Source organism: Balaenoptera borealis, assembly GCF_965194805.1.
Source record: "Balaenoptera borealis genome assembly, chromosome: 12".
NCBI classification, from domain to species: Eukaryota; Metazoa; Chordata; class Mammalia; order Artiodactyla; family Balaenopteridae; genus Balaenoptera; species Balaenoptera borealis.
The window spans coordinates 76760806-76966005 of record NC_138869.1 but is presented as its reverse complement, the minus strand read 5'-3'; the positions used below and the strand labels follow the sequence as shown (position 1 = coordinate 76966005).

Below are 205200 nucleotides of genomic sequence, written 5' to 3'. Positions count from 1 at the left end.
ACCCTAGTACACTCTTGCAAGCTGTATTAAAGATGTAGAACTGGGCAATTTCACGTTTAGGACTAGGAAGTATAATCAAACATTTAAAAAATATTTTCTTGTCTCTCTAGGGAATAGAAATACCTTATAGGGACTTCCTTGGTGGTCCAGTGGTTAAGATTTCACTTTCCAGTGCAGGGGGTATGGGTTCGATCCCTGGTCAGGGAGCTAGGATCCCACATGCCTCACGGCCGAAAAACCGAAGCATAAAACAGGAGCAATATTGTAACAAATTCAATAAAGACTTTAAAAATGGTCCACATCAGACTTCCCTAGTGGCTCAGTGGTTAAGAATCCGCCTGCCAATGCAGGGGACATGGGTTCGAGCCCTGGTCCAGGAAGATCCCACATGCTGCAGAGCAACTAAGCCCGTGCGCCACAACTACTGAGCCCGCGCTCTAGAACCTGTGAGCCACAACTACTGAAGCCCGCATGCCTAGAGCCCATGCTCCGCAACAAGAGAAGCCACCACAATGAGAAGCCCGCACACCGCAACGAAGAGTAGCCCCCGCTGGCTACAGCTAGAGAAAGCCTGCACACAGCAATGAAGACCCAACGCAGCCAAACATAAATAAATTAATTAATTAATTTAAAAACAATGGTCCACATCAAAAAAAAATACCTTATAACATGTAAATCTAATATTCACCGCTCAGATTTTCAGGAATGTAGAATGTACAAAGTAGAAGACTGCCTCAAGATGAAGGAAAGGAGAAAGTTAGGCAGGGAATGCAAGGAAGAGAATGTAAGGTCCAGAAAGAGGAGATTGCCACCAACCAATTCACTGATTCTTTTTTTTTTCTTTTTTCTTTTTTTCTTTCTGGCCACACCGCATGGCATGTGGGATCTTAGTTCCCCAACAAGGGATCAAACCTGTGCCCCCTGCAGTGGAAGCACGGAGTCCTAACCACTGAACCACCAGGGAATTCCCCAATCCATTGATTCTAAATGCAAGAATATTGTTAATAACTGGAAGTGTGGCAAGCCAGTGTCCAAGTGTTTTATGCACAGCAGTGGAGGTGGAGACAAGGATGAACTCTAAGTAACAGCACATGGGAAGCAAGCTGTTGGTTTGGTACTCATGACTGAAGCCTTGAACCTCTCTCTTCTGTCTGCTCTGCTGCCCACTCCTCTGTAGGGTGAAAGTAGGAATGGATCTCCAGTCTGCAAGGATTGGTGGGGGGAGAGCATCTGGTTTTGGAGAGATGAAAAAGTGAGGCTACTTTGTCGTTGCCTCAAGCTTGGTGGGACTAGAACGAACAGGACAATAAACAGGACAAAAAACAATGGAACGTGGGTTTTGTGTAGGATGTGTTGGAACAGGTGTGGCAGCACCAAGCACTCCAGGGCTACATGAATCACATGTAGTAATTCAGCCAGCAGCCACTACATATCCCCATAAGCCCGTCTGAGACAGTTTTATAATCCTACCACTCCCTCCTGCAACCTTCCCCACAACCCTCAAACCTCAGTGCCTACAGTTTCACAGAGTGGACTCCTTCCTAAACACTCCACCCACAGCTCCCAGTAGTGGGCCGAGTTTGGTGCAGAACACAATGACCGTTCATTGATCATTCAATAAACTGTTAAGTACATGCTATGGGAAGGGTAATTGACAGGATGTTACTCCCCAAGCAGGCGCGGAAGGTAAATCCCTGTAAACACTTCTCAAGTGGTGCTTGCGTAGACTATCCGACCACAGTGACTGTGTTACTACCACCGAGGCACCACCCGGATCGATCCAAGGCGCAGCTCGCCCTCCTGGAGCAAGCTCCTGCACCCGACGCCCCGCCCACTTCCCTCGCACCTCCCCTGACGGAAGCGGAAGCGGCGTGTGAGCCGTCTGGACGTCTGGCTCTCCGGCTCCGGAAGGCGCCTTCCTTCGCTGTGCTCTGTGCTTGTTGGTTTCCTGTCACCATGGCCCTGGCAGTCTTGCGGGTCCTGGAGCCCTTCCCGACGGAGACACCCCCGTTGGCGGTGCTGCTGCCGCCCGGGGGCCCGTGGCCTGCGGCGGGGCTGGGCCTGGTGCTGGCGCTGCGGCCTGCTGGGGAGAGCCCGGCAGGGCCGGCGCTGCTAGTGGCCGCCCTGGAGGGACCGGGCGCGGGCACCGAAGAGCAGGGGCCGGGGCCTCCGCAGCTGCTGGTTAGCCGCGCGCTGCTGCGGCTCCTGGCCCTGGGCTCCGGGGCATGGGTGCGGGCGCGGCCGGTGCGGCGGCCCCCGGCGCTGGGCTGGGCGCTGCTCGGCACCTCGTCTGGGCCCGGGCTCGGACCGAGAGTCGGACCGTTGCTGGTGAGGCGCGGAGAGACCCTGCCAGTACCCGGACCGCGGGTGCTGGAGACGCGGCCGGCGTTACAAGGGCTACTGGGCCCAGGGACGCGACTAGCTGTGACTGAGCTCCGTGGGCGGGCCAAACTGGGTCCGGAGACTGAGGACAGCAGCCGGCCCCCACCCCCGCCGGTGGTGTCCTCCTTCGCCGCCTCTGGCACAGTCCGGCGACTCCGGGGAGTTCTGGGAGGGACTGGAGATGCACTGGGGGTGAGCCGGAGCTGTCTCCGTAACCTCAGCCTCTTCCAGGGCGAATGGGTGTGGGTGACCCGGGCTGAAGAGTCATCGAACACTTCCCAGCCACACTTGGCCACGGTGCAGGTCCTAGAGCCTCGCTGGGACCTCTGTGAAAGGCTGGGACCCAGCTCTGGGCAGCTGGGAGAGCCCCTCGCTGACGGACTGGCCCTCGTGCCTGCTACTCTGGTTTTTAATCTCGGCTGTGATCCCCTGGAGGTGGGAGAGCTTAAAATTCAGGTAGGATACCAGACTGAGGTCAGGAATTCTTCCTCATCTTTATCCCCTCTTCTTTGTCTTAACTTAATTGGAAGATCAGAGCTGTAGAATTTAGGTCCCTTACTCCTTAGATCTTGGACTTTTCACTTAATGCCTCTTAGCCTTGTTTAACCATTCTCTACAATTAAAACATGTTGGTGGTGCATGGGAAGGGCTTTCACGATTTGGGTGAAAGGTGAAAATTATGGTCAAATTACCACATGTATATATTAATCTACTAAATCTACTCAGTTGTTTGTTGAATTGCTGCAGTGTATCCAGTATTGTACTGGGTAGTATGGAGGATGATACCTCCAGCTTTTGCTCATGCTATCCTTGACTTCAAGTTCCTTCCTATTCTTTTAGCCTCCTCGGTTAAAATCCTACCATCCTTTCCTTGAAGGCCCATCTAAAGGTGGCACTATCTTCTCAAAGCCTTATATAATCTCACCACCACAAATTTAACATTACTTCTTCTTACTATAGCATTTCGTATTGTACTTTTCAGAGAGCATTTATTTTATTGTTTTGTTATGATCATGTAATCTGTCTAATCCTCAGTTGTACATTGTAAATTCCTTGAAGGGAAGGGCTCTTTATTATCTTTAGTGCTTGGTGTTTAAGTTTAATATTTTATTAAATATATCCAGGAGGAGTTTTTGGTTTCTGCCTTTAAGAAGCTTACTTCAAGAAGGTAATTATTTTGGGGGTACAAATATAGTCTACTGTTTAATTAAGCACCTGGATGTATGGTTTAGGCCTGCGCTGTCCAGTATGGAACCCACTAGCCCCTTGGTGGCGCTTTAAATCAACTGAAAGTAAATGAAGTAAAAAATTCAGTTCGTTGATTGCTTTAGTCATATGTTGAGTGTTCAACAGCCACATGTTAATATAGAACATTTCTATCACTGTAGAAAGTTATATTAGGTAATGCTGGCATAGCCAGTTAGTGCTATGGGATGTCAAGAAGAGATATATGCACGAATGGGAGTCAGATGTGGATTTCCTTCTGAATGGAGGAAAAATACTGGAGTACTCAGACTGGAGCTCATTCAGCTAATGCAGCCCTTTCAGCTTCATTGTGATCATATCCTTTAACTACAGCCTGAATTCAGAGTGTCCCCACTAATGTCCAATTCATATTCCCAGTGGCTGCCTGGTGTCACTCAAATGACTTGTGGGCATTAAATGTCTTTACTATTTCACTGGCTCTGGGCCAGTATAAAGGTATTACAGAATGGTTATCTTTCCTGGTGAACTTTTTGGAGGGAGACTCAGAAAAGTCAGAGTCAGAAATCTCTTCCTGGTGCCCATTAGAAGGAGAGGTTTCTCTTTTCTCAGGAAGATATAGGTATTCAGCTCTGCTACCTTAGGTCTCCTCTCCCACAAGCCTTATGGTTATGGGAAGGATAAAGGATGGAAGCAGAAATATTAATTGCTAAGGGATTGGGTAGAGCCTGATTCCTTGGGAGAAGGTTATAAGGTGGTGGTTATTTCTCTAATAGAGATACTTGGAGGGCTCCAGCACCCCTGAAGACAAAGGAAGCTGCTCAGTGCTGTCTGGGCCTCCGTTTGCCAAAGAGTTACACATCGAAATTGTGTCCTCTCCTCACTACAGCACTAATGGAACTTATGACCATGTTCTTTACCGGCACTTTCAGACACCCAGGTTAGCTGCGTCCCCCTTTCAGGAGGATAGAACCTTATCCTCATTGCTCTCCTCCTATCCCATGCCTTAGATTCAGGTACCACAGAGCATCTGATTTTAAAAAGCCACAGTTTAAGGCAATATTGTGGCTAGAAGCCTGTTGCTGTGTCAGGCGGACAATAGAAGAGTAATCTGGACCAGGAGGTGAATCCAGACCTCCTAAACTGAGAAACCACTTTGATTTGGGAGGACCCCAAAGCAGCCGGGATCCTGCTTTGCCCTTCTCTGGTCTCTGATCCCCTCTCTAGCCTCTCTGCCATTTCCTGCAGCTCTTTCTAGGTCAGACTTGTTCTCTGTACAACTGCTTGGGATCTCTGGCTGGGCAGTAGGCCCCTAAGAAATAGTCTGCATGTTGGGGTTGGCTGTGCGGGCATGTGCCAGGCCCATGCTGTTGACTCCCATCGTGAGCTGACCAGGGCCACTGCTGTGTTACAGGGCAGTCCAGGAAGGGGATGTTCTGTGTGTGCCAACAGTCGGGCAAGTAGAGATCCTGGAAGGAAGCCCAGAGAAACTGCCCAGGTACGCAGCTGCCTCCTTTCCTACAGATGGGATTCTTAACCTGGGTGCAGGAGTCCTCAAGTTGAATGGAATAATTTTGTGCATAAGAACATTTTGTTGTTGTCACACATATTTCTGGACAGAAGGCACATACCTTCTTCAGGTTCTCAAATAGGCGTGTGACTGAAAAAAGAATTAAGAACCACAGCCTACTAGCTTTTGGGGGTGTTTATCCTCAAATCGATTGGTGGTCCTAGATAAAGTAAAGCATTTAGAACAGTTTCATGGCCTAGACCAAGGTGTGATTCCTTGCTTTCCATTCTTAACCAATGTTTTTTAGGCCACACCTCCCATACACTCAGCAGGAGGAGACCCAGGCCCTGATTTCTACCCTAATGGATGGAATGTGCACATGCTGCTTTCACTGTCTCCCAAGGCAGGGGAGGGAGGGATTTCTGCTCTCCTTGGGAGGCCTTCCCTCTTTCCTTATCCTCAACAGAATGAGAAATAGAGCATAACTGAGCTAGGGACGCAAAACAAGGAGTCCAACCTTTCTCCACCTCCTGTTGACTCTGACTACAGAGGTTGCATGTAAAATGGTGAGGCGAAGAATTCAGAGACCACTTGGCCTTATGTGAAGGGGGAAGAATGTGTAGCTCCACACCCCAGGACTGATTTCCTGTAGAGATTTACTAGAAGGAGAAAACAGCTGGTAGGCACACTAACCCAACCTTCCAGGAAATGTCATTGAGGTGGTGGGACCCGCCTGCAGGAACTTGGGCATAAGAGCCATAGTGCCCAAGGTCCCGGGCCGAGTCAGCCTGGGCCCTCTGCCAAGAGAGGGACGCCTTGTCTGGAGCGCCTGATTCGTCCTTGGTCAGTATTCAGAGCTGGGTTCTGGCCAGCACTCTGTCTCCCCAGTCTCAGGGCTATGGTACCCAGAGGAAGGGGCTGGTAGTGCCCCATGTAATCCCACTTGGCGCTGCAGGACACCTCTTTGAGCTTTCCCAGTTCAAATCTGCAACTGGGGCCTGGTGGAGAATGCCAGGCTGCTATCCGTCACTTCCTCCTCTGTATCCCATCTTAAATATAGCAAATGTGTGTGAGCTAGCTTTCTGTAGGAAAACTGCAGAATGCCCACCCTTTGTACTTTGAAAGGAAAACAGGCACTAGGCCTTCCTGAGACAGACTGGCAAGCCCGTCCTGTTCCTGGACCTCTGCTGTTCCAGCCCCCTGGAGACCTGTCTCCCTCCTCTGGGTGCTGAGCACACGGTTCTTCCCCCCTGAGCAGGTCCTGGAAAGCAGGGTTGGGGTGGACAGGTGGGTCCAAGGACAGAGGTGAGTGCTTTAGCCCCACTTCTTGGACTTGGTAAGGGAAGCCCTGCAGGGAGGCTTCTGTGATCCCTGGCAAGGAAGTCCACTATCGCCCCTTCAGACCCCCCAGCGTTCCGCTTTCCCGCACCAGGCCTATGGGTTCCAGCTCCACTGTTTCCCGTCTGGCTCTCGGGAACGCAACCCGGTGTTCCCCAGCAGTGTCCAGATATGTTCCAGAGGTCTGGCCTGTGTACTCACTGAGATGGTCCCTCCACTCTCCGTGGAAGGGGGGTGAGCATGTCTCCCTCCCCCGTCCCCTCCCCAGTGCTGTTCCTCCTTGGATTCCGCTGCCTGCCATATGCACTCTGACTCAGGATGTTCAGCTTGATTGAGAGTCTAGGTTATGGACCCACCCATCATTTATTTATTTATTTATTTCCATCATTTATTTATAATAACAGTAGGACAGTTTTCCTTATGTTCTAGTTTTTACCGCAATCACTGCCTATGGTTATAGTTACAAGAGTTTCATAATACTAACCTGGTATGCTTCCCCCTCCACCTGAAAGCATTCCCACCCCCACCCTCCTCTGCTGCCAGAGGGAGCAGTTTTGTGACTGTGCGACACTGAGCAAAGGAATCTGCACCCTGATTGGACCTTAAAGAGGCCCAGGTTCTGTCATTGCTCTGCTGCCTGAGGATTAAAGATGGGAGTAGTTCATTTCTTTATCTGGAAAACTGGACTAGTGACTGCTATCTGCTACCCACCCCCTTAGTAGGCTGAGTAACCCTAACTCACTCTGACACTAGCCAGTGACTGCACAGCCCTGGTTATAGCTGGGAGCTTTCGAAAAATACAAATGCGTGAGTCCCACCCCAGACCTACTGGAGCAGCAGGGTGAGGCTGAGACCTGTGCAGTCTTTATTTTTTTCCAAAGGAAGGAAAATGTTAATTTTTAAATTGAGATATAATTCACATACCATAAAATTCATGCTTTTAAAGTGTACAATTCGGTGGCTTTTAGTATATTCTCAAGGTTGTGCCATCAACATCACTAATTCCAGAACATGTTCATCACCCCAGAAAGAAACCCCTCCCCATTAGCAGTCACTCCCTGTTCCCTCCTTCCCTCAGCTCCTGGCAGCCACTAATCTCCTAAATGGAATCATACAATATTTGAGAGATGTTGATTCTTTTTTTTTTAAGTTTCACAGATAATTCTAATGTGCAGCCAAAATAGAGAATCATTAATCATTAAATGTCATTATGAAGGAATCTGCCTGCAATTAGATTTTGTGGATGCTTGAATAAGAGCCAAGGGACTCTTTCCTCTGAGGTTTTGGGTGGCCTTGGTGGGTACGTATTTGAGGGAGAGACTGTGTTCTGAAGCCAGTGAAAACAGATGGTCACTGCTTGGTGCAGCAGTGGCTTCTCCCATTGGAGTGGGTGGGCAGGCCATTTACCTGAAGAAACACACCCTCAGGTGATGTTGTCATGAGGGATGCGGAGCACAAGCACGGTTCCTGCTCTCAAAATGCATATGATCCAGTCAGGGAGATAAGAAAGACCATCTGCTTTCCTTTTCCTCCACGTCCCCTCCTTCCTCCCCACCTCCGCCATGTCTAGGGACATTTATTTGTGCTGCTCTTGAGTTTGTCCCTGCAGTGGACCTCTGACTGAGACAGCCACCTTGCCCTTGGGGAGGGGTATGTGTGGGCTCTGGGTCTGGGGTTCATTGGGCCTCTTTCCTGCAGGTGGCGGGAGATGTTTTTTAAAGTGAAGAAAACAGTTGGGGAAGCTCCGGATGGGCCAGCCAGGGCCTACGTAGCTGACACCACCCACACCTCCTTGTACTTGGTGAGGCCCTAGCGGTGGGGGTAGACTTGGGGAAAGGAGCAGAAAGAACTTCTAGAGAACAGACTTGTGGTTGCCAAGGGGGAAGGAGGGTGGGGGAGGAACGGACTGGGAGTTTGGGATTAGCAGATGCAAACTATTATGTATAGAATGGATAAACAACAAAGTCCTACTATATAGCATAGGGAACTATATTCAGTATCCTGGGATAAACCATAATGGAAAAGAATATGAAAAATAATGTATATGTTTATATAACTGAATCACTTTGCTGTACAGTAGAAATTAACACAACATTGTAAATTAACCATAAAATAAATTAAAAAAAAAAAAAAACTTCTAGAAACTAAAGCTTCCTCCCACCTTTCACAGGTGGGTTCTACCCTGAGCCTTGTTCCGAGGCTCCCTTCAGGTGAATCCACTCCCTGGAGCAACTTGTCTCCTCCAGGCCTGGAGGGCTTGGTGACCGAGCTCTGTGCTGCCCTGAAGCCCCGCCTTCAGCCAGGGTGAGTGAGGCCTCAGTGTGAGAAAAGCCTGCTCAGAACAACCCTGGAGGAGCGGCAGGCCAGACAAGTAGTTCCTAATGCCCTGTTCAGAGTGGAATTAGATGGACCTCCCTCCAACTGTTAGGCCCAGGCCACTAGCCCATGTCCTTTCTGTAAGCAAATTCCCAGCCTCCTTTCCTGGGATAACCACTATCCTCCAAGGTCAGCTATGGAGGAATAATCTCCACCGGGGACAACTGTCTCTGAGACTGCCATTCCCCTTGGGGAGCCCACTAGCCATCCTGACCTTCACCATCCTGTACCTGAAAGACACAGGTCCTCATACCACTGGCCTAAGTGTAGCCACACACGCCTCCCTAATTACACGCCTCCCTAATTCCGCCTAGTACAATCCAAACCAGACAGAATAGCCAAGGCTTTCTTGATGACAAAAAGAGAATTAGTCTCAGCTGCTGGATATGCTCCATGCCCCTGCCAGGGTACCAAGGTGGTGTGGGAAATATGGCCTCACCATGTGGCGACAGCCCCGGGGGTTGGGGAGGGGGTTTGCTTCAAGGACGGTGTCTGCTTTCTGGATCCAGGGGGCCCTGTGTCACTGGGGACTCTCACATTTGGGCAGAGTGGAGGAAACAAACGTCTCTTCTCTGGTTGCAGGGGTGCCCTGCTGACAGGAACAGGCAGTGTCCTTCTACGGGGCCCCCCGGGCAGTGGGAAGACCACTGCAGTCGCTGCCGCCTGCAACTGCCTCGGGCTCCACTTCCTGAAGGTGAGGGTCCCTGGAGAGTAGATCCCAACCACGTCTCCTTCCCAGCCCGGATTCTCCCTCTCCCCCTGGCTACAAGCCTGACCCCGCCACCTCAGCCTAGTGGGCCAGTGGGTCAGGCAGAGTCCCATGATGCTGAGCTACTGAGAGATGCTTTCAAGAAGGAGGATGCGCCAAGGTTTTGGTGGACAGTCCGGGAAATGAGGTTAGGGTAAAGAAGCGTTAGGGCTCGGCCAGTGTTACCTTCCTCCCCCATCCCTGCCCTCCAAAAAGAGATGGCCTGTACCTTCTTGTGGCTCCTCCCCCCATTCTTCTGCCCCAGTCACCCCTGCCCCCTTGCTCACAGGCCCATCGGGACCCCCTCCCCAGGTGCCCTGCTCCAGCCTCTGTGCAGACAGTAGCGGGGCTGTGGAGACAAAACTGCAGGCCACTTTCTCGCGGGCCGGGCGCTGCCGGCCTGTGGTTCTGTTGCTGACAGCTGTGGACCTGCTGGGCTGGGACCGTGATGGGCTAGGCGAGGACGCCCGTGTGGTGGCCACACTGCGTCGCCTCCTCCTGGATGAAGACCCCCTCACCAGGTATCATCCAGCGCTGGGCCTGGAAGGGGGGTCCAGCCCTCTCTTCCCCACCCCCTCAGTGGCTTCTTAGACGTCTACCGCCCATCTGGCTGCTCTCCAGGCAGCCCTGAGCTGAGGGGCACGGGGTTACCCAGAGGGAGGAGGATGCAGTCCCTGGTATTTCTTGGGGGACACTAAAGCACAGCCTCTGCCCTCACTGAGCGCCCTGTGTGGGGGGGATGCCCCATCCAGGAGACTTTGGGGCGCCCATCTCCCTGTCCCATCCCAGCCCTACCCTCCTCCCTGCCCTCCTGCACCAGCCTCAGGACGAGGCAGTGCTCAGGGGCTGCCGGCCACCTTCTTGCCCTGAGTGCTGCCCACTCCCTGTCTGCAGCTGCCCTCCCCTGATGGTCGTGGCCACCACAAGCCGGGCCCAGGACCTGCCTGTGGATGTGCAGACAGCGTTTACTCACGAGCTGGAGGTACCCGTGCTGTCAGAGGGGCAGCGGTTCAGCATCCTGCGGGCCCTCACTGCCCACCTCCCGCTGGGCCAAGAGGTGAACCTGGCGCAGCTGGCACGGCGGTGTGCAGTGAGTACCCAGGCAGGATACGGGCCGCCCTGCACTCTTTGCCGGGGGGACTTAGTCCTGCTGCCATGCAAGTGTGCAAGTGAGGGTAGAAAACCCGAGGCATCAGTGATGGGCCTCTGCTCCAGCCAGGGGTCCAGCCCCGCAAGGGTTCCTGCCTACTGTGCCCTGCTCACGTGTCCTCTCCTGTGGTTCCCCAGGGCTTTGTGGTAGGGGATCTCTATGCCCTTTTGACCCACAGCAGCCGGGCAGCCTGCACCAGGATCAAGAACTTGGGGTAAAGAAATTGGGCACAGGAGGGGCAAGGTGGCAAGAGGCGGTATGGGTGGGTAGGGGCTGGTGAGGAAGGGAGGAGGGTGAGGGCCCTGATGGGGAGGAGGCCTCAGGTTAGGTCCTCCAGAGGCCTCCCTGGATTTTCCTTTGCAGCTGGGCAGGTGGCTTGAGTGAGGAGGATGAGGGGGAGCTGTGTGCTGCTGGCTTTCCTCTCCTGGCTGAGGACTTCGGGCAGGCGCTGGAGCAGCTGCAGTCAGCTCACTCCCAGGCCGTCGGAGCCCCCAAGGTAGACACTCCAGGTCCTTGGAGGTGGGACCGGAGCTCCCTCCACCAGCACGTGCCCAACTGTGCCCTTTCCATCTCCTAGATCCCTCTGGTGTCCTGGCACGATGTGGGTGGGCTGCAGGAGGTGAAGAAGGAGATTCTGGAGACTATTCAGCTCCCTCTAGAGCACCCTGAGCTGCTGAGCCTGGGCCTGAGGCGCTCCGGCCTTCTGCTCCACGGGCCCCCTGGCACGGGCAAGACCCTCCTGGCCAAGGCAGTAGCCACTGAGTGCAGCCTTACCTTCCTCAGGTGGCGAGGGGGCCTGGCAGGGAGGGCGGGTGGATTGGGGGCAGCGGCAGGAGGTGTGTTGTGTGTTTCTGCGTCTGAGGAGTCTCACCCTCTCCCATCCCCTCCCTCAGCGTGAAGGGGCCTGAGCTGATCAACATGTACGTGGGCCAAAGCGAGGAGAATGTACGGGAAGGTGAGTGGGGGGTAGGGGCAGGGCTTCTCGCCCCTGAGCCACCCCTACCCTCAGGCTGCTCGCGGTCACTGCTAGTCTTCCTCTCCCCAGGTCAGGTTCCTGCTGGGTGGGGCCTCTTACCTGAAGTGCTAGTGATGAATTGTCAACATGGTTTTCCCTCCCCGTCTCCTGACTTCAAATCCCCCTGGGCTTCCCCGTCCTGTGGGCCCTTCTCTCTCCTAAGTGTTTGCCAGGGCCAGGGCCGCAGCTCCATGCATCATCTTCTTTGATGAACTGGACTCCTTGGCCCCAAGCCGGGGGCGAAGTGGAGACTCTGGAGGTGTGATGGACAGGTGGGGTTCTGAGCCAGAATGGAGTCTGGGGTCCAGGACAGAGGGGTGTGAGACAGGTTGCACTAGTCTTTGGAGCCCAAAGAGTTCCTGCCCTTCTGGTTCTGCGATAGTATAACGGAAGCTAAAAGGGGCCGTGGAATTGGGTGTGGGGCATTGAGGAGATGGGGGCCTGTGTGGAGGAGTACACAGGGCACAACCGGGCAGGGGGCCCTATGGAGACAGCCTGCAAGGAGCACCACAAGCAGGGCAGAGGCTGAGGATGCCCCCAGCACTCTCTCACCTTCACTTCCTCCTTTACAGGGTGGTGTCTCAGCTCCTGGCCGAGCTGGATGGGCTTCACAGCACTCAGGATGTGTTTGTGATTGGAGCCACCAACAGACCAGACCTCCTGGACCCTGCCCTTCTGAGGCCCGGCAGGTGTGCACCCCGTACCTTTCACCTCCGCCAGGCCCATTTGGGCCTGTCCCTTGACCCCCATCCGGTGCCTCTCCACCCTCATGCCAGGCACCCTGGCACTCACGCCCACCTGTCTCCCTAAAGGTTTGACAAGCTGGTGTTTGTGGGAGTGAGCGAGGACCGCGCCTCCCAGCTGCGTGTTCTGAGCGCCATCACGCGCAAGTATGCCCTGTTAGAGGGAGACCCCCACAGGGCTTGGGCCTTGGGATGGTTAGGGGATAAGTGCAGAGTGCACAATAAGCTGGTCAGGGATGCCTTCTGACAGAGTAGGGGATGCCAGGTAAGTCTCTTTCTTTCCTGTATCCCCACAACAGATTCAGGCTCGAGCCCTCTGTGAGCCTGGTGGACGTGCTGGACCACTGCCCACCCCAGCTGACGGGCGCAGACCTCTACTCCCTATGCTCCGATGCCATGACAGCTGCCCTCAAACGCAGGGTTCGGGACCTGGAGGAAGGTGAGCCACTCACCAGCCCCAGAGGTCAGCCAAGGACCTAGTGGGCACCAGGCCTGGTTCTGGATTTCAGAGGAGGGACTGTTGACCACTGGGGGACTCTGGGCAAGAAGGTGCCTACCAGGGTGCTCCCCTGCTTGGGCAGAGACCACAGCCTCTGTGCCCCAGCTGGCCTCACCTCCCCTTGTCACCCCCAGGCCTGGAGCCCGGGAGCTCGGCACTGCTGCTCACCATGGAGGACCTGCTGCAGGCTGCGGCCCGGCTACAGCCCTCGGTCAGCGAGCACGAGCTGCTCCGGTACAAGAGCATCCAGCGCAAGTTTGCTGCCTGCTAGGAGCCTCCTGCAGCCTGGGACCCTGCCCGCAGGGGCTAAAGGTATCTCCACAGAGACCTGAGAGAGCAAAGGCTCTTTCTCAGGCCAGTGCCACCGACCCACCTGAACGCTGCCTACCTCCAGGCACTCCCTTGAGTGCCGAGTGGCATCAGGAGCCCCGAGAGAGCTCAGGAGGCACCCTCTTCCCACCTGTCCGCCCTCCAGGCCAGCTCCAAGACTAAGGCCCCTCTGCTCAGGAGGAAGGATCAGGTCCTGAGGGAGCCCCATCTGTGGCTGAAAATAAAGCGTATGCCGCCCCCTGCTGGTGTTGTGGTCTAAAAGGTTGGCGTGGAGAAGAGCAAGCCGGTGGCGGAGTAAACTCAGGGGAGGGCAGGGTGGGCACCGCAGGAGCCTGATCCTTCTGATACAAACACAAGGTATACAGGACCTGAGAAAGGCATAAACTATATTGTTCAGCCTTCCATCTGCCTGAACCCAAATCCCTGCCCCCCAGCTGCAGTCTGCCCCTCCCCATACCCCCAAGATCTGCACTGGAGAGGGCTGGGCTTGGTGTGGGGCTACTGGTCCCCTCCTCCCCAGACACAGCCTGGCAGTGCCTGGGCAGAGGGCTGTGGGAGCTGAGGGCTTGTTCAGTCCGTCTTCTTGAGCACGTGGATGAAATAGCAGGGAATGTAGGCCTGGCCCATCTTGTAAGGCTTGAAGTCACCCAGGACGCTGTGCTGGCACTTGCCCCCGAAGGCTGTTTGAAGCAACTCCGTAAAGGATGCCAGACAGTGAGGGTAGTAGGAGAGCCGGAACTTACTGCAACAGAGCCCCCGACCAACCGTGAGGACTGGTGGTCTCAGCACCCTCACCCCGCCCCCCCCCGCCCCCCCCCCGCCCCCCCTGCCTTGCCAAGTGGGTACCTCAAGTCAGGAGAACCTCTCTGGCCAGTCCCTGGCACCTGCACCGTGTAATCCAGGGTCACCATGTGGGCCTTGTTGTTCACCGTCAGCACTGACGTTGTGATGTCCTTGGTCAGGTCACTCTGCAGGTGGTGGTGCCAGCTGCGTTAGCCTCTGCAACTACCCATGGGACCTGGACCCCAGTACCACACCTCCCTCTCTGGGCGCCCCCTCCCCCAGGGGCCCCACCTTATAGTAGATGTTCTTTCCTGGGGGTGCGCAGCCTGTGCTGAGGATGTGGTCGTAGTTGCGATGATCGATGATCAGCACGCCCCCTGACCTCACCATGCTCGCGATGTTCTTCAGGGCCAGCCGGTGCTCGCTCTGGTCCCCTGAACTCCACCGGCCAGGGACAGAGAGGCTGTGTCTGCTCAGGGACCCCAGCACCAGTCTCCCTCCCATCTTTCTCCTCCCCAGGGGCCTGGAAAGGATATAGTTCAAAGCAGTGTCCATGCCCAAGGCCACATCCTCTCTCACCTTTGCAGTCTGGCAAGTGGGCAAAACTGTTCCCAAGGCAGATGACGGCATCGAAGCCACCCCCTGGTGGCTGAGGCACATCTTTGTCCAGAGTCATCCAGTTGGCTTCTTCAATGACTGAGGGCCGGAAAGGGGAAGAGGGATCAGGGTGGCACCGTGGTACCAGCAGTACCCACCTCCACCAAGTGGAGTCCTGCCTCAGTTTCCCCTTCAAGACACACACAGGGACTCCCCATCCAGTCAGGGGGAGGGGATCATTATGGACATGGAGGGTGAAGGGGAAGAGGGGCCCAGGGAGGAGGAAGCCATGGTTGGGAAGGAAGGCTCTGTGCTTATGGGTTTTTATCTGGGGGAAAGACAAGACACTATAAACATAATTAAAACTAGCCCCTCATACTCAATACCTCATTCTGGTGCCTAAGCCTCCCTTTTCAGGGAAATGACAGTGGTTTTACTGTCTCCCTTGAGGAAAACAAAACACCCCACCACAGGAGCTAAAGGAGCCCAGGGCAGAGAGAACCGTGTCCTTGGTGGCTGGGCTGAGGGCACCTGGCTGGACCCACGTACCCCACTTGTCAAAGGCAGGCTCGTGCCGCCGGTTCCAGCGCTCTTTAAGCGCATACTTCAGCATCTTGTCACTGGCATCCACGCTTGTCACATTGAAGCCCTCTTCCACCAGCATGATGGAGTCCACCCTGGGCAGGACCAGGGATGACAGGCAGAGAGGGGCAGTCAGGGGGGCCTGGGAAGGCAAGGAGGAGACCCTGTGCTGGACACTTCTGTCTCCTCTATATCCTGTCCCCAGCCTCTCTCCACTGAGCTCAATTGACCTGGCAAATCTGTTTCTGAGAAACTGGTAGCAACTTTTCCTTTTTGTTTTAGCACCGAGTCAGGTATTCTGCAAATGTGCATTAATCCTCATGGCAATCCAGTAAGGTAGATGGTGTTATCCCCATTTGAGAGATGGGGCAAACTGAGGCTCCTGGAAGTTAAGTAACTTGAACACAGGAGGTAGTATAGCATGATTTTTTTGTTTTTGTTTTTGGCCGCACCACGAGGCTTGTGAGATCTTAGTTCCCCCAGCAGGGGTTGAACCCCGGGCCCTCGCCAGTGAAAGTGCAAAATCCTAACCACTAGGCCACCAGGGAACTCCCAGCATGGTGGTTCAGAGCACAGGCCAAACCCTAAACAACCTGGGTCCGCATCTTCTCTCCACCTTTACCTCTCTGAGGCCAAATTTCTACAGCTGTAAATGGATATCACTTCTTACCTCATGGGGTTTTGTGAGGATTTTAAAAACTGATGTATCAAAAGCACCTGGCACAGTACTTTGGCCGAGGCACATGTCGAACAAGTGTTAACGCTGCCGCGCTGGAGCCCGAGCAGAGCTTACGTCGGTGTGGCCCCAAAGCCTGGCCCTTGCGCCGCCCTCCGGAACCCGCCTTCCCCACCCGATGTGCCCACACCCTCGCTCTCACCCTGGGTCTCCTGGGCCCCGTCCTGCCATCGTCGGCCTCGCCCTGCCTGTTCTGCCTGGGCAAACACTCATTCCTGGCCCTGGCGTCGCGCCCCCGCCCGGCTCAGGGTCGGCGGAGGAGGCTGCCCTGACGTGCCCGGCCGTGGTCCTGCGATCAAGCTGCCCGGGCCGAGCCGACTCCGTCGCCCCAATGCCCCGGGTCCCCACTCACCCCGATCCCCCGGCGCCCGCTCAGCCGGGTCCCCACCCGCCACCCGCTCCCCGCTCCCGCTCACTCCGGTCCCCTGGCCCCTGCCCGGGCTCACCCAGTGCCGCAGGCCACGTCGAGCACCCGCTGGCAGCCGTGCTGGCGCAGCAGCCCGAGCAGCCAGGCCTTGTACTCGTCGGTGCGGCTGCGGGTGTCCCCGATGTAGAGCTGCCACACGCGCGCCGCCTCTCCGTCCGCGTACTGGTCCGGGAGCCCTTCAGCCGCCACCCCCAGGGAGCGGGTCCGGTACACGCTGTCCACCATCCTGCGACGTGCCTGGCTCCGCTGCCACCGGCTCCGCGTTTATAATACGGCCCCTGCCAAAGCGCCGGCTGCCCCACCTGCCCAATGGCAGGTGAGCGCGGGGACACGCCCCTGCTGGGCTCCTGGCCCGGGGCCGAGGCTGCCCGGGCCGCGGGGAGGGCGCTGCCTGGCAGTCCTGGACAAGCCCTTCTCGCCCGCCTGAAGAACCGGCCCTCTGGCCGATCCCTCGGCGGGAAGGACCCTCCCAGACCCCCGCCCACTTAACCCAGGTCGCAGGAGGGCCCAGGAAGGTCCAGGAGAAAGGGGAGACGTGAGAGTGCCCGCTCCACCCCCGCCCCAAGCTGGAAAGAAACTTTCAGTCCACAGAGATGGGCGCCCAGGGCTGGACCCTCCCTAGCAGGGGAAAAAAGGTATTCCAGTATCTAAAGAAGGACTGTCCAGGGACTTCCCTGGTGGCCCAGTGGTGAAGAATCCCCCTTACAATTCAGGGGACGCGGGTTCGATCCCTGGTCAGGGAAATAAGATCCCACATGCTTCGGGGCAACTAAGCCCACAACTACTGAGCTCGCGGGCCTCAACTAGAGACCGCTTGCCGCAAACTACAGAGCCCACACGTTCTGGAACCCGCGCGCCACAGCTAGAGAAGAGAAAACCCGCACACCACAACCAGAGAGAAGCCCGCACGCCACAATGAAAGACCCTGCATGCCTCAACAAAGATCCCGCGTGCTGCAACTAAGACCGGAAGCAGACAAAAAAATTTTAAAAATGAATAAATAATAAATAAATCTTAAAAAAAAAACCCTGTCCAGCTGAAGGAGGGTCTGGTCAGCCAGGGAAGGAAGGAATGGGGAGTATCTGGGTAAATGCTGTGGCCATTCAAGTCCAGGAGCAGTTCTGGCCCAAGGAATCATTCCACCCACCTGGGGGCAAGTGTTGCTCTGTCCTGTAGGTGAGGCATCAAGCTTTTTTTTGAGCTGCCTAAGGTGAAGTCTGGTTCCAATTCCTCTCCAACCAAGCGCCCTTCTAAAGATCAACTGCTTTCCATGGAGGTGCCCACAGAGTGCGAAGTCCAGGGTCAGGACTGGGAGTGCTTGGTGCTCTTGCTGTCATATTGCTCACTGTCACTTCATAAATTCGTCGTTTGGTTTGGTTAGTGTACATCCATCCTTCCTCCCCAAAGCAGAAGGTCTCTTCCTGGGACAAGACCCTGGACTGAGGTGGATTCAGGAAAATGATGCCACCCAGGGAAGCCCAAGACAGCAAGAACAGCCTTCCCCCACCTGTCTTTGTTCTTCTGGCTTCAGAAAAAGCGGAGGTATGGAATTTAGAACAAAGGAGCCTCCCCATCCCCTCCTCCTTTTACCATCTATAGAATCCGGGAGCTGGAGGAACCCCAAAGATATGTAATCATTCTTACCTTTCTATTTTTAGCACACAGACGACCTCAAATGGGCCTGCCCATGCCCAAGCAGTGGAGTCTGTGCTCACACTGACCCTACAGACAGGTCTTTGGCTACAGGCTTAGAAAGACACTGTACTGGGGAGTTTATAATATGATTTTTTAAAATAATATGAATGCTGATGGTAAACTTGGCTTTTTAAAAAAATATATAGGTTGTGAATAGCTTCTAAACGTACTTTTCATTTCAAAGACAAGATTTTTGTCCCGAAGTTAGTAATTATTTGATTTCTTTCTCATTCAGAGGCATTTAAAAAAAAAGTCGAGATCACAGTACACATGGAATTGCATGGACCTTTTTTTTTTTTTTTTTTGCTTTTAACTATCAAAAGCATATTTTCTTCTCTTGACCATAAATTACTTGCCTTAAGCATTTTTTGGCTACACTGAGAGGATGTGCTGCAACTTGTTTACTCACTCCCCAAGCTCTGAACATTTAAAATGCTCTCAGAATTTTTCAAAAGAGTGAACATGTGGATGGTTATGATGAAATTATTTTCCAAATGAAATTTTTCTATTAATTGATGCTGTCACCCAAAACAAATGTTTGTTTCAACCTTCTCTACATGAAGATATTATTCATTGATACTTCATTGGGTAGAAAATTGTATTTAATTGTTTTAATCTTCTTTAATTACCACCAAAATGTACCAAATAATTGCAGTCCTTCATTGCTAAATTGTTTGTCCATGTCTTCTACCCACTGAAATATATCAAAACCACCTTTTGTTTCACTTGGTTACTCTATGTGAATTTTAGATAACCCAAACCCAAATTTAGATAACCCTGGGCCATGGAAGAGAAGGTCACAGAATATAAATCAATTTACAGTTTGACTTAGCTGAAAATAAGAACAGGTGATATTTTTAATATGCAATGCTTATTATTTGCAACTGGCTGAAAAGACTAAATTCTTCATCCCCAAATGTATAATATGTTTGCAAAGAGATTTTAGGTTGGGAACATGGCTGCAACTGGACAAACTCCAAGGCTATACCTATTTGAGGACACATTAAAATCTTAGAATTGTGAATTATGTATATACAGTAACTACAAATGGAAGACATTCTGGCTGGTTTTGTTTTGATTCAGAACAGGTGTTCTGAATACATTGCTCAGAGGAGGGATGCCAATTTCCAAACTCTAGTCCAAGCCGCTGGAAAAAACTCTTCTCTGCTGACTATCTGTCCAGATTGACCATTGGGATGCCACCCACCCACATGAACTCTGCTAGCAGATTTATTACAATGGATCCTTTTTTAGCCTTTTCAATATACGATATGACTCACTCTGCTTTAATAAAGCCCCATCAACTGAGTATAAAATTGGTCCCTATATTGGTGGGTTATAACACTAATTAATGGTGGCTACATTACTTTCTTTCTTTCTTTTTTTTTTTTTACATTTTTGGCCACGTGGCATGTGGGATCTTAGTTCCTGGACCAGGGATGGAACCCGCGCCCCCTGTGGTGGAAGCACGGAGTCTTAACCACTGGACCGCCAGGGAATTCCCACACCTGGCTTTTTGAGTGTCTTGTTTTGTTTTGTTTTTTGGACAGAGAACCTTTTCTATTTTAGAAAAGTAATGATGGTAGGAGATGTTGCCACCCCTGGAGCTGGTGATGGGGTTGGCCCACTTCTCCCATATCAATGTGCAGCTACACCTCCTGTAGAGAATCGCACCCATTTTAGCGGAAGTTTAAGCTCTGTTGGCCTGTATAAACTTGATAGATGAAGAGTACGCTTTTAAAGAAAGAATGAGTAAAATCGGATTCCTCTTAAAGAAATTGTAAAGAGAAGCCAGCTCTGGAGGGCAGCGTTAAAGGTCAAGCTGCCTTTAAGCTATACACAACTGTAAACTTTGAAAAGGGAGAAAAACTTGAAGGTTAATTCACTCCTAACTGCATGTCCAACCTTAAACTCTGAAGACATAAATAGACTAGTGGACAGAAGCTGGTCTGCTTTCTAGAAGAGAGAGCCATGTCTAAGGGGAGGATGGTGGACGAGCCAACCAGCTATGGCTGCAAGATTCTATGGCATGGAGGCTATGCCCCGCGACACTGAAGCCATTCCATCTGGGTTCAAAACCTGACTGGGCCACTTCCTAAATGTGTGACCTGGGCAAGTTATGTAACCTTTCTGTGCTCCGTTCATTCAACAGATATTTATTAAGCAGCTACTCTTGGAATTTCCTGGCGGTCCAGGGGTTAGGACTCTGAGCTTTCACTGCCGAGGGCCCGGGTTCAATCCCTGGTCTGGGAACTAAGATCCCACAAGCCCTGTGGTGCGGCTGGCGGGGGTGGGGGGAAAGCAGCTACTCTGTGCCAGGCACCGCTGTAGTAAGCACTGGGAATATAGCAGTGAACAAAGTAGACAAAAATCCCTGTTCTTTTTGTAGGGTGTGTGTGGGACGTTTCTGGAGTGATGGTAATAATGTTTCACAATCTGCATGCTGGTGACTTTGGTGTTCAGTTTGTAAAAATTAATTGAGCTTACACTTATATGTGTACTTTTCTGTATGTGTATTTACTTTGATAACGTGTTTAAAAATCCATGGCCTTGGGCTTCCCTGGTGGCGCAGTGGTTGAGAATCTGCCTGCCAATGCAGGGGACACGGGATCGAGCCCTGGTCTGGGAAGATCCCACACGCCACGGAGCAACTAGGCCTGTGAGCCACAATTACTGAGCCTGCGCGTCTGGAGCCTGTGCTCCGCAACAGGAGAGGCCGCGATAATGGGAGGCCTGCGCACCGCGATGAAGAGTGGCCCCCACTTGCCACAACTAGAGAAAGCCCTCGCACAGAAACGAGGACCCAACACAGCCATAAATAAATAAATAAATAAAAATTAAACTTAAAAAAAAAAAAAAATCCATGGCCTCGTGTGGATCACAGCTGTATTAAATGAGTTAATTAAAGCATGTAGAGCTGTGCTTGCCACATAGTAATATGCACTCAAAAAACAGTGGCTACTATTATTATTCCAGTGAAATTTCTTAATAGTGCAAACCAGGCCATCAGGGGATGTTCACGAGGGATTCAGCTGGCTCTGCTGCTAGGATTAGTACACAGAGTCCTTCCACAAACCAGTTAGGCATGGACCGTGCATCTGTCACGAAAAAATGTGTTTTTCTTTCAAGATCAAAGATATGAAGAAGAATTTTGTTCATACTTGTGAACTAAAGTGATTTAGGGCTGCTGTGAACATGTGGACAAGTTGTGAACTGTACAAGGTGTCCTTATTTAAAGGGCTTCCATTCAAACTGCAAACCTCATGGGCTTATATATTTATTATCATTTTCTGGCAGGAATTCTGGCAGTCAAGTGTCTTATTCTAACAAAACTTTTATTAAAACAACTTTCTGACAGATGGGAGTCAAAGGTGTGAAAAGCACCACTTTCTAACTTGCGAAAAGATGTTGCATGAAAATACCACCCAGGAACTTGGAAATAAAGAGAGGAGCCTGCCTCCTAGGAGCTGTTCCTTAAAACGAATACACAGAGGTCCCGATGCAGCCACTTCTGAGACTACAGAACCCCAAACCCTGAGACTTGACTGTCATTGAACCGGAACTGGCCTTGTGGTTTGTCCATCAGCCTTTGTGGTTCTGGATGATGAAAGTCTCCAACAGAGAGACAGATCCTCTCTGGGGTTCTGATAATTCATGTTTCTGAGGACAAGACTTCCTTCCAATGTGGCTTCATTGAGGTCTTGGCCCCTCTTAGCACAACACCCAAATTTCTCCTGGTGGAGTGGGTTCCAGCTGGCCTCATCTTAGGACCTACACAGACTCCTAGATCCCCAACCCAGCAAGTCTGAGGGGGGCCCATCTGTACGTTTAACAAGCATCCAAGTGACTCTCATGTCCAGGTGAGGGTAAGAGACCCCGTTCTAATTGGGTTTCTAACAAGGGGACTGAAATCAGGTTCACTTGAGCTCAGCCAGACCCCTCACCTTATGGAGGCAATGGGTGTGGGAAAGTGGGAGGCAGTACTCCAGTTCAGAAAGGCTTGTGTGTGTGGTGGGGAGAGGAAAAGAAAAACCTGGGAAGCCAGATCCTGCCTTCTTTCTTTTCTAGGCTGGGCCAGGGAGAAAACTGCCTGCTGGGGTGAGTGCGTGGAGAGCTAGTGAGTGTGCAACACGCCTGGCCTTGTGGGGAATGGGGGGCAGGTGAGGGCACTCATCCTGCAGCAGCCACAGGTCAAAGAGCAAAGCAGTCACAGCGCTGCCCTCCCTCTGGTCTGGGCCTGGGATTGGGCCCCTGGGCCAACACCCCAGTAAGGGGATAGGTCTTTGTCTCATCCTATTCTAAGGACAATGAAGCTCTGGGGACAGACCTAAGCCAAGTACTGAAGTGCTGTGGGTTAGTGACAGGATGGGGGTGGTCAGAGACTGGCCACCAAATCCTAGACAGTCCAGGGGCCTGCAAATGGTTCCCCAGCCCTGGGTTCCAATCCCGGACCCCCGCAGTCACCTCCTATGCTCAGACCAGAGTCCAGGATGGGATCACAGTCTAGGCTGGAATCTCTGCCCATAGCCCCCTTCAACAGGCACCAGTATCAGCGCTGGAGATGGGGAGGGGGACGCTAGACCAAAAAGTATCATCCTCCAAGGGCCTGTTCTAAGCCTCATGGGCCAGAGGAGAAGCAGCTTCCAATTTGCTCCACTCTCTATGGCCTTGGTGTTCCCAGGCCTGGGAAGGGGGGAGGGGCTGAGCCCGAGTTGGGGGGACCCCAGAGCCTTTTTGCCAGAAGCTGGGAAAATCCTTCTGGGGCACCTCGGCAGTGGCCCCTCCTACCTGCTGGGCCCAGCCTGGAGTGTGAGGGAGCCTGGGTGCGGGTGCTCAGGGGATCCGGTGTGGGCGCAGTGCTGGCAGGACCTTCCACCCTTCTCTCCTTTCTAGAAGCAGGGGCTGCGTCCTATTTTCCTTCTAAAAGAGACTTGTTGGTGGGCGTGGGTTACGGGCAAGAAACCAAACCAGTTCAATGCAAATCACATGGCCAGTGCCAGGTGTTGGGAGAGGGGCCCTGGGGCTGCGGGAATACAGTGGGCTGGGGTCTCAAAGCCAGAGTCCGCGTGCAGCTGTGCCACTGCCAACAGGACTTCGGGCGCGTCCTGTGACTTGAGCCTCAGTTCCTTCTTCTACAAAATAGGGCTAACAGCAGCCACCCGAGTGCACTGTAGGGTTAAAGCACTGACTACTCGCAGCTGTCACCACTATTGCTTCTGAGCCGCCACAGATCTCTGCCTTCAGGACAGACAGGGAGGTGCCGGAGCCGCCCACCCCTTCTCCCCAGAGGCCAGCCTTCCTGTTTCTCCCCTACTCCCAGAGAACATGGTGCAACCAGCTGTTTTGGGGGGACTGGGGTGTCCTCCCCTGCGGGCTCCGGGCACCACAGCTAGGAAGCATGGAGTGGTCAGGTGTGGTCATCAGGGAACAAGGTTCAAGACCAACAGGCAGGGCCAGGCGGAGGTGGAGACGAGGGGCGGGAGCTGGTGGGGTCACTGGCATACACTTTACACAACCAACAGGAAGGCCTTGGTGGCGGGGAGAGGAGAGGCGGGAGGGAGGGAAGGAATGAGGGCAGCCAGGTGCCAGGGCACAAGTGAGGCCCCTCCCGGCCTGGGGCGGGTTCGGGGAGACCAAGAGCAGCTGAGGGGCAGCACCGGAGCACTGTGCCTGGCCCCACCGCATACCCAAGGCCCACCCCTCGCCCCAGCACCCCCGGGGCCCTCCCTGCACTTGCTTTCCCCACAGTCAGCAGGTTCGGCCTCAGTGATGGAAGGATGGTAACAGCCTCCCATCCTCAGCCCCCAAGGCTGGCAGGTGAAGGGCAGGGAAGAGCCACAGGGGGCTCCAGGCCCCTCTGAGGGGCTGAAAAGGACTCAGAAATCCAAACGAAAAAGGCCAAAAGGTTTTTACTCTGTGAGCCCTGGGGAGGGCCAGGCAGAGTACAAGGTGTCCACAGGAGGGGTGGGTACAGAGAGGAGGAGCTGCGGCCTCAGTCTTGCTTCCCGGTGTCAGTGCCGGAGGAGCGAGGGGGTACGGGGCTCTGGAGCCCCAGTCCCGGGGCCCAGCTCGACACCTGCCTGCCCGAGTTCACACCGGAGTCCTTGGGCAGTCCTGAGAGCGCAGAGCCCGCCTGAAGTCTGGGTCAGGAGAGGAACGCTGGGCAGAGGGAAAAGGCCGGCCTGGGCTGCCCGCAGCTGATCTGAGTTCTTCCAGGGCTGGAGTCTGTCTGCAGCAGGAAGAGGCACAGCCCAAGCAGGCACAGCTGAAGCCCGGTGCCGCTCTGTCTGCCAGAGCCGGGGCCCAGATCCTTCAGCTCCCAGGTCAGGGCTGTGGGTCAGCAGGAGTGCTGGGTTAGGCTCAGAGCTCCTCAGGGGGGCCGCGGGTGAGGGGGGAAGCCTTCTGGATGCCCTCGTCCTCCTCGGGGCTGGGGTCTCCCTCGAGGCCACCCAGCTCCTTCCTCTGTTTGCTGCCACTGCTGCTGCCACCCGAGGCCTTGGCCCTGCCGCTCTTCTTCTTGGATTTCTTCCCCCCCAGGGCGGCTGTGTCCCCCTTCTTGCCAGACCACCGCTCTGCCAGGCAGCCTGGGGCAAGGAGGAGAGACACGGTCAACAGACTGCTTTGCTGGGTGAGGAGCACTGGCTGCGGAGCCACGGGGGGCGGCGACTGGAACGGGTCCCAGCTCTGCCTCGCTGCGGCCCCAGGCCCGTCCTGGGGCATCTGAGGCATCTGAACGGTTACTCTGCACCGGGCGCGTCAGGCCTTGACCCCACCCTGTCCCATCCAGCTCCCTGAGGAAAGATGCTACGATGCCCCCATTTCTTATTTCTTTTCCGTCCTCCCCCTACCCACCTCCCCTGAGGGGGAGGCAAACAACACAATCGAGGGCTGACGTGCCCTCAGACTCACTGGTATCCTTGCCCTTCAGCACGTGATTGGCGCAGAGGAACTGAGTCAGGTCCTCTTCCTGGTGGTTCCTGTACCAGTCCTCGATCACCTCCTCAAACTCCTCCACCAGCACGTCGCACTGTTAACCACAACGCCTCGTGTTGGCAAAGCCCAGCGCTGACTTCTCCCAGAGGAGCCCCGCCGAGCCCCGCCGCCCACCAGGCTGGTGGCTGATTCCCGAGGAGGCTGAAGCCAGAGGGGTGAAACGACTTGACCACGGTCCCCCCGGCTCCTCGTGGCCTTCCTCGGCCGAGGCCCCGCCCCCACCCAGCTCTGTGGGGCACAGCCGCCTCTGAGGGCCGAGGGGCCCGTACCTGCTTCTTGAGGTCAGCCACCTCTGCAGAGGTCTCGTTCCACAGCTCGTAGGGGATGTCCATCACCACCTTGACCCCTTTGTGCACCAGGTTGTGTAGCGTCTCAAAGGTCTCCGACATGCCCTGGAAGAGGCGACCGGACATGAGAGGCAGAGACCCTTCCTCTCCCTGCCCCCTCCTCTCCCGGTGGAGCTGGAGGCCCAAGGACCCAGCTGGAAGTCAAGACCCCCTATAGCTTCTCACATTTGTCCTCACTTTCCCCTCCCCTCTTTGAGGCCTGCATCCCACAACCCCTCCACACACACGCCCTGTCCTGCCTCCCCACACTCCTTTCCAAAAGGTCTGCTGGGGCTTCCCTGGTGGCGCAGTGGTTGGGAATCTGCCTGCCAATGCAGGGGACATGGGTTCGAGTCCTGGTCTGGGAAGATCCCACATGCCGCGGAGCAACTAAGCCCATGTGCCACAACTACTGAGCCTGCGCTCTAGAGCCTGTGCTCTGCAACAAGAGAAGCCACCGCAATGAGAAGCCGCAACGAAGAGTAGCCCCCGCTCACTGCAACTAAAGAAAGCCCGTGCGCATCAACGAAGACCCAACACAGACAAAAATAAATAAATTTATAAAAAAACCCAAAAAACAAAAAAGTCTGCTGTTGCCCTCAGGCCCTTTGGACAAATACTCCTTTTCCAGGAAGTAAGTTGGTCTTGGCTCTTTCCCCTCACTGTGGCCTCCCCCATATCCAGGCCCACTCCCTGCTTCGGGTTCTTCCTATGGCTTGTGTCTTTCCTTGAGGGGAAGAGGCACAGGCGAAGCAGGGAGGACTCTTGGTTGCGTAAAAAATATTCTTCTCCATGGAGACAACACATTGTCTATTTCTCCTCTATCTTTCCAGAGATCATGCACGCGACTAGAAGCAAATATACACACAAATATATCCTCTCTTCCACCCCCACTTTTTACACAAGCAGCAGTATGTATCATACACACCATTCGGCACCTTGCCTTTTTTACTTAATAATATACTTTGGAGATGATTTTAGTTCAGTTCATAAAAAGCTATCTCATTCTTCGTTTTACACTTTGCAAAATGGTCTACTGAATGGCCACACTGATTTTTTGCTATGGAAAATAATGTTAAACATTTTTACATTAAACATGGATTTATTACCAAGCACAACATTAACACAAATTATAAAGATAAAACCTAAGACTTCTGTGGTTTGATACTATTCCTCTAGGTTTCCCAGGGGTTTCTGATGGATCTCCTTTGTTATAAGGGTACTTAGGTGGAGAAATGTGGGAGACAACTCTCCTACCAAACATGGAAGATGCAGAGACAAAGAAATATGGGCCTTGTTGCAAGAAAGCTCATTCTCCAGGGAGAGAAGCATTCGTGTACGCAGCAAGTACAATAAATGTCACAAAGGCACCATGATGGAGGTCCAGGTAGGGGCCCTGTGGGCCCAGAGGAGGGACGTGGCAGTCACCGCCCCCCAAGAGTCTTCTGACATCTCCTCTAAACCCTCACAATTCGGCACAGCCTGAGTTCTCCCTGCGCAAGTGCTTAGGCCTCCGAGGGGGCTGCCACCCGGGAGCGTTTCTGTCTGGGGCTGAGGCAGGACCCCAGTGGGCAGGCCCAGACCATCAGGGATGTGCCCACTGCCACTGAAAAGTCAGGCCACTCAGGAGGGGAGGGGTGCCAACAGCAACGGATGAAGAACGGGGAAAGACCGAGGAGGGATGCTCCCAGGGCACGATCTTCCAGTGGCACCCAGACCAGCAGACACACTTAAACATGCAGCCCGGCCCCGGTGGGGATGAAGGGCCAGCACAAACCCAACCTTGGCAAATCGGTTGCTGCCGGTCCTCTCCTTGTGTAGGCTGTAGTCCAGGAGCCGCTTGCAAATGGTCTCAGTGACTTCGATTAACCGTAAGTCCCTGCCGAGACAGCAGCACGAGAGGGCCTGAGTTCCCCTCCTCACCCCCGTGGATTAGTGGTCCGTCCCTCCAGCCCTGCTACCCCAACACCTGCACATCTCACCAACGGGAAGGCAGAGCTGGAAGGAAGATAGGTCATCTGGGGGGCTCTGAAATGCTGGAACACAGACCAGAGAGACACAATTTTAACAGCTCTACGGGAAGGAAGTTTTGTTTTGTTTTGTTTTTTTAATAAAGCTAAGTGATTCAGTAGATTTTTAAAAAATAAAGCAAAATGTATTAAAGTTTGATGTTAAGGTATCACTTCATTTTGAAAGGATGATCATAGTTGATGGAAGTGTTTTTTGGTTTGTTTTTAATATTTATACCTGGCAAAATTAAAAGTTGGTAATCTTTTTTTTTTTTTCTTAGGCCACGCTGCGAGGCTTGCGGGATCTTGGTTCCCTGACCAGGGACTGAACCTGGGCCATGGCAGTAAAAGCGCCCAGTCCTAACCACTGGACCGCCAGGGAATTCCCCAGTAACCCTATATTTAAAAAAATTAATCCATAAAATCCAAGAGCCTGGGAATCACTGATAAGGTCCAACAGTCTTGCTTTTACAGATGAGGAATGTGAAGCCCAGAGGCATTCAGGGATTTATGAAGGCCACACAATTAGTTGGGGATAGAACCAGTGGGCAAACTTAGGTCTCAGTTAGAGCTGCCTCCCTTTGGTGGGTCTGCCTAGCCAGAAGGGAGAAGGGAACTTCAAGCTGCTGATGCCTCGAGGAACAAAGCAGACCAGGCCAGTGCCCCACTCCCTACCACTTCACTTACGACTTGGTGTATTTGACTCCTGAGGTCTTCCGGTCCAGGATGCCATAGCCCATGTCAATCACCTCCTTGGTCTTGCCAGTTTCCTCAAAGGCTGACTTCAGCTCCACTGCGACGTATTTACACACTGGGGGAAGGAGACACAGCACAAACTACTGAGTGCATCTGAGCCTTTGACAGGAGCTGGCTTCCAGCAAAACAGACCCAAGTGGACGCCTCTCCCGGACTGGGTTGAGTCAATGCTTGGGGCAGAGAAAGGAGTTAGCACCAGACCACCAAATGGAGCTCAGCAGGTGAAAGTGGGCTCCAAGATCCACTGCCCCCTGTCCACTCTTGGCCCTTATTCCTACTGGCTTCACTTCTCCCAGCTCCCTCCTGCTCCCCACCCCCACAATCATTTATTTTACTTTAAAAATTTTCAAACATACAGAAAAGAGTACAATGAATAACTACATATGTTCCATTCACGGTCAACAGTTGTTAGTAAAAACAAACAAACAAAAAAACAGTCGTTAGTGATTTATCACACTCGCTCCCCAATATATAATATAAAGCAATGTGATAATAATAGATATCAACAATATACACATTGTTTTTGCTAAGCCATTTTGAAAGTAAGTAGACTTACTTCACTCCTAAACAAGTCATCATGCATCTCTTGAGAACAAGGACCTTCTCCTACTTAACCATAAAAATCACCATACTCGGAAGATTAACAACAATTCCAATATCATCTAATACTCAGTCCATATTCAAATTTCCCCAGTTGTTCCCCAAATGCCTTTTTTAAATTTTTTATTTATTAAAAATTTTTTCAATTTTATTTATTTATTTTTGGCTGTGTTGGGTCTTCTTTGCTGCGCGTGGGCTTTCTCTAGTTGCGGTGAGCAGGGGCTACTCTTTGTTGCGGTGCGCGGGCTTCTCATTGCGGCGGCTTCTCTTGTTGCAGAGCACGGGCTCTAGGCTCACGGGCTTCAGTAGTTGTGGCATGCGGGCTCAGTAGTTGTGGCTCGCAGGCTCTAGAGCGCAGGCTCAGTAGTTGTGGTGCACAGGCTTAGCTGCTCCACGGCATGCGGGACCTTCCTGGACCAGGGCTCGAACCCGTGTCCCCTGCATTGGCAGGCGGATTCTTAACCACTGCACCACCAGGGAAGCCCCCCAAAATGTCTTTCATGGCTGTTTTATTTCTTGATTTCATATGTTGTTCCAACACCAGCTCTCTATTCCTACCAAGTTAATTTGCTCCATTCCCCCCACAGGCCTGTTTCTACTGTTTTTGTTCATTTATTTTCTCATTTCCTCTTACGCTTCCTCGAACAGTTATTAAGCAACTCCTGTGTGTCAGGCACTGCCTGGGGATACACAGACGGAAACAAGGTCCCTCCCTTCCAGATACTCAGTCTAATGGAGCAGAGAGAAGTGTAAACAAATAATTACCATTGCATAAGGAGTGATACCACTGAAAGTGAGCAGTGCCTGGGGCTTCAGGAAAGTGCATGATGCCCCCCTTCAGGGGTTGTCTGTCCATTCTCTTAACCTCACCTTAAAAACCTCCTCCCCCAGGAAGCCCTTCTGGATGAATCCCACCTGCTCTTGATTTCATTCTGAGAGTCTGCAGGATCCATGCTCTCACTAAGGGCCTCCGTCATCTCATGTGTCTCTCTGATTCGACTACAAGGGCATTCAAAAGGAGGATCATGTACTGGATATTTTTCTTTATTCCTCTAGTCTTGGACTTTGTATGTGTTGGATACTTGATAAATATTGCTCAGAGAGACTGTGCTGGTGCTCGAGCAGCTTCTGATGTCTCCGAGTGGAACATGGTCTGCAGGTTAAATGCCATCAGCGTTGTTATAACACCAACAGCAGAGTTGGGTAGAAAACCAACTTACTACTGAAACAAATAAATCCCCTGCAGGCTTGTTTGGTGAAATTTTATAATATATGCATTAATAGATGGCTTGGAGAACTTGGAACACATGAAAATTCCAAAATGTAAGCCAGTGACCTCAGAGTCTGCAATGAATTGAGGGTGTCTCTCCTCCCTGGCTCTCCATCCAGGACCATCTGGGCTCCCTCCCCTCTTCTGTCCTGTACTCTGTGCAAGTTCATCATTTTTCTGGCTCCTGTGCCCCCCTCTTCCACACCCTCAACATGCAGTATGCCAGGCCCCGGAGGTTGGAACCCATCAACTCATCTCTCTTGTACCCATCAACCACAACCTTGGTTCCCAACTCTTCCAAACCTTGCCTCTTCAAGACCCCCTCTGGGGGTTCCACCCAGAGCCAGACTTGGAGGAGACTGATGGCACAGACCCCAGATCCTCATGGACACCCACCCACTTTTTTCTGGGCAGGTTCTCCTTCCTCTGTGCCAAGGCCTCTTCCACTCAGGCTACTGAGCCAGGAGGCAGGATTTGTTGGCCAGATAGTCAGCATTTAATACCAAAGATGTCACAGTGATAAGTAAAAGTAAATATACATGATTAAGAGGAGCCTAAGGGTTGGAGTTTACCAAGCCATCCTATGACTGAAAATCCCTTTAAAATTATTTTTATTAATTACCTACAAAATCAGGTTGGACTAGAATGATCTAAAGATCTTTGCCAGCTCTGTGCTATTGAGTCTAAGGAAAAGAAATGTGAGCTTCTTAGGCTATGAGAATAATAAGAGAAACAGTAAGGGCTCTTTGGTATTAGAATAAGATAGGAAATGAGAAGGGGAACTGAAACCCCCAAAAGATGTTGGCTATGACTAAAAGAAGAGTGAAAGGAAGGCATCAAAACCCTCTGACTGTCTATTCAAGGCAGTGAGGGAGAAAGTAGAGGCTAGAATCCATATTGGGAGGCAGACCAATGAGGTCAGCTCATCTCTGAAGCATCTCACCTTTAATCTCTCAAACAAAAAGATTATGCCTTCCAAACTACCCCCACTTCCCAGTGCTTGGGGAACCTCTGGCCGACTGTACGCTTTGTATTAGGATGCAACAGATTTATAGCCACCTTTCGTGGGGGGCTGGGGTTAGGGAGGGAAGAAGGAAGGAGTGGGTGTAAAGGCCTGAGGAGGAAACTGAGAAATGGAGGGGAGGAAAAAAAAGGTAGGCCCTTCCCAGTCCTGAATCGCTGGTTTGTGTGCTGGTGCTCTTTTCTCTCTTTCCCACTCCCTCTCCTTCTCTCTCTCTCAAGTGCCACACCTCCACCTTGGGAGGCCTTTGGGATTCACTCTTTTCTCATATTCCTAAAATCTTCCTCCCTCACGAAGTTCCCCCAGGCTTTCTTCTCCTAAAGTGACCCCTTCGGCCTCAGACCCTCCTCCCCCCTCCACACACACCCACAGCGCCCCCTCCCCCCTTCACTCATACTTATTCCAAATATAACTACTGGGTGCCTACTAGGCACTGTGTGAATAGCTATCTGAGTCAAGGTCGCTGCCCTCAAGGAGCTCACAGCTAGTGGGGGAGACAGCCAATGACACAAAGTAGGTTGCGGTGAGGGCACAAGGGGAGCGTCTCAAGCTCTTCTTCCCCCAAGACCAGTCATATGGATCTTTTCAGTTCCTCAAACTTGTCCTTTGCTTGTAGACCTCTGCATCTGTGGCTTCACTTCTCTTCACCCAGCTAACTCCTAATCAATCAGGGCTTCCTGGACGAAGCCCTTCCCCCCATCTCTGGGCTAGATTTAGATGCTCCTCAACCAGCCCCCAAAGTTCTGTGCCTCCCCTATCACGGCATCTACTACCCCGATTATAAGCGCTTGTTTTCACCGATTTCTGAGCTCCAAGTGCACCGAGACCTGAACTCTCGCCCGCCTCTGTGTCCCCAAAGTCCAGCACAGGGCCAGGCACATAGCAGGTTCAGGGAGTGGAGACCCGCTGGAGAGCCCAGGACCTTCGATCCCCCGACGCTTCTCCGCAAGCCCCGCCCCCTCACCTTCGCATTTGCTGGGCAGTCGAACCCAGTCGGTGTCCTCTGCTCGGGCCTGCCTCGGGCCCAGCTCCGGTGCCGCCAGGAGAAGCAGCAGCAGCAATAGCAAGGGGAGAAGCAAAAGACAGCGGGGCCTGGGCCCGGGCCGGGGCCGGGACGCGGGCTCAGGTAACAGCTCCATGGCCCAGCCGGACCCGACCCGAGCGGACCCGGCTGCGCTTCCTCCGGCTGCGCGAGCTAGGCAGCTTCCCGGAGCCGCTTCCGGGACTGCACACGTGCCTCGGCGTAACCAGGGCAACGGGGAGCCCCCCCCCCCCCCCGCCTGCTCCCGCTTCAGGCCGCCTCGTCCGGCCCCCAGAGCCGACGGAGGCCCGCGGACTAGGCAGCCAATGGGCTTTTCGGGGTTTGCTTCTAGCTAAAGGGAGGACGATCTTTTTTCGGCCTCGGCCAATGAGAGAGCGGATGGTGCCCTCAGTGACCTATGGCAACATCTTTTCCCATCCCATAACGGAGGCTCTGGGAGGGGCTGGAGGACCAGGGCTAGGGGAGAGGAAGCAGCGCCCTGGTCCTGAAAGGTATGGGAAAGACAGTCTTCACTGCCTTCTCCGTCTCCTTGCACGTCGCTTCTCCCCTGGGGTCATTATGAAGTTAGTACTTACTGAGCACCAGTGTTAAAATTTTATTATTATTATTGCTGCTGTTGTTATTGTTCTAATCGCCAGTCACTCTAGTAGGCGCTGTGGATGAGACCTGGACGATTCAAAGAGTCCCCAGCCCTCAAGCAGCTTTCTTAGGGCCCAGGAACCCTAGATTTGTCCCAGTGAGAACTAGAACAAATCATTTCCTCTCTGAGCCTCAATTTTTATCTGTATGATGACAAAGTGATCCTCCTAGCTGCTGTTCAAGACTTGCCTGTTCCTGCGACGCTCAAACGGGTTAATAGAATTAAACTTATTGAGCAGATTGTAAAAAGTTCATGCAATAATTTTCTTTTTAGTGTGTAATCTGGCTCCCTTTTCTGGCCTATTGTTTATTTCTTTGGATTCTGAGCTCCCACAAGGCAGGGACTTGGCTAATGAATGATTGATTTCCCTTCTACCTCCCCAGCAACAGGGCGCCTAGCACAAGGAGTTGCTCAGTGAAACCCCCTTGTGCTGTGTCATCAAGAGGAGGACTCTCTGGGTCTTTGGGGCTGCTTCAGGCTGCTCCTGAGCTCAGTGTCCTATGGACACGCACAGACCACGGCTGCTTCTCTGGGAGGTTGTCTGAAAATTCCATTTTTGTCCATAAATCCGTGTTTCCCAGTGCCTCATGTTTCCTTCCTAGAGGTTGGATATTTATGCTATTTTATAAAGACTTTAAAGGACTGATGCTCAGTCCATTGACTTGTCATTTCCTGATCTTAGTTTCTTTTCTTTTTTTTAAATTTATTTATTTTATTTATTTATTTTTGGCTGCGTGTGGGCTTTCTCTAGTTGTGGCGAGCGGGGGCTACTCTTTGTTGTGGTGCACGGGCTTCTCATTGCGCTGGCTTCTCTTGTTGCGGAGCACAGGCTCTCGGCACGCGGGCTTCAGTAGTTGTGGCTCGCGGGCTCTAGAGCACAGGCTCAGTAGTTGTGGCGCACGGGCTTAGTTGCTTCCAGGCATGTGGGATCTTCCCGGACCAGGGCTCAAACCCGTGTCCCCTGCATTGGCAGGCGGATTCTTAACCACTGTGCCACCAGGGAAGCCCCTGATCTTAGTTTCTTGCTCAAAACAGTTGTGTGGGTGACAAGGCACTTTGGATAGGCAGGAGCTGTGTATGTAGAATTCCACAGTGTAGAGGGTCAGGACATTGTCCTGAGGTCCTCCATGCTCTCTAGGCTTCAAAAGACTTGAGGAGGCTCAAGAGTCTGGCCAGGAACCCTCTTGGGAAATAACATTAAGCCAGCCACAGTGGGGATTCAGAGTCTGGGGCAGGGCAGGATTGGGGGAAGGGGGGCAAGATGGGTAGGAGCACTGAAGCTAAGGGAAGCCTGCTTCCAGAATAAACAAAAGGGCCTCTGAGAGGACATTTACTGAGACACAGATTAGTTTAGCAGGAGCCCTGGGCTCAACATCTGGGCTGAGAGCTGGGAAGGGACAGTAGCTGGAGAAATTCTGAGATTATGGCTGGATACACCCCCACCCCCACCCAGCCTACCCCTCCCTCATTCTGTGTGTTAGGGAAGGAGCCGGCTCTGTAGGGATGGTGGACAGGTTGATTCCCCAGAAGTTGTGCCCTCTCCCTCCTTGAAGGATCCAAAAAAGAGCTGGGAGAATCTCCTTACAGGCTGGTGAGAGATGAACAGTGGAGGAGAGGTCAGGGTTTTCGTGGAAGAGTAGCTAAAAGGGCAGAGGGGCTCTGGCAAGCTGGGAGTCACTGACGCCATGTGTGTGGGGAGTGTTAGAGTACAGTTCCTCACCGCCACCTTGGGGGAAGGAAGACTGAAGTAGGGCCATTGATCCAGGGAACTGTCCTGCACTGCCCCAGGGGACATCTGGATTCACATGAATGCACCCAGAGATTCTTGGGGTGATTACTGGAGAGGAAACTCTGGAAAAGGCTGGGTTTCCTGCAAGAGCTGGACTAACGGAGGACACACAGGTTACACTTCATTGTGGGAGCCTCATATTCTATCAGTGCAAGAACTCTCTTTAGGAAAGAAAACAAAACGAAACAAAAACCTCTTTAGTGCCTGGCTCAGAGTTGAAGCTCAGTGAATATTTGTCACACGAATAATGACCCTTAATTGATTAATAATATGTAAGTTTGGAATTACTATCTGTGTTCTTGGCATTGGTTATGATCCTGTTACTCTGGAATCCTGGCCCTATTCTTTTCTGTCAAGTCTGTGCAAGACTTCAGGCCCAGTGCCCCATCGTCCTGGGTTCCTGGGCTCCTCACCCTGACCTCTCAGAGAGGTTGGGCGAGGGTGAGGAGACAGAGAGGCGGCCTTGCCCCATGCCTGGTGATGAGGAAAGGAGACAGAGTTGGGACCACATCCACCCCCACCCCCAGCTCCACTCTGCAGTTTCCAGGCTCTCACCCTCAGGAAGCCTTCCCAGCTTTCTGCCTCCTGTAAATCTGCCAAATTCCCTCCTCCCAGAGCAGACAAGTGTTAAAATATTTTTCATTTGCTTGTGTCATATAAGTTCTCCTTTAATTGTTCTCAGTTATCAGCACCTCAAATGTCCCAGTGTCTGGGTCGATCACCACCCTCAAGGGGCTTCCAGTCTGATGGGAGAGACAAAGCCTTTTCCCTCAGAAAGCCGTCAGTCTGAGGGGGCGAGACGGAACCTAGCCCCCGGGGAAGCTCGGGTCAGCTGGAGGAGGCAGACCGCAGAGAAATGCTCCAAGGCTGGAGGCAGGAATACTGAGGGCGGGTCCCGAGCGCCACGCCCTGAGCACCAGCGGCCCCTCCTCCCAGACAGGGCTCCTGGGATCCCGACCCGGATGGCGGGTGTGAACCCAGCGGCCGTCCCGGGGTTGCAGCGCCGGCGGGGTGGACAGGCTGAGCCCTCGGCCTGTGGTCCACCCATCACTGCGGCGAATCCAGTCGGTGGGGGTTGCGGGCGATCCTCCCGGTGGCGGAGGCTGCGGGAGGAGAAGGTGGTCCGCCAGCGGGGTCGCGGGGAGCCCGGGGTCCCCAGGGCGAGGCGCCCGGGCCGGGTCCCCCCGCGCGGCGGGCGGGGCGCGGAAGCGGCTGCAGGTCAGAAGCACATCCAACAGCAGCAGCTTGAAGAGCAGCAGCCGCAGCGCCCCGAGCCGCAGCGCCTGGCCCCGGGTCCCTGCGGGAGAGAAGGAGCCGGTGAGCTGCCTAGAGGCTGGCGCTCAGCCCCACGCACGCGAGAAGGTTCACCAGAGGAGAGGGAACCCAGGGGACGTCCTTCCTGGTGTCTAACCTCAGCTCTGACTGGTGATAATAACAAACACCTTCCTAGCCTTCATTTAATTTTATTCCCCAGCAACCAAGGGGATGCAAGCCAGGCAGGAATTAGCATTTGGTGCGGAGGAGAGACACCAGCTCAGGTTTCTCTGTTTGGTAGGGAAGTAGAACCTGGCTCATGACTGCATCCAGCGGCGGGTGGGACTTTCCTCCACTCAGTCTCCCGAGGCTCCCTAGACTCCCAAGAGTCTCCCAAGGCTCTGATGCTGAGACCATCCCTCTGGGCTGCCCAAGGAGAGCTTCAAGGACCCTTCTGCTAGCTCTCACCTGTGCTTCTCAGCTGGCGTCCAGGAATTATGCTGGGGTCAGAGGATCTATCCCCACCTGACCCAGGGGTAGACAGAGGCCCAGGCTAGCCAGTGCCCCAACCCAGCAAGGCAGCCTCTTGAGGGGACCCATCAGGCCCAGAGCCCAACAGGGCCTGAGGTCCTGGTTCCTGGTACTCACCCCTGAGAGGCTCCCAGAGGCAGGTCCTGGTTGAGGAAGCCTCTCCTGCCAGTCAAGGAGAAAGGAGTAAGTCATTGGGATGGGCTGTGCCCTCCACCCCAGTGCTATGCCCTGGCCCTGCTCAGGGCAGCTCTTCTTGGAGCACTGGATAAATGGACAAATGAACCAGTAGTGGGAACCCTGAGCCCATCTGCAGCAAGTCCTCTGAGGGGCCCAGATCTCCCTCTCTCCTGGCTGTCCTCCTGCCCCTAGAGATGCCTCAGCACTTTTAGACAAGGAATCAATTTTCTTAGCAGCCTTCTTTGGAAGGCAGTACATTTATTCAACAAACATTCCTATTTGGAGGATGAGAAAACAAACATAATTCAAAAAGAGGAAGTAAGTCATCTGGTCAATAATAATAATAGCTGGCTTTGGACATGTTACTTAACCTTTCTGTGCCTATAAAATGAGGAGAATAATATGACCTACTTCAGAAGTGTAAAGTGTTTACAACAGTGCCTGGCACAGAATAAACAATAAGTAAGTGATAGCAACTTAATATTTAATTATTGTTTGATTCTAATAGGTAGGGTGTCATATTTAGGGTGATAATAGATATAGATATTAACCCTGGGTATACATAGAAAGATATTAACCTAGAAGGGAGGAGACATTATTACCTCTTGGAAGTCATGCATCAGAGCCTGGATTTGAATGAGATATCACTGTTTCAAATCCCAGAACTCAGGGCCCTGAGGCCACCCTCCTTTGACCTCAGACATCTCATCACCTAGATGGTTGGCACTTAGATTCCCTTCATGCCCCCTTGGCCTGGATTCTGCCCTCCCTGCCACCATATCCTGGTTTCAGGGGTGTGAAAGGGGCAGGGAGCAACCACAGGGGCCCAGGCTCTGTCCCCACCTGACAGCTGTAGAGGCTGTGTGCTCTGGCTGTGGTCCCCAGTCCCAGGCCCAGTGTGGCAGACCAAGGTCTCCCAGGCTGCCAGTTCCTCAGAGGGCAGGGAAAGCTGAGCCAAGCTAGTCCAGGTGCCATCAGCTGCTGGGGAAGGGCCATAGGTGAAGGCATCCAGTGAGCTGCCATTCCCAGCTGAGAACCAGATGGGACTCTCAAGGTCAGGGGGTGCAACGTCGAGGACCAGGCAAACCACCAGAGTCTGCTGCTTCCCATCCACCAGCAGTGTGATTGGTGGGGCCAGAGAGGGGAAGGGTGTGCTGCCCACACCTGCAAGAGAGCACGCACTTGTAGGGGGCTAGATCTGTCCATGCCCTCCCAGGTCAGCATCTCATATCCTTCCTTCTGGATTTCTCTCCTTCCATCTATCCTTCCACCAACCATCAATCTATCCTTCTACGCACTCATCCATCCCTCTCTCCTTGCATTTACCTATCTAACCACCTTCCTTCCCTCCATCCTTTCATTTTCCCATCTATTCATCCATCCTTTCTTTTTTTTTTAAATTAATTAATTATTTATTTTTGGCTGCATTGGGTCTTCCTTGCTGTGCGCAGGCTTTCTCTAGTTGCGGCGAGCAGGGGCTACTCTTTGTGGCGGTGTGCGGGCTTCTCATTGCAGTGGCTTCTCTTTGTTGCGGAGCACAGGCTCTAGGCATGCGGGCTGCAGTAGTTGTGGCACGTGGGCTCAGTAGTTGTGGCACACGGACTTAGTTGCTCCGCGGCATGTGGGATCTTCCCGGACCAGGGCTCGAACCTGTGTCCCCTGCACTGGTAAGCAGATTCTTCACCACTGCGCCACCAGGGAAGTCCCTCATCCATCCTTTCTTCCATCATCCATCTTCCCTACATCTCTTCTTTCTACTTTCCATCTATATTTCTATCCATCCATCCATCCATCCATCCATCCATCCATCCATTTATCCATCTTTCCTTCCTTCCATTCATCCATCCATTCTTCCATCCTTCTGTCACCTACCTATCATACGTGAATCTCTCTGTGCCAGGCACTGGGGATACAACATTAATTAAAATATTGTCCCTGCTCTCAATGATCTCAGTCCCATGAGAAAGACAGCAGATGCAAACAAATATTTATAGTACCTTGTTGTGCCAGCCTCAGGAGAGTGGTTACCTCTGAGGAGGAAGGGAAGGAAATAGAATCTGGAATGAGATCAAAAGGGGCCTCAAATGTATCTGTGTGTTTTTGTTTCTTTTAAAAAATATTTGATTCAAATATGGCAACATTTTAACTATTTGCTAATCTGAGTGGAGTATGCGTGGGTGTTTGTTGTATTATTCTTCCTTCTTTTCTGTAGGTCTGTAGTATTTTTCAACAGCTTTGTTTAGATATAATTCACATACCATACAATTCACCCATTTAAAGTGTATGTCTGGGGACTTCCCTGGTGGTCCAGTGACTAAGAGTCTGCGCTCCCAATTCAGGGGGCCCGGGTTTGATCCCTGGTCAGGAAACTAGAGCCCACATGCCGCAACTAAGAGTTGACATGCGGCAACTAAAGATCCCGCATGCCACAACGGAGATCCGAGTGCCGCAACTAAGACCCGACACAGCCAAATAAATAAATAAAATAAAGTGTATATCTGTATTATTTTATAATTAAAAAAACAAAAATAAGTCATGTGGGTACTGCAAACATTTGTCCTATATTTTTCAGAATAGTCTTGATTTTCCAAAAACTTATTCTTTTTGGTAAAGATGACTCATTTAATATGTAACAAAATCTTATTTTTGAATAGTTGGATATCGGGAATTCCCTGGCAGGCTAGTGGTTAGGACTCGGTGTTTTCACTGACATGGCCTGGGCTCACTTCCTGGTAGGGAAACTGAGATACCACAAGCCACTTGGTGCGGCCAAAAAAAAAAAGAACAGTTGGATATCTTTCCATATAAATAAAATCTCAAAGGTTAAAACCTACAAATTCACACCATGAGTTAGGTGCAGCCAAGGTAAAGAAATGCCCCAGGGTGCCGGGAAGGGAAGCCAGAGAATCTCATGGGGACTTAGAGGTGGGGGGGGGTGCTCACAAAAGATTTCTTTTTTTTGGCTGCATCACGTGGCATGTGGGATCTTAGTTCCCCGACCAGGGATCGAACCTGTGCCCCCTGCAGAGGAATCCTAACCACTGGACTGCCAGGGAATTCCCTCACAAAAGATTTCTTGAAGGTCAAATAACTGACCTAGAAGCAGGAGGATGGTAAGTAGCCCGCTCAGGATTTGAATTCAGACCTCTGTGACTCCAAATCCCACAGACCACCCCACTTGGAAGGATGACTAAGATTTGCTACATGACGCAGTGGATCAAGCCTGGGACATGGCCTCAGACAGAGTTGGTTTGACTCCTGAGTTGTCCACTTAATTTAGAGTCTTAATTGTCCCATTGATAGAATGGGGTTAATAACACCAGCCCAGTAAAATTGCTGTGAAGAATAAAAATCATGAATATAAAACACCTTGGCAGATAAGTATCATCAATACTAATATTGATAAGGCATCACAAACAAAGGGAGGAGAGAAGGCTGGCAGTGAGCTCCAGGACCCTCAACCTCCTGAGCCTTTTCAGCTGTACAGAGAGACACCCTCCCCTAGCTGAGTTCAGCATCTACCTCCTCCGTGAAGCCTCCCAGGATTGCTCCTCCTCACCCTAGCTGCTTCTTTCCCAGAGCTCAGGCCTCCCGACATGGGCTCTCCCCGATCCACATGGGTGTGGTTTATCTCCCTAGCGAGGGTGAGCTGGTGACATACTGGGGGCCAGCTTTAGAACAAGGAGATGCCCCAACTCAAAGTCAAGGACCTGTCCCCACCACACACATGCGAACATGCACAAGCTTCTAAATGAAGCTGGAATTCTCAGAATTTGACTCCTTTGTCTCCAGCCTTGATCTTTGGAGGACTGGGATCGGGGTCGGGGGTCAATACACTGGGAAGTCGCTGAGGCCTTGAGACTTCTGAGAGCCCATTTGTAGGGGAAGCTGGGAGTGAACGTGAGACACCCTGAGCCCTGAGGGTAGGAGACTGGACAGTAAGGAGGGTGGGACCTCACCATGTTGCTCGTGCCCCATCACCCCATATAACACAACACAGCCAGGGTACCCCCCCCCCCATCATACACACCTGTCCAGCTTGCTCTGAGAGGTGAGTACCCTTCCTCCCAACACTGTGGACTCCAGGGGAGCAGGACTTGGGGGCCCCAGAGCAAGGTAGCTGGGAGGTAGAATATAATGGGGAAGGGGATGATGGGCTTCTGGTGAGACCCTCCCCAGGGGACCCAGGTACCTCTGTCCTGCCTCCCTGAATCCCTCCCACACCTAGGGACGCCCAGAGTGAGGGAGTAGGCTTGGGCAGACTAATGGGGCACAGAGAGGGATGCAGGCAGGGCGCTCACCTGTGGGCAGGGCTGGACACCCGAGGGCCAGGAGAAGCAGCAGCCAAGTCCCAGGCATGGCCCACCTGAGAGGAGGCAGGACCCAACTGCAGACCTGGGCTGTGGGCTGGCGGAGGAGGCGGCCACAGGACTGCCTCACAGGCCACAGGCCCAGCTGCATCTCAGCTGCTCCACCACGGAGCCGTTTCCCCAGGTGAGGGGCCCCTCCCACCCTCACCCTGGCCCCCAAACCCAGCCTTCTCTCACTCTCTCACGGGTCCAGGGAACTCAGAGTGCCACTACCACACCAGGAGTCAGATGCCACACCCCCTCCCATCTGAAGAGCACTTCACAGTGTGCAAAGCCTTTTCCCAGTCACTGCCCCTGCCATCTACAGGATCCAGAGCACTTGACGGGTAGGTCAGGGGCTTAACATACAGCACTTCATTCCATCCAGCCAACAACTGTGAGTTCCATTTCACAGGTGAGGCAACTGAGGCTCAGAGAGATTGAGTGACCTTCCCAAGGCCACACAGCTGGCAGGTGGCAGAGCCAGGGCTTGAACTGTTTTCTGATGGCTGGCCTTACTATAGCCAAAAAGCCCAATAAACTTATTTCCATGTAGTTACAACCCTTTTAAATAGAATTTATTTTTTAGCGCCATATCAGGTTTATAGCAAAGGTGACCAGAAATTTCAGAGATTTCCCACATACTCCCTGCCCCGTCATATCAAACCTCTTCTTAAAAATAAACTTTTTAGGGAATTCCCTGGTGGTCCAGTGGTTAGGACTTGGCGCTTTCACTGCCGTGGGTCTGGGTTTAGTCCCTGGTCGGGGAACTAAGTTCCCGCCCCCTCCCCGCAAAAAACTTTATAAATTTTATTTTCAGTGACTCCACTAAATTTTATCTGTAGCTGTTATTTTGACCCTGAAACTTTACATCTAAGTATATACCCTAAGGGAATAATAAGAGATTCAGTCATTATAAGACAAAGATTTATGCACAAAAATATTCTTTGAAGTATTATATTAAAAAACAAGAGATGGGCTTCCCTGGTGGCGCAGTGGTTGAGAATCTGCCTGCCAATGCAGGGGACACGGGTTCGAGCCCTGGTCTGGGAAGATCCCACATGCCGCGGAGCGGCTGGGCCCGTGAGCCACAACTACTGAGCCTGCGCGTCTGGAGCCTGTGCTCCGCAAGAAGAGAGGCCGCGATAGTGAGAGGTCCGCGCACTGCGATGAAGAGGAGGTCCGCGCACCGCGATGAAGAGTGGCCCCCGCTTGCCGCAACTGGAGAACGCCCTCGCACAGAAACGAAGACCCAATACAGCCATAAATAAATAAATAAATAAATAAAAATTAAAAAAAAAAAAAAGAGAGCACAGGAACCCTGACCTCTTGTTTAAAAAAAAAAAAAAAAACAAGAGAAATTGGAAACAACCTAATTGTTCAATGCTAGGAGAGGGTTCAATGACGTTTGGTGTATTTATATTAGTGAATATTACGCAGCAGCTTTTTAAAATAATTAATTAATTAATTAATTAATTTTTGGCTGTGTTGGTCTATGTTGCGGTACTCTGGCTTTCTCTTGCTGCGGTGAGTGGGGCCTACTCTTTGTTGCAGTGCGAATGCTTCTCATTGCAGTGGCTTCTCTTGTTGCAGAGCACTGGCTCTAGGCGTGCGGGCTTCAGTAGTTGTGGCACACAGGCTTAGTTGCTCCGCGGCATGTGGGATCTTCCTGGATCAGGGCTCGAACCCGTGTCACCTGCATTGGCAGGCGGATTCTTAACCCCTGTGCCACCAGGAAAGTCCCCATGCAGCAGCTTTTAAAAAAAATATTTATTTGGCTGCGTGGGCTCTTAGTTGCGGCATGCGGGATCTAGCTCCTTGACCAGGGATCAAACCTGGGCCCCCTGCAGTCTTAACCACTGGATCACCAGGGAAGTCCCTATGCAGCAGCTTTTAAAAACGTGTTTTCAAAAGAATGTTTAATGACATGGGATGTAGAAGAGAGTTTGGTTCAGAGTGTGGGCTGTGAAGCCAGAATACCTGGCTTTCAATCCTGACTATATCATTCAGGAGTTGTGTGACTTTCACCAAATTACTTACTTCCCTAATCCTCCATTTCCTCATCTGTAAAACGGGAATGATAATACCTCAAAGGGGTTCTGTGATATTTAACAAGATCATCCATGAAGCAGCTCTAGCATTATTCTCTATACATAGTAAGAAGTCAATAAATGTTCTCCCTTTCTTTATATATGTGTATACATAATTACATACACAGAAAGTCTAAACAAACAGGATGCAAATTTAAATGCACAATATATACCCAATTTTGTATAAGAAATATATAACTATTCCTAGAAGGATGAAGACCAAACGTTAACAATGGTTATCTCTGCATGTTAGGCTTTTGGATAGTTTTTATTTTCATCTTTATAATTGTTCATTTATTAAATTTTCTATGATGAATCTGTATTATTTTTAAAATCAGGAAAATAAACATTATTAAAACATAAAACTACAGATGTACCATAGTTTATTTAGCCATTCCTTTGCTTTCAGACATTTGGGTTTTCCAGTTTGGGGCAATAAATATCTTTGGTCATAAAGTATTTTCCAAATTCATACTTATTTCCTTAAAATTGGCTTAAAGGCCTCTGTGATTTTGGGAGGGGATTTGTTTAACTTAAAAAATTTTAAATTGTAGTAAAGCACATATAACAAAATTTACCATCTTAACCATTTCAAGTTCAGTGGCATTAAGTACATTCCGATTCTTGTGCAACCACCACCATCATCCATCTCCAGAATTCTTGCAAAACTAAACACTCCATTCCTCCTCCCTTCAGCCCCAGGCAACCACAATTCTATTTTCTGTTTCTGTAATTTTGACTACATCATTAAAGTGGAATCATACAGTATTTGTCTTTTTGTGCTTGGCTTATTTCATTTAGCACTATATCCTCAAAGTTCATCATCCATGTTGTAACTTGTGAGAACCTCCTTCCTTTTTAAAGGCTGTATAGGGACCTCCCTGATGGCGCAGTGGTTAAGAATCCCCCTGCCAATGCACGGCACACAGGTTTGAGCCCTGGTCCAGGAAGATCTCACATGCTGCGGAGTAATTAAGCCCATGCACCACAACTACTGAGCCCTGTCACCTAGAGCCGGTGCTCCACGACAAGAGAAGCCACCACAGTGAGAAGCCTGCGCACCACAGCGAAGACCCAACGCAGCCAAAAATAAAATAAAATAAAAATACATTAAAAAAAAAAGGCTGGGGCTTCTCTGGTGGTGCAGTGGTTAAGAATCTACCTGCCAATGCAGGGGACATGGGTTCGAGCCCTGGTCCGAGAAGATCGCACATGCCGCGGAGCAACTAAGGCCGTGCACCACAACTACTGAGCCTGCGCTCTAGAGCTCGTGCTCCACAACAAGAGAAACCATCGCAATGAGAAGCCCGCGCACCGCAACGAAGAGTAGCCCCAGCTCACGGCAACTAAAGTCCGCACGCATCAACGAAGACCCAACGCAGCCCAAAATAAATAAATTAAAAAAATTTTTAAAGTCTGAATAATATTCCACTGTATGTACATTCTACATTTTGCTTCTTATCCATTCATCTCTCAGTGGACATCCCTCAACGTTTGTTTCCCTGTTTTAACTGTTGTGAACATGGGCATACAAATCTCTCTTCAAGATCCTACTTTCAGGGAATTCCCTGGCAGTGCAGTGGTTAGGACTCCATGCTTTCACTCACTGGACCCAGGTTCAATCCCTGGTGAGGGAACTAAGATCCCAGCAAGCCACATGGCATGGCCAAAAACAAACAAATAAACAAAAAGATCCTACTTTCAGTTCTTTTGTGTATATACCCAAAAGTGACATTGCTGGATCATATGGTAATTTATTTTAATTTTAATTTTGATAGTGGCCATCATAATTGATAGTGTGAAGTGTTATCTCATGGTGGATTCAATTTGCATTTCCCTAATGATTAGTGATGTTGAGCATCAGAGGCCTCTGTGTTTTAAGTCTCCCTGATACACCTGTTGTACTAATTTATGTTAGTATAAAACCACCACAATGTATGAAAGGTCCACTTCATCCCCATCAGCATTTAACATTTCTTTAAAAAATAAAATAAAATAAAAAATTAAAAATCTTAATTTCTTCAGTTAAAATGGTATTCATTTCTCTGATAACATTATTTTCCCATCTTAATTGTTTCCTTCACTGTATTGTCTGTTTGTTGTCTGCTTGTAGTCTTAGTGTCTTACTAGTTTTTTTTTTTTTTAATTTATTTATTTACTTATTTTTGGCTGTGTTGGGTCTTCGTTGCTGTGCGCCGGCTTTCTCTAGTTGCAGCAAGGCAGGGAGGAGGGGGCTACTCTTCGTTGCGGTGCGCGGGCTTCTCATTGTGGTGGCTTCTCTTGTTGTGGAGCACGGCCTCTAGGTGCACGGGCTTCAGTAGTTGTGACACGTGGGCTCAGTAGTTGTGGCTCGTGGGCTCTAGAGCACAGGCTCAGTAGTTGTGGCGCACGGGCTTAGTTGCTCTGCAGCATGTGGGATCTTCCTGGACCAGGGCTTGAACCCGTGTCCCCTGCATTGGCAGGCGGATTCTTAACCACTGCGCCACCAGGGAAACCCCATTCTTTTTTTTTTTAATGTATTTTTTAAAATTTAATTTGATTTTTGGCTGCATTGGGTATTCGCTGTGGTGCCAGGCTTCTCATTGCGGTGGCTTCTCTTGTTGTGGAGCACCGGCTCTAGGCGACAGGGCTCAGTAGTTTTGGTGCACGGACTTAGTTGCTCTGCAGCATGTAAGATCTTCCTGGACCAGGGTTCGAACCCATCCCATGCTTTGGCAGGCGGATTCTTAACCACTGCGCCACCAGGGAAGCTCCTCACTGACTACTTCTAATTTCACTTTTTTTTTAAGTCTACGGTTTTTTTGTTTTTGTTTTGTTTTGTATGAACCAACATATCCATCTTGCCTACTGGGATTTATCTCATTCCTTCAAGCCTAGAAAGTCCTCTCTCCTCCAAAGGATGGATACATTCCTACTTCTATTGTCTTTTTGTGCACTTGTAGTTTAATCTCCCGCTCCCAATTTAACTCCATCAGGAATTGAATTAATTTTGGTATATTATGGAAGATGTGCATCTAAATTTCTTTTTTTTTCCCCAAAGAGCTAATCAGTTATCCCAGGATTATTCATAAGTAATCCTTTCTGTCCCCACTATTTGCAAAACATTCTCTATTACGTGTTAATGTCTTTTACATTGGCGGGTTTACTTCCTGGCTCCCGGATTCCTTTATTTCGGTGCCAGCCTCACTCCGTTTCCTTCTGGATGGTTATTTTAATAATCATGTCAATAGCACTCTCCGGTGTCCTAAGGGACTCCCTGCAGCCAGGGCTGCGCTCCCGCCCCTTTTCCCGCGGGGTAGCCTGGCGGCCTTCGGCGCCAAGTGTTCCCAGGCGCAGCGGGTGCCCAGGTGCGCGCAGTCTCGGTGGGTTCCCGCCGGGCGGGGGAGGGAGAGAGGCAGGTGTCCCTAACGACTCTCCCGCCTTCCATCCTGGGGAGGTGCTAGCTCGGGCTCAGTTACCACAATACAGATGGGGAAGAGCCCTCGGGCTTGCTTCGTTTTTTTGAGTTTCAAGATCTTCCCAGGACGAGAAAGCCGAAGACCCCCACCCCGCGCAGCCAGCCGCCTGCCTCGCTGGCTGCCCGCTTGGGCCCCCTTGCGCTACCCTTCCCCTGGCCCACTCCCAGCTCCCTGGACACAGGTCGGCCTGGAAGTTTTCTTTGCCCTCTCTTACATCGGTTCCCTCCTTCCAGGAGCCCCAGGAATCTCCCCCTGACCCCACAGTCTTGCTGGTCCTAAAGATGCCCTCCCCCAGGGCGGTGAGGATGCCCACCCCCCAGGGCGGTGAGGATGCCCCGACATGCTGGCTTTAGATCCGCGAGCTGAAACCCTGCTCTGAGCTCCTCACTTGGGACTGAACCTGCCATTTGCAGACCCGCTACCTAGAGCCAGGCCATGTTCACAGACATCTCATTTAATCCTCACAACCACGCATCAGGTATTTTCATCCCAGTTTTGCAGTCGAGGAAACTGAGGCTCTGAAAAACGAAGTTACTTCGAGGAAGATTCTCTAGCAGGCAAGTGGTGGAACTGTGCTTTCATTACAAGGTTGTATTTACAGGTCTGTCTCTCCAAAACTCTTTTCACAAGGTTTTGGAGAGAATTCAATTAAATATGAGGACACACCTGAGTACCTGGTACACAGCAGATTATCCCTCTCCTCTCTTTTTTCACATGCACAGGTAGAAAACCAGGGCTGTGGTTAAACTGAGATGAGCCACATAGAATGTGAAAAAGAAAATTAAGGACAAGTAGCAGGGCTTCTTAGAGAAGATTGCTGATATTACCAGATAATTACTGAGTGTAAATCTGACCTATCTGATTAGACTGTAGCCAGAGGGGCAAACAGGGGGTCAGCATGTGTGTGTCTGATGAAATAGCAAGTATAAGTCTCTTCCAGGAACACATATTCCATTGATCAAATGAAAATCCTACAATAATATTTAAAATGAAAAATTAAAATCACGTAAATGTTCAATGTTAAAGTAATAAAGGAATAATCTAGGGTGAGTCTACATGATGAAATATTATGTAGGCCTTAAAATGTCCTTTCATTCAGACCCATTTATTGGTCTCTGTTTTATGCCAGAGATTGGGGTTGGAGATAATAAGACAAAAAGAGAAGCTCCCTGCAGTCAAGGAAGGAGACAGACTCATAAACAGAGGGACTCTAGTGTGACAGATGCCGTGACTGAAGCGTGTGTGTGTGTGTGTGTGTGCATGTGTGTGTGTGTTTAGGGGTAGAGACTGGGGTTCTGAGACAGGGAGATTATTCTTCTAGAGCTGGAATAAGCATCAGGACAAGTGCTTTAGACGATGGTACTTGAGCCAAGTCTTGATTCTTTCTAAAGAGTTTGTAATGCTATGGAAAACTTTTGTTATGATGTTAATTTTAAAAGGATACAAAAAATAGTATGATCTGATGTTCATGGAGCCACCATACCAGCTTTGGGTTGCTTAACACCAAGTTTAATTTATATAAGAAAGACGTAAACTTTTATCTTGCATACACTATTGTTACTTTAGGTTTTCTGTTGCTCATTGCCAAAACTAATCCTAATTAAAATACATGCTGTATGTGCCAGGGTCCTAGCAGGAACACTGATGGGTAATTTTGAAGAGAGTTTAATAAAGTGATTGTTTATAAAGGTGTGGGCGGGGTATGGAGAAATCCCTGGGGCTGCTACAGTACCTCATGGTTAGTAACAGTGGGGTGTCAGCACCTGAGGTCTGAAGAGGGGAGGGAGCAATTGACAGGAACCCAGAGCCAGAGAGAGCTGTGTGGAGAGGGTGCCTGACAATAGCTGTGACCTTCAATCATTGTAGGTAGTGTTGATTCTTCAGGGAAGGAAGCAGGAGAATAAATTCCCTGACTTCGCTATCCTCCCATCTTCAGACGCCTGACTGGTCCCTCACTGGCTGAATCCAAGTGGGGGTGTGTGGGAGTCCTCTGATGCCGCTCAGCTTTCCAGGGCACAGGGCTGGTGGGGTGAGGAGGGGGAGGGGGAATCTGGAGCATCCGCAGGAAGCTCCTCTTAGCCTTTTCCAGAAGAAAAACCCATGTCCTCAGCACAGAGGACACACTGGGTCACATTGGCTACTATATCATTGGGAGGTGATGTCATATGTCCACTGAAACCTAAAATACTAGCTCCCATAAGTTAGCAGGGGACAATGGGGGTTATGAGGCCTAAGTTCATATTCAGAGCTGCCTACTTTTTCCTCCAATGATGTATTCTTCTTATCCTTTACCAGCACCTTGGCTGGGCAGTTTTTATTTTTTAATCAATCAATTAATTAATTTTTTGGCTGCATTGGGTCTTTGTTGCTGCATGCGAGCTTTCTCTAGTTGCAGTGAGTGGGTGCGAGGGCTTCTCATTGTGGTGGCTTCTCTTGTTGCAGAGCACGGGCTCTAGGCGTGCGGTCTTCAGTAGTTGTGGCTCACGCGCTCTGGAGCGCAGGCTCAGTAGTTGTGGCGCACGGGCTTAGTTGCTCCGTGGCATGTGGGATCTTCCCAGACCAGGGCTCGAACCTGTGTCCCCTGCATTGGTGGGCGGATTCTCAACCATTGCGCCACCAGGGACTGGGTTCTTTACCTGCTGGTGACTCAAAGCTTTATTCCTGTGGGGTCTGAGTCCTTGGTAGTCTTGACACTGTGGGTTGCTGAAGTTTTCTGCTAACCAGGACAACCGAGCAGAGAATTATTAAGAGGCACTTTGTGAATCCCCTGGATTCCAGTTCTAGTGCCTACCTCTGTTACATGGTAGCAAGCTAATTTTCTCTGATAATTGGGATTAGTCAACCCAGGCATTACAGTAACCCCTTTCTCTGCCTGTTGGTTCAGTAGCATGAGAAACCAAAATGGCCAGGGGCCATCTCAGCTTCCAAGTCATCAATACTGTGATCATTCCACAGTGCAAATGTTTCTCCCTTGAATGCTAAGGATCGCCAAATTCCCTGAGGGCAAGGTTCTGGGGATGGGTAGCAAAAGTTCTTCCAGTAGGTTATAGACTTTAGCTATAATAGTGAAAAGGCTACTGCTACCCCCACCTCTCAGTTACATATAATACGATTCCGGTTTTGGTTTAAAGAATACACCGCATCCTGCAGGAAAGCACTTCCTCCTTGTAGGGTGTAGTTTCTTAGCTCTGTTCTAACTGTGCCTTCAGCTGGCCAATCCTCCATTCTGTCAAGCCAGCTGCTCCTGGGTCATGGGGCACATGGTAAGACCAGTGGACGCCTTGGGTGTGAGCTCATTTGTACATTTCCTTGGCTATAAAATGTGTGCCCACGTTGGAGGCCATGTTATGTGGCATGCCATGGTGATGGATAAGGTATTCTGTACGTCCGTAAATGGTGGCACTGACAGAAGTACTGTAGGCAGTGGTGAATTCATACCTAGAATATGTGTCTGTTCTCTCTTTTTTTTATATACGTTACTTGATTTATTTATTTATTTATTTATTGGCTGCACCTAGCGGCATGTGGGATCTTAGTTCCCTGACCGGGAACCAATCCCGTGCCCTGTGCATTGGAAGCGTGGAGTCTTAACCACTGGACCGCCAGGGAAGTCCCCTGTGTCTGTTCTCTTGAGGATAAAGCACAGTCCATCCACACTGGGGGGGGGGGCGGCTCCCAATCAAATCAGTCTACACCAGGTGAGAACGGTACCCAATCAGGCTGTAAGGAGGATGGTCACTCAGCACTGGCTACAGCCAGATTAGCCTCAGAGAGGGGAAGACCATGTTATTAAGCCAAAGCATAGCTTCCATCCCTGCCATCATGGGTCCACTGAACAAGCCCTGGAGTGCCTGGGGGAACGGCTGACCGCGGTACAGCGCCTGTCACTTTGTCCACCTGATGACCATTCTTTCCCATGCTTTATTCTGGGTCATTGTAGTTACCTTGCCTTTGGCTGTTAAGCACTGCCATCTGCTCTTTACCGCACCAGGATACCATTATTCTCATCAAGATCAAGGAATTAAGTTTCACAATCCAGCATCCCCCATTAGCATCTCCAGCCTACAGAGGACAGCCATCAGAGCTAGCCAAGGATGCTGGTGGCCCTTACCAATGCATTTCTTTTCTTTTTTTTTTTTTTAAATCTGTATTTTAATCGCTACTCTTTTTTTTTTTTAATTTATTTATTTAATTATTTTTGGCTGTGTTGGGTCTTTGTTTCTGTGCGAGGGCTTTCTCTAGTTGCGGCGAGTGGGGGCCACTCTTCATCGCGGTGCGCAGGCCTCTCACCATCGCGGCCTCTCCCGTTGCGGAGCACAGGCTCCAGATGCGCAGGCTCAGTAGTTGTGGCTCACGGGCCCAGTTGCTCCGCGGCATGTGGGATCTTCCCAGACCAGGGCTCGAACCCGTGTCCCCTGCATTGGCAGGCAGATTCTCAACCACTGCGCCACCAGGGAAGCCCACCAATGCATTTCTTAATGCGTTGGTGAAGGGAGTGTTTTCCAGACTCCCTTAAAATACATGGCTAGGGGTGGCTAAGCAGATTGCACATAATAAATCCAATCCAGCATTCCCATCTCTCTGAGATTTTGGATTCCTTCCTCTATAGTATGCCAGGGAAATTCTGGCATTTCAAGTTGATTAACTCTAGGTTACCATTAAGTCCAGGCTTTCGTTAAGCAAGCTAGCAGACTATGAATTCCTCTCCCAGGTGCTCGAGCCAATACATGAAGTCCCAAATCCTGGATGAGCATCCATGGCCATGAGTTTGGCCAAACTGGATCTTACATTCCACGCTCCTGGGTCTGTTTCCTTTCGAACCCTCTTCCACACACGCTCCTGTGGCTCCTGCCAAGGCAGTTTGCCAGGGCCTGTGACTCTTTCTGTCTGGGGGCATTCTCCTCTTAGCGTGGGCCTTGTGCTTCTCCACCCAGGCTGTGCTGGGATCTAACTCATGAAGGGCCTGGGGCCAGGAGGGATGGAGGCAGGAAGGGTTCTGAGGCTGATATCCCAGGAGACAGGATCACAACAAGAGGAGATTGTCTCTACAGATAAGACACTTCAAAAGAATTTAGGAGTTCAGAATTAGCCTTATCCATGTCTGTCCAAATGTCCCCATCTCAGGGTCCCACCCCTTCCCCATCAATGCCTTTCCCTTAGCATAAGAGACCTAGAGGGCTGAGGTTTTTTGTTTTGTTTTGTTTGGTTTGGTTTGGCGGGGCCATGTGGCTTGTGGGGTCTTAGTTCCCTGATCGGCAGAGAAAGCTCGGAGTCCCAACCACTGGACCGTCAGGAATTCCCTAGAGGGCTGAGTATTGAGTCAGCCATATGAACCCTCTCTGTAGGAGGTGAGGGACTCCTTCAAGGTCCCATCAAGGAGTCCTAATTGCTCACTCACATTCCTCATCAGGCACTGGTAACTCCCAGTTCTCCTTTCCCCTGCACATGTTCCCGGAGGCCATCAGAAGCCAAATAACTCCCCACCATAGTGAAGAAGGGCCACAGCCATTCCATCTCCCATCTCCCCACCTCAGCAATGCAGTACCCTACACTTCATCCCATGCCACCCCCAATGATAATTTTTGTTTTTCTTTTTTTTTCCCAATGATAATTCAAGTAATAGTGATACCTCTGCATGCAGTGCATTACCTGGGTGCATTTCCCCCACTGCAAGGAGGTTTCCTTTACTCCCTGAATTTTTTTTTTAATTTACTTTTTATTATTTTTGGCTGCATTGGGTCTTTGTTGCTGTATATGGGCTTTCTTTAGTTGTGGCGAGCGGGGGCTACTCTTCATTGCAGTGCGCAGGCTTCTCATTGCGGTGGCTTCTCTTGTTGCAGAGCACAGGCTCTAGGCGTGCGGGCTTCAGTAGTTCTGGCTCGTGGACTCCAGAGCGCAGGCTCAGTAGTTGTGGCTCACGGGCTTAGTTGCTCCGCAGCATGTGGGATCTTCCCAGACCAGGGCTCGAACCCGTGTCCCCTGCAATGGCAGGCGGATTCTTAACCACTGCACCACCAGGGAAGTCCTGGGCTGCTTATTTCAGTTGGCACATTACATTGTTACCACATCAGGCACCATACTGCATTACTTATATAATAAATTCTGTGATACATGTATATCATAATTATCATAATAATTTACTTCTGTGACTTTTCGGTAGACTGTGAGCCCCTTGAGGACAGGGGTCTGTATACTAAGCACTTGGCGCTGTGCACAGCACATGGCAGGCTCTCAGCCAATGCTTGCATTGAGTTGAATTCAGTCTTTTCTCCTTGAGTTTATAATAATAGATTCAGTCAGGCAGGCATTTAGTTAACATTTTATTTCTTTTTTTTTTCCAGCCCCATCCCAGTAATACTAATATAAAACTTTAACATACTATTGTACGTTAACTTATAATTGTAACAGTGTACATTCCTTGAGGGTAGTCAAAAATTTTTTTAAATAAATTTATTTATTTGTTTATTTATTTTTGGAGGTGTTGGGTCTTCATTGCTGCACTTGGGCTTTCTCTAGTTGCAGCAAGAGGAGGTTACTCTTTGTTGCGGTGCGCAGGCTTCTCTTGTTGCAGAGCACGGGCTCTAGGCACGTGGGCTTCGGTAGTTGTGGCTCGTGGGCTCTAGAGTGCAGGCTCAGTAGTTGTGGCGCACGGGCCTAGTTGCTCCATGACACGTAGGATCTTCCCGGACCTGTGTCCCCTGAGTTGGCAGGCAGATTCTTAACCACTGCGCCACCAGGGAAGTCCCTAGTTAACATTTTCTGAGCACTAGGTCTCTGCAGGTGCTGGTCTGGGCACATAGGGATACTAGGTGAGTAGGACTCATGGCCTAAGAGTATGTGGATGAGCAAGGGACTGTGGGAGCGTAGAATAAGGATCGGTTCATTCTGATGGCAACGATGGGAGGGGTGGGCCCACTGAGAAGCCTTTGAAGGATGAATTGGGCTCCAATAAATGGGGGGGAGGGTGTTTCCTGTTGAGATGCAATGTTGAAAATCATGGGTGAAAGATGTCTAATGGGTTATAAATGAGTTCAGGGGTGTTTGGAGCCTGTCTCTACACCTAGAGGTTGACATCTGGCCTTGCCACACCCTGCCGACGTGACCTCTTGGCTTCTGGGGTCCTCGCAGATGGAGGGAAAGGCTGTAGATGGGCCTGGATGGGAAGTGTCTTTCCCTGCCTGTGGGCTTACTTGGTTTTCCTTCTTTTGCCTCCCTGCGTTCTGCATGCACATGTGTGGCAGGGCACAGACTCAGAATGGCTGTCCACAGGGGCAGGGGCCTCTGTGCCCCATCAAGGGGAGGCAGGCTGGGTTACGAGTCAGTGGGCTCAGGTTCCCATCCCAGCCCTGTTACTCCTTTTCACAGGCTCGGTTTACCTCTCTGTATATAAGAGGGTTATTCTCAGTGATGTGTGAGGTCCCTCCTGACAACCCCTGATTCCTAGACTTGTCCTGTCCATACTACAGACTTGTGCTCAGGAGATGAAAGAATGTGAGGGAAGAAAAAAGATGACACTGAGACAACTCCCCACTTCCCAAACACATACATATTACTGTCCCTAATTCTGAGGAAATTTGGTCCTTACTGAGCCTGGGAGGACACCCAAGGTTGGTCTTAATCTCATAAAGATGTCTTCATCTTGCCCTTCGCTGGTCGGAATGGTGGAGCAGAAAACCAGAGCCCCCCAGATAGGATGTTGGGAGTGGAACTGGGGCCAAGGACATCTGAGAAAGAAAGGGAACCTGGTGACTTAGGAGGGAGTCCAGAAACTGATGCAGGCCACAGAGAGAAAGGTGAGTTCTTCCTTCATTCAGTGTTGGGTTAAAAACCCCAAATGGAGTACTGCCATTCAGCTCTAGTGCTAAGCACCCGTAGTTAGCGCAGATCCCACAAGTTCAAGAGCACAATCCCCAACAAGACTGCTCTTAGTTCAGGTGCCAGCTGCAAGTTCAGAGGGGTCCCAGGCCACAGGCACTTCTGATTCACTGGGTACAGTTTGGGGGATCCCACAATCCCCTTCAGTTTCAATAATTCATTAGAACAACTCACAGAACACACAGCTCAGGAAAGTGCTATTCTTAGGATTACAGTTTTATTAGAGAAGATACAAATCAGCAGGACCAGCCAAATGAAGAGGCGCACAGGGGAAGGTCTGAGAAGGTCCGGCATGCAGGGCTTCTGTGTTATCTGCTCGTGGAACCATGGCACATCACCCTCCTGACACACTGATGAGTTCACCAGCCAGGAAGCTCCATTGAGCTTTGTGTCCAGAGTTGTTATAGGGGTTTCATTATGCCGGCATGGGTGATTAAATCATTGGCTGGAGGCTGAACTCAATCTCCAGGCCCCCTTCCTGGACCCCCCATGGCTCAAAGCCCCAACCCTCTTCCCATAACTGGCCAGCCCCAGTCCTGAAACCATTTAGGGACCACCATGAGTCACCTCCTTGGCATAAACTATCAAGGCCCACCATGAATATCTCTTCTAATACTTGGGAAATTCCAAGGATTTAGTCTCCCCATAAGGAACCAGGGACAAAGGCCAGTCAAATTCTTTGTTATACAACACTTAGTTTGATCAGTTTCCTCCCGACTGGCTTCTCAAGCTCACCCCTTCCAACTTTTCGTCTTGACAAATTTTTTAAAGTTATTTTTTATTTTTCTTTTATATTGGAGTATAGTTGATTTACAATGTTGTGTTAGTTTCAGGTGTACAGCTAAGTGATTCAGTTATACATATACATATATCCATTCTTTTTCAGATTCTTTTCCCATATAGGTTATTACAGAATATTGACTATAGTTCCCTGTGCTATACAGTAGGTCCTTGTTGATTATTTTATATATAGTACTGTGTATATGTTAATCCCAAACTCCTAATTTATCCCTCCCCCCCACCCTTTGGTAACCATACGTTTGTTTTTGAAGTATCTTGAGAAATTTCAAACCATTTAGATTCACCAGTTCTTAGCAATTTTGCCACATTTGCTTGCTTGCTTTCTCTTTCTCTCTCTCTCATGACATTTCACCCATAAATACTTCAGCATGTATCTCCTATGAACAAGGTCATTCTCCCATGTAACCAAAGCACAGTTACTGCACCTAATTTAACACTGATGTAACACTGTCATCTAATATACAGAGCATATTCAAATTTTCCCAAGGGTAAAATGTCCTTTGTAACTGATTTTCCCCTCATTTTGCTCCAACACAGGATCACATTTTGCATTTTTCACATTTCCTTTAGTCTGACATAGTTCCTCAATCTTGTCTTTTTCTTTCTTTGTCTTTTATGTATCAACATCTATAAAGCATCCAGGCCAGTCATTTTGCAGAATGTCTCTCATTTTGGTTTGTCTGCTCATTTCCTCCAGTTTAGATTCAGAGTGAACACTTTTGGCAGGAACACTACAGAGGAGATGCAGTGTCCCTGCACCTGTAGTGTCCCTGCAGTGCATCACTTCAGGAGGCAGATGATGCCAGTTTGTCCGCTTAGTAGTAATTAAGCTTTGCTTACTTGATTAAGGCGGTCTGTGCCAGATCAGGCTAGCTTTCGATAAACTTAGAAACCTGGGTTTTATTGGCATTGGCTTCCCAAACAGCTGGAGGGAATGTAGCACTCCTGGCTTGCCTTCATCTTCTCTCCTCCCCTCTGGGAAAGCCTGGAATAGTCCTGATGGCAGGAAATGGGGAGAGAGTGGCGAGGCTCTGCAGTGGTGTCCTTTGTTCCCAGTTCTCCTGAGACCACTGGAGACATCTCCTCCATTATTTTCTGTCTGGTGCTCTGGAGCCTGGGATGGAGGTTATCTCCCCCGCCCCCCCCCACCACGTGTCTATGCAGTAGTCTCAGCGCATGCATGAAGGCAGGTGTGTGCGCGGTGCCCGGGCGAGTGTGCAAACTCAGGTCTTTTTCCCTGCATCGGCGTGTCGGCAGGCACGTTCCATTCTGTACAAGCCTTCCCGTGTTCTAAAGCCATCCATGTTGGAGGCTCTGGGGCGGGCTAAGTGGTGTATGTGTGGGTGAAGCGTTTCCGCGCGGAGCATGTTTTCCAGTGCTCCCCGCTCTCTGGGCCGCTTGGTACGGTCTACGCCCCCCTTCACTTCCTCCGACGGTGGTTGCACCCACCCCTCCCGGAAGTGCTCAGGCTCCAAGCTAGCCATGGAGCCCTCCGGCAGTCAGAGCGGGACTGGCGCGGCTTCTGCACCCGCGGACTCAGCGTCGGCCTCGGTGACCCTGGCGCAGCTCCTGCAACTGGTCCAGCAGGGCCGGGGACTCCCCGGCCTGGAGAGGCGCCACGTCGTGGCGACCCTCGGCGAACCCACGGCGTCCCGGCTCCCGCGGAGGCCCAAGCCCTGGGAGGCCTCGGGCTCCGCCGACGCCCCCGCGCCGCCCTTCCAGACCCGGGGCCACAGGCCCGACGACCCTCCCTATGGGCAGAGGACCCTCCTGGAAGAACCTGGCTCCGGGGAGGCTGCGACAGCGCCTTCCTAGATGGAACATAGTGGGTTCCTGAGGCTCGAGGTCCTTTGCAACTGTGAATGAAAAATGTTGCTGCCCTATCAGCAAAGGACGCTGCAGCCATCTAGCCATCAGCCAGTACTGCGGCCCCGTCGGTGAGCCCTAGGGAACCCAGGATGGAGACAAATGGGCTGCCGCTGCCAAGCCCTTAGCCACTGCAGACACTGTCAACGGCGCACCCTGAGGGGGCTCAAGATGGGAAAGAACAGGATACTGGCCTTGGATAGCTAAGGCGCATATCAAAGGCAAAGTGTCAGTGAGCCCAGACTCTTGCATCTATCTGTTCACAGAAAAAAGCTCAATTCATTAACGTGAGATGTCGGGTTTTCTTTAATTAACAGTAATCTTTTGATGTTCTGACTACCTGATTTTGTCGCAGAACTCCTATCTATCCTTCAGAGCAGTCCCTCAGAGCTATCTGAGAGGCTGCCTCCTGGGCTTGCGTCCTCAGAAAGTCTGCCAAATAAAATAATTCTCAACTTTGAGGTTTTGCTTTTTTTTTTTTTCAGTCAACAGTTTTGGTGACCATGGAGGGAACCAGAGCAAACTTCTCCTCTTCGCCTGAACTCTATGAGGAACCGGACCCTTGGTACTGGAAGAGGCCTCTTGTGCCCATCCGCCTCCTTGGAGAGTTCATACGAACTTGGGTGAGTCTCTCCTGGTTCTTGGATCTCCTGATTATTGGTTGATTATCCTGAGTTTTATTTGGCAGTGTCTAACAGATTCCTGGCTCCCCAGTTGAAAGACATTGGGGAGTGACCTCCTAGTTGAAAGATACTAGGGGAGCCCAGTTGAAAGACATTGGAAGAAAATGCCCCCCAGCTGAAAGATACTGGGGGAACCCGGTTGAAAGACACTTGGATTTGCTCAGTTGAAAAGATATCTGGGGACTTCCCTGGTGGTCCAGTGGTTAAGCCTCTGCGCTTCCGCTGCAGGGGGCACGGGTTCCATCCCTGGTCAGGGAACTAAGATGCCACACCGCGGGGCCAAAGAAAAAAGTACTGAGCAGTCTGGGCTGAATGTTTAGATAAACCTGATGTTTTCCTCAAATTGGCTACCTTAATAAGAATTTGTCAGGATAAAAGTGCACTAGTAAGTTTTATCCCCGACGAATTCAACTTTAAAACGGGAAATAGATTATCTCAAACAAAAACGAAGGGCTTCAGAAAACCAACCTCCGATTAACACTCTAGCCAGATTCATGAATGTACGGAGCTCATACTTGCAAGTACCTACTTAATTGGGAGTCAAAGGAAATCTCATCCTGAAAATGACTCAGATTGGGCTCATTTATTGAATACGCAGTTAAGTTAGAAAAAGCCGGCTTGATAAAAACATCTTTTCAAAATTCTGACCTTAAAAAAACAAAAACAAAAGCCCTTCTGGGGGAAGTTTCATTTCTCTTCCTGTGTCTTTGAGATGTAAATGTTCTACTCGATCTTCTAACAGCCTTTTGTGTGTATGGCTTTTGAGAACTTGGTCTCTGCCATCCAAAAGGTGCACATATGGTGTACATTTGGCAGCCAATTAAATAGACTGGGATTCTGAGCAGTCTTTTGTCTGGCTGTACCAACTCTCGGGGATTTTTTGCCGTCTTAACCTTCATTGCGTCAGCCTGTACAACAAAGGCCTTTACTTCCTTAGACTATTTTTGGGAATAAACTTTCTGGATCTTGTTTAGGCAGCAGCCTTCACACTCTCTTGTGGGGAATGCCTCTTGCATCTTATTGGTTTGAGTCACTATTAAGATACATCTCATTAATGGCCAGATGATGGAGCCTTTAAATTGGAAAAACTCTGAGTTGGTAAAGTTTTAGGGAGCTCTCATTATAACTAGCTGTTTTATTGGTACCTATGAGGAAAAAAAAAAGGTGGGAAAAATATATATAATGGTTAACCTAAGAACTCCCTTAGTTTAAAACAATCCCCCACCCCCCAAAAAATGGTTTGGGAAGCCTTATTGTGGTCTCTGCTTCCCCTCAATGGGTCTTATGGATAACAATAAAAACATTAGAATAATTAATTTTAATTAGGTTGATTAACAGGAAAACAAGAAAAAACTGAAGGGAAAGTCTAGGGACTTTTTCCCAACAAGTTGGAAATTTTAAGGTGGTTACTTAAAAATGGAATAAATAAAACAGACGTTAATGGGATTAAATTAAAGGTTTGATACAAAACTACCTAAGGTTGGATGGGCCAAAGGGACCCACTATTGGTTCCCAACATTAAAGGGCCCCAAACAAGTCTGCTCTATTTACCCCAGTTTAAAAAAATATATTTAAAGGGCTGGAAAAAATTACACTGAGATACTTGACCAACAGTTACTTGGGGCAACAGGCCAATTAATCAACTTAAAAGATTGACAAAAGCGCCTGAATTCCTTCGTGCCCACTGGACCACCAGGGGAGTCCATGTCTTGCAAATCTTGACAACAGAAATGTAAATACAGCCCACAGAAACCTGAGACTGAGCCTAATTAACTCAATCAGAAAGAACCTGAAACCAAGGAAGAAAAAAAGGAAAAAGTGGCCTTTTTAAACTCAAACAGCTGGAAAGTCTCCCTCAGCCAAAATCTAATTAATAGCCTCCTTAAGGGTTTATCAAGGACAAATACAAATCTTAAAAGTCTTTTCCACAAATAGTAAAGGCTTAGTCATCTGAGCAAGCAAATTTAATTCATTCCAAGTGTTATTTATAAACTAGTAAGTTTATATTGTGATAACTGATTCATAACTAAGTTTTTTTTTTTTTTTTTGGGCTGTCCCACACAGCATGTGGGATCTTAATTCCCCAACCAGGGATCAAACCCGCGTCCCTTGCAGTGGAAGCTTGGAGTCTTAAACCACTGGACCGCCAGGGGAGTCCCAATAACTAAGTTTTTTTTTTTTTTTTTTTTTAACAAATACTATTTTATTCTTTACAAAATACATAGTGATCATAAGGGTACAGGTCACAAATTACAAACGGGAAAAGTTGAGACAAATGCGTTAAATGACAACAAGGTTGTGTTCACCTAGAGGGATGGGATAGGGAGAGTGGGAGGGAGACGCAAGAGGGAGGAGATATGGGGATGTATGTGTATGTATAGCTAATTCACTTTGTTATACAGCAGAAACTAACCATTGTAAAGCAATTATACTCCAATAAAGATGTTTAAAAAAATGACAACAAGGTACCCATTAATACAGAATCTATTTAGAATAAAACAGTTCTTTGTTAAAGTTAGACAAGGCCAAGAGGAGGTACCTTGTTGAGTAGAAAATGCCAGTTACCTAGAAATATACTTCTACCAAAAAGTAGAGAAGTGTTAGTAGTATACCTAAATTAAATCATAGCATATACAGGTCCAGTGTTCCACAGTACAACCGTTGGTTTTAGGCAGGAATCTGCGAGAGACTTGACTGCCTATCTTGCTGGAAGAGGAAAGCCCCAGGACTGATTAACTTCCCTACCTTCCGTGAAGCTTTGTTCAGGTGACTTTGGAATGTGGTGTCAAACACCCCATTCATTTCTGCCACAAGGTCCCGCAGAACAGACACTGTGGACTCATCACTGGCATTCAGAATCCGCACAAAGAATTTATTCTATAGTTCACCACCTTTTAGCTCAGAAATATTTTGGCTAAGTTTCCAGAGGGACCCATCCCAGAAGACCTGCAGGTGTTTCTTGAACAATAGTAAATGTGCTAAATCTGCTATACCAAACAGATCTACCTGGTAGGGAGAAGAACAGTTAGCCAGGATCTTTTGTCCTTCCAGGATCTGTACAGTCTGAAATCTGCTGAGGTTAAAAACGTCTAGCTCTGCCCTAAGGTCAACACTGTAGGAAAAGTCCACTCTCTTCAAAGCTTGATTGTTTTTATTACAATCATAGGGATCGTGGATTCTGTTTCTAAGAATCAGACTCCTTGGACTCAAGTCACCATGGACTATTTCTGCTTTGTGTAGTTTCTCCACCATTGTCAAGAGGTTATAAATAATCAACACTGTTATTTCATGGGTAATAAATTCACTGTATTGAAGAAGATCCTGAAGGGTGAAGCAGTTTATATATTGGTGCCAAATGATAGAGCCATCTTGGTATTGATACCAGCTACACAAATTATCACACTCCTCATTTAAACGTTCCTTTAACTTGAAGTTGATATAAAAGTCCCATGGGGGCTTTCCTGGTGGCGCAGTGGTTAAGAATCCGCCTGCCAATGAAGGGGACACGGGTTCGTGTCCCGGTCCGGGAAGATCCCACATGCCGTGGAGCGGCTAGGCCCGTGAGCCACAACTACTGAGCCTGCATGTCTGGAGCCTGTGCTCCGCAACGGGAGAGGCCACTACAGTGAGAGGCCCGTGCACTGCGATGAAGAGTGGCCCCCGCTCGCCGCAACTGGAGAAAGCCCTCGCACAGAAAAGAAGACCCAACACAGCCAAAAATAAATAAATAAATTTATAAAAGAAAAAAAAAATCCCATGGGCCAGGTTGAGAAGATACCTTTATTATGGTTAACTCTGCAGTTTCTTGGCGACACCCAGAATAATTTGTAGTCTTCGCATAACAGGTATTCTTGTTTAATGCAATAATCCTCATTATCTAATTCAATTTCCTTCTCTATTTCCAAATTAGGCATTGGTCTATCGTCTACAAAAAACTCTGCAGAGGTACTCAGCTCTGGTTGGGATTTTAGTAGTTGTCTGCGATACTGTGAACACCAGGGTGACTGAGTAGGGCTGTCTGTAGTCTCACTAGTGAGCTCCAGTTTCTCAGGAATTTGAAGACATTTGATGGAGGAGGTGCTTGTAACTGAGGCAGAAGATCCAGAGAACCCAGAGGAGTGTGTGGCTTCACAGCTGTCTTCAATAATTGTGCTCCAAACTGCCGAAATCCACACTGCAGAGGCCCTCCTTTCCACATGCTGCCTCTCCCCTTCTGCGCAGTTCTCCCAATAACTAAGTTTTAAAGTGAAGCTATGAGATCTCTAGTTTTGTCTATTTATGTGTCTGTGTGTACATTATTATGAGACATTATTATGAGATGTATCTACCCCTAGAAATATTATCAAAATTAAAATTTAAAAAGAGCTCTATATAATTGACTTAAAAGTAAGGTGTTACAAACTAAATATTTCTAAATATAAAAGAAAGTGGTTGGAATGAATTTCAGGTTTATGTGATCTAAGAAATATTCAATATTAAATTAACATCTCGTTTTTAAAAATATTTTTTTATTGACGTATAGTTGATTTACAATGTATTAGTGTCAGGTGTACAGCAAAGTGGCTCAGTTTTATATATATACTTTTTTTCTTTTTCAGATTCTTTTCCTATAAAGGAAAAGAAAATATTGAGTATAGTTCTCTGTGCCATACAGTAGGTCCTTGTTGGTTATTTTATATATAGTATAACATCTGGTATTAAAGCTAGCTTAAGCTTGCTGACTTAATACAGACATGTCTTACTGTATTGTACCTAGGTTTACTAAAGGTCAATACATTCACGTCTTTTTTTTTGGCTGTGTTGGGTCTTCGTTGCTGTGTGCGGGCTTTCTCTAGTTGTGGTGAGCTGGGGCTACTCTTCTTGGTGGTGTGCGGGCTTCTCATTGTGGTGGCTTCTCTTGTGGAGCACGGGCTCTAGGCACACGGGGTTCGGTAGTTGTGGCTCGTGGGCTCTAGAGCACAGGCTCAGTAGTTGTGGCTCGTGGGCTCTAGAGCGCAGGCTCAGTAGTTGTGGCGCACAGGCTTAGTTGCTCCGCGGCATGTGGGATCTTCCCAGACCAGGGCTTGAACCCGTGTCCTCTGCATTGGCAGGTGGATTCTTAACCACTGTGCCACCAGGGAAGCCCCGCATTCATGTTATTTCTGTTACAGACTTTGTCAACAACAACAACAGCAACAAATTAACGTGGTAGGATAATATTTTCATAAGTTATAAAATGAAGGTAAATGAGATAAGAGTTTTCAGGTGAACTCTTTTTTTTTTTTTTTAAACGTTCCTTTTTATTTTATTTTATTTATTTATTTTTAATTTATTTATTTATGGCTGTGTTGGGTCTTCGTTTCTGTGTGAGGGCTTTCTCCAGTTGCGGCAAGTGGGGGCCACTCTTCATCGCGGTGCGCGGGTCTCTCACTATTGCAGCCTCTCGTTGCGGAGCACAGGCTCCAGACGCGCAGGCTCAGTAGTTGTGGCTCACGGGCCCAGCCGCTCCACGGCATGTGGGATCTTCCCAGACCAGGGCTCGAACCCGTGTCCCCTGCATTGGCAGGCAGACTCTCCACCACTGCGCCACCAAGGAAGCCCCAGGTGAACTCTTTTAGAAATAATTATGCCGGGTATGTCTGTCTAAAATAGTTTCTCTAGATTTTTGGTAACTTGAGTTTTGCTAAGTTAAGTTAAATGATGGGAATTTATTGAATGTCCAGGTCGTTTCAAATGAGATAAAATGCTGAAACATTAATTGCTAAACAGGTCTAAAGTTAATCACTTCATTCTTCTTAGGAAAGGAAAACTAAAGATGTCTGGGTTTATTACAAACATACCTTGTACCACATTGAGGAAAGAAATTATTTTATATGTTTCTAGAGGTTATGGGATACTCCTAATCAGGGAATGCTGGTATGACAAAGAGCTTATAATTGCTTGCTGCTTGTTGGTTTGTGCTAGAGATTAAGGTTTTTAACAGTTAAAATTGTAGTATGTAATTAGAACTACTAAAGATAATAAGGGAAATATTTCAGTATGCAAGGAAAGTAGGATGTGTGTTTTCAGCAAAAGAAGGTATGAGGAATGGAAGTACATTTTGTTAAGAGGAAAGAATGATTTTGTCCTAGAGCTGGTTATTTCTGTATTAAAAAAAATAAGGGACAAATTGATATGAATACAGAAACTTGTAGAAGATTTGTAAAAAGGGAGCCCTGAAAAAGGAGTTTTATACATGGTCAAGCTCAGATTAGATTCAATTTAATTTCGTAAATGGATTTTGTTATTAAAAGTAGACTGGTGCAAGACTGGATTTGGTTCTCTCTGTTAAGAGAATAAAGTTTTCTTGAAATACTGCTTTTTTTTTAAAAATTTTATTTATTTATTTATGGCTGTGTTGGGTCTTCGTTTCTGTGCGAGGGCTTTCTCTAGTTGCGGCAAGCAGGGACCACTCTTCATTGCGGTGCGCGGGCCTCTCACCATCGCGGCCTCTCCCACTGCAGAGCACAGGCTCCAGATGTGCAAACTCAGCAATTGTGGCTCACAGGCCCAGCCGCTCCGCGGCATGCGGGATCCTCCCAGACCAGGGCTCGAACCCGTGTCCCCTGCATTGGCAGGCAGATTCTCAACCACTGCGCCACCAGGGAAGCCCAACAAAAGTTCTTTTGACCTCTGGCTAACTCTGGGATGCTTCAAAGGAACCCTAAGACATCTCAGAGAGGAATATTAAACTAATTAGGCCTATTTGGTATGTTAAATTACTTGAGAAACATTGTCAAATGATTGGAGATGAACCTTAGTTTACTGTATGGATAAATGTTATAGATATTCCAAAATTTATGTGAAATTCCTAAAATTCTGATATGCTCTGGTATAGTGTTATCAGTCATAATTCTAGTTATTATCTTAAAATGTTACATGTCACAGAAATATCCAAGTTTCTTGCCAATTGCCTTGTAATCAGATCTTTAACCATGCCATTTAAGTCTTGTCATTTATAGACAATCATTGGTTTACTCTGATGCTTTTATAAAATGAAAATCTTCCAAGAAAATTCATAGAAAGGATTTCTGACAAATATAAGTTTCTGATAACTTTTGGATCATACCACTGAACTGGGTAAGAAATTACAAAACTCTAATGGAAAACCTGAACACTTCATCCAGATCATCAGAAATTAATTACATGGGACTGAATGAACTGATCAACATGATTTATAATTTTATGACTTTTTCTGTAATATCCTGGCTTTTAATCTTTGTTTTCTAGAAAAACCTTTCCTCTTATGCTATGACCTACAAAAAGTTGATAAAGTATACCTTTATAAACAAAGATGAAACATTTATCTTTTTCACTCTGCCTAATCCTTACAGAATTTGGCTTCTCCAGCTGGGTCTCCTGTGGACTTGATGGTTTATTATAACCAAATTACAACTAGTTATCCTAATCATTGTTTTAATTTGTTCTCTTTGTTTCCAGATAGTTAATGCTTTGTGTCTCTCTCTGCTGTACTATAACCTTATTAATGTTACTAGCTTTATTACTTATCCCATCTAGTTTATAAGACTGTCTCTTGCATTACTCAATGTGTAACCAGGTCTCCAACAAAATTAATGATGGCTAAACATCTTGAGGAAATAGATCAATAATTGTAACAGTGTGATTCTAGATATGAGAAGAAGCAACAAGGGAAAACATTTCCTGGATCATAATAGACTAGTAAGACAGGTGATCCAGAGAATTTTAGATTATCAACAGGGCCTAATCCAAAAAAAGTTAACACACTGAGTAGGCTATCAACAGAATCTTTGCCTGATCTAGGAATGAGCCTTCCTAGCACCATGGGACAAAATTGGTCATGAAACGTCTCCCAAACGTTGGTTGAATTTTATTACTAAGGGGAAGCACTGTGGGTGAAAAATGTTGCCTGCCATATCAACAAACAAAGGATGCTGTGGCCATCACACCATGAGCCACTACAAACGCCCCTGACGGTGAGCCCTGAGGGAACTCAGGAGAGACAAATGGGCTGCCACTGCCAAGCCCTCAGCCACTGCAGCCACCCGAAGGGCGTACCCTGAGGGGACACAGGAAGGGAAAAGACAGGATACTGGCCTTGGACAACTAAGGTGCATAGCAAAGGAATGATTTCAATAAGCCCAGACTCTTGCATCTTCTCATACATAGAAAAGTGTTAATTCGTTAACTTGAGATGTTTGTTTTTCTTTAATTAACAGTCATCTTTTGATGTTCTGACTACCTGGTTTTTGCTGCAGAACTCCTGTATATCCTGTAAAGGCTCCTCCCTTACCTCTTTGGAGCGGCCTCTCAGAACTATCTTGAGAAGCTGCCTCCCAGGCTTGAGTGCTCAGAAAGTCCACCAAATAAAACATAATTCTCAACTTTTAGGTTGTGCATCTTTCAGTCGATGCACTGAGATCTGGATGGTGTGACTGTGTCCTGCATAGACTAGGACCCTGGATACTGGCCACTCTGCTGTTTCTCTTTTGTGCATTCACCACCACCTATCAGCTGGACTTAAGCCTCCTGGGAGCATCACTGTGGTGGTTGTTTTTTTGTTTTTTTAAAATTTATTTATTTATTATTTTTGGCTGCGTTGGGTCTTCATTGCTGCGCGTGGGCTTTCTCTAGTTGTGGCGAGCGGGGGCTACTCTTTGTTGCCGTGCGAGGGCTTCTCATTGCAGTGGCCTCTCCCATTGCGGAGCACGGGCTCTAGGCACGAGGGCTTCAATAGGTATGGCACATGGGCTCAGTAGTTGTGGCTCACGGGCTCTAGAACACAGGCTCAGTAGTTGTGGCGCACAGGCTTAGTTGCTCCGTGGCATGTGGGATCTTCCCAGACAAGGGCTCGAACCCGTGTCCCCTGCATTGGCAGGCAGATTCTTAACCACTGCGCCACCAGGGAAGCCCTGAACAAAACTTTTGCTAGTGAAATCAGAGACTGAATTATTCAGTGCCAAAGAATAAAGGGACATTTTGCTCCTTCCAGCCACAAGCCATCCTCAGATGACTGAGGATCTTTGGGAAGTGTCTGAGGATCAATTTTCATGACGTGTAGCGGTTCCATAGGGAAATCCCATTACAGTCATTAAGTAAGTACTGCTCATCCAGGCGGCGTGACAGAGGCTGATCACCTAGTGTTCCGAGCACCCAAGATGGTTTTAGGCTGTCATTGCGAGAAACTGAGCCACCTAAAAGAAGTCGAACCAGGGAATTCTCTGGTAGTCCAGTGGTTAGGACTCTGTGCTTTCACTGCCGGAGGCCCAGGTTCAATCCCTGGTCAGGGAACTAAGATCCAGCAAGCCACATGGTGCAGCCAGAAAGAAAAGGTTAGTATCTGCAGATTTTGGTAACTTGAAACTAAACCAAGGTAAATTACGAGAATTCATTCACTATCCGGGTCATTTCAAACAGGATAAAATTCTGGAACATTAATTGCTGGGGAGGTCTAAGTTCTTAGAAGAGGAAAACTAAAGCATAAGCATAAGTTTGTCAATCAGGAAATGCTGATATGACAAACAGCATTCTTATTTTTTTTGGCTACACCATGTGCGGCATGCAGGATCTTAGTTCCCTGACCAGGGATTGAACTCGTGGCCCCTGCAGTGGAAGCTCAGAGTCCTAACCACTGGACCACCAGGGAATTCCAGAAAAAAATTAAGGTTTTAAGGTTAAGAATTATAAGGGAAACATTTCAGTATGCAAGGAAGTAGGATGTGTGTTTTCAGCAAAGAAGGTATGAGGATTGAAAATGCATTTGGTTAAAGGAAAAAAGGTTTTGTCCTAGACCTGGTTGTTTCTGAATAGATACAGAAAGTTGTGGAAAGTTTGTGGAAAAGGAACAGTGTGAGAGTTTTGTGCATGGTCAAAATTGGCTGAGATAAGATTGAACTTAATTAAGGAAATGTTTTAAAGGTAAAGTGGTACAAAACCTGAATTTGGTCTTCTCTCTAAGAGGACAAAGTTTTCTTAAAATATTGAACTGCTTTTGGTAATAGATTGTGAGTTTCTTTGTGTTTAAGTGATCTGTATTTGCCATTGAGATTTTTTTTTTAAGTAAGTTTTTAATTTTTTTGGCCATGTTTTTGGCTCATGGGATTTTAGTTCCCTGACCAGGGATCAAACCTGGGGCCCTGGCAGTGTGCACACCGAGTCCTAACCACTGAACCACGAGGAAATTCCCTGCTATTGAGATCGTTTATCGTCACGCTGGTTAAGTGAATTGGTATTGTTTCACAGTGACCTGTGATTCTATTTGACCAAGTGTTTTAAAACTTTTTGATATTTTTGACAAAGTTTCCAAAGATCAAATACTAAATGAAGGTCATTTGACCTCTAACTTTGAGGTTTTCCAAAGGGTCCCTGGAGCACCTCAAAATATTTTTCTCTCCATCTCAGAGAGAGGAATATTAAACTAATTAGGCTTATTTGGTATATTAAATGAGGAGCAGTTAAACAGATGGTGATAAAACTTATTAGTTTATGTCATATGTGTAAACATTATTAATATATACATTCTAGAAATTAAGTGGAACTCCCAAAATTCTGGTATGTCCTGGTAAGTGATATCAGTCATAATTTTAGTGTATGTCACAGCAGTAACCAAGTTTCTTTTCAATTGCATTGTAATCAAGTTCTTTAACCTTGACTCTTAAAGTCTTTTGTCATTTATAGCTAGCTATATGGTCAGTTAACCAGGTATTTGGTAGAAATGAGGTTAACTTTAGAAAGAAAAAGATTATGTTTCAGTGAATATTCTAGTTTTGTTAATTCAGGTATTTACTGACTAAGACTCACTTCTCAGATAGCTCCTTGCAAAGTTTAATTAAAAGGACACTGTTTCTGAAGGCTATCACAGTACTCTTAACTTTGGATGAAGATCAGATTCACCATGACCTGCAACCAGGACATTATTCATATTGGAAAAGACATCAGATAAAGGACTCCTTGCAGCCATGTTGGAAGGGACCATATCAGGCCTCTCCTGAATGAACTGAAACTCGTTTTTGTTTTTTAATAAATTTACTTATTTATTTTTGGCTGCGTTGGGTCTTCGTTGCTACACGCGGGCTTTCTCTAGTTGCGGCGAGCAGGGGCTACTCTTCGTTGCGGTGCGCGGGCTTGTCATTGCGGTGGCTTCTCGTTGCAGAGCACAGGCTCTACAGCACAGGCTCAGTAGTTGTGGCGCACAGGCTCAGTAGTTGTGGCGCACAGCCTCAGTAGTTGTGGCGCACAGGCTCAGTAGTTGTGGCTCGTGGGCTTAGTTGCTCCACAGCATGTGGGATCTTCCTGGACCAGGGCTCGAACCCGAGTCCCCTGCATTGGCAGGCGGATTCTTAACCACTGTGCCACCAGGGAAGCCCTGGCAGGCAGATTCTTAACCACTGCGTCACCAGGGAAGCCCAGTGAGACCCCTTTTAACCAGCAATTAATGCTGCCTGTTCTGGCCACAAATAATCCTTTATATTAGATGTTGAGTATCAGGTAGCTCCTAACGGGAACCAGTGGATTTATGGAACAAGTTTATGACCTTGGCTCTCCCCAGTAGGGAGATTCACAATTGGTTTCCCTTGGTCACTTACTTACAGGCAGCCTTGGAAACAGTTCCTGCCAAGCTGTCAGTCTGCCTTTAGTGCAGGCACACTGGTTTCTATCATCAGCTTTCCAATGGTACTGCCATTTGGCCGTGATATTTAATTCACCTCATGCCCCACGAAGAGTCAAACTTTTGCTCTGAACAATCCTTTCTCCCAGTTTAGAGGAAATATTGGTACTATGAAAATGGTTTGGTTCAGGAGAATTTTGGCTTGAACTTTTGCTAATAACATTGTTCCTCCTACTACCAATTTAAATAAGTTTGTGGAACTTACAAGGTGATAGTTTCTTGACTTTCACACTGTGTCATTTGCTCCTACTAAGATAATGATGTTTGAACGACTTGAAACTATAGATCACATCTATAGTTTTCTATAAAATTATGGACATACACAATGTACATGCAAGGAAAACTGGCTTAAGTCCCTTTTTGGACAACTTGGAATTGGCTGTCAATCCTTGACAAATATTCTGCCAGTATAACCCTCTAAAAGAACCGGGCTACTAGGACCCGGCATCAAGGGACATGATGGACACTGAGGCGGGCAAGCAGCCCCCTAGCTTTGAGGGACCAAACATTTGCTCACCTAATGCTTTCTGTCAAAAGATTAATGATCAACAGGGGGAAATTATGAAATACATATTTTATGGCAAGACAAGAAAAATTTAAACAAAAAATCTGTGCCCTTTGGCCTCCTCTCTCCCACCACTGTGCACTGTGTTCTCTGCGTTATGCATTGACCAAACCTTCCCCATCGGCAGAAATTTCCACTCAACCATAAAGAGAAACGTTCTCCTAAGACAACAATTCCTTAAGGGTAAAATTCCTTCTTGGTAAGGGGTTACATGGTGCTCAGGTCTGGATTATGTAAATTGTCAATTATATGTCATTTGATGTACAACCCTCCTCTGTCTCAAAAAGCTTATACAACTGTGTCTTGACTTCTAATGGGCGGAACAGTTCTCAGGGTTTTGTGAGATGCTCCTCCTGGGTTATAATCCTCAAATTTGGCTCGAATAAAATTTTCCATTTCTTTTTTAGATCAACTGATTAAAGGCACAGGGGCTCAGCAATCTACCACCATGTTAATAGGAAACACCCAGTGGCTTGAAGGGAAAAAAAGCCACCTTGGTAAGCCTTGGTCTTCCACAGGGCACAGAACCAGAGGACACTAGCAAGGTCAGAGCCTGTGTGACCTATCCTGGTAGTGCAGGACTTCTTCACATAAGGTGCCTGGGTCCCTGAGAAAGATCTACAAGCACCCTAAACTTCCAAGAAAAAAACTGGAGTGTATGCATGTTTTCCTGGGGAAAGGGTCCTTCCCTTCGCATAGATCCAAGAGTCGGTTAAAATCCTGAGCTAGAGAAAAGCACTAAGCCAGTTGCAAAGATGATAAGGAAGCTACCAGATACACCTAGAGCCAGCCAGTCAGAGAGCTCACTAAGCTGTCACGGAAGTTAGAACACAGACTCAACAGCAGACAACAGGGCATTGTTTTTGTGTGCTTCTTTCTAATTGTATTTATTTCAAGTTCTTTCCAAAACAAGGCCCTTGGATACCCCAGGTTCAATATGCCCCTGGGCCTGGTCCACTGCTGTCTTGTATTGGTATGTGGGTATTCGTTCGTTCACCAACATTAAATCCCAGGATAGGTGTGATAAAACAGGACTCCCTCCTCCATGGCACAAGTCCTTTGCTGGTTTCAGAGGTGGACGGCGGTCTTTGCAGAAAACACACAGGAACTTTTCTTGGAACTGAAGTGGGATGAAAAGTGCCTGCCCTGAACATCACCATCTTTTCCCTGACCCTTCCCCTCCAGTTTCTGAAGATGATACAGCAGAAAATAATCTTGCTTGAAGATACTGGGTAACAATTCCATAAAACAAAAACATATGCTTCCAATGCACTGTGCTTTCAGATAGGCTGAGGAAGAAGAACACAACTTCATTAATTCAAATGCAGCTTGGCACCTAAGAGTAATCACAATAAAGAGCAATTTCAAAGAATTAACATTCCTTCAACAGAAGTGACGATTTAGATCTTCAGGTCCTTTTTGAAATTAGTTTTCAATATTATTCTCTCTCCATCTCCAGCTAAATGACCACAGCAACACAGGTTTTTTGGTTAGTCAGTGTTTTCTATCCTGTAGCTCTTGGGGTACACAAAGCCCCATGCCCTAACCAGGCATTCACTGTTCCAAGTATCTCCATCCATTAGACTTGGGAATACCAGCTCCCCTACCCGGAGTTATTCTCATACCCTCGTAAATGCAAAAAGATCTTTTAAGAGGCAAGGCATAGCCCATCCAAAGTCAGCCCAAGGGCAGTTTTCAGCCCTACCTTACCTGGGTTTAGTTCAGCTGCCGGATGAGCTGATTGATGCGTTCACCTCGATAGCCAGGTGAGCCCACTTCCTTGAGGAAGCCCACTCTATTCTTGGTAGCGTGACGGGCCACTGAGAGTTGAAAAGGGCGCAAGAACCCTGAGATCACCTGAAAATTCTTCCCCGGAAAGGCAATTTCGTGAATGAGGTCTTCCAAGCAAATGACACCAAACTTCCCTAAGAAACATAAGGTTCAGATTCCTTTATTCAACATTTTCCCAGCACACACAGTGAGGCTCTTATATGCCAGAGCTCGGCACTCTGGCAGTTTCTTGGGACCCTTTCTGCTCCGGCTCCTAAGGTGTTCACTCACCCAGGTGCTCCTCAATCACTGTGTTGTCTGTCAAAGGGATGATTTTATTCTTGACCTTGGCTTGTCCACGTTTCAAGATGAGTTCCCGAACTGACTTCAAATTTGGAAATCTACGTGTGGCAGAGTAAAATACAACCTCAGCCACCCCCTCACGGCCACGGGGCACACTGCATTACACTGGCCACGCAGTCCAGCAGCCTGGCTAAGGATTCTCCCAACCCCCCTCCCCAAAGTGTCCTGCAACATGCTGCAGCTGGGATGCTCGGAAATTCACCTGAAGGAGGTGAAAAACCCAAGCGGCCCTATGTAATTAGAAATTAAAATTTATGCATACAAACGCTCACCAAATAAAAATATTTATTTTCCAGGCAAAAATACGTCCTGGCTTATAGTCTAGGACTTTGGCCTTAAGTGACCCTATTCAAGAGTTTGAAATGAAATCCAAGCCTTTTTCGGGTTTTACTGTTTGAAGGAATACTACCTAGCTCTGCTTCAAGATTCCAAGAATTAATCTGTCCTCTACTCGTCTTACTCAGCCTTAGCCTACAACTGACCAAGCCCTGCCACAGCCCTGTTCAGACCATTATCAGCTGCTCTGAGAACCCCTGCTCTACCCGCCCCATGTTCTGAGAATCTTAAGGCTGGCAGTTGATTCCTGATGACTGTGGTCGCAGCAAAATGTCCCCTGGACACGGCAACATGAGCACTGGAGGACAGTACCCTGTGCCTCCTAATGTTCTCAACCTTCTCAAACATGTGAATTCACACAAAAATCCGTACTCACCCCCAGGTCACATAAGGTTCCACTATACGAAGCGTTTTTATGGTTTGAGGAGTTACTTGCATAAAGACACCACTGAAAATCTTTTTCAGGCGAAGTCTTGCAATGGTCCTCTGCACCAGTAAACTCACCCCATTAATCCTGAAATGAACACCAGAGGAAGTCAGGCTCTGTCCAGCAAGCACCCATGAAATGTCTGCCACTACTGGGCACCCAGAGGGTAGGACACAGACTGTGACTTACAAAGTGCAATTGAGTGGGAAGCAGCTATGTAAACACATCATTTCCATGCTATGTGGAGCAATGCCTGAGGTGCTAAGGGAACAGAAACGGTCCCTGAATTTGTGTGTGGGGGGTTGAACACATCAAGCTAAGGAAGCCGGGCTTGCTTCTGTGAGCATTAAAAGCTATGGAAGATTTTAAGGACTTCCCTGGTGGTCCAGTGGTTAGGACTCCGAGCTCTCACTGCTGTGGGTCTGGGTTCAGTCCTGGTCGGGGAACTAAGATCCTACAAATCACGCAGCAGGGCCAAAAAAAAAAAAACCATAAAAAACCAAACTACGGAATATTTTAAATAAAGGAGACATGATCAGATTTGTTTGACAATCACTGAGGGAGCATATAAAACAGAGAGTAGAGCATGACACCAGAGTCCGGTAAACCCAGCTAAAAAGCTGATGTGATAGTCCAGGAAAGAGATTACGGCAGTGGTAGGAGGCTCATACATATTTAAAACCCACAGGTTACTGATTTGGGTGCCTAGGTAGGGAAACAGAGGCAGAGCTTTATGTGCTGATAGGAATAGGTAAGGTATCACTAAACGTGGAAAAAGCTTTCTGTACTCTCCCCAGCACTGAATATGCTCCATCCACTCGACCCTGGTTCAGTTCCTAAAAGATGCCTTGATCCCCCACTTCAGGACTTTTTCCATCTGTGCCTGGAAAGCCTTCCCTCAACCCTTTCATGTTTGCAGGTCTCACATTCAAGTTCCTGCTTCAGTGTCCCAAACCACGACACACCACACTGAGGGCCCCTTGTCCCCACATCCAGCACTTTACCCTCAAAGCAGTCAGTGTATTCTCATGTCTGTTTGCTTAAGCTCAGTCGCCCTAATCTTGAAGACAAAATCGATGTTTTGCTCACCCCTGAATTCCTAGCACAACTTGCATTAATGGCTTAAGGCCTACTATCTCATCTCCCTAAAAAGGGCCTAAAGCTGAACCAATAGTTTGCCCCAGCCTCATGAAATCCAGCAAGTTCCCTACCTTTCGATGCGTAAAACAAAGGCCAAGGAATGTTTATCTGGCACTTCCAAGCCATGAGGTTTCACTTCTAGTCGTCTGAGTCGCACCCTGTCACGTAGTTGCCGCCAGGAATCATGTAGGAACCATTCTAGTCGCTTAAACTTGATCTCTTTTCCTTTCCTCTGCTACAGAGAAGGCAAACCATCACCATTTTATGCCTCTAGTCATCTTTACTTCCACAACAGTAATTCATTAGTCACTACTGATAAAGCTTATTTCCCCCTATGTTCTGGAAAAGGGCGCAGACAAACATCCTCTATTCTTATATAGTGGAAAAATCAAAATACCCGAGTGAAGGTGGAGTTGAGAAAACTTGGGAACTTATTGAGAAAAGTCCCTGCTAAATAAACAATAACCCAATTAATTTACATGCTGTCAGCCAATGTTTACCAACAAGTGTTTATGGAACCTAACACTGTGTCAGGCATCATAAAGCTCACACTTGTTTTGTTACCTGCCTCTGAAATACGTATTTCTCCAAAAACATTTAGCAAATAGCAAAAATCGTTTGGTATATTAAAAAAGTTTTCTTTCAGGTACACAAGCATGTTTGGTCTCTCAAGTCACTTGGTATGAACCTGGAACCCGCCATTCACTTTTTCCTTAACTTTACGCCAGTATTTTGTTCGCGGAAAGTGATACATATTTGCTAAGCAAAGACAAGAACCCTATACGTTGTATAATCCAACCGATGGGAGAAGAGACTGTCAGTACCAAATCTAGTTCAACACATGCTGGATAAAACTCATCAAATACAAATTCTAATTCCCTTCACCTGGTTCCCCACCATTACCTCCTTCCTTTGCAAAAGCGCCTGCTTTGCCTGGGTGGCTTTCAGGGCCTGATAAGCCTTCCTCTTCTTCAGGAGATTTTCTGGAACCAAAGGGATCTTTTTTCTTGGCCTGACACAGAAAATGGAGACGAACGATAGTATTAAGTAAACAAATCTTCAGTGGATTTCCAGAAGATATCCTGGGCTTCGGGAAACATTACTGTCTTCAAATTCCTAAGGACTGAGGCGCCTCTGAAATCTGTGGTTTCTGGCTCCAGTCTTCAAAATGGACCCCTCACATTCCCTCGTCTCCAAAACCTTTTAAGAAGTCATGAACCCCTTAGCCACTGGTCCTCATATACGTCAACGGAGCTTTTACATCCACAGCTTTATAGACACCATCAGCAATGAGATTCCGCCCCGTGGGTCTGGGACGGGTGCAGACCCATCTGTAGGGGTAACACTTACACCAGGCTGGAGGAACCCACTCTCCAGCCCCGCTGCCTAAAAGTCAATCCTCTCCCCTTGAGGTAACCCGAACTCGACTGCAGCCCCCTCCGCCCGCCCAGCCAACCCCTACGGCTCCTTACTCCTCCCTCTGTAATCTGAAGTCTTTCCTCTTCTCTCCCTTCAGTCCACAATTATCCTTATTTTCCGCCACCGAGAAATAAACACTGTGGATGGCACCGGATGCTCGAGACGCCAAGCCAGAGACTCGCAGCCCCCAAGACTTACTCTTCCTCCGCCATCTTTCCAACTCTGCGGCTACTGCTCATGCGCAGCCCCACCGCGTGGGGAAGAGAGAAACTTCTCTGTTTACTCGACCATAGAGACGTCTACTCTAGCTCATGGAGGGGCGGCCCGGGCCGTTTTAGTGGCCGTGAACAGCTGAGGTTTTGCTAACCCCGATTCCCGCCAAAAGTTGCACAAAGCTTCCTTCGCACCGCTTCGAAGCTTTTTAGAGCCATGTTATCTTCAAAACACAGCCCTTTTTATTCCAGCTGTACTCTCATAATGCTGGAGACCGGGGTGTAAACAAACAACGAAACGCTTCCGACAATGCACCGACTTCCGGTGGGGGGTGGGAGCTGCTCCTCCAGTTTCCGCTCGCTGGGCTGCACGTTTTCTTGGCTGGGTGGGGACAGCTCGGGTTATGGTTTTGGCTCCCACGTGTGGGTGGAGGTGTATATGGACTACTTAGGACGGTGAAAAAAGGCAACTCTGATTCTGTCGGCCTGGCTCCGTCAGTGGGTCCCTGAGGGTTCTTTAATCCGTCTGTCCCTTAGTTTCCTTTACCCATTAAATGGACATAATGATGGATCTTGCCATAGCCTTAGGCGAGTTATATGAACTACTCCATATAAAGCGTTTAGCACAAAGTCTGGCAGTAAGCAGTTAACACTTTGTTAATTATTATTGGTGCTGAACCGAAAACTGAAATTTCAACTTACCAAATCAGGACCTTCCCTCATACAGCTCTTACCACCTGCCATATGCTTCCTTCTTTTCCGGTCTTCATAAAACAATGTGAGTCCCGTCCTGTCTTTTCTGAAACCTCTAGAGCAGCGCGTCTCAAGCATTAATGTGCATAGGAGTAACCTGAGCATCTTGTTAAAATGCACATTTTTTATTCAAGAGGGGGCGGGGGTCGATATTCTGCACTTTAAACATGCTTCAAAGTGATGGGGATGCTTCATGTCTGTGACCAGCAGGGCTCTTGAGTAGGCTCTATCCTGAATTCCTTCAGCAAGTTGTTATATTTTTAACATTTCTTCGCCATGATACTAGGAGAGCAGAGTTCATGCCTGCCTTGCTCATCACTGATCCTAAGAGTCTAGCACAGGTTTTTCAGTCTCGGCACTTGGCATTTGGGGCGAGACAATTCTTTTTAATGGAGGCTGTCCTGTGCATTGTAGGATGTCTAGCGGCATCCCAGGCTTATACCCACTGCATGCCAGTAGCATCCCCACCCCAGTGGTGACAAGAAAAATGTTTCCAGACATTGCCAAATGTCTAGCACAGTATGTATATTTCTCTTAAGGTCTAAGGCAATGTCATTTTTTGACAGTGCTTACAGGCATATCCACAGACTTTATCCTGTATGGTTTGGCTTGTTTTCCTGATTAGACTGGCTTCTCTGGAGGCCGAGAACTTGTCACATACTTCTCTGAATCTTCTACAGCACCTCTCACAACAATGGGCACCTGCAGGGGCTTGTTAACCATCTTAAGCTCAAGGCATCGTATTGGTATGTGCTATGTAATTAGTTCAACCAGAAAGACAGTGCCTTGCGCAGAGCTCAGTAGCTGATGAATAAATGTCAAAGGTCTACATAGTCTTCAGAGTCACAGGCTATGGCGTGAGCCTCATTTTTGCTCACTCTTTCAGCACCTCACCATGTGTCTTACTTTGTGGAAAGGCAAAAACAGAAAGGTTGGCAAACTGTAAAGTGTCCATTAAATAGTAAACAAGAAACAAAAAAAGTAAACATTTTGTAACTTCCCCTGTCTACAGATAAAAGGTAGGTTCTGTGGTACTGAAGGTATTTCAGAGGTATTAACAATACAATACTCCTGGCTGAAAGACTCAGAGGCGGGAATTCAGGAAAGGCTTTCCAATGCCAGCAGATGGTGCTAGAAGAGCACTTATTCTCAGCGTGAAAGCCATCGTTCCACCAGACTGATCCAGAGAGAAGAGAGACGGAGTCCTCTTGAACCCAAACATGTTCACTAACTGAAAACATGCTTACTGACCATTGAGCATATGCCCTGGGCCCTGGGCAAGACATGAGATTTTTAACTGACATTCCTGAATGAGAATGGGGCAGGGCCATTTACAGCCTCAAGAATCTTATTCTTTTTAGCCTGTCCTCATAGGCCTCTGTTCTCTTTTTTCTTGACCATTTCAGTTGTCCATCATTAGGGAATGGTTACGCAATTTATGGAAGACTATGCAATTATACGCAGTGAGGTAGGTCTTTATGTCCCGAAATCTCGATGGGGAGTATTTTTTATTTTTTTGCCCACTGACATCCATCCCCATTTCTCTTGTGGACTGATCGCTCCCTCATTGCATACAGTCTTTGGAGGGTGGGGTATCTAATCCAAACACACTTGCCCTCCCAATACATAAACTGAAGGGGTCTCTGGAAGATCTTTTCAACTCCTCCCACTTCTCCATAAGACCCTCTCTTCCAGGTTTTGAATCTTCAGTAGAGTGATGATGGAAGAAAAGGAGGAGACTTTTAAGAATTTCCACCTGCTAAGACCTCTTGGAGTTTTCTTATTCCTATCTTTCTCAAGCCTTTTTTTTTTTTTTTTAATATTTATTTATTTATTTAGGCTGTGCTGGGTCTTAGATGCGGCACGCAGGATCTTCGTTGTGGCATGTGGGATCTTTAGTTGCAGCATGCATGCAGGATCTAGTTCCCTGACCAGGGATCAAACCCGGGTACCCTGTATTGAGAGCTTGGAGTCTTACCCACTGGACCACCAGGGAAGTCCCTCTCAAGCCTTTAAGTTCTTCAATCTTCCCTTTAATTTTTATCCTTCCTATAAAACTCCTTTATGCTGGTTAACCAAGCAGATTGGTTTCTGATGCTTAAAACCAAAGAATCCTGACTATAAAACTCCCAGATATTTGGTTACATTTGAAAACGCAAGATACAGAATAGAGTGTAAGAGAATAGTTCCCAGTTGTTTTGTTGCTTTTGTTTCTTGGCTATAGATGTACTTGTATGTAACAGTTTTGGAAGGATGTACAAGAAAGAGTTGATGGGGGTTATTTTTGGGAAATGGGAGTGGGGCCTGGAATGGGAGGAAGACTTACAGTTGTGCTTTGCCTTTGTTTATCACTTACGTATTAGTTTAAGAAAGTGCTCTCTGGGTAATTAGGTTCTTGTGATTTGCCTGTTTTAGAAACCACTTGACTATACTTTTTTTTTAAAGACTCCTTTCAGGACCAACATTTTGTGGTTCTCTGAATTGACTCCAGGATCCCTTTCCTAACGTATCCCACAATAAGTTATTTCAGTATTGTCTGCATTTTGGGATTATTTGGAATCCACGCCTTCTCGGTAAGGCAAAACCACCACACCCCACACACCCAAAAGGGAGCTCAATTTGCAATTTCCCATCTGCCCCAAACCTCTTTCTTGGATTATGACTCTTCTTGCAGTTGACTTCGTTTTGCTTCAAGTTTTCCTTGTTGCTTCCTCAGAGAGTGACATGGGTTACCAGGAGGTAGGTGGGAAAGAGCAGCCAGATGAGCCTGGAGTTAGGGAAGACAACATGGACAACAGCTTTTTATCCTGATGAAAAACGAGCAAAGGGAGCAAAAATGAGAAGGAAAAAGGAGAGAATAGGTGGAGGGCAGCAGCCTTCTGAGGGTCGAGGGTAGACACAGGAGAGCTAGGGTAGGAAGGAGACAGTGTGCAGTAGGTAAGAATAAATGCAAAACGGAAAAACCCAAACCTCTTCTGAATTATTTCGGGGATAATGGAACATTAGCTTTTCCTACCTTCCACACTTCTTCAGTAAGACTTCATTTTACACCCTAAGAAGTGGAGGGTCGGGACAAGTCTTCCTAGTTTATCGGCAAGGAAGCTGAGGCTGATAGTAACTTGCACAAAGGTGTCTGATGATGGGTTAGGTGAAGTCCTGGGACCTGTTTCCAGATTCTGCTGCCAAAGGCACCTTCTGCACCCGCCCGCCTCCCACCCCCCATTGTACTGCTTTCCTTGACCTTCACAGACACGATTTTTCCCTAAGGATCTCACCTTTGAAAGTGTTTTCAAAGGCCAGGCTCCAGCACATGCCTAAAAGGAATATAGATGAGGGACTCATACAGGCCTTTTACCTGCAGCAGTGTACATACAGGCTGTTTACATTACAGAATCCACTTTATACTGCAAATGTGCTTCTACAATTTGTGTCCGCTGAACCAGTTTTCTCCACGTAGTTAACACTATAAAATTCCTCTATCTTCATTCCTGCAAAAAGTGTCATACTTTTTTTTCTCAAACATACCTCAGGAAATTTCACTAAGAACCATGGAAATAAGCGGGGCACGAGAATATAGGTCGCAGCTCTCTACCAAGTGGCAATCTGGAAGAATTTTAGCCCCAGTTTCTTCTCTCTTGAAATGTAGTTAGTTATGTGCTTGTTTCCTCTCTAGACTGAGCTCCCTGAGAGTAGAAATCATACCTGAATGATCTGTAGACTCCTAGTGTCTAGCACAGCGCCTGTAAACTGCTCAATAGTTTAGTGCTTAATGCCAGACACCCAGGAATCCTCCGTCTCAGAGCACAAAGGCTGAAGCAGAGCCAGAGCCCAGATCCAGGGCTCAGCCCCCCTGAGGACAGCAGAGCTCGAGTCCTGCCTGAGCAATGCTGTTTCAGTGCCCCCAGACACTGGAGTTTTTCTTTTCCCATTCCCTTCCCCCCAGTAAAACCCTGGCTACTCTCTCCACACCAGGCAGTGCTAGGGCCGCTCTCCTGGGACATGGCCTCCTGTACACAGGCCTGAGGGCTTTAACCATCCTAGGAGAAGGTGCCTGGTCTTTCCTCTGGGCGTGCCTCTGCGGAACACACAGACTCCGATCCTAATCAAGCAGCCAGAGATGATCCTTCTAACTCTTTATTCATGGGGCACACCCATCGCAAATGGCCTGAAGAGGGGCAAGAGCGTCATGTTGGACACACTTGTCCTTAGCAAGGAGAGAAGCTTGACAGCAGGACACCACTGTAAAAGACATTAAGGGATCCATCCACTGATGTAATTATTCTAGCCATAATTATTCTAACTTCTGTTGGTTATATGAGGACAACTTCCACTTTATATATCGATTACTGAAGAATCCTGATATCCTGACTGCTACTACCTAGTGGTGGTGGTGGAGAGCAATTAAACCGTAAAGTAGGGGAGCCTAAGTATAAATTCTAGGCCCCAAAGGAAAATTTAAGGAGTCTTATACCCTTACCCCAGGAAGTTTCCCCTCTGTTAGTTTCCCTAACAATTTGGGTTGAGTCACACTTGTGAGGGCAGGAACTCAAAAGGGCTTAGTGGGGCTGATTTTACAGATAAGGTTACAATTTGGTCAAACGTGTGAATCCAAAGAGAAACATGTTAATTCTGGAACAAGTTTAATGTAAAATAGGTTTTTTTTTTCATTTTTTACCTATCCCTTAGCCTTCTCCTTCCTGCAGAAACAAAAGAAATGTAACGATTAAAGAAAACTTCCTGCAGATTGAGGCATATTTATCTAACTTTTAAATGACCTCATTTTTCCTTCCTTAGTTAAGGGCCCATGTGAAGGGAGCAGGGAGGGAGGCCAGAGATGTTCACGACTAAACTTTCTCCTTGACCAATTTTGTTTAATTTGTAACTGTTTAGAAAGGCTGATCAATTAAAATCCTACCCCCTCACTGGCAGGGGTATTCTTTGGTAATGGTATTTAATAACAGAACTCCCACTGGACATTTACTTACCCTTTTCTTCTGGGAAAAGCAGTCATTCCTCTTTGCAAAATCAAGACAATCACAGTTGCACATTTTCCCAAATCTTTGGCTGTATTGCAATGGTTGTTTCATTTTGTAATCTCCAACTAAACATTTCCTAACCATGGATTAACAATATAGTTACTGACTGGTTTCTTTTAACAGTATTTATCCAACATAACAAAATAAACTGCAATTTGTTATACTTTTTTTTACAAAACATTTTATAAATATTTTTACAAAATGTATACAAAGCAATTTCAAGTGAGACATACTATACAAATGAAGGTATTTAAGCAAATAAAGCCCACACCACACTGACAGTGAGTGACGCGTCCTCTTTAAGTCAAGTCAGTCTGTAAGGCCTCCCTAATCTAACAAAGTCTGCTAAATTCTTCAGCGCTAAAATAGTTCTTTTTCGTAATTGCCAGTTTAAAATTTGCTTTATCTTTAGGCAGTACTTACGGACACAGAAAATCAAATGCTTAATAACAAATTCACACTTTTCCACAACAACAACAGAAAAAAAAAAAAAAAAAGAAAGAAAATGATTTTTGTTACTGAGTATGAGTAGCTCTAAAACTTAACTTTGACTAATGAATCTGAACAACTGAATGTTGGCCATCCGAGGCTGAGCTCTCACCCTCCACCAGAGGGGCCTCGACATGCGAGTTATGACCTAATCACAGGAGTAAAATACATTTCGTAATCGTCATTTGTCATTATCTAGAATCTTTCCTCCATGAAAAGTAAACTTACATACAAGGACACAAAAATTTACAAGTTTAATTTTGGTAAATTAGGCTCTCCGTTTTCTAGACAAGTGTCAAGGCTTAAAAAACCCTTTAAGATGGTATAGCGAAAAGTTGGGACTGGGGTAGCAGGGCAGGGTAGGGAAGAAAGAGAGGTGACAAATGTACATGGAGCTTATCTTGTCTCTTAAGAATTCCACTGATTCAGTAATTAATGTAACTCGTTAGTAGCCTCCGTGAAGGCTTCTAGGTATAAATTTCCACAATGAGAAGAATTTGATCAGGAGGGACCATCTTTAAGTCTTGCTAGGAATTAGGGGAGCATGAGCCCTAAGAGAAGAGCCTATGAAATCATGGGGTTCAGGGCAGGGTGTTACCCCAGGGCTACCCAAACAGAAAGTTCCAACTGGCAATACCAACTTATCTTTCTAATATGTTACAATACAGGAAGAAGGGGAAATCTGCAACTTGGACATTGGCACAAATAAGGAAAACATGGTAACCGTAAAATGGCCCAGATTTTCCAATTTCTATTGGCTCAGGGGTGGGAGTGGGGAGAAGGTATTTTGTTTTTGTGAAGACTGGCTGTCTCACAGGGTTTCTTTGTTTGGGGGGACTAAGGGGCAGGGAGAGTCTAGGTCTTCTGTTACTGTGTTTTCTAGTAATCAGAAGCCTTCCTTTCCATTGCAGGCCAACCTGGAAGAGAAATGCCCAACATGATGACAGTGGGGTCATCCCCATTCTGGGGATGGCCAGAAGTGGATCTTGGCAACATGTTAGAGTGAAGACCAGTGGGTGCGCCTCTAAAGCCAGAGAGATGGACAGAATAAATGAGAGCCCGTGCACATAACAGGGAGGGTGAGTGTGTACACACTGTCACCAAAATGACCTCTGGATCTGAACAGCCCAGACACACGCACGCACACATGTATGTAAGAGGGTACATACAAAATACCATATGTAGCTTTCCCAATGCTAGGAGATACTGATGGTTACAATGACATTGAGAATGAAAGTGCCAACAGAAACAGGATGACCTGGGGCAGGTATACAAGAAAGGAAACTGGGGAAAGCGCCCTGAAAAGAAATATAAATAAATAAAGCAATAAGTCACGTTCACGAACATGAACATGGGCCAAACACAAACTATGGCAGGGAATGTCCTTTGGCTCTCAAGTGGGAATCCCGGGTCTCAGATCTTTCCTCTCAGTGGTGGGCTGGCTGGTTACCTTTGGTTTGTCTGTGTTTTGGTAATGATTGCTGCCAGGGGTGACTACTGTTCTCAGACAACAAGAAGCAGAAACAAGGCCAAAGTCCCCTTAACGTTTAAACTGAAAAATTACAACATAGTTTTCAAATGAAAATACTTTTGACGCTTGCCTATTTGTTGTGGGAGGGGTGCAAAGAGAGGTTAAATGGAACAAAACCCAGCAACCAACAAAAACATACATCGTATGCTGCCTAGATCCAATTATAGAATGCAAAATGCTTGTTTTTTCTCAATAGTTAATATATATATGCTTTTACATATATACATATTATATTCCTCATGGCTCTATCCCGGCCTCCCCTGTACACTGTGCCACTTAACTGGTTTCCATTTTCTTTTATTTCGCCTGGTGAGATTATCTCAAGTCGTGCTGTCGCAACTCAAAACAAAGTATTCCCTAGATGAAACTCAACGCGGATATGCTGAAGAGGTGAGGTTTTGCTCCGGGAGCATCAGAAAAGCACTTGAACGATGAACAGGAAGCCCTGCTTGTGCGCTACAGGTGCTCACGCCAGGGCCGTGGGTCCTGGCAGAGCAGCCAGGACTAACTGCTCAGAGACGGCCAAGGGGAGAGCCACGTGGTCTCCCGGCCCATGACACCCCAAGACCCCCCCAAAGCCAAAATTTGGAGATGCAGTGGGATATTCTTTAAAAAGTATCTTCTATCAGTCCTGTTTGATTTTCTTTAATAAGTCTGTTCTTTTCAAATGACTTATGATTGTCAGAATTTTACCCAGGGCCTAGTGTACTGTGATCTCATTGAGTTACAGTGTTTAAAAAAAATAAAACAAATAAACAAAAACAAACAAAAGAATGACTATAAGCACTTTCAAAACACTTGAAATGTGTAGGGCCTAACAGACTGCTTTCTAACAAGGATCAGTTTTACTAAAGGATCTCCCTGTAACCACGACGAGTATTGCTCTTAAACAAAGAATGGGATTGAGATTAGAAAGAATAAACTGTGATGAAAGATCAGGCAGGCTGGAGACAGGAGACCATTTCCATTGCTTTTGCCAGGAAAGAATGTAACTTGTCCGGGGCGGGGTCTCGGGGGCAGGTGGGGGAGGACTGCCGCTATTAACACTCTAGGATACTATTTACAGCTGCTTCTAAAATGGAGTCAGTTTCTACAATGCCTTCACTGTGGTCCGGGATGAACTTTTCCAGGCAGTTTTCCTGCGAAGCCATTGGAGAAAAGTTGGGGAAATCTAACTCAACAGAGCCGCTAACCGTGGGGTCACTCTGGGGCTGCCGCCCCGCCTTTTTGAGTTCCAAGATGTTCTTAAATGTTGTTTCTAAACTCTTAGTGAGCTGGAGATCAGGCTGGGGCTCGGCTGACCCTTTCATGATGTCTGTGTGTAAAACTTCATTCTTTGGAGAATTCCGCAGAGTCTTGTCCTGGAAGGAGCTATTACACGTCATCTCCAGGTGCGAATCTACTAGGAGACTTGAGAGTTTGCTCTCAGGACCGTGATCTGGTCTGGACGAGTTTTTCCGGTGCCCTTCAGGGCCGGGAGAGCACTCACTGCCTTTCACGGAGTCTTTCCGGCTGGTCTTCTCTTCAGACGCACTCCGGTACTGAACTGAGCCCATTTTGTCAAATTTCAGTGCTCTGCCGAGGCATTCGGTTTTTTTAGCAATGTTTCCTTCTGCGGAGACCACGATGTGATTAGGCACTAGATGAAATTGGTCATGATTCGTTGGTTCTGCCATGCCTGGTTTGGCTCTGTCTCTGCTCTGGGCCTTGGCCGTCAGATGCACAGAACTGGTTGTTTTACTGCCATGCTGGTCACTCCTGCCAAACTGTGTCTCATGGGCAGCTTTATCAAGTTTGAAGGAACAACAGAAATCAGCCTGAAAGCCCTCTGGAAATGGGAACAAAAAGAACATTAATGAAAGAATGAGACAGGACTAGACAGTAGCCCCTCAGTGGGTCAGGTGCAAACCCACCCCACCCTACCCCACCACACCGAGTCAGCTGTTCATGTCCAGGAATGTGCAGAAGCACAGTACTTGGGGGGCGTCCTTTAAAAGGAACTGAGGCTGCGGGGCTGCAGCTTCCAGAGGAGCTTAAACCTCTTTGAAAAAGGAGTTGCTGGATGACAGATGGGAAAACCCAATGGGCAAAAAGCTCCACTTTGTCTTGGTCTCTTACTGTAGTTTATGATCAGTTTTGTATTAATGACTGCTTTGAAACAGTCTGAAAACAGAAATCAGATGTTAGTATCAGCCTCGTTTCTTCCTTGGAGCAGAAGGCCCTGAACAGAGGCTCTGGCAGGGGGCTGGGGAGGACACAACCACTTGTCTGTGGGTGATGGCACTTCAGTCCCTCTAAACACGTGGCAGGGGACCTGGCATAACTAGTGGCACTTTGCCAGGAACACAAAACGAACGGTCAACATGCACCTTAAATGGTATCTGCTTGGAAGGACAGTGGGGTATGGAGGAACCGGGTCTGAGGGTGAGTGCTGACCTGTGCCAGGCTTCAAGAGCCAAGGATGGCGAGAGAAATGTTAGTGAGGATTTAAGGGGTTGAGGGTATGGAGGGAGGGAAGCACGTTGCTGTTATGCAAGGGCAAAGAAAGTGTTCACTCTGGAAGTAATGAAAGTGAAATAGAGCTTTGATGATACTTATAAAGCCACAAGCATGAATTTGTTCACTAAATCCCAAAATATGAGATCTAGGGGATACAGCCTTGAAATCAAAAAAGGTGATTCCACCCAACAAACACTGTGCAGGTACAATACAGAGGAGAACAGAGCATGCCCCTGCCCACATGACACCAGGCCTGAGGGGCTGTGACAAAAGAGGAGGGTTTATCCCCAAAGCCCAATTCACCAAATGGCAATAGGGGATTTCAGGTTCTAAGAAAAAGGGGCAGAAATATATCTCACATTATTCTCTTTTTTTTTTGAAAGATCTGAGGATTCTCCTAGGTATACAGCAATTCTTTAGGACTCTCCCTTTACACTGAGTATAAGGATCATGTATTCTCTTTGAAAATTTCTTACGCCACATCAAACACAAGGCTGAACCTTAATATTTAGGTATCAGAAAAGATGTTAGAAAGATAGAAGTAAAGCCAGAGGAAAATAATATTCCAATAGGAGGGGAATGGATTAACCAAATTATCAAATTAGCATGTTAAAAATTTATTAAATATTATTTTGAAGACTATAGCAACAGGATAAAAACTTCAGATGTGTTAAATGGAAGAAAATTAGAATAACAAAATCATATCTAGCACATGACATATGATTCTAATTATATTTTAAGTGATGTATGCAAATGGGAACCATAACTGGAAGAAAACTTGGAGAAATAAAAACATTCCTTTTCTAGGATGGTAAAAGTATGGGTAAAAATTGATATTCCACAAATTATTATGTTATTCGATTTTAAAAATTTTAGACGCTAGAAAGAAGTACAGATAATTCATTTTTAAAAGGCAGAATGTGGGTCGAGTCTAGCACAGATGCAAATGGCAGGAAGCTGATGGGGTGCGGGAAGAGTACCAACAAGGAGCACTACAATCTACTAGAGCCTGTGGGCAGGGACCATGTTTCACTGATTCCCCCCCAACAATGCACTGCACATAGTAAGAAAACTCAATCATTTGCTGAGGTTTAGTTGCTTCTGGGAAGGCTTCTGACTTACTTTAGTTCTCAAAAACTAGGGAAAGATTGAGAAGTTTGAGTTTACAATGGGGAAGAAGAATCACTTAACTGAATGTAAAATTCCAGTTTGGATTTTGCAGAACAACCTTTTCAGAGTATTCATATCCTGCTCTCAACTCTGGATTTTTTTCTCCCCAGAATTCAGGATCTACCTTCAGGTTTCATACTCCAAGGTCACTTCAGACAGTCTCCGCAAAGCCATAGTCCCTGAACCCTGGCGGTAGCTCTCCTCTGCTTTTACTCTGGCGTTTCTTACCGGGGTCTACAAGTGCCAGACGCTTGTCCCGGGACAGAGAAGCTCTTTCCTCTTGGTTGAACATTCTGTCGATCATCACCATCTCAGCGGAGGGATTGATCCGCTGAAAATGAGAGAGCCTAGTCATTTCAGATGCCCTTTAACAAGTGCAAACAGCTCGCTGTGTTTTGGGGACAAAGGAAGCAATCAGAAAGGAGAATATGTTTATCCTTGACATACTTTTTTGAATCGTGTTTTTTGGGGAAAGGTAATTTACCACATTGGTACAAACTTCAGAAGGTACTAAAGGGGATGTGGAAAGTCAGCCTTCCTTCTTCGCCTCCCCTGTGCACTGCCTTCCCCACCCACCCAGGGCCCTCCCTGCAGGAACCCTCGTGCCAAGCAGTTTAGTAAACTCTTCCAGAGATATTTTATGCACACACACAAATTTACGTTCTTCGTTCTTTATTTTTGCACACAAACGGCAGCAACTATACACACTGTTCTGTACTTTTCTTATTTCCTCCTCTGCTTAATACGTGGGAAATCTTTTCATTAGGATGACCTTTTACTTTATATTCTGCTATGCTATAATTGTGTTGTGTTTTGTTTTTGGCCGTGCTGCATGGCTTGCGGGATCTTAGTTCCCCAACCAGGGACTGAACCCGTGCCCTGGGCAGTGAAAGCACAAGAGACCTAACCATTGGACCTCCAGGGAATTCCCTATAATTATGTTTTGTATTAAGGCTTTCCTTAGAATTATTTTTTCCTGTACAGAATCAAATCTTAAATTATATTTCTGGGTCTTATTTAACATAAAAATTCATGGCAGATATAATTTGTCCAAGTAATTAGTCCATTTGTCCAAGTCTGTCCAAATGGTCCTTTTCTCACAAATGATAGTTAGTCTTTTTGATATCTCAGAGTTTTGTTTCAGAAATGATCGTCAATATAAGAACAACTATTTCAGACTTTGGTGGCACAGTTTTAATATACATAAGTATAGGCATATCTCATTTCATTGCACTTTGCAGGTATTGCGTTTTTTTACAAATTGAAGGTTGTAGCAACCCTGCATCGAGAAAGTCTATTGGCACCACTTTTCCAACAACATTTGCTCACTTCATGTCTCTGTGTCACGTTTTGGTAATTCTCCCAATATTTCAAACCCTCCACCAGCAAAAAGATTACAACTCACTGGAGGCTCAGATGATGGTTAGCATTTTTTAGCAATGAAGTATTTTTAAATTAAGGTATGCACATTGTTGTTTTAGACACAACGTTACTGCACACTTAATAGACTGCAGTATAGTGTAAACATAACTTTTATTTGCACCAGAAAACGAAAAAGTTCATGTGAATCAATTTATTGCGATATTCACTTTATTGAGGTGGTCTAGAACTGAACCCACAATGTTTCTGAGGTATGCCTGTAAATATATACGCTTTAGTAAACACAAACACACACATACATATTTATACTATATTGCATATGTGTATAATGTAGTTCAGCTAATATCTCAAGGTACATTTTCAAAGCTGATCTCAAATTAAAAGCCACTTGTAAGAGACCAATTTATTAAAGTCTATATGATTTTAGAACTGCTTCTAAAATCTCAGATAGGTTTGGTCTTTCCATCATTTTCTGAGATACCTTACTCCTTTCTCTAATTATCTGGTGCTTTAAAATTAATTTTAGGGGAGTTCTTCGGTGGTCCACTGGTTAGGACTCAGTGCTTTCACTGCTGTGGGCCGGGGTTGAGTCCCTGGTCGGGGAACTAAGATCCCACAAGCCATGAGGTGCGGCCAAAGGGAAAAAAAAAACAACTAATTTTAGTTTCTATTTGGGGTGCTGAAAATGCTCTGGAATTAGCGAGTGGTGATGCTTGCGCAGCCTTGTGAATATACTAAAATCCATCAGTTTGTACGTTTTAAAATTAATTTTGGGGGGAAATTATTATTGTAATATATGACAAAAGATTCATATTTATTTATTTATTTATTTTACATCTTTATTGGAGTATAATTGCTTTACAATGTTGTGTTAGTTTCTGCTGTACTACGAAGTGAATCAGCTATATGTATACATATATCCCCATATCCCCTCCCTCTTGAACCTCCCTCCCACCCTCCCTATCCCACCCCTCTAGGTGGTCACAAAGCATCGAGCTGATCTCCCTGTTAAGCATGATTTTTATGACATGCTAGTGATCTCTCAATTGAAAACAAGACAAAACTAACTTTTTTTTTATTTGGCTGCACCACGTGGCTTGCAGGATCTTAGTTCCCTGACCGGGGCGAAAACCCGAGCCCTCGGCAGTGAGAGCACACAGTCCTAACCACTGGACCGCCAGGGAATTCCCAAGACAAAACTAATTTTAACATCTGTCACCACCTCATCTTTTCAGATATTATTCTGAACAATATTCAGCAGAAGTGTTGCTGGTCCTCTCCCACGTCTTCTGGTTGGTGAGAGGCAGTGGACAGCATCGGAGTGTGGATGGGGGTCAGGTGGTCCTGGTCTGTATTCTAGCTCTGCTAATTACATTGCAAACTTACTGGCTGTATGATGTTGGGCAAATTACGTAACCAAAGCCCTAGTTCCTCATTTGGAACCAGGAAATCAATAGCACTGATTGAGTGTCATCAACCATGGAAAGCATAGCAAATATAGCTGCTGTTAGTAGAAGATTCAGTCAAAGGTAAGTTTTTCTACAATTTTAAGTATCTGTGCCTTTTAAACTATGTTGGGAAAATGTAATTTCTTGAAGTTTTTCTCTCTGAATTAGTAGCTGTGACCTGCGGAGTTTAAGAAACAAACATGCTTGGTAGTGGAACTTTACCATGGCATCTTCCAGGAGCAGGCATCTGTACTTGTTAAGCATAGCTTGGGTCCTTTTTAGGAGCTGAGTGGCAACTGTTTCAAATTCATTGTCAACTTTAAAAAGAGAGAGAGAGAAAAAAAAAAAGTAAGAGAGTGCAATTCACCCACTAGGTCCTTTTTTCCTTAGGACTGAAATGAATTATTCCTCCATTTTCTCTTTTTAGTTTAGTTCTTCCTTGGTTAAACATCATCCTTCTGCACTCCTGTCCCTCACTGTTCACTGGAATGTGATCACAGAAACTCATTTTAATACTAGCTTATTTTCACTCTAATTAGGAAACCAAAAACATAATGCCGTTGATTAAGATCATTTATAAAAGAAAACCACGTAACACAGACCAGCAGCAAATATCAATGAACAGAGAATGATCTACTAGTTTAGGTGACCTAAGCCTCCACTTCCTTCCAACAGCATGAAAAACTGAAACTGCTGAGACAATGAAGTCCTACTGTCCGGGGTGGGCAGACCAGTTTCATGTAACGACACCAACTCGTCCATGGCATCTCGCAGGTCATGGTCCTGTGGCTCTGTCCTTTGTCTGTCTGTCTCCAAAGGTCTCACATTTTCCACTTCACTCTTCTCAGAGCCTCCACATCCCTGTTTAATGCTGGATGTGGACGCTCTTCCCTGGTCCTCCCGGGGAAGCTCACAGTGGATTGACTGCTGCACTCCCCTCAGAGACCCTGCCCTGGACTCACTTTGGAACCTCAAAGAATGCTTTTTGGGAGCTACAGTATCTATCTAATTCATAAAAGTGATAGTAGCAGCTCAGGGTATGTATGCATTCTGTCTAAACGCAAGGACTGTGCCTGAATCACCGTGCAGAGCACCTCGTCCAGCGCCATCCTGTCTGCAGCCAGAGTCCAAACAGTGCTCTGGATTCACTGCCCTCAAATGTGTCCATAAAATATTCGGACATTTGGGTATCCCTCCACAGAATGTTGAGAAGAATAAGTCACAACCCTAAACATGGACTGGGAAATCAAGTAAATTGGGAAGAAGGTAGGTCTGCAATGAAAAACAGTAACCTGGCTACCATCTGGGGGTGACGAGGCTCTGGTTCTCCTGTGGCGTGAGTCCCCAGGAGGGCGTCCCTAGGAGGGTGTCTGGTGTCAAGGCGGCACTCTGGGGGTCCAGCCTGCTTACCTTTCTTTAGGTCTTCCTCCGTGGGCATGGAGCCCTGGCACACATGGTAGGAGAGCAGCCTTTGCACTGCGTCACTGAGTGATCGGAACTGACTTTTATCAGGTGTCACCGTGTGGGTTTGGTCCCTCTGTAACTGCTGGAGAATGCTGTTAAAGAGAAATTGCCAATGGCAGTGTCGAGTCATGTTAAGAAATCTAATCATGATGGTTATTTGCATGCAAAGACAATGAGAGACACAGGAATGTTATTATCCATAGTATAGCAGGTCTTTTTTTCCCTCAGTTTTATACTTCATACATCACGGTGGGTTTAGAGTTTAGTCTAACCATCAACACAGGGGACTCAAACTATGACCCTGGCCTCAAAAGCATGGTGTTCCCACCAGCCATTCAAGTGTGGGCGCTCACACAGACCTTGGCAATGCCTGACCATTGGCCAGCTAAGCTTATGGTAGTATTTCTGTTCTGAACATAGTAGTTTATATTTTTTATTTTTTGGACTAATAACATCATTGATAGAACTTATTATAGACGGATAACCAAACAAAGTCTGTGTCTCAAAACCAGTGTTAAATCAATCTCAGTGTTGAGAGGAAGAAAAGGGGAATCTAAAATCACAAGAAGTGCAGACATTCTCTAGGATCCTTGTCCTTCTGGATCCACGCTCCCATCAGGGTCTTCAACATTATAAATGTTCTCTGCCATTTGACAAGCTTGCATGATATTGTCTTCTGATACAGAACAAATCACCCAAGGTTCACTGGGATTTGAGGAGAAATCAGATATCTTGGCAGTGTGACCACCATGAATAAACAACAACTCTGATGGCCCATCTTCTGCATCTTCCAGGGATTGTTCCTCTCCAATTTTACTTAAATCCCAGACATTCAGTCTGTGATCAGTACCACTGGAAGCCAAAATAGTCTCATTGTAAGGCGACCACTGAACCTGGAATATTTCATCCTTATGTGATTCAAAGGAATGCAACCTAAGTTTCAGATTTCTCAGATCCCACAAGGCAACAGTCTTGTCAGCTGATCCTGTGGCAAGAAGGAACTCACTACAAGGACTGAAAGAAAGGCAGTTCACTTCAGCAGTGTGAGCACCAACTGCGTGGCTTGGTTGGACATAGGACTTTATTAAACCTTGCTTCTCCTCAGAGACCCTTAGGCCAATCAAAGGGTATGTGGTTGCTAAAAAGACAAAGAACTATTCTCCTTATGAACAAAAGGGTGACCGGTAGGCTCAAACTACATTTGAGATATATATATATCTCCTAACAGAAATAAACTATAGGGAAAGATTTCCAAAGTATACTTTAGAAAATATGTAGTATCATAACCTGACTGTTGTTGTATATTTGTTGAAGGTTAGGAACCTAGAAAAATGTTCAAAATGGGTCATTTCCGAAGGTAACTCACAAAGCTCCTTTAGTTAGCTGTTTTGCAGCAGGCCTCTTTTGTCCTCCCGAGTGACTATCCACCTAAAGACAAAACACACCTCTTATTATTCCCTTTTGTAGAAAAAATAAGCAAAATACAGTTATACATAAAGGTCACTATGTTTCCAATATTTTCAAATCCTTATCAAGAGCAGACTCGAAGCATGCTGTAATTTGCCAGTGTTGAAAAATGAAACAAGGAAATCCATAGACCCATGTAGCAAAGTTGCACTGTGTCAAGATTACAGAAAGCTGTACTATCAGTTCCTTGGAAGGACTTAGCTTGTACCTTAAAGCCAGAATTCCCAACTCCCTCTACAAAGCTTCATTATATTTTTGAAGAAATATATTTTAAGTAACAACTCCATAAACATCTGAAAATTCGGTAGACGGTCCTTAATTCATCCTCTCAGTGGTAAATAAGGGAGCAAACACGTCTGAGCTCCTGTCACATACAGTCCAGGCGTGTGACCTAGTAGGGCATTTCTTAGATCACGGTAAGGAACAAATACGCCTTACATCAGAACCTGAGAACTGAACCAAGATCCTTCACTGAGTATTCCAGGCAGGCCCAGACTACCACAGATTTCATTAAGCTATTATAAGTTTGATGGAGAAGAGACTAAGGCCTTAGAAAACTGAAAACAGAATTTTTTTTCTTCCTTTTCAGACCAGTATCGGTTAAAAGACCATAGCGACTGACTACTTCATATACTCCTGCAGGAAAAAAAAATCTCTAGTATAAATAAGAGGAACAGATCCACTTTTGATAGGATAATAATCATTATCATTCAACAGTAAACTACATTTTTTGAGTGCCTACGATGTGTTGGCTGCTGGTATACTATTAATTCATGAGGAAATGAAAGAACTGTAAATATGTGAGAAATAGAACAGACACATTCATCCTATAAACATTAACATTACAAGGCATGGCTCTCGGGGAAGGTCTTCAGTGAGCACTTCTGTGGGCACACAGGGCGACGAGGCTGACTGTGCAGATGATGCCAGACAGCCACTAGCAAGCAGAAGGTGATGTGACCACATTTTCTGTCAATCATGCTGAACATTGAGAAGAAGCTGTGCAAACTGTTTTCTACCTGCACAGCTGGCTGGCCAGGAGATGATCCAACGACTTTTTCCTGCTGTGGTTGTGTGGTTCCTAAGGGCACTGGTATAACTTTGCTTCCAGAATCCTGTCCTATTAGAATGAACACATGAGACAACGTTCAACAGAAACAGTAAATCAGGCCCACTGTGTAACCCCTAGAGTCCAATGTACACAGATTACTGAACATTCTGAAAGGGATTTGTTTATCATGGGTGCTGGCTGTGAGGAAGGAGAGCAGGAAGTACATTTATCTACCAAAGCTCTAAAGACAGAGGTAAGGATTATTAAAGCTTATTTAGGTAATAAATAGAAATAAACACATAAATAAATGGTAATAAATAAAAGCTGTCAATGCTACAGTTTCAAATTATCTAAGGTCTAAGGAATAGGCCTCAAGCCAGTGATCTGTCAGTACTACCGAACCCCCAAATACTCACAACTTAAGAAAGGGAGGCCCAAATAGGGGACTGGCTAGGAGTGTTCATGCTGTCATCTTTTCTAGTACTTATTGAGCAGTGCGGGTGTTCAAAGCTTTAGAAGAAATGGAAGACATGGCCCACGAAATTTTTTGTTTTTGTCTGGGTCAGGGGGAGTTGGGGGGGAGATTCTAAATATACAAATACAGGATAGTTACAAAGTCGCATGTGCCATATAATACTAGGTTTCATTGTTTCTAAGCAGCACATTTTTTTCACATAATTTAATGTGTTGTAATTTAAATAGAAGTGCTTTTCTTTTCCTCATTAGTATATAAGATACTACAGATGCAACATGGTACATTATTTGGGTGGAAAGGATACGGAAAGAAGGAAGGATCAGAGCGGAGGTGAGGCTGAGTGGAAGAGATGCAGGATGAGGGATGCATGAAGAGTGTTCCCTGGGTGCTAGGAGGACGGGGACGGACTAAGGAGAGCTCACAACAGAGGATCCTGACCTGGCAGTGCGGTGCTCAAGAGGCCTGGGATGGGCGCTTGCCTCAGGCCATCTGCAGTCTTGGAAGCAGAAATGGGGGAAGTCTGATTCAAACTTTTTTTCTGAGCCTGTGAAAAAACATTGCCAAGATGGAAAAATTAATTTCATGATAAAAGCTTTAATAGATCACTTAAAGGGCCAACCAAGTCTGTTAATGAGTCTCCCACATCACCTTCGGTTTAGCTTACAAAACAAAAGTTTAAAAACATTATTCTCCTATCACATTGGGAGAACTGCCAAGAGTACCCTTTAAAGTCTACAAGCCTGCTGATGCCATTCAGGAGGGATGATTGATCCCAGCTGAGCTGATTGATAGCAGCTGCTTTCTCGCTCCTGGAACTCCTGTGTTCATGGTGCTCAGATGCAAAGCTGAGCCTGAAACGCAGTCTCTACCCCCAACAGTTTCTATCAGTAATGCGATGTCACGCCTGCAAGGATTATGACCCTGAGTATCAGTTCCTGTGTGGGGTCTGCAGGGACACTGAGCACCCAGTCAGGGCCAAGCACCAACCCCACATCTACTGTCAACGTTCGCTGTCCACTGTGTGGATGATCTAAAGGACATCTCACCCCTGCCGTCTGGGATGTCTCTAGTTCGTGTCATGATAACCTCAGGTGGCATGTAATTGGGAAATGTAAATTCAACTGAATATTAGTCTGAGCAAAATATTATTAGAAAAATTAATCTAATGTTTAAACTGTTGTGTGCTTCTTTTCTATAAATAAGGAAGATGAACTGGATGACGTTTAAGGACTAACAAATTCCTTTTAGCTCTAAAAAAATCTGTTATCTCTATAATGCATTTAAAGTAAGATGATAAAGCGTTTCTAAACTACTCCCAAATTTTAATCCTTAATGTCATTACTACTTCACAGTGCAGTAAGTTTTCACTTTTTCCTTTAGTTTTATATTTTGTATACCAGCAGATGATTTAGAGTTTAGTCTAACCATCTCCATGCGTGATGACCTGTGACCTTGGCCTAAGCAAAATGTTCCCAACAACCATTCACATGTGGCCACTCACACAGACCTTGGCAATACTTGGCCATTGGCCAACTAAACTCATGTTAATATTTCTGTTCTAAACAATGAATTATTCTAAACAATTAATTATCTATTTGGTCCTTTTTTTCTAATACAGAAATGGAGATGGATTTGACATCATCCAAGAAAGACTGGAGGAGGTCATTACAAAGTTGGAAACAGTCACTTTGCTCATCCTTCCATTAGCAGGGAAGGTCGGACCTGCATCTCTTAGTGAGAACACCATGGGGGAAAACCTCCCAGTCTTCACAGCATTTGCCCTAGAACATAACCCCACACTTTCCTACTGTAGGGAAGCTCTTCACAAGAAGGACACCCATGTTGTGAGGAGGCCTGGGATGAACAGTGAGCACAGGTCTTCCTCACAAATATTTCCAAGGGACGAACACTAAGGGCCACCTTGACCTAGTGGTTAGCATTCCGGGCTTTCACTGCCATGGCCCGGGTTCAATCTCTGGTTGGGGAACTGAGATCCTGCAAGCCGCTCAGTGCAGCCAAAAAGTAAATAAATAAAAATAAAAATAAGGGCCACCTTGAATAAAAAAACAAACAGATAAAAGTTGGAAAAACGTGGTCTAACAGGGCAAGGCTATATTCTAGATGGGACTCTGAAATAACGAGATCAACAGATGAATAGATGAACCAGAATGAATATGTTCAAATGACCAAAATCCTCATAGCAGTGTTGCCGGGACACAACATTTTTGGAATTTCTTTCAATATGCCTAGTTCACATGAAACAGAAGAATATCATCCTAATTGCTTAAGAGCACACAAGTTTTTTTTGTTTTTTTTTTAAATAAATAAATGTCATTACCCATCCTGATCTCCCACCTTATTTATCAGATATCACCTTGAATGATTCCTAGCTATTGAACAGACAAATAAAACAAAATCCATGCATACATAAGTAGTAAAACTATAAGAACAGCAAGGAAGAAATCACCATAAAAGTCAGGAGAGGGGCTAGGTTAGGAAGGTACATGAAGGGGGTACTTTCTGGGGTACTGATAATCTATTTCTTGAGTGGTTACATGCATGGGTATTTGCTTTATAATTATTTGTTAACTGTACATTTATGTTTTCTGTATTTTTCTATGTGTTTTTTCATAATACATAAGAGTAAAGAGGAAAAAAAAAATACTCTGAATAATCTAATCTAACGTCAAAGCTTGAAAAATTGCCATCATTTAAGGGTATAAAGTACTGTTGTGTCTGAAAACAAGGTTACTAACTGTAGGGACACCTTTTTTTTTTTTTTTTGACACCTCTTGTTTGAACAGGTTTTTTGTTTTTTGTTTTTTTTGGCTGCAAGGTGGTCTTTCTCTAGGTGCAGCGAGCGGGGGCTACTCTATTGTGGTGTGCGGGCTTCTCATCGTGGTGGCTTCTCTTGTTGCGAAGCACGGGCTCTAGGCGTGTGGGCTTCAGTAGTTGTGGCACGTGGGCTCAGTAGTTGTGGCTCGTGGGCTCTAGAGTGCAGGCTCAGTAGTTGTGGTGCACACGCTTAGTTGCTCCGAGGCATGTGGGATCTTCCCGGACCAGGGCTCGAACCCGTGTCCCCTGCGTTGGCAGGCGGATTCTTAACCACTGCGCCACCAGGGAAGTCCTGAGCAGGTTTTGGTGTAAGTGTTTTACAGTCCCCTTGCCCACCCATGTGGGGGATGAACACTGGCATCAGTGCATTTTCATCTTTCAGCTACTGCCAGTACCCCTCACTGTGTCCCTCCCCTTGGGACTGGAATGATCTCCCCACCTCTTATGCTGTGAGGGTAACACAGAGGTTGGGCGGGGCGGGTAGGGCCAGGGTGGTGGTAGAATTGTAATCCACTGGGAACTTGGTTTGGTGTCCCCACCGGAATCTCCTCCATTCACTAGGTCTGTATGTTTGGAAAGCTCTGCTGCCCGAGGGATCTCCTCTGTTCCCAGATGTTAGCTGGTCACTGGTCACTCCCAGTCCCCTGATTTCAGGGCAGGACTTTTGTGTGTCTGGTTCACTGCTGTATCCCCAGCACCAGAAGAGGGCCTGACACCATAGTGAGCACACAGTAAATCATTGTTAAATGAAAATAAGTGAGTGAATTCCACTGCAGCATTAAGTCATAGGGGTCTGTACTTCTTCCTAATCCAATGCCCCTGCCCAGGAGCCAGCAACTTTCTCTCATTCCCCCCAAATTTCGGTTGCCCCCGAAATGACAATCTTTTCCAGAAATAAAATATATCATTCAGGGTTTTTTTTTTCTGAACTCTTAGAGAAGACTTTTTAAAATTTTTATTTATTTATTGCGCCGAGTCTTAGTTGAGGCAGGCAGGCTTCTTAGTTGCGGCATTTGAACTCTTGGTTGCGGCATGCATGTGGGATCTAGTTCCCTGACCAGGGATCGAACCTGGGCCCCCTGCATTGGGAGCATGGAGTCGTATCCACTGCGCCACCAGGGAAGTCCCTCTTAGAGAAGACTTGCTCTTGAAATATATTTTCTTCACAAATAGAGAAGCTATTTAAGGATATTTTCTTGAGAACTTGGCTCCAAGAACTCTGCTCATATCAATGTACAATTTTAACTCTTTAGACCCTGCATTATCTTGATACCACGTGAATATACAGAAATCCACCAATGAATCAGAATACTCAATATATCCCTATCCCCCTCTGTGGTACACTTTGTAAGAAGCCAACGACAAACTAGCAAGATGATATTCATCAACCGACAGGCATTTGCTGAGTGAGGGAGGCCATCTGTGATCTTCCCAGCCCACAGTCTCCTCTGGGAATTGCCCCATTGCCATAGAAATGGGTTGGAGCCAGCACAGTTGGACACACAAAGGTCTGTTACCTGCTAGAGGGCATTAAGAGCTAGAATCCAGGGAACGAGCACCTTTTCTTCCCATGGAAAAGTGCCAAGCCTGCCAGTGAGCAGCTTCTCTACCCAGAGGGGTGCTTTTTACTATTTTGGCTGAGAGGGGCACTTTTTCCTAAGTTGAACAAAGGCTCCATATAGATCATCAGCTCTATACGTATAGAGCTCCATAAAGAGGCCCCGTGTGGCCACTTCCTCATGTTGCCCACAACTGGCTCCTCTGGTCAAGGATGACTGAACCACGGGTGGGCCAATCAGACTCTCTCTCCTTGGAACTGAGAATTGGGGGAGGGGGAGGGATACCTAAGGGCCGCGGTTCTCAAATGCAGGTTTATAGCCTAACTGCATCAAGATCACGTGGGGGAGCATCTGAAAGACAAAGTTTCTGGGTTCCATCCACAAAGATCGATTCAGAAATCCAATGTGGGGCTTAGGAATCTATAAATTAAAAAAGCTCTCTAGTTAATTCTGATGCATTGCTAAGTTTTGGAAACCACTGCACTTGCCAGTCTGTTTTTGTTTTTTTGTTTGTTTGTTTTGTTTTTGTTTTGTTTTTGCCAGTTTCTGTTAAATGCTTGGAAGAGTGAGAGAGGACCATGAAGGAGAGAGGTGAGGCCATGCTATCTTGAAGAGGCCAAGGGAAGAGCAGAGAGCCTGGTTTTGACTCTTATAAAGAAGCTACACTACACGAGACGCTCTCCTTTTTGCTAAATGTGTTAGGGTGAGTTTCTAGACAGTTGCAGCCCGAAGTACCTTGACTAAGACATTTGGGTGTTCACTGTATACACAGCACCATGGTAATCACAGAGAAGGCAGCTGAAGGATACCACACACAGTCTTTGCCCTCTGAAAGTTCACCATCCAGAAAACAACCAGGCCCACCCAAACACAGTGTACCATATTATGGTGTCCGACCTCAGGCCCTCATGCATGACCAGCAATCCTCTTTTTCCCCTGGCCAGCTCCTTGCTTATTTTCCACTGAAGTCTATTTCATTACCTTCAAACCTGTAAGCCAGGTGAGAATTCATTCAACTTTCTACCACCAAAGCTACGACATCACCTGCAACCCCATTCATCCCTTCCCGCTTCTCTGTTACAGTGGAAGAAGCATCCCCCAATGCTTTTATACAAAGAATCCCACCAACGTTCTGGAATTCATGTCCTTCTCCTTCCCATGAGCTTGGAAAAGAGCTCAAGCCTTTCCCATAGCTTATAAAAACCACACCCTGACTCCACACATCCGTGGAGCTACTACTGCAGTGTCAGTTACTGTCATTTTTCTGGAAGTTGTCTGTGCTTATCACCACACCCCCCTACTCCCCTTAATCTATTGCAGTCTGGCTTCTGCACATATCACTCCATGGAAACAAATCTTACCAAAGTCAACAACTGCCTCCTTGTTGCTACATGTGTCAGAAACATTCCCATCCTGACTTCCACCCACTTCCCAGCAACACTCCACTCTGTGCACACCATCCCTCCCGCCTGCCTCATTTTCCTTTCTTAGCTTCCAAAATGCTGAGCCTTATGGGTTTTATGCCTCCTCTCTGGAATATTCTGAGTCTTACCTGCGGACCCCTCTTTCTGTGTCCATCCCCTAAGTGTTTTGGTGTTTTGGGGCTCTCTCCTGGCTGCTCCTCCTCTCTACTGACACACTCTTCCTGATCCATTTCATCCACTCCCACCGCTTCCATCACGATATACATGCTGGTCAATCCCACTTCAGCTCACATTTCACTCTCTGCTTCAGCACATGTAGCTGTTGCCCATACAACTTGGTTGTCCCAAAGGTACCTCACCCTTGACAAACAACCTAAATTGAACTCAGAACTTCCCTTCAAACCATTTCTTCCCATGTTCTCTATTTCGGTGAACCTGGGTGTCACTGCCAGAAACTTCTGTGTCACCCTTATTCCTCCACTATAGCCAATCAATCAGAAGTTCTATCTAACCTGCCTCAAATCCATTCACTTCTTGCCATTTCTTCTGCCACTAGGCTCAAGTGGGTCTGCACTATTTCATGCTTACGTTACGACACTGGCTCCTGAGCCCGGCATCAGGGTCCTGTAGCATTTAGGGCTCGCTTACCTTTCCCACCTAAATCTTCACATCTCACTTGAACTTGTTTTCCTTCCCCTGCAGAACCACGTTCTCTTCTCTCTGCAAGGCTTTGCACTTGCTGATTCCACTGCCTGAACATTCTTTACTCAGACCCTCTCTTGCTGGATAACTTCCTTCTCCCATAGTAGGGCTCAGTCAGAAACCACTATTTCGTGGAAACCTGCTCAAACCATCCCATCTTGGTGAGAGGCTCCTTTTCGGAGCCTGGTGCCCTGGGCTGCCTCCACACCAGAGCACTTAGAATGCTGTCTTGTGGCTGTCGGCTTATCTGCTGCCTCCTGCCCTGCAGAAGACTGTTGCATCCCTGGGACTTGGCCCAGGGCTGGCCCCGGCAGCTACTGATACACTGTTGAATGAATGAATCAATGAAGGAAATATTGTACCTGGTGGGCAGTATAAATAAAAAGTGCAGAGGGGAGATCAGTGGAGGGTCCGAAAAAGGCTTCATTCTTTTAGGGGCTTTGGGTGCCCTGAGGGAGGAGAAGCATCTAGGCCAGATAGGAAAGGACATTCAGCGAATACCCATCAGCAAAGGCTTGAGGCTCATGATGAGTCTGGCCTGTTCAGGGAGCCATGAGGGGTCCTGCCTGGCTAACCTGGAGCAGTTCAGCTTGAGAACCTTAGCGGCCAGGCTGGGGGTTGGTACTTTCTCCTGTGCAATGGGAAGCTCCCAGATGATTTGGTTCAGGTCACCAAGCAAATGTTTTAGGAAGATAAATGTGGTGGAAGCCAGACTTTAGGGAGAGTCTAAAGGCAGATTAATCACCCAGACAACTGTTACAGCTGTCTAATTACAGTACAAATGGGTCTTGGAAAACATCTACCCAGTGGTCCATTCTTCCTTGTTTGCACTTTAGAATCACTTGGGGAGCTTTTGAAAAATGCTGCTGCCTAGAACCTTTAATCTAGACGATTTAAATCAAAATTTATGAAGGTGAGGCCCAAGCATCCGTATTTTTACAAAGCTCCCCAGATGGTTCTATTGCATTGCTAGGGTTCCTCATTTTCAAGAGAAAACTAGGGCTCAGAATGTAAGATATGAACTTAGATCACAAAACCAGTCACTGGCAGAGGAGGACCTGCAAGTGAGCTCTGACTCCTGTTCCAACTCTTGTTTTCCCCATTATACTGCTGTCCCTCTTAAAGTCTAGCTCAGGGTATAGATGTAGAAAAGAGAGAAATGGGAAGCAGTGTGGTAGAGACAGCTAGTTGGTGAAGTCTGCCTTTACAGCAATTTGCCCATGCTCTGAACCTCCATCTCCTTGACTGTGAAATGGGAACAGTAATGCTACTTGTAGCCCCAAGGTAAGGATTAGAAATAATACAGCTAGCCCCTGCATGTACCAGTTGTTAATAATATGATCATTATTTTCATTATTATCGGGAAGAATGGATATAAGACATTCAAAGAAGAATTTGTAGGATTTGGTAACTTATTAAAGGTACAGAGGAAGAGAAAAAAACAAGAACGTCTAGATTATGAAGTCTGGGCGTCTGAAAATACAGTGGCTCCACAGTAAGGTAGGCGGGCTGAGCTGGATGGGGAAAGGAATTAGGGAGGGGCAGGGCAGGCTGGAGACTTCAGTGGTAATCGCTTTGGAAATCTCACACTGCAAAGCGCCGCAGAGCACCTGGTAGGTGCTGCTCTCAAGGAATTTAAAATCTACTAAAACTTTTAGTGATCTGAAGAGATTTGCACTTAAAATAATTTGTTTACTTTTGTTTGATAGGCTAAACTCTTGCAAACTGCCTTCTTTATCACTAACTTTTGAAATATTAATCCATTTAAAAGAAAGTTTAAATCCTGTAACTGACTCTCTGCATTAAGAGATTTAAATTCACAGGGCTCCTTAGAGAAATGGCTGATTCTAGGTCTGTGGCAAGGTAATCACAAGACATGCCTACAATATCTTGTGCTTCAAAGTGCTCAAAGGAGGTGGGGTAAAGCAATTATACTCCAATAAAGATGTTAAAAAAAAAAAAAAAAAAGGAGGTGGGGATGTGTCAGAAGTGTATAAGTCAGCTTAAGTAGCCCTCCACTGACCAAACTTGGGACAATATAAGCATCAAAAAGAATAATGAAAGCAATAAATTGCAACGTTAACTTTAAAGAGAATACATGGCCTTTTGGAGATATACACTAAAAAATTACAGATGAACTTATATGTCTGGTTTAGTTGCAGAGTAATACTGGGCAGGGGAGACTGAGTGGGGTATGGATGAAATGGGAATAGCCATGAGCTGGTAAGCACTGGAGCTGATTGAGCATGGGGGCTCATTACACTAACTTGTCTACTTTTGTTCATGTTTAAAATTCCCTGTAATAAAGTTTTTAAATTAATGCAAAAAAACCCTATGATTTCATAGTGTTACACACACACACAATGTGAGAAGAAAAAGCTCTTTTTTATGGAAAAATCCCAGTCAATAACAGTAGATAGGATAATATAACTAGAAAATCATTTTGCAACCACTAATGCAATATATACCAATGGAGTCAAATCACTGGGTGAGAGGCCGGGAAACAGGAGGGTCACGTGGTCCCAAAGCACCATCCTAGAGATCATGTCTTCCTTATATGGGAACAAGATACCTTTGAATACCTCAAGGAGAAACCTGGCAGGGGGCCACCGTAACCAAGTGATCACATCAGAATCACCCATAATGGGAAAAATCAACATTATGTGCCAACCATTCAGCCAGAATCTAATCATGAGGAAACAATCAGACGACACACTGAGGGCCACCCTACGAGACAACTGATCCAGGCTGCTGTAGCCTAAAGAGATGTGACAATAAATGAAATCAGTGTTCTCTGCTTTCTAGAGTGAGGCATTGTCATAAAGGACATTACTGGGTCAACTGGAAGAAATTTGATATAATGTTATTATGTTAATGTTAAATTTCTTGGGGGTGATAGTAATGCTGAGATTGTGTTGAAGAAGGTCTTTGTTCTTGGGAAATACCTGCTGAAGAATTTAGGGGTCAAGGGTCATACCATTTGCAACTTACTTTCAAAAGGTTCAGAGAAAAGAGTGTGTGTGTGTGTGTGTGTGTGTGTGTGTGTGTGTGTGTAGAGAGAGAGAGAGACACACAGAGACACACACAGAGCAAATGTTGCAAAACATAAACAACTGGTGAATCTAGGTGAATAGGTTCACGGTGCTCTTCCAACTTTTCTGTGGTTCTGAAAGTTTTCATAATGGAAAATGTGGGGCGGGGACTTAAGTTCACTCTTCAAGAAGCTGCAGGCAACTGCGTGCCTGGGCAACAGGAGAAAGGAAATTTTTCACTGTAGTATACACCTTTCTGTACCTTTTGAATTCTGAACCAAATAAGTGTATTATCTATACCAAAAATAAAGTTTATATTTAAAACTCATTGTTCTCTAATATTAATGCTTTATAGTATCAAAACTTGACATATTAAATTTCTCCAAATAGATAAACACTGAAGGCCCCTGATAATGGTATTTTTGTTCATTACAATGTTCTATAAAGTAATTTATACAGAAATTATAAAGTAAAAGAGTCACTGTAAATGTCTCTGGATGTCCTAGGAGTTTAAATGTTAGATGACACCTCAACACTATTTTTCCAACTTGTGTTGCCTCCAAGGTTGTGTCTTCCCTACTCCAAAATACCTGATGCTTTAATTGCTCTGGAAAACCTGCAGCAGAACACACGGGACATAATGCAACTGATCTAGTTCCCAATACTCTTTGGCATTAAAAGTCACAAAAATTACTTTGGAGCTGCCGGTATAGGCTTCTTGTTACCTTTGGATAGTTGAAACTTTGGGGAGTCAGAAAGACAGATTTTTTTTTTCCCCTCACTGAAGCATTATTGAAAAAAAAAAAAAAGAAAAAGAAAGGAAATGACCATGCTGTGGCTGATTATGTATAATTGATTATAATAAACATAAAGCAGATCAATATATATAGATATAAAGTAATCCTCAAGTTCTATTATTAAGTAAAAACAGGTATGGTGTGTTGCAGAGATAAGTATATATGTGACGTTTGTGTGTATACGCAGAGGACATATCTGGGGGAAGAGAAAGAACCTAGAAACAGTGGCGGCCTCTGGAAGAGGAAGACTTACTTTTCATTCTAAACTATTTTGGAACTGTTTCTAATGATTACCAATAGCATGTTTTACTTATTTTTGAAAAATGCATCAATATGTTGATAAATGCTGTCCAGGTATCACCTCCTCTATGTGGGGTAAGTTTTTAAAACTAGAAGAAAACAAGAGTATCTGTAATTCCACCACCCAGAGAACTGCTGTTAAGGGAGCAGTGCATTTTCTCCTAATCAAGTTTCTGGATGTTTTGTAAGCAAGAGGGTTTTCTATTTTCTAGTTTACCATATTGTCTTTCATCATTTTTCTAAAAGAGAAAACAAATTGCTTATTAAATATTTTACAGTTAAATGTACATTTTAAATATTTCACATTTAAATGTACACTTAAAATGACTTTGTAAGCCTTCCCCCAAATCTTTAATTATTTTTCAAGAACATTTAAAATGGCTACATAATACTTCATTATGTCCAATAATCCTCCTACTATTGGAGAATTATTATATTGGGTTTAGAAAACTTTTTTGCAACCAAAGTATAGAAGAATATCTATCTATAGTATGCGATATTTGAGTAAGAAAGGAGGGGAAATAACAAAATATACATGTAAGGAAATAAGAAAATATACATGTATCTGCTTATCTGTGTGAAAAAAAACAGAGGATAAATAAAGGAGAAACTAATGAGATTGCTGAAAATAGGGGATGGGTGAGAACTGGCAGGAAGGATGGAGGGAGGGGTGGGAGCAGGGAGAAAGGCCAGCGAGGAGGGAGACCGCCCGGCACACGTTCTGCACAGCCCTGACCTTTGGGACCATGCTAACGGCTCACTCATTCAAAAGAAACCAAATAGATAAAATCAACAAGGGTAGTGGGAGAATAATTCTAAAATGAAACACAAACAGAAACAAGCAAAAGTATAGTTCAAAAGAATAGCATAACCATACCAAGGGAGGAAAAAAAAAGTACTAACTCTAGTAACTTTTGAACACAGTATTTTTTTTTTTTTAATTTTTATTGGAGTATAGTTGATTTACAATGTTGTGGTATTTTCAGGTGTTGAACACAGTATTTCGACTATACACCTTTAGGCTAAAGACAGAATGTAAACCAATACTGAAGTCTGAAGTAGGTTTGTTTTTCACAGTGCTATGAATTAGCAATTCTAAAACTATTTTCTTTGTTTTGTAGGATTGGGCAAATAAGCAAATATATTGTGGGGCAGGCTTTCTCACTGTTAGAAAAGAGAGCTACAAATATGGAAAAGGAGACTTGAATAATGAACCTGGTGGTACTGGATTAGAATTGAAAGTATCAGTATGAACTCATGGTTTTTAATATAGATAGACAGACAGTTATAGATGTTGTGTATGTGTAAATACATATAAGTCCCAGCTGAGACAACCTCAGTAGCAATGAATATGTAGTGCTCAGATCTTGGCTTCTAAATATGGTTCTCCACTAGAAGGAACAAGGTCCCTTAAGTGGTTGATTCCAGGGCAGGGGCAGGGAAAGTGAAAGACGAACGTGGAACATCATGTTTTGCCAGAAATTAAAGGAAGTGCTCAAAGCACGATGGAAACATGTCAGAAGGACCAGCAGCCAATTTGGAGGGGTGCCCAATGGCATCAAATCAATTTGAGCATCAAAATAAATGATTGTAACAATTTTTAACCCATTAAATAAAATAAGAATCTATGAGTCCATATTGGCATAAGTAAAAGGGGGAGACAGAAAAACTCTTCCTTAGAGTATAATGCCAACAATTAATGTAGAATAAACAATGGAATTAGAAAGTCTCTATTTGGTGACTGTCACAGTAACAGCTGATTTAGTAATAACTGATTCAGTCAGGAATTATCAATGAAAGCTTAAACTAGTGTGTTCAAGTTTGACAAGAAATTGGATATCGACATAATCTCAATGTAACTCCCTAAAGAAACTTAATAACTATGCATCAGACACCACATGAAGCAGACACCATCTTAAGCAAGTGTTCAAAGTTAACATCACCAGGAATGCGACAAGTTCACATCGTGAGGACACATCCGTCACCTCTGTGGCAATCCTACCAAAAATGTATAATCTGAATCTAATCATGAGGAAACATCAGAGAAACCCAAATTGAGGGACACTCTACAAAACAATTGGTTTGACTCTTCAAAAAAATCAAGGTTGGGCTTCCCTGGTGGCACAGTGGTTAAGAATCCGCCTGCCAAGGCAGGGGTCACGGGTTCGAGCCCTGGTCCGGGAAGATCCCACATGCCGCAGAGCAACTAAGCCCGTGCGCCACAACTACTGAGCCTGTGCTCTAGAGCCCGAGAGCCACAACTACTGAGCCCACGTGCCACAACTACTGAAGCCCACACGCCTAGAGCCCGTGCTCCACAGCAAGAGAAGCCACCGTAATGAGAAGCCTGTGCACCGCAACGAAGAGTAGCCCCCCACTTGCCGCAACTAGAGAAAGCCCGCGCGCAGCAACGAAGACCCAACACAGCCAAAAATAAATAAATAAATAAATTAATTAATTAATTTAAAAAAATCAAGGTCATGAAAGACAGCAAGATGAAGAAACTGTTTCCAGGACTTCCCTGGCGGTCCAGTGGTTAAGACTCCACGCTTCCACCGCAGGGGGCGCGGGTTCAATCCCTGGTTGAGGAAATAAGATCCTGCATGCCGCGCGGTGTGGCCAAAAATTAAAAAAAAGAAAGAAAGAAAGAAAAAACCTGTTTCTGATTTAAAGACATGACAACAGAATTAGGCAGTGATCCTGGGTTGGATCCTAGACCATAAAAACAAAACAAAATATAATGTATTCTCTCTTGCTGTAAGGGACATTATTGGGAAAATGGACTAAATCAGAATAAGGTCTGTAGATTAGATGATAATATTGTAATAATGCTGTTTTTCTTGGTTTTGATGACTGTACTGTGGTTATGTAGTGGAATGTCCCTGTTCTTAAGAGATACACACTGAAGTCTGAAGTATGTAGGAGTCAAGAGGCATCATGCCTGCAATTTACTCTCAAAACTATGTGTGTGTGTGTGTATGTGTGTGTGTGTGAAAGAGAGAGAGAAGGATAAAACAAATGGGGTAAAAAGTTAACATCTGGGGAATCTTGGGGAAGGGTATATGAGAATTCTTTACACTAGTCTTGAAACTTTAACTTTTCTATAAGCCTGACATTATTTCAAAACACAAAGACACACACACACCTTTGACACCAAAAGTAATACAATGGACAGCCTTGATCATAAATAATCTTTGTTTCCTTAGGATTCTAGGTGGAATTACTAAGTCAAAGGTATACAGTTTTAAAAATATTGATATACATGGTAGAGAGAAGTTTTTGAATTCTTCTAAATGTGGAGAAGAAAGGCAGGGAAAATGGAGGAGTAAGGAGGGTAGACCACCGGCGGGGGGTTGGTGGGGGAGTGGAATGGAGCTGGAACTACAGAACATGCTAAGAATGAGTGAGAACCAAAAGCCAGAGGAGTTCAAAGATCGGCAGATGGGGTGAAGGACCAAAGCTGATGACCCTTTGAAATGCTTTTCAGAAACATAATCCTTACATGGTTTTACAGATTGCCCACAGTCATTTACCGGCACAATGCTCTGGTAAGAGTAGGCTCAGGTACTTGGTCAAATCCATTGCCCTGGATCCCTCCCTCCATATGCATCCCTCTGTGCAGGCCAGTTACCCACTGCTGAGTCTCACTGGGTCCCTGAACCTTTCCAGTTGGCACCCAAGAAACAGCCGTGACTTCTCTACCCAGTCCATCCAAAACAAGCTTTCCTTTTAAATGCCTATAATACATTCCATCAAGTATATGTCTTAATATTGGCTCTTATTAAGTATTTGTCATTTGCCAGGGACTATGCTAAGTGCTTTATATAGATTATCTCATTTAATTCTCCCAATAATTCCATGGGATGGTAGTATTATTATGTCCACTTTACTGATGAAAAAACTTAACCTCTAGAGAGGTTAGTTAAGGTAAGACTTGCTCCATGTCATTAAGCTTAGATTCAAACCCCTGAGTCTCCACTCTAAACCACAACACTATCCTGGATAAAACATTTTAGTTAAGAAGAAAAAAGGCAATCAATCGTAAATTGAACATCTTAAGATAATAAATTGGGAGCCTAGGATGAAAATTATATTCTATCAGATACTCATTCCACTCTTCCATTCCATAATCATCCAAACATCTGTTTGATGTTATCATTTGTTTTTTAATATTACCTGACAGAAGAACTGTTGCTGGCTTCCTGCTCCAGGTGTGTTACTGAAGGTGCTAGTAGATTTGGAAGAAGGAACTGGAAGACGATGGGACACACTGACCGGTACTGGAGTCCTGTTTGGCTGGGTCAGCTGATCTCCCGTAAAGTTTGATCCTGATGCACCAGACTGAACCGCAGCCCCAAGACTAGGATGGGCAGTGCTGGATGAGCTGACAACAGGGAACCGACTAGGTCCTGACATGCTTGTCACCGAGGGCATGGTGGCGAAGCCAGGTCTTCCTTGGGAGACGCTGCTCTGCCCAGGGGACAGGTGCAAGACGGTTGGCGATGCCTGCTGCAAGGGCATCTGCCCACCAACGATCTGAGGAGAGGCATGATTGACTATTACTGGACTTCCAGAGGCGGCGAACGTCTGCCCAGACACTAACTGGACGGCGGTATTCTGGTTGTTCAGCATCTGTCCAGAATATGGTTGGTTGGTCCTGAGCATGTTGGAAGAGTTTCTGTTCAACATGACATGCTCTGAGGTCACTTGGCCAGAAATGAGCTGAGAGGGTTGAGTCTGAAGAAGTTGCCCATTTATGGTCTGGACGTGGTGTACCGAGTTGGAACTGACGGAAAGGCTTGTAGGTATGAGGAACTGACTCTGGGGTGTGTGAGGCTGGCCCATGGGAGAATGAATAACGATACTGCCCCCAGCGCTGCTCACGGCCTGCGAGGTGACTGGCTTCCTTGTGTTCTGTTGGTTTACAATGTTCACCGACATGTGCGGACCAACCACTGAGCCCTGGGGTGAGCTCGCAGAGGCGAACGAGATCCCTGGCTGAACATGGTGCTGCTGTATTCCCAAATTGTTCACATTGTATGTGTTTTGCTGACCCATCTGGATAGGCTTTGGCTGGATATTAATTGGGACTTTATTTGAATTTGGTGCAAGACCCCTTTGTATGATGATGTTATGCACAGGTAAAGATGTTTGGAAATTTGTGCTATTAAACGGAACGGTAACAGGCTGTGCTACTGGACTGGAACTGGAGTTCCCAAACAAGGAGTTGCCATTAGGAGTCTGTCTGTGAACCAGAAGCCCTCCACTCACATTTGATGGGGCTTGTTGCCCACTACCCTTTAGTATGATTTGAGATCCATCTAAGTTATTAATAGTCATCATGGAAGGTTGATTACCAAATGACCCAATTAACTGTATTTGACCAGAACCACTAATCTGACTGCTATTAGACAAATGCTGGCTGGGCACACTGATCCCCACGTGGTGCATAAAGCCATGGTGCACACCCACTGTATTGCTTGCAAACGATGTGCCAACAGGCACATGAGTCACCCCTATAGGCTGCAGCGTCTGACCTGAGTAATTAGAAATATTAGAAGCCTGAGTAAAGGATGCTGATGAAGAGGGATGAAGCTGAGCTTGTGCAAACTGTTGGCTTGAACCTATACTGGCGTCCAGATATGCCTCTTCTGCCAATGTCTGTTCAGTGATATTGGCCTCCTGCAAGGATTTCTGAAGAATGTCGAAAGGTTGGTCCTCACTGAGATCAGGAAGAGGAGAAGACTCAAGTTCATCTTCAAGAAACTGAAGGCTACTTGAAAGTGGCAGTCCATCACTGGGCCCTTCTCCAAGCTGGCTGCTTACAGCTTTGAGGGATGACTTAGGATCAGCATTCTAAAAAAATAAGCAGGATGTTACATGGCATATCTAACCTTGGAAAGAGATTCTTAAACAAAAAACTAATCTCACTTTTGAATATGAATAACGCATAACAGTCTGCTTTTCAGGCACAACTCTCCAAACTGCTCACCTTATTCTGATACTTGATTTCCTTAGTAATGATGTTTAATGTTGTTTTTGTAAGTATATGCATTCACTGCTCTGATAAATTATTTTATAGGAAACAGATCAATAATGCCAATATACTCATGACTACCTGGAGTTTAGCTTTATGTTTTAGATAGTGGCATGGTTTAATTTTTTCAGGATTGCTCCCAAGTCCAAAGCTTGAGTGGGACTCAGCCTAGGGTATGTGCGTATCCAGGACACAGCGGTGTCTAGTTTTTTGTACCACAGGAGTAGATGTGAGTTTTGAGAGTTCCGAGTGTGGTTCTACTAGAGGTCCAGAAGGTATCCCAGATCCAGCCTTGACTTTTAAGGTTTCTCGGAACTCCCCTAGTTCTAACCTGCCCCACTCCAGGCAAAATCGGCCTGGATAAAAACAAGCTTCCCATATGAAATGAGTGAATAGTTATTTGATTTCTTAGAAGTTATCAGCTTATTATGATGCTTTAAAAACCATTTCAATGTCCTATTCAAGAGTAAAAGTTGGTCAACATTTGTCAAGCGCGCACTTGTGCGTTTGTGTCTGTCCATAACGAGTCCTCAAAGACTGGGCATTCCAACTAGAGACAACAACACAGGCAAATGAAGGGAACTGAACACAGTCACTGATAAATAAGAGACACGCTGCTGGCCAGCAGTTTATCATGGGATATGTCAAAATTATAAAAGAAAAAAAAAATGGAATCAATAGTTATTTAACATAAGGTGAAGACAATGTGAATATCCTTAACACTACTGAACTGTACACTTAAAATGGTTAAGATGCTAAATTTGTTGTTATATATATTTTTAACACAATTAAAAATTTTAAAAAGATGAAGAAAAAAATTAAAAATAGATCAATCAAGTATAAACAGTCCAGGACTTCCCTGGTGGTGCAGTGGTTAAGAATCTGCCTGCCAATGCAGGGGACACAAGTTTGATCCCTGGTCTGGGAAGATCTCACATGCCGTGGAGCAACTAAGACCGTACGCCACAACTACTGAGCCCACGCGCTGCAACTACTGAAGCCCACACACCTAGAGCTCATGCTCCGCGAAAAGAGAAGCCACTGCAATGAGAAGCCCGCGCACCGCAACGAAGAGTAGCCCCCACTTGCCACAACTAGAGAAAACCCGTGCGCAGCAACGAAGACCCAACGCAGCCAAAAGTAATAAATAAATAAAAATTAAAAAAAAAAAAGAAAACAGTCCAGGGAATTCCTTGGGGGTCCAGTGGTTAGAACTTGGCGTTTTAGCTGCCAGGGCCTGGGTTCAATCCCTGGTTGGGGAACTAAGATCCATAAGCTGCATGGCGCAGCCAAAAAAAAAAAAAAAGAATGAATAGTCCAACTTTCAAAACTATAGAGATTCTCAGCCCTAGGCTAATAAGGTGTGTTGGGGGCTAGATGATGGGAAGACCCAGGTAGAAAAGCCAAGACTAGTTCACTTGACACCCAATCAACAGTTGAAACGAGACTAATGTGGCCTCAGTTAGGTGGACACCACCTTAGGACTTGAACAGTCATTTGAAAGGAAGTGGGAAAAAGCAAATGAAAGCAAGGAGGTTTGTTTGCTTTTGCAGAGAAATATCAAGGCAACAGTGGATTATCTCCTGAGTGGTGGTACACAGTTTAATGTTTTTACAATGCACAAATTAACAGACCATAGGTTTAAAATTCCATATTTTAAAAGCTTTTAAAATGTTTTACTGACATGATGCAACTCAGGTTTACAATAAATACACCCTGAATGAAGCAGCCTGAAGAGTTAGAATTAATACTTACGTGGAAGTGGGAGAGCTGGTAAGTAAAAATCATTAGTGTTGGGAAACAGGCTCAATATCTACTTTATGGGTTTAATGGCATCACATGTAGTTATTGCCCACTCAAAATGAATTTCAGAATTGCTACTGATTCATAAGGTTTACAGGAAATCAGTGTTGTGACTTTAAAGCCACCCCTAGCATGTGGAGGAGTCTTGCATGTTATGATCTGACATACTTTACACACACTCAAATACTTTAAAGAATTGTGCATTCCCAAGGACTTTCTGAATACTATTCCATTTTATGGATGAAGAAAATAAAGACCCTGATGATGACGATCAGTTGACATTAACTGAGCACTGTACCAACTGATTTCCATGGACTAGTCCATTCATCTTAACCACCCTATGAGGTAGATTTATCATTCTCCTGGATTCACAAATAAGGAAACTGAGTCTTAGAGATTTAGTGATAGATGCAAGGTTATAAAGCTAGTAAGTGGCAGAGCAAGGATTCAAACTTGGGTGGTCGGACTCTGGACTACCATCCATGGTAGAACAAAGCAGTTGAAAAGATTAAAGTAACATAGGCTTAAACACAGCAATCCAGATATAGTTTCCAGGCAGATTTCTTGTCTAGATGTTCCTAGAGCTTAAGAATCTGCGCCCTGGAACCTGGTGGCCTGGGTTCGATTCCTAGCTTGCGACTCCTGGCTGTGTAACACTGGGTAAATACCAACCTTTAGTTCTCTCATCTTTAAATATGGATAATAATAGAACCTACTTCACGGAATTATTGTAAGGGTTAACGAGGTTAATATATGTTAAGCTCTTAGTGCCAAGAACATACTGAACGCTCAATAGGTGTCAGCTACTATGATCTTTCTCCTTGTTTAAGATGAAAATGATTAGAAAGTAACCACAATACAGAATGATTTTTTTTAAAGCTTATGTAACAACATTCAAAAGACCCTAATATAAGTTTCTCAGGCTATAACGTTTCTGAGGCATTTTAGAAAGAAAGTTGAAAGCTTAGGAAAATGGCAAAGTAAAAATCTTAATAGACTAAGTTAAAAGTAGAAAATGTCAACAAAATTCAATAGATTTTCCTCTTGTGTCAATTACAAAAGACAAAGTAGGGATTCCCATCATGATACAAAGTCAATCAAAGCTTCAATTCACTAGGCATCAATGAGACAGAAACATCTGATCATTGCATTCAGTTTCCAATACTCACACTAGAGTTGGCGAAAATTGAATTTGAATTGGCTGCAGAATATCCTGCATTAGTCAAGTCCTCATTGCTCTGCAAAAGTACAAATTCAAAAAAGTGATCACTTTGACTCTAAAGAAGAAACAAAATGTATGCCTATGATGGTCTGAGTATTACTTACCGATTTATTACTAGGTCCATGTAGAAAATAGTTCAATGCCTGTGGGTCTCTAGAAAACAACAGCCAAAAAGAGAAAACAGCAAATAAATACATTACTTATATTTAGGGTTCATTTTTACAGGGGAAAAAGAAAATGATGTATTAGTTTGAGTAAAATCCTCTCCCTGTTTTAAAACTATTAGTAGTTTTTTTGTTGTTTTGTTTTGTTTCATTTTGATGTTCCATTTCCTATTATCACTCATTTCTGCCTCCTAGGATTTTTTATAAAATAAATTTAATAAAGGATTACCTAATTATGACCCCTATGTTAATCCATGTCACTTTGTCTCCCTACTATATCTATGATGATTATTTAATCTTTATTTAAAAAACCCACTTGGTTTTAATATGCTTATTAGGTTGTTTTAGTACAGTAAACCTCACACATTTGATTTACCCTTATTTTGGAATGAGCATCTTACCCAATAAGATCAAGGAGACACGAGTCATCATCATCATCCATGACAACTATAAAGAAAAGGAATAAGAAAGCACTGTTTCAGCAAAGCAGATTAAAGCCAGTAGCATCAATGCAACACAAAAATATACCTTATACTTTCCTAGACAAATAATTAATTCATGTGAGTTTTCCCTCTAATTGCTTATTATGAATATGATTTTTAAATTTTTGTGATCATTCAAGAGATGAAGTGTTCAATTTAAATTGTTTTTATTGAACACAAATCCTTAACTTACAAGTCAAAAAGCAATCTAGACAAATCAAGGATAGTTGGCAGCAACCACTCACACACAGATTCCTCAAAGGGGCGGTAAACCATGAACAGTAACTTCCTCAAAATGTACACAGTGAACAAGAGGAGAAATCGTATTTTTGTTTTAGAAAAAAATCTCGTGCATACAGAGGTCTTTGAATTTTGTGACTGGATATTTCCAAACCTGGTGAGCAATCTGGATTTCTAGCCATATTTTGGCCATCTTTAGGAAAACAGAAAAGTCAGTTGTCCCTACTTTTTGAGACAGAAGAGGCACCATCGCCCCAGACAGTACTGCGACAGGCTCTGCCCTGAAGGTCCCAAGTTCCTCCCTCTGCAGCAGTAACGCCAACTGTTCAGTTCCAAACAATCTGCATCCCAACACTGGAATCTTTAAAGTAGAAACCCTCAACCCCAAATTCACCCCAGCTCCAAGCCCAAATCTCCCTCTCTCCCCAGCCATCGATAGCATCCAGCTTAACCAGCGCAATCACTGTGCTCTGGCTGAAACAATAACAACTGTATAAATTCCAAGAGCAGTTCTCCCCCTTTCTTTCTCCTCCCTCCCCCGAGATCCAGGAAACTTACACTAGTGATCCGACACCTGGCAACACTGCTTCGCACCCATTTCGAGCCATGCGTGGAATAATTTACATCACGGAATGCCAAGGCCAAGAGTTCTGGAGCCGTTGGAAAGGGCAGTTGTGAACGGCAGTTGGACGGAGGAATGAAATCCTGAAGAGATGCCCAGAAGAGGGACACGCCCGAAGAAGGCAGAGGCAGAGTTTCTACTAAGCTTTTTTTCTCGGTTAAAACTGCCATCTCCTCTCCACTTCCCCTCAGCTTCCCATCCTATCGGTCACAAGGCCAAACAAATATAAAATGTACTCCTGCCACATGGAAGGAAACTTGCTCTCCTCAGGAAGGGTCTGGAAGGGGTAAGTATCCCCCCATGTGGGACCTTCCCGTTGATGGGAGAATTGGTTCAGCTGCTGAATGATCCGGACGATTACAATCCATTTGAGTGGATCATCAGTGGAGAGGAGAGATGATGGGTGAGACAGGAGGAAGTCAGAGTGGGGAAATCTTATCAAAAGGTGACATCTATGGCCAAAACTGTGAAAGGCACCGCAGGCTAAGTGAAATCTGCATCTAGCACTCAGATGTCCAGGTGCTCAGGGGCATGCTAGGACAACTCTACTAATACGACTTTTGAGGAGTGAAAAGGGACAGGAAAGAGAAACAGGAAAACTATCATTAAGTAGATATGTAGAAATCAGTGTGAAGATCTTCCCTTAAATCATGATATTTAATATGTAGAACTGCACTAGCTGTTGCTCATTACCGTATCCTGGGCTTGTCTCCCAGACATCACAATCACATGGACTAAATTAGCCAAATATGATGTATAATTAAGCCTATAAAGTGGATATTATTTCTTTACTTCAACATGACCATTTAAATGGAGCTCCACTGTATCCTTTGTAAATTTATTTTATTTAAGTGTCTAACAGTCTCTGGAACAAACTAATTAATAAAAACATACGTGAAAAATAGCTTACACCAAAGCAGAACGCTTTCATGCCTCTCCCAGCTTCCCTCATTACTTTACACCTGTACCCAGCTCCTCCAGTGGATGAGATGCCCAAGGGTTAACATGCACTGAGAGAGGAAGGCAGCACCAGTCACTCCTCCAAGGTGTCACTGCCACTGGGACTTTCAAGCACAGAGAACATTTGTTACCCCTAAGTTCAAAGTGACAAGCTACTCCTTGAGTAGCCCAAATAAAAGAACAATTTTATAATATTGGATGAAATTAAAAGCCATTGCACATCACCCCCAGCAAACCAAGCAGGCCGCTCAAACGCTTGACGAAACGCTCCTTGGGGACATCCGTCCTACTCAGGGGCATCAGTCCTAACAGACAGACCTCCTCCTCCAGGCCCCCTTGGGTAGAACTCTACGAGCCTTTATAGTCATGGGTACCCCGAGAATTCTACTTTTTAAAGGGCCGCACTCTTTTCTGACTATAAACGGTTTCAAATTAGAAGAGATGACTCTTATCCCTACATGCTCAGCTCTACATGGTGCCAAAACACAGTCATATTACAGCCCGAGCCAGTAGTCCTTTCCCAGGAGGACACACGGCCCACCAAAGCAAATCTACCAAAGTAAAACTGTAGAAATTGACTATGATTCTAAAGTGGGAAGACAACCTGAGGATCAGAAACTGACTCAAAAGTGAAGAGCTTAGTTTTTTTTGAAAACATTCTCCCATTACTTCTGGACTCCTGTTGAGGCTCTTTTCTCATTAAAGTAACAACCCTGGATTCACTAGATGGGCCTCTGGCCACAGGTGAAACCTATAAGGCTGTATGAAAGATAAGTCCCTCCTCTAAGGGGTTCAAAACTACTTCTTGGTTCAGCACACTTGAGCAAGACACATCCCCTAAGTAATAGCAGTTTACAGCAGTAGAATTTGTCAGGGAGAGAAGGGGATTGCAGTTCTTACAGAATCCTCATAGGCACCCCAAGAGATCAGAAATCACTGCCCCAGACACCTGACTACCACTCTCAAAAAGTTAAAGCTAATATTTAAAATTGCTCTTACTATTCTTAGTCAAGAGGCACTATGAAATTGACATTTCAAATCAGTGGGGGAAAGATGTTAGCCTTCTAGAGAAAAGAAGGTGGATCCATACCTCACATCTTACACAAAAATAAATTCCAGGTGGATCTAAGAGTTAAATGGGAGGGAGGAGGAGAGCTTAAAGTACTAGAATAACATACGGGAGAATTTTGTTTTTATAATCTTGGAATAGGGAAAGGCTAAGTACGTCACAAGACGCAGAAGTCATAAAAGAAGATTGCCAAATTTGATGACAAAACATTTTAAAATTCTGCATGATAAAAGAAAAAAAAACATGAATAAAGTCAAAGACTAAAAAACCCCCACAAAACATACGTCAGGAAAATACTTTCAATTCATATCACAAACAGCTTTTCTCCTTAATACATAACGAACTCCTATTTTTAAAAAGTCAGCTACTCTGCAGAAAATCAAAGGGTATGAAAAAAATCAGTTCATAAAAAAAGGAAAGACAAGTAGCTCCTAAACATGTAAAAGTAATCACCCTCACTTAGAATAAGAGAAATGAAATTAAAGTTACAATGAGATACTATTATTTGTCAGATTGGCAAAGATAAAAAAGTTTGGTTAAGGACTATGCTAGTCAGGAAATGGGAAATAGGGACTTTTATACCTTGGTAGTGAGAGTGTAAACTCATGTAACCTCTGGAGAGGGCAATTTAGCAGTCGCTTTCAAAGTTTTAAGTGCACAAATCATTTCACCTAGCAAATATTTCCAGGTACTCGTCCCGCAGATATTCTTGCACACGTGTGAAATGATATGTGTATAAGAATATCCAGTGCAGCATGATTGGTTTTAGCAAAAGACTGTAAAAACCTCGATGTCAGGGGTATGGGATTTCTTCTTAAGGTGATGGAAATGTTGTGTAATTAAACCACTGAATTGTACACTTTAAAGGGTGCATTTTATGGTATTTAAATTCTATTTAAAGCATTTTAAAAAACTCTATGTCCATAATGAAAGAGGTGTGTACCTTTCTTGTTCCTTTGATCATATATCTTTCTAAGTCAGTCTGTATACCTTTCTTGTTCCTTTGATCATATATCTTTCTAAGTCAGTCTGTATAAATATGCCTCACTTTTCTTTGTATTTCTGAATTTTATTTTTTTATTTTTTATGCTGAAGGTTCTTATTAGTTATCTGTTTTATACATATTAGTGTATACATGTCAATCCCAATCTCCCAATTCAGCACACCACCACCCTACACCCCTGCCACTTTCCCCCCTTGGTGTCCATACGTTTGTTCTCTACACCTGTGTCTCTATTTCTGCCCTGCAAACCAGTTCATCTGTACCATTTTTCTAGGTTCCACATATATGCATTAATATACGATATTTGTTTTTCTTTCTGACTTACTTCACTCTGTATGACAGTCTCTAGATCCATCCACGTCTCAACAAATGACTCAATTTCATTCCTTTTTATGGTTGAGTAATATTCCATTGTATATATGTACCACTTCTTCTTTATCCATTCATCTGTCAATGGGCATTTAGGTTGCTTCCATGACCTGGCTATTGTAAATAGTGCTGCAATGAACACTGGGGTGCATGTGTCCTTTTGAATTATGGTTTTCTCTGGGTATATGCTCAGTAGTGGGATTGCTGGATCATATGGTAATTCTATTTTTAGTTTTTTAAGGAACCTCCATACTGTTCTCCACAGTGGCTATGTCAATTTACATTCCCACCAACAGTGCAAGAGGGTTCCCTTTTCTCCACACCCTCTCCAACATTTGTTGTTTGTAGATTTTCTGATGATGCCCATTCTAACTGGTGTGAAGTGATACTTCATTGTAGTTTTTTTTTTAAAAATATTTATTTATTTATTTTTGGCTGTGTTGGGTCTTTGTTTCTGTGTGAGGGCTTTCTCTAGTTGCGGCAAGTGGGGGCTAGTCTTCATCGCGGTGCACGGGCCTCTCACTATCGCGGCCTCTCTTGTTGCGGAGAACAGGCTCCAGACGCGCAGGCTCAGTTATTGTGGCTCACGGGCCTAGTTGCTCCGTGGCATGTGGGATCTTCCCGGACCAGGGCTCGAACCCGTGTCCCCTGCATTGGCAGGAAGATTCTCAACCACTGCGCCACCAGGGAAGCCCCTTCATTGTAGTTTTGATTTGCATTTCTCTAATAATTAGTGATGTTGAGCAGCTTTTCATGTGCTTTTTGGCCATCTGTATGTCTTCTTTGGAGAAATGTCTATTTAGTTCTTCTGCCCATTTTTGGATTGGGTTGTTTGTTTCTTTAATATTGAGCTGCATGAGCTGTTTATACATTTTGGAGATTAATCCTTTGTCCGTTGATTCGTTTGCAAATATTTTCTCCCATTCTGAGGGTTGTCTTTTTGTCTTGTTTATGGTTTCCTTTGCTGTGCAAAAGCTTTGAAGTTTCATTAGGTCCCATTTGTTTATTTTTGTTTTTATTTCCATTACTCTAGGAGGTGGATCAAAAAAGATCTTGCTGTGATTTATGTCAAAGAGTGTTCTTCCTATGTTTTCCTCTAAGAGTTTTATAGTGTCCGGTCTTACATTTAGGTCTCGAATCCATTCTGAGTTTATTTTTGTGTGTGGTGTTAGGGAGTGTTCTAATTTCATTCTTTTACATGTAGCTATCCAGTTTTCCCAGCACCACTTATTGAAGAGACTGTCTTTTCTCCATTGTATATCCTTGCCTCCTTTGTCATAGATTAGTTGACCATAGGTGTGTGGGTTTATCTCTGGGCTTTCCATCTCGTTCCATTGATCTATGTTTCTGTTTTTGTGTCAGTACCATATTGTCTTGATTACTGTAGCTTTGTAGTATAGTCTGAAGTCAGGGAGTCTGATTCCTCCAGCTCCGTTGTTTTCCCTCAAGACTGCTTTGGCTATTCGGGGTCTTTTGTGTCTCCATACAAATTTTAAGATTTTTTGTTCTAGTGCCGTAAAACATGCCATTGGTAGTTTGATAGGGATTGCATTGAATCTGTAGATTGCTTTGGGTAGTATAGTCATTTTCATAATATTGATTCTTTCAATCCAAGAACATGGTATATCTCTCCATCTGTTGGTATCATCTTTAATTTCTTTCATCAGTGTCTTACAGCTTTCTGCATACAGGTCTTTTGTTTCCCTAGGTAGGTTTATTCCTAGGTATTTTATTCTTTTTGTTGCAATGGTAAATGGGAGTGTTTCCTTAATTTCTCTTTCAGATTTTTCATCATTAGTGTATAGGAATGCAGGAGATTTCTGTGCATTAATTTTGTATCCTGCAACTTTACCAAATTCATTGATTAGCTCTAGTAGTTTTCTGGTGGCATTTTTAGGATTCTCTATGTATAGTATCATGTCATCTGCAAACAGTGAGTTTTACTTGTTCTTTTCCAATTTGTATTCCTTTTATTTCTTTTTCTTCTCTGATTGCCGTGGCTAGGGCTTCCAAAACTATGTTGAATAATAGCGGTGAGAGTGGACATCCTTGTCTCGTTCCTGATCTTAGAGGAAATGCTTTCAGTTTTTCACCATTGAGAATGATGTTTGCTGTGGGTTTGTCGTATATGGCCTTTATTATGTTGAGGTAGGTTCCCTCTATGCCCACTTTCTGGAGAGTTTTTATCATAAATGGGTGTTGAATTTTGTCAAAAGCTTTTTCTGCATCTATTGAGATGATCATATGGTTTTTATTCTTTAGTTTGTTAATATGGAGTATCACATTAATTGATTTGCGTATATTGAAGAATCCTTGCATCCCTGGGATAAATCCCACTTGATCACGGTGTATGATCCTTTTAATGTGTTGTTGGATTCTGTTTGCTAGTATTTTGTTGAGGATTTTTGCATCTATATTCATCAGTGATATTGGTCTGTAATTTTCTTTTTTTTTGTAGTATCTTTTTCTGGTTTTGGTATCAGGGTGATGGTGGCCTCATAGAATGAGTTTGGGAGTGTTCCTTCCTCTGCAATTTTTGGGAAGAGTTTGAGAAGGATGGGTGTTAGCACTTCTATAAATGTTTGATAGAATTCACCTGTGAAGCCATCTGGTCCTGGACTTTTGTTTGTTGGAAGATTTTTAATCACAGTTTCAATTTCATTACTTGTGATTGGTCTGTTCATATTTTCTATTTCTTCCTGGTTCAGTCTTGGAAGGTTATACCTTTCTAAGAATTTGTCCATTTCTTCCAGGTTGTCCATTTTATTGGCATAGAGTTGCTTGTAGTAGTCTCTTAGGATGCTTTGTATTTCTACGGTGTCTGTTGTAACTTCTCCTTTTTCATTTCTAATTTTATTGATTTGAGTCCTCTCCCTCTTTTTCTTGATGAGTCTGGCTAATGGTTTATCAATTTTGTTTATCTTCTCAAAGAACCAGCTTTTAGTTTTATTGATCTTTGCTATCGTTTTCTTTGTTTCTATTTCATTTATTTCTGCTCTGATCTTTATGATTTCTTTCCTTCTACTAACTTTGGGTTTTGTTTGTTCTTCTTTCTCTAGTTTGTTTAGGTGTAAGGTTAGATTGTTTATTTGAGATTTTTCTTGTTTCTTGAGGTAGGCTTGTATAGCTATAAACTTCCCTCTTAGAACTGCTTTTGCTGCATCCCATAGGTTTTGGATTGTCATGTTTTCATTGTCATTTGTCTCTAGGTATTTTTTGATTTCCTCTTTGATTTCTTCAGTGATCTCTTGGTTATTTAGTAACGTATTGTTTAGCCTCCATGTGTTTGTGTTTTTTACATTTTCTTCCCTGTAATTCATTTCTAATCTCATAGCGTTGTGGTCAGAAAAGATGCTTGATATGATTTCAATTTTCTTAAATTTACTGAGGCTTGATTTGTGACCCAAGATGTGATCTATCCTGGAGAATGTTCCGTGCGCACTTGAGAAGAAAGTGTAATCTGCTGTTTTTGGATGGAATGTCCTATAAATATCAATTAAATCTAACTGGTCTATTGTGTCATTTAAAGCTTGTGTTTCCTTATTAATTTTCTGTCTGGATGATCTGTCCATTGGTGTAAGTGAGGTATTAAATTCCCCCGCTATTATTGTGTTACTGTCAATTTCCTCTTTTATAGTTGTTAGCAGTTGCCTTATGTATTGAGGTGCTCCTATGTTGGGTGCGTATATATTTATAATTGTTATATCTTCTTCTTGGACTGATCCCTTGATCATTATGTAGTGTCCTTCCTTGTCTCTTGTAACATTCTTTATTTTAAAGTCTATTTTATCTGATATGAGTATTGCTACTCCAGCTTTCTTTTGATTTCCATTTGCATTGAATATCTCTTTCCATCCCCTCACTTTCAGTCTGTATGTGTCCCTAGGTCTGAAGTGGGTCTCTTATAGACAGCATATATATGGGTCTTGTTTTTGTATCCATTCAGCAAGCCTGTGTCTTTTGGTTGGAGCATTTAATCCATTCACGTTTAAGGTAATTATTGATATATATGTTCCTATGACCATTTTCTTCATTGTTATGGGTTTGTGTTTGTAGGTTCTTTTCTTCTCTTGTGTTTCCCACTTAGAGAAGTTACTTTAGCATTTGTTGTAGAGCTGGTTTGGTGGTGCTGAATTCTCTCAGCTTTTGCTTGTCTGTAAAGCTTTTAATTTCTCCATCAAATCTGAATGAGATCCTTGCCAGGCAGAGTAATCTTGGTTGTAAGTTCTTCCCTTTCATCGCTTTAAATATATCGTGCCACTCCCTTCTGGCTTGTAGAGTTTCTGCTGAGAAATCAGCTGTTAACCTTATGGGAGTTCCCTTGTATGTTATTTGTCATTTTTCCCTTGCTGCTTTCAATAATTTTTCTTTGTCTTCAATTTTTGTCAGTTTGATTACTATGTGTCTCAGCATGTTTCTCCTTGGGTTTATCCTGCCTGGGACTCTCTGCACTTCCTGGACTTGGGTGGCTATTTCCTTTCCCATGTTAGGGAAGTCTTCGACTATAATCTCTTCAAATATTTTCTTGGGTCCTTTCTCTCTCTCTTCTCCTTCTGGGACCCCTATAATGCAAATGTTGTTGTGTTTAATGTTGTCCCAGAGGTCTCTTAGGCTGTCTTCATTTCTTTTCATTCTTTTTTCTTTATTCTGTTCTGTGGCAGTGAATTCCACCATTCTGTCTTCCACGTCACCTATCCGTTGTTCTGCCTCAGTTATTCTGCTATTGATTCCTTCTAGTGTATTTTTCATTTCAGTTATTGTATTGTTCATCTCTGTTTGTTTGTTCTTTAATTCTTCTAGGTGTTTGTTCTTTAATTCTTCTAGGTCTTTGTTAAACATTTATTGCACCTTCTCGATCTTTGCCTCCATTCTTTTTCTGAGGTCCTGCATCATCTTCACTGTCATTATTCTGAATTCTTTTTCTGGAAGGTTGCCTACCTCCACTTCACTTAGTTGTTTTTCTAGGGTTTTATCTTTTTCCTTCATCTGGTACATAGTCCTCTGCCTTTTCATTTTGTCTATCTTTCTGTGAACGTGGTTTTCGTTCCACAGGCTGCAGAATTGTCTGTCTCATTATTTTTAATGGCTGTGTAATAGTCCAGTGTGGATGAATCATGATTTATGCTCCCAAGTGCTGGGTGGAGGGAGAATATATACATGTGTTTGTAAATATTCAGACCCTGAAATGAGGCACAAATAACCAGCAACACCAGCTGCTTCTGTGAGGGAATCTGGGTGGCTGGAAACACAGAGGAAGGTATACACTTCACTTGTATGTCCTTTTGTACCTCTTGAATGTTATGCCACATGCATGTAAGGCCTATTTTTAAAAATAAATACAATTAATATGGGAATTTCCTGGCAGTCCAGTGGTTAGGATTCTGGGTTTTCACTGCCTGGGGCCTGGGGTTTGATTCCTGGTTGGGGAACTAAGGTCCTGCAAGCTACACGGTGCCCCTGACACCAAATACAATTAATAAAACAAAGAGGATGGGGGAGACCCATGAAACACAAGAATCTCAAGTCAGTCTCACTCTAGGTAAGCATACCAGAGATCAAATACCTGGAAAATTTTCAAGCAGCCTAGTGGCCTCAGGAATAACCTACATCAGCTATCTGTAAGAAATATCTTCCAGACGGTTTGATTTTCATTAAGATCACAGAAAGATTTTAAAGACCTCTAAGACAGAGATAAAAAGGAAGATGACAGGCTATTTAAAAATTTTTCATACAGTGGGAAAAGTCTCAGCTCTCATATCAAGAAATGTAGTGGTTTCAAGAACAGCTATTTCAGGAAAGCTAGCTAAGCAAATCAATTCTACCGATTTAAGATATTATAACCTAGCAGCAGTAGAAGAAAACTTTTAAAGTCATAACACAGGATTTCAAATACTTCACAAAATGAAATTTGGTATGTGACTGCTATAACAAATGATTCTCTTCTCTTCCTTATATGCCTCTCTGTTCTTTTTCTTCTTCCAAAAACATTACATAGTGAAAATGACTAGGAAGCTAAAACTTTAAAAGATCACCAAGAGTCAATATAATAGGCTATCTTACCAACATACAAAAAATTACTGACATTTGCTTTATTTGCATTAATTTGGTATAGCATCAGTATATGCCATAATTTCCCAATCATTTACAAACAAATTTACCTCTAAAAGGTGCTGAGGTTAGCAGAGGGATCACTGGGAAACTTTATTTAAGCAATCATGAGCTATGGAATGGTTGCAGTGTTCTCATGTGATCTGTGCCTGAGCTACTGAAGGTATAATGAGCTGTAGTCACTTTTATTTTTACCCACATATTTACCAGTTCCAGTGCTGTTCATTCCTTTGAGTAAATCCAATTTTCATCTGGTATCATTTTCCCCCTTCTGAAGGATTTCTTTTTTTAAAAAAATTTATTTATTTAATTTATTTATTTTTGGCTGGGTTGGGTCTTCGTTGCTGTGTGCAGGCTTTCTCTAGTTGCGGCAAGCGGGGGCTACCCTTCGTTGTGGTGCGCAGGCTTCTCACTGCGGTAGCTTCTCTTTGCTGCAGAGCACAGGTTCTAGGCATGCAGGCTTCAGTAGTTGTGGCACGCGGGCTCAGTAGTTGTGGCTCGCAGGCTCTAGAGCACAGGTTCAGTAGTTGTGGTGCATGGGTTTAGCTGCTCCACGGCATGTGGGATCTTCCCAGACCAGGGCTCAAACCCGTGTCCCCTGCATTGGCAGGCGGATTCTTAACCACTGTACCACGAGGGAAGCCCCTGGAGGATTTGTTTTAATATTTTTGTAGTACAGATCTGGTGATGAATTCTTTCAGTTTTCCTATGTCTTTAAAAAAAGTGTTTATTCTGCCTTCATTTTTGAAATGTATTTCACTGGACATATAGTTCTAGATTGAGTTTTTTTCTTCTCTTTTGGATCTTTAAAGATATTGCTACACTGTTTCTTGCTTGCATTGTTTCCAAATAGAATTCTGCTGTCATTCTTACTTTTGTCCTTTTGTACATGATAGGTCTCCCCTCCCCACCCCACCCCCACTCCAATGCTTTAAAGATTTTTCTCTTTATCACTGGTTTTAAGCAATCTGATTCTGATATGCCTTGGCATCATTTTCTTCATGCTTCTTGTGCTTGGGGTTCATTAAACTTCTAGGATCTGTAGGTTTATAGTTTTCCTCCAATTTAGAACAATTTCAGCCATTCCTTCAGATATTTTGTGTCCCTACCCCTCCTTCAGGGACTCCAATTACCTACGATTATGCTGCCTGAAGTGGTTCCACAGCTCACTGGTGCTCTTTTTAAAAAAATTTTTTAAGTGTCCTTTTATCTCTCTGGCTTTCATTTAGGATAGTTTCTATTGCTATGTCTTCAAGCACACTAATTTTTTCTTCTGCAGTGTCTAATCTGCTTGTTAATCCCATCCAATGTATTTTTTATTTTCAAACATTATAGTTTCATTTCTAGAAGTTGGGGTTTTTAATATCTTCCATTTCTTTATTTAATATGATCAATCTTTCCTCTACCTTCTTGAAATTATGCAGAATAGTGACAGCTTTTTAATGTCCTTCTCTACTAATTCTATCATTTATATAATTTCTGGGTCTTTTTCTACGGATTGATTTTTTTCCTCTCATAGTGGGTGGTATTTTTCTCTTTCTTTGTATGCCTGGTACTTTTTTATTGGATTCCGGACATTGCTAATTTTACATTATTGAGTACTGGATATTTTTGTATTCCTATAGATATTTTTGAACTTTGTCTAGGACACAATTAAGTTACTTGTAAATGGTTTGATTCTCTTGAGGTCTGCTTTTAAGCTTTGTCAGTCTTTAGTCTAGGGCTAATTTTGCCCTATAGTGAGGCAATACCCTTCTGAGTAGTTCACTTGATGTCCCATGAATTACAAGGATTTTTGCAGTCTTGCAGGTGGGAACACAAACTCTTCTCTGCCCTGTGTGAGCTCCAAGTGTTATTTCCTCTAATCCTTTTGGTTGATTCTTTCCCAGGACTTGGGTAGTTTCCCCACACACATGTACCGATCAGGTACCAGCTGAAGACTCAAGGGAGACTCTCTGCAGCTCTCCAGGGTTTTATCTCCATGTAGCTCTCTCCTCTGGTGCTCTGCCCAATGAGTTTTAGCCATTTTTACCCCCCAGCTGCATCAGCTCAACTCAGGAAGATTACCAGACTCCATCTGGGATCCCCTTCCCTGCGCTATGGCCTGAAAACTCCACAGACAGAAGCTGGGGCAGTTACAGGGCTTACCTTATCTGTTTTCTATTTCTCATGAATCCCTGTCCTGTGCTGCCTGATATTCAATGTCTAAAAACCATTGTTTAATATATTTTATCTAATTTTTAACTGTTTTATGCAGGAAGGTCAATCCAGTCCCTGTTATTGCATCTTGGTCCTATAGCGATTTTTAAGGTTTTGGAAGAAATCACTTTAGGAGGTAAGAACAGCTTATATGAGTTCATTAGCATAAATTATAGAATCAGAACATCCTCAAAGGAGGAAAGGAGAAAGGGAGGACAGTAAATTGTAGTTTTATCCCCTGCCTCCTTCTGTTTTCTACCCTGAAGAATAGCTTAGGGAATGGGGAAAGCCGCTTCTTTAATTACTACCTTTAATGAACTTGTTCAGTGGGTGAAAAGAATAAGCACTTAACCAACATTTAGCACCCACTATGTGCCAGGTCCTCTGTTAAGGAGTGGGAATATCACATGAGTATGACATAAAATGCAATAATAAATGTAAATACCCTTAACATTTTTGTAGCACTGTAAAAGCAAGGCCAAGAAGTAAATTATTATGTTTAAGCAAACAATATTCTGATAAGTGTCATGATCAAAAAGTTACACCATAAAACAGTCACTTACCCAGGGCAAGTAACTGTTTATGTCACGTAGGATATAAAGTATTCTCATCTTATTCCTTTTACTATATTGTCATTGTTATGGACTGTTAAATTTTATTTTTCTTATTTTTTGGCTGCACCGTGCAGCACACAGAATCTTAGTTCCCCAGCCAGGGATCGAACTTGTGCCCCCTGCAGTGCAAGCACAGAGTCTTAACCACTGGGCCCCCAGGGAAGTCCCTGGACTGTTAAATTTTGTAATTGCAAGGCTGTGTCAAACTTCCTGGCACAGTTCCTGATTGTAAGGAACTCCCTTTCTTTTGGAAGAGAGATGCAACAATTCATCACAACACAAGGTAAGAAGTGCTAGGGTTTTTGGTGGGGGTTCCCAAGCTTTTTCAGGTGAAGTCACTGGTCATTTTTTTTTGTGAAATAATATGACATTTTACTAGGAGAAAACACTACTATATTTTCACAATTATGCCCATTTGTAATAAAAAGAAGCTGTCAAACTCAACACGATGGGCTCTGAGTTTTTCCTTCGTTATTCAACCAAGACCTTCATTCTTTTTGTAACTAGCTAGAGCATACTAACAGCAAGGAAGAAAGGTGGATAAAACTAAGAAACATTATTAGGAGAAAAACTTAGGAATCAAAAAAAAAAAATTCCAGGCCTTAAAGCTGCTTTAATTCCAACTTGGAATGAGGTGGAATAGAAATAAACCTAATATATTAAGCAATCCAGCTGGCTAAACAATGCACTATAACATGGGGGGAAAGAGTGACCAACCTTGGGGGGTCAGGGAGAAGTCTGGCAAGGCTTTACAGGGGCTGGGGACACGTACAGGTCGGGGCAGGGGGGACACTGAATTTGGAAAGGGCTTGTTCTGGATACTGACATTGACTAGGCTTGTGATTACTGACAAATTCCAATCTCTCAGGGCCTGTTTTCTCATCTTTAAATGAAATTAACAGCCACATCAGTGATTTAAAAACTTTGATCCCTGGGGACCTAGGATTCTCCGAGGGGTCCAGGAGCTGTCTTGGAGGCCTAAAGGTTGGTGGTAGAGGCACTGTAATGCTCCACTTCTCCCCTTTAACTCAGTGATAGAACTCTTAACTGGGAGAAAAAAGTTTGAAAATCATTTAACTTATCCAACTCCAGAACACAGTGATTTGTTGTGTGTTGCAAAGGAATGACTTTTAATGGTGGTCAAACTGAAAATGGAAACACAAGGATCCACAGAAAGCAAGACATTCATGATTATTTTAGCAAGCAAGAGAATAGTGATAAATATTGTTTGATAAATATATCAAACTTCTTTAAGATAAATTCCAACATAGTGATAATGATCTTAAGTTTACTGACTATAGAACCATTAATCATACACAGATCGGTATTTCTCAAACTGGGATCTGCAGAAGTAATCTTGGGTGGTCTGAGTTCTCAAGTTGGAGAAACATCAACAGATTTTAAAACCAGCCAGAAATACACATGCTGAAAGTTTTCAGGGCTGATAAAATTTCTGCTTAACATGTTTGCTAAAAGCCTCTCAAAATCTTGAGATCTAATGGGAATCTACTGACAGAAGACCTGTGTATGCATTGTCTGACTGATGCAAAGATGGTCCTGGGGAAAACATTTCCAGGTGTCTCTTTAACCTCCTTTAATCTCAACTGCCAATGCTGTGCCAGGCTGGGTAGAGTAGGTCTAAACAAAGGATGACATCAAAAGAGACTGTGGGTTGGGTCTCAAAAGTCTTTGAGGTGGTTCAAGAGATACCAAACTCTGCAAGTAACAAAGCCCTGCAGCATGGGAGGATGCTCTTAACTGCCTACTCTCTCCCATTGCACAGCTAGTGGTGGTGAAGAACTCTGGGTATTAAGTTATGGCTCAAGTATAGTGGACTAAAAGACTGACTTCAAATCTAAATGTTACTAACAGACTACCTTCTAGAAGCTTACAGTAAAAAACATATTACAGTGCTACCATCAAAAGCAGGAATCTTGGGCTTCCCTGGTGGCGCAGTGGTTGAGAATTTGCCTGCCAATGCAGGGGACACGGGTTCGAGCCCTGGTCTGGGAAGATCCCACATGCCGCGGAGCAACTGGGCCCGTGAGCCACAATTACTGAGCCTCCGCGTCTGGAGCCTGTGCTCTGCAACAAGAGAGGCCACGATAGTGAGAGGCCCGCGCACCGCGATGAAGAGTGGCCCCCGCTTGCCACAACTAGAGAAAGCCCTCGCACAGAAACGAAGACCCAACACAGCCATAAATAAAAACAAACAAACAAAAAAGCAGGAATCTTGTCACATTCATCTTCATATCCCCAGCAAATAGCACATGAACAGGTATAATAAATACTGAATAAATATCCAGGGTTTAGATGTAGGGCAGCTGTGGAGAAAGAGCCACCTGAGTGCTGGGCAAGAGCCTACCAGAGTTCTTTGGGGCTAGAGGAATCTTGAAACCATGGATCACCTATATATGTTTTGAGACATGCTTTAGATGTTTTTTTCTGGAAGCCCTGCAACTACCTGAAAAATTGAATGTATTGTTGAAAAGACATATGGCCAATGGTGGCAGAGTCTACACAGAACCATGCTTCGTGGTGTTCTGGGAAAAACCTTTCGGCTTGTTGGTTATACTATTCAGTCTGGCTGTATAACTTGTTATGTTTTTGAATACTTCGGTGGTGTTGTCATATGTCCTGAACCATCAATAGAGCCTAAAATTCAAAATTCAGATATCGTCTTTGCAGAAAATTTTAGTCGACATTTTTATGGTATCCAAAGAGGTGACATTGTGATTGCAAAAAGCCCGAGTGATCCAAAATCAAATATTTGTAAAAGAGTAACTGGTTTGGAAGGAGACAAAATTCTTATCAATAGTCCATCAGGTTTATTTAAAAGCCACAGTTATGTGCCAACGGGTCATGTTTGGTTAGAAGGTGATAATCTATAGAATTCTACAGATCCCAGGTACTGTGGACCTGTTCCATATGGACTAATAAGAGGACGTATCTTCTTTAAGATTTGGACTCAATGATTTTGGATTTCTACATGACAGTCCTAATGGCCACAGATTTTCTGATGATTGGCAAGCATTTATTCTTTTGATTTGATTATTGTCTTCTGTTCAAGTCAATTTATTATTGTCACTAAAACCATATACTTGCTAATAAACTATTTGCTATTCAAAATAAATAAATAAATAAATAAATAAATAAATGTGGGGCAGCTGCATTTTATACAAATATTGTGTTCCCAAAGGCCTTGCCTTTAAAACTCACATATTTCTAGTTTAATCCTGAAAAAGAAATTTATAATTTCCCAAAGTCCATCAGCATTGAAAATTTGCAATTACATTCTGTTAAAAAAATTTTTAAGGTATAACAATGAAACTTGGGTTATATTTTTAAAAATAACTCATATCTTTTAGAGATCCCATATTGAAATAGGTATGAATGAAGTAATACGATGTCTGGGATTTGCTTCAAAATAATATGGACTGGGGAATTCCCTGGTGGGCCAGTGTTAGGACTCCACGCTTTCACTGCCAAGGGCACGGGTTCGATCCCTGGTTGGGGAACTAAGATTCTGCAAGCTGCATGACACGGCAAATAAATAAATTAAATTAAATATAATAATAAAATTAAAATATAATAATATAATAATATAAAATAAAATATAATAAAATAAAATATATAATAATATAATAATATAATTATAATATAATAAAAATTATATAATAATATAATAAAATATAATAATAATATAATAATATGGACTGGACTTAGTTATTAAAAACATGGAAATCTGTCTCCCCTGCCCCCTCCAGAGATTCTGATTCACCAGGAATCTGGGGTTACTATGGGGTTTTCGCCCTGACCCCCTGAGGTTGGTCACTCTTTCCCCCCCCCCCAATGTTACAGCACACACTTGGGCACATTTCAGGCAAACTGGGGAAACTGCCCCCAACTGCAGGCAGATGGGACCTGCAAACAAGGGCCTCTGGTCAGCTCAGAGACCCAAATCTAGGCTGCCAACTTTCCAAACTCAGGGGAAGGGTAGCTTCTTGGTAATCTGACTAAAGGAAATGCTGTAGGCGAAACCTTATTTGAGGATTCATCACTCTCAACCACCTTCAGTACCAGTCCGTTTCCACTACTTCCCCTCAAATAATTTATTTCTCCCTTCCCCTCTTTACTGTATTTACTCATATTTACATTAGGATGTCAGCTCCACCAGGGCAGAGCTTTGTCTGTTCACCGATGAACCTCAGAATAGTGCCTGGCACGTCACAGGAGCTCAATGAACATGCCCGCCAGTTTTATTGAGATATAATTGACAAATAAGATTGTGTAAGCTTAAGGTGTACAATCTGATGATTTGATATATATCTATATTGTGAAATGATTACGACAAACACATCCATCACCTCATATAGTTAATTTTTTTTTTTTTGGTGTAGTGAGTACATTTAAAATCTACTCTCTCAAGAAATTCCGGGTATACAATATAGTATTGGTAACTATAGTCACCATGTTATACATTAGATCCCCAGAAGATATTCATCTTATAACTGAAAGTTTGTACCCCTTGACCAACATCTCCCCATTTCCCCCACCCCCCGGTCCCTGGCAACCACCAATCTACTCTGCTTCTACAAGTTCAACTTTTTTAGATTCCACATATAAATGAGATCATACAGTATTTGTTTATCTTTGTCCAACTTATTTCACTTAGCTTATGTTTCATCCATTTAGTCACAAATAGCAGGATTTCCTTCTTTTTTATGGTTGAATACTATTCCACTGTATGTATGTGTATATCCAACTATCTATATATTTCTATTTATATATAAAAATTTCTTTATCCATTCATCCAACAACAGACATTTAGGTTGTTTCCATATCTTGGCTATTGTGAATAATGCTGCAATGAATATGAGGGTGCAGATATCTCTTCAAGATAGTGATTTCATTTCCTTCAAATATACATATAGAAGTGGGGTTACTGGATCATATGGTAGCTCTATTTTTAATTTTTTGAGGACCCTCCGTACTGTTTTCCATAGTGGTTGCATCAATTTACATTCCAACCAACAGTGCACAAGGGTTCCCTTTTGTCCATATCCTTGCCAACACTTGTCATCTCTTGTCTTTTTGATGATAGCCATTCTAACAGGTGCGAGGTGGTATCTCACTGTGGTCAATGAACATTTTTTGAAATGAATTTATCACCCTTTCCAATATGTTGGTCACACGATGGCAAGACCTGCAACAGGATCAGGCATACCAGGGAAAGTGTGCTTATTCCCTTTTTCTTGAAACTTACTTCAGTTTTCCAAGAAAGCATGCTTACTTTGGACACCAGGTTATTCCTATGGGAGAGCAATCTAAAGTGGAAAACAAAGAATTATATTTAAACCTAGAACACACAGTGGGGCTAAAGTTACTTCCCACTATTCCCCTGCACACCATTCTAGCCAAACTGCCACTCTCCTAGCCCCCAAACACAATGCACACTTTGCCAGCATCTGCCCTGGTTCAGGTGACAATTTTCTTATCTGAAATGCTCTTCTTTCTCTTCTACATCTACTGAAATTCCATCCGTTATTCAAAACTTAGTTTGAATCTACCTCTCTGAGTCTTTCTCTGACAACCCTGGGCTGTCTTTTGGATTTGCTACCCAGAATTCTAAAAGCACCAACCATGTCTTTTGACATGATCAGCCACTGTTCTGTGTGATTAGCTTCATTATGCCTATCTTCTGTACCCAACTAAAGCAGAGCCCAAATTTAAACAAAAACAGTATAAAGTGCTACAAGAGTACAATGAATTCTCCCATCCTAAAGCCAAGCAACTTTTAGACTGCATGGCTTTTTGGCATTAGTGAACTTAAAATTCTGGCCCATTACAATAGGCTCTGGCCTCATTTTGCACCTTAACCCACCTCACCCTCCCCTATATGGAACCCTTGTTTCTTCACCATCTTGACCATTTGATGTCCCCCAAACTTATCATGCCACTTTTTCAATTCTTTGGCTTTGCACTTGTCCCTTTACTTAGAAGACAAAAGACCTTCCCGCCCATCTCCAAGTGGTCAACTGACAATACCTCCTTATCTTTTAAGGCTTTGAGTAAAATGATTTTGCCCTTCTTTTTTTAAAAAAAATCCTGGGACTTCCCTGGTGGCACGGTGGTTAATAATCCACCTGCCAATGCAGGGGACACAGGTTCGAGCCCTGGTCCAGGAAGATCCCACATGTGGCGGAGCAACTAAGCCCGTGCACCACAACTACTGAGCCTGCGCTCTAGAGCCCACAACTACTGAAGTCCGGGCACCCTAGAGCCTGTGAGCCACAACTACTGAGCCTGCGCTCCAGAGCCCATGAGCCACAACTACTGAGCCCGCGTGCCTAGAGCCCGTGCTCCGCAACAACAGAAGCCACCTTAATGAGAAGCCCGCGCACCGCAACGAAGAGTAGCCCCCGCTCGCCACAACTAGAGAAAGCCCACGTGCAGCAATGAAGACCCCATGCAGCCAAAAATAAAATTAACTAATTTTAAGAAAATCCTGAAGCAAAATTAATTGCTCATTTGTATCCCTAGAGCACGTCTGACATGTTACTAGATCTGACATGTGTGTGACAAAACTTTGCTTTTCTGACTCCCTCATTAGCTTACAAGTTCCATGAAAGCTGGGTCAATTTTGTTCCATCTTCATGTTACCAGAGTTTAGTGCAATGCCCGATACAAATGTGCCCAATAAACATGTTTTACTCAGTACTTAAGTAAAATTTTGGTCTTAAAAACTAACTTTTTCAGGAGTGATGTCAGTTCCTTATCATTTGGTTTCCAAGAATATTCAGCTAGGCTAAACAGGAGCACTTTAGCACAATCATAAAACACAGGATTCGGATGCAGGCTGGTCATCCATCGTCCGGGATCCACCAGCTTATGCTGGGCCCTTATGTATTTAGCCAGGCATTCCTGCCAGGGAGAAAAAGGCTTTCGAGGTCAACTGATTCCCCATCTGATCAGACAGTTCAACTCTCTGAGGCATATGAAAATGTCATTTTTTAAGATCCATATGACAAAATAATTGTATATCCTTCCATAATAACCCACTTAATATTTAATAAACCTCCTTAAAACAGGGATTTATGCACTGAACATAAACATAAAATAACTCCTGGAGTCCCGAAATCTTGAGTAGTAATTTATTATATTAATAATAGTTGTGTTCAGGGACTTCCCTGGTGGTCCAGTGGTTAAGAATGCGCCTTCCAATGCAGGGGGACGCGGGTTTGATCCCTGGTTGGGGAACTAAGATCCAACATGCTGTGGGGCAACTAAGCCCACGCACTGCAACTACTGAGCCCGCCCGCCACAACTAGACAGAAGCCTGCACGCCCTAATGAAAAGATCCCATGTGCTGCAACTAAGACCTGACACAGCCAAAAAAAAAAAAAAAAAAAAAAAAAGTTGTCTTCATTAAAAGACTCAGAAGTAAAAGTCTAAGATGAAGTCTCCGGCACAGCCATGTATGGCTTTTTGAGGGCATCAACACTAGACCTTTAAAGGAAAGAAAAAAACTCTGCAGTATAGGAAAAACAGATGCTCTGCCAAAAATGTTTTCATAATTTCTTTACTGTATTTTATAAGAGACAAGATTTTAATGACTATGGAAAACAGTAAACAGGAAATGACTGAGAAATGACCAAGAAATACTGCTGTCCTGATTGCTATTAAATGTTAAATAAAATTAACTTGAAACTATCTTTGTGATAATTCACAATACTGCACTACATAGAATAATAAGTACTAAAAAGATGAGTCAGTTCTTTTCAGTTACACTACTAAATTTCAAAGAACTCTTGTATTATACTTCCAAATAAAAGGTGAGTTTCTGTTTTAATCATTGATTGCCATATTTATTACTTTCTTCCACTAAAAAAATCAATCATTCAGAGAATCGGCTCCAATGACAAGCTGACTTAGCAAAAGGAAGCAATGCCAACATTGAAATAAACACTCATGAAAATGAACCTGGTCATGCATCAACCAAAAACACATTAAGCCAAAATTTTACGAATAGGAATTAAAAACTAGAAAGCCAACAGTAAGTCTTACTTGCATCCTCTCCATAAAAACAAACTACCTAAATATTAAACACAAACGGCTCTTGACACTTTTTAAATTTTTAGTTTCATTCAGAAAAAAGATATCTTTTATTAAATGGAGAGTTACTGAGTCATTTGTGTTTTTTTCTAATTGAAAGGGATTTCTTTTAGAGAGCATTTTAAATGAAGTAAAAGAAAAATCCTCCCAATGCGTTTTTTTCCTGCTTCTAAAAACAATGGATATTATTGCACAATACTGGTCATAAATAGAAAAAGGACTGCTGTTTGCATTTCCATCTTACAATCACAAAATTTACTAGAGTACAGTACGGTAATAATTAAGCTATTAAAAAATAAAAACTGCCTGATCTTTCTCTATATTTCCTCAAATACAATAGGACACCATTGCTCTGTGTTAGTGTAGTTTTTACATGTTATTGTTTGTATGTATGGAACTGCTTTAAAAAATACTTTGAAATGGCAGTAATTATAAACAAAAAATCTTTTTCTTTTATTGAGCTTTAGTATTAGCAATCTGGTTAAAGTTATCATGCAAACTCTTGACTCTCATTGCTCTCTGTCAATGAGTAACATTCAAAATATTTTGGTTTTACGGTATGTTCCAAGAAAAACAAGCCCTATAAAAACAACTAACAATATTAAACAAAATTCCATTTTACAAAGTCAATGATGTTACAAGGAAGAGATGCTGAGGATTCTCTTTTATAAAAGCAGGCTCAAAAGGAAGATGTGTGCATGAGTCAATTTTTTAAGGAGAAGAAAATAAAAGGAAACTTTTAAAGCTTAAAAACGATTTAAGAAAGAATATGGGCAAATATATATGTAGCATATTACTCCAAGAAAGATTTCCCAGTTTCTACAAAAATTTTAAAGAAGCTGAATTAATCTCACTCTTCTAAACTCCGTTTAAGAAACATAAACTTCTATCTAGTGTGAAATTTTTTACAAACTTTAAGAAATGCCATGTGAACTGGAATTTAAATTTAGTTTTTTCTATCAAAAGACCATAAGATACAGAGTTTCAGTTGAGGAAGATGAAAAAGTTCTGGGGAAAAACGGTGGTGATGGTTATACAACAATGTGAATGTACTTAATGCCACAGAACTGTACTTAAAATGTCTAAAGGGCTTCCCTGGTGCTGCAATGGTTGAGAATCCGCCCACCAATGCAGGGGACACGGGTTCGAGCCCTGGTCCAAGAAGATCCCACAGACAGCAGAGCAACTAAACCCGTGTGCCACAACTACTGAATCTGCACTGTAGAGCCCACGAGCCACAATTACTGAGCCCGCATACCACAACTACTGAGCCCGTGCACCACAACTACTGAAGCCTGCACATCTAGAGCCCATGCTCCGCAACAAGAGAAGCCACCACAATGAGAAGCCCACGCACTGCAACGAAGAGTAGCCCCTGCTCGCCACAACTAGAGAAAGGCCTCGCGCAGCAACGAGGACCCAACACAGCTAAAATTTTTAAATAAATAAACAAACAAACAAATACATAAAATGGCTAAAATGGTAAATTTCATGTTATGTATATTTTACCACAAAAAAAGAATAAAGCATTTCTGAATATTCCTACTTAAAAAAATACCCAAAAGGGTTTATTTGAAAATAACTAGCTGTACATCTATGATTAAAAATCTTAAAAAATTGCAGAGGAAGGAACACTCCCAAACTCATTCTATGAGGCCACCATCACCCTGATACCAAAACCAGAAAAAGATACTACAAAAAAAGAAAATTACAGACCAATATCACTGATGAATATAGATGCAAAAATCCTCAACAAAATATTAGCAAACAGAATCCAACAACACATTAAAAGGATCATACACCGTGATCAAGTGGGATTTATCCCAGGGATGCAAGGATTCTTCGATATACGCAAATCAATCAATGTGATACTCCATATTAACAAACTAAAGAATAAAAACCATATGATCATCTCAATAGATGCAGAAAAAGCTTTTGACAAAATTCAACACCCATTTATGATAAAAACTCTCCAGAAAGTGGGCATAGAGGGAACCTACCTCAACATAATAAAGGCCATATATGACAAACCCACAGCAAACATCATTCTCAATGGTGAAAAACTGAAAGCATTTCCTCTAAGATCAGGAACGAGACAAGGATGTCCACTCTCACCGCTATTATTCAACATAGTTTTGGAAGTCCTAGCCACGGCAATCAGAGAAGAAAAAGAAATAAAAGGAATACAAATTGGAAAAGAACAAGTAAAACTGTCACTGTTTGCAGATGACATGATACTATACATAGAGAATCCTAAAAATGCCACCAGAAAACTACTAGAGCTAATCAATGAATTTGGTAAAGTTGCAGGATACAAAATTAATGCACAGAAATCTCTTGCATTCCTATACACTAATGATGAAAAATCTGAAAGAGAAATTAAGGAAACACTCCCATTTACCACTGCAACAAAAAGAATAAAATACCTAGGAATAAACCTACCTAGGGAAGCAAAAGACCTGTATGCAGAAAGCTATAAGACACTGATGAAAGAAATTAAAGATGATACCAACAGAGGGAGAGATATACCATGTTCTTGGACTGGAAGAATCAATATTGTGAAAATGACTATACTACCCAAAGCAATCTACAGATTCAATGCATCCCTATCAAATTACCAGTGGCATTTATTACAGAGCTAGAACAAATCATCTTAAAATTTGTATGGAGACACAAAAGACCCCGAATAGCCAAAGCAGTCTTGAGGGAAAAAAACGGAGCTGGAGGAATCAGACTTCCTGATTTCAGACTATACTACAAAGCTACAGTAATCAAGACAATATGGTACTGGCACAAAAACAGAAACATAGATCAATGGAACAAGATAGAAAGCCCAGAGATAAACCCACGCACATACGGTCAACTAATCTATGACAAAGGAGGCAAGGATATACAATGGAGAAAAGACAGTCTCTTCAATAAGTGGTGCTGGGAAAACTGGATAGCTACATGTAAAAGAATGAAATTAGAACACTCCCTAACACCATACACAAAAATAAACTCAAAATGGATTCGAGACCTAAATGTAAGACCAGACACTATAAAACTCTTAGAGGGAAACATAGGAGGAACACTCTTTGACATAAATCACAGCAAGATCTTTTTTGATCCACCTCCTAGAGTAATGGAAATAAAAACAAAAATAAACAAATGGGACCTAATGAAACTTCAAAGCTTTTGCACAGCAAAGGAAACCATAAACAAGACAAAAAGACAACCCTCAGAATGGGAGAAAATATTCGCAAACGAATCAACGGACAAAGGATTAATCTCCAAAATGTATAAACAGCTCATGCAGCTCAATATTAAAGAAACAAACAACCCAATCCAAAAATGGGCAGAAGAACTAAATAGACATTTCTCCAAAGAAGACATACAGATGGCCAAGAAGCACATGAAAAGCTGCTCAACATCACTAATTATTAGAGAAATGCAAATCAAAACTACAATGAGGTATCACCTCACACCAGTTAGAATGGGCATCATCAGAAAATCTACAAACAACAAATGTTGGAGAGGGTGTGGAGAAAAGGGAACCCTCTTGCACTGTTGGTGGGAATGTAAACTGATACAGCCACTATGGAGAACAGTATGGAGGTTCCTTAAAAAACTAAAAATAGAATTACCATATGATCCAGCAATCCCACCACTGGGCATATACCCTGAGAAAACCATAATTCAAAAAGACACATGCACCCCAATGTTCATTGCAGCACTATTTACAATAGCCAGGTCATGGAAGCAACCTAAATGCCCATCGACAGACGAATGGATAAAGAAGAAGTGGTACATATATACAATGGAATATTACTCAGCCATAAAAAGGAATGAAATTGAGTCATTTGTTGAGACGTGGATGGATCTAGAGACTGTCATACAGAGTGAAGTAAGTCAGAAAGAGAAAAACAAATATCGTATATTAACGCATGTATGTGGAACCTAGAAAAATGGTACAGGTGAACTGGTTTGCAGGGCAGAAGTTGAGACACAGATGTAGAGAACAAATATATGGACACCAAGGGGGGAAAACCGCGGTGGGGTGGGGATGGTGGTGTGCTGAATTGGGCGATTGGGATTGACATGTATACACTGATGTGTATAAAATTGATGACTAATAAGAACCTGCAGTATAAAACAAACAAACAAAAAAACAACTAATACTAAACTTTCTTTGGGTTATTTGTATGGAAATATGTTAATATAAATGTTTCAGACATTACATGAAATTTCTGAAAATCTTATATGTTCTTGTATAATGTTATAAGTCATAATTCTAGTTATTACTTTAAAATATGTAACTCAGAAATAACTAAATTTCCTTGTCAATTGCATTATTATGAACTTTCATCAAATCTTTAACCGTGGTCATTTTTAAGTCTTTTGTCATTTACAGACAGTTCTGGGTGTACTCTGATGCTTTCGCAAAAATGTTCCTATAAAAGGGTTTCATCTTCAAGGAATTCATGGAAAAGACTGACAAGTACAGGTTTCTGGTAACTGACTATACTGCTGAACTGAATGAATAAGCATTTTCAGAACTCTAATGGAAAACTGATGAATTCATAAAAGTGCTAAAAAAAGATCAAGATAAAAAAAAGTTAATTACATGGGACTGAGTGAACTGATGAGGATGATTATAATTTTTGTGACTTTCTGTTTGAATAAAAAAGAAAAAAATCCTCCCCCCCCCCAAAAAAAAATCTTTCTATTTCTGGAAAAGTATTCTCTCCCTCAAGCTGGCAGCTTCAGGACACATGCTCATTGAGGGAAAATGAGGGACCTATGGCACATCAGTTAAAATTAACCCCAGCAAACAGTGGGGTGAAAGAAGTTGAGGCAGATCACCCCACAACCACCAACATGCACAGATGTAGGAAGAAATCATCCCACAAAGGAAGGAGGCGGGTTCTTAACCCTGGTGTGCCTTCTGTCTGTCTGGTGAGGCTTATGGATCCCTTCTCAGAGTAATATTTCAAGATGCAGACTATATGGAAGATTTTTTAAAATACAGTTATAAAAATATTTAAAAATTGTAATATAGTTATATATGTGGTTCTTCATCAATGCATTAATATACTAGATGTAGTGGTGAGTCTAGTAACTACTATCATTTAGGAGATAGTAATCTTTCAAGATACCTGCAAATGTAATGTGATAAACAATATTTCTACTGGTAACATTTCCCAGGCACTGTTAATACTACTGTGGTTGGTGGCCTTCACTCATAGATTTAGGAAATAATAAATTTCAATTGGAGTCTAGTGAAAATAACATGCAATTTTTTTTGTATCCAAGCTCACGGGCCTCCCTCTCCCCAGTTCTCCCCAATTCTATCCACAGATCCTTTAGGGGTCAGTCCATGGAGCCCTTGTACTGTTGGGGTCCAGGACAGTTGTTCAACATGTGAAACAAACTCAATCCAGTAACAAATAACAAAGGGATTCTGAACATCTGAATATAATTCACAATATATTTTTAAACTTGCTAAGCACACAGTGGCCATTTCTACACACTTTGTACTTTCTTGCAATGCAAAGATGCTGAAGGTGCTGCCAGATGCACAGGATGGTAGCAGCAAGCTGTCAATTTCAACAGTGCAGAAAGGATACTCTTCACTATCATCAAAGTTATCAAAGAATGCCCTGAGGGAGGAAGGTGAAGTATAACCTAGTTTTCTGCAAGCTTAGTAGAGGACAATAGAAATGAATTTTACAATTTAAAAAACCTGACACTGCAGTGGAAAAGCCCATCAACATTCTGCACCTTGGACCGGAGTGAGATACAAAGGCAAGTTTCATCTGATAAACATGCAGCAGTCCTTTCTGGAAAGCTTAGTCAAAATTCACATCTTTATTCTCCCAAATGTCCACTGTAGAAAATAGCCACATAATCATTTACTTTTCTAGTTTTTACATGAATGCTTGGAATTGAATAGACATGTAAATTAACACCTTTTTCTATACTCACTTCTGGGCTATCCTGCTATAGGTTATTGAACTTTCATATAAGAGTCAAGTAACTTAGAAACAGCCTCTGGTGATCTAAGAATAAAACACTGTGTTTCGTTTTTAAGCCCAGCTCAGTGTAATTAAAAAAAAATTTTATTTTTACTTAAAACCACATCATTCTGAAGTGGCAGTCACATGTGCTAGAAGCAAGTGGTGTCGGGAAACTGCGTAACTGGTTTCGAACGCAGTCCCATCTTCTGAGAGATTTGTGCCACAACACAACAACCCTTTTCCTTAGGAAAGAGGTGAAGACTTTTCATTTAGTTTGACCCTCTTCTATCACTTCTTTTCACTTATCGTTCTTTTGGACAAATTAGAATAAATTTTTCTTGCTTCATTATGTCTTCATAGTCTTGCCTTTAGAACACCTTATTTACCTCTCTAAATATTTAAGTTCTTTGGTTTTGCTTCACTTAGTAAAATTATTTTTCTATGAAGGTTTGTCATTATTTAACTTTTTCTTAAACTTCTAATGAAAGCTTGCAAATTTTGTTAATGATTCTCATATCATTAATATCATAATTTTTCTTTAACAGATTACATTAAAATAGCATGATATATTAAACAACTGTAATTTATCATACTAATGATAATGAGGGCTTGATTCAATGATCATTTATTTATTAAAATAAGCCTGTGATGGAAGGGCAGGGTAGAGGATTAAAGAAACACAAAAAAAGCCCCACACAAGTGTATAATATGTCCCAGCTCTCAAGCAGCTGATAATCTTATTGGAAAGGCAAGACACCTACATCTGAAATAATCTTCCAAACTGTAGTAAGCATTATCAATGTGCATGAAAATAAACATATACTAGCATGGATATTTACAGTAACATTAAGCCCCTTTTACAATTAATGATTATTGCTATTATTATTACTATTAACTATTATAAAATATAAATTAAATTAATATTAATTGTTAATATACCAAAGCATATGATATGATAAAAACTGTAGTAGCAGCTAACATTCATTAAGTGCCTTCCCTCTGCCACACACTTTACACAGTCCTAATCTTTCTAACACAATCCTGCCAGGTATGTATTATTATCCCTGTTTTTAGAGAGAATGTAAGACACTTGCCCAACATTGCAGTTTGTAAGCAGTGAGACAGAAGTTTGAATTCAAATCTCTAATTCCCAAGCCCATGCTTCTCATCTCTGTGCGTGGAAACAAGATTTTTGGAAGGTCTGATTTCTGTAAATGTATCCCATGCCAAAAAACAGCAGTTGAGAATCTTAAAACACTTTCTCCCACAGCAAAAAACCTCATTATTCTATCAATTACAATTCTAAAATTTTAAATCAACTTATTATAAGGTATTTTTGCTGAGAAAAGTGAAGCACATTATTGTAAATCTATCACTATAAAAAGTAGGGAGGGATTTCCCTGGTGGTCCAGTGGGTAAGACTCCGGCTCCCAATGCAGGGGGCCCGGGGTTCGATCCCTGGTTGGGGAACGCATGCATGCCGCAACTAAGAAGTCCGCATAATGCAACGAAGATCCCGCATGCCACAGCTAAGACCCAGTGCGGCCAAAATAAAATAAAATAAGTAAATAATTATATTAAAAAAGTAGGGAGAAATATAAGTAAGGAGAAATACATTGGCACCGGCTTCAAGAAAAGGAGCTGGGGGCTTCCCTGGTGGCGCAGTGGTTGAGAATCTGCCTGCTAATGCAGGGGACACGGGTTCGAGCCCTGGTCTGGGAAGGTCCCACATGCCGCGGAGCAACTGGGCCCGTGAGCCACAACTACTGAGCCTGTGCGTCTGGAGCCTGTGCTCTGCAACGAGAGGCCGCGACAGTGAGAGGCCCGCGCACCGCGATGAAGAGTGGCCCCCGCTCGCCGCAACTGGAGAAAGCCCTCGCACAGAAACGAAGACCCAACACAGCCAAAAATAAATAAATAAATAAATAAATTTAAAAAAAAGAAAAGGAGCTGTGGGAACATCATAGCTGAGAGCAGCATTTTAGTCTTTTCCATGTAAGACTTCAGGGAAAGGAGTCCTTTAAACAAAAAAGGCTGGCAGAGGTTCCATAATGAAATAACTTTGGGAAACGTTACATATCACATACCCGTCTCAGTAATTCATGATATACATCAGACCTCCTGCTTTTTATTTATTTATTTATTTATAAAGTCTTTTTTTTTAAAAGCAGAGGGAACGATTTTTAATTAATTAATTTATTTATTTTTGGCTGTGTTGGGTCTTCGTTTCTGTGCGAGGGCTTTCTCCAGTTGCGGCAAGCGGGGGCCACCCTTCAGCGCGGTGCGCGGGCCTTTCACTATCACGGCCTCTCTTGTTGCGGGGCACAGGCTCCAGACGCGCAGGCTCAGCAGTTGTGGCTCACGGGCCTAGCTGCTCCGCGGCATGTGGGATCCTCCCAGACCAGGGCTCGAACCCGTGTCCCCTGCATTGGCAGGCAGACTCTCAACCACTGCGCCACCAGGGAAGCCCTCTTTTTTTTTAAAAATTTATTTATTTTATTTATGTATTATTTTTGGCTGTGTTGGATCTTCGTTGCTGTGCATGGGCTTTCTCTAGTTGCAGTAAGCGGGGCTTCTCTTGTTGTGGAGCATGGGGTCTAGGCATGCAGGCTTCAGTAGTTGTGGCACGCGTGCTCAGTAGTTGTGGCGCACAGGCTTAGCTGCTGCGAGGCATGTGGGATCTTCCTGGACCAGGGCTCGAACCCGTGTCCCCTGCTTTGGCAGGCGGATTCTTAACCACTGTGCCACCAGGGAAGCCCTAAAGTCTTCTTTCTTTTTTTCTTTCTTTCTGTATGGGCTCTTCGTTGTGGTGTGCAGGCCTCTCTCTAGATGTGGCATGTGGGTTTTCTCTCTGTAGTTGTGGCGCGCGGGCTCCAGGGCGCGTGGGTTCTGTAGTTTGCAGCACGTAGGCTCTCTCGTTGAGGCACGCCAGCTCAGTAGTTGTGGTGCGCGCGGGCTTAGCTGCCCCGTGTCATGTGGGATCTTAGTTCCCCGACCAGGGATTTAACCCGCGTCCCCTGCATTGGAAGGCGGATTCTTTACCACTGGACCACCAGGGAAGTCCCCAGACCTCCTGCTTTTTAAAAGTCACTGTTTCCCACACTGACTTTGCCACAGAACCCTCCATTCTCTCCCAACTCCACTCCCAACACCTATTAACTCCCGTGGGTCTAGAGCAGCACAGCTGTCCAATAGAAACACCATGAGTCACAAGTGAGAGCCACACATGAGATTCAAAATGTTCTAGTAGCTAAACTTTTTAAAGTGTAATTTGTTGTAATATACAGTTGATCCTTGAACAATATAGGTTTGAACTGCGAGGGTCCACTTATACACAGATTTTTTTTCCAATACATTTATAAATATATACATGTAGAACATCATGAGCAAGACTTGTACAGAAGTGGATAGCCTATCCTTACATAGGCATAAGGTGAGTGATATTTAATACAAAATTAACAGTGCTTGTTTTCTTACTGTTTTATAACTTTGCTTTCAAAGAATTACATTACTGTGGGACTTCCCTGGTGGTCCAGTGGTTAAGGCTCCGTGCTTCCAATGCAGAGGGTGCAGGTTTGATCCCTGGTCAGGGAACTAAGATCCCACATGCCGTGCGGCACGGCCAAAAAATTTTTTTTAAAAATTAAAAAAAAAAAAAAAAAAGGAATTACATTACTATAAAGTATGCCTCTTTCTCTCGTAACTGGAGAACCTGCACATCAGCCTATCATAATAGGTAAGTGGTTTTTTAGAAAAATATAAGTGTTTCCAATACTGTATTATGAATGACTATAATACTATATGCCATAAACATTTTATAATGAATGGTTCATTCATTCATTCATTTTATAATGATTCATTCATTCATTCATTCATTTTATAATGATTCATTCATTCATTCATTCATTTTATAATGATTCATTCATATAATGATTCATTCAGCCCACAGAGGCTGGGCTTCTGTGAAGCAATAGTATGGATGACAGTAGGCCACCATAAAGCAATCATATTGATGCTTTTTCTTTACCAATGCATGAACCACTATACCTATACATAAATATAAATTTCTTTTTCACATTATCTTTTCATTTTTGATGTCTAGTGTTAGAAATACATGTAACATCTATAGTGTTTTGTATTATATAAGACAATATTGATGTAGGTACTGACAAGACAATTCATCTTGTAAACAGATGTCATAAACTTAACGGTATGGATATATGCAGTATAGTACTCTAAATAATGTATTTTCTCTTCTGTATGATTTTCTTTCTTTTTTTTTTTTTTGGCCTCGCTGTGTGGCATGCAGGATCTTAGTTACCTGATCAGGGATTGAACCTGAGCCCTCCGCAGTGGAAGTACGGAGTCCTAACCACTGGACCGCCAGAGAATTCCCCTGTGTATGATTTTCCTAATAACATTTTCTTTTTTCTTGCTTACTTTTTTTGTAAGAATTCAGTATATAATAAGTATAACATACCAAATATATGTTAATTGACTGTATGTTATCAGTGAGGCTCTCTTCAACAGTAGGCTATTATTTAATTTTTGGGGGGATAAAAAGTTATATGTGGATTTTTAACTGCATAGGGGGTTGGTGCTCCTAACCCTCACATTGTTCAAGGGTGAACTGCATTTTATTTTGTCCAGAATACCCAAAAAATATTTTGGACGAAATTTAAAAAAAAATTTATTTAGTATTTATTTAATCATTTCAACATGTAATTAATATAAAATTAATGAGATATTTTACATCCTTTTTCTCATACAAAGTCTTCAAAACCTGGTGTGGACTTTATACTTAGAGCACATCACAATTGGTGCATTTCAGGCACTAACAGCCATATGTGGTTAGTGCCCCCCAAATTGGACAGTTCCCATCTAGAGACTTTTATAGAACTTACTTTAGGAAACACACTGGCCTAGAGGCTCATTTTCCCCTTGTTAGCCTTTATGGACAGCCACAAGGTGGAAGTCTTTAAGATTTAAGAACAGTTAAAGAGGTATGAATAATATTTACCCTAATTATTTACATATGGTTTCCAAGAGGTTTTGTTTGTGGGATTTTTTTTATGGAAGGGGGGGATGAAGGGAAGGGAGTTGCCATAACCCTTGTTTTCACCAGATTATAACCCCCTACACACACACACACACACACACACACACACACACACACACACACAGATATAATTTGGAAAAGGAAAAAAGTTGAATATTAAGTATCAGTTCCAAAGATAACCCTAGTCTAGCCACTGGACTGAAATAATCCTAATCTTCTAAGAAGCAAAGTTAATTTTACATGCTTCTTACATATTTAAAGACTTTAATATATATTTCTAAAAATAAGTTTCTTCTATAGCGCAGGGAACTCTATTCAATATCCTGTGATAAAGAATATGAAAAAGAATATATATATGTATAACTGAATCACTTTGCTGTACAGCAGAAATTAACAATATTGTAAATCAACTATACTTGAATAAAATAAATTTAAAAAATAAGTTATTTCTTCATGTTTGTGTAAAATGATCTTAAATACATGAGAAAAAAATCCAACAGTAAATTATTTGAGGAAAAAGCAAACAAACAATTTGCTAAAAAGAAACTAAAACTGATGCTGAGAGCTCCTGAACCAGGTACTCCCACATAAGCCTCACAGCTGACAAACAGACCCACTTTTACAAACAGGGAACTTGCTGTAGGCTCTCAATCACCTGGGAGCCTGTTAAAAATCCAAATTCTCAGGCCCATCCCAGGCCTACTGGACCAGGAACTCAGGGGGTGTTAAACAAGCCATCCAGGTAATCCTGATGCACACTCATGTTTGAGAACCACTATATCAACACAGAACTAGTATTTAAACCCAATCTGTCCAACTCCAAAAGCTATATATTTTTTAGAAGTTTTTTGGGGCCTTTTTTGGAGAGGGGGCTGAGAATTTTTGTGTGTATGTGTGGTAAAATACACATAACATAAAATTCAGCATCTTAACCATTTTTAACTGTACAGTTCAGTGGTATTAAGTACCTTTACACTGTTGTGCAACCATCACCACCATCCATCTCCAGAAGTCTTTTCATCTTGCAAAACTGAAACTCTGTACCCATTATATGCTAACTCTCCCTTTCCCCTCCCCCCAGCGCTTGGCAACCACCATTCTACTTTCTGTCCCTATGAGTTTGACTACTGTAGGTAACTCATATAAGTGGAACCCAGTTTCACCCAACACCCTCAACTGCAGAAAGTTTGGAAAGTACAGAAATGAATAAAGAAGAAAATGAAGATCACTTATGATTCCACTGCCTAGCAGTAACTGCTGTGGACTGAATTGTGTCCCCCACAAAACTCATGTTGAAACCCTAAGCTCTAATGTGACTGGATTTAGAGACAGGGTCTCTAGGAAATAATTAAGGTTAGATGAGTTCACAAGGGTAGAGCCGTAATCCAATAGGGCTGGCGCTCTTATAAGAAGAGGAAGAGAGTCCAGAGCTCCTGTGAGGACAGCAAGAAGGAGGCAATCTGCAAACCAGGAAGAGGGCCTTCCCCAGCAAGCGAATTGCCTGGCACCCCAATCTTGGACTGCCCAGCCTCCAGAACTGTGAGAAAATAAGTTTCTGCTGTTTAAGCCACACAGTCTATGGTACAGTTGACCCTTGAACAACTCAAGGGTTGGAGCTCTGACCAACTGAGCAGTCGAAAATCCGCATATAACTTTAGAGTCAGTCCTCTACATAGGCAGTTACTCTGCATCTGCAGACTCAGTCAACTGTGGATCGTGAGTACTGTAGTAGGTATTCCGTGAAAAAAAAAAAATCCGTGCATAAGTGGACCCATGCAGTTCAAACCCATGTTGTTCAAGGGTCATCTGTATTCTGTTATGGCAGCCCGAGCTAATACTTTGGAACATACTTTTTCAATCTTTTTCTTTAGTGTATTTTTATTTTTTAAAGTATGTTTTATATTTAAACGAAATCAAAGCCCATATGCCTTTTTTCACTTTCCCAGCATTTTCTAAACCTCCATTCTGCAGACCAGTGTTCAGCAGGACACTGATTTTTGGAAAGTGGGTTTTAAAGTGACGTCAGGTTTCTACTGCTAAATTTCTCAGTCTTTTCTATACTAAACTGAGACTGTCAAGATGGGAATTTTTTATATTTGATCTCTAACTGTTTGGGGGGAGAACTCTGTATTACATCCCCTGCTGTTCTGATAAAAGTATACCACTGGACAACTAACAGGAATTTCAAGGGGCATTGCCTAGTCTTGGAAGGCAATACTGACTGACAGAAATAATTCACTTAAGACAAAAAGTCAATTTCATTTTCTAAAGGAGCCATTCACTCATTCATTCACTATTAGCAGACCAGTCTAATTAAACACTGCTTTAACATTTTTTTATAACAATAATTTTAAAAAGTAGTGATAGTTAAGCTCCAAATTAGTGAGGCACTGTTAACTCTTTGTATGCATGGTCTCACTTAATCCTGGCAAACTTCCTCTGCAAGGTGAATCCTCAATCCAGAGAAACTAAGGCACATGCCCCCAGAGAGGTTACATAATTTACTGGAGACAGCACAGAAAGGAAAAGAGCCAGGATTGGAACACAGATCTGTCTGGTTCCAAGGCTGTTATTAACTACAAGGATTCTTTCTCTCTTAGTCAAATAACTGCCTTGCTTGAAAAACTTTATGATTTTTTTGTACGTAAAGAAAAATTCAAATACTTTGGCCTTGCATTGAGTGCATTTCACAAACTGTTATCCCAATGTACCATTCCAGCCTTCCTTCTTTTCTCTCTCCTCTTTGAGAAACTTCTCACTTCATCCAAAGAAGATTCCCCACTGTCTTGCCCCTCTTATATACTTCTCACTTAATTTCTTTCTTTCCCACCTAAATTCCTCTGCTTTGCCATCTTCTCCTGGTCAACGAATTCCTTAGGTTCCAGTTCAAATTTCATTTTTTATATGTAACCCTTCACTGCTCATTCTCTCACGCCCCACATCCCATCCATCAAGAAATCCCATCAGCTATACCTTCAAAACAGATCCAGAATCCAACCACACACCACCTCCACTGCTACCTCCCTAGTCCGAGCTGTCATCGCCTCTCATCTGGCCTCTCTGCTCTCCCTCTTTTACCCCCTGCATCTATTCTCACCCCAGCCTCCTGAGCAATGCCTTTAAAACATAAATAAAAACCCTCCAATGAATCCCCATTTTTCTCATTGTAAAAACCAAACTCCTTTTCTATGTTCAACTGTGAATAACCATTGGCTAAACAACGGCCCCCACCCCCAGCCCCAAACCTCTCTGACTTATTTCTGATTCTAGCCCTTGCTGACTTCCCAGGCCTAGAACTCACCAGGCATGCTCATGCCTCAGGCCCTTTGCACTGGCTGCTCTCTGCCTGGAATGTCATTCCTTAAGATAAGGCTCACTCCTTACTTCTTTCACCTCTCTGCCCCAAGGATCATGACCTACCAGTGACCACCTTCCCATCCCCCAGCATTCCACATCTTCCTTGTCTTGCTTTATTTTTCTCCCTATAACTTACAAGTTTACCTAGGTATGCTGTCTGTCTTCTCATGAGAGTCCTGCTCATTGAGGCATCTTGGAGCCTAGAATGGCACCTGGCACATATTAGGTACTCAATAATATTTGCTAAATGAGTGAATGGATGGACGCGCTCACACACTTCGGTCAAAGGCTCTCTCTCCTTTGCTCTCATTTGGCACTTATCACATACTGCTGTGTACTTTTCTGCATGTACCTATTATCTACCCAGCTAGATCACATGTTCCTGTACCCTCCAAGTGCCCTGTACAAAATCAGCATTTAATAAATATTTGATGATGAATTATCAGTGCAGTGGCTTTTTCTTTCCGAATAGATAGTTACAGTAATAACTTTTCAAAACATGACATTCCATTTAGAAAAGAAACATTCTGGAAAGGAAGGAAAAAAACAGAATATTTTTATTTATTTATTTATTTTTGGCTGCGCCACGTGGCTTATGGGATTTTAGTTCCCCAAACAGGGATTGAACCCAGGCCCTCGGCAGTGAGAGCGCCGAGTCCTAACCTCTGGACTGCCAGAAAATTCCCAGAATATTTTTAACTTTAAATTAATCTTAAAAGGATGGAAAATATTTTGAAGGTATATACATACAATGCATGTACATATACCAAATCCATGTCATGCTCTGAAAATAAATTATTTGCTTTGTGACTTTCATGTATATTATATCCTGAAGACATACTTGAGAGTCAAGCTCAAGGTAACATTTGGATAGCAGGGTAATTTGGAACATAGAACATATTTTAAATAATGAGTTGAGAATTTATGTAATGTATGACAAAAATAAAAGGTTAATGTCAAATAGGTTTTATGTCACATTTTTTGATGTAATATCAGTTTTAGTTGGGGAGCATCTAATTGTAAGGAAAATGTGTTCTATAAAACAATTTAAGTTTACATGTATGTATAGAACTAAAGTATTCATTTACATGAAGACTTTAACATATTTCTCTATATTGTTCATTTTGTACTGCATATCCAATGTGCATATTTTTGAAAAACAGTTTACACAACTTTTTAACATTAGATGCAGATCTTTTCAGTCATCTTGACTGTAGCACATGCATTATTCTCTTTGTGAGTATTGGTGGGGAAGACACGTAAACAGACCCCTGGCAAGACTTATGGTGATTTCTTAATTGATTATTTATCTCATTTAACCTTAGAACCTTAACATGACAGTGCAAATGAAAAAAGAATGTACAGTAATAATTTGGTACTCATAAAATATATTAAAAAGATAAGGAAATCTTCTCTGGTATGCACAGGTTTTCACATGGCACAATGTCCATTTTACATTTCTAGGTAAGTTAAGGCCCTCCCCACTCCTCTTTTTCAAACACAGTTCCCCAAATTTCATTTTTCTTTGATTATTCTCTTTGGACATTTACTTTCAGATTGTTTTACCTACGTAATATATGCTGTAACAGAAAATAATTCTAAGTATACCATGTGACATAAAAATCAGACTGATGAAGAGAAACAAGGAAAATAGTTTTAAAAATTTGGGGAAAAAAAAACCCAACAAACCTAGAGGAGCAAAGAATTAGGGCAGTAGCTGGAGGGAGAAGTGAGCTCAAAAAAAAGAAATCATGTAGTGAGGTGGATGGAGTTAGAGTCTGTCATACAGAGTGAAGTAAGTCAGAAAGAGAAAAACAAATACAGTATGCTAACACATATATATGGAATCTAAGGGGAAAAAAAAAAAAAAAAGGTCATGAAGAACCTAGTGGCAAGACGGGAATAAAGACACAGACCTACTAGAGAATGGACTTGAGGATAAGGGGAGGGGGAAGGGTAAGATGTGACAAAGTGAGAGAGTGGCATGGACATATATACACTACCAAACGTAAAATAGATAGCTAGTGGGAAGCAACCCCATAGCACAGGGAGATCAGCTCTGTGCTTTGTGACCACCTAGAGGGGTGGGATAGGGAAGGTGGGAGGGAGGGAGATGCAAGAGGGAAGAGATATGGGAACATATGTATATGTATAACTGATTCACTTTGTTATAAAGCAGAAACTAACACACCATTGCAAAGCAATTATACTCCAATAAAGATGTTAAAAGAAAAAAAAAATCAGTTATTGTTTACCTTGTAAATTAGACCAGTAAAGTGAAAAAAAATACCTAAAATAAATAAATAAGCAAGCAAGCGATCTTGAGGTTTATGGATAGAAGTAGCTCCAAACATCTCTAGGTGTAAATCTGCATCTTTTAAGTGTGATCACACCTAGAGAAAAGGGGCTGGACTCTCGTGATCTTTCCAATCCTGATTCTCACAGATCTGGAGAATCAGAATACAAATAGGTCAGTTTATTCTTACTTCCTATTCCTAAATATATTTCTTTGCACTTCTAGGAAGTATCAGAGTTAAAAAATCTAAATGTAGCAGCATTCATTTTTATTTTAAATCCTAGGAGAAATACTTCCAAGTTAAAACCACACAATCAAAAACTTTTACTCTCAGTAATCAGGAGAAAAAAATCTGATTTTTTTTTGTGTGTGTGGATAACAGTCTCTACACATGGAATGAGTTACTTCTAAATCTGAAGACATTTCTCCACATTAAAAAAAAAAAATCTATTATTCTACTTCCCAGGTTAAGTCCAGTTTAAAAAACTAAACTTTGTCCTAGAAAACTTTGACAGTAATTTAAATTTTGTATGTAATACCTTTGTTTGCCAAACACAAATATAAAGATTTTAAATTTAATCTCTCAATATGGCATCCAAGTTTCTCCAGCTCTACTACTTATTGAGAAATGACTACTGAAAAGAATTATAAACTACCCTAAGTTATTTAATATTCATAAAACTTTCAGGTATATTACACTAAAGCTAAACATTCAACAACTACGGCATTTTTTTTTTTTTTTAATTCAGGGGAAATGCTTAGGGCTTTAAAAATTATTGCTAAAAATCAACTGATGGTGGTGGCCCTAACACTGTAAAATATTATTCTAAGGAGAGCTGAATACCAACTCTACAATAAAACCCAAGAAATCAGATAAATAAACTGATTATCTTTTTAAAAAAATTACAATAAAAATCTGAAATCACTGCAGGCAACTGTTAAAGATGGGTGATTTTAATACATACAATAGCAGTCTTAACACTCCTTAGTTATGTTTGAAATATTTAGTCTACATAACAAATTTTGAAAGTCTCTCCCATATGACATTTACCACAAGATTTTGAAATTCTTCATCTCCCCAAATTAGGCTTACCACTAGTAAGTAGTGAGAGGGCTGGTTCTCACTGGGAAAGAAGGAAAATTCAGGTTAGTTCTGGCAGCCTTGCAGGAAGAACTCATGCACTACCTCAGACTGTTCAGGGACCAACTTAACGATCAAGAGCTGTAGGTCAGCCCCAGTGAACTAAAAAATCCACAGTAAGAATGTTTCATCATCTTTTATTACTGTTGTCCATCAGGGCTCAGCTTTCTCATAGGGTCAAAAAGAAAAGGATAAAATCCTTCTGACACGTTATTTTACTGGCCTTATATTCAACCTACAGTATGGCCTCTTTAAAAGAATGTTTCTTTAAAGCGAATCACACTTTGTACATTTTAGATCCAAATCTGTACTTTTATAACACTGACAACATTCCAAGCAAGGGAACAACTTGAGCTGTACCATATCATGTTTAATTAAGGTTCTAGGTGTTCTTTTTTCCAATTAGGATTTTTGCTAAGTGAAGGATATGATTCATAATCCCTGATTGCTCCCAAGTATAGAGCTTGGGAGCAATACTACGCATGTCTGACTCACCATACTACGCAAATAAAAAACTGAATTATCTGTAGGAGCAGAATAACTGCTCTGACCTAAAATTTGACTATCGACGTAAGATTCTGGGTTTTTTGATCACCACTTTTATTTATCAATAAAACACTACTTTTCCCTATTCCTCCTATTGAAACAAAGGTCATCCAATTTTAATTTTAAAACTTCAAAATGTTTAACTAGTAGGCAGTCATTTGTAGATAAAATCTTATACATGGGCTTAACACCAATGGCAAAATGTATGATTCATGGACATGCAGTATATATTCAAATCCCAGCTCTGCCGCTTAGTAATGTAACCTTGGGCATATTATTTATCTTTTCTAAACCTCAGTTTCATTATCTATAAAACGGAGACAAACCTACCTACAGGGTGTTGTCAGAATTTAATAATACTAAACACCCGTCAGGGCCCGAAATAATGTTAAGGTTTAACAATATTCTTTCTCCTTTCCCCCATTTTCTTTCTTGTGAAAATGTTACAGTCACAGGTTGGGACACCTGTGACACATGTTTAATTTCTGATGCTACAAGGAAGCACCCTGGATTTTAGTTGAACTGAAATAAGCCTTTCCTAGAAAGGCAATACCGTTCATACCTCATTCCCTCACATTTAGGATTTTTATTTCAGGTAATACTAATGTTCAATGTGTTTGCAAGATAAGCCAAAGAACCCACAAAAACAGAAAATGCTCAATTTTCCAACTTTATTAAAAAGAAATTTGTAATTAAATAACAACTATATAAATTAAAGTTGATGAGGATTACAGGGAAGGGGAACCTGGGTTTCAGATTTGGTACAGTGAGGTCTCAGGACCTTTTCCTGAGCGGAAGCACATATGAGGTAAGCGGGAAAAAAGATCAAGCTGCCTCTCCCCAAGACCTCTTTCTTCCACGTCCCCATACTGGGTATGTTGCCAGCCCTGAGAACTTGTGAACTGCACTACACACGGGCAAGCCACCCCAGCAGAGCCGCCTACTGGGCCCACCTCCATTCAGCGAGGGACCACTTACAAGGTTTCCCTTTTAGGGCTTTCCTTTAAAGTCCACACCTCCTTCCTTCTCTGTCAGCTCTCCCACTTCACATTCATTTAACATCCCCCCCGCCCCCCGCTTTCTGCCAGCCCCCTCACCCACTGTAGTTTCCACTTCTACCCTAGAACATTATTGATCATGAGAGAACCATGACATGCAGATGGAACTGGTATGTTGCTTAATTCATGTTGCCTCACTGCAGCTAAGTACCATTCCTTTCATCCATCTTCCCCACATCTGACACTTTCCACAAATTTACTCCCTCAAACTCAAAACCTTTTGCCTCTGCCCCTGACAAATGACCTTGCTATTTTCTCAGGAAAGACCACAGACCTCTATTTTGAATCCTATCATCTACCCTGCTCTCCTTTACTTTAATGTTACTTATTCTGTAGACCATTTGGGGAACAGAGGAACCTTATGAAAAGATGAATGACAGCAGTCTGAGGAAAGAATAGAGAAAGGGAGGTTAGGGAGAGTGCTACAAAGTTCCACTTGGTATTATCTGAATTTTTAAAAAATGACTTTCCCTTATTTGTCTCCCTTTAATCTGATTTTTCTCTTACCCACAGAGATCACAATGTACTATAAGGCCTTGCTGATTTCTACCTATCTCAAAAAATGGTTTTTTCTTTGGTTCCCATCATTCTACTCTACCTGGGCTGTCTAAGTATTTAGCCAGAAAATGTTTACTGAGTGCCCAGCTTGTTTTAAATGCTATGCTAAAGGCTTAGAATAAGTGCGTGAACAGGGAAACATAAGATTTCATGGTCCCACTCCAGAACCTCTGTGTCTACAGGTGACTGTTATGCCTACTCAAGTTTGGGACCATGATAAGAGGGGATACTGTCTCTTTAGCCTCAATAATTTGAGATATGCTTTCTAAACCTTTCTTCCATAGAAAATATAGTACTTTGCAAATAGTCCAAGGCAGTGTGCAAGTAACATCTGTACCTGCCACAAACCTTTAAATGTTAATTCTTTTTCTTTCTTTCTTTTTTTTGGCCGTGCCATGTGGCTTGTGGGATGTTAGTTCCCCGACCAGGGATTGAACCTGGGCCCTCCTCAGCGAGAGCGCAGAGTCCTAACCACTGCTCTGCCAGGGAACTCCCGAATTCATTTTTTTTAATTGTGGTAAAACATACATAAGATTCACCATTTAAGTGTACAGTTCATTAGCTTTAAGTACATTCACATTGTTGTACAACTGTTGTCACTATCCAGCTCCAGAACTTTTTCATCATCCCCGGCTGAAATTTTCTACCCATTAAGTCACTTTTTATTAACCAAAACTGATTTTCATGGTTAAATTCTTCGCCCCCCACCCCCATTATCCTCTCTTGCTTTCCTACCCAGATAACATCCCAAGGTTCATCACTAATCACACCCTTGCAACCACCCTCAATTCCCTAGCTCCTCTCTTCCTATCACACCTGGGGGGCCAAACTCCAATCTTGGTTGAACTGATCACCTGGCTGCTTTTGCTTCCCTTGTTATAGCTGAACATTGGTGGCAGAAAACCACACAACTAACTGGGTCGATTGGTTTCACCTTAAATTCAGACCTCCCCCCACCTCCAGCCACATCCAGGCATTCAATAATGCCCAGCCACTCTATCTGGTGTCCCAGTGAGTTCACTTCTTGCTGTCCAAGGTGAGGTGTCCTCCGCATCTCAAACCATCCACACCCTTTCCTCCTTTACTTTAAGTTGCTGGCCCTGCCTCAGACTTCACTGAGAAAACAGAAGCCACCAGAACTGAAAGCCCTATATTCTATCTCCAGTTCCTAAACCTCCTTGCACTTGTGCCAATTTTTTGCCTTCTCTCCTGCTACACTGCAAGATGACTGCAAGTCATCTTGCTCCCACCAAAGGCAAACCCTCTTCTTGTGTTTTGAATTCCTTTTCTCCTTCTGAAGAATTTTGCTCCTTTGGCAGGAATTCCCTGGTGGTCCAGTGGTTAGGACTCGGCGTTTTCATTGCTGGGGCCTGGGTTCAACCCCTGGTTGGGGAACTAAGATCCCACAAGCCGTGCAGCGAGGCCAACAAATAAATAAAAAAATAAAGAATTTTGCTCCCTTGGTAGTCTTATTTCTCTTCTGCATTAGTCTCTCCCTATTAGATATTCTCGCTAGCCTACTTGAAAATGCTCTTCTATTTCCCATCATTTTTTTAAAATGCGCTTCCTTGATCACATCTCTCTCTCCAACCACTGCTGTGCAGTTTGTCCTCGCTTTACGAGAAAACTTCCCCAACAAGCAGTTTACATTCACTTCACTCCCATTCTCTCAATGCATTCCAACCTGGCTTCCATCCTCATGTGCCACTGAAACTACTTGTCAAGAGAGCCAAATCCAAGTGGAATTTCTCTATCCTCACTGTTTAACTTCTCAACAGTATTTGGCAGAGCAGACCAGTCCTTCTTTTCTTGAAAGGGATAATTCGCTCTCCTGCTTTAATGCTGAACCTTCTTGGTCTACTTTAACCAAGCTTTACACACTGGAACTTTTAGGGCTTGATCTTAAGTCTTCCATGATCACAAATGATCTCAACCAGTTCCATGACATACTATCTCTATGATAGTGACTCCCAAAATTTATGTCCACTCCACTCAGCTCAACTTGAATATTCACTGCCTACTTGACTTTCCACTTGGATGTCTCACAAGTTTTTCAAAAACCTAAAAGGTTCCACATAGAACCCACCCTTCACACCTCTCCCTCTCCTAGTCTTCTCTACAAGCAATTGGCACCACCAGCCACCAAAGCTCAGGCCAGGAATCTGAAGCCATCCTTGATTCCTCCTTCTCTCCCTCCACAGTCAACCCATGAAGAAAATACTCCTGATTCAACCTCCAAAATATATCTGAAACCCACCATCTACTCTGCTCCATCTCCACTGCCACTGTACTTGTCTAAGATACTATCAGCCTTGAGCTGACCATTGCAATAGTCCCCTAACTGCCCTCTCTGCTTCCTCTCTTGCTCCACAGAGCAGCCAGTGATATTTAAAAACAAAAACATATCATTGTCCTAATTAAAGTCCTACAATAGCTTCTCATTTTCATTAAAATCTCAAAACTCCCACAAGCCCTAATATAAGAGGCCCTGCTCTCTCTCTCTCTAGGTCACTGCATTCTCCTGCTTTTCTCTGTTCTAACACCCGCGCCCTTCTGGGCCTTTCAGGTCTTTGCACTTGTTCCCAGGCCAAGAATGTCTCCCCAGCTTTTCACATGGCTAGCACAAGCTCATGTGTCAAGTCTCGGCTCAAATGTCACCTTTTCAAAAGGGACACTCCTTGACTCTTACTAGCCAAAATAGTCATTCCCTACAACACACTCTTTTAGACCCACCAGCTTATTAACTTCTTATAAGTTTTCTTCATCTGTAATTATCTTGTTTGTGTTTACTTATTTCCTGTTTTTCCCACTATACTATAAAGTCCATGAGAGCAGAGATCTTGTCTGTCTTGAATTTCACTAAAGGCTACTTTAAAATAAAGAAGCTACTCTTTCTCTCTGGGCAGGTTTATTTTAGATTTCCCCTCCTTTCAAGCTTTATTGGATTTTAGTCAAAGAAAATAATTACTCTGGCATTTACCATGAAAAACAAGGGGAGAAACACCACATGACACAAATACTAGGACTCCACCCACTCACTAGTCTAGACTGGACACAGACTGCACACAGGTATCCAACAGTTGCCCCTTATAAAACTTCTCAAAATGTAGAAGGACAGAGGAACGTGGATATACACAAAGATAATGTAATTTTGACACCTGCATCAAAAATCAAAGTTTTTCAACCATTCCCCCTAGCAATCACTAAACACTTTAGAATAAAGAAAATCTTAGAATTTTAGAATAAAGAAAGAAAAGCACAAAATAACTAAAATACGTGGTCCTTGCTCCGGAGAAGTTAATGATTTCCTCACTGACTTAGTTCTCTCTCATTTTGGTCTGGTTGGCTATTCATTACCTGCTCTGGATGTTTCTTCCTGACCTTCTGTGTCTTTAATGCATACTCTGTTCTTATCAGGTCTCATGTTTAGAATAACTTCCCCATCCTACTTCCCAAAACCCAAAAAATACCTTCCCAATTCAAAATCAGAAAGAACCCTTCCTTTCAAGGATTTATCTCTAGGTTTTTATTTCAGGATATTTCCTACCCTACTCCTAAATTCTGTATCAATCCTAGATTCAGTTCTATCAATATTTTTGTTGCATAGCTGTCTTGACTAAACTAGATGGCCCAGCTAGACCTAGAAGCCAGTGTGTTATGTAACTTCTAGTAGAATGAAATTATATACTTTTAAATATGTACTAAGATTTTAAAGGCTTGTGATACTTAAGCTTTCTTTCTGTAAGAAAATCATTTCAACGATTTGATAAATGGCAGAGGAGAAAAATTAAAATAATGTGAGCAATAAAACTGTGCTGAAACTCAAAATGATATAGACCTTAAGTCTCATGTTCCAATTCAAGAGAGCCAGCAGCACAGTGCATAGTGTAGTACAGTGATGTTCTCAATGTGTATCTGTGTCACAATGGAATCACCTGGAGAGCTTTGGAATAACACAGAGTCCTACATATTTGGATTCAGGGGATCCTGGATGAGCCAGAATTTCAAAATTGGAGGGAGTTAGGGGCATTGAGAAGTTGAAAGTCAGAATCTTAAAACTGAGACTGCCTAAAACATTAGACCTTTTGAAAAAACCCCAACTGTCCCTAACAAATGGATGTCACAAATCTGTGTTTTAAAACATCTCCCCAGTTGATTCTGATGCTCAGATTTGGAAACCACAGATACAGAGCCAGGAACATGGCTTTTGGGATCCACTGTCAATTCTACCACTTAAAACTTCGAGACCTTGAACAATACGAATATCTTGGCAAACGTTATTAGTTCCTTCCCTGGTAAATATATACAGTTCCTGGCATACAACAGTGTTCAACACATGGTAGGTCTTAAAGAGCCTAAAACATCCACTATAGTATTTGTAAACACAAGCACACACCTAATGGTGCCACTATGTTATTTTATCCACCAGAAATTAACTATTTACTTTCCATCTCGGTGGACTCCTAGAGAGATCAGAGCTTTACTGACTTCTTCCTCCTCCCAATAATCTTTTCAGTAACAACTGAAAACAAAGTTAAAACCCACACACACCTTGATAAACAGCTACTACAGGACAGATAAATACTTATATGAATGCTTCTAAGGAAACACTTTAATGAGTGGGGGAACTGAGAAGTCTTATACTGATCAGAAAGAGATGAACCAAAATACAGTGTTTTGTTTGTTTTTGTTTTTAGAAAGGAAAAGGAAAAAAGTCTCCGGGGTGTTTCAAGGCGAGTTTAATTTTTCAGATCAGAGTTCTAAGAAACTATCGTAATTTACTACCATTTGGAATAGGGGATATGAAAGCCAAAAAGAAGTTTCAAATCACTGGAACCCATCACCTTCCCACAATTTGACAACTAAAGAAAAGTCTCTCCAGGGTTGTGAAAACACAACCAACTAAAAAAACTAACATAGGGGACCTATACAGAACCACGCTACTGGAAGGCAGACAGACACTGTCCTCGACTCTTTTTTCTGCAGTTTTGTAACCTGGTTCGACTTTACTCTCAAAATGAAGTGGAAGAGGATGAACGAAAAGCCTCCATGCCCTGCCCGAAGCCGGGCCAGGGAAAGCAAAGCCGTCCAGGTTCAAGCCGTAAGAAGACGACGGGAAGCCCTCACCTCCAATTTTGACTGGGGCGGGGGGCGCTGCGGGTTCAGGGAGGGAACCCCTCGGCTGCAAGGCCCGACCCTCAGCCCACTTCCTCCCTCAACGCAAGTGGTAAAAGGAACAAGATGCCGCCAGCCCCAGCCCCTTCCCGCTCCGAGCCGGCGGCCTCGCCTTTCGGGTCTGGGGGCACTGGGAAAGACCAGGCTACTCGGCCCCGGGCCCAAGTACAGATTTCGGCCCCCGGAGCGTAGCCCCCACGCCCCGGACCGCCTGGAACTGCGGGCGGCGAGGCGTCCCCAAAGGGCGCCGCCCGCGCCGCCAGGGAAGATGGCGCCCGCGGAGCAACTGCGCCACCAGCCCTGGCGACGGGCCAGGCCCAGCGCCATTTTAGCGCCTTCCAACTGCCACCCCCCACCCCGCCCCGCACAACCCCCGCAAGATCCTGCGTCCGGGACGATCCGGGGGCGCGAACCGCGTCGGGCCCGCGCACTCTCGGCCAAAAGAGTGCCACCGAGCCTCTCGTCTCTTCGGACTGGCTGCGCAGGCCCCGCAGGAGGCGCCTGGCTGGGCCGAGGGTCCTCCGCGCGGCACAAGGACTCGTCCGGGCCAGGCCGCGGGTCCTCTGCGGTGCTTCGGACCCAGGCAGCGAGGCGACGGGGAAGGGCCAGTCCTGCCGGCAGGCGCGCGCCGAGAACCGGGCCGGACCGGGCACCGGGCCGGGGAGGCCGGCCGGCCCCGAGCTCTCCCAGCCGCGGCCACCCGCACAAGCGGCGGGAAGGAGGAAGCCAGGATGAAAAATAAACCCCGTGCAGCCGCCGCCGCCGCCGCCGCCTCCCTCCCACCAGCTCCCCTCCCCCTCTCGAGACGCGGGGTCCATTTTGCCGAGAAGAAAGAAAATGCGATTCACACCCAAGAGCTTCCGAGAGAGAAGAAACGAGGGGGGGAAAACCGAGGGGAGGAGATTGGAAAAGCTTATTTTTCTTCCTCGCTCGCCGTCACTCCTGGCCCTCCCTGCCCCTGCTCGCGGCCCCGCCGCGCCGTCCTCCCCTCGCCGAGCCCCGCTCCCTCCTTCCCGGCTCCCGGCGGCTCGGGGCGGGGGGGGGGGGCGGAAAACACACTCGCACTCGCGCACACAACTAATTTTAAACCGGCTCAATCAATGAGTCATTAAACGGCTTCCCTCCCCTCTCCTCCCCACCACCAACAGCCACGCCATCCCCCTTCCCAGGCTCTCCCTCTCCCCGCTCCAGAAATTTGCATCCGCGGAAAAGGAAAAAAAAAAAAAAAAAAAAGGCGCCGGGGCCCCCACCCCGCCTAGGCGCCCCCAGCCCGGCCCCGCCGCCCCCTGCCCGCCCGCGCCCCCGCCCGAGACACTGAACTTGGTCTTCCCGGGGCCCGGGCATCGCTGGGAAAGGCATAAACACTCGATTCCCCTTTTCTCCGTGTCCATTAAACATCCACCCACCACCACCATCACCCACCCACAAACCCACCCCCCCCCCAAAAAAAAACACAGCCTTAGCCAATAGCTCTCTGGGCTGAAACCTAATATCCTGGTTTTGGCAACTCGGTGTTTAATTTGCTCCTCTTTCTTTTCTGTCTGGAGATATATCTCCAGCCACCCCCCCTCGCTTTTCCCCTCCCCGAAGGAAAGAGGCAGAGGAAGGAGGTTGTGTGTGTTTTTTTTTTTTCTCCTTGAAATTTTTATCACAAAATTATAATACACTCAAAGGGAAACTCACCGTCATGAAAAAGCAGTGCCTTGTCAACGGGGTTTCTGCGCCATCGCACCAGGGGCGGCGGCGGCGGCGGCGGCGGCGGCGGCGGCGGGCGCGGGGCGCGGGGCGCGGGCGCGGGAGCTCCCGGCCGAGCGGCGCCGGCCACACGCGCTCCGCTCTCTCTCTTGCTCACCCCCGCGCCGGGCGGCGGGCGCCCGCTCCCCGCGCCCGCCCGGCCTTCATGCTCTGCGCCCGGGCAAACCGCTCGCCTGCTCGTCTACCTCCAAACTTCGGTTCTCGCCTAGCAAAAAATGTGAAGATTAGGATTTTTTCAATTAATTTTTTTTTTTTTTTTTTTTTTTTTTTTAGAAAAATCAAGCTCCAAAGCTGATAATTCCTGTTTCCTTTGGGATTCTTTTTAACTTCAAGAAATGCAGTGGTTTATTCAAGAAACAGGGTTCTTGGCTTTTTTTTTTTTTTTTTTAAGATCTACAAGATGCGTGCTATTCTCCGCAGGCGCCCTGCACACACACACACACACACACACACACCCCAGTTTTAGCTGGGGGGGGCGCCGATGGGGGGGTTAAAAACAAAAAACACAATATTTGTTTAGAACTCTAATTGGAACATGTTCCAGTACACACTTTTTGCATATGCTTTAAAAAACACACAAAAATGAAAACTTTTAACTTAGTTATTTGGCAAATAACTGATTCATTCCAATTTTTAATTCTACTAAGCTTTCCTTTGCAACACCCTCTTTCCATTCCAAAATGCAGTGAAACCTTATCTGTAAACCTGTATGTTAACATTAAAACAAAAAACAACAACAAAAAAACTTTAGCAGCCAAGATGAAGGTGAGGAGCTAAGTAAGTCACTCTCAAAACATCCAGTTCCCACTGCTTTCTCTTTATTGCAGATAATTGTACTGCCACATTTGTGGAATTTTCATGACGTGATCCCCAGTCTTAAAAAGAGAGCTTCCCAAACATCCAGTGAAATAGAATAGGTTAAAAAAGAGAGAGAGCTACCCAAACTTTTAACATTCTGTAGTCCAAGTATAATTACTACCCATTTTTAATCTCAAATCTCAAATTGAGACGTTTCCATAAACCATCCAGCATCCAGAGAATTTAAATAAATGTTAATTATGACTGTGGATTGGGAGTGGGTGCCTTTGTGGTTTAGGTTAATTACATTTACTTTTCCTGTAAATGCCCACAAAAATATAGTGGGGGTTTTGTTGTCTTTTATTTTAAATAAACATCAAGGTAAAAGATAAATTGTACAAAAATGTGATTCAGATTTTAAAAAATACATATGTAAGCCCCAGAAATACTCTAAAATTATTTTAAATTAGTTTGTAATGCATATAGCAATGGGGTCCTGCTGATAAACAGCAAAGCTCAAACCCATATCCCCCAGATATTTGTTGAGTTCTAAATAAAATTATCCCTAGATTTAAATTACTTAAGTGGAATTTGTTAGTTTCTAATATAATATCCCCTTAGCATTAAAAATCATAATGGTAGCACACCTTGTTTGCTTTTAGAAGGATACTGTAACTATGCTATTTTACTGCACAAAGTATGTCAAGGTTGGCATACAATGTTGTCATATTTAAGATAGAAGATCTTTTTAAAAAACAAAACATATCTTGTTCTAGTAACTGCCACTCTGTCACTCACAATGTGTGCTTTGTATTTAGACCCGCCTTAATAAATACAGTCAATGATTTAGTGTCACATAGTACATCGAGGTGTTTTCTCAGAAGATGTGTGTTGTGTTCACATTCAGCCAAGGTCTTCCTGGAACAGCAGTCTTTGCATAAATTCGCATATTTCTCTACACTTGACAGTTGGACCAACCAGTTTTCTAATTGGCTTGGGAAATTTTAAAACCTGTTTTAAAGTGCCTTTGTATTGGCTGGAGTTTAATTATAATACACATTTTGAAGAATTACATTTCAAAAGAGTCCATAGATTATTCATTGCAATTAGGGCCCACCAAGCAAGTTATACAGCTGTTGCTCCACAGCTCCAATGAAATATTAATGGATTTCAGAAAGCTGTTCTCCCAAATAGGCCAAGACCCCTAAGAAACACAAATCTGACTTTAAGAGATCACCTAACAAAGAGGTGAATTCAGGAAGAGGATAGGGCATGGGAGGCTTTTTCATGAATGCCCAAATATAAGAGCACTAACACTTATTGAGGGCCTACTAAGTGCTGCCAGGCATTATTCTATATACTTTATTTTTATCTTATACATTATTGCATGAACCTTCACACAAACCGATAGAATAATGTTTAACTATCCAGATTTTTGCAGATGAGTCTCCCAGTGGTTTCTGTAATTTGCCTGAGGTCATCAGTCTAATAAGGGCTGGGGGAACCCAAGCATGGTTGACTCCTCAACTCACCCTCTCTTCAAGGCCCAAAAAGGATCCTAGGAACAAGCAGTCCTTGATGTTTCAATATAAACCAAGTTCAGTGGTGTGGCATAGGCAGAGGGGACCACCCTGTAATTGGGGAAGACCTACTTTGAGAATGCCAGTTGTCAAAGCTAATTTAAAATATTTCAGGGGGGGGTCAAAAAATATTGGGACAGCAGTGGGGAGACTCTCAGATTCACCAGGTAACACGAAAATCGATATCATTTAATAATAAAAAACAACTTCTTAAATTTTTTGCATGTAAATAAAAAATGTAACATTTTTAAAAAGTGATATCCCTTTGTACATAAAATTTTAGGTTATGGTTTATATAGACAGGATTTTGGTATCTGAATGTAAGATTAGGAAACCTCTAAAGAGGAAAGTTCTTAAAATAGCTTGACTATATGCAAAAAACTTTAATTGTATTGCCTACAATTTAATTATGTACAATTAAATGTTCACTCCTATGATGCTCGTCTGTGTATGTGACCTAGAAAGAAGGGCAACTGGACACAGGAGAAAATAAGAAGTTGTAATTATAATTTATATATTCTAGCATGTGTTTGGGCCTCTAAATAAACAGGTCCAATGTCCACATAACAAGTAAAAGTGGAAATGTTCCTCTTTTTTTGTGTTCTTCCTCCAAATGTTCCCCTTGGTTGGTTAGCTGTTCTCAGAGGGGGAGAATGCAAATGCTGGAGATTAAGTGGTGATATGCATGACCAGATGTGTCCAGATCACAGAAATCTGAAATATACCTGATAAGTTAGTGTTTGTGACATAAAAAATTTAAAGTTTTCAATGTGCATAAATAAGGTAGTTACTTTTATTTGTACCTTTTGAGGTACTTATATTCTGAGACTTAAGGGCACTGGCTGTGTACTGAGACTGACCAGGGTTCAAATTCCACCTTTGTCACACACCAGGTGTGTGGCTCTGGGCAAGTCACTTCACCCCACAGAGCTTCAACTTCCTCATCTATAAAACCGGGATAATTATAGTACTCACATCAGAGAGTTATTTTAAGGATTCGGGAACTAGCACACATGAAATGTTTAGCGTGGTGCCTGAAACATAACGAGAGGTCAGTATATTCAGCTAATATTCTATCGCCTCATTTTCATTATGTGTCGAGTTGAACCATGTGAAGTCTTCCCATGTAAATTTCCAATGGCAATCTCACATGATTCCACCTAATATATCTCTCTCATGTTCTGTCCAGGATAGGGAGCTCCGCAAAGGCTTTTTATTTTCTAAGGGCCTAGCAGAGTACTTTGTATACAGTTAGCTCTCAATCAGTACTTGTGGGATAAAAGAAAAACAGGCCCAATCCACAAGATGTATAAGAATATAAGAAATCAGGGACTTCCCTGATGGCTCAGTGGTAAAGAATCCGCCTGACAATTCAGGGGACACAGGTTCGATCCCTGGCCCGGGAAGATCCCACATGCCTCAGAGCAGCTAAGCCTGTGCGCCACAACTACTAAAGCCCGCGCGCCTAGAGCCTATGCTCTGCAACAAGAGAAGCCACGACAATGAGAAGCCCGTGCACCACAACGAAGAGCAGCCCCCGCTCGCTGCAACTAGAGAAAGTCCGCGCGAAGCAACGAAGACTCAACACAGCCAAAAATAAAACAAATAAATAAATAAATTTATAAAAAAAAAGAAAAAGAATCCGCCTGCCAATGCAGGGGACACGGGTTCGAGCCCTGGTCCTGGAAGATCCCATATGCTTCAGCGCAACTAAGCCCGTGTGCCACAACTACTGAGCCTGTGCTCTAGAGCCTGCGAGCCACAAATACTGAGCCCATATACCACAACTACTTAAGTCCGTGTGCCTAGGGCTCTGCAACAAGAGAAGCCACTGCAATGAGAAGCCTGTGCACTGCAACAAAGAGTAGCCCCTGCTCGCCGCAACTAGAGAAAGCCCTTGTGCAGCAACGAGGACCCAACACAGCCAAAAATATAAATTAAATAAATAAATTTATTTAAAAAAAAAAAGAATACAAGAAATCAGTGTATTTCTACCTAGATACCTATATATTAAGAGGGCAATACAGTAAGTCTCCCTGAACCACATAAAACCATTGCCCAGTTGATCACAGGCATTATCACCTAACGGTTTAGAAGTTCTTCCTCTCCCTCTCTCTCTTCCTCTCTCATCAAGTAGACCTTTATCATTGCCACTTTTTAGCCATGTAAACTTGGCCTATTTTTTTTTTTTAACTTCTGTCACCTCAGTTTACTCATATGTATAGTGAAGGTGACAATATGTATATCTCGGGTCAGTAGCAGGGAGAGTTCAATGATATTAGGATGCAAAACCCTTGTTTTAGTGCCTGGTATACAGTAAACATTCAATATTAGTTGCCATTACTGTTGTGGTTGTTAATACTATGATTAGAAGTAATATGGGGACTTCCCTGGTGGCTCAGTGGTTAAGAATCCGCCTGCCAGTGCAGGGGACACAGGTTCGAGCCCTGGTCTGGGAAGATCCCACATGCCGCGGAGCAACTAAGCCCGTGCACCACACATACTGAGCCTGCACTCTAGAGCCTGCAAGCCACAACTACTGAGCCCGTGTGCCACAACTACTGAAGCCCGCGTGCCTAGAGCCCGTGCTCTGCAACAAGAGGAGCCACTGCAATGAGAAGCCCGTGCACCGCAACGAAGAATAGCCCCCACTTGCCGCAACTAGAGAAAGCCCACGTACAGCAACGAAGACCCAACACAGCCAAAAATAAATTAAATAAAAGAAAAAAAAAAGGAAGTAACGTGGAACTGTTTTCAAAGCAATGGTAAACAAGCAAATTGCCGGAGTAATTACAAATGTTTTCAATAACTTGCCTACATTATTATTTTATTTGATACATGAGTATAAACACTTTAAATCATTTTTGTAGAGACTAAGGCTATTCTAGTCCTGACACATTTCAAGCTGGTTATTTTCCTTGACAGACTTTAAAAAAAAAAATCTGAACTCCTACAAGCTTCTAGTACAAGGATAAGGAATATAGCAGAACTGTTTAAAAAAATAGAGGCATCGGCACTCCCACTGGCCTTGCTGTCTTACACATCCAGCCTGTTTCCCCACAGAGTATGTGAGGGGGAGGACAGTCATCAGGTTAGGAGGATGCCACACACATGCCTTGGAGGTGTCACTCACCAGCTCCCAGGCCCCTGTGGTACCAGAACTCCCAACATCTCCTCAACAGAGCGTCCCTTCCACTCCACCACGCCCAGGAGGATGGTGGGTTGTAGAGGCAGTGGAAGAGAGGTCTCATAAGCTCAGAATTTGGTGAGAAAGTCAGCCTTCAAGATAGGATACCCATGCAAAGGGGCTTGCTCAATAAATAAATGTCAGTGTCCTTTCTGAAAATGAAACTAAGAGGTAAGACATCTGAAGAAAGAACCACCCCTAAAAGATGACTTGTAAAAACAAGTCGAATACAAATAAATAAGTCGGTACAAAGCAGGCACCAAGATATATCCTCAACAACTGAAGAAAAACACTGAAGGAGTAGAGACACTGTATCACCTCCACAAGTATTTCGATCACATTATGTGAGCATAGTAAAGTTAATAAGGCAATTGTAGAGCTCCCATGAAATACCCCTCAGACCATACAATTCTCTCTTTCCTAAATCTTCTAATTACTAGTGCCATTTCCCAGGTACTCTGATACTGAACAAAGGTACAAGTACTTTTGTACCCAAAAAGGTTTAGACACCTCCCTCACTGTAAATCATACTAATCAACCAGCAGTTTGGGTATATTGATCAGTCCCTTGTGAGTTAGATTAACTTGAGTCAGGTCTAAGACAGCAAGGAGGTTGTTCAGAGATGGGCAATCAGAGCAAAGGACATGTACTCTCAACATATTTTAGGATCGTGTATGATTCCTTCTTATTCTCTCATCTACCTTAACCCATGCAACCCACCTCCAAAATCTCCCTCAAATCCAGCCCCTTTTCGCCACTAACTGACTCACCTAAATTCAGGCCCTTACCTCTTGCTTGGCCTCCCAATTTTACTTCCCTCCAATTAATCTTCTATCTAAATTACTACCCAAAATCACCTTTTGAAAACCCAGAGTTGTTCATGTCACACCTCCATTAGCACCTCACTGCCTGGGGAAGCTTATTAGAAATACAGATTCTCAAGGCCAAACCCATCACTAGAAAAATGGAGTTTCTGGGGAGAGCTGAGGCCCTGATATTTGTACTTACAAGTGGTTTATTAGCTCCACCTGTCTTCCCAGGTGCATCTCTAGCCGCTCCTCTCCTGGTACCCTGCAGTCCAATCACAGAGAATACCTATCCCTGAACAAGAACAAACTCTTCTCCATTTGGGCATATCCTTTTCCCTCTGCCTGGAATGTCCTTCTTCTGGGGCAAGCCCACCATTCTGCAAGGTCCAGTTCAAATGCTACCTCCTCTGGGAAGACTTCCTCCACCGCTTCATCAGTGGCTTCAAAACATTGTCTGAGATTCAATTTCAAGAAATAAATTTCACATTCCAATGCAATAGATATATAACTGAAATGAAGGTTTCAGAAAACAATATCTAAACTTACTATGGAGGATGTAACTTGATCTATTTCATTCTATCATCCCATTTTAAAAAATGCTGTTTGCCACTTTATACATCATGGATTTCATGATCCACTAAGGGAGGCAACACTCATTTGAAAAATACTGCTGAAAGTGAACAAATGACTCCCTTCCCTATGCATGTGATATGTACTCTATTATACTATTTATCACACTCTACAGTAATGATCTGTTTACAGTCTGTCTCCCCCTCCACTTCCCTTCCCCCAACATGCACACACCACAAGGAAGTCAGCATATCCTTGGGCAGTTACCCAGCCGTTGACAAATGCAGAAATGAGAATATTGAAGAAGGAATAATTTAATTGCTTTTGCTCATGTCTAATTTTTTTTTTTTTCCATTTCTGGTTATGGTTCACAGCATAGTCTATCAGCGATTCCCATGAGCCTGGAAATCATATTAGCTTCAACCCTTTAAGTTAACAGCAATTTTTAAAAAACAGCCATTGTATTTCAGTACAATTTAACCAAGGTGTAAATTTTTCTTCCCCTCAAAAATAAAAACCACGTATAGGCAAAACCAACCAGAAAATATTGTCGGGTTGCTAGCTTGCCAAGATAGTACAAATGTGGGCAAACAAATCTCTTACTTAAGATACTTAGAAGCAAATATTCAAAAACCTCAAAACCCTCCTTCCGTACCACTTCAGAAAGGAAACCCCCCTCCCGCAGGGCGGGTGCAGATATAGAGGCCTTTCTATCTGTGCTGCCTAAAGCTCCATGTCTCGCTAGGCTGTCCCCATCGACACAAGCACATGCAAAAAGTAGGGGAAAAAACCCAAAAAACAAAAAGAAACCAGACCAGCTAAAATGAACCACAGCAATGAACCTAAGCGGCAAGTTCCGGTGCGAATTGTACCTGTGATGGATGCGCGGGGGAGACAGTGGACTCGCAGGGGGAGGGATCCTTTTTCTGCAGCACGTGGCTCCATCGACAGGAAACCTGCCTGCAACACCCCCCAACTCTGCACACTGCTCATTTGCAGCATCGTCATTTGTGTGATGCTAATTTGCTCAATGTCCTCCCAAACGTACTGAGATTCAGTGAAAATATATTGTGGGCTTGGAGGAGCTGGCCCTAGGACAGGCTGGAAGTGCAGGAGGGACCAAGTGTCAGTGAAATGTTCTGGGGGCCAGAGGATGGAGCAGGCCAGTCTTTCCAAGGAGAGAGGGGAAGAGGGGTCACTTTAAAGCTGGGTTTTAAAGGATGAATAAGAGTTCTCCAAACCATGTGGGGAAGGAGAGGAGAGAGCTCCAGGTAGAGGAACTTTATGTGGGGGAGTCATTATTAAATATGAATGAGGGGGGAGCTGCAAACAAGTAGATGGTGAGGGGCTTTGCTGCTCATGGCAGAGAGTCTGTATGACCCTTTAGGCTGCCACTTTCCACTCTGCAGGTCACAATGCGATAGGTTGTGAAATCCATGAGAGTGTGACCAGCTTCCACAAAAATGAAATTGCCTAGAATAGAAAATATTTGAATATATTGCGGGCACTGAGGGTATAAACTCTATTGTGAAATTTGTTCCCAATATAAATGTGTCTATGTATATACTGGTTTGTGATATAAAATGTATTTCTTACTGTGGTGGTGATTTAAACTTAAAAAAACAAAACATCTGGGCAAGAAAGGGACCCATTTGAGGATGATTAAATAAGAGACTGCTATGAACAGATGTGAATTTCATGAGGATAAGTGTGATAGCTCAGGAGACACATGGTGGTGTTTTTAAAAGGTATCCCCCCACCAGACAGTGAGCTCCTCAAGGACAGAAACTCTATGTCACATAGCTCTCAATTCCTAGCACCTGGCACACAAGAAGGCACTAAATAAATGTTGACTGAGTATGGTAACTAATATTCAAGAAGATTCCCAAAGAGCCTCATCTCCTGGCATCCCCACCTTTGTGTATCCCCCTCCCACAGTGTACCAGGGTTGGTCTGTGTGACCAACAGAATAGGGCAGGTGATTGTCACTTCTGAGGGTAGGTTATAAGAGGCTGCAACTTCCATTTTAGGTGCTCTTTCTGGAACACTCGCTCTGGGGGAAGGCAGCTGCCATGTCCTAAGGATACCCGGCCTATGGAGACACCCATATGGCGAGGAACTGCGGTCTCCAATAGCCAAGAGCCAATAAGGAAAGGAGGCTTTCTCCCTGTCATGGAAGCAAATCATCCCCCAGCCCACCCTTCAAATGATTGCAGTCCCAAGGGACAGCTTGACTGACTCTGAGGCAGAAACACCCAGCTAAGCCGTTCCTGGGTTCTGGACTCACAGAACTGGGTATATAATAAATGCTTATTATTTAAGCTGCTAGGTTTTGGAGTACTTTGTTATACAGCAAAAGACAACGAGTACAGTGAATTATTCATGAAGTCTAGAAAAGCTGAACAATAATACCAGTATACTAGAGTTATCCAGGGTTGACTACCATTTTTTTTTTTCTCTCTAAGAATCTATCATGTCACATTTTCAGCCTGACTAGATTAGGAATAGGCCCCTGACCCAACTTGGACAAATGGGAACCTCTCTTCTATTATTAGTACTTGAGACACAGAAACTGGGTCAGCTGTGAGAAGCAGACTGTAAGTCTGGAAAGACTAGGGGTCAAGGCCACCAGTTTGGAGAAGTTATAATGGGGCCCATGCAAGTGGATGGGAACAGAAAGGCCAATGTGTCTGGAAGAAGAAGAAAGCAGTTTCTCAGTGGACGTAGAGGGAGGGAAGTGGGGAGGGGAAACTGCCTGAGATATTCTAAGTCCCAGGAGGTCTGGCTGCTTTTCTAGTATTAGGGTTGGAAGATTCCCCGTCCTTATAATTATTTCCCATTTTACTTGCTCATTGATGACTGAGTTCCCTTTCTTGAAACCAAAAGATCCTCCAATACGCCTCGGGCCAGCTTCTCTCCAGCGCTGGCAAGGGGAGTGGCTCCTCCTGCTGTGGCAGGCCAAGGATCTCTCCAGAGAAGAGCAACAACTGGCCAGAGACTAAGCTGTGTTATTACTGCTATGCAAAAATGGCTATAGATGGAGTAAAAGGTCCTTTCAGACCATCCAACTCCTTTTGCCTTAACTCCATTTTCACCAAATAATCCTTTGATTATTAATGTACTTCAATTTAAAAAGCTGTGTTCTGGCCAGCTGAATTAATCATTCGAGCGGTTGGGTAGGTTCATGCCCATTATAAATTCACAGATTGGCTTTCAAGTGCAAATCATTCTGGAGTAACCTCCATTTCATTTCCACTGCCCTCGGTCAAGCCCTGTCATTCATCCAGTGACCCACTACAGTAGCCTCCCATGGCACTAGCCCTGCTCCAGTCCATCCTCTTCAACTTCTCTTCCTAAAACACAAAGAATCCGATGCCTTGCTCTCTGCTCAAAACCTCTGATGGTCCCCGGTGCCTTGGGAATGACTGCAGGCAACAGCCCCATCTTCCACCACACCCCTCGACACACCTCCTGACTCCTTCTTGCCACGTGGCAATAATCCAAGTTCCTCAAATGCAACTGGTACCCACGCTGCTCTGCTCCTGTTCTTCCCATTGCTAGCATCCCTTTCCTCTGGGTACCTCCCCTGCCTGCTCACTTTCCCTCACTCCTCTCTGTGCCCCTCCTCCCTCTTCCCTTTGTACTTCCACAGAATTTCCTCTCTCCTTTATAACACATGCTGCAGTCGACTTGACTTATAATTAGTTGTCTTCTTGTCTGTCCCTGTATGGTGAGCCTCAAGGAGACGAGGACTAAGCTTTTTTCATGTTTATCTTTCTCTCATCGCAGGGCCGAATAAAGCATCTTGCATCAACACTTTAACATTCATTGAGTGTTTTCTGTATCCAGGTGATGGAGGTAGCAGGCACTCAACAAATGGTCACTGAATCGATGACAGTCAGGTGGCAAGAACAAGTTTCCCCTGGACCTGATGATGTTCAGGTGAGGTGCCCACCTAGCCTCTGCACGTGCAGAGGTGAGACAGCAGAGTCAGACTCCTCGTGACACCCACGGTGCAGCAATGAATGAATGAATCTCAGCCTCACTTTTTTTTTTTTTTGAATAAAAAGCAAGGCGCTATTTCTCATTTCCTGATAAACTAACATGCTGCTCCCCTTTTCTTCTCTTTCCCCCTCTTTCTGCAGTTGCAATTATGACTCACAGGCACATTACAGAATGGAAGCTTTAGGTCAACAACTACTGGAGAATGGGAATGGGGGCGACCTCCACAGTTATATAATTTACATGTTTTAGAAGAAGGGCACGTGGGTCAACCCACAAGTGACTTTATTGCCCTTCTTTCAAAAGAGTCAGCATCGACATGTGAAGGAAGAAGCAGACTCTGGTCCTGATTTGTCCACTGATAATCCTTCTCCTGCCCCCAATTCTTCCTCTCCCTCCCAGAGTTGTGGGAAGGACTAGCTCTGGGAAGACATGAGACAGACAACCCAGAATCCTAAAGAAAATAGCAGAGAAAGTCACACAGTCATTCCTAAAGCAATGGATCAAGAAGTATCAGAATTAATAAGCAAAAAAACAACCCCCCCAAGACCCATACACATGTTTTCTCTTTTTAAACAAAAGTGAAGATTTCTACATTCTAAATTTCTATCTTCCAGAGGCTATATATTAAATGAATATTGCCTCAAATCAATGCTTACCCCACAGGTTCTAAAAAGGCAGCAAAGCATATTGCATAGACCCCTGACAGCCTCTAGAACTACCTACACAAAGCACCAGGAATCGCCAACTTGTAGAACACCGGAATACCCGCAGCAGCTTTGGCTTTCTGGGGAATCACACTTTTGTCAAGAGGCTATCTTTCTCAGCTTATCTTCAGATCCCAAGTTTCACTCAAACTTCACCTTTCACTTTGTGGTCATTCTTCACACAGAAACAAACTTTTTATTACTTTAAGAGAATTGTGCTCTTAAGACAAAGAATAGAAAAACTCTCATGCTCTGTTGAAATGCAGATGGAGGGCAGGGGCCGTGGCTCACTCATGAGCTAAATCGCTGTCTCTCCCCAGCCACAGGCCTTCTAGGATGTGCTCAGATTTGTGCCCCAGCAAATTTCAAATTACGACAGGTCACGGACCACTGGATCCCTCTCAGAGAGTGGAACTCACACATGTCAGAGCCACATGTGCCTTATGCTGTAGCTCCCGTCACACAGCCACATCCCTGAACTTTACGTGCCATTGTTCCCACATCCAAATTGGCATCTTTCACTTTTTGCAAGCAAGCGTTCATTATCCTGACAAATGAAGGAGGAGAAAGTATCTGCAGCACAAATGCGTTCCCACTGTGCATCCACATTTCCTTATCGTTATCACATCATAATGACACAAAGACATCGCTTTATCCATGTCAATGAGCATGTTTGAACACCATAATGTGCAAGGCATCAATCACCAAACCATTTTTTTCCAAACTTTTTTGACCATAACCTATAAAAAGAAATACATTTTTATCCTGCAAGTCATGTATATGTATATGTAAAATGTATATGTACACTATAAACCTGCTTATGCAGTACAATGCACTCCGACATTTTCTATTCTATTTCTTTTGTCATTTTTTAAAAAAATGCAGACTTCCATCCACTAAATGGATTTCATGTCCTTATTGGGTTGGAACCTGTGGTTTGAAAACATATAGTATTTCACAGAAAAGTGGTGTTTTGTAGAAAATAATGAAATCCTATCTAAAGAAGAGAACCTTTCAACTTCTAGGCAGAAAAGTTGAAGAGGAATACTTTTTTTGCTTCTTCTCTAACTTTCAACTGCCAGGACATTTTAAAAGCACTTGATCTCAATAAATGAGCCATTTCTACAGAAGCATATCTCAAAACTTTGTGGGTCACTATTCCCCTTACACTGAAGAAAAAAACTGAGGTTGAAAAGGTATTCCCCCAATCATGTGTACTAAAAGTGCACATCTGTTTGGGAATTAAAATTTGGTTGTATCTTTTAAAGAATCTTAAAATTGTGTTGCTTCAAATTTTTACCCTCCTGGCAAGGTTACCGTGAAGATTAAATGAGATAATGTGAGAGAAGGGCCTGGTGGCTCCTGCTATCTTTCAGGTTCTTGGATTATCTTTTCCTGGACATGCCTGAACTCTGTGTGACCTGGGGTCTCATTCACTGAACACCTACCCTGCTGGGCAACAGAGGACAGAGGATCCCACAAGGAGTTTACTGGCTCCATCAATAAGAATAAATATCATCACAAACTAGGATTCTAGAGTGCCTGGGTTGAGTATTTCACTTATTCCTCCAAAAGATAATTACTGTGAGCCTTCCATGCCAGGCATGATCTGCCTGTGTGCAGGGATTATGGGGTATGAAAAATAGAAGACACACCACAGCCCTCATGGAGCCTACAGTCAAGTAACAGCTTAGAGTTTGTGAAAATACTTCACATTCCATTAATGTTACATAGCATGCAAGTGTTTTACACTCCCTTATCTGTAAAGGGAGGTAAGATTAGATCAATGGTTCTCAAAACTGAAGCTATCACAGATAAAAAGGATTTCATAAAAGAAACTGAAAAAAAAGGGGGGGAGGAGAAAAAAGAAAAAGAAAGAATATGATCTCACAACACAATTCTTTAAACTGAATGACTTGTCACTAAAAAAAAAAAAAAATCATTACATAGCCTTATTTTTCCCTTTTACTATGTAAGCCAGTTTTTGTCCTGGAATTTAAGGATCCCTCAGGGCTTGCCCAGGTCTGACTTTATAGGATTCTTTGGTTTTCTTTTGCAGTACTACTTACATGTAAATTCTGGCCAAATATCCCCCAGAATTGCAGAAAGGCCAGAGACCTGTTCCTAGGAGAATCATTACAGGGTCCTTTCTGAGAAAGTCATAATATACACAGCAAATTCTGGCTCCATCCTTGACCCTGAGCTCTGGGAAATGCAAAGGGACAAAGGTCCTGGTGACTGGAAGGCAGAAAGGAACACTCGTTGAGGATCTACTACAGGTCTGGCCCAAAACTTGGTACTTTCCCACACGTTACTTTAACATCACAACTATCCCATGAGAAATATATCTTTTTCTTTATCTCCACTTTTTAGTTGGAGGAAACTGAGCTCAGAGAGGTTAAATATCATGCCCAATGTCACACAGCTAGTAATCAGAATTTAAACTCAGATCTGTCTACTTATTGCCACCATCACACCTCACTGGAAGGAAGAGACATCAGAGAAAGAACAGATGCAGAAAAGCTTTAAGAGATTTATGTGCCTTTTGACCTGAGAGAAATTTGAAACTATGTTCAAAAGACAATTCACACTTTTGGTGGGAATGTAAATTGGTGCAGTCACCATGGAAAACAGTATGGAGGTGCCTCAAAAAACTAAAAATACAACTACTATATGACCCGGCAATTCCACTCCTGGGGATATATCTGAAAAAAAGAAAATATTAATTTGAAAAGATACATGCACCCAAATGATGTTCATAGAAGCATTATTTATAATAACTAAGATGTGGAAGCAACCTAAGTGTCCATCAACAGATGAATGGATAAAGAAGATGTGATACACACACACACACGTGTGTGTGCGTGCACATGCACAATGGAATACTACTCAGCCATAAAAAAGAATAAAATTTTGCCTTTTGCAACAACATGAATGGACTTGGAAGGTATTATGCTTAGTGAAATAGTCAGACAGAGAAAGACAAATACTGTATGATATCACCTAAATGTGGAATCTAAAAAATAAAACAAACTAGTGAATATAACAAAACAAAACAGACTCACAGATATAGAGAACAAACTAGTGGTTACCAGTGGGGAGAGGGAAGGGGGGAGGGGCAAGATAGGGGTAGGGGAGTAAGAGGTACAAACTATTGATACTATGTATAAAATAAATAAGCTACAAGGATATATTATACAGCACAAGGAATATAGCCAACATTTTATAATAACTATAAATGGAGTATAATCTTTAAAAATTGTGAATCGCTATGTTGTAGACCTGAAATTTATATAATATTATACATAACTATACCTCAATTTAAAGAAGACAATTCAGATAGCTGACTACATATCGCTCTATCTTAGAGTCAGTGGCTTGACACCTCTTTAACTAGGCCTCTTTCCTGATCAGCTCAGCAAATATCCTCTTCTCTGTCCCTGGACTCCTTCCATCCTTTACCCTAGGAAAGAGAACAGCAAGCCCCCAGACCCACTTCTATTCACACTCCTAGGAGAAGTCTTGCTTCTGGCCCAACTCTCCATCCATTATTCATCTATTTAACAAGCATTTATTAATGTGTATCAGGTGTTGTGCTAGGCATAGAATAAAACACATTCCTACTTGGAGGAGCCCAAGCTACAGAATAGATACCTGTAAATACAGTCAGGATACTGACACTCACTCACCCAGAGCCAATGGAGGGGAGAATCCAGATAGGCTTCCTGGAAGAAGAGATGTGTAAAAGAGGTCTTATAGGAGACAAGTGCCCTGTCATGCAGAGAAGAAAAAGCACAAGATTGCAGGCAGCAGAACAAGGGAGCAAGCAGCAGGTCCCACATGGACCCACCAGTTCTTTCTCCAAACCCGCTTGTCCTGGCACCAAGCCCAATACAGACCCAGCTCTCCAAGCTGGAACCTTCCACAACTCTTTGCCCTCCTGTAGCCCTTACTTCCAGTGAATCCCTGAGTCCTGTCTAGTCTCCTTCTAAGTCTCTCTCAGACATTTCCTCTTCCTTCTCTATCCTCACTCCCCTCACCATAGCCCAGTACCACCATTTCTCATTGGCTCCTGCAACAGCCTCCAAAGGGACATCAGTTTACTTTTGCTCCATGTGAATCCATTCAGCACAGACAATCTAGACTGAGCCTTTGTTAAAGGGGAAAAAAAAAAAAAAAAAAGGTGGGTGGTAGGAATCACCTGATCCTGTCATTATCCTGCTTAAACTTCACTAGATCCCAGTGCCTTCAAGTTTAAGACAAAACTTCCTAACAGGATTTACAAGACCCTTGGTCATCTGGCCTCTGCTCACCTCCTTAACCTCATCTCTGATCTTCAGTTCCTCTAACACGGTGGCTTATGACCCTGGTTGCCCAGCAGAACCACCTGGGGGGCTTTAAAAAATACCAACGTCACATCCCACTCCCAGACATCATGACTGAATTACTCAGGGGAAGGCCCTGGACATCAGGGTGTTGTAAAGCTCTCTGTGTGATATTAACACGCAGCCAGGGCTGAGAAGCTTGCCCTAGTCCAACACATCTGACAGGTTTGCTGCACATGCCCCGTCTCTGCTGCCAAGGGAACTGGAGCTCTCCAGGCTTGAGGTCCGGAACTTTCTGTCTGTTTTGTTCACTGCAGTATTTCCAGCACCTAGAACAGTGCTAGAATGACTCTGCTTTCTCCCTTCACCTGGTTAGATTTCACTAATTCTTTAAGATCCAGCTTCGATTTCCTAAAAGACACTCCCTCCCTTGATTCCCCTGTTCTGGATTAGGTGACTCTGTGTGAGCTCAGCACCCAAGATTTCTCCCATCATAGTATATATCACACCACCTTGTAATCATCTGCATCCCTCACGTAGCCTGTAAGCTCCAAGGGAGCCCTGTCTGTGTGTTCATCAGTATAGCACCTCCATCCCCTAGCAAAGCGCCTAGCATAGAGTCAGTTCTGATTTAATAAGCACAGCATGAATAAACGGAAGTGAAGGAGCACGAGTATGGGTGTAACAGCACAGTATGGTGCAGCTGGGGTAATGGCAATGGTAGGAGATGAGGCTGGAGAGGCACACTGGGGACACGGCCTGGCTTCCACACCAAAGACTCTGAACAGTATTAGACAATAGGGAGCCAGCAGAAGTTTTAGGTAAAGTGACACGATCAGCTTGAATTTTAGGGCAATAAGTGGCTGAGGCATGGAGGACTGGGGGAGTTCAGGTACGCACGGGGGTCGGGGACCAGATGGGGGTCTAGAGCAACAGCCCAAGGAGGAGATGAGGAGGGGGCTGAGGCCTGAAGAGAGGGAGCCAGCTGAGAGAGAGAGAGAGAGAGAGAGAGCGAGAGAGAGGGAATTAATGGTATTTGCAGACTGGGTGGCCCAGTGAGGAGGAATGAGGCTCTGTGGATGACTCTGATTTCCTGCTTGTAAGAGTACGGATGTGGTGTCAGGAGTGTGATCAGATGTGGTATCAAGACCAGATAGGTGGTGTTAAAAGCCTGGACTCAGGAACTCAACTGCCTCAATTAAAATTTTGGCTCCACTGCTTACTAGCTTTCGGTCCTGAGGAAGTCACCTTCACCTCCTCAGTTCTTCATCTGTTCAGTGGGGATAACAAGTAGTACCTACACCACAGGGATGTCGTGAAGGCTCAATGGGGTAATATGTATAAATGCTCAGCCATTGCCTGGCACATAGTAAATGCCATATTAGAGTTAGCAAAACTATTTATATACAGCATGCTAGATTATCTGCAAAGAGTTAACGTCTGCCAACAATTCCCTCCATCCCTCTGAATGCCTGTGCTCCACCCATCAAGAGGTGGAGTCTCTTTCTCCCCATCTTGAATCTGGGCAGCTTTATGATTTGCTTTGACCAAATGAAGTGACATTGTACCAATTCTGGCCCAGGCCTTAAGAGGCCTGGTGGCACCTACTTTTGCCCCTTTGGGAGCCAGCCACCATGCAAAGCTGGAGCCCAATTACTGAATGCTAGGGGACCAAGTGGGAGAGAGGCTGTGTGGAGGAGATGAGGTACATAGGCCGACAGCAGCACCAAGGCCCCAGACATGTAAGGGAGGCTGTCTTGGAGACTCCAGCCCCAGCTCAGCCCACAGAATTGTGAGAAATAATGAATTATTGCTGTTTCAAGCCAGTAAGTTTGGGGTTGGTTTGCTACACAGTAATAAACTGAAACTTATGTAGAAGAAAAAGGACATCATTGGGACAATAAGGACTTCATTTTAAGCCATCTTAAAATATGAGATATTTTGTACAGTAAAAATATGGAGACACGGAAATATCAAAAAAGGTGTTGGAAGTTCAAGTTTGGGCTCAGGAGAGAAGTGGAAGGAGGAGATAGGGATTCGAGAATCAGTCAGCATAAGGACAGGACCTGGTGCCCTGGGAGGGGAAGGTGAGCTCAACAGAGGAGGTTCGAGGAACGAGAAAAGGGGTACCAGGATAGAAATCTGGCCCTGTGGATACTTAAGGGGTGGATGGAGAGAAACTTATGAAGAAGACAAGGAACAGTGATCAGGGATGGACAGAGAACTGACAGGACCAGGGAGCCATATTTTGAGAAGAAGGGGTCATCCAGTGCTTAGAGCTACAAAGAACAATGGACTTGAACAATGGACTTGAACGTTAGGAGGGAATGGGGATTTTCAAATAAAGTAGCAGAGGCAGCAGTCAGATGGCTAAGGAAGGAATGAAATTGAGAATCCGAACATAGCAAACGTAGATGACTATTTTTAAAAGTCTATTGAATCTGGGGGCTTCCCTGGCGGTCCAGTGGTCAGGACTCCGCGCTTCCACTGCAGGGGGCACGGTTCGATCCCTGGTCAGGGGACTAAGATCTCGCCAGCCGTGCTGCTGAACCCATAGAAACAGAGAGTAGATTGGTGGCTGCCAGGGGTGGGGTGGGAGGTGAGGAGTTGGATGGAAATGAGTGAAGGCAGTCAAAGGGTACAAACTTCCAGTTATACGATGAGTAAGTTCTGGGGATATAACATACATCATGGTGACTATTGGTAACAATACTGTAATGTATATCTGAAAGTCGCTGAGAGAGAAAATCTTAAAAGTTCTTACCACACACACATAGACACAGACACAGACACAGACACAGACACACACAAAGGTAACTATATGAAATTATGCATGTGTTAACTATATGGTGATCATTTCACAATATATACATATGTCAAATCATCACAATGGGTACCCTAAACTCACACAGTGGTATATGTCACTTATAGCTCAACAAAGCTATAAAAAATAAACCTAATTACCTCCCCCCAACATTTTTTTCAAAAAATAAATAAAATTAAAATCTATTGACAAGAGAAGGAGAAAAGAGCATTCGCTTGGGTAGATGAAAGGACAAAAAGGAAAATTGTTTTAAGTTGAGGGAACTTGCTTGCTCAGAGGCGATGCCAAAGAAGAGGCATTAAAGATCACGAAGAAAGAGAGGATGGAAGTGGCTCGAGGTCCTAGGAAATGGGAGGGAAACAGCTCAGGTGGAGGGCTTGGCTTTGAAGAAGGACAAGAGGCAAAGGGGTGGATCTTCATGGAGAAGTCATTAGTGAGATGGAGGCAAGGTGAGGTTCACTTCTGATGGCCTTTTTTTCTCAGAGAAGAGTAGGTAAGGTCATCTGCTGACAGGCAGTGCAGGTCTTGGAAGAGTGATGTAAATTTCTGAAGATTTTGTAGGGAATGCATGAGGGGCAACAGAAGTCAAGCCTCTAGACTCTTGGACAGAAGCTGCTCTATGGGGATTCCTGCCTTCTGAGGGTCAGGCTCTCCACACCAGCTTCTCTCCTCTGGCCTGACCCAAACCCAGCTCCTTCCCCTGAGTCAGTCTAGACTGCCACCTGGAAGGTTTTTCACTCTCCAAGTATTTGCTGAACATACACACCATGAGCCCCATTTCTCTGGGCAACACGCTCTCCCTCTTCCCACAGAGCTTCCAAACCTTCCCCCTACCTTTGCAGACACCCCCACCCCTTTCCCACCCCCCACTGTCTACAGAGCACACAGACACCATCAGACTCATCTGCCAACTACCAAACATGCAAATTTACCTACAGCTGCACCCTCTCCTGCTGATACACCATTTTAAAACTGCCGTTGAATTTAGGGGGTCTTGACCAACATTTAAAAATACAATAAAAAGAATAGAAAACAGCATCTATTGTACATCCTAAGAGTATTTACTGTTTCTTAAAGCTTCTGTTTCAATTATGATGCATCTGTTACTATGAGTTGAGGTCAAAAAGTTTGTGTACGTTTGAAAACTTTCACAATAAAAAGTTAAAACAACACTGCCATAGAGAAAGCTGTCTTTCCCTCCATCTACGGCTAATCCTCACACCTGTGTTTTGGGTCCCATCCCCTCCAGGACCCTTATATTACGGACCTTATGTCTTCTTTCTCTGTAAAAAACAAAAACACCTCACTGGCCTCCTCATACCCCCCATTTATTCCCTCTTCCCCCCTCACAGTCAAACTTCTCCAAAGAGTTATCTGGGTTCAGCATCAACTCCATACCATGCTCCCACCCCTTCGTCTCACCCCTTCGGTGTGCCTCCTGCCCACAGCACTCCTGGGACACAGCTCTCCGCAAAGTCATCAGTGACCCCTGAGCCCACACGTCTAGAAGACACTTTCCAGTGTTCATGACTCCTTGTTCATTCCTGCTCCTTCTTCCAGCCTGGGCTCAACCCCTCCTCCTCCCTCCGGAAGGCTTCACTGACCTCCCAACAAGGTCAAACCTCCCACTAGGGGCACTCACTGTTCCTCTGTCCTTCCTAACAGTTGTCAATTGTCGCTGTTACTATTTCACATGTTTTTGTAATTATCTGCCCAGATTAGGCCTCCTCAAGGAGGAAGGGGACTCTGCCTATCTTCATGCCCCTCGGCAGCCCAAGAGCCTCCCCGGCTCAGCGCTGGGCACAGTGCTTAATAAACTGACGTTAGATAAATAATCGGCACCAGCCCCTGTGCCAGGCATTACGTGTAAAATGATGAAAAACATCCCAGAAAGTGAAGGGTGTTGAGGGGGAGGAGAAAGCCAGGGGCAGAGGTGGAAATAAGGGGCAGCTCCTGTCCTGCTTCCCAGACCAATCTGGGGCCTTTTGCAGAACAGCACATGCCTTCACGGCGGACACCTTCACTGTCTTTGGGTCAGAAAAGTCAGCAACTCAGGTAGGAAAATTTGCTTAATATTTCATACTTGACACGCAGAACTCTTAATGAATCCTTTTAAACCACTACATGTTCAATATTTGCTGAAAGATGAATAGGTGACACCTCCTTCTGGCATCGAGCTACTAGAAAACAGGGCCTGGATCTTTTCATTTGCCCAGGTGTGGCTGGCATGTCCCACCTGCACAGGGTCCCTGATAAACTCCAGAGAACACAAAAGGCCTCATTCTTTGCTGTCTAACCACACCCAAAGACTATCTTATTGTGTTACACACTTTTACTACTTGGTTATTGATTTCCTGTGGCATATCACTATACAAATATTCACTTAAGGACTTTAAAAGACCAAATAAATATGACAAGTACTTAAAATTAGAAACAAAGTATGGAGATGCAACCAGCGAAATCCAGACTGTGGGAAACTCTATTAAACAAATGACCGTTTGTTTTTTTTTTCAACAAAACACTTGGGAGATGGGGGAAGGATTTAAAAGTGATTAAAGAGACATATTAACTAGGCATGTTGAATAGAACTTGTTTGGCTCCTTATTCAAATATAGTAACTTTTAAAAAAGGAAATTATAGGATAATCAGAGAAATGTGAATATAGCCTGAAACTCTGATGATAATGAGGAAATAATCACCACTTTTTTTGGAGTGTGGTAATGGTATTGCAGCTATGTTTTTAAAAGATAGTCTTGATCTTTTTGAGATACATATTGACATACTTATGGTTTGTAAAATATGAAATAATATAAGGTTTGGGATTTGCTGTAAAATACTCAGAGTGAGGTGGGGTGGGGAAGGGCTAGGGTTGTAGAAGGAGCAAGACTGCCAGTTGGGAACTGTTGAAGTTGGTACACATAACACTCTGCTCTCCACTTCTAAATTTTCGAAAAGTTAAAAAAGAAATCTAACTAACAAACTGAACCATTAAAGTATCTAAATTTTTGTTAAATAATTTTTAAAGTCTGGAACACCTTAGAATTCTTTCACTTTCCAAGATGTCTACAGTAGAGCAGTACTTTGATTCACGAGCTCTGTAAAGCATCTTTGAAAGTGGGATTCAGCACTCACAGGCTGCTTGCCTTTTGCCACATTTCCACTGTAATGCATCACCCTCTTTCCTTCCATCAGAACAGGCAAATACAGTCTGGCAGTGCCTTCCTACTGCTTTTGAAATGCAGCTTTAAACCCATGTCTTGACCACCTACCTTGGCCTGCAGTTGTGCTGGGGTCTGTCAAGAACTGTCAAACCAATGCTTCATGATGAACATACTCCTGACCCCTGTCCATTCCCAATGGGGTCTCACATCAGTCTTTGAAGGTGCCTCCCACACACTGGGTCTATAGGGTAGCCTGTCCATTCTTGTCCTTTACTTCTCCCTTTCCATAAAAGTTTGAACTAGCCAACTTAAAATATTCGGAAACTTCCAAAGTCTACTGGACTCCATGCCAAAACCTCTTCATTGGGCAGAAATGAAGTTCTTGAAAGGGTTTAACGATCTTCCATTCCACATCTGATACAGACAACACTACCCCCCCCTACCCATAGGTTCACTACAGCTAATTCAAAAATGTTGCCTAACTCCAGCTGCAACTCTCAAGTCCAATAAACTTTGTTTGGCTACAGACTTTCTTAATTTGAGTAGGACACATTGAACTGCTGAAAAATTTAAGGGAGGCAGGTCAGATTTTTTTCCCTAGCAAAAATAAATCTTCTCTAAACCTTCCTTGGGTAAATCAACCCTTCATAAAATAAAGCAGCTACTGCATTCCCCCGGACTACCCAAAGACAAGATAACCAGTTATATTTCATTCACCAGCCTTGGAACCATACCTCACAAAAAAACAAAAGCCTCCATCTATCTCGCCCATGAAACAAAGAGAACGAAAACTTAGAATATATACTACAAGCGCAAGCATAGGATTTTTTTTTAGCAACCCCGTTTCCATCAGGTGCACGTCTACCCACACAAACACACAATAACCCTCACCCCCCCCCCACCCCGTGGAATTTGCCAGTGTGACTTGTGCTGACTTTCAGCGGAGGAACACGGGAATTTGTTTAGTTGTGGTTTTGGCTTTCAATGGGAAGGAAAGGAAGAGTGTGGGGCGTGAAAAACTGGAAATGAGTCTTAATTCTTCTGTTTCCTCCCGTCCTTCTCTGCATCAAAATGCAGGTGTATCATTGAAATTTCAAGTGAGTTTCTCGGGCAGTTAAATACCCCGACGGAGTCTGGGAACAGGGGGTGGAGATAATGGTGAAACCGAAGACTGGAAGGGAGGGCCGGGTCAGAGGCCCCGGCGCTCTGCCGGGCTGCACCGAGCACACGAGGTCACCCCGCGCCTGCTGCCGGCCGCGCCCCGGTTCTGGCCTGGCCAGCTGTCCTGGGTTTTGCCAGCGACTGCGCCGTCCGGGGTGCCCACTCACACCTCTGCCTGGTCCCGACTTTAGGCTAGGTTCATTCACTTCCGGTGACAAATCCCTCCCACCACTTCTAGAAATAATGTAACATTTCCCCCATCACTTTCCTAACAACCGACGGCCCGTCAGACAGCCGCCGAGTCCGGGGCTGGGGGTCTCACCCCGGCGAGACCAGCAGCGCCCAGCTGCGGAGGGAGTGACGGCCAAGGTCGGGGTGGGGGGGAGGGCGTGGGAGGAAGAGGAAGGGGGTGTGGAATCTCACCTCCCCCCGCCCCCACCCCTCCGACTGCAGTAATTGGCAAAAAAAATAAGCCGTTTTTAGACTTCCCCAGGGCCCCCTGAACCTGGCTGCAGTGAGGAACCCAGTCTCTCCCATTCCGGTGCCCCTCGCCTTCTCCCGCCCCCGTAAGTGCCTGCAGGAATCCTGGAGCCCCAGGCCACGCGGAACTGCAGCGGCGGGGGGGGGGGGGCGGGGGGTAGGATGAGGGTTTAGGGGCGGCAGGAATGGGTGGGGGGAAGGGGTGGTGGAAGGGAGAAGGAGAAAAACAGAGGCATGCAAAAGGCTCCGTAGCCAGCTGTTCCAGCTGCCGCTTCCTCCGGCGCGGGCCGGGCGGTGTAATATTCCCCCCCCTCCATCTTTCTCACCACTACCTGTCCCACCCACCCACCACAGGCACACATTCCCCCCACCAGTAGCGGATCTCCGGCCTGTAAGGGGGTAGTAGGAAGGAGCTGGGGGGGAGGGGGAGGCCTGCGAGTTTCTAACCTTGTTCTTATAAACAAACCCACATGTGCAGCTGCCGCTGCTGCAACTCACCCCACAATCCCGGATATAAGTCCTGCCCCTTTAAGAGGAAAAAAAGCTTCCCCCGCCTGCCTTCCACCCTACCCATCCACAAGGACCTTTGTCTTCCCACCCCCTCAGTCAGTCGGCCCCGCCCCATATCCCCGCCCCCTCCGACGCTGAGGAACCAATGGGCGAAGAAAATAAGGCCGGGGCCTGACGTCAGCATGTCCGGCCAATCACAGGGCGCGTTGGTGGGAGGCCTCGCGGAGGGCGCGCCCGGAGGAAGGAAGGCAGGAGAAAGGAAGCTTGAAGTCAAGATGGAGACTGCTAGTGGCTCTGCCGCTGCTGTGGCGAACGGGGACTTGGGATCCCAGAGGGACCGGAGCCTGGTGCCTGAGCGGCTTCAGAGGCGAGAAAATGAGCGGCAACTGGAGGTGGAAAGGCGGAAGCAAAAGCGGCAGAACCAGGAGGTGGAGGAGGAGAAGAGCGACTTTTTCGCCGCCGCCTTCTCTCGGGAGCGATCGGCCGTGGAAGAGCTTCTGGAAGGCGGGGAGTCCGTCGAGCAGCTGGAGGAGGCGGCCGCTCGGCTGCAGAGGCTGCAGAAACTTCTAAACGACTCGGTTTTGTTCCTGGCCGCCTACGACTTGCGGCAGGGGCAAGAGGTGCTGGCGCGGCTGCAGGAGGCCCTGGCCAAGCGGCGCCAGGAGCTGCAGCCTAAGAAGCGTTTCGCTTTCAAGACCCGCAGGAAGGATGCTGCTTCAGCCACCAAAGTAGATTCGGCTCCCGGCGCCCCGGCAGCGGAAGGCATCCTGGCCTCCCCGCCGCCCTTGAAGGAGGAGGAAGGCTTCGGCTCCAGCTGGATCTGCGGCTTCTCCAACCTGCAGTCCCAAGTCTTGGAGAAGAGAGCCGAGGAGCTGCACCAGCGGGACGTCCTTTTGACCCAACTGATTAACTGCACAATCAAACTGTATGGCAATCCCAACACCCTGCGGCTGACCAAGGCTCGAGGCTGCACGCTGCTCTGCGGCCCGGTGTCCACCTCCGTGTTCCTGGAGAACTGCAGTGACTGCGTGCTGGCCGTAGCCTGCCAGCAGCTCCGCGTACACACCACGAAAGACACCCGCATCTTCCTGCAGGTGACCAGCAGGGCAATCGTGGAGGACTGCACCGGGATACAGTTCGCCCCGTACACCTGGAGCTACCCGGGGATCGACAAGGACTTCGAGGGCTCTGGTTTAGACAGGAGCAAAAATAACTGGAGCGACGTTGACGATTTCAACTGGCTGGCCCGTGATGTGGCCTCCCCAAACTGGAGTATTCTTCCTGAAGAAGAGCGAAGGATCCAGTGAGACTAAGCAGTTGTCACTCTTTTCTTCACTCCTACCAAATACACTCCTTTGTGGGACTGACTCCAGCTAATGGGACCCCAAAATTTACTTCTTGTCACGCTGTCTATTTTCATTATTTTAAGACTTTAGATTGTGATAGGCTCCTACTTTCGATTTCCATTAAATTTGTGGCAGGTCTAGCACTTCAGAGAATTTTTGCTATTTTGGTGACGTTTCGGAGCTTTTGTTTGACGGTGATAATTTGAAGCCATAAGGGGAAGAGAGTGTGGTTGTGTGTCGGTTTTTAATGATTTGTGGTGTTTAAAACATTGCAGAATAAAGTAAGTCTTCAATAAATATTTGTTTAATAAACGAATTCAGTAGGGCTAGTAGGAGCCAGTTAATATTGAAGTAAGGTATCAAACGTATTCAAACTGCCATTAACCAAGAGCTTTTTTGAATTGCAGGTTTGACTTCCATACGTATTTTTCAGTGGGGCAATGGAAGGACTCCTCTCTGGTCTTCAGTTACATGTTAGCTTGGGTTTTTGGCATCCAGCTAGTCATCGACTTATTTGGATCCAAACTTTTGGCACGGACCCCAAGAGCCTCATGAGTCTTAATCACCTGTAAAGCCAAAATAGTTATAGCTACCAATTTTTTGTGCACTTAAAATATTATCGACACCATTGTAAGCACCTTACTCATGTAAACTTATTAAGTCCTCAAAATATTATGAGGGTAGCTTCTGTTAACTCCATTTTTCAAGTGAGGAAACAGATAAGTTGCCCAAAGGGCACACAGCCCAAGTGGTGGACTGGGATTTGAAATCATGTAGTCTGGCTCCAGAGCCCACGTTCTTAACCTCTACTAGATACTGATTTTTGAATAGTGTTAATTGAGTTCGAAAGAAAGCTTCCATAAGTAAAGAGGGCAAATTGCTTTTCTTAAATTCTCAGGCATAATGGCTCTACGTATCTATCCTCATACAAAAAGAATTGAGGCAAACATCTGGCTGAGTCTTAATTTTTCCACTCATTTTGCTGTAATTCGCTACTGTTACAAATTTGGCTTTCTGCTCTATATACTACCACTCATTATTCTTAAATGGAAAGTTGTAAGATTTTCAAAAAGCTTTTTTGGGTCTAGTGGCCTTGTAACTGCGGATGTGCTTTTTATTTAATAATTACCACAAGTATTAAGGTGCTTAAATATCTCAAGTATTTATGTATTTAATATTATATGTTCTCTTTTGTTCTGAAAAAGGATTTAAAGTGGCTTCTAGGATATGTGAAATGTAACAAGATAATAAAAACAAATGACAAGGAGGAACAAGGGTAGAATGACGGATTGGAGGCAGAAATGAAGCCAATAAAAAAAATGAGGGAAGAGATATGGGAACATATGTATATATATAACTGATTCACTTTGTTATAAAGCAGAAACTAACAAACACACAATTGTAAAGCAATTACACTCCAATAAAGATGTTAAAAAAAGAAAAAAAAAATGTAGGCTGCCAAGCCCTATTCCTTAGCTGGAGGTGAATCCAGATTTTTTTCCCCTCAACTATTAGCTAACTTGAAAAGGGATCCTAATCAGTTTCACAATTTGCAGCATCCACAAACAAGAGGGAAAATCGTTTGCTTGGGAGAGTTAATCCTGATGATAAAAAGAAATAACTTATAATGAAATTCTCAACCATATCTTTACATTAGAAACTGACCGGTATCCTAAAGCTGTGCCCCTAGAGACTGATAGTTTAACACAAGTGCACTTAAGAATAAACCATGCTTGTTTTTTTTGGTTGCGCCACCTGGCTTGCAGGATTCTTGTTCCCGACCAGGGATCGAACCCCGGAATTGGAAGCGCGGAGTCCTAACCACGGGACCGCCAGGGAATTCCCAACCTTTTTTCTACTAAAGCTCACAATTTTACACCTGTAACTCTGCTGACCACCCGACCAGTTGTAGGCCATCCAACTAGCTCCCCCTGACTGACGTCCCTCAATATTTGAAAACATTTCCATCTTTGCTGGTCTTCTTCCTTACTAGAGGCATATCTCTTCTTGCCCAGAGATTCCTCTTCCGCTTGTGCCCATCCCCTCCAACCTCCTATGGCCTCCCTTTCCACTGGCCTTTTTTCTTTTAAGACACCAGATCCTGAGATCCTCCACCCTACATGTCACTGAATGATGTTCCAGCTCCTTCCCTGTGTGTCAGACATCTTAGAAGAATAGCTGTGTCCACATACACCTACATCTATTCCCTCTTTCAGTCTTTGTAATTTTAACTCTTCTCTGCTGAAACTGCTCTTTGATGGTATTAGTGGCCTAATCACCAAATCTACCGGCTCCCTCCCCTCCCCCTCCTTAGCTTTTTTACTCTTGGTACTGTTTACCCTTTTTTGTTTGTTTGTTTTAGGTACAGTTTACTCATCCTTGCAGTTCTCTCTTTCCTTGGCCGTAACCTTTCTCTAACCTGTTTCGCTTACGTCAGCTTCCTTCCCTTCATTGGGATTCTGATGATTTATAGCCCTTAAATATGAGTGATGCCCAAAGTTTTGCCATTAGCTTCTTTGTATTCATTCTCTCAGAGCCTCAACTGTCAACCTATATGCATAGTCTTGTGTCTGTATCCCTAGCCTCCACCCTTATTGGGCTCACCTGCCTTTCAAATTCCATATATTCTTTTTTTTTTTTTTTTTTTTTGGCCACGCCGCGCGGCTTGCAGGATCTTAGTTTCCTAAGCAGGGATGGAACCTGGGCAAACAGCAGTGAAAGCACCGCGTCCTAACCACTGGACTGCCAGGGAATTCCCTCGAATTCCAAATATCCTTTTTTAAAATGAATTACTTAATTTATTTATTTTTGGCTGCGTTGGGTCTTTGTTGCTGTGAGCAGGCTTTCTCTAGTTGCGGCGAGTGGGGGCTACTCTTCATTGCGGTGTGCGGACTTCTCGTTGAGGTGGCTTCTCTTGTGGAGCACGGGCTCTAGGCGCATGGACTCAGTAGTTGTGGCACACGGGCTTAGTTGCTCCGCGGCGTGTGGGATCTTCGCGGACCAGGGATCAAACCCGTGTCCCCTGCATTGGCAGGCGGATTCTTAACCACTGTGCCACCAGGGAAGTCCCTCCATATATTCTTAAAATCTCCATTTTCACTTCTTTCCCTCCCAAGTTCCATGTTTATTTTAAGGATGTCACTCTTCTCCAGGCACCCAGTGCTACCAGGGCCAGGCAGGTGAAGTCCATGAGTAAGGCTGCTGAGAGTAAGTCGCTAGGGAGTGGGGGACCAGATAACTTGGCAGACAGATTCAGGCATTTAAAAAACATTGGCGGGGACTTCCCTGGTGGCGCAGTGGTTAAGAATTCGCCTGCCAATGCAGGCGACACGGGTTCGAGCCCTGGTCCGGGAAGATCCCACATGCCGCGGAGCAAGTAAGCCCGTGCGCCACTACTGAGACTGTGCTCTAGAGCCCGCGGGCCACAACTGCTGAAGCCTGCGTGCCTAGAGCCTGTGCTCCACAACAAGAGAAGCCACCTCAATGAGAAGCTCGTGCACCACAACGAAGAGAAGCCCCAGCTCACAGCAACTAGAGAAAGCCCATTCGCAGCAACGAAGACCCAATGCAGCCAAAAATAAATAAATAAATAAATATTTTTAGAAAAACAAACAAAAACAAAACAAAAAAACCCAACATTGCATAAGACAAGCAAAACTTTTTCTGCAGTCTGCGTCTGGTCCTCGAGCTGGCCAACTTGTAACTAAAATAAGTGATGCCCCAAGTGATGAATGATGCTCATATCATGTCAGTTCCTTCCCTGGAAAGTCTTGCCTATTCATCCTGTCCTCTCAAGTCTTTCTGCCGTTTCAGGAAGATAGACCCTATATGTTTCCAGACGCTTAAACTGGAATGGATTTTTTTTGTTTGTTTTTTACAAAGACAACAACAAGACAAAACAAATCTATATTAAAGTCACACCCCTGAATTAAAAGCATTGACTTAAAGTCACTTTAGTAAGTTTTTATCAAGCAAATCTAATGACAATGGTCATTGCAGTGAGGGCATATTCACCAATAAGTGTAATGACCATACATTTTCATTAAGATCAACTCTGGAAAAGCAATAAAACTGCATATTAGTCAAGCAATCAGTTTATTAACCTTCATTTATGATCAGGTGTGTTAAATATAACTTAGTACAGTATTATATGAGTATTGTATAATTATAAAAGTGTCACTTCAGGGCTTCCCTGATGGCGCAGTGGTTAAGAATCTGCCTGCCAATGCAGGGGACACGGGTTCGAGCCCTGGTCTGGGAAGATCCCACATGCCGCGGAGCAACTAAGCCCATGCGCCACAACTACTGGGCCTGCACTCTAGAGCCTGCAAGCCACAACTACTGAGCCCGCATGCCACAATTACTGAAGCCCGCACACCTAAAGCCCGTGCTCCGCAACAAGAGAAGCCACCGCAATGAGAAGCCTGCGCACCACAACAAAGAGTAGCCCCCGCTCACCGCAACTAGAGAAAACCCGTGCACAGCAATGAAGACCCAATGCAGCCAAAAAATTAAAAAATAAAAAACCCAGTATGTACAATATAATGCAAAATTTAAAAAAAAATTGTTACTCCAGTCTCAACCGCATAAGAATAGAAGAAATGGTCAATTATAAGTTTTAATGCTGAACTTCTGATTGCAATGCAACAGTCATTATTTAACAAAAAATATTTAGTTTTAATTGTGTTAATCAGGCAGAAATAAACAAAACCAGCAAGATGTAAAGATTCAACTTTCTATGGGTAATGTTACATGGTAATACGTTTTATAAACATTGTGGCAATTACTGTAGTACCACAGAAATTGGACAGCTAAATTATATTTAATTCGAAAGTTTCACCACCAACTCAAAGACTTAATCGCACTATTTGACAATTTTCTTCTCTTATAAAGAAAATGAGTTGGCCATTACAATTAGATGGTCAATTATTTACCAGCTTTAAGTTTCAAGAAGGGCAGGGACAATATGACACAAAAGCCATGTTCAATTCAACTGAACAAATATTTGAGCATCCACTATGCAACTTTTCCACGTTGGGTGCTAAGAGCACAATGGTAAACAAGGTAAGCGTGTGCTCTTCCTTGATGGAGGTTACGGCCTAGTTGAAGATCAGATGAATGAAAGAACAATCATGAGAGAGAAACCCTGAGAGCTCTGATAGGGTAGTGCCCTATTATTATCAATATAACCTCTCCTGGTTAGAAGGGACCTTAAGTAAGGCTTCTATTTTAACCACCAATCCAGGGTTTGAATTCCCTGGCTGAACTCAGATCAGCAGCAGTCACAGAAGGAAGTAGTTGCTATCCAAAAGCCTGCTTTCCAAATTTTCAGATACTGTACACTCTGAACTTTAAGAACTGATAAGACCAAGCAAAAAATTCAAGGCCATTTACTCACCTGGTAACCAAGCTCAACATTCTGTGCAGGCATTCAAGTACTTTATTATATTTTGAAAAATATTTTTTAGTTGAATACCTTTTAGTTGTGTTTATTTCACCAAGAAAGCTATACATAAACTAATTTTTAGAACTGATAACAAGGTAGTTGTTTGATTCTGAGATGATGGCACAATGGATTTTCAAAACAGATAATTCATGTACAGGTACAAAAAGATTAAAATAAAATCTCCCTCCTTCCTTTGATCCCAGCGATTCAGTTTTCTTTGGAGAGCAACCACCCTTTACCCTTTATATTCTTCCGGTCTATGCGTTTACAAAGTTATGTGCAATATATCCTTCTATCCTCCCACCCCAGTAGAAGCACACTATGTGTACGCTTGGGCACCTTGCCTTTGTCCTTAACATTATATTGGAGATCTTCCCGTATAAGCATGTAGTCATCTCATTCTCTTTAACTGCTGCCTAGTGTTCTGTTATATGGAATGTGCCATACTTATTTAACCAGTCTCTAACTGATGAACATTTAGGTTGTTTCCAATCTTTAGCCAGTAGAAAAATGATACAGTGAATATCCTTATACATAAATTATTTAGCGTATGTGCAGTGGGTTCTTAGGGGTAGGCTAAGTAAGTACCTAGAAGTGGAATTGCTGGATCAATAGGTTATGAACATTTATTATGTTGATAGATGTTATCAAATTGCCTTCTGAGGAGGTTTATCAATTTACACACTCACTAGCAATGACTGAGAGTGCTATTTCTTCACATCCTTATTGACATACTGTGCTATCAAATTTTTGGATCTTTGCCAATCTGAGAGTTACAAAATGTTATCTTTCTGTAATGGTAATTGTCTCCTAACTTGTCTCCTCACCTCCAATTTCTAAAGCGTTCTGCATGCAGCTACCAAATTAGTTTTCTTAAAGCATGTCACTCCTGGTCTAAAACCTTCTGAGATTTCCATAGCCTGCTGGACTTCCTGGCTTGGAAGACAAGTCCCTCCACCACCTGCTTTCAGCCTACTGTTCCTACATGATGTTTTACTGTTTCATCACACACACTTCATGCTCTAACTCGTCTGAAATAAGACCCATTAATCAAACACACTGTATCAGTGAGGGACCTGGCAGGAAACAGATGGCACACTTAAAATGGATAATTTGAGAAAAGCCTAACACAGGAGCTATTTACAAAGCTGTGGGCAGAGTTTAGGAAAAGTAATAACAGATAGTGCAATACCTCTTATCACTCCTAGGGCTGAAGGGACAAAACTGTTACCTGAACCCAGAAAGAGAGCATGCTACGTGGCAGGAGCTGTGGCCTTCAGTAGAGGGATGTAGCCAATCCGTTGTGACCTGTGGGCCAAAGAGCAACAGGAATTTCAAAACTCTCTTCAATTGTGCCTTCCATTGGCTGAACCCAATGAGAATTTTAGGGCAAGGACGTCTGTTTCCCAATTTTAGGGCAAGGAAGTCTGTTGATGCAGTCCATATGGGCCAGCTCCCAGGACAGCTCCAGGGTGGAGAAAAGTAAAGAATAGATTTGGAGGAACAAATGGAAGATATTTGCTACAAACACCTTCTGCCATACTTTCTGGCCTTTTCTCAAGCAGTTCCCACACAGCTTGAGTCCACGTGCACTTGCCAAAATTTTGCAAAAGCCAATCTGGGAAGTCTTCTGGGATTTCCCTCAGTCTCTTTGAGAACAAAGCATGATATTTTGAGACAATAAGAGCAAGAAAGAAAAGTGAATGAGCCAGTCTCTGAGGCCAAGTTGTTGCATTCTCCATTAGAGACAATTTTTGAGGGAAAGAAAAAAATTTGAAGAAAGTGAGAAGTGTAGGCCAATTCAGACGATATTCATGTGATGGCAAAACTTTAGAAGGCCTGGCAGCATGATTAGATACAGAGAATCCGGTATGCCTCTGAGTCAAGCAATAATTTCAGCAGTCATTGTCTTTTAAGAAGTTTAAGAAAAGATAAGACATCAAAGGAAAAACTTCTTGGGACTTCCCTGGTGGCGCAGTGGTTAAGAATCTGCCTGCCAATGCAGGGGACACAGGTTCGATCCCTGGCCTGGGAAGATTCCACATGCTGCAGAGCAACTAAGCCCGTGTGCCACAACTACTGAGCCTGCGCTCGAGAGCCTGCAAGTCACAACTACTGAGCCCGCGTGCCACAACTACTGAAGCCCGAGCACCCAGAGCCCATGCTCCACAACAAGAGAGGCCACGGCAATGAGAAGCCCGCACACCACAACGAAGAGTAGCCCCACAACTAGAGAAAGCCCACGTGCAGCAATGAAGACCCAACGCAGCCAAACATAAAAAATAAAATTAAAAAAAAAATAAAGGAATAACTTCTCAGAAAGACCAAAGAATGACCTCTACAGGAAAGGAAAAAGGGAAATTTCCAGTGCCAATACAAAAGTACCGAGACTTACACAAAAGTTAGCTGTAATCTTTGAGGAGAAGGAAATGGAGGGAGGAGGGAGGAGGGAGGAGGGAGGAGGGAGGAGAGGGGGAGGGGCATTCACACACATCTCGTTGGTTATGGAAATTTCCAAGAAAGATGCCTGGAACGTTGAAAGATTTTTAAGATCCCTGAGCAATGAGAAGGCTTATGGACATTCACCAAGAACATTTCATTGAAGCTGTAGTTTAAGACACATTAGCAAACCCAACTTGTGCACAAATTTTCCTCAAAAAGAACATCAACAACTTAGCTTTTTGACCTTATACATACTTAGTTTATGTTTGCTGTATATTCATATTTTATTTTTATTTCTTTTCATCTTCAATTTTGGCATTTTTATGGTAGGAAATGTGTTTCCAGCACTGGAAATATGGGTGAGACCTGAAGTGGCTTGACTTGTAACTGACTATAAGGAACAAATTAACTTGTTCAGTACAGTAGCTCCTACTGACTGGGATATGTCCCCAGGGGGCTTAATAAAAAGTGCTGCTTGTGACTCATAGATACAGAGAACAAACTAGTGGTTACCGGTGGGGAAAGGGAAAGTGGGGAGGGGATTAAGAGGTATAACAAAGGACTTCCATGGTGGTCCAGTGGTTAAGAATCCGACTTCCAATGCGGGGGAGGCAGGTTCGATCCCTGGTCGGGGAACTAAGATACTACATGCCGTGGGGCAATTAAGCCTGTGCGCCACAACGAAGAGCCCGAACGCACCCCAACGAAAGTTCCCACCTGCCGCAACCAAGACCCGACGCAGCCAAAAATAAAAATAAATAAATAAATAAAAACAACTACTGTATTAAAAAAAATTCTGCCAATGCATCACTAATCTTTAAAAAAAATGTTCTAAGACCCTTGTATTATCCTAAAAGAAGGAAAATATACTTATTAAGTTTAGACTTTATTAAATATACATGAAAAAATTTCCAGGATAATTATTTAAAACATAGTAATAAAGTGTATAACTTGTAACTGGTAAAAAGGGAAAAGTTAAATGAGGAAGAATACCTTAACCAATCCTAAAGAAGTCAAAATAAAGGGAAGAAGAAAAATGAGAAGCATAGAAAAAGTTAGACAATGAAAAAACACTAAATAAGGTTGGTAGAAGTAAATCCAAATACATCAGTAATCACAGGAAATGCAAATAGAATAAGGCTTCCACTTAAAACACAGATTGTCAGTCTGCATTTTAAAAATCAACTATATACTGTTTTCAAGAGATAGATTTAAACATATGGATTGAGAAGTGTTGAAAGTGAAAGGCTAAAAATTATCAGGCAAATACTTTTAAAGAAAGCGGGCACAGATCTATTAATATCAGAAAAAACAGACTGTAAAGAATAACTTTAATAGGGATTAAAAAAAGGTCCCTATAAGATGAAAAAGGCTCAATTCACAGGAAGATATAATAGGTCTAAGCTTGTATGCCCCATTACAGAGCTTCAAAATGTATAAAACAAAATTTGGCAAAATAACAAAGAGCAAACAACAAATTCATTGTCAACTGGGAGGATTTTAACCTTCTTCTCTCAGTAATTAACAGATAAGTAGACAAAATTCAAATATAACATGAAAGAGTTAAACAACATTAACACTTTTTAACAAGAGCATTGCATCCAACTATTATATAAGACACACATTCTTTTCAAACACACATGGAATATTGACCACATGACAATTGGCTACAAACAAGGCCATAAAGCAAATCTCAAAATTTTTTTCTAGGTTTGGTATTGTTACATCATTTTACTACAATGCAACTGAGTTAGAAATCAATTTTTTAAAAAGAGAGAGAAAATCTGAAAGTTATAAGGACTTAAAAGAATGTAACAAAACTTACTCCGTGTGTATTATATGATCATAAGCATAAAAATTCCAAAATAATCTATAGAGCAATTATTAGTGCTAATAAGACCATCACATTTTTATACATCAGCAATAAACATCCAAGATATTCTTTATGAAAAAGGAAAAGGTGTGTGTGTATGTGTGAGTGTGTTGCCTAATCAAATATGAAGACCTTTTTTTTTTTTTGGCCACTCCATGAGGCTTGCGAGATCTTAGTTCCCTGACTATGGATCGAACCCAGGCCTATGACAGCGAAAGCCCAGCATCCTAACCACTAGACCACCAGGGAACTCGCAAGACTTACTTAATTAGAGCAGAATGAAGATGGCACAGGAATACACAGTGACTAATGGGACAGAATAGGGAACTGAAAAACAGATCCATGCACATATGGAAAACTAGTTCACGACTGGGCAGTTAAGACTATTGGGAAAAGGAGAGATTATTCAATGAATTGTGTGCTGGGACAACTGGTTATCCATATGGAAGAAAATTAAATCATATTCCTTCATCACACCATACACACAAATCTACTCCGGATACACTCAAATCTTAAAGAGAGAAAAAGTATAAAATTTTAGGAGGCAATGGAGGATAGTACCTTTGTTTCTATGCATGGGGTAAGGAATAATTTCTTAAACAAGCACTAGGAAAAGATTGAAAAATTCTACTATATTAGTAAGCACTTCTGATCTTCAAAAGATGCCATAAAGAAAGTGAAAAGTCAAGTCACAAATTGGGAGAAAATCATTGTAACACATATAAACACCAAATAAATATTATATGGAAAATATAAGGAAGTCAATCAGAAAAATATTAACTACTGATATGAAAAATGGGGAAAAGACAAGAACATACATTTTGCAGAGGAAACACAAATGGCAAATAAATTTATGACAATGTGCACAAACTCATTAGTAACCAGGGAAATGCAAATTAAGACCACAGTCGAAACCGGGAAAACAAAAATTAAGAACTCTTGACTCAATAGTAATAGTTGGAGAAATTGTGGATGATAAATGTTCACTGCAAGTGGGAGTAAAAGTTGGCTTGATCACTTTAGATAACTATTTGGCATCACTCCATAAAGGTGAAGATTTATATACCCTACTTCTCAGCAGTTCCCCTCTTTGGCTACACCCCAGAGAAACTTCTGCTCAGTGGGAGACAGGTACAGAATGTTGAGAGCAGCTCTGTTCATAAAAGCAACACTAGAAATCATTAAAAAATAAACATTAAAAATCACCTCTGTATCCACCTACAGGAGAATAGATCATATGTGTTATGATCAACATATGAAAATAAACTGAAGCTGCATGCAGCAACATGCATGAATCTTAACACATAATGTTGGGTAAAAAAAGATCCCTGGAGACTATCTACTCTATGATACAATTTTGTAAATCTCAAAAACAAGCAAAAATATATATACATAGGGAAACACTACATGCTTTTTATATGAAAAGGAAAAGCTAAGGCATTTAGAATAATGGCTACATCTTGAGCAGGAGGGAAGGTGTATTAGTCAGCTCAGGCTGCCATAACAAAATGCCACAGACTGTGGCTTAAACAACAGACATTTATTTTCTCACAGTTCTAGAGGCAGGAAGTCCAAAATCAAGGTAGTGGCTGATTTGGTTTTCTGGCAAGAACTCTCTTCCTGCTTTCTTGCTATGTCCTCACATGTCCTCTTGCTATGTCCTTTCCTCAGTGCCTGTGAGCCAAGAGAGGGCCCTGGTCTCTCCCCCGCCCCACCCTTGTTTTTGGCTGAGAGGCTTGCGGGATCTTAACACCTGGGCCCACAGAAGTGAAAGCACAGAGTCCTAACCACTGGACTGCCAGGGAATTCCCTCTCCTCCTCTTCTTATAAGGACACCAGTCCTATCGGATTACAGCCCCATCCTTATGACTTCATTTGACTTTAATTACCTCCTTATAGGTCCTATCTCTAAATACAGTCACATTGGGCTTCCACATATGAATTTGGAAGGGACTCAATGAGTCTAGAACAGAGGAGAATGTGATGAGAAGAATCATATATATTGATACAAGTTATGTGTGATATTTGAGTTGGGTGATGAGTGAATATTTAATTTATTATTATGATTTATAACTTATGCTACATATATTCTTTATATCAAAAATTATATTTAAGATTCAATGCATCCTATGAAAATTCCAATGGCATATTTCACAGAAATAGAACAAATAATTCTAAAATTTGTATGGAACCACAAAAGATCCTGAGTAGCCAAACAATCTTGAGAAAGAAGTACGAAGCTGGAGGTATCACACTCCCTGATTTTAAACTATACTACAAAGCTACAGTAATAAAAACAGTATGGTACTAGCACTAAAACAAACACACAGATCAATGGAACAGAATTGAGAGACCAGAAAGAAACCTACATTTATATGGACAATTAATTTATGACAAAGGAGCAAATAACACAATGGAGAAAGAATGGTCTCTTCAATAAATGGTGTTGGGAAAAATGTACAGCCACATGCAAAAGAATGAAACTGGACCCCTATCTTCCACCATACACAAAAATTAACTCAAAATGGATTAAAGACTTGAATGTAAGACCTGAAACCATAAAATTCTCAGAAGAAAAAATAGGCAGTAACCTCACCAACATCTCTTAGTGAAGTTTTTGTGGATCTGACTCCAAAGGCAAGGGAAACCAAAGCAAAAGTAAACACATAGGACTACATCAAACTAAAAAGCTCCTGCAAGGCAAAGGAAACCATCATCAAAACAAAAAGGCAACCTACTGAACGGGAGAAAATATTTGCAAATCATATATCTGATAAAGGTTAATATCTAAAATATATAAAGAACTCATACATCTCAACAACAAAAAACCCAAACATCCCAATTAAAAATGGGCAGAGGATCTGAACAGACATTTTTCCAAAGAAGACATACAGATGGCCAACAGGCACATGAAAAGATGTTCAACATTACTAATTATTAGGGAAGTGCAAATCAAAACCACAGTGAGATAGCACCCCATACCTGTTAGAATGGATATTATCGAAAAGATAAGAAATAACAAACGTTGGAGAAGATGTGGAGAAAAGGGAACACTCATACACTGTTGGTGGGACTATAAATTGGTGCAGCCACTATGGAAAACAGTATGGAGATTCCTCAAAAAAAATTAAGAATAGAACCACCATATGACCCAGCTATTCCACTTCTGGGTATTTATCCAAGAACACAAAAACACTAATTTGAAAAGATATATTGCACCCCAATGTTCATTGCAGCTTTATTTACAATAGTCAAGATATGGAAACAACCTAAGTGTCCATCAATGTAGGAATGGATAAAGAAGATGTGGTATATATACACAATGGAACACTACTCAGCCATAAAAAAGAATGAAATCCTGCCATTTGTGACAATAAGGATGAACCTTGACAGTATTATGCCAAGTGAAATAAATCAGAGAAAGACAAATACTGTATTACTTGACTCATATGTGGAATATAAAAAAAAAAAGAGCAAACCAACAAACACAGATATAAAGATCAGATTAGTGGTTAACAGAAAAGAACTGGGTTGGGTGTAGGTGAAATGGGAAAAGGGGGTCAACTGTATGGTGATGGATGGTAACTAGACTTGTAGTTTATATAGACCGCTTTGTAGCGACCTCTTTGTAGTATATACAGATGTTGAATTATAATGTACACTTGAAACTTACATAAAAATTATATTTAAAGATTAAAAATTAATGAACTATAGCTGTGTGTATTAATATCAGTGAAATTCAAAATAAAATGTTAATGCTGATTGTACATTTATGATATGTGTGATTTTCTGTAGGTACAAAAGATTTAAAAGTAATGTTTGGGTGAAAAAAACAAAAGCAAAAAGAATACTTACCATATGATTTTATTTATGGTAAGTTCAAAATCATGCAAAACTAAACAATATATCGTTGAAGCACACATGCATAGGTACTAAAGAAAATCAAGAGAAGAATAATTACCAAATTCAGGTTACCTCTGGGAGTACGGAAGGAGGGGCACCCAGGTTGCTTCACGGTGCTGGTGATATTCTATATTTTATGCTGGGGGAGGGAATATGGGGGAGGGGGAATGTTCATTTGAGCATTATACTTTTTTTACTCATATTAATTTTAATTAGTCAAAGATTGTATATAATTGGTTCCTTAAGATGACTATTTTCCAAATGCTTATACTCTCCTTTGAGATACATAAAAACGAACCTGTTTAGTTACTATTTTCACTTCTGTCTTCTTCCTGCTTTAGTCTAAATTCAGCAAACAATTAAATATTTGTCAAGTGAAATCAAGTGGTGTAATCTCACTCTTCCACTCAGATTGGCACCTGTAGGAGGAACACTGCACTCCTCTGCTATCTTGGAGATGTTTACATTTTGGCTGTAAAGCTCGGGGACATTATACCTCCAAGCCAGCTCCAGGTCAAGCTTTTGGGTTAGCTGGCTGTTGCAGAGGGACACTCAGAGGGATATTTTCTTGCTCTTTAACTCTTTCTGAAATATTCTTTCATAAACAGTCCTCATGATCTTTATTTGTTTGTTCTTATCAAACTGGAGTTTGTGTTCATTATGGAATTTTCAATTTTAAACTGTAGAACCAGTTGGCTCTGTTTGATTTTCATTCTGAGGAGTAACCAGGACTATACCTGAAAGAGGGAGGGCAAAGATTCATGAGAAAAGGTTTTTGTTGCTTTGCAGTTCCTTCCTTTATTTATTTAATGAGCATTATTCTTTATGCTCTTTATGTATAATATATTTAACAAGAGGAAAGGAAGAAAGAAAGAAGAAAAGAAAGAAAGAAAAAGAAAGAAAGAAAGAGGGAAGGAGGGAGGGAGGAAGGGAGGAAGGAAGGAAGGAAGAAGGAAAAAGAGTAAAGAGAAGTCAGGATGACACGGGAGAGAGGTTAAGAAAGCAAGAGTCAGTTAATTCTTCAAAGAGCCAACCTGTGCCGCATTCTTCCTTGGGTGGGAAGTCCAGAGAGATGATCTCTTGGGTTCCTTTATTTTTTGTTTTAAATGTATAATTTCATTATTTTCATTCCATTATTATAATAACATTAAAGGAAATTCTAAGGAAGAAAAACTAATCACCCCTAATTCAATTAATCTATTCTATTATCTTTGTAATAGATTTATAGCGTCTAGACTTACATCCATTGGTCCAGCAGGGGAGGTAGCCAGGTTTCCCCATCCTCCAGCAGGGATGCATTACTCCTTCCTCTGCAGTCTGTTTTTCTTTGCTCGTTCCTCAGCATATCCTGCCTTGCTTCCTACTTGAAAAGTTTGGCCAGGGACATTTCTGATGTGTCTGGTCTTTCTCTTTTGCCTTTCTACATAATTTAACATCCTCAGAGATTCTATCCTGAGAGGTGAAATCTCCCTTTCCCATCCACTGAAGTCATTATATTTTTGGCCACCAGGGGGCATCCACAGACTTGCCATAGACTCAACCCTGCCCCTCCTCAGGATATACACCTCTGGGTCATTTGAGGAGAAAGAGGTCCTTGACTAATTGGTTTATCCCTGTAGAACTATTTTTAACTTTTGTTTCTGTTTTCTACAGCAAATCTTTCTTCTCCTTCCCTCTGATTTTCTCACATGCATGTGTGCTCCTAAGAGATTCTCTGAGACAGCTTCACACTCATTCATGTCCCTTTTCTCTTGGGACATTTGTCCTCAGATTTTGTGTATATGAGGTAGAAGTCTGGTCGTACTTCTGCTTGTCTGAACATCCTCTTTTGGGGGGAGGGGGAACTTCAGAAACTGCAGCACATTCTATTCAATGTCTCCGATGATGAAGAGTTGAAATCCTTTGAAGGTCCAAAGCTACTTAGAAGCTGAATCTTGGCTGTTAGAAGAGTGATCATCCTGGGTAATATTGTTTTTGACTCAAAATGTGGTCTGACAATAAAATAACAAGACTGATTTCCCCAAATGGCTCAGGACCTGGCCTTGGAAATCACTCTCAAATTGGAGTTTAGACTTGGGTCCAGCAATGGAATAAGTGTTTTGTTTTCCGAGGTGACTATGCTGGAGGACAAAAAAATCAGGTCCCATCACACCTCCTCTATATGTGGAGAAATACTTCTTCGATTTTACTTAGTGATTTGGAGTTCTTAGAGAGGAGTGTGTAGGTGGTGAATCTAGTGGAACCAACAAACACATAGGGAAAAATGGAGATTCCAGGTTGGAGATTTGACCCTCTTACTGCCTTGAGCTCATGGGCCTCTTATTCTAATCATGAAGACTTCCCTGGTATTTGGTGGACATGAATTTGAGAACAAGATCGGTTTCTTCTTAAAACGGCTTGTGCTTATGCACAGGCTGTTCTGAGAAGTGGAATTGCTGGATCATTGGCAATGTGCATTTTAAATTTTAATAGAGATAGATAAATTACTCTCCCAAAAGGCTGTAAAAACTTACAATCTAAAGAAAATAATCCAATTAAAAAGTGGGCAAAAGTGCTGGACAGACATCTCACCAAAGAAGATACACAGATGGCACATAAGCATATGAAAAGATGCTCTGCAACGTATGCCATTAGGGAAATGCAAATTAAAACAAGTGAGATGCCACTACACACCTATTAAAATAGCTAAAATCCAGAGCACTAACAATACCAAATGCTGGCTAGGGCGTAGAGCAACAGGAACTCTCATTCATTGCTAGTGGGAATGCAAAATAATACAGCCACTTTGGAAGATAATTTGGCAGGTTTTTTACAAAGCTAAACATGATCTCACCATATGATCCAGCAATTGCACTCCTAGGTATTTACCCAAATGAGTTGAAAACTTATGTCCACACAAAAACCTGCATAGTAGAGTTTTGGTAGCAGCTTCATTTATAATTGCCCCAAATTGGAAGCAATCAGGATGACCTTTAATAGGTGAATTGATAAACACACAATGGTACATTCACACTAATGGAATGTTATTCAGCGATAAATAGAAATGAGCTATCAAGCCACAAAAAGACATGGAGAAACATTAAGTGCCTATTGCAAAGGAAAAGAACCCAGCCTGAAAATGTTACATGCTGTATGATTCCAACAATATGACATGGAAAAGACAAAACTATAG

The 205200-nt window shown here is 44.1% G+C and overlaps 8 protein-coding genes and 1 pseudogene across 24 annotated transcripts; 4 read left to right on the top strand and 5 right to left on the bottom strand.

The window, feature by feature from the left end:
- The first annotated feature begins 1860 nt into the window (after window positions 1-1860).
- On the top strand, window positions 1861-13536 carry PEX6 (peroxisomal biogenesis factor 6). 5 transcript variants are annotated; one of them, XM_082345469.1, is made up of 18 exons: window positions 1864-2838; window positions 4362-4525; window positions 5000-5083; window positions 8132-8234; window positions 8604-8737; window positions 9392-9503; window positions 9870-10078; window positions 10452-10647; window positions 10845-10921; window positions 11071-11203; window positions 11285-11490; window positions 11601-11662; window positions 11886-11994; window positions 12295-12411; window positions 12535-12612; window positions 12765-12904; window positions 13099-13276; window positions 13440-13536. In XM_082345469.1, the coding sequence occupies exons 1-17, from the start codon at window positions 1957-1959 to the stop codon at window positions 13233-13235; spliced, it is 2943 nt and encodes a 980-aa protein (XP_082201595.1). In that variant the 5' UTR covers window positions 1864-1956; the 3' UTR covers window positions 13236-13276; window positions 13440-13536. The 5 variants fall into 5 exon arrangements, with proteins under 5 accessions (XP_082201598.1, XP_082201596.1, XP_082201595.1 ...); XM_082345470.1 differs by lacking the exon at window positions 4362-4525 and adding an exon at window positions 6528-6667 and having other exon boundaries at window positions 1863-2838; window positions 13099-13536; XM_082345471.1 differs by having other exon boundaries at window positions 10452-10539; window positions 13099-13536.
- Window positions 13537-13663: 127 nt separating this feature from the next.
- Window positions 13664-16699, bottom strand: GNMT (glycine N-methyltransferase). The gene is made up of 6 exons (XM_082345500.1): window positions 16439-16699; window positions 15224-15351; window positions 14657-14773; window positions 14369-14511; window positions 14141-14262; window positions 13664-14036 (listed from the first exon to the last, which is right to left on the bottom strand). Exons 1-6 carry the CDS (start codon window positions 16642-16644, stop codon window positions 13865-13867), a joined length of 888 nt encoding a protein of 295 aa, XP_082201626.1. The 5' UTR covers window positions 16645-16699; the 3' UTR covers window positions 13664-13864.
- A 7306-nt stretch (window positions 16700-24005) lies between these two features.
- Window positions 24006-32347, bottom strand: CNPY3 (canopy FGF signaling regulator 3). 4 transcript variants are annotated; one of them, XM_082345504.1, is made up of 6 exons: window positions 32054-32347; window positions 28130-28253; window positions 27216-27312; window positions 25377-25499; window positions 25024-25141; window positions 24006-24444 (listed from the first exon to the last, which is right to left on the bottom strand). In XM_082345504.1, exons 1-6 carry the CDS (start codon window positions 32226-32228, stop codon window positions 24260-24262), a joined length of 822 nt encoding a protein of 273 aa, XP_082201630.1. In that variant the 5' UTR covers window positions 32229-32347; the 3' UTR covers window positions 24006-24259. The 4 variants fall into 4 exon arrangements, with proteins under 4 accessions (XP_082201630.1, XP_082201629.1, XP_082201631.1 ...); XM_082345503.1 differs by having other exon boundaries at window positions 24006-24698; window positions 32054-32336; XM_082345505.1 differs by lacking the exons at window positions 28130-28253; window positions 32054-32347 and adding an exon at window positions 27416-27434 and having other exon boundaries at window positions 24303-24698.
- Window positions 32348-35358: 3011 nt separating this feature from the next.
- On the bottom strand, window positions 35359-40954 carry PTCRA (pre T cell antigen receptor alpha). Its single transcript, XM_082345512.1, has 5 exons — window positions 40824-40954; window positions 38520-38552; window positions 37366-37686; window positions 36463-36507; window positions 35359-35857 (listed from the first exon to the last, which is right to left on the bottom strand). Exons 1-5 carry the CDS (start codon window positions 40879-40881, stop codon window positions 35367-35369), a joined length of 948 nt encoding a protein of 315 aa, XP_082201638.1. The 5' UTR covers window positions 40882-40954; the 3' UTR covers window positions 35359-35366.
- A 15570-nt stretch (window positions 40955-56524) lies between these two features.
- Window positions 56525-57422, top strand: PEX39 (peroxisomal biogenesis factor 39). The gene has a single exon (XM_082346008.1). The coding sequence runs from the start codon at window positions 56578-56580 to the stop codon at window positions 56908-56910; it is 333 nt and encodes a 110-aa protein (XP_082202134.1). The 5' UTR covers window positions 56525-56577; the 3' UTR covers window positions 56911-57422.
- Window positions 57423-70731: 13309 nt separating this feature from the next.
- On the bottom strand, window positions 70732-75856 carry RPL7L1 (ribosomal protein L7 like 1). 3 transcript variants are annotated; one of them, XM_082345996.1, is made up of 7 exons: window positions 75528-75856; window positions 74814-74922; window positions 73982-74145; window positions 72720-72857; window positions 71936-72045; window positions 71585-71799; window positions 70732-71163 (listed from the first exon to the last, which is right to left on the bottom strand). In XM_082345996.1, exons 1-6 carry the CDS (start codon window positions 75566-75568, stop codon window positions 71591-71593), a joined length of 771 nt encoding a protein of 256 aa, XP_082202122.1. In that variant the 5' UTR covers window positions 75569-75856; the 3' UTR covers window positions 70732-71163; window positions 71585-71590. The 3 variants fall into 3 exon arrangements, with proteins under 3 accessions (XP_082202122.1, XP_082202121.1, XP_082202123.1); XM_082345995.1 differs by having other exon boundaries at window positions 73982-74142; window positions 75528-75830; XM_082345997.1 differs by lacking the exon at window positions 72720-72857 and having other exon boundaries at window positions 75528-75827.
- Window positions 75857-81341: 5485 nt separating this feature from the next.
- On the bottom strand, window positions 81342-187230 carry BICRAL (BICRA like chromatin remodeling complex associated protein). 7 transcript variants are annotated; one of them, XM_082345962.1, is made up of 14 exons: window positions 186956-187230; window positions 162833-165333; window positions 133112-133172; window positions 114581-114626; window positions 114120-114168; window positions 113963-114031; window positions 109130-110809; window positions 94743-94848; window positions 93798-93898; window positions 92678-92739; window positions 91258-91403; window positions 90070-90164; window positions 87248-87350; window positions 81342-85178 (listed from the first exon to the last, which is right to left on the bottom strand). In XM_082345962.1, the coding sequence occupies exons 4-14, from the start codon at window positions 114619-114621 to the stop codon at window positions 84391-84393; spliced, it is 3240 nt and encodes a 1079-aa protein (XP_082202088.1). In that variant the 5' UTR covers window positions 114622-114626; window positions 133112-133172; window positions 162833-165333; window positions 186956-187230; the 3' UTR covers window positions 81342-84390. The 7 variants fall into 7 exon arrangements, with proteins under 7 accessions (XP_082202088.1, XP_082202084.1, XP_082202085.1 ...); XM_082345958.1 differs by lacking the exon at window positions 133112-133172; XM_082345959.1 differs by lacking the exon at window positions 133112-133172 and having other exon boundaries at window positions 162833-163109; window positions 187007-187230.
- On the top strand, window positions 129788-133105 carry LOC309607454 (mitochondrial inner membrane protease subunit 1 pseudogene; annotated as a pseudogene). The gene has a single exon. The product of its transcript is annotated as a mitochondrial inner membrane protease subunit 1 pseudogene (transcript).
- Window positions 187231-187293: 63 nt separating the features above from the next.
- On the top strand, window positions 187294-192273 carry TBCC (tubulin folding cofactor C; the record flags this gene model as incomplete). The annotated part of the gene is made up of 1 exon (XM_082345991.1): window positions 187294-192273. The coding sequence occupies one exon, from the start codon at window positions 187294-187296 to the stop codon at window positions 188323-188325; it is 1032 nt and encodes a 343-aa protein (XP_082202117.1). The 3' UTR covers window positions 188326-192273.
- Between the last annotated feature and the right edge of the window lie 12927 nt (window positions 192274-205200).

Coding starts and splice junctions, on each gene's coding strand:
- GNMT (XM_082345500.1), bottom strand. CDS start 16,644: ATGGTGGACAGCGTGTACCGGACCCGCTCCCTGGGGGTGGCGGCTGAA. Junction 14,774..15,223: donor GCCTGCCTTTGACAAGTGGG/GTACGTGGGTCC, acceptor TCCGGCCCTCAG/TCATTGAAGAAGCCAACTGG. Junction 14,037..14,140: donor AGAGGTTCTCCTGACTTGAG/GTACCCACTTGG, acceptor GCTCTGTTGCAG/TAAGTTCCGGCTCTCCTACT.
- PEX6 (XM_082345469.1), top strand. CDS start 1,957: ATGGCCCTGGCAGTCTTGCGGGTCCTGGAGCCCTTCCCGACGGAGACA. Junction 10,648..10,844: donor AGCTGGCACGGCGGTGTGCA/GTGAGTACCCAG, acceptor GTGGTTCCCCAG/GGCTTTGTGGTAGGGGATCT. Junction 11,663..11,885: donor CGAGGAGAATGTACGGGAAG/GTGAGTGGGGGG, acceptor CTCTCTCCTAAG/TGTTTGCCAGGGCCAGGGCC.
- RPL7L1 (XM_082345996.1), bottom strand. CDS start 75,568: ATGAGCAGTAGCCGCAGAGTTGGAAAGATGGCGGAGGAAGA. Junction 74,923..75,527: donor GGAAAGATGGCGGAGGAAGA/GTAAGTCTTGGG, acceptor TTTCTGTGTCAG/GCCAAGAAAAAAGATCCCTT. Junction 72,858..73,981: donor TTTGTTTTACGCATCGAAAG/GTAGGGAACTTG, acceptor TGTTCATTTCAG/GATTAATGGGGTGAGTTTAC.
- CNPY3 (XM_082345503.1), bottom strand. CDS start 32,228: ATGGAGCTGTTACCTGAGCCCGCGTCCCGGCCCCGGCCCGGGCCCAGG. Junction 28,254..32,053: donor ACTGCCCAGCAAATGCGAAG/GTGAGGGGGCGG, acceptor TCCTTCCCCCAG/TGTGTAAATACGTCGCAGTG. Junction 27,313..28,129: donor GGAGTCAAATACACCAAGTC/GTAAGTGAAGTG, acceptor CTGTCTCGGCAG/GGACTTACGGTTAATCGAAG.
- BICRAL (XM_082345962.1), bottom strand. CDS start 114,621: ATGGATGATGATGATGACTCGTGTCTCCTTGATCTTATTGG. Junction 93,899..94,742: donor CTTGAGCACCGCACTGCCAG/GTCAGGATCCTC, acceptor TCATTCTAATAG/GACAGGATTCTGGAAGCAAA. Junction 87,351..90,069: donor TGCTCCTGGAAGATGCCATG/GTAAAGTTCCAC, acceptor TCTCATTTTCAG/CGGATCAATCCCTCCGCTGA.
- PTCRA (XM_082345512.1), bottom strand. CDS start 40,881: ATGCCTGGGACTTGGCTGCTGCTTCTCCTGGCCCTCGGGTGTCCAGCC. Junction 37,687..38,519: donor CCTGAGGCTGGCACAACAAG/GTACTATAAATA, acceptor GCTCTCTTGCAG/GTGTGGGCAGCACACCCTTC. Junction 36,508..37,365: donor ACAGCCTCTACAGCTGTCAG/GTGGGGACAGAG, acceptor CTTGACTGGCAG/GAGAGGCTTCCTCAACCAGG.
- PEX39 (XM_082346008.1), top strand. CDS start 56,578: ATGGAGCCCTCCGGCAGTCAGAGCGGGACTGGCGCGGCTTCTGCACCC.